The following is a 285,723-nucleotide window of genomic DNA, read 5'->3' as shown; positions in this document are numbered from 1 at the left end:
TGTAAATGCTTCCCAGAAACCACAGAAAACACTTCAAAGGAAGGGTAAAGCAAAAGCAGGAAGTGTTTTTTCCCCCCATCAAGTACAAAACAATGGTGTTTTGCTTTAGGTGCACTATTGCTTCAAGTGCCGCTCCCTCCACTCTGGAGGAATTATGCCTGCAACCGCCTTTATTACTGACAGCGAAGGTTCAACTCAAACACTGTCGGTGTCAGTCGAGAGCAATTGCCTGATCTCTAGCCCTTTTAATCCTGGCCTCATCTCCTCTGATGTCATTTTGGTAATACATCTCACCAAAGCAAACCCAGGATACACAGAAGCGAATGAGCTCTGAGATCACTGCCTCTCCATAGAACTCCTGCTTTGCCATGGTGATGGTGCATGATGTCACCGGTTGTAGCATATTCAGGCTGGGGCCTGCTGGGAAATAGAACTCCCACAGTGGCCATAACAACATTTTAATGGAAGCTCTGGTGATGTCATAACGAGAGCACAAGGGACTCTGTTGATGGGCTGCATATGATAGTATGCATTTGAGTTTCCGTCTATTTCAAACTATAAATATGAATCTCGATCTCAAAGGTACACAGTTGTATTCCTCTAAACTTATTACAGGTGCTTTCTTCCTTTTTGTACATGTTAAATCTAAATTTCACAGTAGGTCTATGGTGAGGTTTTCCGATGAGAATCAATACACCAAATTAGGTTTGCTTAACTTTAAGGGCAAAATGTATTCCATTATATTTACAGTAGTTTACCTGTCTGAAATTATAGTCTCATCCACTAAAAATCGACTGCTATCAGTATTAGACAAAAGGCTCATATATTCAGATATTAGAATACTGAACATAACTTAAATAAACAGGTTGCAAAAAAGCAAAAAGGTGTTTGTGATCATCTTGACAAATCTGTGTATTCCAAATAATTAATCATTGTAACAGATGAAACCGTGAGCCTTCTATCACTTCCTCTGCGCGTTTTATCAATAGTTGATTGGGATTCATTTTTCATTACCTTTCAGACAAAGCAAAGCAAGTGGAGTGACTTTGTCTGCTGAATAAAAGAGGCACTCTGTTATTGAAAAGCTGTTCTGTGTGATAAAAAGTCCTTTAAGCTGCAAAAAACAAATAAACCCTGAAAACAATTTCTTTCATCTTGATCCTAAGGGAAATACTGTTTGTGGTAGAAGGGAGCGAGGGTTCAGATCTCGGAGAAAATAGGGCATGAAATCTCAATTAAACGTGTCAAGATCCCGAGAAAACGTTTTGTTTTTTTCTGGTTTTCCTCTCGTTACTTCTCCCCCCTTAGACACTGAGGGGCGCTTCTCCACCCCGAGCATCATTCTCCCCTGAAATAGGTTGGCCTAAATAGGCTGATTGGCGAGTGGAATGGACAGCGGAGAGGATGCCTCCTCGGGGCACGGGGGAGGGCAGCAGGTGCCGCGGAGACAGCGATCGATTTGGTTGTCCACAGATAAAATAAGAAATCGGCTGGCTTTACGCACCGCTCCTTGGCAAGCCTTCACAGGGCCCGAAAGCTTAGAAAGCGAATTTCCAGACAACAAACAAAGGGCAACATTAAAACAACGATGCCGCTTTGTCTCGTTTTAAGTGTGATTTGATCTGCGCCGTTCCTCTTCATCCAGTAGAGCAACTCAGAACTAATGTCTATAAGAATGCCAATGGTAGTTACTTTAATGTCTTTTGAACAAGACACTGATCAATATAGACTGTCATGGTCAGTTTTGAAGGATTTCCTGATCCTCAAGTTATTGTGTAGGCATACATTTACAAGCCATATCATTTCATGGATATGTTCTTACTTTAGTAGGAGTTTTCCAATCACTGTGCAGAAGCTCTTTCAAATAACCAAGTTTTACTGACGTTTCCTTGTTCATAATTTTCAAATCTTGTCTGAAAAAGCATATCACTACAATTTCAGATGTTCAATAACCATTACCTCATGCTGAATTAATGTCATGAAGGCTGATATGAATTTCATTTCAACAAAGGTGCAATGGATGGTTGCATAAAGGTGCTATATGGACATGAAGACACCCTTCAAGTAAAGCATTACTGTGCGCCATGACAAATTCTGAAAGGCAAGACAGGAAGATTAACCCCAATAAATGGTGAGTATTAACAGCCAATTTTACCATTATGAAGACCAACAAAATTCAAATGGCCATGTTACTGTACTGTAAGCTTTGAAAATGAAAATGAGCATCTACAGTATGTGGTATCAAAATAGTTGACAATAAACTTCTTGGAAACAAAATGGCTGTCACTAATATTCCAGATGCATGTTTCAAGGTGTTTCCGACCTTGCATTTAAAAGTGCCATATAAATGCAATTTATTATGCATTAGCCCTATCGAAATTCACTTTGGACTCCAGCGGTCTAAACACTAGGAACCAACAGCGGAAGAATCTTTTCCGAATTAAAGGGAAGATTTCATTAGAAGACAAAGAGAGAAGGATAAATGTTATACATTTGGGTCAAACAAACGAGTGATAGGATGATTAATTATTCAGCCATCTGAGTTTGCAGAGATAATGGATTCCTACCAATAAGTAATTTAACCATAGAGACACAACCTTGGTCCCCTTTCACTTCCCAGTTTTTTTCTTGAGTTGGTAAAACAATGACACATCAGTTCAATAAACAGCCAAATGGCCCCAGTGTAAAAACATTTGTAATCATGAGACAATCCTGCCTGATTGAAGATGAATGGATAATGTGTTTCGCTCATGATGGCAAAAAGCACAATTTCAGCAAGGACCAGAGTTCAATCAGAGGACAGCAAGGATCTGCTCCCTTCCAGGAACGAGTGTGGTCATACTGTGCCTTTCATATGTCTGCATCTGCATTACTAGTTAGAAGCTCATGAGTACATTTGAAGTACAACACTCCAAAACCTAAACTAAAAACCAGCATGAATGACAACATCTACCACTAGTATGAGGTTGTTATTCAGCTAACCTCTTGTCAATGAGTTCATCCACTAACCTATAAATCATCCTAAAGGATGGGAATTCAGGAACCTCGTAACCACCAACCCAAGGAGGAGGCAAGTGTGTCGTTCTGACTGAGAACTGCAGGTGCCCATCAATGCGAAAAGCAAAAACAGCAACGAGAACAAAAACAATTCCCATTTCCTTTAAGCTTCCCCCTTCCTGCATTGTCATGAAAGATCACATGCGCTGATGACGCCCGCCTGTGTGCGATCACAGGAAGCTCATTGAACGCCATCCCAGAAGCCTCTGCAATCAGACAAACACTCTGAGCACAAAGCTGACGTGACCTGCCGCCAACGGCGCGTCTTAGCTCGTCCAGGTCCCCTTATTGATTTCAAAAGGTTCGGGGGATGAGTGACACACAAGCAAACACTCCACATCTTTAGATGAGTCGGATTGTAAACGATGGAGGTTTGGGTGTGTGCCGGTTTTCTGTTGCCACAGGCCGATGTTATTGGAACCAAGGCCTGGAAACTTCTATGCAGTTGTGGATCTTGGAAAAGTTTGAGATTTTGTCAGGTACGTGCAGTTCAGAGGGTAGGGAATACTGTTGGGATTGATGGAATATGAGTAGGCAAATACCGTGAGCACAAATGCCTGCAAGTATGAAGGGTTTGAGTGGTTTAATACTGAGCTACATCAAGGCTGCTATATTTGAAATGTTCCCCATTGGTGTGATGTTTGACACCCCATCTACCTTCTATTCTCATGCAAAGTCAAAATTACCTGCATTCGCTGTTATGGAAAAGCTATTCTTTACAGGCCCCATTCGTTTGATAGGCTACAACACCCACATCCGTAGGGGGTGTGTGTCTGTATGTGTGTGTGTGAGAGGGGGGAGGAGTCTTTGCAGAACCCGCGTTAAATCTCGAAAATTACCTCTTTCCATTTCAAAGCCAGAGTCTGGGATGTTATTTTTTCGTTTGTTTTACAACTCAAAATATATCTAATTTAAAATGGATCCATAATTGTATCTGAGATTTGCGTTCCCTGATACTGTGTGCCTGTCCCCTGACATGACTACATCAGAGCAAGAGCTGCGTTTCATAGTCGCTTTCATGAGATTCCCTGAGAATATGGCTAATACGGCACGCTTAGGAAGATCACAATGGGTATAATCCTGCGTTTGGAGGGTCCTACCTCCCAGAGGAACTCGAATAAAAAACTCTCCTGTCTCCGAGCAGAGAAATGTATGTCGATTATTTCACTGTTGCTTTGACTATGTGTAGAACTCTCAAACGTGGCAAGAAGATATAGTCTGACATGCATGCTTATATAATGTTAGCTCAAGTTGATGAGGTGAACCGAATAGATGTGCTACAAAATAGTATTTGTAAAATTGTACAGCTATTTAAGTTACTGCAGAAGGAAGGTTTGGCCACCGTTTTTCATTGTTAGTGAATGGAAATAAAACTTGAAAAAGGCTACAGTTATATGGTTAAGAGTCCTTGAGCCCTGTGGATAATGACTGACCTAAAATAGAGGACTATTTGTGTCATACAGTATTTGCTCTTTTGTTGCCATTGGTAACCACCTCAACCATTCGCAGCCCAATTAACTGAACCTTTATTTTACACAGTCATTTACCTATTAGTTTCAGAAAACAGGACAAGCACAGGCAGTCTTTTGGTAGTTTATAGCATGTCGGCACTTCTGAACAACACACTGCCTCTTGGGAAGAAAAGACAGTTCTTTTTTAAATGTGTTTTACAAATGAAGATCAATAACAATCCAAATGGGCAAGTATCACAGCATTAATCTTCTGGATTCACCAAGGATTCTTATTGTAATTAATCAATTTTGAAAAGGGGGGGGGGGTGCCAATTAATCTTTAATTCTCCAGAGGGACACATAGGTTAGTGAACTACTGTGCAGTGAGGATCAAGTTATGCAAGTTCAAAGCTTGTTTGATATTGGTCTAATATGGCCTATTATGAGTCTGATGTGGTTATTTCAGAACCAGCAGAGTGTGCATGAAATGAGTCCACAAGACGGAGAGGCCAGTCTCCGCATTTGGGAAATATCATTTGAAAAAGAAGCAGCTAGCAGACCTGAGTACAGTCGGCATCTTGTTGTGGTTGTTGCAGACTGTGGGCTGGTGTAAAACAGGATTAAGCTCTTCCTATTGTCAATGGCCCACATTCTTCAATTTCTTGATAGATAATGAGTTGATGTATGGCTCGGACTGTACATGTCAAGAATAACTTTAGCAGAGTGTTAAGAGTTAAGTAAGGGATACTTGTCGGTAGTTATTCATGCAGTGTCTACTGTTATGGTCCAATAGTCACGTTGGTGGTTAAAGAACACACTTTACAAAACAGATAATCTCGCTTTTTATATGCTTCAAGATGTACCTAAAAGTAAGGACGGCATGAAATACAAACCTGTCTGGGGCAGATTCTGTACTGACCCACTTGACAGGCAGGCACACATGCCAGAGCAGTGATTGCTTGAAGTCTCTCTCTGTTTCTCTCTCCACCCCTTCCTTTCTCTTTCTCACTGTCCCTATCTCTCTCTTTCTTTAGCCCAGTTCTCTGGGATTCTGATCTCAGATGTAGGGCTGTATATCATATCATATCATAGTGAAGGGTGGATGCAACAAATCCACTCAAGTTTGTAAGCAGGCAAATGAGGAAGGAGGAGAGAAAGAATAATCTTCCAGAGTTGTGAACATTGCCAGTCCAAAGTCCCCCCGTTTGTCACATGCAAAAGAATTGAACAAAAGAACCAAATGAATAAAGGAAAAAAAACAAGACTGACAATTGGAATTCATAATAGCAATGAATTTGGGACAAGCACAGACACATACGAAAAAAAAGGATTTTGTGCAGCAAGTTTGATTTAATAGTCACATAGCCCTTTTGCGCTTTGCAAGTTTCAACGAGACATGTCACCATTTCTCCAAAACCTCAGAGGTACATTTGTTATACTATACAGAAGTGTGTCAAAATTTCTAGGGGCGAGAGAGAGAAAGAAAGAGAGAGAGAGAAAGAGAGAGAAAGAAAGAAAGAAAGGGGAGAGAGAGAGAGAGAGAGAGAGAGAGAGAGAGAGAGAGAGAGAGAGAGAGAAAGAGAGAGAGAGAGAGAGAGAGAGAAGGACTTGCATTGCAGCGTTGCGCTGTCGGCCTGATGTGTGAGTGGAGAGGTGTTGTGGCGCTGAGGTAGGAGTCACACTGTGTCTGCATTTCATGTCACCTCAGGGATTCTAGCTACCACTCGCCAGCAGAGACATGGCCTGGATTTCACACTAAAGTCTGATCCAGAAAAGCACTTTTACTATTGCCATTTCAGATACTGTGGGGACTGGTTATTTCACAATGTCAGCTATCATGTCATGTCTAAAGCTTTGGGAGTGGTATTTTATACTGGGGAAGGGGGGGGGGCCTCAATTATTTGGCTTTAGGTTTAATATCAGCTTCATAAATTTCTTTCAGTTCTTCACCTACTCACCGGGGGAACAATAAAAAGAAGGAATCAGAGAAAGTGACCCTTGTACCAGCCTGTTGATGTAAAATGTAAACAAACAATTTCCCCTTGATATCCAAACATTCAAACAGACATATGGAAACATACAGCACAATACAGACATACAGAAGTTAAACCCAAGATTTTGCTTTGGAAGTGACGCTAAACAGGAACCCCTAAGGCCCTCTCTCCAGAGAAAACCGTTCAAAGGTCCAATCACTCGTCTCGTACCCGGCAAACTCCACATCTCTCTTGGTTTTGATTCTCCACCGTGGCAGCTTTCGAAGAAGCAGGCCCATTCTGGGGAGCAGTTTAGAATCAAGCTGCCAGGACAAGACAGCTCTGCTGCCGGGAGAGAAAGAGAGAGAACTGCGGAGGACTCAACGGGCGTCTCTGTCAAACTCCAGGGGCCCCCTGCTCAGATTCCGTGCCTCTCATTAGACGAGAAGGATGACACACAGACGCCGGAGAAGGAGAGGAGGGTAAGATGGTGAGAATGAGAGAGGGAGAGAAACAGAGAGAAACACAGAGAGTGAGAGAGACTCTTTCTCTGACAAGTTTGGCGTAATGGTTCTCGGTTCCGTTGAGTGATACCGCTAAAACAAAGCTTTGAGTGAGAGAAAAAGAAAGAGGGAGAGAGAGAGAGAGCGCGAGCGCAGAGAGAGAGAGAGAGAGAGAGAGAGAGAGAGAGAAAGAGAAAGAGAAAGAGAGAGAGAGAGAGAGAGAGAGAGAGAGAGGACTACTGTAATTGGAGACTTGCTTTGACAGGCCAGTGTGGTTTCCAGAAAGAGTGGAGCCCTTGGCACTACCAGTACAGCAGCTCCAGTGGGTACTACCATAGTGTCAGTCCGCAACCCCTCCCACACAATCACACACGCCCTACTTGGACCCCTCATGCTGTCTTTGTAGCACCGAGGGAGATACAAACACCACTAATAAACATCCTTCATAAGTGTTTTCAGTTGTGTTCTCAGTGTAGTCCGGATCATGGCTTGTCCAGTATTCCCAGTCGGGTAAGGACGCAAACAATCTAAAACGCAAACACAGGATGTTAGTAAAAAGGTTTTGTTCGGATGAATGGCTCTTCGAAACATCCAAATGAGAGAAGCGGCTTTCATTACACGCCGTTTAAGTTGTGGCGTGGACAGACACTGTGATTGGTTGCTTGGGGGTCAAACCATGTCCCTCTCCTCCTCCTGATGCTCCCGGTGTGACCGCGGGCCAATCAAGTCGACGGCTGACAGTTTTCCTGTGGGGATGGATCCGCCTAGAGGCACACCGTCCTTAAATCTGTATGCGCTGCGGAAAAAACACACCCCGCAGGCCAGCGTGAAAGCCCTGTCAGAAACTGTGAAGGCTGCATCTACTGCTGTCAAACGGCAGGTACCCGAATCCCGCTGTCTGTAACGACGGAATTTTACGCTTCGGCGAACATGCGAGGACCACCATGTCACGGCGCGCCAAAAGCCAGGAGGGAGAGGGAGACGTGGAAGAGGAGCCTGACAGGCACAAAGAAAAACAAAATGGCCTCTTGTCAAGATGGGTCAGTGGGGAGAGTCTAGGCAAAAGTTTCCTGTCTTCTCTGCTGTCCAGAACAAATATGACTGGAAATGGGGGAGTTTTACCAGAGAATATGCAGGAGTCCCTTTATATGATAAGCCGTTTGTGAATGCTGAACACCACACAGTATCAAAACGTAACCATCCTTTAGCGTTCAGCTGACTCACAACTTGAGTTAACTGTGCTGTTGTTGTTAAACAGTGTTATCTTCCATCCTGTATTGTTAATTTATAAGTACATACAATTGTATAGAAGCCATTTTCTTTGCTTCTATACCCTGCAACACAACAGAGGGCAAACATGTTTGTCATAAGTTATTAAAATGTCTGACCTAAGAATCAAACAAATGTTGTGTCTAGACACAACATCCGATGACTCATGTTGACTTCCCGGCCCATGTGTCATTAAACACTGGGAACCTTCTAGTAGGAATGACATGGTTTCATAACCTACATCTGGATAACAGATAAAGTCATTTCATGGTTACAGCAAATCATTTATGACACATTCTACAGAACGTACTATACTCAGAGCCACTGGGGTGAGTAAAGTGGTTGATAACGCGTGGCATTTCCACACGCACGTATTCCTTGCGGGTTTAGCTTGGGTACACGTGCCAGACTGCTTTATGGCTTATGATGTCACCCGGCCAGTAGCGGATGTCACTGGAGCATGGTGAGCGTGGAACATTTGACCCCCCGAGAGACGAGTGTCACGGCACTTCCTGGGTGCTTCAGCCAATGGGGTGGAGGGGACACATAATTGACATACAGCATAAAAGTTTCAGTATGTTCTCCCTCGTGGACACCACTCTATTATTGATACTTTTGTAGTGAGACCAAGATGGCACGTCAGTAAGCCAGTAAGGCAAGGGGAGTTCCAGGAACGACAGAAAACAACATGACAACCTGTCATTTGTAATACGTCTGTAATATGTGCCAACTCCTCTTAGCCAAAACAAGAAGGCGGATTGAAAAGAACAGGCTTTTGTGAAAGCAATGACGTTTAAATGTCAAAAAATAATTATTGTTGTAATATATTCTAATATTACAGTAGCAGAGGCAGCAAAGGCCATGAATGGCCACAGGGGGGAAAGGAAATGACTTACCACCTTCCTGACAGTTCATAATTCCAGTTCCAATATATTTTCTTTTTAAAGTTAAGGGTTGCTTTTGATAGACGTCTTTTTCGTGTTTAATATATGGCTTTCAAATACCTTTTTTTCCCCCCTCTTATCTTCTTTATAGACTCAGATGACACATGACAGTGAAAGGGAAATCTCCATTATTGAGAGCCACAGTTTTGCTGCCCCCGAATAATCTAACATGGCTGTATCTGAATGCACTGTAATTACAACTGCTCTGAAAAGAGTCTCGGACGCGTGGCTTTATTGAGAATGATGAATACTGACTCAAACAACAGGCTCGTACATTGTGAGAGGAAAATGGATTTCATAATATTTCTCTCCATCCACTTCTGGGTTTCTTTCTCCAGACATTTCAAACTGAAAGATGTATGGAACAAATGTAAACAATTCAAATGCATCAGACTTGCATTTATTGATCTTTGCGATAAATGCAGTGTGTGAGAGAGAAATAGAGAGTAAGAGAGGGAAATAGAGACAGAGAAAGACAGAGGCAGAGAGAGAGAGAGAGAGAGAGAGTGAGAGACATGCAGGTGCACTTTCCACAGAACTAGCAATTGGCTCAAACCTTTGATAAACATATTGTGCACTGCGATTGCTGGCTGTGAGTCCATTGTTGAATTCTGATAGGACTGCACTCTGGCTGTTGCCTTCCACATTCTCTTCAAGGTTCAGATAGTCATTCCGTGAAGAGCTGCCACTGTAGAGTACTTTCAAGTCCAAGTAATTGACAATGTGGGGCTACCGTCACATTTTGTGGTGGATATCTATGTGTGTTTGTGTGTGTGTGTGTGTGGTTACTTGGCCATGTACTATTTGGATCGATAACCCAGGGCTTGTGGTCCTCATAACTATGGGGGAAATAATCCATATGTCGTGTGATTCCTCATCTAAAACACATCAATGTAATTCAAGCCCCTAAAAGTGAAACTGACCCTCTATGTCGAGTTTTGATGCCTGTTTTAAAAATCCCACAGCCAAACTCCCCTGTTCTCACATGGTGGCCTAATCTCTGCAGCAGTATGCACACTCGCCGATCTCAGAAGATTCCCCTGCACTGTTCTTGACACAATGTGGATGGACTGCAAAGCAACGATATGGTTGCTACGCTACTGACAATTCTCCCCTCCTCCTTCTGTTTGAAAGATCAATCCGGAAGGTCTGCTGTGTTGTGGGAGATCCCCCGGGGGGATGAGGTAGAGGTGGGTCCAGGTTAGCAGGCCAGAGGGAAAGTCTGACGCGATGACGGCCCTTCTCCACATCAGTCTGGCTTCAGAAGAAGGTGTGGGCAGCGTGGGGGACGCTGGAGTGCTTGTTCTGGCACGCTTCACACCCCCGGGGGTCCGAGTCCACTTCTCTTTTCCGAACGTTCATCATCAGACGAGACCATAAAAGAGACAAATGGAGAGCGGTGAGGTTGCTCATCCGGAGGCCTGCATCGTCTCTGTGTCGAATTTGATGGACGGGAAGGAGGGGGGGGGAGAAGGAGGGGGGGAGAAGGAGGGGGGAGAAGGAGGGGGGAGAAGGGGGGGGGGGAGGGGGTCACCTCTTTGGAGTGGCAAGGTTAAGTGGGTTGTGTTCCTCATGCTTTGTTGCACATCGATGTCTGTGAAAAACAAAAGACGTTTGCAAGAGATATTTGATATTGATGAGACATGCCTATTCTCTGTGTGTGGGATCTTAGCCACTGACGTAAGTGAGATACGGTTAAGAATCCAATTTACTGATATTGATTGTAAAAAAAACTCAAACGAAGATACCTATGGCGTTTTGATGTTTAAATATATTCTGATGGTTAGACATTTAGTAAGGTGTGTTCATGTATATAAGTAGTCTAATGTTTTGGGGTATTCATACAGCTTCACTATGCTTTTGTGAACAGACAAATAGAAAAAAACAATTATCTCCTGTAGACTGTTGGCTTTTTGCCTCAACATGCAAAACTTAAAATTGAGTCTGTGACAAACTGGTTTTTGGTTGTGGCACAGATTTAGCTGGCTGAAACAATGATTTAAAAGTATTTTAAATAAAGTATGATCTATAGGGAAAAACTCGGACTGTACACAACTGAACATAAAACTGAAAAAGAAGCTATATCTGAAAAATCTTCATGAACATTTCAACAGTTTTATGAGTTGTCAAGGTTCGATGAGCCGACCCATTGATGGTCCAACTTCTCATTTTAACAACCGTCAATGCGTCAAATAAAACTTGGACAATGTAAATTCAACTTGTCAAAGAACTGCTAAATTCATGAAAATAATCAAACTGTCACTGTCAAGGTTCCGCACAAGACAGCCGCCTTCGCCATCAATCTAGAGTTCCTGATAAAAGAGCGGGCGACCGTAAATATCCAACTTCAGCCAATTTCCTCTCACATCTCCTTCGGAGCAAGAGAACATTAAAAATGAGTAAACAGGAGAAAAGCCATCTGCGATCTTGGCCTGGGAGGCCCCGACAATAAATACAGAGGCGGTAACAATGGTCATCTGCTAGCCTGCGACCTCCTGTCGCCATATGATAAATACCTGCTGGCGGTCTCGGTCACTGTGAGTGTCGAAGGGGAATTGCGCGACTGGGGTGGGCACCACATTTCAGTTTGGCGTGATGGCCTCTTTTCTCCACTCGTCCCCGTCGACCCCTATCTAACATATTTATTGCCGGTAAACACACCAGATGGCAAGGCCTCAAGGAGCAGGTCACAAGAAAAATACTATGGGACGATGTGGAACTGCTCCGAATCCTGGAGGAGTAGGCGCCGGGTGGCGTGGAACTTGAGGAAAGTGCATTGGTGTCGGGAGTGGGATCACTTTGAATGCAATGGTCTCATGTTCCCACTTCTTTCTCAATGTTAATGCTTTTTTTCAAGGTTTTGCTTCCTGATAGCTGCTAGGCACACGGCCGAGGTGACTGGTCACACAGAGAGAGAGAGAGAGAGAGAGAGAGAGAGAGAGAGAGAGAGAGAGAGAGAGAGAGAGAGAGAAAGAGAGAGAGAGATGGTGTTGTAGGCAATTTCCAGCCGCTCTACAAAGTGCACGGTGCCCAGTAATTGTTGTTTAATTGTTTGTGAAATGTTGCTTTCTGGTTGACAAGTGGAAAATGGGTGTTAGGGGAAAAGTACTGCTTTCTCTGGCACTGCTCAATAGGTTTCCTCTACATCAAACTCACTTAGGCACTTGACAAACGGAGTTGAATAATTGCTACCGTAGAATACCTATGATCACTCGATGGCATTGTACAAAATTATCTAGTTGTGAATAAAAATGCAGTTTGGAAAAATTAACCATTGCCATTTTTTTACACATCAAGTTTATGCATTTTAAAATGCACCCAATTGAAAATACATTGATTTACACAACATTCTAATTGTGTAGATTTACTAACAGAGCGGTGCGTTTCAATGCAATTCACTATGTGAGATTACGTTTCACACCGTCGTATGTTTGTCACAAGTTTTCCTAAATCAGTTTCTTGCTAATATCTGCTGAAAGAAATGGGCTGCCTTGCAGAATGTTAACTGTCTTGTTCTTTGGCTGTATTTCTATAGGGCCACAAAAGAGGCTGGTTTAGAATCCAATTATGAGCAGCTTTTTAAGCAGAAAAGGGAGAGAGCTCATGTTGGTCCCCTTGCTCAAGGCCTTGGAAAATCACAAAGCAGTCATTTACATCAAAATTGGTCATCCCACTGAAAGGATATTTCTCCCTCCTGCTATAAGGAAGGATCTAGTTCACCCATCCCTCCATCCCTTTCTCTCTCTCTCTCTCTTTCCCTCTCTCTCTCTCACTCTCCAGACCTCTCTCTCCCCTCCCGCTTTATCAAGGTACTGAGACCCCCCTGGGAGTCACTGATCTCCAGTGCACTTCCTGAAGAATTAATGACTTCTAATGTACCAGTTAATGCAGAAAAGGCAGAACATCCATCATAACTGACAATTTAATGGCGCTTTCATAGATGGGCCAATCGCATCTTTTTTACCCTCCTTCGCCATTTTCCTCTTCCCCTGTCTCCCTCTCCCGTGCTCACGCACACACTTGCACGCGTACACAATAACACACACGCTCAAAGCGGCATCGTTAGCCTTCTCCAGCACTGACGGTGAGAATGTTTTCCAGGGGGATCGTTTTGTTGTGAACGCATGATACACAAAATAGATTGAGACACGGGGCGTCAGTTTTGCTCGAGATAAATGAAACGGGCAGAAAGCAGGTGTAAGGCACTCCTGAAGGGAAGTGACTGCGTGTGTCAACAGTCTTGTTTGCTTTACTTCACTTGAAAGTTCGGTTCCCCACACACTTTCCAATCGAGCAGACAAACGGAAAAAAGGCAGATAAAATACTAGGCTTCTGAAATATTCAGTTTAAAGAAAACAAAGAAGAAGATTTTTGGGGGTCTGTAAACCCTGTGGAAACATTCACTGAGTCATACACCTGGGACGAATCCCAAAATAAAACACCTGTGTTGTTTGTAACCCTTTTTTAAAGGACATCTGTTTATGTTGTTTTGGATGAATCTCATCCTTTTTCTTAAACTACCATTGTATATAAAAAAAAAATATATATATTAACCAACAGCAGAGATAGATGGAAGGCCAAACAGGGGGAACATTTAAAAGGCCACTCCTCCCTCGACAAGCTCACCCTGGGAAATAGCTTGGCTCTAAACAGATCTCAAATATGTACAGAAGATTGTCAATCGATAGGGCTCTGTGCTGCGCACACTCTGGACTCCTGTTTGGTGTCATCACGCTTGGCTAAAGCCATCGTACGACCATAATAAGTCGCCCTAGGGTCTGTTCTTGGGGATGCACTCCTACAAGGACAGGGGTTTGGTTGCCCGGTGGGTGGCCAGCACATTGCCCAGCACCTGCATGCACACATAGCCGTCACAAACGTATGCAAGCACGCGAGCTAGCACCACACACACAGCAGGCGAATGAAAACACACTGCCCCTCGCGCACACTCACACATGTAAACACACAAGCAACACGCGGTCAAACTTGCGAGCACACCAATTCGCACACGGACACACGACGGGACGCGCATGCACACTCACTACTCATGGCCACCCACCCACACTTGCTGTAAGCAAACATGCACACACACACACAAACACACACACATAGGTGTCACCGCCACCCACACGCACTTCACAGAGGCCTTCACATAGATTTTATGTCAAATGCGCTTTGGTCACCTTGACTTGTGGTTGGCTAGTGAGACTTGGCAGATTGTGCTGGAAGAGGCAGTTTCTGCAAAACCAAACATGAGAGTGACCTGCCAAGTCAAACATTCAGGAACCTGAACTTGCTGAGAACGTTGTTCCAAGTTTTACAGTGGAGAGTGTGTGTGATCTATACTCCACTATGTGAATTATATGTGACTATCTATTCTGTTGCATCGCTCACTCACACGACGACCAAAGTCAAGTCGGCCACTGCACTTTCCATTCAATGTCACAAACACAGATGTCAATTCACATTTTCTTGCCATAGCCTCTTTGACTCCAGCTGACATGGCAGTTTCTGCGATGGTGTTTTTTTTTAGCAGACCCCTTCCAGAAATGCCTTGGCAAGATTGGACATTGTAGCTACTCCAGATGCTCCTCATCTAGACACTGCTGTCTAAAGGACAATGTTGGTCGAAAGTGCAACGAAAGCATGTTAGTATTGAACCAGCAGATGGTAGCAAAAAATCTTTGTCATTGACCCACAAGTCAGACCATCAGATACAAATACAAGCAAGGACGTAAATAGATTAGATGGTCCTCAACATACGATAACAACTGGAATGTGCTTGCGTATTAAACAGGAAACCTAATGGAAGTTGTTCAATCAATGGCCTCTCCTTCCTCTAAAGAGCACCCGTTTGAAAGTGTACAGGCCACAGTCTCGGGCATTTTTCTTTCTCCATCCAATTGGACTTTTCCCCGTTATCTGCTCCTCTAGTTCTCACCTTCTGACACATACGCCAGTCAATTTCATGGTCCCTCCGTCTCTCAAACTACTTCTTAACACCATCTTCTCCTCTCTTAAAAGCAAATCCGACCGTCTCTGTACAGATCAGTCAGGTGTCCCTGGGCCATCCTCCGTTCGGTTCTGCATGCCCCATGGGTCAGAGGGCCAGATCGCTAGCTTGTTAGCTTGGTTCTGCATGCCCCATGGGTCAGAGGGCCAGATCGCTAGCTTGTTAGCTTGGCTACAGAAGGTGCACCGCAATGGCAAGGACACACAATGACCTTTTAACTCTGAATGTCACTACTTGTCAAGTAAATGGCAATTGTTTATATATTTAGTTATTGGAGATACATCTTTAAGTGAAATAGACATTGTGCAATAATGACACCACCCAGGCACGATTTTTGTCTATCACAGCAGTCCTTCAGGAGAAAGCTTATTGAGAAATACTGGGAGATTGGTACGTGGTTGAAAGCCTACAGTAGCTTATACTATATCAATTTCAGCACCAGAAAAGATATTGAGAGCCGAATAGCCTCTGGAAACTGCCAAATGATGTTTAGCAATAGCTCATTTAATTCCTTCATTATTTTTTTACTGGGCTCTCTGCTTCAGGAATCACAGGAAATTGATTCCATTATCTGTATCTCTTTCTCTGCGTAGCACCTGCATATAAAATGCATCCCACCCGCCATCTTACCATCTTTACCATTGAAATGACATTACCATTACCATGGCAACAATCCCCTTCAGAACACACGAAGGTGTAGTGAGTGGTGCATCTTGTTTTTTGCAGTCAGGTATTCCGTATTTTTAAGTCTGTGCACATCCTGTACCCTCATCACAGGGCATCAAATGTACACTATATTCGAATAGCCTTTCTGCATTGAATTGAGAAATGAACTACAAATGCATTGAATAAGAGTGTATGGATATATCCAAATATTCAACTAGTTCGACCCTATACTGTCCACATACTGTATATAACTGTAGTTAGACACTTCTGTCCACAAGGACAGCTTGATATAGAGTACTTCTTAAACTCTGCAGCAGGTTTATATGATATGTACAGAACATTATATCTGGTTTCCATTCTGAGAACTCACATTCTCAAGGTCCTCAGTTCCGAGATATCACAGTCGGTAACACCAACCTCACACCTCTTTAAAACAAGAAACATTCAGAGATTTCTTAGTTTAGCTCATTTCAGTTTATGTCACCTGATACTTTTACCTCTGCATTTGAAGTGATATAGACTACACACTTCACTTAAAACCCCTTGATTATCATTCAAGATGACAGTTTTCTACCACTTAAAAGGACTTTTATCTCACCTCTAATGTGCAGTAGCTGTAGCCAGACTCCCCATTCAACACACGACTGGGTCCAGTGCCAGGGCCTTGTAGAGGTCACCCATTGCTGATTTCGATCACTCCCTATTTCAATACTCAAAGAAGCCATTACGTTAACAAATGTGGCAGTTAGCAACTCAAAGAGCCACTCAGAGTCAGATTTGCCATTCAGCGCAGATTTTTGTCGACTATCGTCAAAAGGGGGTGGAGGAGAAAAGGAGGAACAAAAAGGGATTTCGGTATTCAAGGACGTCGACGCAGCACCTTGCGAAATCTAATTTCCAAAGTGTGAAATTTCTTCATTTGCTCCCCTGATAGCTTCATTTCATAGTGAAAGCTAATTATGGCCAGCATAATTTCTAATTGCAGTCAAGTCATCGACACCTCAAACACAGTCATTCTCACAGCGTCACACAATACAATTGCTGCAGCAAAGCAAACTATTGTCTCGTAAAACAGTCATTAGGTTTGGAACATTGGAATACACTGTTGTATATATAATAACACTTATCTATACCCATGGTCTATGTGTGCCTGTGTGTGTGTGTGTGTGCATGTATGTAGGGGTTTATTGGATGCAGGACAAGCAGATGTCAAGTCTCTCTCTAGTTGCAGTCTCATCTTCACTTCTATTTGTATCCACAACAAAATGAAAACGCAGTGACAAAACCATCCAGAAGACCGCGAGTTCCGTTTTCCTTGATCTCCTTGGCACAAGATGTTCTTAGAAACTATATTTACCATGCAAAAACTTTAAATGGAATAACAATTTCACAAGTCACTCTGACAGAAAAAAACGTCGCCTCAACCTCCCTTGACATTGTTTGGTAGGAAAAAGAAAGAAAAAAAAAACACAACATCCCTGACTGGATTTAAGATTCACTGGGCTGCAATCTGCATGCTAAAGGCCCATCAATGTTTCATAGCTCTCACACTACGAGCACTCACCGCCAGAAGGGGGTAATGCAAAATTGATTTGTGTATTAAAACTGCTTAGCCAAGCAGGCGTCACAGGGAAATGTAGTGATTACCCCCTTGGGACCAAGCTAGGCCATGTATGGCAAGAGTGATGGAGAGAGTTAGAGAAAGAGAGAGAGGTGGATTTTTCTCTTTGCATTTAAGCAATGGACAAAATACCCCCCAATGGGATGAGGGCAAATATAAGGACTTACAAGAACTGACAGCATTTTTGGTCACAGGCAATGAACATGAGAGTGATTCACGATAATGTGCAGCAATGTGCCAACACCCACAAGACCTACTGTACACAGCAGAAGGTCATTCGTTATTGGTTTGGACAAACTATTAGTTTCGGGAAAGCTCTCTGGCAAAAACACTGCCACAACACCAATCAAATCCAACGACGGTCCACATTCTCCTTACTGGGAGTCGGTTGCACATTTTTAAAGAAGATTCTTTTTGAATTCATGCATTTGAATGCATTAGATTGAAAGAGGAACATGTACTGTACAAACTGTTAACTGTGTATTTCTAGTAATTCCTTGTCTGCTTCGCTGACTAGACACCCTTTTTATATGTAGCTGGATGAAAGTGTCTTCTAAATAGACATGAAAATATACACCTGTTATTCCAAACAAAATGTGAATGGGAGTGAACACCCAAGCATATGAAAACACTGCAAATGCCCTCTCACGCATGCAGCTATCGCCACACCACCATGGCAAGTACAGCATCGTGCACATGTAAACATTAATGTTGGAAATGATGTACCTGCACATAATGTGCAACAGGTTGGACATCACCCACCTGCCCCCCCACGCCCCACTCCCCCCCCCCACTCCCCCCCCTCCCCCTGCCCCGAGGGAGTGACACAAATGAATTCAAGCAGCCCGGGGGTCCCGAAACGTAGGAATTTGTCTTATCACCGCATGCAACAACACGGCCAATGTTCCTCTGTGGGTTACAAATGCTCGCCCTTGTACAGCGACCTTGGGAGGTTGCACGCTACCTGGCTGACGTATGCATATTTATTCAGCTCGGGCTCCTCATCAGGGGTCTGCAAATGAGTTGCGCGGACACTGACGCCGTCCCGGTCGTGCCCTTGGACCGAACACCAAACAGAATGGTAATTACCTGCATGGTTAAAACTGACAGGTAACTGACAGAGAAAGGGGATTTTTGGATCGAGTCAAAGTTGTGTGTTTAAAGGTGTTCTTCAGATCCAAGGGCCAATGAAAGTGCAGGATGAGAGCTGGCACAAAGCTTGGGTACCATGGACCAACTTTGGTGATGGGTAAACAATGGAAGCAGGTTTCACAAATGAACCCTTAAAGTCTGCCCTACTGGCATCTCTATCTGACATCTGAATACATGGGACAGGTGTGGGAAACGCCGGGAATGTAGAGGCAACTAGCAAATCAGGCTGTCGCTAGTTGATTGAATGGTTTGTTGTTGGGATCAGCACCAGGGATCAGTTGGGAGTGGCATCTTGCGAAACAACACTGTTGTTTCGCACAGCCCCAACAACCCCACCACCACCTACACCCCTGCCCCCCACCCCCCCACCCCCACCCCCCCACCTCCTCGCCAGTGCCTGCGCACAAATGCACACCACCAACCCGTGCATCGTTTAGCCAATCCAATTAGCCATGATACGCCGCGGGGCTCCACAGCACACCTCAACAGCCCTCCAACTTTGACAAGCACTTTGGAGGTGGCCGTTCCCGTGCCGTGGGGTCCTCGGGCCGCGGAGGCTCCAATAAAGCCCCCTTAATGAGTCATCACGGAGAGGAAAGGCCCTCGAACATGAAAGGCCTCCCTGCACCGATGTGGGTGGGCGCACCGTACTGACTCACCGTCCAGTCGGCTGGAGAGGGGGAGCGCATTTCTGTATGAGCTGGAATGGGGGCCGGGCCTCATTTGCTCGCCACCCCTGTGTCAGGTAAAGTTAGCGGTCAAGGGGTCCGAAAATGAGCTCGCTCGTACAGACACTGAACTGATTAAGCGCACCAGGCACAGCGAGGCTGTTGCCTAAAAGGGAAGAGAGAGGGGGAGGGCAAACAGAGAGAGGGAGCCTGCTGTGTTGACATTTGTAAATCGGAATGTTTTTGGTTTGCGCACCACTGTTTGTTATTAGCATAAGCTGCCACTGAGGCAAAGCTTGGCTTGATAGAATTTACTGTATCTATCGAAAAGGTTTGGGGGTTGAGTCTAATTCCAAACTACCACTGTCAGGAAAGATACGGGCTTAAACTATATATTTCTGAAGCAGATTCACTGGAAATACCCATGCAGAGAAATAAATACTTTGTATTTTCTGGTTGCCTGTCTCTCTCAGTTGCAAGAGAAAAAGCAACACTTTAACATTAAAACAGTGCAGCCTCCGTTTTGTGAAAGCCAATGAAAATGGCAGAGAAGGGGACTTTTTTTTGGTTCCCAAGGTTTGAGAAGTCGTGTCTGACCTTTACCGTTAAGAACTCAAACATGCCTCGATTTGTGAGATTAAAAAAGCTTCTTCTTCTATTTACAACGGACCTATTCAACTTCATCACAGTTCTGATGTAAAGGATATAAACATTTCATGGGGGAGGGGGGGGTTTGAAAAAAATCAACATTCCAGGAAACCTATTTCCACGCCTTGTTTAGATGGCACTCAGTTGTTTATCTCCATAGCGCACTAGATGTTATTTCTTGTACCGGGGTCACTTTCAAAACCCCTATCTGGTTCATTGAAATGTATTTTCTCTGGTTCCGCCCCAAAAAAGATCCGCTGGAGGAGAAGCCTGGTATCTCCTCAGCGCCAGAGGATCTTATCTAACCTTTCTCGCCTCATGAAATATTCAACATCCTGGCCACCAATCTCCGCCGTCTCAGGATCTATGTCTGTTGCTGCAAGGTAGAGGAATGAGGGAAGAGAGGGGAGGAGGAAGGGAGGGAGGGAGGGAGGGAGGAAATTGCTTTGGACCCCAACACTGTATGATCAGAATGATCAAAACAACAAGACTTCATTCTCCCAGCCCTTTTAGCACGAGTCGCTCGGATCAGCTACATTTCATTTCCGCGAAAGTGTGTGTATATGTGTGTGTGTCAGTGAGTGAGTGTGAGTTAGTGTCTGTGTGTGTGTTTGAAGCTGTATGTTGTGATAAAGGGTGTATCTTATGTAACAAGGTGAAGTATGTGTCGGCGAGTGAGGGGAAAGAGTGGGGTGGATGGGACGAGGGGGTGGGGGTGAGGGGGTGGGTGTGGGTGTGATGGAGCGTGTCGTGACAGCAGGAACCGGACAAGACGAAGGAGAGAAAGCCGAAGAAGAGAGGGAGGCCACGATGGAGACGTCAAGAGAAAGCTTCCTGTCAGTCTCCTGGTGGAGAGCTCCCCAGAGGGCGTCAGCAGGACAAGCCCCTCAGTAGCAGGTAGCTCTGTCGCCAAATGGCCACTTTCTTAAAGAGACTCGTACTTAGGCCTCTATCTTCATCTGTGTCTCCCGCTCTCTCTCTCTCTCTCTCTCTCTCTTACTATCTTTCTATCTCTCTCTCTCTTTGGTTAACTCATCTACTGGTAAGCTGTCCGACATGAAATCTGACTGACTTGTTGGGTGCTCAAAAGAGCCTTCCGTGACTCATCTAGTTATTTGAAGTTGAAGAGTCATTTATCCATCTGACCAGAACACCAATTTCATTCAGAAGGATTAATGAAGAGGATGGTAAACAATGCATTAGACAACGGTTTTGAAGTACTTAGTCATTCGTATATGGACACCAGTGTCAGCACATGCTCGGAGATACTCTACTTAACCCTGTATTGTTTAGATGTTCAGTCGGCTGTTAACGTCAATCTAAATGAGCTGAACAGCGGTGTATGGATGCTGTGCCGACGGCGGGAACCTGAGATCTGTCCCTCGCTAGCCACCTCCTGTCAGTTTGCTTTGCTTTTCCACACAAGCGTGAAACACAGCTTTAGCTCTTTTATCTCGCGGTTATGCTTCGCGGTATTAGATAAGCAGTCCCGCAGAATGTCCCCCACCACCTCCTCCTCCTCTTCCCTCTCTTCATCCTCCTCCTCCGCCTCCCCCTTTCCCGCCGCCTGCTCCACCTCCTCTTCCACCTCCTCCACAAGTGAGAGGGGCAGCCCCGGCGGGCGGGAGCCAAATGCAGGCCACCCGGCAGGCGAGCCGACAGGGAGCAGGCGAGCAGAGGCGACCCCCGGCCGGAGGCTTGCCAGCGGGGACTCCAGGCAGCCTCTCTCCCTGGGTTGTCCATGTGGGAGATGTACGCCACAGACTTCATTCACCCCCCCGAGGGCTCACAGCGGGGGCTGGATAGAGAGACCAGCTCCTGCTCTGCATGCATGCATGTTTGTGTGTGCACAGGACACATGGGGACTACAAGTCCCAGCATCCCCACGCGTCAAGAAAAACTCAATTTCCTTTTGGATGATTTAAGGGGAAACCACTGTCACTTTCGGTGTCTTAACCTTATGAAAGCCTCTCCAGTGCCCCACAAATAGCCATATAAAGGTGCTTGATGCAGCACAGGCTACAGTGTACAAAATGAACACAGATATCAACGTAACTTAAACCCCTAGCTTTCTGATTTTAATCATTTTTAAATCATCCCATGCCACAGATCATTTAGCAAATCTACAGATGCTTTTACATAATGTGAACAGAAGTTTTAATCACTGCATTGGTGTGTTTCGCCCATAAAATGAGGAGGCTTTGTATGCAAAATGCCATGTACAATATCTTATGAGAAGAATAAAATGGAGAAATATAGTTTATATGAGTATGGTCAAAACGTTATCTCATAACATCAGTATTGTACAACTATTCATATTCTCCCCATCCTCCTATAGAATAAATTCACATGTGAATTCTGAGATGTGGAACATGTTCACATAATCCACTAATGGGGAAAGATCTGAAAGTCCTTTAATGGTCTGGTCTATCTTTGGTGTTTACTTGGAACTGTTGACAGAAATATTCATTAGTGACCCACAGGTGGGTATTGTGTCTGCACTGAAATCAATATATGTTGCTATGGTTATTGTTTGATACAGCATTCTGGGACACCTGAGCTTACATGAGGATTAATCAGGCCACATCGGGTGTTTTGCACACATGGACTTTGCTGCCTGAAAAAAATGACTACAAGATCTTCTTGAAGGTTTTAAGACAATGTAATATAACATCAAAAGAGAATGGGGTAGTGAGAAACAAACAGCAATTGTTTCCCACATAAATCTAGGTGTGATGTTTATTTGGGGACCATACAGTGAAGCAACATGGACACTCAAAGAGAAGCATTCTGAGGATGTTTGTGGCACATGATAAAAGTCTGATCAATACCTAACGGTGTAAAGTGGCCCTCACCGTAAAATGTTGTCGCAGCAAGACAGAGACAGATAAATTATCCGCTGGAAATCGAGATAATGATTTTCATTTACTCAATAAGCAGATATTAATTATCTAGCAGACAGACTGAGAGGCCAGTCTTATAGAGAGTCGGCGAGATAAATGACTTTCTGATCAAGATGTAATGAAGACCTTTTAAAGTCCTCTGATGAACAACTTCTTCATTTACATATTCAGTCACTGGTTCTGGTTATGACTACCATTGAAAATTTGGATCCACCACCTTTTTAAGTGATTTTCCTTACACCAGATAAATATCTGATCATATCAGAAAATTGTGCCTGCTTGCGGCTCGTGTGGGAACCAGTAATGACATGATAAATTTGGGAAACAACCATAGTGTGACTATGATGAATTTTGTGGTATCTCTTCAACTAATGGGTCTGTCAGGAAGAACATCTCTCTATAGACAAACACAAATAGCCGAAGCAATCATGGCATTTGCGGTTTAGTGCACACAACATTAGCCCTGGTATCTTTGCTCCTCTCTGCTTGTGTCCTTTGACAGTTAAGGTTAATCCCAATGTATATCTGTGGGCTTGGCTTTCTTCCCAACATTCAAATGCAGCTCTTTCATCCGTAAGACGCTCTCTTGGAAAAATATTTGCCGGAGGAGCTTGATGATTGGTGGTGGGAACCCGGACCATAATGCATCTGGCTGTAGTCCAGGGTTTTAACCCTACCAATGGTTAGCATGAGCTCGGAGGCCCTGGGAGAGCTGTGGGGTGGCAGGGGGCAATCTGCCCACGGTGCCACAGGAGAAAAGAACATGGGCATCTTCCAGGGCATCTATTAACTGCCGTGGCATTCTTCAAAGAGGATGAGTCTTGGCGGGTGCTCCATTTGGAAGCACCCCTGGTTATTAGAGGAGGCACACTGGGGGATTTCTCCAAAGCAACAAATTGGCCAGCAAGCACTGGTCGCTGCCACGGTTAGCAAAACTCAAGGCTTTGATCGAGGTTTAGGCATTTCATAAACAGTGAGTGGGTGGTGAGGCCCTCGTCATAGTTGTTAACAGTCAAGATTGAAGATATGTCCGAAGAGATTTTGACTTCCATGCAAAGGAAATTGTGTAAGACTGCATTTCAAACAGACTGATTTACATTATGAAAAAACGTAATAGTCGTCCGTCCGTCCGTCATCTGCCGCTTGTCCGGAGATCGGGTCGCGGGGGCAGCGACCTAAGCAGGGAGGCCCAGACTTCCCTCCCCCCGGCCACTTCCGCCAGCTCTTCCTGGGGGACCCCGAGGCGTTCCCAGGCCAGCCGAGAGACATAGTCCCTCCAGCGTGTCCTGGGTCTTCCCCGGGGCCTCTTCCCAGTGGGACGTGCCCGGAACACCTCACCAGGGAGGCGTCCAGGAGGCATCCTAATCAGTAATAGTCGTAACAAATATTTATTCCAATTCATGGTTGTGTCAGCAAAAGTGATGCAAAGATATTTGGGACGATTGGGCTGGTTATGTGTGCGATTGTTTTGTCGAAAGAAAATAAAACATCCTAAATAATATGCAGTAAAACGAATATGTGGCACTAATATATCCAAAGACGATCGTGTATCTCTTTTGAATAAAATTACCGGTACGAGACATTACCAAAAGATGAGCTTCCTTGATGCATTGCAAATGCACATTATCAGTTCAACTGCAGGAAAAGCACACCAAGGATAAGCTTTCTATTGCTTCCAAATCAACAGTTGCTTATATCTTGACTCTGACAACTTCAACAGTAACCTTGGTGCAGCTGTCATACTGACGAGCCTGGAATTGAAACAGAGGTCCTCATTAAGTACTTACCAGCGCACCTCGTCCACTCAAATAGCCTATGCACAGAGAAATCTGGGTGCAACCAGACACACATAGACATTTTGGGGGGAGAAAAGCAAACTAATGACTGCAGATGCTATTCACAGCTAATTAATTTGACATTGGAACAATAGCGTCAACACAGGCTGGGAAGCAATGATGAGTTTGTGTGTGTGTATGTCTGTGTGTGTGCCTATACAAGTGGCCACAGAAGACAGAGTGTGTGTGTGTGTGTGTGTGCAGTCTGGTCAGTTGCCACGGCACTACCCAAGCAGGGCGACTGCCCAACCACATACCAATCAGTTGCCTAGGTAATGTGTGTAATTGATCAGAGCCTCATTCACATTCAGAAGATTAGAGTGTGTAAATTGTCCTTGCAGAGGCCGTAACGAGGCCTCTTTAATGGCACAATCAGAAATTTTTCATCGCTAATTTCTCAGACCGAAGCTGGCAGGGCCCGTGTTGATTAAGAGGTCTGCAAAATCGGCCTCGTGGCAACCGAAGTACGGCTCGGGTTGTCTGTAAGGCGGAATGGTTTATCTTCTCAATTTTGGTGTAAATATATGCCACGGATGTTCAATACCAGCAAAGCCTGAGACTCCAGGGCTCGCGATCCATATCTCACTTGGTGGAGCCGTGATTTGAAATGTGCCATTGATTGGTGCTGTCGCTGGGCTGCTGCAGAAGTTATTGTTGGCTCCATTGATGGGGCTCGCTAACTGCTGAGTTGCTCCATCACAGACATGCTTACTGTGTCAATAATAGGCCCACTTGATGCCACATAAAAACGTTTGCCCCGGAAACACTGACAAAGAGAGCACAACTAATATTCAACCACACTTGGACATGTGTGTATCCGTTTGGATATATATATGTGTCCTTCTTAAAAAGTGAGACTTCTACAGTAAAGGCTTAGATTGTAAAACGGTAAGTGAAACGTTGTGAAGACCGTGAAACTCACTCCTCAGGTATGTAGCAGGCCACCCGCATCGACGTAGAGCTAGCTTTTCTGTGGCTTGGTAGTGGTCGCGCTTGGCAAGCCGGAGGTTGAGCGTTCGAATCCCGCGAGTGGCGAACGATACCTTGTCGTGACGGAGCGTGGCTACGTCTGTTACATACCCGTCACATTGGTGCCGTGACCCGGATTCACTAAGTTAGCGTCAGCTAACCGCCGGAGTGAGTTTCAGAGGGGTGAGTGTGACGGAGCGTGGCTGTTACATAACCGTCACATAAGCACTTACAATCTTACTGATTGTAAGACGGTCAGCACATTGATGATGTCACTGACAGTAACACTATCAACGACAGCGCACGTGTAAGGAAAGCTTTGCAATCGTTTTGTTTTCGTTGCAAAAGTTTGTGGAACAAGTCCAGCCGAGCATCGGTCCGCAGTGGTTTCGTTAGCAGTCATGTCTTTCCCTTGACAATAATGGATGAATTAGCCAATGAAAGCGGATTTGGTAGTCCTGAGTTCTCCCTTGGAGAGGAAGGTTAATTTCCATTCAATATGCTAAACTGCTCAGAACCCAGGACCTCTTCCGTACGCTGGGCCTCTTCACTGCAAACAGTGGCCGATGGGGTGACCCATTTGCCCCCCGCCTAATCCTCCAGGATTCTGCGGTCAATAATGTAAGATTGATTCACCTCTCGAGTCAAATATACTATTAAATCCATTAGTAGCAAGGCTCAGACTTAGTTTACATTTTGATTACAATCAATTACTATCTGCTGTCCCTCTGGATTTGATTTGGGAGGAAAACGTTCAAATGACCAAAGCAAATGTTTATACCCTCTGGCCGGACAGCAATTGGATGAACTGAAACGAGCCTGAACTGTGCAAAGTTAGTTCTGCCTGGCCTTTAACTCGGTGTATTTACCCTGTTCCTCGGTAGTCTCGAGACCCGATCGTTATCTCTCCGGACTGGGAGGGAAGCGGAAAATGAAATCCCAGCCTCTAATGACTAAGATTTATAGGTGGGTGTTGCAGCATATTCATCATGGATTATTTACGGGGAGATTCTCCATGATGAGTGTGGATGATGTGTAGAGTATAGAGAAGCAGCACATGAATCAGTCCCAACAGCCGAAGCCTAAACTCCTCTACCAAGGACAAATACAACACACGGCTAACACAACAGGAGAAAGTGTGGCTCCTTTACTGTAACTTTTAGCCATGGCCTTACATTCGTAGAGTGAGAACCATAAACAGGTTGTACACGTGTGCCAGGGACATTCATCAAACTCAATTTCTCACACAGTCATTTCTGATCACTGAGTTGGTTTTAGTCGATTGGATTTGTCTCAGTAGGTTGTGTTTTGCTTTTTCTTTAAAATGCAAGCCAGCTATGTCTACAAGAATAACAGCAATGTATGGTGTATGCCTTCTTTTAAAATAGCTTTGTTTAAAAACATAAGCAAGGCATGTGAGTCCATACACAAAAGACCTATATTTGAAGTGATGAGTCAGGGGCAACAAAAAATACCACCAGGAAGCCATACCTTTCTAAATTCATTCTGCTCTGTGTCATCACTGGGGATGAGTCACTGGCATTAATATTTGACAGTCTAAGGAAATCTGTCAGCTGATGTATTTCCTCCACAGCACCCTGTAGAAACCCTTCTCAGCGATGTGAGGTCTGACGACGGACAGTTTACCCTTGGAAAGTGTAAAACAACCCATCGCACACAGTCAAACACCACACAGAAATGCAATGCTACGTTGTCAAACGACAAAGCTCCTCGAGCACGACGACTCACTTGAGTCAATTTCAAAAAGCCAATAGCCAAAAAAGGAAGAAAGCACGAGCACGATGATTACAATGTTGTTTGGGGACAGTAAAAAAGACCCCATCCTATCTTTGTTTTACAGTAGTGAATCAATAGGGAGCACTCCGAGGATCTTGTATGTTCAGGGTTGCACCCATGGGGGCAGAGGGTCCACAATTATTGCTCGCTCTGAGTGACTGGGCAAATTATACCACCCGGAGGCTCTGAAAGACAAACAGCTGACAAAATGGCGGGTTGGAAGTGGCTGTGATTGTCATTATTGACATTTCGAGGAGCAGGCCTATGTGCAATAATTGTTTTGAAGACGGTTGACCCACTGATGCATAATGCTATTTTAGATTAGAGGTTGAGGTAGAAGGAAAATGCTCCAATTATCCAGCTCTGACAATAGTTGGAATCATACCAGGGTCTATAATATGGACAGATTTTGATATTATCTAAATGTCAAGGAAGATGACCATGTTTGGTGTGTTTAAAAATGGCTCTTGCTGAGTTGTAGCGGAGCATTTGAACGAGTTCAAAATTGCACTATAAGCACCATGAGCTTTCTTTACTGCGTGGCAAACAGGCTGTCAGTCTCTGCCATATTCCAGGGAGAATTCCCTGTAATCCTCCTGGATTAAAAAGGATCCCTATCATGCCTGGAGATGCCAGTGAGCCACACTTAGCAGGACACATGTAAACCTGTGTATCCAGCTGCACAGAGGAAGGGATGGAAGGGAGGGAAGGAGAGGGGATGGAGGAATGAGAGAGAGATGGAGAGTGAATTAAGGAAGGACGGTGGGAGAGCGAGGAAAATTTTTTAATGCTGACGTCCCTTTTAGACACGCTTTTAATTCCACTGCAGGAATATCTGCAATATTTAACTGGAAATGCCACAGAATGTCAAGCCGGAAAATGTCACTGGGGAGGGACTAGGGAGGGTGACCCCAAACCTCCCCTTTAAGATGAAATAAATATGCCTCTGTGGTATTGTAAAGAGACGTCTTTCAGGGCACGATTCCTCCATTTTGTGAGGGCCATTCATTTTCATAGTAACAGAGGCGGAGGGACAGGCTTGGGGGAGATAAATGAACTCATCAATCGTGGTGAGTGGGGATGGTGGAAGGCTGACTGCTACCCTGTCAGTTTGAGCGGCCATCAGGTAATTGTTGACTTGCGCCATTGCTGGCTGTCTACTTTCTTTCCCAACGCGATTAGAACTAGGAATACTAATCAGAGGGGCTACTGTTCCTTAAATGATCTATGAGTAAAAATCTCCATATGAATGCATGAAGCATTAAGGTATGAGTCACCCGTGGTATTTTCTGCACATTCGACACACACACGTTTCCATTCACATGCCAGGGAGGAGTTTTTCAAAAGGGGAGATTTGAAGTTTGACAGAAATTTTACGTTAAATTGGAGATTTTAACAAACCTGGAGCATACACGCTAAGGGCAATGTTAAACAAGTAATTCCAAATTATACTAGGATGTAAACAGTCTTAAGAAACAAACTGCTAAGCTTAGCCTCAAACGTCATGGAACGGTGTTTCTCTCTTTTTATCAAGGACACCTTTCAACGTGATTGGATAACCATTGGCCAATCCCAGCTGGCATGATTCCTCAGTAAGCACTTTTACAAGCTCCACCCGGCAACAGGCCATACTCTCCATCATGACACTGCAAGAATGAGATGGAAGATCAAGCTCCTTACCCCTCGTGCGAGACATATATATCCACCTTCCCAACAATTTCTTGTTGGGGAAAAAGACTTAACAAAAATCGAAAACAAATACGCTTTTTTAGCTCAATGACAAACTTGGCAGAATCATTATGCATCTAAATGTTGCCGGGGCAAAACACGAAACGATTCTAATCCAAAATCAATAAGGCTGGAAACAGAAAATATTACTGGCAAGAGGAAAATAAGAGATCCAATACAGCCCAGAAAAGAGTTTTTTCCCTGTCTCTCATTCGAGCTGCACTAGAGGTAACTTTCAAAGGGCAGAAATGATCCACTTACGCCCTATCAAGACATTAGCCAGGCCTGCTAGGTGTCCGATTAGATACGCATTCTCTTTGGTGCAGTGCATCAGAGTGCATCTCTCCCCATCTCCCTTTCGTTCACCCTCTCTCCCTCTCTTCCAGACCAAAAAGGACATCAGGGCTATATCTCCCCTAAGATATCTGCTCAGTGCTTTTAACATTAACAAAATCGATATTAACAAGATTGAGTCCATTCACTGTTGAGGTTTATGGTTTCCAATAATGGAGCTAAAGCAGATCATTACCAGTGGGCAATTAAGTTATGTCTTGCCCCAGCAAGGACTTGGCCAGCCACACACAATCTGTGCAAATGTATCGAACTGACCCTAACAAGAGAGAAAAACCCTCCAATGAAACTTGGCGATGCCGGCCAGGGTTTTGAACAGAAGACTTCATTAATGTTCGAATATTTGCGCTTGCTGCTCTCACAAATGGCTGTATCGTACACTCGCAATTATTTCTGAGGAAAAGCTAAGTGTTAAGGTAAGCTAAGGTAGCTGGAAGTCGGTTAAGTGGAGGGTACACAATCTAATGTGCCAGAGGGATGATCGAAGTAAGGCTTTGTACCGAGGCATGAATAATCGCAATATTTAACACAAAGAAGCAGAAGTAGTGTGGTGTAATATGAAGGCAGTCACACTGAGTCCACCACATCCCCCCTCCCCTCCTTGAGCTGGTTTGAGGGGTAATTTTGTAGCCAGGCCAGCCAGCCATTCAAGTCTAATGCGATTCATTTAAGGTAGATCTCAATGCAATTATGGACCAGAGATTGAGTGTTGATGCAGTATGTCAACAGCTATTAGGGTTATCATGCCCCATCTCTCCTTGTGTTGCAAATTTGTACCTATAATGGAATTGACATGTTCATAGCCAGGTAACCAGTTAAGACATAATCATAGTGGATGACTCTCATTTTTGGGGGATTGTAATTACATTATTAAGTAATTATTTGCACTGGAAAGTATCCATCTTTTTTGAGCTCTCTCAAAACTAAATGATTTGTTTAACTCAGTTTCAGACTCATTACAAAAGGAATGACAGTGTGTCCTCTGTTTGTCACCTTGTCAAATACTTTTGATAAGCACACTTGTTCAAATATGATTTTATTAAACTAACTAACACTTGGGTCACAAATTCCCCAAAAATATTGTGAAAGAAAACCGTGAAGCCAGCAGAAAGCCTGCATATCGGGGCCAGAGGTGGAGAGAAAGGAGTAAAGGTGACACTCCAAAAGCTCATCTTTTAAAAGACAGGACACACTACTGTGCCTGTGTTATTGGCAGCTAATTATGTTAAAGCTGCACCATTTCAAGGTCCCCGCTCTTTGAAATTTGATAAAGAGTAATCTGCTGTCTGTGGAAGCCTGATACTCGTCCTTTCTGGGTCACATGTCACCTTGTGGTATGTCCTCCAAGCCCCGGCTACATACGTGGTCGGAGGGGAAAAAAGAAAGGAAAAGAGAATATCTGACACAGCTTGTCCGATGGCATGGCACACTTCAAGCTCATCATCTCCCTTTTGTCAAATGAAAGGAGCGACTGCTCTGAAAACAAGGCCCCCTCTAGCTCAACCTGAAGTGGGCTGTCTTGAACGGTGAAACGTGTGGGATGCAATGTGGTGATGTCACCATCAAACGACTGCATTGAGCTAAGTGCTTTTGATGGAGTCATTGTCACCATGAAGGAGTACAGTAGCAAGAGGGAATCCTCAAGTTAAAAGACAGGTGTGAACGAACTAGGATCGGTGTTAACAGTTTTGTAAGCCGACAGTGACGGCCCTCCTTGATGTCACTTTGATACCCACATGCCGAGGGGGCCTGAATGTTGTCTACCCAGCAGCAACAGCCTCTTCGTACCCGTGGAGACACAGAAACCCCCATCAACCACTCCTCAACCAAGACGCTCCTGCGGAACTCGCGGGTCACACAAATTGTCCCTTTCCAGACCGCCAAGTGGTTTTTGAACAAAAACAGCTTTGGAACTTCACCTCGCCCCCCTCCAAATAGCAATCCCATTCTTTCGATCTCTCCTCGGAAACCCAAATCATTCCAAAGAGCTGTTTAACCCCCTGTACTGATCTCTCCGTGCAGGTTTACCACTCTCTAACCCCCGAAGACGGCACATGCCTCGTCCTCTGAGCTGTGTAATGTCAACGTTCTATTACATCATCTTCAGGGTAGGCTGAAATGCCAAAGATGTTCCTGACCGCGGGATACTCCACCCCTGTATCCCATCAGGCCCTGTGTCTCCAGGCTGTGGTGCTACACGGACAGAAAGAACAAGCATTAACCTTTGAGGATGGCCTTTTTTATATATATATATATATGTTTTCGAAAAGAGGAAAAGGAAAATAGGGCAGCTGGCGCTATTGATTTTTCAACATCTGCTATGAGTCAGTGCCAAAGTGCTTGAGAAGTGTCATATTTTTTTGCCTGCCTGAAATTGCACTCTTTCCTTGACTGACTGTTCAGAGTTTAGGATACTTGATTTCATGCTGCTATTAGGGTGTTATATGGGCATTCAAGAAGCACCAGAACATTTTGAGCTCAGGTTTGTGTTTGATTTCTACAACTGCATGTACACTTGCTTTGTACAACTTTTCCCGCATCTCTGAGGGAAATTAGGCAGAATCCTTCCATGCCATCATAATAAATGGTGTTGTTACAATGCAGTGCATCCTTTTGACAGTTAGTCCAGTAATCTTCCCTTAATGATGCATTGTCCTCCTCTTTTCTTCATGGACATTAACTTTTATTGCATAATAGCTTGGTTTTGACGCAACACTAAGTTTTACTTTACGGTTGTTCATAAACACTGTCCGCAATTGCACATTACCTCGACATTTTTTAAAGTGTGGAGTAAAACAAAAGTCCTTGAAAATGTCCATGATGCATGCTCATGTTCAGGGGTGACTAGGTGCAAATTACAACCGTTGTCAAACTTTGTCTCTGTTCTAGTATTGGTAATGACATTCAATGTTTTCATGATTCCTGCTACCTATTTTCACCAGCTGGTAAATGGATTTACTTTGGTCCTATCTGTGACAGAAATCATGAATTCACAAATTTGACTTGCCTCAACTTGGGTCTTGTTTGTTTCATTCCGGCTATTTAAAAGTACCAGGGATGCAGTTTTCAACACAAATAGATGCTCTCAAAAGGGGAGGCAATTCAATACCAATAGACCTATATCCAGTGGCTTTTATGTTCAATTGATATAAACTCAAGTATGTACTGTAAATACTATTTTCCAAGTGTTATCATTCTCCTCAGCTCTAACATCTTTACACACTCAAAAATGTTTTCAAGAGGGATCTTTTCTTTACATTTGCAAGGTTGCCAATTCAATGCAAGTTGTTGAAATTAACAAAAAGGATGTGATCCTAGTAGAGCCTTTGGTTTCTTCGCTCGCAAAGATGGACGCCTTCTGATAGTTTCCTGTGATTTCTGCCAACTTGGATTCCAAATCCTAGTCATACCTCCTCTCTGAAATCCTAATGGATAAAGAGATGCAGAAGAACAGCACAGATGGTGGAGCTCTGCCTGGTATTCCCCTGCCCATCTCAGAGTCATTTCTGTGTCTATTCTTCTGTAGCCCCTTTAACAAATGATTTCAAAATATTTACAAGTCTCAAGCTGTCTCAAATGAACCAATTTGCCTATTTATTGAACAAAAACAACTCTAATTAAAGCATTAAGGTAATCTCCCGATTGTCTCCTCCAAGTTCCAGTACTGCATTATTGACGTTTGGAAGAACACAAGCAAATATATATATATATTTATCATCACAAATACGAATGTAACATGTTTTTCTCTGTGGGACATCTACCACAGACAACTTTGCCATTTTGACTATGAAAATACTTGTATAGCAACTTTCCAACAAACAGGCTGATAGACATGTATTTCCTCCTTCTTGACTATGATACCAATTCAGGCATGAAGACCTGCCAATCAAGCTTCACCATATGTGCCACAAATGGGCCATACAGCCCCTGCATCACCCTACCAACTTGTCTTCCAACCAGTAGCTTTATGGAGCCTGAAAGTAGAACGTAGACAATCATTTGCATCTCCTCCGGCCTGTCAGCTCCAAACCTCTCTGACGCCAAATGAACACTGTCGGGATTCTGACGTGACGAGCGCTCACGCGAGCTCGTGTCATCAACCCGTCTCCCCACCTGTCGTTCCACGATGCAAAGAGGTTGCCATCTTCTTTTTTAAACACACGCAGTTGGGGATCGGGTCTTGAGCCCCTGTGTCTCTCTCATCCCCCAAAATAGACGCCCCTTGCACATTCCCTGTGCGTTCTCCGCAACCCTCTATGCAGGCACGAGTGTTCGGTGCAATGACACATTGTCAGAAAGCTATGCAAAGTAGAAATTTGCACCGGTATCTCCATTTCAATGTTAAACACCTTGCTGCAGAAGCAAGACAGGATCCCTCTCAATTTAGATCAAATCCTATTAAGCTTGAAAACATCAATGACAGTCGAACGTGTCGAGTCAAAAACCGGATGTTAATTTACCGGTCTTCATGCCTGCCACTTTCACTTAATTTTTTGCCCTTTTATTTTTTATTTTTTTTGAACAGTTGAAGACTGGCATGCAAACATTTGACATTTGTTCCTGAGTGCCTGAACGAAAAACTATTTCCGAAAAGGTGCTTTCTCATCTGTATGTTTATGTAGCCTACTTTGCTTAGTGAATGCAGGTTTTTTGTTTTAAGGATGTTTCTGTAAATAGTTTCTTCAGAAAAAAAAGACCTTCCTTTAAAAAACATATTGGATATATCTGCATTCAGGAATTGTCCTATTTCCTTTTCACATTCAATCAGTCAGCCCCCCAAAAACTCCCCAAGTGCTTTCTCACAAGCGGTCTAAAACATTAGTGATTCATTCTGATGTATTTCAGTGTTTAAGTCATTGTTTTCATCAATGACATCTTGTTTTGTTTTCACAGTACCTAAACATATCTGTGGAGAAAGAAAAAAAAATGTTTTTTATAAAGCTGCAAAGAACAAATCCCTAACAAAGGCTTTGACCTTTGACCCAGGAAGCTTTTCACGCTTCCTTTACACTTTCAGTCTCCACAGCTCTTCACTCCTTAGTGCAAATGTTAGAGGCTGCAATAATGCATGCTCCATTACAGACCACACTCTGTACAAAATAACCATGACAACATTTTCAACCAAAGGAAAACACATTGGAGTAAATGAATTCCTTGTTATCACAAAGAACACCAATGAAGCAATTGGCCATTGCTGCTCTTGTGTGTCTCTCTACTTGTTCCCTATGATGTTACTGTGCACAGGGAGTAACCTGAACACTTGAATTTCCTGCAGGATAAAAAAAGGGAATCGAAGGGAATTGAAGGGACTATAAAGATTCTGCCAAAGATCCTTCAAATTTCTGTATAGGTCAAAGGTCACTCAATTCAATCACACTTCTTTAAATTACAATACTAACACATGTTACAAACAGCTACCGTTTCTACTATTTGTGTTTTGGGCAATTGAAAGTGATAGTGTATTCCTTGTGTTACAGCTGTTTGAGTACAGCAGCAACCTGTGTTGCTAAGGTATGGGCTAGCTTTGCTGATACCCTGTATGTTGATGCGTTATCATCATAAAACAAGAGGAACTCACAATTCACAACGTGTTTGGACAATTCGCTTTTTCCCATACAAAAATTAAGATTTCAGCAACCGCACACATATTTGAATTTTCTGCATCCTACTTTGCTTGTTTATAGCGACTGGACAAATTACACCAACATTGAATGACTCCACCTCCATGGCGAAGCCGGTCTCACCGACGTCCGAATAAACAGTGAGCAAGACACCACATTCTTTAGATTTTACCCGGAGAGTTAGACGATGCCCCGTGTGTTACACGCCACCCCAGAGGGTGAGACACCATCCAGGTGTGTCTGCGTTTGAACACCTTTCGCACGACATTATAACGTCACGCAACACTTGACAGTTGCTCAGGCGCTTCCAATGCCCTCTCAGAGATAGGGGAAGGGCTGTTGTGTGAGACATGACACGATGAGGCGGCTCTGTTCGATGCTTACAGTCTGGTGTTTAGAATTCCCCTCCCTTTCCCACAATGTGTTATGGCACTCAAGGGTCTTCTGCATATCATTGCTGCCCTCTGCAGTTCTTCCCCATTTGCTCCCTAATGAAGATGACTGCAAGCCAATGAGTTGGTAGGGACATGATGACTGCAAGCCAATGAGCTGGTAGGGACATGATGGGCCACTGTGTAAAACAACACAGACAACACCATATTGCACGGCAAATGCGCAACTGAAGTTGAGGGCAGGGAGGAAAAAAAAGCTTTATACGTCAAAGCTTAATGGGTTTTCAGTTAAGTTCAATTCGGTTTCATCGTTCAGGAACGTCCAGTATTACGTAGCAGTCCATAAAACTGCATATACAGTGACAAAACTGTGGACGGTCTGCGCGACTATGTCTGACAACCACAGGATCCCATCTCCCCTCCTGTTTCTCCCACCGGAGATGGACTCCCACCAGCCAGGACTGCACCATCTATATCCGTGTCTGGAGGGGCAACCCGCTCCACCCCCCAGGGCCTGGCCGTCTGACACATAAAGGACAATGCAATTAAAGACAGATGGCCAGGCAATGACCACGTCCTTGAGCAGTGGGAGCCTTATTGGCACCTCGCGCTAATTGTATCACATATAACACAACTAAAAGCATAATAAATCTGTAGGCAAGGGGATGTTTTATGCAAGGCGCTCTCCCCTTCTTTTTCCAGGCGGTAAATTGCTCGACTCTTGAAATATCTCCAACCTTATGACACCCACACTGCATTAGCTTAATTGCCTTTTTCTTAGCCGGGCTTTCTTGGGCTCTGTGAGAGGAGGGCGGGGGCTGCTTTAAGGGAAATCGTGGTGTTCTTCTGCTGATTCACAGGAATTGCGAGCGATTTGGCGGCGAGCGAACGCCCTCCGAGAAATGCTTTGCGGGGAACAGGGAATGAAATCATGACGCCGGGCACCGGTAAATTGCCAAACGGTCGATCATTTACAAAAGAGCTCCTTGAATTTGTCTGGGGCCAGATAGCAGTCAGACGAGGCATACTTTAACGTGATGATATGATAATTGCTGATATTTCTGGAATGACAACAGGTTATTCTGTTCAATTGCTTCCTATAAAATTAACTGAAAGTGATGCCTGCTTGATGACATAAATATTCATTCACCTGAGCAAGCACACTGAATATGCTAGAACAGAGGTGCAATGATTAGGGCACAGAACATGATATCGTCATGAGCCGTAAAAGTGCTACAAGTTAAGTGATACTTTCAAAGTTTCATACTTTTCAAACTCACGGATCCACGGTTTGTGAACGAGGGCAGCTGCTTGGCCTTCAGACCTCACCTGAGGAGTCTTAAAATGGCCGTGGGCTCCGAACGTTTTCGTGTCCAGCTTGTGACACGGCGGGGATGATTCCTAGCTGCTCAGGCCAGGGCTAGCCACCCCGCCCCTGCTCCCTTCCCATCTCACCCTGGGCTCATTAGGGGAAGAGTGATGAGGGTGTCTGGGAGCAGCTGCTGAAGGGGCCGGTCCGGCCTGGAGCTGGGATGGATGCAGATCCACGCTGCGACACTGCCGTCCCCTTTAGGCCACACAGGCTCGATATGCACACACAACACCCCCTCCAACGCGGAACTGCGAGACCGACGAGTATTTAATGGATTCTGTCATTCAACGTGTGCCCTGTTTACAGGTTTATTCTATACATACAAGCAGGCCAACACGTAAACGACGTAGGTACAAACGTGCATATTCCTACACGCACACACACGCTCCATCACAAGAGATGCGGGACCAGCTTGGCGTCGATCCAGAGATGGGGTTCCACAGACTGCCCACACCCCACAGCCACTGCAGTGGGATCAATCCCTGCTATTGATGGTAACATGACAAACGAGCCAGGACGTGTACATCAACACAAGCGAGTGATTGAACGATTGATTTGCTTCCTTTCACCTTTCTTTTCTCCTCCTCCCTCATTTGCTAGTCTATGAAAATGGCCATTCTTTTCCCATTTCCTTAGTTTGCTTCTATTTCTAGTCCATACAATTATTCCTGGAGATCATATCACAAAGGGGTGGCGTAATCTATCATAATCCATCTTTGGGGGGACGCTAATCCCATTCACGGCCGGACTGTTCACCAGGAGATGAATTCAAAAGCACTTCCAGCTCAGTCCTTCCAACAGGAAAATCCTTTACTCATTCTGCAAGCATAAGTAATGAGTTTTTTGTGAGCCAATAACTTTAACTATCCTGACTTTAATTAGCATGCAGTAAAAATTGATGAATGACACTGATAAGAAATGTATGAATTCCATTCCATTTCAGGCTTCTTTGTAAAGGGGATTTTCATCTTACGTGACCAACTGTGCACACCCAGAAAGGATACAGGCTACATATTGAAAAAACATTGAGGTTGAAAAAACACTGAGTTTGCTGGCGATCCATGGCATATGCCCAGCAGAAAGGTCAACATGGCCGACAGCGTTAAAGGCAGATCTTTCTTTTGAATCTCGGCACCGACATTATTCAGAAGACGTCCTGGAGAAGGGTGAAAAAGAAAGCTCAGGAAAACACTGGCAGACTGCACTGCACCACACAGCCCTATCTGTATGTCTCCTGATCCCATCTGCCACACCTCCTCATCCCTTCTATAACTTTTAGCCCTTAACCTAATGACCCAGCAAATAAGCCATGCTCCTTGGCTTCATTGTACATTATGCCTGGACATGGGCACAGTAATAAGACTCCAGACAAAGTAAATGTCTGCTTGTATAGGGGTACAAATCTTATTTGGTCGGCGCCAAAAGCCCACAAAGAATGCTGAGTCGGCAACTCTGATGGAGCCGCAAGATTTATGAACATTTTTCATTAAATATATTGAACAGCAAGGGATCACAGGTTAAAGCATTTGGATGCAAGAGCTAACTGGGAAATTCAGGGGAAATTTGATCAAAATGACAGTCTGGATACGTGTCCTGGGCCTCGATCCTTCCCTGAGAATACTAAGTGACTTTGTTCTCCAGTGAGAGGCAGAATGCAAGTACTTGGCATAATGCAAGTTAAGTAATAAGATTGGATTGCTGCTCAAACTTTGTTTGTTGTGTCACGGCCATTTCATACAATACTTTTTCAGGGGTAAGTGTACTACCAGAAACTATTTTTCAAGAGTATGTTTTGACAATATGCTTTTAAAGACAGTCATGCAGGGTTTTTTATTTATTCTGTTATTGTGAACAAATCTAAGACTGAAACTGTGTTTCACCCTGTTCGTGTAACAAATGTTAATTTCCCACTCATGGGAATTTAATCACTGTCTCTCCACAACAGATTGCTTGTACTTTGTTTGCCTACATTTGATATTTTACTTATCACCAACTACAACCTTTGTGAAATAACATGTCCTCCTCTTTTCTCTGTTTGAGATCAATTTTCCAACAGTTAAGCTGCAGTAGTAAGTCTGTTACTACTTACAGTAAACTCCAGCAAAAATAACAACAGGAAAAAAAATCTAAATGGACCCAAGCAGTGGTTTTTCAGCTGAGAAAGCACAGTGGGACAGTTTTCTCACAGAAGAGAGACTTCAAACAGCCTAAAGCAACCTTCCACAACACTGAGGCAACCGAGGTTGGGTGGATGGGTGGGGGACACACCAGTAGCCCTTACATATAGCAGAGGAGGAGGATTTTGCTAAACACAGACGCTACACCAAAAAAAAAGAAAAAAGGAGAGAAGAGGCCTTGATGGTATGGTCGGACCTGGAAAACCAGCGAATGGAGAGATCAATAGGAGTGTGAGAAATGGTCAGAGTGGCTCGCATTTTCTCTCTGGTCATCAAAAGGTTATTTTACACCCAATAGCGTGTATTGATTGCAGGCGCTCGCCCCGGCCTCTCCGGGAGCTGGGTACCTCTGCTGGGGGAATTTATTTGGTATTTATTTTTTGCATTAGGATTAGGGTGGGTGTCGGAGGACGATCAATGGGTATTTAATGTAGCTGCAGGGAGCAAAACATGAATCATAGGCTCCTGGGCTATTAGATTTTATTTGGCAGTATCATTGGTATGCTTAAGGATGGGAGTCATTTCTCACGAGTGTTAACACGTACGACGTGAATGTTTCTTCCGAGGTTTGCTGTGCTGCTGGATCCAGACCAAGGTAATAGAGACACTGAAGTATGACCAAGAAATGTGAAAGCAGCAAGCGCTGGAAGTATGTATATGTATTCGAGGGGAAAACGTTATTTTGATTCTGTTGAATGTTTGTCGGGTGTTCGTCAGCACAAACTCGGTAAGGTATTATTGAATCGTTTCGAAACATTCATCATCGGGAGATGGCAACATGTTGATATAGCGATGGAGAGCAGTTCAAATGTGGGGAATTGTTGATAAGCATGAGCGGTTCGACGTGTTGTTCTCGCTCACTATGACAGCGTGAATAACAATGTGGGCCAGGGGCCAACATGCACTGCTGCTGGTGCAGCCTCAGTATGTCAGACTGGGTGTGTGGAGATCATTCTGCTGTGACAGCAGACATCCTACGGATGTGTGTGTGTGTGGGGGGGGGGGACCAGGAAGAAAAAACAAGATCATTTTCACCCTCATATTATTGTACAACCCTCAACCCCCTTTTCCGAGATGGAGTCATTGACATGGACCACATAGCAAAGGTTCACCTCGCAGTTCAAATGAATTATTCAACCATAACCAATAAGCCAATGTTCCAGTGCTCAGCCTGTGACACAAAAGCTATAGCATCCCCACTTATGTCAGCCGAAATTACAGAGATGAATAAGAGTGCGCGCACCTCTGCCTGCTGACAAACGCCAACCGCCATGTTTGATTTGCCTGGATTTGGAGGAGGAATCTATTTGCTGGAGGCTTTGATGTGGCACGCTTGAGTCAGAGCTGTTGACATGCAGAGCTTCTTGAGGAGTGGGCTTGCCATTTTGATGCCTTAAAACATTTCGGGATACGGATAGTGTTTCACGTGTAAAATGTTTTTAGTTCATCCGTGTCTTATTGTCAAAAGAACTGTAAACAAAAGGAAAATGTACACTTCAGTCTTCGTCTTTCAGGTGGTTATCTGAAACTGGACGTGTTATACTTTGCAAACAGTATTTTAAAGGTTTGACAACTGTCTGTACTGATAATCGAAAAATAATAACCTCAATTGGTATGGCACTGTGATCTACATGCACAAAATCCAATTAAAAAGGATATTTTCATTTTCTCATTTCTGTGCTCTGTATATATTTCACAATATATCATGTACATTTCCTGCAATCCACTAAGCCGTATAATTATATGGCCTCACAAGTGCACACAGTAACTGTACTTTTGTGCAAGTAAGGTTACACAAATCAATCTACTCTTCACTATGTACAGTTATGACACCTGTAAACAGTTACAAGTCAATTATTTTCATATTCTTCTCATCATGACTCATTTCCTTTAGGTGTGAGACAAACAGGGAGCTTTTCAGACAGTCAATCAAACCAACAAAGCAATATCACCCAATATCACCTATAACTCACAAGTACACTGCCAACATAATTGCACATCAAAACATAGAAATGAAAAATGTCTGGAGATTTCCTTGACTATGCCGCTCAATTCCAAGAGATTCGATTTTCAAGGGACATGAGTTTCTATAGCATGTCATTGTGTCACAATAAGGCTTCACTATTAAGTGCCTCAAAGTTGAGACTTGAGAGCAAGATGAAGACAAGATGGCCGTCTCAATGGTAATAGTGGCTGACAGTGTAATTAGCCTGTGACAGCACCATTAGCTCCAAGCATCCGCCACTTTAGCGCTGTCCTCTTGTCACTGCTATTGTTCTTCTAGCACCCCACGGCTCACAATTACCTATCACAAATGAAACATTTGGGTACTCCTGTCATTTTAGCAACAGAGAAAACAGCAGAGGCCATCATCTTCAAGGGCATTTGCATTCCAGTTGACAGTCCAGAAGCAAAGAATAATGAGAAAAATGCAGGAACTTTTGGTTTTGCGAGTTCAAAACCAAAAGAGAATGAGTCAGGTAGAATGTGTGCTGTGCGTCGACCAAAAGAGGATGGAGTTCTGCGATCCAAATGGGCTCAAGCGCTGCTGCCACTCTCTTTAGCGGCTGGCGCTAACCCTGCTGCTGCTAAGTCTTGGATCAATGTTGTTCACTCTTGCAGAGCGAGTGATTGATCCTGTATTCTTGGGCAGACATGAGATGGGAAGTCGGCGACAGCAGGTTTCTGAACTGGAGGAGGATGTTGAGTCATGCTTTGAGAAATATCAGTATATGAAACCGGCGGCCTAGCAAAGGAATGGAAACCGCCGCGCTCGCCCACGCACCTTTCACAACTCGAGAGTCAAAGATCCTCAGAGGGTCGTGGTGCATTACCCCATAACTTTGCAATATGTTCGGAATTTGTATTTGTCCGTCGCATGTTAGCATACGACTGCACTTGCCTTATGCTAACTGCTCCCTTTTAATGTGTGAAGCAAAAAGACTCATTTACAATTACTATTTCAGGGCTGCCAACTTTTCAAAAAACCTTGGCGTGAGATATTTGGTAGCTCACCCCCCCCCCCCTCCCTGACCCCCCAAGGCGAGTTTACACTGCTGTTTGCGTGTCAATGTTGCTTCACTCCATTAACCTGCGCGTCGTCCATTACTGTTTACAACGTTAGCTTGGCTACTTGTTTGGCATTGCCTTTTCAGAGTGAGATACACAAGGTGTGGCGTGAGAGCATGAAAATGGTTGAAATGCGTGTGTCACACGGTGAAACCGTGAGAGTTGGCAGCTCTGTATTTGCTTGAGTGAGTCTTAAAGTTCAGCATATACATCTCCACAGGAGCAAGTTAAACAAAGTCTTAAGGACCTCAGTTTTGTCAGTATAAAGTATTCCCCATAGTTTGCTATCACTTCGGTAACCAAAGACAGCACTGCTCCTTATCACAAAGCAGGTCTGAAAGGACTGAGGTGCCGATATGATTTGATATGCAGCTCATTCCTTGCTGGCTGTCTGTCCATCTCCATCATCAAGATTATAAATCTATAGTCATTTTAATGCAGGGGCCATTGAGCGAGGAAGGCGTCCGCTCACCAGCTGATTACATGGCTATCACATCCCATCAAGGACATCAGTGGATGCCGGCAGCCAGCGTAATTCAGTCTGGTGTTCAAACATGTTTCAGCAGCCTTTTGATACTTCAAAAAGGTTGAAATGTCTGTGATAACATCTCTCGACGTCCATTCATGTGCCTGTCTCTGTCTGTTGAATATGTTGTGTTTCAGGCTCCGGAGAGGGCAGCACTGACCAGAGAGAAGCGAGATGTGTTTGAGAAGTGACACAGCTAGGTGCGAATGTGGGTAAATGTGGAGTTTGTCTTGTTGCTCTGGTTGTGCTGTCACACATAGACCTTTTATTGACGTTGAAAGAAATTCATTTGTGGCTGTATGTGAGTGTGTTTTAGCTTGGTTTAGACATTTTGACAGTTTTGCTTTCGGTACTCTTGCAATAAGAACACAAACCATGACTCAAACTGATTGGTCTTTTGATGTTTCTTTGCATGTTGGTTTGTGCAAAAATGACTGTTGATTTGATTAAACAAAGTGTAGATAAAGCTATCAAATTTCATTCAACAAAGTACGATCCTAATACACATCCTACCAATTTTCATAAAAAGCCAATTGTCAGATATGCTTTTTTTGTCTCTATACCATCAGATATGACAACAATGAAACCCTGTAACAAGGTAAAAGTGACAATCCCTGCAACAAGATAATAAAACGATCTTGATCGTTTGGGTACCATTTTGTTTTCAACAAATTGCCACTGAATCACATGCAAGTCCAGGTCATGGCTTTGCCAGGTCAGGTCTGGACACGGTGCATTGACACTTTCTCCCTGATGGCAAATTACTTTCTTAAACCAATTAGGTGACCCTGCCACCCAAGACATTACCATCGACAAGTAGCCAATGCAATTTCCATACAGCAGCCATTGGCAGTCCCAAGGCCAATTCCTGTGCATGTGTTTATTGAGGCTCTTTGTTGAGATTGCAATACGTCCAGGCAAGACTGGGTCGTACACGTTGACTGGTTTGGAAACTCAAATGCCAGCTTAAGTATCTAAAGTCTCCCAGGAAAGTTGAAATTCTTCCAAAAAAGGCCTGGTCAGCCCTTTGTTAGGTTATAAATGACATCCATTTCACCGATAGATTCCAGTTACCACCTATGGCTCCACTCCTATATACTGTATTACATCTTTTCACTTTCAGCAAGGGCATTTTTCAAGGACAATCACTCGTTTTCCCTCCTCCTCCTAGCATCTGTGACCTCATATTAAAGCGCTGCAGTGAATCAGCTATATTGGATTACCGCCCAACCCTGACCCCTTCCCAGAAGAGGAGGAAGATGGGGTGGGGCGGGGGGTAGCTCTTATCGTGGGAACTCATCTTCCACTAACCTGTACACCCCCCCTGACCTCCCACCCCTGAAATGCATTAGCTTTCCCTCTTCCAGAGTTGGTGAAGGTTGTTTATGTTGACCTGAGATAAGTCAAAGTGACGAAATAAGTTGCTAAACCCTGGGACGAGTACATATCATGAGCCCCTCAGCCATGGTTAGTCATTAACTATGATTCGCCTTTGGAGCTGTGCTTCATTCCCAGGCTATTTGACATGGAGGCATATGAAAGTATTGATCCTTTAAGATCAAGAGCATTTCACGCCATCGGAAAAATACTGTGAAATTCACATCCAAAAGCATAAGTGGTTTGCCGGTGAGTGCCTCCATTTCAAAATGGATTAAAATAGGCATTTCTTATCATACAACAACCCTATATCATCTTAAACTGGGGTGAAAATACTAAACCACTGCTTTTAAGAGCTCAGGGGTAGTTGTCATTAATCACAGGTTAGGCCAATGGAAGATTCTCAAACAAACACTGCACTTAATAGTCACAATTGGACTCAAAGGTCAGTGTAGACCATTACTTTTTTTTTCTCTTGAACTATTTTGATTTAAAACAGTGTAATTGTTTTCTTTTCCGTCCCACCACCTCTCTGGCAGATAATATCTACGAAGAAATTGATTCTGTTGGCCTTTCTCTCTGCCATTTACATTTTTGGTGTCGGCTAATCTCAGTCAAATTGTGGTCCAAACTTGTAAAGGTCACAGATCCCGTCACCTTGTGACAGCGTATCGCGAGAGACTGAGCCCGTCCAAACTCATCAGTACTTAGACCCCGTGGACAGTGGATGACAGAGAGAAAGGGGGACCTGATCAATGCATCGCCAGACATTAGGTAAGTGGGGCTGAAAGGGCAAGTGTATTTAATTGAGCTGGGGGGAGGGGGTGGGGGGGATACGTGGTCTTCATATTGGGAATGGACTGAGGATGGTGGACTTTAGCATCTCATGCTAGGGTTAGGCTGGTAACACCAGGCGGACATTTTGGTCCTGGCTGAATCAAGAGTATGTGTGCTAACATGAGTGCTAGGGGAATATTTAAGAAATGACTTAAAGGAATTAAGAAGTGTACAGTTTTAAAGGTCAATGAAAAATTTTTTTGCTAATCTATTAAACTTCAACAAGGTGTTCACTTTTTATCACATCTTGGAAGCCCTTCTAAACAAGTTTGTCAACCTTCCTCCAAAAAGGGCTTACTCACATTATCAGAAACAATAAGTCATTTCTTTGAGGTCCAACAGCCTTTGAGTCTTTGAGCCTTTTAACCATCACGAAGTCCAGAGACTTATTGCCAGACTTCAGAAAGGTCACAGAGGTGTAGAATAAAGGGCAGTCATGTCTCCCACTCATCCACCTGTCACCGTGGGGCTCCCAGAGGAGTCGGATTGGACAGGAGGGCCGGGGCGCAAGCTTTGATTGGGCATGGGCAGGGATACTCCAAAAGGGATCTGGGCACGTTAAGCATCGCAATCGATAAGATGTTCCAAGACAAACGGCAAATTAATCAGCCTGCTAAAGCGGCCACAGGTCACCAAGACGTGTGCATTTTTAAAGAGGTGGCGATAATTGTTTAGTGACTCAGGACCATTCCTATTATGGATGGGGTCAAGTTGGACAGGAGTGAGGTCACCGAGAGAGGGGGTGGGGGGGAACTTATACACTTCTAAATGTAAACGGATGGAATGGGGGAACCATAGCGGAATGTTAATGGGAACGTTCACACCGACGAGTGAGGAATATTGCACAAACTCTTTCCCAGACATTTAAGATGTTCAATCGTGTTCAGTGATTGACTTGTGATTCAGTGGTTAAAGGTAAGTGTATGGAGAGCTGGTATATTGCTGCAAAGTAACATATCTTTGGTAACTATGCATACGTTCCTGTAAATGTATCACGGAAGCATCACAGACTTGTCGTGTTGCTGTAGAATTGTTGGTAGTTTGCTAATGGCATTTTATTTATTTATTATCAAATATTCTTAGACAAGTACATTCAAATTTGAGAAATGAAAGAAATCTTGCACACCGTGAATGATGGCACCAGCAGTAGAGGATTCACAACTTGTCTGAAAGACCTTGAGAGACGTGCTGCTCCTTCTGCTCGTTCACTGATACTGTACCACCATTACATTCTCTGCTTTGTTGAACCACTGGGGATAGATACATCCTAACTGTCAGCTCCGAATGCTTCAGGAACAATGGGGACCACAGGACCAGTTTGTTGTTTTAAAATGCATGTTTCCTGGAGGGAACCTGTCCGCCCACTTCCTGTCCCCTGTTCTGAGGGCTACGTGGGCCACCATTTGATCACCTTCCCAACTGCAGTTCTCACACACAGGATTTGTTTTAACCCTGTGGATTTTCTCAGACAGATGAGAAGTTCTAAGACGAAAAGTGTTCCATGGAATACATTTTGAGCAATGGTTCATGTTTGAAAAAAGACAGCAAGCTGTTTATTGGCATCGGTCACGGAAGGGCGCTGTTCAAGAGTTATTGATCAGTTATAAATATTGCAGACCCCTACATCCAAAGCAACATGCATGATACTCTGAGCGTTAAGGGCTATGGAGCTTGATTTAGACTTCAGTCGATGTGCTCATATCATTCTGATTCTGATAGTCTGCCTGATCCTAGCTCTGCTTTTTTCAGGTTAATGTGATAGACCATCTCTGAACATTGGCCTGTGTTGTGAGTTACTGAACCCTTACCTGTGTTATGGGTTAATGAGACAGACCATTATTTGGGTGCAACCACGGAATGAATCAGTGGTACATTGTGTTGGTTATTTTCATTTCACCTAGGGCAGGACTGCCAGCACTCACTTGAACTAGATAATTGGCCCGAAGATGCAATTACAGCACATCATAATTAATGTCCTGCTTTCCAGGAATTAGTCAACTTTCGTCCCTTCCAAGGTTTTCCGTGGTCTTCAATTAACCGTGCCACTTAAAGACATGCAAACACATAATTATTACCGACCAAAGGTACAATCCTTTAAGGAGGGGCCGCAGTCTGCCCGGTTCATTCCCATTGGCAGGTAATAAAGACTTGCATTTATGAACAACTCGCACAAAGTAACGCAACTTAAACAACAACATGTGTTATCTTAATACGTTTAGGTGACAGTATGTGCTAAATGCTCAAATGTCACTTGCAGATAAGTCACTATAAAACATATGATCCCAATTGCAGCATAAAGACCCTGATCTACACAAACAGGGCAACAGGAGTACCCGAGAGAAATGAGCAAACACTAAACAACAAATGCACTAGCAAGGCCATTTTGATTCATGTCAAAATGAACAGGCTCACCTATTGATTTTGTACTGAGTGCATGAATCAATTCTACATTAGCATTAGCAGTGAGCAGCTCCTGTTCTGTATCTGTGGTGGGCAAAAAATTGTCTCAGGTGCTAAGGAGGCTAAATCACGTTGGGGTGAAAGGACACATGCGCGGTGTTTGGAGTGACTGTCATTATGTCCTAATGCATCGCAGAGGGACTTGATCATGCTGCCCGGAAATGGTATTCATGACTTTGAAATATTTAAAAGCAAACTTGGATTTGGACATGCCGGCAACATTTGCTCATAGTGTGTGTGTGTGTGTGTGCGTGTGTGTGTATGTGTATGTACTCATATGTCTGTTCATGGCAAATTCACCAGGATCTTTTTAGTAGAGTATGTAACTGGTGCCATTGAACTCTAATTCAGTCGGGATTACTTGATGTCCTCTGCATGGTAGTGTGAGATACCTGGAGACCCAAAGCAGTTTAAGAAGACGCCAACAAATAGAAGTGAGTTTATGCCAAGTTTAACTGCAAAGACTGTGGCTCGAGATACCGCAAAGACTGCGGCATGTAATCGAAAGGCTTGAGCAACATAGGTTCTGGACTGCTTTGCAAGAGGTCTGAGATTGTGTGTTTTGGATTTGAATTAGTTACATTATATTTTGACATTTTTATTTACAGTGCCCTCCAAAAGTATTGGAACAGTGAGGCGAATTCCTTTATTTTTGCTGTAGACTGAAAACATTTGGGCTTGACATCAAATAATGAACGTGAGACCAGAGATCAACGTTTCAGCTTTTATTTCCAGGTATTTACATCAGGATCTGATGCACAACTAAGAAAATATCACATTTTGTTTGAATCCACCCATTTGTCATGTGAGCAAAAGTATTGGAACAGATATACTTAAAACATATTTAAGTGAATAAGACTTAATATTTAGTTGCAAATCCTTTGCTTTCAATAACTGCAGCAAGTCTGTGAACCATTGACGTCACCAAACTTTTGCATTCTTCCTTTTTGATGCTTTCCCAGGCTTTCACTGCAGCCTCTTTCAGTTGTTGTTTGTTTTGTGGGGTTCCTCCCTTCAGTCTCCTCTTAAGCAGGTAAAATGCATGCTCTATAGGGTTTAAGTCTGGAGATTGACTTGGCCAGTCTAATACCTTCCATTTCTTGCCCCTGATGAACTCCTTTGTTGTTTTGGCAGTGTGTTTTGGGTCGTTATCTTGCTGCATGATGAAGGCTCTGCCAATCAGTTTGGTTGCATCTTTCCTTAAATTGGCAGACAAAATGTTTCTGTAGACTTCCGAGTTCATTTTGCTGCTGCCATCATGTGTTACATCCTCAATGAAGATTAATGAGCCCGTCCTAGAAGAAGCCATGCAAGCCCAAGCCATGACATTACCTCCACCGTGTTTCACAGATGAGCTTGTGTGTTTGGGATCATGAGCAGTTCCTTTCTTTCTCCAAACTTTAGCCTTTCCATCACTTTGGTAAAAGTTAATCTTTGTCTCATCAGTCCATAAAACTTTGTCCCAGAATTTTTGAGGTTCATCTCTGTACTTTTTGGCAAATTCCAGCCTGGCCTTCCTATTCTTCTTGCTAATGAGTGGTTTGCATCTTCTGGTGTAGCCCTTGTACTTTTGTTCATGAAGTCTTCTGCGAACAGTAGATAGTGATACCTTCACTCCTGCCATCTGGAGGTTGTTGCTGATCTCACTAACAGTTGTTTTAGGGTCTTTCTTTACAGCTCTCACAATGTTTCTGTCATCAACTGCTGATGTTTTCCTTGGTCTACCTGTTCGACGTCTGTTACTTAGTACACCAGTAGTTTTCTTCTTCTTCAGGACATTCCAAATGGTTGTACTGGCTATGGCCAATGTTTCTGCAATGGCTCTGATTGATTTTCCATCTTCTCTAAGACTCACAATTGCTTGTTTTTCACCCAAAGACAGCGCTCCGGTTTTCATGTTGTTTTCACCTCTGAATACAGTCTGCATAGACAAAACCTATCTTACCCAATCTGAACCTGAGTGTAGACATTCAGTGGTATTTATTGATTGAATAATGTATGTAATAGGACACACCTGGGCAACAAAACACACCTGTCAGTCATATGTTCCAATACTTTTGCTCACGTGACAAATGGGTGGGTTCGAACAAAAAGGTGATATTTTCTAATTTGTGCATCAGATCCTGATGTAAATACCTGGAAATAAAAGCTGAAACGTTGATCTCTGGTTTCACATTCATCGTTTGATGTCAAGCCCAAATGTTTTCAGTCTACAGCAAAAATAAAGGAATTGGCCTCACTGTTCCAATACTTTTGGAGGGCACTGTATATTGGGAAACCACAAAGACTGTGGCTCGAGATACCGCAAAGACTGCGGCTTGTGTCTTCTGAATTACCGCAAAGACTGCGGTCTGTTTTCAGAAGAGGTTTGTTACTTATAATATAGTTTTTATTGATTTTATGTAAGCACTTTGAGCTGCAATGCTTGTATGAAATGTGCTACATAAATAAAGTCTTATTATGCTAACTTACACAGCCAATTTTGATCTGTGTGCATGTGTACTCACCCTGCCAACATGCTAACTCTAACCCTATCCTACCAAACTATGATAGTTACGTAGCTGCTTTAGTTTGATAGCCAGCATTCTAGGTTTAGATCATCTAAACACCACATGTACAGCTTCATACAACTATTCCTGCACCAAGCACAAATTTGCTACTCTGTTTACTAGGGCAGTAGTGGATTAGCACACGTCTGCATTGGGCAGCTTCAGCACTTCAAACTTCGCTACTGTACAAGCAGAGTTGTCTCAGTTTCAGCACTCCATCAAAGGGACAGGGCTTTCTACCTTTCAGCACCCAACACAATGGACAGCGACCCTGACTTCAAGACCCATTCAGTCACACAACGCATGCACTGCCAGTCTACATTGCAGCACCACACGTTGTACAGGGCCATCACATTGAGGGTTGCAGTATTAGAAGATTCAAGAAGCATAAAACAGACTTGGCTTCCCTATATCCTGCAGCTTTAGAGCAAACTGTATTAAGGTGCTCTCAATAGAAATCCAATGTGGTCCATGCGACATGTCGACAAGAAAACCACTCGATACATTCGACGTCAGTCGATCGGAAGACAGAAAGCTTCCACGGCAGCGGCAAAACATTTCACGGCGTACGAGCTTTACACTTCCAGCGCTGCAATACCGGTCTTCCAGCTTGTGTATCTAATTGATTTCTATCACTTACAGTATCGAACTGTAAAGCAATTTCTTAACAGTAGACAATGTGCAGCCTAGCATCACGCCTATCGTCCTGTGCATGGGCCCGGGTCCAGCAGCTCACAGATCAGGCCTTCCATTGGATTATCATTGACGGCGAGCCTGCAGCTTGCTGAGTCGGGCACTTTCCTCACCGATACTCTATCTGACACTGGAACGGACAACAAACACGAGTTTTCCGCAGGGAATGCAGGGCTCCGCAATCCATCCTGACCTTCTCCTGGCCGCAGATTCAGCTTTATTTATAGTCGGAGTTGAAGAGAAGCGAAACTTGACTTTTTGTCGCGTTGAGACGGTTGTGGAGCTTTTTCCTGGTGGAGAGACTGCCGGTAAGGACTAGAAGGTCCTTGGGAGCTGAACGGACTTTGGATGGGATTGAGACGAAAACATCGAGTGAAATTTAGAGACTTTGACAGTAATGGGTTTCTTCAGATTTGCTTTTACATCCAGTTGAATGAATAGCTGAAAAACAAGCAGCAACATCCCCTTTAAATTAGTTTGGGCAACAATTATGACATTTTGACTAACCACTGATCAAGCAATGTCAAGGCCCTAAATGGAAAACTGAAAAACATCTCCCTTTGATGGTGACAATCAGTCTCAAGATCATGTTAATACAAGATGTCATATGTTTCCACATGATGTTGACACTGATTGTGGCTCACCAGTGGTCACATTCATTTGAGATTCACTTGAGATGTTGATCAGTCAAGCTAAACATCTCAATGCATTAGCTATGCGCTTACGATCCACCCCAAACAGTTTCACAAACATTTATAGTCCCTTCTGCTGACATATGATAACACTCGCTTCTGAACCTGCTCAATTTGTTTAATAATAGACGACACGATTAAGAAAAAAGAAAAAAAGGAGATGTTTGCTGGTGACATTGGCATTTTCCTTTGAAAATTCTTTGATTATTACCGAGGGCTCACACAGTGTTTGTGCACACGGACCAGTCACAGCGTGTCACAAAGTGTTTGGGATTGTCTGGAGAGAACAGGGCCTCCAGCCCATTAAGGGAAACATCTTGCTGAGGATAATTTGGTAATTAATATTTCAGAATGTTAATGCCAGAATAAAGAGGTAAGGAGCTGTGGGGAGATAAGGCAACTTCTCAGGATGAAATCGTTTCTCTGAAGCTTGGTGTGTGTCTGTGTGTGTCTGTGTGTGTGAGTGTAGGCGTGTGTGTGTGTGTCTAACATTGTGGTGCTTTCAGGACTTAGTGAGTGGAAAGTACAGAACCAAGAAACAGAGCACTGAGAAAGTAAATGTTAAAATTACCATATTGATGGATGTTACAAAATCCAAGCTTCATCTTTTTCTTTTTTTTTGTGAATTTCGACAACGCATAATAATGATGGTGATTTGCCAAGCTTATTTACACAGGTTCCAGGATTATCCCATTTTCAGTCTTATTTTTTCTGAGAGGGAAACAGAGATAGTTTTGGATAGTGCTAAAGCTGTTATCTGTAAACTTATTTAAAGGATATGGATCACCGACCAAGGACATGGCTGTAACAATTATACATTTTGGTTTACCAAGCTGACTTTCTGACTGTGATGACAATCACACTTAACATGTATTCTCTGTTGAAAAGAGTTAAAGACCTTTTATTTTAAAAGAATTACCTAAAAATATTACCCCTTATTTGGATACTGGTGTTGATCTGAAGGACATATAGCTCTTTCGTGCCTTGTCAAGATAGATAAAATGACCCCCACAGTATCTGAGTAGGGGCCTTGGTGTTGTTCCTGGACAAAGATTCCCTTTCAACTCAACTCAATGTATATTATAGAAAGATAAAACGCAGGTGGGCAAAAACAGTTCTGGTGGGCAGCATCTTATCTGTCTGGGAGATGTTTCAGCTTTGAGGGCCGCCCCCTTCTCTCTCTCTCTCTCTCTCTCTCTCTCTCTCTCTCTCTCTCTCTCTCTCTTTCTATCTTTCTCTCTCTCTCTCTCTCTCTCTTTCTTTCTTTCTTTCTTTCTTTCTTTCTTTCTTTCTTTCTTTCTTTCTTTCTTTCTTTCTTTCTTTCTTTCTCTCTCTCTCTCTCTCTCTCTCTCTCTCTCTCTCTCTCTCTCTCTCTCTCTCTCTCTCTCTCTCTCTCTTTCTCTCTTGCTTTCTTTCTTTCTCCCCTGTGCTTTCTCTCTCTCTCTCTCTCTCTCTCTCTCTCTCTCTCTCTCTCTCTCTCTCTCTCTCTCGCTTTCTTCCTTTCTTTTTGTCCTGTACTCTCTCTCCCTCTCTCCCTCTTTCTCTCTCTCTCAGTCTCTCTCACACACACACACACACACACACATACACATACAATGCTGTTTCCTCTTCTTGGGTCAGTGGTTTGACGTGGGAGTAGGGAGAGACAAGAAAGAAAGATTCAGGGACACTGCCGTGAAGCACAGTTTTGAAATTCAATTTGACTGTCACATTTGACTGCAGAGAGAGTAATGATAGCTTCAAAACGGTTTTCTCTTTTCAGCTCTGCAAAACAGGGAGGAACAGGGAAGGAGGGAGCCCAAGGACGAATGTGACTTCATGGTTAAATGGATCCATTTTATTCATACCTGCGTCATGGTCTTAGTGTGTGGTAGTTATCATACGGTGAGAAAGATCAAAAAAGATGGACTCTGATAAGAATTCAAATCCAATATTTAAGCTTTTGCCCATGTCACAGACGTGATATCAGGGTGTACAATCAGATCAAGCTCAGACCACATTAACAGGACAAAAGGTAACGTGTGTTGACTTGCTTTTCCTCTTTGTCCATGTTCGATTTTCTGTCCTTGTAGTCTCCCTGTCAAGGTATCTTCAGTGCCGTCTTTTTTGGTATTTCCGTTTGGTATTTCCGTTCCGTTATGTTGCTCTGAAGGAACAACAATACTAGGTTACTTACATGTCTGTGTAATGTCAAATTTAAAATGTTGTTTGCTCTGTTCCTACTTCCTACCAAATAGTTCTCAATAAACAACTGCAAAATATTCACTACTACATGCTCAATATGGTCTAAGTATAGTATTCTGTGGTTGAGGTTTGTGAAAGAGTACAACAACAAAAAGCAGCAGCAGTAAAACAGGCAAAGCTGGTGTTAGTCTCAAGACCCAAGCCATTTACTTCCCAGCAGACAGTACTCCTAACCAAATGCTCAACCATTTCAATACTCAACGACTACAGGTGCATTTGTGTTGTTGATGCGCTTCACAACATGCCACATTCATTTCCACGCCAGTGGGAGACCATGTTCAGAGAATGAAATACCCAAACACCTCAAATGAAGAACAAGCCACGTACGATTAACATATTCAGAAATGTTTGCCCACTTCCTTCTTTGTTCTCTACAGATAAAAGGCGGTGTGGTTTTATTCCAGACTGACAGTGTGTAAACTGTCCATGGATACACAGCGGCTGCTCACTTCCAGGTATCCATAGCAACACCTTGTCACCGGTGCTAAAGTCAGCCTCTGTAACGCGGGTGTCACGGGAAAATACAGCCTCGATACCCATCGCAAAGTGACAGGGCAATTTACTTCACTGAGTAATCCTCCCCCGACCCCCCCCTTTCAAAGTTATATCAACATTGCCCTACTTAAAGCAAACTGGAAAACAGTACCCTCCGTAACTTTAAATCGGCTTGCGTTAAAAGGGTTATTTTCGATAATGACCGCAGAAAGGGTTGCCAGGTCACGTTTGGGGTGACACTGCTCTATTGTAAACAACCATTGTCTCTGTTTCCTCCGAAGGCATCCATTTATTCCAAAGTGGGTCTGATTGGCAATTTGCCTATCATGGCGATGAGAAACCTTTTGCAATTGATCATTGCGACTCGTCTCCACACAAGTGGATAAAATCGTCAGGCTTACATATTACACGACAGACATCTCCTTTTTTTTCTCCCACACGCAGCAGAACGAATCTGCTATACATAATATGTCAATACACAATGAAGCTCTGGGGCCTACTGAGTTGGTCTGGGGGATCAATACTTAGTTTCAGGCATTGACAGGACTTTAAATGGTGGCTTCATGCTTTGTGAAAACACGAAAATGGTGGCATTTTCACTGTTTCCTCATAATCCTATCACACAGTTCAACTTCAACCACCCCACACTCACATGCAGACTGCAAAACAAGCGTGCGGCAGTTCTTGTTGTCTTTATCCACCATTGTGGGTTTCATCTAAATGGAGTTTCTAAAGGGGGCTAAACCTCTTAACATGAAAGGACTCCGGAAACTAAGTGTGTCTTGTGTTAGGGTCCCAATCGATACAGATGGCTTCATTGAGCGGAGCTTGCTGTAATCACACATGCGCCATGTGTCTGTGGGTCAATTGCCTCACTGGAGCATGACACAACCGTATGTGTAAGTGTGTGTCGCATTGGGTTGTCGACATGTCGAGGGAGTAGCAATGACAGGGTGTCTACGGCACCAACATCTGGATCACATAAAAAAATTAGGGCGTGGTCGTCTACTGAAACATTATGTAAATATGCTTTTTAACAGAAAACGTCAGTCACAAGGTTTGATACACAAGTAAAGGAATCTAGTGCCATGTAAGCAAAGGTGCAAAGGAATAAACAAAATATTGAATTCCAGTTGTCACTTTTTCAGGGACAGATCCCTTGAAAACCAACCTCCATATTAATAGCTTAAATGCCTGTATGGCAAGCTTGCCTATTCCTCTGATCTTCTTCCCAGTGGACTGTACTAGTCGTGTAAGGATTAGGGAGGATTACTCTGCCAATGGGGTCTGTAATCAATAAACAAACCCCATGCCGAAATGGATGAAACCTAAAACTGGTGTGCCTCAGAACAGTGTGGTTTGCTTCAAGCTGTTTTCATACTGGGTAAAAAAAAAAGATTTCCAAAGAAGGTTGTATTGCCGAGCAATAAATGATGTTTGGTATGGCGATAAAACTGAACTAACTAAAATTGTGTCTTTTAAACATTTCAGACTCAGTCAATTACATCCGTTACTGAGAAATCACTCATTTGGTTTCTGTTTCAATAAATAAAGATGCATGGCCTCAAACAGCGCTCAATTTTCTGACACAGCTAACTGCTAATTGACTCTACACATGTCCCTATCTTAATCTCTGTTTCTCTTTTAGTGTGGTTAAATCCCGTGTTGTGATGAGGGCCTTGCTTTGAAATGACTTGATACCTTTAATAATTGAGCAAGTGCATTTAACATTCATCTCCTACCTTCTCACCTCTTGTTTCCCTCTCCCTGAATGTTGGCTCTGAAAATATACTTTGATTATTCCCATGGCTGTGGTGGGATTTAAAAAGAATGCAGAGGTGAAAATGAATACAAATGTGTTTTTTGCCCAAAAAGTGTCCTTCTCCCACTATCAGTCCACTCTAACACACCCAAACCATACATTTTTCACTCTGTGTTTCCAGGTTCAAAACACTCTCTCTGTCATTCATTAACGCACACAAGATTGAAGAGCGTTTGCCTCTTCGCTAATTGCCAATGTTCATTAATACTAAAGGTGAGGGGTCTTCCACTGAAAACCACAGTCTAGCACAGTCATTCTGATGATCAGCGCTTAATTACAATTTAGCGACAGTCAAGTGATGCAAAATTACCATAATAGACGGCGGTGACAGCTCCAAAATAGCAGTTAAAGTGCTGTGTTTGTTTACCCCAAAAGGACTAATTATCTCCAGACACTTTGCACCCCCTTCCCTTAATCAATTGAAGACAAATAAACTGCCCAACAGGCTTCCCTTGCTTTGTTTTGGCATTTTCTATCAGCAAACAAGCGCACAGCCACAGCAGGATCGGGCTCCTATTGTGTGTGATTGGCCAAGTCGTTTCGGCTGCTTTGACTCTGCAGCTCTGAGCTGCAGGCGCCTTGAGGTTGTCCTGTACCACCACAATGGAGAAGAAAAAAACCTCAGTTTCACCTACCCTTTTACTTCATCTGATGCTTCGCTCGTTCAAGAGCGGGCAACAGACCAGCCACGTGTAACAGTTGTGCCAACGGCTCTAGAAGCCTGAAGAGGATATGGGAATATGGGGAAGGGTAAAACCCACACCCGGAGTGTTTCTGGGTCTGCCGTGTGCGTGAGGCTGACACAGGATGAACAGTATCGATTTGAACTTCTTTGCTTTGCAGCGGATTGGAAAAGTACATTGTGTTCTCCAACATAGAAACGTGTCCCTTTGGTCAACCATCTCAATTGTCTATCCCACTGCTAATAATCCATAAAAGGTTATACCCTCTGCCTCAAAGACGGAAATTCAACTGTATTTCGAGACCCAAACCAACAACCCGTCAATGATAAATCAATGTTTTGACCCTTGTGGAATATCAAATTCCTCGCTGGACTGTATATCTTCTCACATTACATACGCTTGATACAGCTGTTCGATCATGTAACCCCAGCCTTCTAGAAAGTTCCCAGGTGAATAATCCCTCCCTTCCCTTCGTGCTCCATTCCTAAACAGCCACAGGGAGGAGCCCAAACAGCAGCAGGCACCCCCCCCCCCCCCCCCCCCCGATTGGCTGGGAGTCTGTGCAAGTTTGCATCGAAGCCCCGGCCTTATTCTGCCATATCCATCTCCCACTTATTGGAAACGTCCTAATTGATGGATGAGGACGTTATGGGAAATGGCAGCAGTCGTTATGCCGGTGATTTTGCTTCAAATGCATCTGTCACACGGAGCGGGGAGACGGGGAAACGGGGGGAGGCGATGAGCGATGGGTTTTTCGGACCTTGGGCAGACGGAGCGACACGTGGCCTGGGCTGGCCAAGCCACGCAGGGGAGGAGAAGAAAGAGTGAGAGAGGGAAGAAAAGCGAGGAATGAATGATTAATAGAGTTTAAAGAGGGGATGTGGGGGCTCCCCCTGCTCTCGTTTCGTGAGCCGCGGCTGTTGGTAATCTTCGGTGGCTGGTCAGGATGGGTCTAATGAAAAAGGACTGTGCCTGTCCTCCAGTCTCTCTCTCTCTCTTTCTCTCTCGCTCTCGAATGTCTACCCCCTTCCCCCCTATACCCTGCACCCACCCTACACCCTCTCTCAGGACTATTTCTCTATTGACGAAATGTTCTAATGAAATGTCACCTTGGACAGCTGGTGTAGAGGATTGATGCGCTAAAACTTTTAACAGTTTTTTTTATGTTTCCCCTTCAACTCCATCTCTCTCCTTTTCGTCTCATCCATTTTTCGACAGTCGAAAATGAATTCGTAGGGCGAGGCACGTTGGTAATTCAGAATCACAGCTTTGGTTCAGCAACTATTCTATGACCACCTATCTTTTCTCACATGGAAACTCTATATATCCTATCCAAATATTGAATTCTTCTTCTTAATATCAGCAAGGTATAGAATGTGTTGTGGTTGGAGGGTGAGGGTAAGAGTGCTGTGATCTTTTCTTGGGTGTCTTTCTTGGGTGTTTGTTTTGAGTACGGCTACAATAAATGACAACACTGAAATAAATTATGGCTTGCATCCTTCTGAGATCACTCACAAGAAGGGTTGAAAAGGTTCACTCATGTTTTGTTTTTTTATAAACAGAATGACAAATCGATTTAAGAAGTTGGAATCAGCTTTCTCAAAGTAACTAATTAATGAAGCACAGATGATGTAGATGTTTAGGTTGGACATTGGGTAGCCCCTTAATATGCCTCAAAATTACTAATCAACATTGCTCTGACAATTAAATTCATCATATTTAGGCTAATTGAAACAAATGTAAGGAAGGGAACAGGGTATAAGGCATCAGGCATGGGATTGTTTGATGAACAGTATACACCAAAAATTCAATAAGTGACGTCAACAGGGGTCGCACTCACAGTAACTATCATGCTCCTATAATTACTAACATCCTAATGCTATTTAGGGTAACATTTTGTCCGTATGTGTTTGTCTGTTTGGATGCCAGAGTTGTGCCGTGGCAAATCATGAGGAGGAAGAAGAACGATAGTTAGGGTGCGGCTGGGGGAGGAGGGAGATGGAGGGGGGAGGAGGAGGAGAAGGAGAGGAGGGGGGAGATGGAGGGGGGAGGAGGAGGAGAAGGAGAGGCGGAGGGAGATGGAGGGGGGAGGAGGAAGAGAAGGGGAGGAGGAGGGAGATGGAGGGGGAGGAGGAGGAGAAGGAGAGGAGGAGGGAGATGGAGGGGGAGGAGGAGGAGAAGGAGAGGAGGAGGGAGATCGAGGGGGAGGAGGAGGAGAAGGGGAGGAGGAGGGCAGAGGAAGGAGGTAGAGGGGGAGGGAGGAAGTGGAAACACCCGAAGGCGCTTTGTTCAAGGATTCTCAATAGAAATAACCAAAAAGTGGCTAGATTGGAGTTATTTGGTTATGGAAACAACCAAACAGCAAGTGCTCATAATATGTAAAAAGGCTGATCGAGCTCAACCGAAGTCAACTGACTCGAATACACATTGGCTGGTTGATGTCTAAGCAAAATACACTGCAATGCAAAATATATGATGTTTTTTTTACAGTGTTTGAGCCTTGAAAAATGATCATTTTTCAAACCGCTCAGGTCACACAAGGAAAGAAAAGGAGAGGAAAGTTCCACTTAGAGAAAAGTTGTAATTTATGTTCCACAGTTTTTATTCATCTTATAATGGCATCCTCCCCTTAATTCACATAATTTGCATTCAGAGTGCGAAAGTGCAAGGTAATAATATGGCGATTTTATTGCTGCTAAGTCTCCTTAGCTCCCAAGGTGGAGATCACATGAGTGGCTCTTCAGGCTATAGGAAGTCATTCTGTGTAGAAACCACAACACAACCAGATGACGCATTAAAGGAGAGCACCTCAGAGGGGTATGCTGTTTGCTTGATTTGCTTTATGGCAGGTTACATAAAAAAAAAATGAATTGAGACGTACAAAAAAGAAAAGAAACAAGAAAGATTAGTTTTTTTTCCTGAGTTGGGCTTCGGTTTCCGGAAAGGGGGGGTGAGGGTGCGATGGGGGGGGGGGGGAGGGGGGGGGGGCGGCTGAGGTGTGCTAGGCGTTCCTGAGAGACTTTTTGACAGCTGTTTGTTTTCCGAGAAGCTGAGGGATTGTTTTGTTTCTGACAGTTAGCGGATGTGTCGGGACTTTCTCGCTCTTTGCCCTCCTCAGGAAATACCTTGACTTCTTGTTTGTTATTCATTGATCAGCCTATCACAGGGAGACGTGGCATCTGCTGTTTACACAAACATTTTTCTCACCTAATGGTCAACTGTCAGCTCTCTCTGCAGTGGATAATGAAGACTGGGATTGCCTCCATCTTGAGCCAAACAAGCCAATGAAAAGTCTAAAGATGGTTAATAAAACTTGTGATAACTATTCACCAGAACTACACTTAAACAGTTGCTACAGACTTAATTGTACGATGTGATTCAAGGCCGTAATCATAATACATTTTGGGGGGGACACATCGCCCCCAATATTCAAATCTGGTCAAAATGTCCCCCCCAATATTTTGATTTAGAAATATAAATGTGCTACGCTACGACAGGCAACCACGCACGCTGTCCGGAATTTCATTATCATTTAAAAAAAACATTCTTCCCCCCCAATGTTGACTCCATGGCTACGGCCTTGATGTGATTATGTGAACAGGGCCTTAAAAGGATCTGTGGGTCATCTGTAAACAAGAGAGGCAGAGATTCAGTGTAGGCTTCCTCAAAACTTAACGTGGCCTACTCGTGAACCATTTTTGTACCATACTGTTTTATAACGCTGATTTGGAATTGAGGACTTGGGAGTCTCCTCTCAGAGATCAAATTCGACCAAGTTGGGAGGAAAGATGGACGTGCACAGTGAAGGATTAGAACTGCAGATTGCACTCCATTACATGTCCCCACATTTCAATTGAACTGTTGCTGCTTTTCTGTAATCAAAGCATACAGCAGGGGAACTGTGTTTCAGAAGGCATTCAAATAAATGCCTACACAATTTTCAGATTGGGATTCTTTTTGTTCTTTATCCTCAAAGGCACGTGTAAAGTCAAAGCACTCTCCTTTCATAGCACTTCCAATTCGACGGTTTAGATAGTGCGTTTGTAAACAAAAAAGGAATAAATTAAGTCTGCATTTTTTTCCCCCAGTGTTTTGACTTTCTTTTGATTTTATCTTCATTTTCCTTCCCTTGCATGTTGTTCCGAACGATTACCTTGTGTTGTCACGGCCGTTTCTGGGACAAGCTCCGAGGACTATCCTTTGGCGTTTGCATATGACTTTCTCGATAAAGATTTATGAGTGAATGGGTGGGAGTGTTTCAGTATTGGGCGAAACAATAGGCGAGCTCAAGGACTACAACAAAGTGCATGCTTGGATTAGAGCCTCGTCATAAATCTATTACAGCTGCTGCTGTTTGTTGTCCCACAAGTCAAGCTGCTTAATGTTGCCATACAAGGGTCAACATTGTTTATTCAGTAATACCTGCCGCACTGCATTCAAAACGCCAATGTGTCGAGTGGGATGCATGATTATTACCATATTTAAAGGTTAGGGATTTAAACACAATAAAATGATGTTAATCCATTATCCTAAATGTATTTGTATTGAACATACAAACATATGTAGGCCTAAATCCAAATAGTTTCACTGAACCACTTTAGAAGTAAAGTTACCCTCCCAACCGTCTCTCAGGTACTTTACCTTCGAAATATCTTTCAGACTTTTATGAATCTTCATCGTCTACCGAGGAGATCATCGGAGCGTCTTTCATTTCTGGGATCTCGTTTCGAGCCGAAACATGAAACAAAGGGTCAATACGGACATCTTATTCAATTCCCGCACTCGCTCGTATCGGCTCAAAGAACCAAACGAATCAAGTCTCTGGTTTCATTAAGCTGTCGATAATGGCCTCTCATGCTGTGTGTGACCGCTGGACTGTGTTGCAGTCAGATGTTTGCTTGGCTTTTAATGATAAGTCCCTTTGGACTGCACCATTTTGTGGCCTGGCCAGTATCAAGTTCTCTCTGTGCCCTTCCTGGAATGTCTTTGTGTACTGTGTAAATAGCACAAGTTTAGAGGAGTTCAGGTTGGTTCAGTGAGATGGTAAAACCGTGTTCTTTTCTAATAGCACCACCATTATTTATGTGAATAAAAAATGAGAGATAGGTACTAATGACAGGAATTAGGCTACATGTCTTCATAGATGTATGGGTTCATGGGTCATGACTATCGATCAAGTCAAATCGTGTAAGGGACTGTGTCCTCCTGTATTTTGGTTGTTCACTTTTGCATCCCTTCGTAGTAAATCATTCCTATATCCTACGCTCCGACTTTCTTTGGCACTCTTTTCATCTCTGAGCCGCGACAGTTGCTCCATGATTTACTAGCCTTCATCACGCACTTCTGTTAATTTGTTTGTCTGTGGAAATAAATCTTTATAAAGACCCCCAGGCAGCATCGGAGGCGGCTATAAACTTTCATGTCCCGCGTGAAAATACTTTTATTCAGCCTGTCTGTGTGCATGTCTCCTTTTCCCTTTCCCTCCCCATCCCATCTGCCCTCTCGCCGACAGACAGAGATGAACCACTTAAAAACAAGAGAGAGAAAAAGTTGAGTGTGCAAAGTCGAGGCAGTGATAGTCTCTATCCTCTGTATTAACAATCTGACGAGGCAGCCACAGCCCATGCGACCTACAGGAGGCTGTGCCTCTTAGCCTATCAGTCCACTGCAACCGTATCTCGCAACCGTATCTTCGACCAAGCTGAGGTAGGATTCTTCAAAAGCGGCGGGCCTCTGATAACTGTTGGCCAAACTGCCCTCACAGATAGGTCGTCTGAGGGAGAACTTTGGTTGGGGGGGGCAGGGGGAGGGGGTGGGGGGGGATAGGGGAGTCAAAACATTGGATTAATAATATATGGGTCATTTGTAAATCAATGGAGGGGCGTCGGGCCGCTGAATAGGCTGGAGGATTTATTCTGATTACAGAATGGCAATAAAGGCCTTTTACAGGCCGGACGGGACGGCAAGTAATTAAGTGTTCCGTCTTAAAACAAAGTGAAGTGGGAGTACTCGCCGGGAGTACACTGTTAACTGCTGGGGACGCCGTAGATGGTGGGTAATGTCTGTTCTGTATTTCACCTCCGTTCGGGGACCAGAGTCAGAGGGGGTTGTATCCGGAGATGTAAATGGGAGGGGGGGGGGGGGCTGTAGGGTGAGGGGGTGGAGAGGCAACGTTGTGAACGCCTTGAAGATCTAAAGCTGTCAAAAGTCTTAGTTTAATAGTTATACAATATAACGCAGGTCTGCATGATGATGCTTTAGAGTGTAGCCCTGGCTATTTTGTGAATGTAGACAAATGACTTGGCACATTAGGATAATCCTTGAAGAGAATCCTTGAGCGAAAAAGCCGTCTAACTCAGCCAGCTTTGATGAAAGGGCTCGGACACAGACACACTCTTTATTCTGGATCTGGAACCTTCTCAGGCCATCTTTCTCCCTCACCCATTGCACTGTTTGCCAGAGAGCCTCAGTCAGCATCATGCTAGAATCATGGATTCATCCTCCACACCTTAATCAAGTTGCTCTTTCTTGTAGGCCTACCCGATCGCAAATACATCAACATATCGACTACATTAGTGTCACTCTGATTTTACACTCGTGACAGCATGATGGATTAAGTGCTGGTGGCTGCAGTCGGCCACCTCTTTAATTGGTTTGTCTGAATGTTTTATGAAATCAAGATAAAATTCAATCAGTATTCTAAACTGCTGATTCATGCTAAAACAGCGGCGGACATTTTGATTTATATCATGAGGTGCAGGCGAGGGGGTGGGGGGTGATATGTATTTGACGTTTGCAGCAGCTCAAGGTTAAACGGCTCGGCCGGTGTGTGTGTTTTTGTTTATGTTGGGGGAAGCTACGACCGGGGCACAGCCCGTGTCCGTACTGTATGTTCTCGGTACGCTGGTGCTGCCGCAGGGAAGAGCACACAACAAACCTTCAAAAACACAACACCAGAGGGAACCTGCTGGGATGAGGAGTCACAGTTTGCCTTTCGCTTGTTACATCGTCATTGATGTTGGGGTCAAGGGGTCACGCGTTTTCCGAAACCAATAACTCATTATAGTTTACCGGCGAGCAGCAGTTAGGAACAGGAGCAGCTTTCCATGATAAAACCGTCTCTGTTGGGTTTTCTCAGGTAAAAAATGAAAATAAAATAACGTAAACTGATAAGAGATGTAACATGAGGTTAGACAAAGTGAACTGATAGTAAAACATCACTTAACCTGCTGTATAACAATTGCTGTTAAGTATAAGAAACAGTTATATGACGTGCTCAAAGTGATGAATGATGGCTCTCCATCTTTATTGTGTCATAGTGTTGCAACCGCAAAAATAGTCAGGACCCTCGGTACAGGAAACAATCAGGTAACTTAACATCTACCTTGGAATGCAGCACACCATATCATCACATGTAATACAGCTATTCTTACATGTTGCTAAGATATGCACTGAGACGCAATTTTGTCCCAATGGGATTTTTCTATTTCTTGTTTTTTTGTGTGTGTGTGTGAAAGTCTAATTATACTTTAATGGGTTCTGTAATTGATGATAAATTGTCTATATTGAATAAGCATTGATGTTTTTATTCAAATGAGATTGAACTCTAATTAAAAGCAAATTGCCCATAAATCATGGAGGCGTCAGAGTTGGAAACAAACAAGAATAACTGGCCTGCTCACCGTGTCTTCTATTCGAAACATCAACACATTTATGGAACATAACGCCTCAACGTGTCAGCATATATGCACACAATCCTCTCACAGTTTCCCTGTATTGAATATTTTTCTCCTTGTACGTTTATCGCATGCGAATCTGAATATGCGTGAAAATAAGGAGACAGCTCAAATGTAAAAAAAACATTTCCTGTCTGTTCCATTGTGAAGACTCGGGCATGATGTGCCGGCTATTGTGTGATTCCCTCAAAGTTATCTGTCAGGCCTGTAGTGAGCGTCCTATTATTTTCTGCCATTTGACTGTCCCCGCTGCCACAGTGCAACACTTCTACTGCAGCGTGATCAATCTGATTCTTTTGACATCTGGCCGAACAGTATCTAGTGATCTGTGATGGGGGTAATGTTTCCTGTCAGAAAATGGTTCACAGGGAAGGAGTGGGGGATAGAGAGAGAGAGAGAGAGAGCGGGAGAATGTGCGAGATAGAGAGAAAGAAAGTTTCCTCTCCAAAGTCAAAAGCAGGACACCCCGTCCGTTGCTGCTCTCTTTGAGATTCGACGACGCCTCGGTGGCATGCCAGCCGGCAAATCTGCCAATAACAAAGATAATCCTCGCTTTGTGACATTGTAATCGAGCACATTTAGAATCCTGCCATTTATACACAACACCAAATCACCGTGACTTGACATGTTGTTACACCCAAACGGCTTAATCGCACTGATCCCCCCCACCCCACCCCCCGAAAGGTCTACTGCGAAAAGGACGAGAGAGATTGGAAAATCCATTTGCGGAAGGGTTCATGTCTTGTGGAGACATTCCTGACAACTGTAATTGTATGTCATGTCATATTTACCATTCTAACCTGAAAGAACAGAAAAGGACATCTCAACCGTATTATGTCCACTAATTGTCAGCGTGACAGTGAACAATCAGCAGCGGGAATACATTTTTGTAAGGCAACAACAACATCAAATCTAGAGTCTAGAGGTCGCCATGACCCAATTCCATACTTTATAAGTATTCACGGGACTAGACATTTTTGGGACACGGCAAACAAGTTTTGGACCACAGTGATGCAACCAAAAGGTTTAAACAAGCAACATGACTACTCATTGGTAAAACTGTGCTTGTCAAAGGGGTTCACTAATCAACCGCGAAGACGGAAACACAGCCATTTAAACGACACAGTTGTCTGCCATCGCCTCACTTAATAATCAAGCAAGCGTCTTTACGTAAGACGGCTGCTCCTCTGCTGGCTCTAAGACGCGAGACTGTGACATCAGGTTGACAATTCAGTCTCTTTGCTGTTGAGAGCTCCGTCACAGGCGTTGCAGTGGCAGACGTTACTGCTCTCAGCCCACTGAGGGGGAATCAACTTGTCGTCATAGAGATGTCTAATCGTGATATCATGTGACGGTTGGCCACACACTAATTGGGTCAAACGATTCTGGCGTTGGAGTCCACTGATGCAATGATACAGGTATAGTACACAAGGATGTAAATGAGATGTTTCACATGTGCATATGATCATGTCAGTCTACACTTGCCCCTGCCCCCAAAACACAATTCAAAATGGGCAATAACTAAGCCTCAACATAGCGGTGTGGATCAGTGTAGAACAGAACAATTTGGGAACCAAAACCGTAGTCTTGGGTGGCTGACATTGGGAGCCATTCCTCACATCGTATGATATATACATGACTTGTTTTGGTCTTGTGTCCTTGTCTGGCCTGAATGTGGCCACGTGGCTGATCTCCAGGGTGCTTGTCAACATGCATAGGGTTAGCTTCACGTCGTAGAACGTCCTCATATGCTTTGAGGTCTTAAGGGCTTTACAGATCTGGTGGTGGGTGACAAGGGGGATGGGAAGGCTGACTGCTAATCTATTCCTGATCATGCCTCCGCCATGGGATCCCATCTGGATTTCACACATGGTAGTTTGATACATTAACATGATATGTCACAGCAGGCCACAGCTTGGTCCCCGGACCAAGGCCCCGGGTTGAGCGTATGTGTGTGTTTGGTTTCCTAGCGTACGTGCGTGCATACAGGAAGTGTGTGGAAATGTGTGTGTAGAAATGGAGAGCATAGAATACGTCAGGAAACTGCAGCCAATGACAGTGCAATGTCTGTAGAGGTCACACTGCTGATGAGATGGGGAACTATAATCGTCAAAGACTTCTGGGTAATGACCAATCAGGAGGTCAGGTTGCTTTTTGGATTTTCATAACGTTAGGACAATTGGGAATCTTTCCATTTGGCTGCCGGTATCAGTAACCACTGTCAAAGTTTGGAAAAATTCCATTGTTGACTGTTTTTAAAGTGTTTTTTTTGTAGCTTACATTTTCTTTCTTGAACTTGTAGCTTTTGCTTAACGTATGATAGATTTATCCATATACAATGTTGATAGAAAATCTTACTTTCACAACTTATTGAAATTGTAAAGCAGGAGAAAATCGCCCCTCAGTGCAAGTGCTTGTCTGCAGTCAGCATAAATGTCGTTATCAGAACTGTTTCCAAAACGGTGTCTTTGACTACACAGTCAGCAGTCTTTAACAGATGAAAACATGATTAATCCACTGAACTATAGACAGTCTGTGAAAGCATGAATATATCTAAGTGATAACCCATACATGGGAACCATTCTTTTGACTATATCACAACTTCACCAAGTGAAGATGGTTCATTGTTGCTTTGTCTTGAAAAGGTCTTGAATGTCCGTCAACAAGACTGCTGTGAGAACTAGGGTGGAAAACTTGTGATTCCACTCCAAGAGGAGCTTAGAATGTTAACTGTGAAACCGTCTCTTTAATCAAGCTTTCACTGCTACTTCTCATCCATAATCCCCCTCTCATCACTACAAAATTCCCTCTCAGTCGAGTTAAGAGACGAATAATCGATAGTTAACCGAATCTCGGCGCTTTGGACTTTCATCTGGGTAGAGAATCTTTCTCCAGGAATCCATATCTTCATGGATTTGAAACAGTCTCCGAGCTAAATGGAGAGAGTGCTCTCACTGAAAAGCTTTTTGGTTTTGTCAGGCTGAAAACAATACAACTTTCTGACCCCCCCGAAATGCATTTGTGTCAAAAGGTGATTGGACCCACTATCTCACTCCCATCGTCACGTTTCAGAGGAGCAGGGAAATCTCACCAACACTGTCACAGGAAGTCTGCTCAGCACTGAAGACGGCACTAAATGAACGACTTGCAAGAAAAGGATTTTCAGCCATTGTCTCCATTGTAATCATTTTGCTCTTTCAAATCGTATGCGTGAAATACTCCTATTTCAATTTCCAATTCACTGTATTCATAATATCATTCTGCTCTGCTGCATAAACACATCACATCAAAAATTCGGACTGAATTTAATATTAGGTTTCTAAACCAGTGAAAATACCCTTGTCTGTGTTGTTGAAGCCAGTCACGTGTCCTTTTCCCCCTCACCTGTCGACTCCAGGGTCATATTCCACCCAGTTAATTGAGTAATTAAATATTTTTATACCTCTGCCTGTGCGGGAGGGGACAGCCATATAAATACTGTAATAACAGGGTAATCTTTCTCCCTTGAAGGTCAAACAAGTCCCTCAGACTTCAGCCTGCCCCTAAATATTTTATTACATCAAAATGAAAAATAATACTTCCAATTCAAACATCCCTTCAGGTGATTTATGGAATTTACTGGATGCTTCAGATGATATAAGCTGGTTGGAGATCTTTTGTGTAGATTTTGTTCATGGGGCAAACAATATTTATCCTGTGTCTCATATTAGTGAGAATAAACAAGCAGGATATCATCTTGTAAGTGTTTATTGGCTGTGAGAACTGGTTTTCATTGATGGTCATTTGATTTTAACTACTTTTGCTTTCAAAGTGACAAATGCCTGTAAACTAATACATAAAGTAACTTTTCTACATCACCGAGATACAAAATAATTACAATGTGGTTCTGAGCTGGGAAGTGGTAGCTTCTGAAGAAATGTGAAGTCACCAGGTGTTCAATTAAAATGTCTTGCCACAAAGTGTTTTAAAAGTTTCTCCCCTGATGAATAGTCATGTTTAAATGGAACATATAACTTCAGAACAAAGTAGTCAGTGGCATTTAAGGCTCACAAAGACAGGTAAACCCCCCCCCCCCCCTGCCCCTTCCTCCCACGTCTATAAACACATCCGTATTTCATTCAATAAGCAATAAACAAATGAATTAAGGGACAATTAAACGTCTGGGCCAATGTCAGACACCCTCACCTCCACTCTTCTGTGTGTGTGGGGGGGGGGTGTCACGCTTCGCCGAGTCACAAGGACAGCGGGGGTTAACCTGTGCTAACGTTAGCATCGATCTCCGGGCCCCCTTCTTCCTCCGGGGGGCGCGCCCCTCCTGTCCAATCTTCCTGCCATGCTCTCACCTCTGTGCCGTTCCATCAAGAGCGTTCCTCCCCCGAGGACAGACCCCGGTGTTAAACATTAATTATTCCAAGCTGGGACATTTGACTAATCAGCAGTTACGAGACTCGGGGGGTACAGGCGTTTGAGTGGCAAATGCCAATATCCACCGGGGTGGGGTGGGACTATGGATCAACAAGCCAATACCCCAGAACCTGATGCATCACTTTGTCAGGCTTTGTCCTGGGGGGCGAGCCAGACGCCTTGCCAATGAGAGGTAAAATGGTAGACCTGTATGTGTGTTTGTGTGATAAGACATGGGGCGTCCCTAGTGATTGGATGTCTGTGAGACCAGACGGCCTGGATAACTCTTAATTACAATGTGGAGGAAGGAGGGGAGCGTGCGAGCACGGTAATGTATCGCAAAGCCCATTTTCGGGGGCTGAGAAATGTCTTCAACTGTGGAAGCCATCTCTGGGATGGCGGCGGACATTTACTCATCACACCTCATCATCCAGACCAAAGGTAAACAAAACATACCATTACTGTCATCTCCTTACAGTCCATTTAAAGTGTCCTGATACCAACATAATATCTGGCGTCGCAAAGTAATCATTATTCTAGACGTTCGAGCTGAAAGGTCTCTGGGCTCATCGACATGAGTGGCGTTTTCCTGCCTCCTGTCTAACACTTTGTTCTCTTGTTGAATCCTTCCCCATCAAAGCCCAAAAGAAAAACACAAAGTGGTCATATTTCACTGGTGCATAAGTTACAACCCTTCTTCCTATAAATGCACTCAATAAGCCTCCACCAGCCCACTCTGTACAATCATAGCATTTATAGAGAGCTTTTAACCGATTGCATTATTTAAAAAGCCCACCCCAATGTACAAAAGCAATTTGTCAGAATAGCACCCCGTAAAGTATAGCTTTCAAAATTCGGTCGTGGGCACAAATTATTTGTCTTTCATCCCATTTTTTTCTCCTCTCTGTCTGTAAATCCATCCACTTGTCAGGGAGACGGCAAACCCCAAACCCGAATCTGCACTCCAGCATGTTCCATGAGAGATACCCTGGCACCTTGGGCACTTGATCCCACCTTGGATACACTTGAATCCCCTAGCCAACACACACATGGCTTGCCCGTACACACTTTGAATGTCGCTCGTTTCTCTCAAAGCGACGTTACCTTTGGTAATGGTGTGAGGGGCGTGGGGCAAATACGCCCTTCGTCAGCCCAAACAAAGATGTCTTCCCTCCAGAGAGCTCGGATTATCCGCAGAGAGAGAAGGGGTCAAGAGGAGGAAACATCCTGTTCTTTCAACCACAGGAAGTGCTCTTGCTACTGACGACCTTAAACGTGCTTCTAGTGCTTAGCAACACAAACACTATAAACACTGCAATGCAAATGAAACCTCAGAAACGGACTCTGAGATATGCGGATACATGTCTTGGTAGAGAAAGTTCTGGATAAGATAAGCAGGACCCCCTACCCTCTTTCCTGGAGGGGTGAACCTTGTTGAAGGAAGGGGAGGAGGGGAGCATCTCTGATTAAAATGCTGGCTCGGTGTAACCTTCAGAGTTCCTATGTTTAAGCATCAGTACTTCCCCTACCAAGAGGAGGCAAATTAAATCAGGTCTAAGCAGTGACATGTAGTGAGAGACAAGTTCAATATAGATGATTTATCTACTTAGACAAATGAAATCAGTGTCAGCTTATTCTTGCGAAAAGGTTCCGATGTCTCTAACTTGGGAGAGCAAATTAAATTTGTATCGAATTGGATTTTGTAAAAAAACTTTTCTCTCTCCCTCTCTCTCTCTCTTTCTCTCTCTCTATCTCTCTCTATCTCTTTCTATCTCACTCTCTCTCTCGTTCTCTCTGCAATGACCCGAGGCGGTCAAACTGAAAAGTGCTGTAATGGTGGACATTGCACCTTGTTTTAAAACAGGACACTGTTATCATTCAGAAAGGGCATCTTGTTTCCCCTATCTCCCATCAGTATAAAAGAAGCAGTCTGGTACCCTGATGCGAGACATCTTAAGGATCTAGAGATTGAACACAGTAGGAGAAACACTATGACTCAGGAGCAGCCATTTTGACTACACAGGTACAGTAGCAAGCCTCTATGCTCTCCTGAACTACAACCACGGGCCTCCAATTAAAGGATGAAGTTTGTTTCAACCTCTTGCTATTTTGAGAACATACGATTGATGGACTAACAGGACACACAATGATTATTTGTATGTATCGTGCAGCTTTAGTAAGCCTCTGGACAGTCATTTAATGCAGAAAATCCTCTGTGGTCGACTGCTCCAAGCTACATGTTAACAATGACAAATGTGCTTACTTTTATTCTGCAATCACCACCACCACCAATCCATAGTAATTATCCCTCTACCCCCCCAAAAAGGGAAGGCACATTAGCTAAGTGTGTGATTTATGAACTAGTCTGTGTAGTATGAAGTACGCAGACAACCCAGAGAGGGATGGATGATTGGAGGAAGGTGCACTATTTAGCATCACTGTGTGCTTGGTTTTGGGGAGGCGGAAGTGCCCTGCCCACATGACCCAAACATTTCCTGATTGGACACTCTGTCCCCTGTTTCTTCAGAATAATTATCAAACAATTGGGAAACCCAATTTAGGTTGTATATCAAGAAAAATGTCTGAAGGACGTTTATTATGCTTTCGGTTTCCTCTTCAGCATGTAAAAGGCACACTTAATTAGTTTCATTGGGTGATTGACTTGGACTCCTCGTTTGCTCCGACAGTACATTTGTTATCACTTTCTCAACAAAATTTCATAACGAGTTTGAAGACATCTGGATCTTCCTGAGCAGATCAAATATTTATGTACACTTCTGAATGAAGTTCTGCCGCTGCGGTCAGCGGTCACCTGAGCAAAGAAGACAAGCAAGCTGGTTCCAGCTGTATCCAAACTTGCCCAATCCTTAACACAACCTCTGCCATTTTTCCTACCCTCGGCCAGCTCCCTGATAAACTCCCGTGGCAACAGGATATTCAATAATATTGAAACGCAGAGTACTTGTGTACTTTCCTTTTCTACATCTGTTTTAACTTCGTCGTCGTCGTCGTCGTCATCTGCCGCTTGTCCGGGGATCGGGTCGCGGGGGCAGCGACCTAAGCAGGGAGGCCCAGACTTCCCTCCCCCCGGCCACTTCCGCCAGCTCTTCCTGGGGGACCCCAAGGCGTTCCCAGGCCAGCCGAGAGACATAGTCCCTCCAGCGTGTCCTGGGTCTTCCCCGGGGCCTCTTCCCAGTGGGACGTGCCCGGAACACCTCACCAGGGAGGCGTCCAGGAGGCATCCTAATCAGATGCCCGAGCCACCTCAGCTGGCTCCTCTCGACGCGGAGGAGCAGCGGTTCTACTCTGAGCCCCTCCCGGATGACCGAGCTTCTCACCCTATCTCTAAGGGAGAGCCCGGACACCCTACGGAGAAAGCTCATTTCGGCCGCTTGTATTCGCGATCTCGTTCTTTCGGTCACTACCCATAGTTCGTGACCATAGGTGAGGGTAGGAACGTAGATCGACTGGTAAATAGAGAGCTTCGCCTTTCGACTCAGCTCCTTCTTCACCACGACGGACCGATGCAGAGCCCGCATCACTGCGGACGCCGCACCGATCCGCCTGTCGACCTCGCGCTCCATTCTTCCCTCACTCGTGAACAAGACCCCGAGATACTTGAACTCCTCCGCTTGGTTCAGGATCTCCTCCCCGACCCGGAGATGGCACTCCACCCTTTTCCGGTCGATTACCATGGCCTCAGATTTGGAGGTGCTGATTCGCATCCCAGCCGCTTCACATTCGGTTGCGAACCGCTCCAGTGAGAGCTGAAGGTCACGGCCCGATGAAGCCAACAGGACCACATCATCCGCAAAAAGCAGCGACCCGATCCTGAGGTCACCAAACCGGACCCCCTCAACACCCTGGCTGCGCCTAGAAATTCTGTCCATATAGGTAATGAACAGAATCGGTGACATAGGGCAGCCCTGGCGGAGTCCAACCCTCACCGGAAACAAGTTCGACTTACTACCGGCAATGCGGACCAAACTCTGGCACCGGTCGTACAGGGACCGGACAGCCCCGATCAGGAAATCCGGTACCCCGTACTCTCGGAGCACCCCCCACATGAGCCCCCGAGGGACACGGTCGAACGCCTTTTCCAAATCCACAAAACATGTGTAGACTGGTTGGGCGAACTCCCATGTACCCTCCAGGACTCCGCGGAGGGTATAAAGCTGGTCCACTGTTCCACGGCCAGGACGAAAACCACATTGCTCCTCCTGAATCCGAGGTTCGACAATCCGACGGACCCTCCTCTCCAGGACCCCTGAATAGACTTTCCCAGGGAGGCTGAGGAGTGTGATCCCCCTAAAGTTGGAGCACACCCTCCGGTCCCCCTTTTTAAAGAGGGGAACCACCACCCCGGTCTGCCAGTCCAGAGGCACTGTCCCCGATGTCCACGCGATGTTGCAGAGTCGTGTCAACCAAGACAGCCCTACAACATCCAGAGCCTTAAGGAACTCCGGGCGGACCTCATCCACCCCAGGGGCCCCGCCACCGCGGAGCTTTTCAACCACCTCGGCGACCTCAGCCCCAGAGATAGAAGGGCCCCCCCCGATGTCCCCAGACTCTGCCTCCACGTCGGAAAGCGTGTTGGTGGAATTAAGGAGGTCTTCGAAGTATTCCTTCCACCGATCCAGGACGTCCCCCGTCGAGGTCAGCAGCGCACCATCCCCACCGTATACAGTGTTGACAGAGCACTGCTTCCCCCTCCTGAGCCGCCGGATGGTGGTCCAGAACCTTTTTGAAGCCGTTCGGAAGTCATTCTCCATGGCCTCGCCGAACTCCTCCCATGCCCGGGTTTTTGCCTCCGCGACCGCCAAAGCCGCGTTCCGCTTGGCCTGCCGGTACACATCAGCTGCCTCTGGAGTCCTACCAGCCAATAAAGTCCGATAGGCCTCCTTCTTCAGCTTGACGGCATCCCTCACCTCCGGAGTCCACCACCGGGTCCGAGGGTTACCGCCGCGACATGCACCGACCGCCCTGCGGCCGCAGCTCCGGTCAGCCGCTTCAACAATGGAGGCCCGGAACATGGCCCATTCGGACTCAATGTCCCCGGCCCCCCCCGAGACATGATCGAAGCTCTCCCGGAGGTGGGAGTTGAAGCTCCTTCTGACAGAGGGTTCCGCCAGACGTTCCCAGCAGACCCTCACATTACGTTTGGGCCTGCCAGGCCTGACCGGCGTCCTCCCCCACCATCGAAGCCAACTCACCACCAGGTGGTGATCAGTTGACAGCTCCGCCCCTCTCCTCACCCGAGTGTCCAAGACATGCGGCCCCAAGTCCGATGACACGACTACAAAGTCGATCATCGAACTGAGACCTCGGGTGTCCTGGTGCCAGGTGCACATATGGACACCCTTATGCTTGAACATGGTGTTCGTTATGGACAAACCGTGTCTAGCACAGAAGTCCAACAACAAAACACCACTCGGGTTCAGATCGGGGGGGCCGTTCCTCCCAATCACGCCCCTCCAGGTCTCACTGTCATTGCCCACATGAGCATTGAAGTCCCCCAGGAGGACGAGGGAATCCCCAGGAGGAGCGCTTTCCAGCACCCCCCCCAGAGACTCCAAAAAGGGTGGGTACTCTGAGCTGCCGTTTGGTGCATAAGCACAAACGACAGTGAGGACCCGTCCCCCCACCCGAAGGCGGAGGGAGGCTACCCTCTCGTCCACCGGGGTGAACCCCAATGTACAGGCGCCGAACCGAGGGGAAACCAGTATTCCCACCCCAGCTCGACGCCTCTCACCAAGGGCAACTCCAGAGTGGAAGAGAGTCCAGCCCCTCTCAAGGAGACTGGTTCCGGAGCCCACGCTGTGCGTCGAGGCGAGGCCGACTATATCTAGCCGGAAACTCTCTACCTCGCGCACCAGCTCAGGCTCCTTTCCCGCCAGCGAGGTGACGTTCCACGTCCCTAAAGCTAACTTTTGCAGCCGAGGATCGGACCGCCAAGGCCCCCGCCTTCGGCCGCCGCCCGTCTCACACTGCACCCGACCCCCATGACCCCTCCTGCGGATGGTGAGCCCACTGGAAGAGGGTCCCACGTTGTCTCTTCGGGCTGTGCCCGACCGGGCCCCATGGGAAAAGGCCCGGCCACCAGGCGCTCGCCATCGAGCCCCACCCCCGGGCCTGGCTCCAGGGGGGGGCCCCGGTGACCCGCTTCCGGGCAGGGGCAACTGAGAACCATTGTTGTATTTCTTCATGGTTGGTTTTTTGAGCCACTCTTTGTCTGGTCTTTCACCTGGAACCTGTTTGCCTTGGGTGACCCTACCAGGGGCATGAAGCCCCCGACAACATAGCTTCCAGGATCACTAGGACACGCAAACCCCTCCACCGCGTTAAGGTGGTGATTCAAGGAGGGGCTGTGTTTTAACTTCTCTTTTTAATATTGTGTGATCTTGTGTGTGTATTGTGATAGCATGTGTTCTAAGTTTGTTTTTTACAGTTGTAAACAAATTGCTCCTCTGGGGACAAAATAAAGTTCTGCTTCTTCTACGTCTCACAAATAAGGTATGCTTTCGATCGTAGGTATTTTTTTCTCTTTACAACTTTCTTCATCTTCCATTAGAGCTTAATCTTGGTTGCATCTGTCCACAACAGTGTTCTAGAACATTCCAGGTTATTAGCAAGGTGTACCCTACCACACACTGCCTATGTATTTTTCAGCATATGGTAGCCTACTGTGGTCTTCATGTATTCACCAGCACCCAGCAGAGGGTTTCTGAACTGAAGGGCAGTTGGGCATTGTCATGTTTTTTCTTTTCTTCACAATTCAGTTCTATATAGTTCTATATAGTGGCCTTTTTTGGCCCATCGGGTTGTTTTCCACATTTGAGCTCACCAGTCATTGTTTTGTTTGTTAGTGATGAACCGAACTGTGTTTTTTTGCTGTGCTTCCAATTGACCGACCTTCATTTTTGAGCCTTATGATGGCCGAATCAATTTGCATCGACATTGCGTCTCTCACCCCAACATTAGTCTCTGAAGGCCACTGCAAGGCCTAGAATCAAACCTAGACATCAACAGTCAGCTCTCTTAACTGTGCACTGACTACACACCTACCTCGAGAAACCATAGCATTTGTACCCAACTTGACAAAAATGTATAGTAAATGGGCGAACTGTGCACGAACGTTGCTGTGATTTCTAAACAATTCACCTGATATGAATGCCTGAAAGTCATTTTAATATCTCAAGTCCGTCAGACAGAACCTAAAATATGAAAGAAAGAAAATGTATCCCTGTCAAGGACTCTGTCATGGAAACCATGTGTATTTCTGTCTTTGCAATGACATTGTACCACTTTGAGTATGACCAGGGCCGTATTGATTTGAGAGTGGATCTTTCTCAGGGTGCAGGCTTGTGTGGCTAGATTCTGCTGAACACGGAGGAAATGTGATAGTGACCTTGCTCTTTTTTGAATTTGAACTTAAAAACTCTGCCTCAAAGAGTCTTCCACTAGGTTCACTGAATGGTTGTTAATCAGTGAACCTTTTGTTTGTGTTTGTGGAGTGTTTGTTGGGGGAATGCACTACACAATTTAGCAGGCCATGTGTCTTGTATTGTACTGGTCCAGAATTCAAAAGCATGGTTGAGAAAGACAGCATTTCTAAAGTTATGCTTAAGCTATAAACAAAAAGATACAGCAGTACTTCTAATGTGCTCTGGGGCATAGTGGAAATTGTATGGTGCAATAACTATGGTCCTAAACAACCATCCTCATAGCCTGAGGCTTGCAGAAGAGCTGTTTTGGTTGCAGCCACTTGGGCTAGCATGGAAACACAACCCCCCCCCTGTTGGATTGACAAAATGAGACACACAGGGGAGGAGTGTGAGCGTTGGCACAGTTTTCACTTCAAAGGAAAAGTTGCCAAACAACAGATATCAATGTGAAGACTCAAACACGAGATGCATTTGCGGCACCACACTGAAAAAAAAAAAAAAAAAGTATAAGAGGCTTGTGTTATTCATTTGCTGGGAACAGCAGGATATCCATTTTTGCAAGTTTATTTTCAGTGTTGTTCGAAATGCATTAATTTGCATTAATGGTGTGAGAAATCAATTAAACGCTTTAATTGTACTTTGTATACCATGCTGTTTTAACGATCCTCTGAAACAATACCAGGCCGGGAGAAATGAATAATGGCTTTTAAATTATTTTGTTTAATGGCGCCCTATTAGAACCTACATGCTCAGAAGTACAAATCCATTTCCATATCCTGACACAGTGAGAATTAATGATGGTGACTAAAATGGAGACACTCTGGAGCAAACTATTTGTTTACCTCAATTCAGATTTACAATCACTGTGGCAACTATTATGCCCACAAGGCTAGAGGGTGCTGGAGTTGGGCTGAGGACGTAGCAATTGTGTGTTTTTACCTCTATTTGGGGGCCAACAAGAGGGGGTAAAAACTGCTTCTACTTTGCATTAACACAGTGAGCTTGTCTTCTTAGATTGAGAACCACCATGGTGGAAGAGGGATGGAGGAACGGAGAGGGGGGGATGGAGGTTGCCTATCTGGCGGTTGGAGCAGTGGCGGTCCAGATCTCATCTGTAAGGACCAGCTGGCCAAGTAGGGAGCTCTGTGCCACAGATAAGGAGGTGTTCTGGCGGGTTTAATCCCTTAAAATGGAAGCTTCCTGTGGCCGCAGGAAGTCAGGTTGGATGGGGCGTCAGCCAGCCAGCCAGCCAGCCAGCCAGCTCCCCCTTTGCCCCTCCCACCACTGTTTTCTCGAGGTCACTGCCAATAAAAGTGTTTGAGGGAAGAAGGAGGAACATTTTGGAGGAATCACAGTTTAGGAAATAATTGCTTGACTGTGTTGATTTTTGGAACAGACTGGTGATTATTTCCATCATGATTTAAGTGTCGTTTGTGGGAGAGTTTTTTTTTTTATTTGCTTCCATTTGTATAAACAGGCAAAATAGTTAAAAAAATATGCAGAGATGGATTCAATGTAAGTGAGAGAGTTTTGTATGTATTACAATTTCACAGGTACAGTTACAGTTGCCCTCAAAAGTTTCAACTTCAAAGTCCTCAGTTTAGACACCTCCAAATGCTTCAATTGATTAGACTTTTGAATTCAATAGATGATACTTACGCAGTTGCTAAACTGGTCGTATCTTTGAAAGCTAATTTAAAATATCCCAGAGCAGAATGTTAAAGGCCTTGAAGTGCAAAACTGAGACCATCTTTGGGTCACTGTCTAATGTGCAAAATGGCTTATTTGAAGATAATGAAAGTAACTCGACTACAATTAAGACTGATTAAATCGGTAATAGGCAGGTAATGAATATCCTCAATGTTATGGCATCCCGCATGATCTATTCAATACTCATTTAATATTAATTGGTATTTACTTTAGATTAATAATTGCAATAACCTTCGTGTGGATGTGAAGGCTAAACACATTGGAGAATGCTAAGGGGGTGCTTCATTACTGATTCATTACAGATCATTAAGAGTTATATTGCCACACTTAAAGTGTTTGTTGGGCAGCATTGAGCACTTTTCATTCCTAACCCCCTTCGATGACAATGTCTACTAATGTCTGTATCATCTCTGTCACAGGTTACAGGTTTGCTCAAAAGACCAACAGCCCATCACTGACAAAGACGTGGACACTAGGGCTCAATAAAACAAAATGGCTACCAAAACAAAGAGCAACATTCCGAAATGCATGACCAAAGACATCAACACTCCACAAAACATCGACACTTGTGTCGAAGTGTAATAGGTGGGGAGAGACGTGTTGAGGGTTACAGCTCTTACAGGGGTATGTCATTGCTCTAGACCCTGCATGATACCTTAAGCAGCTTTTATTGTCAACAAAGAAGCCATCTGTGTACACGCTAGGGTCAAAGGTTGCATCTGTTACTCTTGATTGGGCCCAGGTCTGGCACTGTGTGGCAAGTGTGTTCTCTTAAATGACACTTTCTACAAGGACTTTCAAGTGCAGTTATGCAATTGAAGTGATTTAGTTTCGACGGCAGTCAAACACATTGTTCGAATATAAATTAGGGTTGGGGCGGGGGGGGGGCGGGGGGCATCCAAATATATTAAGAAGATTGAATGAGCTTCAGAAGGATGAATCCATACACATATTGTGTAATATCCAGATCTGGTTTGCTGGTGGGGCCAAAATGTGTTTAAGTCTCTCCTCTCTGCTCCTTCGTGATAATGCTTCTGAGCCCATCGTTGTGAGACATTACACTGCCCCCTGTTGGCCATAAATCAGGACAAGAAAATGTCACTGTGGATATAAAACCTTCAGTGTAACTTGACACACTGGCACACACAGACACACACTATCACTTATTTATTTAGGCCTCTGAATTAAGTACAGGTTTGATATAGGTTTGAGGAATAGCCCAATACTCCAAAGGATTTTTACAGAGGGCATACCTCCACCTGATATAGCTCTCCCAACCCACGATATGCATGAAGATGTTTACATTTAGTCCTTTTTGTTGTGACACAACCACGGAAGTCGAAACCCTGGAGCAGCTGGCTGGAACAGCCAAGAGTGTTAGCCACACAGCTCAAGTCGGAGAGCACGCTATGGCTGCTGTCGCTTAAAGCCTCGGTGCAGCTGATAAATCAAACCGGTGACCTATGAACGGTGTTGGTTGGTCGCGTTCAGCGGGAGAGGCGCAAGGGAGAAGTGCACGTCGGAAAATGAACCGCTGTCTTTCAAACAAAGTCCCCGATGATGAGGAAGCAGTGAAGTGGCACTGCGCTGTGACAGCTGCTTGTTAGAGACTCCAGCTTAAGAACTACAGTACCACAGCATTGGGCTGCTTCAGAAGTAGAGCTAGAGAGTTCAAAAATGAATAGAAGGAGAGAGAGAGAGAGAGAGAGAGAGAGAGAGAGAGAGAGAGAGAGAGAGAGAGAGAGAGAGAGAGAGAGAGAGAGAGAGGGAAGGGAGACCGAACGTTGCATGGATCACCAGTCACCTCTAGTTCAAGGAAAGTTCATTTGGACCCTTATTCAAACTGGTGTCATTTGTTTAGCCGTGCATTGGTCCCCCGGGGACGGTTCTGGCTTGGAAATCTGTTCCATTTCACAGAAGCGCACGAGGCCTGTCCAGTATGTCGAAACGGGCAGAAATGACCTCAACCAAGTGAATGTGAAAGCTGCAGTCAGTAAGAATAAAAAAAACTCATTTAATTATGCTCATTAATTCTGAAGAGTATGACCTAGAAATATTGCACTGGTTAAACAATCTTGCTCAATCATACATGCAAAATCAAAGGTCCTCAAACTCCAGTAATTTTTTTTACTGGTACGGTAGTACCTGTGTGTTCAAATACTGTTTGATTTAATAACTATATCTGTATTGCTTTCAAAACTAAATATAGCTTTTATAACATGGGGAAACAATTCCAACATCCTAACTTGACTTACCCTTTTCAAGACAATATAAAAAATTACGTACGATAGCTAGAAACTATATGAGACCATCCCTTTTTGCTAAAATGATCTTTGTGCGGTTTGGCAGACAGTAATGGAAATTACAAACAGTCATTTTTCACCAGACAAGGGGGCATGTGACGTGGGAAAATGGCCCCTTCTGTTTCAGCGGGAGACACAAAAGTGCTTTGGAAATAGTTCCACTCTAGGTACCTATAAATATAGGGTCATTGGCATGCTGCAAATGCTAGTGGCAAATAGCTGTTGTCAGGTTGAAGTAAGAGTTAATTCTGAGCATATAAACAACTTTTGAAGGGAGCTGTTGTAAGGACAGAGAGGATTTCTTGATAGATTCACATATGCTGTGATTTGTCTGTCACTTGTTTGCTTTTCAGTAAACGTTCTGTCCCAGGGACAGTTTGATTTGTTTGTGCCACATAAGAAAATACATCTGTTTCTTAACATTCCATGCTCGGCATGTATGCTTGTAAATAACGAGAGCCAAAAACAGTAATGTACTTCCTGTTGTGGAATGAATGATTTGTAATAACTTTACTGACAGTGTGAGAGCAATACAGAGATTAAATTGCAGGCTGGCACTGAATATTATGTGGGTAATCCTAACGCTTTGAGCGTTTCAGGACATTCAGTGCATCCTGCACCAAGAAAAACAACTAAAAGTGTGGAAAGAAACAGCCTCAAAATATGCCCTTGGTTGAATTCAATGAAAATGAAAGCTGTTTAAAATTAGATTCCCCATTCATTTTATTATTCCACAAAACCATGGTTCAATGTGATTAAAATAACAGGAGCCATGGAAAGCCCGGAGAATGAGGCAACCATTTTTTGTGTGTGTGCGTGTGCGCTCGTATCATAATGCTTAGTTTAGGCAGTAATTCAAATTGAAAAACAATATCGCCTCATGGCGATGACATGATTTGTTCATGCTTGTTATATGCCATGGGTTTGCTCAATGCTGAAAGCCTCTTAATTTGGGGAGCTGGAAATGCTTTACATTTTCAAACAAAAACACCCGTCCCTTCCATTATCGCGAAACCAAAAAACAGGCAGAAAAATGAGTTTGGCATAACTGCCTTAGAAGAGGTCCTAGAATCAGAACTGCAGGTGTATTCCAAGAGCCTGGGAGACAAAGACACAATCCATTTGTCATGATAGTTAGCACAAAACATGAAGCAAGAGATTCAAATGAGGGACAGAAAGCCAAACCCTAACCCTACGGCATTATCCCCGTCAACCATATGCCAATAAAACCAGCCTCTATGCCACATCCAATATATGACATACTGTACTAGGAGCCAAACAGCCATTTCCTTTCTGTCCCAGTTGTAGTCCAAGGAACAGAAGCCATTACGGGCATCTAAGGAAGGGCTGTGGTGCGATTGCCAGCTGGTGCCCACTGTCCCCTACGGTGAACGGACGCTTCGTGGAGTGGCACTTTGGTCCCAGAGCTGGCGCGGCCTGGTGCCCAGGTTCATCATCATTTAATGAGGCAGCAGTGCATTGTATTAGGAGTCTGTGGGGGTCCTCTCCCTGTTCGTGCTCCCTTCCTCATTAAAATCCTTTTAACTGGCTGGGAGGATAGCTACCCTCCATGGTCCCGCTTAACGCTTGTTCAGCTTGTCAAGGAAAATTATTTTTGTTTAGGGAGGTGCTTGCCATTTGGTGCTGAAATATTGATTCAATAAAAAAGGGGGAAGGGGGGGGGGGTTGGCAGAGAGTGCACGATTGATGACATGTGACAGCTTTGTGGTGGGGTCTGTTGCAGCCCCCCAAAATGTCACTTTCTCTCCCTTCCAATATTGCCAGCCATGTGGAGGTGTGGTTGTTGACACTAAACCTGTATGTTGAAGAGACCACGAGCAAGCTGTCCAAATGGGTTGTTACTTTAGTGACTATGTGCTGCTCCAGTAAGTCCTATGTCCTATAAATGTGACCTCAGAAGTCCTACAGTCACATCCTTGCAATGTTCAAAATTCTAATGGGAAAAAACATAGAAAATAGATTTCTAAGATGTTTTCTTCTCCCATAGTTTCACACAAGCCACAGTTAAGGGTACTGAGGCGAACCATTGTAAACATCAAAAACCATCCAAAAGTGCCCAAGGTCTCTGACATAGGAGAGATAACGGGGATGTTTACTGCAGTATAAGAGTACTATAGAATAAGAGAGGAACCAGAGCTGCCGGAGATCGCTACCAGTAATAACTTACTAATTTATTGTTTTGACAGCCCCAGGAGAATGCTTGACACGAGCATCAGAGCTGGAAATAAACCCAAATGGCTGCTAATACACAAGCACAACAATCATTATTATTGTCAACAAATAAACTTTTTCTACAGTGTAGGTCCAGATATACAAACAATATTGTCTCAGGACTTCAGTTTATGCCACAAACACCTGTCCTTTATTTTTACGTACAAAAGTCCAGGTTTTGCTCTTTATAAAGTTTACACCCTAAAAGCACCCCTGAAGCACTCTAAAGACAAAGATAATCTCCATTTTATATGACAGTTTTATAGAAATTAAACTGGGGGCATTAGTTGGATGCAGAGTATTTTCCTAGAAGGAATAATGACATCATTAGGCGCATTAAATCATCTTTGCATTTCAGAAAAGGGCAAATGACTTATTAAGCATAAAATGCAATCTGTTTGTTTGCTAGTTTGCATGTCAGAGTTAGTGTGGGGAGAGGGAAGGCAGCTTTTGGAAGCCAAAGACAGGGGCAAATGACACATTAATTAGGATGACAGTAATTATGTATTTACCCAGTTAATGAGTGCAGATGCTTAAAAGTAGATAATGGCCCAACATGTCCCTAAGGTACTGTGATTAGCTTAAAAGCAGCCTTTGTCATTTCGGCATGGTTTTCAACAGTGCGGTTTTTATCTGGCTCAACGCCAGAAGGAGTAAGGTCCCTGGATACCGTAATCGGTATTTGAAATATCCATGTCCACATTAAAAACACACAAGATTCGGAACTGAGATTCAGGAACAAAAAGCTGGTTAAAATTGATACACAATGGATACTGTACTGTATGTACTTAACTTGTACAGAGACAGAAATTAGGAACCTGTGGAAGAAATTGGGATTTCCTGTGTGCTTACATTATTCACAAATCAATAGAACTGTCACTAATCTATAGAACTAGTCATTGGATACTAGTTAGTATGTTCTCATGTGAGCTTGTAATTTATGAGAGTAGATTGTGTCTATGTGTCACGGTTAATAGATGTTCGGGGTCAGGAGAAAGTACTGGGCAAAAGTCCCGTGTCATGGGTTGGGAGCTGTGAATCTCTTTCTCTGAGACTTTTGTAACGTAATTACTGCCTGACTGTCACTATCTATGTTTACATTCTTGTGCCCTATAAAAGATGGTCCTCCGGCCTTCAGAGCTGAGAGAGACATGACTGAGACCTAAGCCTGGTGTTGTGTTGTCATTTATTGTCAGAGGTCTGGTTTTCTCTCCCAATCTGCAGATTGATAAATATTTATTCAAATCCAGAACTCAACTGACCTTTGAGACGAACAAAACACTTCTTCATCAAACCCAACAAAAGTCTAAAACTAATGTGTCCTTAAACAGAATACCTGCCATTCTTTAATATTTAGAACCCTCCGGTTTGATTAGCTTTCTATTTTTTGCCTCAAATTGCATTCAAGTCATATATGTCCTCGTGCAACAAGCTCAACAATGTAACATGAGGCTCCGACATGTTATCAGGACCGTTTGACAGTTCATGGATAAATGGTCATGTTCTGTCTTTACATGTCTGTCAGTCACTAAGTAAAGTCAAGAGTTAAGGAGGTTGACGTCTTATCTGTAAGTTCGATGACACTAAAGGGCAGAGGAAGTACTACTCACGTTAAAAACTCATTTCAGGATTCGTTTTTTCCCCCCCACTGACAGAGATGATCGTTAGAGGGCTTCTGACATTCACAAAGCCTTCAAACTAAGTTTAGAAGGGCACCATATTAACAATTCCACTGTTGCGCATTTATCACTTTTTTTTCGCCCCGGTTCCTGAGAAGAAGAATCTGAAATCCCTGAATGATCTTGGCATAGAGACACTCAGAGAAGCCATTACTCTTCAAAACGACAGCAATTCGCTTGGCAATCTATAGGCATATATCATCTGGTTACAAAGCATTCATCATAGCACCCGGGTATAGAGAATGGAAACCAAGGAGCCAGTGCGTAATGCCGTTGATTAAATCTCAAAAACGCAGCGAAAAGTCACATTCTCCAGTAAAATCATTTGTTTCCACTGAATTACTGTGGACAGGTGCTATTAGTCTGGTACAGGCTCTTTGACTTTGGCGAAGAGGGACAATTTTTCTTTCGTGTTTCATAGAGGGTTGGGGGGTTAAAAAATGGCACGCAATCATGGAGTCAGCTTCCTTACTGCCGAGTACATCCAGCAAAAGTGACCTTGTCGGTCTATGAGCAGGCACCAAACTTTGAGAGAGAAGGGAGAAAATAGGGGAATGTGACAATGGGACCACCTCATAAGAAGTCACCCTGGTTCACAGCACTCGCATTAACGGAGAAATAAGAAACGTTTATCTGGACATTTTTACTTGAAAGCAGCGTTGACCCCTGAGATGACCAATCTATTGGAGCCAATCTGAGGGTCAAAGGCTATCGTTGAAAACCTTTCCCATTCATAGTGTCAACCTCGACTCTAGATTTCTGCCGAGAGGAAGAAACAACACCACAACATGTTAATTGACCTCTTCATGCAAAACCGCAAGTGAATTTTAAACGGGATATGAATAAATAAGCAAACATACGCTCGTCTTGGGCCCCCCTCGCGCAGCGTACAGTTTTGAACTCAATTTCACACTCCACTGCTTTCTCAGACAATTTAGACAGCCAGACACCAACAGCAGAAAGTGAGAAGACAATGTATTTTTTTATCGACTTTTTCGCAGAAGGGTTGTGTGTTTGTGTTTCTCTGTGTGTGTGTGTGTGTGTATGTGTCTTAGAAGAGAGTGTGTGAAAATGTGTGTGTGTGTGTGCGTGCACATGTGTGTATGACAGAGAGAGGGTGAAAAAGAAATATGATTCTACCCCAAAGGGAGAGGGAGGGAGGGAGGAAGGGAGGGAGGGAGAGAAAGACATTGGGCATATCCAAGGGAATTGTTTGCGCTATGACTCATCCAATGTTTGTCCCTTCGCTCCAGCAGACGTCTTAGGAGGACAGGAAACAGTGAGCATCCAGGGAGAGTCCATGTTGCAAACACACACAAAGTAAAAGGTCTACTGTCACTTTTCAAAAACGGCAAACCCTTGTGTCAATATCCAACACATACAGGTCCTGTATCGTGAAGAACTGTGGATGCAAGCTACTTAAAACTGAACAACAATGAGCTATGAGGGATCTTTAAAATGCTAAGACGTAGATAGAAATAGGGGAATCACGAAAGGTCTACAATGTAGTTACACAATTGTCTTTTTTTTAATGAACATAAATATAACAATTGCCAATGCTAATTGCTTGTTTGCCAAGTTTTCAATCAGATTGAATATTCTGTTACAGTGATAATTCATAAAGAAAACTTCAGTAACCATCAGAAACCCATGAAACACTGACTGTCACTTGCTGTGCTTTCTGCCTATCAAATTCTCCAATCTCTGTTTGAATGAACTGAGCCAGAGAAGAAGTTAAGACTGGCTTCTCATAAAGCCTGTCTTTAATTTGGCTTTATCAGTTGAACCTTTCAAAGGTGGGACAAGGACGAAACCTTTACGCTGGCAGGAAAATTAGTTCCTCAGATTTCTGCTTAGAACTCGGTTGATTATTTAAAACGGAGGCTTGTCGAGATATTCAGCAATTTCGTCGTTCCATTCAGACCGTAGTTCAGGTCTGCTGAGCAGTTTCTTATCACTGAGACTTGGGTAATTGGCTTAGACATATCAAATAAACTTTCTGGAGAATTCACAAGTAAGCAGGTATGACATTCTAATGGGCTTTTTCATTAGGTCTTCCGGCAGGGGGTAATGTGTTTGAAATTAATGTGACATTTTCTACTCCAAAGGGTTTTGGCCTCTTTTTTTCCTGGTCTGTCATCGCATACTTGCTGTGAATGTAATTTATGCGACGTTGTGATCTAATCCAATACATTGCCCTGTTTTCCAAGCGACCGGTGTAGGCCAGCTGAAGGAGAATGACACGCACATGATGCCGGTGAAAGAGAACCAGAACCATGTCGAAGGGATGGGGAGGACTATCTGATGGAACCAAGGTTCTTCTCAAACCACACACAGGGGAGATGGCCTCCCACCGATTGTGGGTTTAAGAACTCAAGGCGGAATCGAAAGAAATGGGCAATGAAGAATGGCAAATGGCAAAACCAGGGTTAAAGGGGGCCGTCAAAGCATACGAAACACTCAATCCTTTCGACTCAGCAGTTGGGATACAATGTATTCACAGCAGACTATGTACCAATGATCACTTGGGCCACCCTACCACACTAAACCAACAGCCTACCAGGCACGCTAAACCTAATCCGGAGCTCTATACACACATGCAATTCTGTCATCAGTAGAGCATTAAACATAAACATAAACGGAGAGGAAACATAAGGAAACATCTGAAACCCTAACCCTAACTTCACCACACGGTATCAAGCCGTAGTCTTCAGCAATCGAGTTCTATCTGACACGCGCTGCTATTATCACGTTTCCCACTAAACTGAAACTACCCGGATACTCCCCGGAGAGCAACCCTGAGCTGTACTCGCGCCTTTGCCATGTTTCCATGGAAACATTCCCATGGCATAGCCCATTACAAAAACAGACACTTGCACATCACTCAGGAAAGCTTTCAGGGGGATTTCTTTCTCAGTGTAAAAGGGCTGCAATTTTCCATCGCCTAAACTTCTACCCTCTTGCATTACCTGTATGAGAAGATGGAGGCACTTTGTGGACGTTTCTTTTTTTTTTTTGAGGGACTGGGGTGTGTCGTTTGATGCTCCCGGACCCATTTTTGTCTTCAAAGGAGACATTTTGCGCAGGGTCATTCCATGCGCAATAGATTCCATCATGGCAGAAATTCCTGCAAGGGAGCGATCAGTTGTACTTTTTTGAAATATTTAACGAAATGGGCAGTATACATTTTTTTGTCAATGGCAATTTCAGATGCTTGAAACGCACCATGCTTTGAAAACAAAGCAGTGAAAGTATTGACACACCCAGGCCGATACCGTTTCCCCTTTCATCATCGATCTCACACAGAGCTCTAGTTCTGTGATTTATACCGACAGTGAGTGAGTAGTCTTCCCATTCCATCATTTACCTTTTCCATTGGCATGGATCACAGAAGCCAAAACCCAAATCCCAAAGGATTTCATCAAGTCTAAACTTTTAAATAACAAACAGTCGCCTCCTTCCAGCAGCCCCTGTCCTCCATCTTTTAAATGAAGACGTATGATGAGGTTAACAAGCACACTGGTGTCTAACTGATTGTTTCGCATATTCAGCTGCGGGGAGCCATTACTCTCTGGCTCTACTTGGTTTTGATTGAGACTCATTTTATTATGTCGTCTCTCCTCCATGTTCTGCTGTGTAATGATTCTGGTGTTGCGATGATAAGACCTTGATAAAAGATCCAAATAGGCCATTATGACTTCTCTGCTTCACAGAATAAGAACCGCTATTTGGTAAATGTTGGGCTTAACTTTCGATGGCAGAAGGACCTGTTTTATTTACGGCCAGAGGCTGTAATGATTAGAGGATTATCGGTTTTTTTTTGGGGGGGGGGTCTGTCTCCAAATGTCAAACGTATTCAGTCCTTCAACTTGGCACTAGGGCCTCCTATATCATGTCTTGCATATATACACCACTGTATTCATTTTTTCTCATGATTCTCAATAGAAATGACTTCAATTGCTCAAACTGTTGACTGGCCATTAGTACTCTGAGTGATTCAGAACGTTAGAAATTGCTTATGACCCTACAAGGTTATTAATATACAAGGAGTCACAAAATGGAGGCTTCACCATGAATGTGCCTGAAAATGCCTCATTATTATCATGATGAGTTTTGGAGTCAAATACTTGACTGTGCCACATATTTTCCGAATGACATTCCTTCTATTAGCATTAGCCAAATCATTATCATGTTTAAAAAGTGTATTTTTTATTTATTTTTGTTTGTGAAGTGTAATAGAACTGCTGTTGCCAAACAATATCAGTTGGGGTTTGAGAGATAGTTATTCTCAATAGGGATCAAATGTTAATAAATGTCAGTCATACCAACTGCAAGCTGATACAGCTATGTGTACATTGTTAGATGGATGCATTTTATAACTGTTGCAGGACCAATAGTTAGTTTTTTAATGAGGCGCTGAATCATTTTAAGTGCAATACATCAGATTGTAAATGTAACACAGAACTGTATTTCATACTCGTCTTTTCAAAAGGGAGAGTGATTGTTGCAAAAATGATTGTGTGCATTGCCGTAAAATCATGATACCTGTGATGACTTGCAGAAACATATAACTATAACAGCCTTATACCAACCAAAACCCTTAAAAATATCCTTCAGCCATTAGAAAAGTCTTATGCAACAGAACTGTATTATGCAACAAAAGAGATTAATTTGGAGTTGTACTCCAACAACGGGGAACATTTATGTAAATGAACACAGTCTCACTTATCAAAATAGAACTGGAAGGCACCTTCATCTCAGCACAACTTAGGAAAAGAGAAAGAGAGAGCCGTGTCGAAAAGCCCTCGATCCTCAAACCGCTGTGGCTTTTAAAAGGCATTGCTTCTGATTGTTTTGCCTTCAAAATGACATTAAAGCCACAAAAACACTGTCTCTGTAACACCCTTCGCAATCAAAGAAGGGGACAAGCAATCACATTTGGATGCGCCATGCGGACGTTAGCTGGTAATTGGCTGTCAACACGTTGGGCTGAAATAACACTCTATTCATGTGTCGTGATGAAGGCAGAGTGGAGCTGAGAGCTGGTGTGTGTGTATGTGTGTGTGTGTGTGTATGTGTGTGTCTTTTCTAAAGCTTTTTTTGGTATTCGGTTGCTGTTAAAATGTCTTGGGGGTACATCAAGTAGTTGGACCGGCCAAAGGTTTAACCGATCTCACATTGAGGCACAAAATCTTTACATACACTATATGGTGAGTCTATGGTTCAAATCTACAGTCCTGGTTCAGTATGATGTACTTTTGCTTGACAGATGACAAACTACAGGCCAAGGAAGCTTCCCTGGTTAATGGAGAAAAAGGTAACTTGGGAAACAGGAGATTGCTCTTTCAGAAATATTAGGCCTGTGTGAATACTATTTTAGTCAAAACAGCTGGGTTTGGGCTTTACCAATGAGACAATATAGCACGCCTCACGTTGAAACATTAGACAGGACCAGTAAACCATAGCAGACTCAGTGGAAACACTGACATAATATCACTGGGCATATGCTGTTCTTGACATCCCTTTTGACAATTACTTATGTAAGACAATTTCTTGCCACCTGGTAGAGGAACCATTTGACAGGTTTATCACAAGTTTGACAAAAGTAATTTACTCGGCACCATCCTTTGCGACTCTTCCGGGAATAGATCATCCAAATAAAAAAGAATGAGAAGCCTACAGGGAGTCTGTCAACTCAATGTCTCCCAAGCGCCAACAGAACTGAGGTGCTATTCACTCCCCATCGTAAACGTGGGGAGAATCCAGGGCCATATACTTGGAGGTATACACAGTGATATATCTTCCATCTCGGGACACTTTGGTAGTCTATAGATGTTCTGAATACAGCTGGGGCTGGAATTAAACAGCTGTTAAAGTTTAGCCTGCAGGATAGTGTCTTAGATTTAAAGCCGCACACACAGCTTAATGATGTTCAGGAGTTTCTTTTCAAACTTCGACGATGGCACTTTATAAAGTATTAAAGCTCTTGAATGTAATGAGTGACAATATTGAATGACTCGGTAGGGTTTGATGTGCGCTACAATAACAAGTGTTGCACAGTAAAAAGTGACATACAGCTCCCTGTTTCAAATGACTTTCAAACTGGAATCATAATTGTCACTAATGCTTGCAAGAAGACCTAATGTTTTGTCAATAGCCTTATGGCAATCCAGGTGTAGAATGGGCTTTTAGCATTGAAACCATAGGTTTGTAACTTCTTACAAAGACAACCGTTTAATCTTATTTTCATCCATCTTCTTGGCATTGTTATATTTTAAGGCGTTTCAGAAGCACCACAACCGCAGCCCTACATTTAGCCTACAGACCAAGGAGTAAAAAAAAAATAAGAGCCAGACATCATCAAAGTTTGCCAAAAAAAAAGAAAAAGAAAAGAATAATCCTAAACATGCTGATGGTGTCTTCTCAGAAAGCACGCCACCAATCCTCTGAGGACTGTGCTTGTTGATCTTGTATCTGAGCCTGTCGCGAAGGGAGTTGGCTTTGATGTAATATTTCGATATTTCATTCGATTATGCTGGTTTGATTGTACGAGGTCATCCATCCTGCCCGATGTCTCTCCATATCCGTCAGGAGTATTTTGCTTTATTGGCTCGCTGGTTGACTCGCCGGAATATCAATGACTGTTTGATGGCATTAATGCGCCATTTGAATGCAGGCCTTGCAGTTGGGGAAAAACTCAAGCGGAGAGGACCGGGAGAATCTGAAAGTCAAATGTCAAAGGATGGAGGAATTTTTCAAAATGCAGATGTTATATGGTAAAAGAACAGTAGTCGAATATTCCAAAAAGAGGCAGAAAAATATAGGCTTTTTAGGGTTCTAGCAGTATGAGTTTTCATGCTTGCTGTTTAAATCCCTGTAGTCCTTTTTGGCAAATATTTATGTCAGTTTTGTGGTTGTTGATCTGAAGAACTGCACCTCACGTCAACTATGTTGAGGGAAAAAATTAACTGCTATATATCACTTTCTGGTCCTAAAAATGCGTGCAAGGTCATGTTTTCTGGCAATACTACCAGTCTATTTATTCTGCTAAATTGCCAAACTCCCTCTTGTGTGAGTCATGACTGCACTGTGAATGTACTGAAGTCCTCAGAGCAGAATCTTTGAAGATTCTAATCCTGACTATTAGTGATTCAACAGCAATTAAAACCATCAAAGGAATGGCCATTTAATAAAAACAAATGTTCCGGGATATCTTATTTTATATGTTTATATGTTTTTGATATATCTTCCTTTGATAAAATATATGCTGCTTTAACTTGATGTAAATTAAAAGAGCACGATGAATCATTGCTCAGGGAAATCAATTCATTTAGTCACTCAGAGGTGCTAAGTTATTTATTGCTTGTCAGCATGTGCTGTTGGTTCAATTTAATTTCATGAAGGAGTATAGAACAAAGGTTCCAGAGAAGTGTAGACAGCGAGAAAAATGACACAGACGCTTTGAGACAAAGCTGTGTGACTGTGATTGCTGTGCAATCAGATTTTCTTGGGCTTTAAAATAAGCAAATTATACTGAAAATGTAGAGATTGCCTCTGATGGGCAGATACACAGTATACTGCCAATTTAACATCTGTAAAATACATTTATATAGCTGTATAAAAATAGAAGATTAGGTATCGGTCAAGCTGTGTAATAACAATCTTGCACAAGAAGCATTGAAATCACATTGATCGAGAATACACACAGACGAGTACCGAGATTTTAGGAACCTCTTAGAGAAAAAGCCTCTCTGTTTTTTTTGTGCCTCAGAACTTGATGATTGATAGCGTGGTGGGCAGACGGCCATCTTGGAAAACAAAACTGAGAGATACAAAATGTGCCTTTCGTCATTTGTTCACAGTTTGGCAGAGAAAACACTCCCATCAATAGTTACTGACGCCCCAGTGTAGGCTAAACACATTGGCAGAAATATGACCCCCTTGGCTACTCAACTTATTCAGCTTCAATCCAATTTCTATCTTATTAGACAGAACACTTTATTTTATGAAATTGTATTTTATGGATGCTTCTGAATATGGGAAATGTTTGGCAATGAAGAGTTTATTTTTTGCACCAAAGCCAAGCTGACAGGCCCTATGTAATTTTTCGGTAGGGATGTGAAATAAAACATACACAAACAAGATGTTTATCTTTCTTTTTGGTCAGACTATATCGTTAAGAAAACAAACAATATTCTGTGACTAAAGTATGTAGATTAAATCAAAGGATTTTACTTAAAATAGAGCTACATTTTTGCCATAAGTAGAGATGTTTGCACACTAACTTCTTTATCTCAGAAGCAAATAGATGAAACCTCAGTGACAGTATCTCAGCACACCACTAAGGGTCCCCCTAGTGCTATAACGTCTTACACCTCTTTTTCAGATCTACGTGGAGCACTTACTGATGTGACGAGTTGAGCTGAGGGTGTTTTTAAGTACACGCTGTGCAGCTGAACTAGGAGGGAATTTAATTTGATATTCTTCCTACTGAGACCAATTAGAATAGGGCATTTTATATTTGGGCTTTTCCTCTAGACAAGCAACCATAGGTTGAAAGCCGAAAATGCTCCAACGAATTACAATTAGCCCAAGCCATGTCCAAAAAGGACCTATATGCAGAGCACAGCTCATCATTCATCCTTCTCTATTCCAGTCCTTCACTTTGATTGTCGGAGCTATTTTTCCACTCATACTAAATAATAATTCACCCCCTAATGCTGCAAATGACACCAACAAATATTCATCAATCACACACCACGGCCTCTTCAGTTTCTTTGTACTCACTTTGCAAAGTGGACATTTTCCCCTTGAGATCAGCAATGAGTAACAAGAGATACCCGCTACTAAACCACCATGTAGAGAATAGCATAATTATATCTGCATTTACCCCCCCCCCACACACACACACACCAAAGAATAGCCTCTTTTAAATGCAAATACCCAAGAGGCACTTCGGCGCTTATCCTGCATTTCATTCAATCCCGCAGAGTGGGGTGTTTTTTGTTGTTGTTTTTTTTTACCTGCGTGTAATTGCACATGCCCCAGCCTGACAGTTTACCAGCACAAAGAGGCAGCACTACATTTATGAGGAAAAAGCATCAAACTGTTCGGTGAGAGGAGAGCCTGCTATCAATTCTAGTTCCGGAGAAGAGGTAAAAGCACCGGAAATTAATTCAAAAGCTTTTTTAATGGATCAAATAGGGGAAGTCCTTTACTTGATATGGGTGAAGAGAATTGCCCAATTACATGACTTGTTGCCCATTGTAGAGGTTTTATCCGCTTGGTATGGGGGCACTGACTGTTCATGTTAAATATCTCTGGAAGATCATTTCCCTTGACTACCAGTATGTGCTGAACTTGTACTCTCATCAAGGTCAACACACTATCAACATACTCATTAAACACGAACCAAAAGTCCTTTAGTTAAAAACAAGATTGTTTGCAAGCACTGCACCATATCCCTGACACATCTAGTTCTTAATAGGTAATTGTCTTGTTAATGTCTGCGAGCAGGTAGTTAATATATACAGACTATAACCTGGTGTTGATCCATGACTGTTAATACAGTGAGGTCAATGAGCCTTACATGAACTCATGGTTTAGCGGACATTCATTAGGTGCACCTAGTGGATGTTCAATAGTCAATGCTTCCTTAAATCCATTGTATTAAACATAAAGGAAGGAGGGTGGAAGTGTACACTTTGAGGAATGGGTGGAACAAAGATCTCAGGTATGCAATGCCATGTGCATGGTGGAGTAACGTCACCACCTAGTGCACAGAGGAGGTAGTACACCGTATTTCAAAAGCATGGGATTGACACAAACCATTTAAGACACACTTTAACTGCTGACCAACAACCATTCCTTGCCTTCTAATATTCTATACTATGTTATGAAAATCATTCTGTAAAAATAAAAATAAAAGATCCATAGTCAGGTAAAGAAAATTATTTTATCAAACATTTTTAGGTTGCACAATATGTATCTCACAGAAACAGTGATCCATAAATCACTGTACTTTAGTTTCCATACAATATGGACGAATATGTACAAGTACACACGGAAAAACAACAGTTCACTCAAGTCAGTCTACAATTCCTGTAGAAATGAACATGAGCACTGTGTATGGGTATGCAAGTCTTTGTTTGAGGAGTTTTCATGATGTCTTGTTCACATTGTTAGCCTTCATCAGGGCCTTGATGGCCCTGGCTCTCATTTCCAGCTCCAGAAGCTCCAGCTGCTGGACCGAGGGCTGACACGCCGCTGGAGCCGGTCCAGGGAGCGGTGCACTCTGGACGGGTTGACTCGCGACGAGCACTGGGGCCTCGACGGGTGGAGCTCCGACCAGCTCTTTATCATCCTCAAGGCTAGGAGTTGGTGCTAAAGCTAGGATCTCATTCACACTTTTGTTGATGTCCTTCTCCAACTCAATCTTGGTCTCTATGGGCTTGTCCTCGACAGGCTCTGGGTTGGCGGGGTCAGACGTTGCCGTGGCAACTTCTTTGGAGGCCTCCGTTGTTTCCTCGGGTTTGATAGCCTGCTTATCCTTGTCTTTGTGTCCTTCAATGTCACTATCGTACGTGTCCGCGTTAATGCTGAGGACGTCGCTCTCGTCTCCCGAGCCAGCGTCCTCTGTCAAATGACATGAAAGGTTGCCGGTTAGCCTAGACACATGGGCAAAACTCGTTTTTTTTTTATTAGTACACTGTGGGAAATACATGCTGTATGTACATGAAGTGCTGGTTTGAGATCATGCACAAAATGGTGACACGGACAACCTTGCTTATCCTCCGTTTCGCAAGTTTCCTTCAGAGAAGACGTAGAATCCACAATGTTATCCTGCCTTGAAAGTGAAAACAACAACAAATGTTAATCCAAGGATTCCTTCTGTCGCATTCTTCCAGTTAAAGGCCAACTCTTATGAGTGCACTACGTGGAGCTGTGAGAGTTAGGGGAAGTCACTCACTGGCTTTCAGAAACACCCAGTTTATCTTCCTCTTCTCCTCCTGAGGAAACAGTCAGCTCTTCACCTGTCAAAACAAATACATAGATGGTCTTGCAGGACATACAAAGAGATGACAAACTGATGGAAGTTAGCAAGCAGAGTTGTGCGTGTCGCTGAACGCACCCTGGCGTACCTGCAAGGATCTGAAGGAGGTTGGTTTGTGAGAGCTGCTCCAGTTGCTCCAAACAAAGCTTCTTAATCTCTTCCACACTACAACTCTGAAACGAAGAAATTAAAGACAGCAATTTCAGTGTGTGGGAGGAAGTTGCTGTATGGCCCGTTAGCTGGCCTTCCATATTAATTTAATGCTGCATTCCTGGCTGCATATGTATATATCGTGAGAATCACCTTGAGTTCGTCGGGCAGCATTTTCTGCAGCTTCTTGTCCCCAAGCACGTGGAAGCATTGGTCCAGCATCTCTTGTCTGTTGGTTATGTAGCCACTGATCGGTTTGAACGGCACACTCAGGTCCAGTCCTCCCTCCTCGATATCACTACCAACCTTGTCCAACTCGGGGTCTGCCAACTCATCCTTTACGTCCTGTGTCAGGGGGTAAAAAGTGCTCAACCTGGTGGAGTTACAGGCTACAAGTTTACAGTGATGCGTAATCACACCTATCAACATACTGACGTCCGTTACAATTTAGCTAAATAACTCAAGGCAGCAATGAATGAACGGGAGCAGTACGCTTCCCGTGATGTGGTAAGATAGCTAGATCAGCTACAACCACTGTGATTCACTGCTAGCTACCATACAATCCTTAACTCTATGATACAATCCCATGGTGCTAATGTAGCTCGAAAGTAGCTAAGCTAGCAAGTCTTACCTCCACGTTGGATTCCGTGCCTCTGGGTCTTCTGTCTACATGATGCTCTTCTGAGTGTGAATGTTTCCTTTTGTTATCCCTGACCCTGCTTGTAGATTTCTTCTTTAGCATGTTTTAAATTTAGTTAATAGTTAGGTAGCGGGCTAGTTACTGTTGTCAAGCTAACACAAAAACACTTTCGCACTGTCGCAGATAGCTTACGAAACGGATGTAGAAACTAGTTCTTCTTCGTCCCTTGTCCTAGAACCACGCACTAGCGCCATCTGCTGGATAAACAGTGCAAAGCCTGCAAACAGGTCAGGTAGCCTTTTTTCTCCTAAAAAATATATTCATGCTGTGACACCCGACATCTACTGTAATACAGACTAAACAGCTCACAGTGAGCAAATGCAGACTGAATTATCGCATTTTCACTCCAATTGCTAGACCTAGGATGGTTAGGCCCCATTTTCCTCAGGAAAACACTCAGGCATCCAAAAAAAACTAAGTCCACCGTGTAGCTAAACATAGATCCAGGCTAGGGAAGAACAAACAATACTGACTGTCTTTAGCGGCCAAGCCACTGAGGCCTCAGGTGCCCTTGCATTTGTTTCTGCATGACAGAGACTGGGCTTTCAAGGCGGTCTCGGCGCCAGTGAGTTGTAAATCACTCTAATTGGTTGTCCTGCCTCTTATCTGGTAAAAAGGCGGGGAGAATATCACAGGGCCCCCGATGCCTGGGCACCATGGCGACAGCTGTCTCTGGCTAATGCAGGTTGTTATCCTGATGCCGTCCGCCAAATTATGCAGCGAATCTGGTGGGGCAGCGAGCATCGATCACAATCATGTCACGCTGTGTTTTCTTAGCAACATCTGCTCCTGTGAGTGGGAATATCGCCTTGTTAAGGTCTCTTTGGTGGCACTGGCACAGCGGGCAGGGCCAATGCATTTGGAAAAACCATGCATATGGGGGAAAAACAACCATCAATTGTGGGTTGTTGACCTGGCAGCGTGTTGGTGGTTAAGTCCAGTCCCAGCTTCATCCCAACCATGGCACATGGTGGTAATCATGCTGGCCAACCTCAGTTTGAATTCTGCTCACCTAATGGGTATCGAGCTTTATGTGTGTGGCACTGCCTAACTGTTGGAGCAACTCGTCCTTCCTCGTCCAATAAGAGGAGGTTCATTGAATTCAACTGTGGCTAACTGAAAGATGGGAGTCACTTCATGGGCTCACCTCCGTGGAACGCTATGGTCTATGGAAATGCAAAATTACCGTATGATGATGTTTGCACAGCAGAACACAAGGTCAATTGCTTGCCAATTTCTCATTGAAATAACATTTAATTGATGACAGGCCTTGCTACTCCATTCATTGTAATGTACCTGAAGGGGCTTTTGACCCAATGCTCCTAAATTCCAGTGGATCACAACCACCGTTTTCACCACTTAACACCTCCTGACTCACCAAGCCCTGCTTTGTCTGAAAGAGAGAGGAGAACACATATTTAAAACACATATTGCTCCAATGTTACCCCGCTCCTCATCTCCCTCCACTGGCTTCCCATCACGGCCCGTATCAGATTCAAGACCCTGGTACTGTCCTTCCGAGCGGTGAACTGGACTACAACGGCACTTAGGAATGTTTGGCTGGACCTGATGTTTCTTCCAGGATCACAATGACTCTTATCGAGAGACTTGTTGCTCTTGTTGGTCAGTTGTAACTGACCAAAACTATTGTACTAGTAACGCTGTGTAATATATTTTTGTTTCTTGCTTTTTCCACAGGTACACCCTTGCACTTTTTCAAGGTTCATGTTGTTTAATTGTAACTTGTTTAACTACATGCTCTTATGGTTCTTCCCATTGGGACTTATTTAGTTTTCACAATGTATGCTTCATGTTTTGGTTACCCGCAATGTTTGGGGCTATCTCGTTGTTATGATTAGTGACCTATGCACTTTTGTAAATCTCTCTTTTGGAAGTTGCTTTGGATAAAAGCGTCTGCTAAACGCATAAATGTAAATGTAACCCTGCAACCATATAACCTTTACTTATTTGGTCCAATCAAAAGGACATCCTGGGCTTTATAATTTTGTCAGAAATATTAACAATCTCTGGAGTAGGCAGCGTGTAACTAAATCCGATAAGAAAATGTTTTTCCAAACATAAAACATTTGACACCTTCACAAGGAGAAAAAGGTATATTGATTCCCCAGTTCAAATACACATTTAACTACATAAAGTCCATTACAAAGTGGAAAGACTGTTATAAGCCCTGGTTTTAAAATAGCAGTCTCAATAAATATCTGTGCCTGGCAGTGTACTCTGGTCTAGACAAGACTCGCTAAAACGGCCCTCCAAACAGGCTCTTGTCATTTGATGTCATTGTCACCCCCCTTTCACACCCTTTACAGCGAGGCACATTCCTGACATTTGTGTTAAAAAAAGAAGGTCTAATGGATGGAAGAATGGCCTGTCTGATTGGAAGGTTTGGAGGTCAAAAATGCCGAAACAAAGATAGTAAAGTACAAAAACTTCGGACAAATCCAAGGTAGTACAAAAACGACAAGTCATGTTCAAGGACTCACCTTTTTTCTGTTGCATAGTCCTTTACATCATTGAAACACAGGGTACTCCAGTTTCCACACCTTAGAAAGTCTATCCCTGCTTCTAATCATGTGAATCTGTTTTTAGACTCAAATAACTCTGTCCTAATTGTGTGGGTGACCATGTTAGACAGAAATCTCTATAACCTAATGAGCCATGTAATCCTGCAAGCTAGACTGACCGAATCAATAACCACCGCCTATGGCTACAAGGGTGTCATAACTGATCGATGCAGCTCTGCATGTGGATCACATTGATATAATGACCTAGCTTTCCCTCTGCAGAGTGCACGGGGTAAATGAAGACATAGATCCAAACGGTATATCATCCACAAATACATGTCATTGTATGTATATTTCCTCCTCGTGATTTTTTTTGTGAGTGGTCGTGTTTCTTTATGGTATGCTACACCATGCCCTTATCCTGAGCTATATTTGGGGTTCCCCAAAGTTTACTGACAGAAAATGGTTCCCATGTGTACACTTATCTCCCAGTACCCTCCAGCATGAGACACATCCCTCTCTGCACACACTGTGAGCCGTCAACAACGAGGCGAGATAAGCTGACTAACTTTGGCTGATTGGAGGATGAAGGCCCGAGGCGAGGAACAGAAAAAAGCAGATGTTTCATCAGTCAGGTTTAAATATAGTATCTGTGGTTAACTTGACATTGTTCTGTCCCTGGGCCGCACAGTATGCCACTTCATGCGGCATGTAACTCCCTGTTCCCTGAATTACTTCAGCCGGCTGGTGCTATTTAAGAGAACGACTTGTCTTTTCTAAGACAGTACTCTGTCTAGTCCAGAACCTGGCTCTGGAAGTTGTAAGGATTCCAGGTCAAGAGATGCCTCCGATGCAACAGAATGCGGCTGCAAACTTCCATGGAAATTTCCAGGCGGTTGGAAACAGGGTTGATCTTCAGGGAACCCTCTTTAGACTGGGGAACAAGTCAGGATACATAGAAGTGGAGATCCTGAACCCTCAAACTGGAAGGACTATGTGTGTCATTGATAAGGTAGTGTGTTTTTGCTGTACTCATGAATGGGTATCTGCATGTGTGTTTTTCTCTCCTGTAGTTTGTTTACCACGTACTGGGTGTTAGTTAAACTTTGGCGGAGGATCCTTTCCTTGTTCCAATCCCCCCCGAAACTTGTGTACCCCGGAGTAGTAGAGATCTCCTCTTTTGGATGAGACACTTCCCCCTCACAATAATGGGGCCGTGCAACAGGGAGATGGTGTCTAATAATGGAATTGAGCTAGTATCCGCCGCCGAGTCAAGCTCAGTCATGACAGATGCAATAATATAAAGTCCCTGTACTGTCTCCCCTGTTGACAGATCCAACACCAGCTTTAGTGCCAGGAGAAGAGAGAGAAAGAAGGGCGAGAGCAGGAGAGAGATTGAAATGGAGGGAGAGGAAGAGAGATAATCTGGCCCGGTGCCAGTACCTGCTGGGGCTCCTGTGTGGACAGTGATTTATCATTGAGGCTGACTCGATAACAGAACCCCTTGCCCTTCCCTCCTTTCCTTTTATCGAACCTTTGCGATCTCTACTCACCGCGAGCCACACTCCATCCTGGCTCTCTCGTTTAGGGTGGAGGGATTTGTGCAGGTAAAGTCGCCTGCATTAAAGGACTTTTGCGGCAATAGCAACTGGATTAGACCGGTTTTAAGCTGAGCTGCTGTGTCTTATCAGCAGCCTCTGCTATGTGTCCTCAGTAGTTAAGGTGTGTTCCCTTGTATCAATCGTTTCCCCACTTAACAGGATTTGCTTGCTGGGGCTGATTTTAAATCCATGGCCTAGCGTTGAAGTGGATCCTTTTTTATACTTCTGAAGTTCTCCTACTTAGGATGTGTAAATCACCTCTCAATCCAATTAAGATTGATCTGGTTTGTGATATGTTCATGCATGTCTTATGCGTGTTCTAAAGACCTTTCAATGACGACAGAAGGTATTTTTCATTGACTAATGTAACCGAGTTTAAAAGTCAAAATCATACTGATGAGTGACTCCATGACACCTGTTACCATTGACCCTGGATGCAACTTATTCCGAACACTGTTTAGTTTTTAGCGTCTATTGCTGTTTTGTAACTGACTGCTAACCATACAGCATATATATATATATTTATTATTCTTTGAGTTTACAATTACACAAACATGGATAGCCTGAAACCGCAATTGTCCGAGCCATGGGCATATGTAGCCCTATTTTTGGAGGGCTGGAGTTTCATTAGCCCTTATTTTTCTTTCATATTTTAAATCTAAATGTGTTAATGTATCTTACATAAAACCCACTACAGGACACTATTTAAAAGGATATTTTCAAAAAATTATTCTGGGGGAACATGCCCCCAAACCACCCTAGTTTTGCCGGGTCAAGGGCTTAGCCCCCCAAAAGTGGGAACCTAGATTCGCCCCTGGTCTGGGCCTTCAATTAACTTTCCTAATAGAGGTCAACCACGCCCAGTCTTTCCCTATGGTTCAGCATCAGTCATGCAAACGTGAAATTGGCGACTTGCACCGCACGCTATCACGCACTCCTCCGTTCAATGTAAGTCATTTTCATTTATTGCCTTGGTTTTACAAGCCCTTAGCCAAGTATACTTGGTTAAACTCACTCCTACCGAAAACAGCTCTCCGTTGCCATAGCTAACGTTAAATTGCATTGTTTGTGAAAGATGGTCGTTGTGTGTGCGAGTCAGTGGACGCTAGTTGGAAATCCTGAACCCACCACGAGCGACGCAATTAAACCTGAGTGTGACACAAAGATGCATCAGACAAGATTCTGGTAAGTACACGCTGAACTATGATGCTATCCATGTCACCGACCACAGGATTTGAAATTCCAATAGAAACTCACGAACAGCCATATGTTCCATAAGCTGTAGTGCCTTGAATTCGAATCCGCTACTTGTTTTCGCTCGACCCTTTGACCTGAATTTGCCGTAGGCCTTAATACCAATCCCCTTCACCACAGCCGGACTTGCATCCTAAAAGCAGCAGGTCAGAGACTGGCATTTCTCTTATTGTGTGGTATTTCGAGATATTCAAGGTTGGCGTAAATGTAGAAAATGAGGACTCGGTAGATTGTGGCTTTGATTATACGCATGGACTCAAGCCAATGTCATTGGGAGCACCTGTCCTGCATGTTATAGAACGTTTCCCTGCTCCAACACACCTGATAATAAGATAATAATAATAATATGCTAAAGAAAATGTTGACAGCTGCAGAACTACTCAACTGGATGACATTTGTGGCTCGGAATCATCTGGAGGATATCTTTGTTGTGTGCATGCTGTGGTGCAGGGAAAACATGAAGCAATTTTTGTAGGTGGTTAGTGATTCTTATAAACCAAGTGATGAAAGTCACATTAGTATTCCAGCTGTCATTGCAGTCTTCTGGAATAAGCCACTGTACTTCTTTTCGTGAGCTGTGAAAATGGTTTCGTAAACAAGGATGAGATAAAGAATACAGTTGTGTTTGTATGGACTGGTTGGATGTTTTTATATGCAATGCTGGGATGAAAATGTGTGAGACACCGGCTTAGGTTTCGCACAGCACTGTCTCAGGTGGAACTAGTTGGTAGAAGTTTTGAAATGTGTGTAAACGCTATACTGAGGGTAAGTGTGTAAAAGAGGAAGAGGTGAACTTTGAAGCACCTCTCTGAAGTGAGAGAGGAGCCAACCACTCACTTGCAAAGTTCTCCAAAGTCTTGCTCCTCTGTGTCTGTGCGTGCATGTCAGGAGAGTTTGTGCACTGCACTGTATGCGTGTGTGCTTTGAGCGGGGCATAAGAGTTGGCGAGAGAGCAGGCTTGTGCGCGTACGCCAGTGTGTACGACGAGTAGGAGAGGGCAGAGAACATGCAGGGCTGGTCTGTCAGGTCCGGCGGAATGAGATGAAGCAGGGGTGCCATGTGGGATTTGGCCTCCCCTCTCCTTGTACTCGGTAATTGAGGTCTGAGAGAGGAAGGGGATCTGGCAGACTCCTAGCCCTGGAGAACCCTCAGCTCCCAGACACCTCTGACTCCTGGTTCTTAGCCAGAACATTCTGTACAGTTTGCATCCTTATATCCCACTTCATAGAGAGAGGACATGAGGGGCCATGTTGGAAATAATAGGCACACAGGCCTGACCCAGCTAAAGCTTTACACCTGGATCTCTTGTTTTCTTGACTAAAACTCCAGTTCCTGCCAAAGCATGTAGGGCTAGATGAAGAGCAGACACCGGGAGCTGCACCCCGGAGTGAGTCAACAACAATGCGTTTTTCAGCAGAGCGAGCTATATTAGCAGGGTTTCATCCGAGGAAATAATACCGCGTATGACTCCAATACTGTGGAGTCCTTAGCCCCAAAATGATGAGCATTTGTAGAGATTTGTGCCGGAAAATATCCTCACGGAAGCATTTGGGCTGACGATGATGAAGCAGAAGGTGGGCCACCTGCTGAGAGAGCCATGTATTCCGGTTCGGAGGAGCGGAAATGTGACTTTCAGCGTGTTTTTAGCCCAACAACCAGACATTTGCGTGTTCGCTCGCACTCCCCGGGCTCCCAACACTGTTCCTTTGTCACTTCAGCGATTTGTCAGCTACCTGAAAAGCACCTGTTGATATGACAATCAAATGTGTTCGGCCGGTGTTTTCCGGGCAAACGGTCTCATTTGGTGGCTTTTCATTCCAGACACTTTGCCGTTTTGTTCTGAAAAGCAGGATACTTAATGCCATGTTTTTCCAGGGCTGTGGGCTGCTCCAGCTGATCATTACACATTGTGCTGAGCTGTTTTGTGTTCTAGGTATTGAGGCGCTTAAATGAAAACGGTTGACGTGAAAGTTTCTGGACAAACTGTAACGCTTCACACGTTAGGTTTAGTACTTCATACTTTTACTTTCCTGTTGAATACAGTATCAGAGGAAATGCTGCAACAGTATACATTGAGTTGTCACCCGGCCTATGCTGAATTTGACTCGAATCGCCAACCATGCAACATTTCAGGCTACATTCTGTAATATTGGTCCAACTTGGACAAAATACAAAAATAAATAAGAAAAATAATTCACATCAAGGCCCGGGAAACAAAACCTCAAAGCCTCAGATTGTATTACATAGAAACAAACGCTGATATGATACATCGAAATCCCCACACATCCCAGAGTTTCAGGGCTTCATAAACGGGAAAGGCCACGGGGGCCCGCTCACGCTGAAAGAAAGAACTAATGAATCCTGAGGTGGCTAGAATATTGCTTCCAGCTTGTCAGGCTTTCACCTCCACAGTAAGTAGCTCAAGGAGCACCGGAGCCTGACACATTAGAGCTGTTCTCTACGGTCAACTGGATATTTACAATAGAGGAGCAAGGGCGTGCTCGCGTTATTAAGGAGCTGCTCGGACTTGTCTCCTGCTGAACGGATGTATACCGCATCATCTCCTTTGAGGATTCTTCCGAGGAAATCCATACATGCGAAAGAGAATGGTTGTATAGCGGCAAAGAAACATCTGACTTCGATTCACCTTTAACTTTCTGTGCGAGTCATCATCCGTACCCGAAAGCACAAGGATGAGCATCGTGTTTACACGTTTCTGTCAAATGACGACAGCCTGTCTTTTCCAAGGGGGGAACCTTTTTGTTCCATAGATGGCACTGTTTCTCTGCAGAACAGGAAAGCGGTATGTTTGCCTCATCCCAGACCATCTATGACATCATAGGCAGATCACTTACTGTATAGCTAAATGGACAGAGTTCCAGGAAATGGCACAGGTTCACCTATTCCTGAGGACACCATGCAGACAAAGAGGAGGCTTCAATGTATACAGTGCTCGCTATTACTTTAGTATAGGCAAATGCTAATACTAATACACATCTGCCAATGACACACACACACACACAGACACACACATGCACACAAACGCATAACACCCACACAAACACAAAATCAAACTTGAGCCACGCTCATCAGAGTCTCTATAAAGAGCGGAATAGACACGGGCGTGCCAGGGGAATCTTCACAATGCTCCATCAATCAATCTACCTCCAGCTTCTTTGATTGGGAGAACAAAGCAGCCTCCACTGAATCAGCCAATGACTGATTGCGCATGCTAATCCGTCCACTGCAACTCTCTGCTTAACTTTGAGTTTGTTCCCGTCCCGAAATCCTCAGGAAAAAAAATACTTAAATGTAGACTCAGAGCTCCGAACCACTTAATACCAGACAGAGCGCCGGGTGCAAATGCAATACATCATAGATGTCCTTAGTCGTTGACGTTCACCCGTCATTCGTCCTCGGCGTACAACAATCATCCATCACAGTTCCTACCTGGCCCCTGTCGAATCTTCTTCACACCTGAACTCTTTACAAATGAGGTCCCTGGGTGAGGACTGTCGGAATCCTTTTCAACCTGTGTGTACGCCAGGAGAGAGCCTTTCTCCCTGAAGAGGCTGAAGGTTTACCCGGATCCAGCAAAGAGGGTCAACGTATCGAGGAGGAGGAATCGATGCTGGGAGTGCAGGTCATTTCTAGGCTCCAGCCAGGATGAATAGGCTCCATGTATCCAGACAGACAGAAGGCCGGTCCAATGAAATGACACTGACTCCAACAAGCTTCTGTGTTCTCCCATCATTGCGATGTGTCCTTTGATGGCTTGGATGAACATAAGTAGAGTCAAACGCTACTAACCCCCTCCATGTAAAATAAGTTACATCCTGTACTAATGTATTAGTAATATAGGTTTAGGATACTTTATTGATTACTATTTTGTATATTTTGGAAATCTATTATATCATATGTTAACTTGCCATAGGTATAAACTTGTTCAGAGTACTTATGTCATGTTATGCCAGGTTGCTTTTAATTGTTTTGGCCTAAGAATTTCAGTGCCCAGTCTGACACTGTGTTGGCATCTGACAATAAAAGACTTGAACTTGAACTTGTATGCTATTCCCTGGCATCAAGAGGATGTGTACAGTAGTAGGAAGGGAGCTTTCACAAAAGAAATACCTGAGTCATGGCATATTGTTGGAGTCCAGACAAGCATGGACAAAGTCTTCACGAATGACAAACTTTGTAGAACACAGCTTGCAGTAACTGAGGTATCAAAAGCACAGGCACAGATGCTAACCTTTATCTAGGTGGGACAGGGGGATTTGAGGGATCTAAGGAGTTTAAGTGCAGACTTGCTATTCCACAGATGCATTAATTTTCCAGACAGAAGAGGTCGGCTCACCTAATCTTCATCTATCCTGTCTGCGGTTTTCAAGTTGCTTTGCAGAAAAACTGCACAACACTGAATGTTCTGTTGACCATGACAGTCACTGAATAGACTGTCAAAACAAACTTGGTACCTGAAACATACATTTCTCCTCAGATGATGCTCTTGGAGTGTTACGTTTTGAAATAAACATGGATTAGGGTTAGGGGTCGGAAGCAGTCACTTATTCATTGAAGAAAATGATGAGTTGGGATTCTTCACCTCAAAGTTCCAGCACAACTCTTGCTTAACCTCCACCGTACGCTGCCTCGACCTCGACCCAACCACGTGCGTTCGCCCCCCCCCCCTCCTTTCCCTCGCGGTCTGGTCAGAGGTGGTCTGGGCGAGTGCCACGGACGAGTCGCGTGGTTCGTCCTGCCGCTGGCCGCCGACCCATTGTTGGACTCTGGGGCAGCCGGTTGTTGACTGACCCTTGTCCGCGCCGCGCCCGGCGGTCGTGATTGAGCGACGTGACCCGCCTGGCCCTCGCCCTACGCCGCCTGGCACGGCGGGCTCGTTAGCTTCGTCCAAGAAGTATGATGGCGCCATCTGTCCCGAGGCAGCGGATCAGGACTGCCCCGAGAGCGTCCACAATCCCCTTTTCTCTGCGGCCACTCTCCCTGTGGAGACAGGCTGGGGCAGAGGGCTGACATTCAAACTCTCCTCCCCTCGTCTCAACTCCAGACTGGGTAAATATGTGATAAGGCCAGGATCCAGGAACACTTCCCGATGCCAGCAATCTCTATAAATATAGAAAGAGACTGGAGAGAGTGGTGTATCAGGTGAATCACTCGAGTGTTAGTCTTGAGTGTGTGTTTTGAGAGTTTGTGTCTGGAAAGTGTGTATTTTGATAGTTATTTTTTGAGTTTGTGTATGTATGCTTTTGTGTACTTATCAGCAATGCACAGAGATGGGGAGGAGAAGCTGCTGGAAGGTAGAAAAAGAAGAAAAAGTTTTTATCTGTTTTTGTGTGTGGAAACACTCTCCTAGAGGGCACCCATACTCTGTGGAGGTGTGACAACCTCCCTCTGCATGACAATCTTCAATCCACACTCCAACTGTTTCTGAGGGCGAGGAGGAGGAGGCCGAGGAGGAAAGGATGGGGTGGAGGAACGGTAGGATGGTGGCAAGGAGGGAGGGGGGGGGGGGTTGACAAAGAGAGGAAGGTGTGATCGCTCGGCGACTCTCCTGTCATCGCCTGAGGCGCGGCTCACAATGACGTTTGTTTCTCGTGTCACCTACCTCCGACTGAAATTAGGACGGGCCTCGACAGTCATAAATCACTTCCTTCCTGCCCCCTGGTTTCCACGGCAATAAACGAAGGTCGCTACTTAATCACTTTTCATCTCGTCTCTCTCTCTCTCCACAGGTGCATCCCTCCTCAACTGTTCTTGACCTGAAAAATAGATTCCATAAAGCCTGTAAGTATCGTCTTTGTGGTGGGCGGTTTTCCCGCCGTTTTCCCCAAAGTGCTTTAGCCGTAGGCATGGGCGTTGGGGAGCGAGACAGAGAGAGCGACAGAGGGAGAGGGAGGTTAAAGGTTTCACCCTTGTTTCTGTTGGGGGGGGGAATGGGGGGGCTGACTTGCTGGCTAGGTGAACGTAATTGGATCTACTGTGTGTGAGAGAGAAATCAGAAGGAACTCTGGCTAAGAAAAGAGGAGAGATGGCAACAGGAGGTGAAGGGGGGGAGCGGGAAGGGAGGGTGGGACGAGGAGAGGTGAGAAGGGTATTGGAGAGAGAAGAATCTCTCGGCCTTTTGGAGGTGAGCTTTTTTGGTAATCCACCCAATGGGCACACAGGCTCCTATCGCTATCGTTCCGTTTGCCTTTACTTACAGATTGATTCCTCAACACTGAAATTGACAGTGTGGGGAAAGCTTGTTTTTCCTAGCCGTGGATAGATTTTATGTTTACAATTCGGGCACTTGCTATACATTTATGCAGTTTTTCAGCAAAGAGCTAGTTGATTGTCACATCCCTCTTCCCTGGCTGTCGCTGTCTGTTACTGAGAAGAAAAAGTATTTAGCTCTCAAACACTAGGGGGCAGTATCAGTACATCCATTGTGATTCCCAGCTAATCAATACTTCTCATTATTCACAACCACTCTGTCTAAAATTGTCCTACCTCAGAAACATGCCATTTTACAATTGATCACTCTCTAAAGACCCATGGACAGTTCTGCTATTCACTCAGTAGATTAGGGACGATAAGAGGAAGATAATGGTTTTACATTAAAAAGCACAGTATCATCAAGCACAGTTAGGATGTTGAAACGCCGGACAGCAGGAGTTAAAACATTCCCATACCATATTCCCCACCACCAGCTATGTAGATGTTGAATGCCTGATGGATATTGGTAGAGGGGGGAAGTAATAGCCTAATACTTTTAGGTACAAGTAATTCCACCTTCGAAGCATCTCTTTAGTAGACATCAAGCAAACAGCTCTCACTCTCGCGCTCACTCTCTCTCATGCTCACTCTCTCTCTCACACTCTTACTCTCTCTCTCACTTTCTCCCTCCCTGTGTTAACTATTATTGCTACACTCTAGTCTCGCCCCCGTCTCTTTCTATCTGGGCTTCCTTAGTCTCCCTCACTTGAGTCCCTCCCCACCCACCCCCTCACTCAGTCATACCCCGCTTAAGAAGCCCCCCCCCCCTCCCCACCCCAATCAATTTCCATGATTTCAGCCCCTTGCCTCTCTCCTCAAAAGACTATCAAGTCATACGTCTGATGTGTGTGTAATAACCCGTTAGCCGCGGCATGTGCTCGTCCGTTAACTTCCCCGCGGATGGCCTGTGGGTTTGGGCGGAGCCTGCTTCGCGAGGGCAAGGCTTCCAACTCTCACAGCTGTTCTACATGTCGCCCCCTGACCACCCCTGCCTGTCACGGCTGACATTTATCAAAAGCTGTGTGGCCTTATGGTAAGACGCCGTTCCTGGAGTACTTCCTCTTCTGAAGGAATTTGGAGTCCCGGAACGTGCCTTTCTGAATATTCATGAACTCGAAAGTTCATAAATAACTTTCAATCATTTTTTTTCCCATTGTGTTACCAAGCTACCATAGAGATGTGAGTGTTGCAGATGCAAAACCTTGAACGACAAGCCAGACAAAGGCCAACATGCCGTAGTGATGACGCTCTTGGTTCCCAGCATGCCTTGCGGCAGGACAATACACTGGTGTCAGAAATTCCAGACCCGCGGGTGGACAGAGCAGGAGAGGAGATGGAACCATCAGACTTCTGGCCCTGCGAGCTGAGATCCCGACGGGAGCGTCCGCTCCCTGCTCCAGCCGGGCACCTCGCTGGGTGTGGAAGTTGGGATGTTCTCTGACCCCAGGAGGCGGGAGAGTCTGCTCCCAGCTACCGCCTGGAGGATTCACTCGAGGCAGAGGCTGGTGAAGTTGATCGACCTTGTCCTGCCGGAAGGCATGCTGGGAAATAAGTGTCACCGCTACTGTACATGGCCTTTAGCAGTTGTTTTTTAACAATTAAAAGTACGATTTAGGACTCGTCTCTGAGGAATGACTTTCCGACACACTGCACTGCCTCACTATGTAAACTTGGTTGTCAATTAAGGTTGGGGACGGTTGAGGTCGTTCATATTTTGATTTCTGACTAACGTGTAAATATTCGACTTAACTCGGTCAGTGGAAGATGATATAACTCAAAGTAGTCTGAACAGAATAAGACTAAAGGTCTGCTTTTAGGGGGAGGGGGTGTTGAATTTACTTTCTGACGTTACAGAAAGTTTTCCGATTTTCGGACCAGCTTTGGTGTGACGAACAGCTTTCTGGTTTGTCATCGGAGAAGTTGAGGAATGTTTGACTTCGCGTCAGTGCTGCTGCCACCACCTTCACACCCCCGCCCGTTTGGTGGGGAAAAAAGTGTGAAAAAGGTGAAGACAAAAGGAAACCGTTACAGCAGGCGAGTGCTAATCTATCTTGGTGAAACTTGTACTGTGCTGTACACACCATCCATTGACAGGCGGCGCACATAGCCACATGTGCCTGAACACCAGGGGCTTTTAGGCACCAACCGCTGCGCACACATGCCTCTGAAGATGTGTAGCAGTCATGCGGTCCCTACGGGGAGTTGCTCGTTAACAGTCAGCCATGCCTGGTCCCGGCATATCAAGTAGCACCACAATATCAACCTCATTTTTTCTTTGCCCGTTTAGCTTTTGTAAAACAACCCCGTCTTATGGCCTTACTGAAGAACCGCATTGGTATGATTGGGGATCATGGGCAGATGTGTTGGCCTAAACTTTTAATGGCAATGGACCTGACAGACATTGAATGCTTAAGTATGAATGCTCAAGCATGATACGAGGCTATGTTTTGATGCAAGATGGGAAATATGGAACAGATGGCACATTCACCTAATGTGAAAAAAAATAAATAAAATTACAATCAAACTACCTTGATCAAGTTCCAGACGAAGCCAATTATGAATCAGTCCCCTAAATGTCTTCATCAGTTAGATAAAGACATTCTGCTCACCGACAGTCGATGAGAACGAACAAGCTATTGGTACTGTCTCATTCAAGCGGAGAAACACCTGTTGCTTTCATTTCAAATGTAAAGAAGGAATCCTCAGTCTACAGCTCTGAAACACTTTCCAAAACCTTAGCTTAAGGAGTAAATATGAACACATATGTCAAGGTACACCACACAGAGAGTGACAGAGAATGAGACAAAGATAATTCAAGATAAATGCATTATTAGCATTATCCAAGGCAGTGTACATCATTACCTTAACTGTTTAGGCAAACTGATTCTAAGGTATTGAATGATTAAAAAGACAATGACATTGGAAAAATTCTACCAACTGTAGATGTTTTGGCAGCACCAATACTGAGTCATTTACAAATTCTCAACTTTCTTTTTCTTCCATTCTGTGCTTCAGGCCCTGCCCGACACCCGTGCAGAACTGGACTGCGGATGAGTGTCAGTAAGTATACATAAAGTTGGGACTTCTTCAGCTTCGAGGAAAGATTCACAAGGAGTTTGAATGTGGTGAAACTGTTTTTCTTGTCAGTTGTTTTTGAGGATGGGGGGGGGGGGGGAAAGCTCAGTCAAAATGAAAATTCCATTGATGCTTCAAACAAACTTCCCCGCCAAGTACAGCCAACAATGTCTCCACATGGTGAACCAAGTTGGCTTGGCTCAGCACGGAACAGCTCATTAATACTAGGTGGGGCTTGGCTGGGTAAGTTCCTCACTAGGCTGTAGCAGACATTAGGCAAGTTATTAAAAGGTCCATCATACTCATTAGCAGGTGGGCCCATATGGTGCCCGAATAGTTCCTTGCATCAACACATATTTGTCTAAACTCTATAGTCAACCTCAATTTATCTCTGAGATGAATGTCTCGGCCACTTCATGGTTTACTTGCTGTGTTCCAAAGTGGTTCTATCGTTCGTGGGGGGGGGGGTGGTCTCTATGAAAAAGAAAACAGCCTAACAATTAGACAGGCTTGAAAGACGACAGGAAACAGTGGGTACTTGAGACCATCCTGCCTCTTTCGGTTGCGCTGAGGTAATTACTGAGAGACATAGAGCTATCATTAACATCTTCAACTCGCTTCAGAACAGGGAGGTAGGGGTGCCCCCGGTGACCGTATCGCACAGGCTGTCGCTTTACCACAGGGGCACGGGGCACAATTTGCCTCGGACCACTTCCTCCCCCCTCTCTCCTCTAATTTCCTGTCATTCTTCACTGTCTATCCCAATAAGGCAGAAATGACAAAAATGGAAAATCCAGATCACAGATAATTACATGAGAAAAGATGCCAAATGGCTCGCGGACAAAAGCGGTATACAGTATCTCACATAACCCACAGCAGAACGTGGAGGAAATGTCGGCTCAGATGGAGCCCCTCAGCATTCAGAGTCCTCGGTGACGTCACGAGGAACGGCTCTCGCAGGTTTAACTGCGAAAGTCGCCTAGAATGCCGTCCGCACGCTTGATTATCGCCTCACGATACCGTTCACAGCCATTCCATCTTTTGTTATCCAAATGGCATCAACGTTCCATGCGGGAACTTTAATGAAAGCGCCAAAGTTTCGCAGCGAATCCATCTCTGTCTTTGCCGCTGCCGCTGTCATAATAACAGATGCTGAACCATCGAGGAGATGAGCAACAAGGACACCTCGAGATAAACAACAAAGAGATAGATGACTTCATATCTCTTTTCCCATCATGAGAGAGGACCTCTCTCTGGCTAAATTCTGGAGGATGGGCATCCAGGGTGTCTGTAATCACATTCAAGCAGTCGGGATATTTCTTTTTTTTCTCCAATGAATCAGACGAGATTTGATGGTGCACGTAATCGCTCATCAAAAGAGATCAGCGATTGCTTTCCATAAAAAAAGTTTGGCTATCAATCTCAATGTCGATGCAATTTCCAGAGGAAGCTCACCATTGCACCAGGTCAAGCATTTTGACGCTCGTCACAGCAGGCTGTGGAAACCTTGTCGCAGTGTGTGTGTGTGTGTCTAAGTGCTCTTGTGACACTGGCATCTCTATCTTTTTGTGTTGTGGATGGTCCTGCCAGTCAGTGCACCTGCCACCTGTCAATCATTCCCCTCCACGGCACACAGGTGACCCTCATTAAGCAATGGGCCCATCTGGGACTGCAGTGTGTGTCTGTGAGGGAGACTGGTGTCTGTCATTGGGTGTGTGCGTCTGCATTAAGGTGTGTGTGTGCGCGCTCATCCAAACAGATTGGGCTTCAGACGAGGCCAGGCTTCAGGTCGTCTCCCTGAGAACCCCCATCGCCACGGTTACACTGATGGAGGAAATATGGCGGCGTTGCCGGGGGCAACCTTAATGGAACCTTCCCAGCTGTTAAGGAGCGTCACCGCAGATGTCCCCTCCATCCAACAATGGCAGGGGGATGATAAATCCTCGGCCCCTTCCTGAAGATGAGATCTCTCTAGGACCACAGGCGGTAGAGAGAGAGTGGGGGGGGGAGTACAGTGGGGATGGTACAGTGGTGTCAAGATCACTATTAAACTTGCCCTCCAAATATTATTGGGATCAAACCGGAGGACAAACTAATCCTCCTCAAAATGAGATATGGCTTCCAACGTTGGGCACAGTGGAGATTGGGTATGAGGACGGCTTAAGCTCCTAGAGAAACGTAACGTATGTCTCCGATTAACTCGCCTTGGCGTGTCCAGACATGCATCTAGAGTGAAGCAATTGATTTGTTTTCCCAAAAGGAAGTTGGTCTACTTGAAGCATATTTTTTATCTCTATTAAGTTATTGTTTTGCTTTCAGCAGTGTTGTCTTTTATATAAGGTGAACTACATCCGCTTTCACATGTTTTTAATCTAGCGATAATGTCATAACTTACCCTATAGTACAGCAAGGTTAAATGTTCGGTGAAAATGCGTTACTTTGTAAGCGTGTCCTTTCGGCTGAACACCCTATTAAAAGACCTCAAATCTCAGATGCAAATTTTCAGCACTTTGTCCCTCAACAACAGATTAGATTTGAGGTGGGCGGGAGGGAGGGGAGAGAGGTGGGGCGGTACGATAGCTGCATTTTGAAAGAATAGCAGGATGGAATATATTTGCATCTATCTGCTGGGTGTAGGATCCAAATAATGGTCATGTCGGTAGCTCATCAAACCCTCGTTTAGAGCTTTATTGGTTGAATGAGAGGAGGCTCATTTAATTTCCTGCTTGGCCTTACAGAAAACAAGATGATGCAATACGATTGCATTGTCACACCGGCACATGGACCAATGTTCTGTTATCATACCCCATCTGTATCTGTAGGAATTGCCTTTAAACTGTGAACCGTTGCAACGTGAAGCATAACTAGTCGATGTGCCGTCAATGTTCGCGATAAAATCAATTTCTCTCCCTTCCTGTATGCATGTGTTGGTGAGCTTTCCACAAACAAGCTGTTTCTTTCTCCTCACCGCTCTCCTTCCCTGCCCCCATCCCCTCCAGACGGCCCCTTCCTCAGGGACCAATGTGACCTGAGGTCCGTCGCCACGTCCCCCCTGCTCTCGGTGTACTCTGAAGATCTGGGCCGCCAGGTTGGCTGGAACACGGTAACCAACCCCCCCTCCCCAAACAGTGCTTTCACACTGTGGGATGTCGGTACACTTGTTTGACCTAGCGAGTTGACAACCTGCATGCTGTCACTCACAAACTGAATGAAGAAAGTCATGGAAGCTCGCCTGCTTTGTTTGAAAATAGAAGCTAGTCGATCTTAATGCTTAATCACGTCTCCAACCTTTTCCCCCCCCCCCTTGGCTGTAGGTCTTTCTTGCGCAGTATGTGGGGCCTCTGCTAATATATCTGGTGTTTTACCTCCGACTCTCGAGCGTGTACGACGACGCGACCCAAAGACGGCGCCACCAGGTGGTGGAGTAAGTAATAAAGTATCCCTCCATGCCACAGAGACCAGATCAGATTACGCTCTCCTAATTCACTGTGAGGTTATTGCATACATTTAGGAAATCTGGTTAAACGACCCTAATAGTTAATTTCGAATGAGGTTTTGGACTATCGGCAGTGATGTACGGTACACGCACACACCTTATCAGTAAAGTGGAGCAGAAATGTAATCAAATAACTATGCCTCCTGACAAATGACCAGCGTTTTGACCCCCCCCTTCTCCATTCAAGCTTGGCCTGCTTCTGCCATTCTTTGCACTACGTGAAACACCTGCTGGAGACCCTGTTTGTTCATAGTGACTCTGACGGCTGCACACCGCTGGGAGGCCTGCTCAAGGTGCGACACAAACAAGTCAAATTAAATGCCAACCATGGTTGTCATATTTCGGCTTTGTTTTTCTGTTTTCATTTGCGCACAGGTGCCTGCTTGCTTTCCTTTGTGTCGCTACCTGCTGTGGCCGCCAAGGGCCGGCCACGGGGCGTGAGACACTGAAGGCTCTGCACACAAGTCAAGCCTTTTCCTATGACCAAAATAGACTTGGATTGCAGAAGTCACTGGGGAGACAGGGTTTTAAGGCGGAAGCCTCTTTTCGGAGCCTAGACTCTTTCCGTCTCACTTTTCTCCATCAGTTCTGTGTCCTTTTGGCATGCTTTGTTGGCATGGGGAACCAGGGGAAGGGAGGGAGCTCAGTGGCTCCACTGAGCCCCGAGAAGGTGCCCAAACGTGGCCTTTTACAGAGGCCTTTAAGCCCTGGCAATCGATTTCTGTTGGCAGTGCGAGCACACGTCCACCTGCGCCCACACCCCTACACACCCCCCTACACACACTTCACCTGACGCAACACAAGGTGTGCAGATGGATCGGCATGCAGAATTGATCCATTCATTTTAACCAGGGAATGTGCATGCTCGTCAGTCATACCATTAAAAAACGCACACAAGCTTTGAAGTTCATCTCGTCTACTTCAGATGCTTCACAAACGTCCTTCTCGCTTTGACCGCGCGCTTCCAGACGAGACGGACCGAAAGAGACCCTTGTCCGTTACCGTGGGAGACCGCCACATGCACGTCCCCACACCGGGGGGGCCACATTTGCATTTTCTTTAAATTGCTTCCTTGTCACTAAGACCAGGGGGCCAAGCCAGCGAGGATGCTAACGATGGCCTCGTCTGCTCGTCTCCAAGAGGATCCTCCTGAGTTTTGCTGAATGCCAAAAGGGCACATTAGCATTTTAAAGCTACATGAAAGAATGTGACTGCCCCTCCCCCACACACGGAGTGACCGGTTAAAGCTGATAAAATAATGGGATTCTGGCGCAGTGTTTCATACTAAACAATAAAGTGCAAAATAAAAATGGCCATGCTTGTTACGTTGAGGAGATTAACTTTATGGAAATGAGGGCCATTGTTACAGAGAAGTCATAATTTTCCGAGACTTGTAAAAGGATTGAGTGTATTAAAACTCTAGTTATTAACAAAGAAAACACATTTACGATGATTTAATAAGTTTAATATTGGATAAAGGACCTTTCCTTTTTATTTCAACAAAAATGTCTGTCTGACATTCTCTTTTGTGTTAACTCGAGTAACTCCACTTTGCACATACTCAAAAGTTGACAACAGACAGTGGATATTGGCTTTTTTTCCAGGAGTGTTGTGTTTGTTAATAAGAGGATTTACTGAAGCGTTCACACAGCTGGCGACGCTTTTGGAAGGTCAGCCATTTTTGTGTCCTTCTGTTTTGTGTTTTTTTATCGTTTTTTTTTATTCCCTGACGCAGCGAAGAATATAGATGGTAAACATATGCATCTCCTCTCTGTTTTCCTGCCGACTCCACTTATCTGCCAGTGCAGTGTGCTGATACTGTTGCTTTCCTTGCAGCAGCTACCACACTCACTGGATTCAAATCTGGCTCGGAGATAGAAGGACTTTGCTGAGCCTACTTTGTATTCCAAAGACGGGAAGGTCAAACCTCATTTGATTAGAGGAACAGAAAAATATGTCTAAAAAGTCCGGCACAGCAGTGGACCTGGGGCTCACTTTGCTGTGGGCTTAGCCCAGGACTGGTGATGCTCTCCATCACCACGACAACACCGATGCTTGGGGAGGGGAGGGGGGGGTTCACTTCTTTTGTGTACGGCCATGAATCCCTCAATCAAGACGGGGAACAGGGGATGAATTATGATGTGCTCGGATCAGGCTCTGGCGACGGGCATGCCAATGCGAGGTGGCGTGTGAGCTGCATTAATCGGCCGTCTTCTCTGGATTTTCCCCCCTGCCCTGAAGAGGGAGGAAAACACTGTGGCGAGGCGAACCGTTCAATTAAATAACGGAAACAACCGCATATGTCTTTTCTTTCTCCTGCAGGTTTGTGCCTTCTACTGGGGCTTCACCTGTTGGCTGGGATACTACATCAACCACCCTTTGTACACCCCTCCATGTAAGTACCGCTGACCAACAGACACGTTTTATTGGGGGGGACGGGGGGGGGGACGCTGCCTTTCGTTTTCGCAGTTAGCGGCGTACCTGTCCTCCCTAGAATTAGCATAACTGTGGCAGGAGTGCAGCTTTCGACATCTGCTCTGGGCCCGCGAACACGGCCGGCGCTCTCTGCGGGGCCGCGAAGCCCCGTCAAAGTGAATAATGAGAGACTCGCCCGGCGCAGGCTGCGGCGGGCCAGGGAGGTGACGTGCCGGGGGCAAGGCACGCTGGGAGCCGCGCGGGCCGCGGCGTCGGCATCTCCGACTCGGCGGCCTCGGCTCGCTTTCTCATCCGCCGTCGTCGTGGTTACGCGGCTGACAGGTTCCGCCGTCAAGCGGCTCCGGGAGCAGAGACCTTTCATGATGTCAGATCAACGGAGGGAGCAGAGTGGCGGGCGGCCCGCCCACGAAACAGATTGGAAAGCGGCGGGAGGCCGTGGTGCCGAGGAGAGGAACACAGCTAGAGAGAAGAGCTCGTCTGAGCCTTGAACTCTCCTTCAGTTTATCCCTCCCTCTTTCGTTCCGTTCCCCCTCTCTATCAACCTCGCTGCGAGCGTACCCCCGCCCCTCTTCCCCTCCACTCTGTCAGACGGCCGGGGTTTGAAGTGGCGAGCGGCCGTGATGGCGAGTGCTCGTTACTTCCGTTCTGTTGACGGCGAGATTGGCGGAGCGCTTTCGAGAGATGCTGTTCTTTGGAGTCAAAACCACAGGAAATGTCAGGGACATTGTTGAGACTTCACGGCCCACTCTCTTGGGCGAGACGCCTCAATTGAAACCAGCAGTATACAAAATCAAATGGAGAGGATGGAAAACTAGCAAATTAGATGGTATACGCAATATTTTAAGGTACAGCTTACGACATGGAATGACAGTTAACTTTGACCATGACAGTCTCCATATAGCTCAGTCCACTCATGTCTACACACAACACAACAAAGATGACACTTTTGGGCTCGCACACATTTGAACTGAAGTCTAATTTGAGTTGGGCTGGATTTTGCCACATATCTGTAGAACCTGTAGAACTCGAGACAACATTTTGTAGATGTTTCTTCACAAAAACAAATCTCATATCATCATCATGATCCTCTCATCTCATACAATACAGGAAAGGCACCACACGCTAGTTCAGTAACTTGAGTAAAAATAATTTAAAATGAATTAAACATACAAAACATCATTACACTCTCAATGGGGTTTGTGTCTGTGAAAATCATTGATGGTTTCTTATAAAAAAGGCACAACAGGAGGTATAACGCGCGTCTCTAAAGAGCAAATCGAAAAATAATTGAAATATTCTCAGTTTATAGGTTGGAAGCCAAGTATAAGTTAAATGTTAAAATAGAGTTCAATGAAATTAAGCAACTTTTTCACTCTGTTCTTATTAGGATGTCATCAACTTGACATATATCCTGTTTTCTTTTATTTTCTTCCAGATTATTCCGGCAAGCAGGTGATTCCTTCCCTGGTTTGTTTTTTGGTGAGTTGCATGTCATGTAGGATTGTTGCCATTGCTACTTTTATAGATTTGAAAAGACGGTAAACAGTTTGTCATTGTGTATTGCTGTAATTTCTGTATTCAGTATGACTCATTTTGGCCCGAACTCAAGCACCGTATGATAATAGCTACTTTACTTCCAATTCCAAGTTACAGCATCGCAGAAGAATGCCAAGTTAGTCGTCTAGTCACAGAAAACAGCTACTTTAAGAGACATTTTTATTAGCAAGCCCCCGTCACAGTTGAACCTCTCCTCTTCTGAATTGTAATTCAGTAGAGTTGAGAAAGCCTCTAGTGTTAGAGCAACATTTCAGCCTAACCAGTAGAGAAAACCGAAGGACGCAACTAAAAGCTGTTCTGTAAATAATTGAAAAGGAAGTCGTTGTGTAAACAGCCGTTTGAGCACAAATCTCATTTATATTCACAAAGACGGAAGGCACATAATTACTTTTACTGTGTTCTGATAGTAAAAGGCTTTCAGACTTGGATTGCCATAACCTTGAAGTTGAGATTTGGCAATGTTTGCAACGGCACTTGTGATTTTTGAGATGTTCGCGGATCCATGTGAAGATATCATGCTGAGAAAATGTACAGCTACCACTGCTGTGAAACAAATGGCAATGGCAGGATCGTACCAGATCAATTTGGCCTGATTTAGTCGTTAAGCCCATTCTGTAGAGCAGAGGGATGTGCTAATGATGCATTTCCATCAATACGAAAAAAAAACGCTTCCACTTTTCTCATTAAAATCATGACGGTCATTTCTGTAATGTTCAGAAAAGACAATTATCTTTTGTATTACTTGAGAAAGAGCAAAGGAGAGCCGAAGTAATGATTTGGCAGAGTGACTGCGAAGGTGACTCGGAGCATGTTCAATTATTCATATGTACATAATCGCTCACTGCCCCGTCATGTCACGCCATGAAAGTGAACCCTGTAGAGGACACCCACTCTCTCTAATAGAGCAGAGCAGCGTGGGTATTTCAGAGGCAGTATATCTGGCCCGGGGAAGACCCCCCCCCACTGTGCGCAACGCTTAAACATGTCCCCCTGACACCGCGGTTGCGTAGTAACCGTTTCCCCGGTGGAGTTTCCAAATGAACTTCAATCCAAACGAAGGAACGAGGCATCCGTTGAATCCACACCGGCCCACGGTGGGGATTGTCAGAAAGGAGAGAGCTGGCTGTGGAAAGGCGAGCGGATAAGCTCAAACACGCCTTTAACGAAGGTGAGGCGCTTTGGCTTGTCATCTCTGGTATATCTTCCCATCTCCCTGCGAGAGAAAACCCTCCAGGGGTCTGTGATTAAGTCAAGCCGGCATCGGCATGGAGAAGGGAGGGAAGTATGTCTGCCTGCTCTGCACACTATTAACTTCCCAGGGGTCATAAGCTGAGATGGCTAAGGTACTTACTATTTCTCATTAATGTCTCACTTTGGATGCGCGAGGTGTTGAAAATCAAAGGTATGTCGGCATTCAAGCCAAGATACAAATGGAAGCCAGGCAAGGGGTCTGGAGGAAACTCATCTAAGCCTTTCTTGGGTTCTGCAATCATTCACCCGGAGCTGTTTCCCAGAAGTTGCTTCTGTTTAGAGAGCGCATCACGCTATATGATTTAAAGGCATGATACCACGAGAAGTAATACGGCTTTCTGACTATCTGTCCATGGAGAGTTCTAGTAAGAGACAATCTTGAAAGGTGCTTTATTTGGCACCGTTTAGGCAATGGATAAGCGGAAGTCACATGTTGAACTCAATATGAAGATAATACAAATGTCAGTAAACGGTACAGTAACGCATAGTCTCACTGTTCAACAGGCAAATAGAAAGCAGCTAAAGTATGGTCTGCACAGTTCTGGTAGGTAATTCACTCGGATGTTGATAATAGGAACAATTTATCAACCAGTAGATGCTTTGTTTTGATGCTTTGCTTACAGTTCTATGTCTGAGAAACCCTATTTAACCCAACCTGACACTGTGTCAGAGCTACTACACATACTGTATTATCTATCATCCATATGACACACAGAGTAGAGACCGAACCAAACACGGAGGCTGGCGACACGCACACACACTCAGAAGTGACACATTTCTCTGGCAGCAATAATGTGTTGGTGAGTTAGGCGTCGATGCGTGTGATTAGACGTACATAAACTGACGGTCGTATTTTAGTTTATGCTGACTGTCACCGTGCGTCTAAACCGGATTATCTGGGATGGTCCCCCCCCCCCCCAGGATGTATATCTTGTCTTGAATGCCAATGGTCTGTTCAGTCTGTGAAGCCACAGCAACGTGTTTTTGTTGTTGCTGAGGCAGTAATCGGCATCTGATATTCCAACAGATCTGCGAATGCGGCAATCTGTGCATCAACATCAGTCTGGCGAGACACAAACAGACACGTAAGTGCATCTGAATGAGATCTGCCATGACGGTAGAGCTACAGGACACGAACTGGGGGTCTGCTTCGATAAGCTCCCTCTCCTAACCCTGTTCAGAACTGGCAGAGAGATGCGGTTTTCCTGCCCTCTGAGGGTTTGAATTTAGCCTGTGGCATCCAGTTCTACCCAGGTAAAAAATAAATAAGTATACGAAATCTTAGCATACTTTAGTATACTTGAAGACTGACTCATCATCAGTATACTTCAAGTTATTGAATGATTAGTTAATTTGAAGTGTGCTATTTTGGAACAACTTATTTTGTACTAAGTATATTTTAGTTGTAATTAAATTGTACTAAAGCACAATTTAAAGTGTATTAAGTGTACTTTTATGTGCTAAAGTGGAACAACTTCAAGTATACTTAGCCGTATACTTAAAGTGTACTATGTCCATATACTTATAGTGTACTAAGTAAACTTGCATATATTTGCATTGTTACCAAGATTATTTTTAGCATGCATTTTAAAATATACAAATAATATGTTTAAAAACAAAGTTCCAGTTGTACACTTTAGATATTAAATTATATATAAGTTTTAATTAAAGTATGTTTTTAAATAATACATTTACTAAAAGTGTACTGTAGTAAAAAAAAATTGTGTGTTCAAGTATTAACGTTAAAATTGGTAAAAGCATGATGGTAGTATACTTTTTATACATTCACAGATAGTACACTTTTTCTTAGTATATTTAAAATGTACTATTGAAAATTAGAATATGCTTGAAATACTCTAAAGTATACTTTTTTTTCACCTGGGTAATGTTGTTCTAATAAGTTGTGGCTGAGGCTAGACACCTTCCGACAAACAAAACGAGGATTGTTCTCTTTTATTGAGGGACAGATTTCTTTAGTGCATGTTTTTCAGAGGCGTTTGTTTGGCCCATTGTGACCCTGTCTGCAGGTAATGAACTAACACATCCTACTTCTACCTCCAACCCCTTCACCTGGCTCTTCACACTGGTCCACTGCCCTCAGTACACGTACGAGGTAGGAGAAACCCAGACGTCCAATAAACACGACACATTATTGTGCAATGTACGTACGGTGTCGTTAAATCGGCCCTGGGTTGTTAAATGACCCAGGGCCGCCTCCTTGAATGTGGGAAATCTGAACGTTTTCTCTTGTCTTTAGATTGGCGCTTGGCTAGCGTTATCCATCATGACACAAACTGTTCCAGGTACGGTAGTTAATGACTAATTGCAAGTCAATGTTTCACCCAGTTGTATTTAAACTTCATATGGTATTCATATAGTATATATGGTATTTATCCACATCCTTCTGTAGTGGCGGTGTTCGCTGGTCTGCTGACTGTCCAGATGCTTCTGTGGGCAAGGAGGCGGCAAGGTAGATACCTACGGCGGGTGAAGAACGCTAGAAGGTTCTGGAGAAAAGCAGTTATTCCCTTCCTCTTCTGACTAAATGGGGTCAAAGGTCAATTTAAGGATACTGATATCAGTACAGTGTCATGAGTGTGATACTTTTTAATGTCATTGTTATTGTCGTGTACACAGTGATAGGGGTCTGAAGGTTGTAAGGAGAATGAGATGTTGAACACCCGATAGTTCCATGAGAGCTGGGGAATGGGGAGGGCAGGGAGGACTGGGTAGGATGCATGAAAGGACTGTCATGTTTGAGAGTAGCAATATTCTTTTACATCCTTTAAAAGTCTCACAGAAGGAAGACTGACATAAAAAGTATGCATTTCTGTCTGTTCATTATGAAGAAAAGGATCATTCTGTCTAAGTGAAACGACTAACTGTCGTGCGTGCAATTCAGAGTTCCTCGTCAAAGCTGCACATGTGAGTGACAACAAAGATGGCATGCAATTTAAGACTCATAGGAAAGGTGCAAATAACACCGGAAAATAAATAAATAACGAGGCACTTACACAGCTGAGAGCAAATACTAAAGACTAGCTGAACAGATCCAACTGACGTTTAAACAGGGCCCAATGAATCTCTAAACAAATGAAGCAAATACTTTTGAAATTAAACTCGGGAGTCGCTCTTTGTCTTTACAATTTGTGTAAATGTTTAATCATCTGTCTTGGCATAAAGCAATATTCAGTACAAATAGGATGTATTCCCCCCCCTCCCCCCCCCACATTTAACAAGATAGAAATGCACTGGCATTGAGTGACATACAAAATTATGCATGCATAGAAAACTCAAGTTATCCATCAGTAGAGGAGTACCAATTGGGCTCGACCAACATAGGCCTTGAGGGATATTGTCAGCAAAAAAAATACCCCCCCCTCCAGAAAAGCAGAGTAGTAGCATAACCATTTGAAACAGTAAACAAACATATCCTTTTAACTTCTGCTAGGAATTCCTGAGTCAGGTATTGTGTTGTAGGCACTGCAGTAAATATACAGATTTTGGTATTGCACAAAATACATGTTAAGCGAAGAAGTGCTAGACTTAACATAAGGTTCCAAGTCCTCATTTGCATAGCATAAATCTTTGCCTTTATTGCTCAAATAATGTGCTGTGTTATGCTTGATTCCTTTGGGATCCATTTAAATAGGCATACATTGAATACAAAAGGCTGGTGATCCCCACTTAAACCAACTTAATTCATTTCTGGATACAAACATGGAGGTCAGATTGCACATTAGATGTTAAAAAAGCATGTCTGCAGAAACATTTCTTAAAAGCTCAAGGTACAAGACAAATTCAATTGAGATTTCAACGTAATTGTTTTACAAGGTACAACTATTTGATATATCTAAAACGTGGGAAATGTGCTTAAAAGCACAAAAAACATTGCGTATAGACCCAGGACTTGAGGTAGCTGGCATGGTGTGGAGGGGTTTACCAAGCAGACAGAACCAGGAAGTGGGGATGGGACTTAGACCTTTTCTGCAGTCAGGGATTTCTTCAAGGCCTCCATGGGCACCTCGTCTGACGTGTCCACAGGGTTGTCGTAGGTCACAGGACCGCTCTCGTCATGCTGGTGTTTCGCAAAGTTCACGAAGACCTGGGCGAGGCGAGGGAGAGATGGTCAGACACACTGGGGTGACACTTTTGATTCGAGCTGAGGGACAAACTGGAGGACACAACTGGGCATCTGACGGTCACTTCTGGAATCTTATGTTTGAGCATGAAAGAATATTTAGGGTGCTTGTGTTGAGGAAATTGGGCATCCCTGTGTACTTACATTATTGACTAATCAATAGAACTAGTCATTGGAAACTAGTTAGTATGTTCTCATGTGAGCTTGCTATTAATGAGTAGATTGTGTTTGTCAGGTCGAATACATATTTGGGGTCAGGAGAAAGTAGTGTGTAAACGTCTCTTGTGATGACGACAGGGAGAGCTCCACCTATGAGTGGCAGATGTGGAGAGAACCAGACCTACACAGTACTTTTTCCTGACCCCGAACATCTATTCAACCTGACAAACACAGTCCCAATTTCCTCCACATCAGCTATTGTTATCTCACATATGGATTATTCCCTCCCTTACTCGTCCCTCAGTTTTTGCACTAGAGTAGACGTGAAAAAGGTGTCAAAGTATTTGTCTCGTAGCCATAAGTGTTGCTGTCACACTCTGGAAGGCTCCGTATAATAATTGTCTTAGATACAGCAAACACAGCTTTGTGTTTTAGTAATGTGAAAATGTAATCATGCCCCATGACAACTCTTTTCATTCTCCAAATGCTAAAAAACATTTTGAACATTTGATATAAACTGAATCAATAGGTTAGGAGGTGATGTAGCTCAAATAATTGCCCCAACAGAGGGGCCTACGAGTACATTTCAACACGTCCCCAGAACCTGTACCTTCTAGTTAAGCATAATAAAATAAAAACAAGCTACTTTTGGGTTCTGCCCTTTCCAATGACACAAGAAAGTGTCTTATAAAAGATCTATTATGAGTTCCTTATTGTTTGGTCTTTGAGTGTTCACACGTCCTGGCAATATTGAACACCGGATTTTTTTCTTCAACAATAGTTTCAAAGTCACTGAGTAAAAAGAGCTGCTTTGATTCATGAAAAGCAGCAACAAAGAAAGGAACGTGAGATGAAAATGCACTGCTATTTCATTAAAGACCTATATATTTTCTTTCTTTTTTTAAAGAGGAAACGAGTCCCTGAAGAGAACAAATGTCTAGATGGTTCCTGATTAGTGTTACCAGAGCCAATGATGATAAGCACTTATGCCCAACTCTTTTTCTACAAACAAAACAGTTTATGGGGCAACTTTCACTTGCTCCGCCTTGTCCATTAGGACCAGCCTATGAAGTATATCTTTCTCAACAGTTACAGCCCATAAAGTGTTGGGGCACAGAACACATAAACATACAGTAGACTTTTAGGCATGAAACAAGTGCTCTTTTATATCTTTCTTAGACTGCCCAGACGTGAGAGAATAATAAAAAAGCCACCTCCCTCCTCCAGCCTTTTGAATCCCCTTGTGAAATGATATCTCCTCTACTAACTTTGTGTCAAAGAGAAAGCGCAGAACTCAGTTTTTATCAGCCTAGTGTATTTCATTTCAGTAGAAAGGGATTGTTCTGCCGATTTCTCCCAATCTGTTCTGGTGTCAGATAATGTCTGCCATCTTAATTGGAGGTAGAAAGTTGTCGGCTCGGGGAAACATAGGAGAGAGTAGTAGGTATGTGATACCTTTTGAAAGACAACCCTGGGCCTAAGATCAATTTAAAAGATGTTTGCAACACCAACTGCAGACTTGAGTTTGCCGGAAATGAACCAACGTGAAACACAGAGTTTGTGGAAAAACCTCAGCATGACCTTTTGTCAAACCAAACATTGTAACCATATCAGAAGACTCAAAATAACAAAAGTAAAAATTCTCCATTTCTATAAACAAACATCTCCCTTTGGATCCTGCTGCTGGCTACACTTTGCCTGAAGACATGAGGCTTGAAACATCTGCTGCAGTGTACCTAGGCATCTAGAAACCACAATACCTCCTACCCACTCACCTTGGAAAAACTACACATGCAGCTCGTCAGAGTCGGGCTGTTCCTTGTCAATGTTTCCCAAGCAACATATTTCAAACAGTTCTTTAAAGTGTTCTTGTGACAAGGTCTGCTCGACATACTACAGCACACAGATAATCCATGCATGTTTTTTCCCCCTCAACTACAGCTAGTTTATCTTTGCGAGGTTGAGGACCTCCATTCTATGCTCTGGTGCTGATGAGTGACATTTTCTTAATGACAGATGGATCTGGGCATTAATTCTTGTATGGAGGGGGCATCTGGGTGTTTAGGAGATGGCTGTTGAGGCGTGGAGGGAGAGGGGAAGGACACAGCCATGCACAATTAACCTTCCCCATGTGCGCCAGAGTCTTCCCCAGGACAGAGGCATACTCTAAGTACAGGCCTAGTCCACTTCCAGCTATCAAACACACTTCGGTGGTGGAGTGTGCAGGCGTCATTTGTCCTTAAGGGATTTATCGAATGACAAGCTGGATTGTAGACTCCGAAGAAACTGTCCGGCAACAGCTCAGTTGTATATTTTCAATCTCAATAGTGGATTTGTGGGAAGGATTCTACCCAGTGTTTTTCGGGTAATATTGATAGCGCAGTATATTGCTCAAGGTAAATACGAAAATGCCTTTTTTCCCCCCTCCTTGGATTCTAACATTCAGTTAAAATATATCTCCAGTAAAACCCTACCAGTGACCCATGAGTTCACGTGGGCTCTGTGTAAGTCTTTCAACACCAAGCCCAGAAGCCTGTGTCTGATGCAGGATCAATAAAAATTGTAGTGCAAGGCGGGCGTTACACTATAGGTCAGCGCTGCCCTCAATAAATCAACATCTGAAAGGTGACCGTCTGGGTCTCAGTCCTCTTCTCGTCTGCAGTATCGTGTTTTAACATGCTGACCTTACAGCCTGGCCAGGATTTATTTACTCCCTGATCTGGTAAATAGAAGCTACTGCAGAACAGGCATTCCAGCATTCAGGTGCTTTTCTTTTAGGGGGAGGGGGGGGAGTGGGGGGGCTGGGTGGGGGGTTGGTTTGACACAATAACACAGACAGCCGTGGAGAGCCTCTTGAAAAATAAAGAGGGCTGTTTGGTTCCAGGCATTCCCTCTACCTCCCCCACGGGGCGAGCGAACAAACCTTTCCTGACCTCCTCCAAAGTCACGCCTTCCCAGAGTCCTCCGCTGCTGAGCTAATGGGCGCCTTTGAGGTACAGACACACACACACACACTCGCTGCTGAGAAGCCGGATCGCCTCAGATTGAGATTCACTCAGAAAGCACAAGTGCAGTGACTGTCACGGAATTCAATTCATACCTGTGACTGACAGACCGTTCGACTGGACTCTACTGTTCACTGGGCCAGCAAGCCGAATGCTAGGCATTGGTTTGGAGAACACGGGTGAGCGACAATCATCCGTTTTTCCAAGCCTCTGTGCCACTGTTTCAGATAACTTGATAAGCACTGAGAGTAGTAGTGTCACTGTAGACGCAGAGCATTGTGGGTGACAAGGACACACACTGCAAGAGGATACAGGCCACATTCCTGGGCGATAAGACTGATCCCTACAAAGCACGTCAACACTCCCTGTGTCACGCTTCCTAGTTCAACACCTGCCTGACACTGAGAGGAAAACTACAAATGAGTGTGAGGAAATACGAGAAAATGACGTGAGGGGCCACCTGATCCAGGGTGGTCTGCGACACCGAGTAGTCCTCCACGGCCAGTCTCTCCTGGTGGGTGGTGAACTGGCTGAAGATGGTGGCCAGGGCGCCCTCGCTGTGTGGGAGCTGGTACTGCAGCGTGTTGTGGTGCTTCTCCTTCAGGACGCTGCCGGGGAAGGTGTCCTGGACAAACTCCTCCACGGGGGCCAGGGTGGGCGGAGACCCCCCGACGCGCACGATCAGTGTGTAGCCTTCGCCAAACCTGATGCCACACACACACATATTTATATATATTACCAGGGGCGGTGACAGCGCAACACACAGACACAGTGATGTACGTACACAAGTATCCAAAGAAGGAAAGGCAGATTTGTTTGAGGATGTCATGAAGATGACTGACATGGACAAACGCAAGCATCGACCAAGGGAGATACGAGTTCAGTCACAGACACACGAAAATCTAATTTAGACTGTTCCACGGTAGCAATTGTAGCTTTTCAAACCTGCACAAAGTACCGTGTTGTACATCCAAGGTAAAGTTCACAGTTCTGCCTAGGGAAACCAACTAAAGTGCTTGCATTTCCCCTTCTCTGTATGTGGCATGACACAGTAGCTGCATGTGCACGGCTATCACAGAGGGGGGGGGCTGGGGATGGAGGGATGGAGGACTGCAGCGAGGGAGGGAGGAAGGGGTGGAGGGAGAGAGGTAGGGAGGATGTATAATTGATCTTAATTTCCCCGACTGGCTGAAAGCTCCCGGCGTGTCGGGGTGCACAGAGGAGCAGGTGCCTCGACGAGGAGGTGAGCGAGAGAGAGAGGGGAGAAAGTGAGAGGCAAAGAGCTGGAGAGAGGCGTGAGACCGCAAGATTGCGTGCCGGAACATCCGCCAGGCTTTCGTATGAAGGAGTGAGCCCCCCCCGTCTCCCCCCTCTCCGGTCCACTTATCCCCGCACGGCTTGTGCTTGTTGATCAGGTGCACGCGCCGGGGAGGACTGACGTCAGCGCTTACATTGAGACCAAAGCGCTGAAAGCTCGTAGTGGGAGCTGCTGCAGGAGGCTCGCCCTCTGGGCACAGTGGGAGGGGGGCCGGATGGGACGCTGTGTCAGGCCCGGGCGGACGAGCTCAAGAGCTGCTGGACAACAGCGGCTAAAGGTAAGACATTTCCCATAGATGTGTTTTTCCTGACTCGATGCTTGGAAAAACGAAACGTATTCAGAACGAGTCGCAAGACCACTAACTACACACCACAGTGAGGCCTAAGAAGATACAAATAAGATGCAAAGAGTTTTTTTTGTGAAACCTTACGAAATTAATTGAAGAGGAAGGTAGCAATGAAGATTCATTATGTGCTTGGAGGTTAGTGTGTTAGGAGGTTATGTCTCTAAAGAAGGTACTCAATGTATAAACAAAACATTGTTACAAAGACCTTGGCAAGTTAATTACTTGTATGGCAGAGTCATAAGGAGGTCTTGCTAAATTAAAATTTTTTAAACACCCATTATCAAACGCTCCAATCTGGTTACATGACTGAATGAAATTGGTCTGTGTCTTAGATACTAACGAAATATTCCAAAACCAGGGCCAGGCATACAAAGTAGATGCTTATTGTTGTATAAAATACTTCACAGAGTGCCAAAAACAACCCAATAATTAACGTTCAGCAATAGTCCTTGCATGATGCTAAGTCTAGCGTGCACAGAAGCAAGACACTTTGCCTTGTTATTTTGTCGTTAGCTCTCTTATGACCCGTTGTTTTCTACCTAATTAATCCCTTAATGTTACATTTACTCATGGAAGTGTCCATTGTGCCTGGTAAGTGCTACGTGCAGGAGGAGGCAGGGGCTCCCTCAGTGGCAATTAGAGTTATGGTGAATGGGCAGCCTCCATTTCCCAGGGGGCCGAGCGAGGGGGGGAGGTCAGTTGGCTACAGGCCTTGTGAAAAGGAGGCAGGTCCTCCAGTAACAAGATGGCTCAGAGACGGCAGGGGGGCGATCATCATTCTGTCAGGTCACTGATGAGATGCAACGTTTAAAGCACTCACCGGCAAAACACTAACACAGTAATGCAATTTGAAAAAAAAGTTACCCACAACATACCTCTTAAAATTAATCAAAACATCACCCATCTAATTCCTTTGCCCGCACAGCGTTTCAGTAGGCCTATGCATGTGTTGTGCACAAACCGCAAAGTTAACAAAACACAAAAGCGTCGAGTCGTTGTTATTGCACATCCCTCCCCGTTTCCAGCCGCCCTCATCAAGCTCAATTCACCACCCAATCAAGAGTCGGAGGACCGGCGACGATTCAGCAGCGACGGAACGCTCCAGACGCATTTTGTAGAGTATCGCTGAAGTGTGTCTGTCGACCGCGGCAATCAAACGTGGCGCGCCGATGGCTGTTAAGGGCACATCAATTAGCTCTCCCTAGTTCTCGCCCCGCTATGTTTCTGTCTTCCTCCCCGTCACCAGTCTGGGCTAAAAGGGAAAGCAGCAGGAGGTGAAGGCTTTTCTTTTGATTCATTCCCCTCGGCGTCGGTCCCCTAAACAAGCTACATTCCCGAGCCCACCTCATGAGAGCGAGACGTGAAACCACTGATCACAGTGGGTCACCACAACACAGCGTGCCAGGAGCAGAGGGAGCTGCATGAATATTGAACGAGCGCCCGACTGGCCCCTCAGAAACCTCTCCCTGACATCCGTGCCGAATACCTTGAAGATGCCATTTCTTCCCCTCCCTCCCTCTCTTCCCGTGGACAAATGAAGGCGGTCTCCACTAATGGGATGTTGTGTCCGTCTGGCGTCCGGACCCTTCAGTGTAGTGGTGGCCCCTGACCTCCGCCGCTGCTTCTGTTCCCTGATTACACTCCTCTCAGCCCCGCAGGAGAGCCCACGCTCAGGGTCATTTCCAACAAATAACAGCCAGCCTTCGGAGACGAGGGGGACCGAGACACCGCACATTCCCACCGTGACCGGGGACGACAGGACGGTCACCCCCCACCTGAGTCGTCGACTACCGCCATATTTGACGTGTGGAGGAGGAGGGAGTCGCACCGTGGGCTAGCGGCGTGAAAGGTTTGGATCGAGGCTGGAGGTCGACCTCCTGGGGGTCGCGGTGGGGTTGCCGGGCAGAGCTGTGGATGGCGCCTCCACGTCAACGGCTGGATGCATGTTTTATTCAAGCATGGTCACACACACACACACACAGGCAGTACAGGACATGTACTGTTCAATATGTAACTATGCCCATTTGTAATGATGTGCATGGATACACTGCATGCACATACTCGTTCTTTTACAGCTGGCTATTCTTGGGCTTTGGGCACACAGGAACAGTTCACGTGTGGACTCAAGTCCTACCACCAACGGCCTCATGGGATTTGTAGTATCTGTCCGTCACAGGCGGTATTAATTGCAGCTCCAACGCTGTTTCACTGTAAAGTGCGAGCAGCATTATTTGCCCATCCATCTGAGCGGCTGACAGACACTTAGCCACAGTGCACCTGAGTCAATCCACAAAGGAGGAGACTTTATTTACTGGAGTCTTCGACGGCAACTCTACAGGATTGATCCAAACTTTCTCCGCGGTCTTATAAAACTCTGAGCCGTATTGCCTTAATGCATTAAAGGCACTTTGCAGTTTATATTTTTCTCAGTCCTCCCCCCCCTCATGCATGTGTGCGCACTGAGACAGCCTCAATAAGCAGACTGGCAATATGAGAGATGGGTGTCAGAAAAGAAGAGAGAAAAACTGCGTGGTGTTCCCAGCTGACGAGTTTACAGGGAGGGGAGGGGGGGGGGGGGGGGGGGGGGGGGGGGCTTTCTCGGGCACTTTTTTTATTGGCAGTGCACTTCATTTCGGTTTACTTAACACCTGGGAGCTCTCCGGATTGTAAAGTGAGAAAGGAAAAAAAGAAAGACTTTACGGCCACTCATTCATTTCCCCCTTTTCTTATGGCTGCAGCTTTCATAAATATTCCTAACCCCTGTGAGCGATTGGCAGAGAACGCGTTGCATCGAGTAGATGGGAGAGGTGAAGGTGCCGGAAAACAGTCTTTTTCACAACCCAACAATCACAGAGATGGACTATGAAGGAGCGTGTTCAATACGGCGTCTGATGCCCCCTAACCCACCTTAAGAGGCTCCCACTGTCTCCGTCTGTCCCGTTTAAGCCTGATTGATATACAGGAGGGCCAGCGCTGCCGTGAGGCTGTCTGACAGGCAGCGCCGTCGTATAGACAGGCCCACGGACGCCCTGGAGAGGGCAGCACTGACAAGCTCTACAGTGGGCCGGGCGAGCCCCGGCCACCAGAGAGAGAGAGGGGGAGAGAGAGGGGGAGAGGGAGGGAGAGGGAGAGAGAGAGGGAGGGAGGGAGGGAGGGAGGGAGGGAGGGAGGGAGGGAGGGAGGGAGGGAGGGAGGGAGGGAGGGAGGGAGGGAGGGAGGGAGAGAGGGAGGGAGGGAGAGATAGTAGTCGGAGAGAGAGAGTTAGAGATAGAAGTGGGAGAGAGAGAGAGTTAGAGATAGAAGTGAGAGAGAGAAAGTGTTAGAGATAGAAGTGAGAGAGAGAGAGTGTTAGAGATAGAAGTGAGAGAGAGAAAGTGTTAGAGATAGAAGTGAGAGAGAGAGAGTGTTAGAGATAGAAGTGGGAGAGAGAAGGTGCTAGGGAAAGGAAGCGGGAGGGAGAGAGAATAAATGAGTGTAATGTGGCGAGAGGTTTTTCGCAGGGCAGGAGGCAGATGAGCAGAGGAGACGGGCGCGGGATAAGGAGGAGGGGAGGGGGCGAGGGGTGGACGAGGGGGCTAGCGTGTATTACACACACCCCGGAGGGGGTCAGCACGTGCTCCCCCCCCCCCCCCCCCCCGCAGTGAGACTCAGCACTCTCCCTCGGGCTGAGATGAAGGGATGGAGGAAAGAGGGGGGGGGGGGAGAAAAACCACCATCATCTACACAGGTCAGACGCAGCACCGGCATGCTGCCCCTCGCCCCTCCACACAGACCCCCAGGTAGCTGCGTGGAAATGTTCCTCTCCGCCAAATCGACGGCAGCTTGGGTAATGGCAAAAGGTGGCGGGAAGCGAGCCTGGTCGGGGGAAACGAGCGACGGCGTCAGAGACAGCTGACGGGCGATGGGTTGCGTTGGGCCGCGCGTCTCGCGAGCGACGTGAGAAGGCTCTGGATCACACGCCATCGGCTGCCCCCACCCCCGGTGGGTTCTGGGTGTCCGTCCTCATCGCTGACGGTGGGGGGGGGGGGGGGGGGGGGGGGTGGTGCATTTCTCAGGTGCGTGCGTGGCGGCAAGGAGGAACGAAAACAGAACAGACAGTCCCTTAATTGCCTTTTCGGTCATTACTAAAGCCCACACCTCATGAAACATTAATTACAGCGACCGCCGACCAGATAGGGACGCTTAATTGGAAATTATTCACTGTGTCTGTGCGAACCGAGCAATATCGTTACCTTCTAAAGGAGCCCCCCTACCCCTCCCCCCAACAACCTTTTCACAGGACTTCAATTACCACGGGAAGGGAAAAAAGAAACATCAATGGATTCCTCACTCTCTGTTTATCTCTCCGAAGTGAGTGATTTGTGTGGTCTGACACACTGGAGAGATAGCAGAGCTTGTTAACCCTATCCTGTCCTTCCCTCCCTCCCTCGCTCCCTCCTTCTCCTGTCCCTTCTTCCGTTCTTCCATAAAATGATTCCCGTGGCTGCGTGTCCCGTCTCGTGAGGGCGGGATGTAATCGACACAGAGGATCTGTCTATTATCCTAACATCTGGGAGGGACGGGTCGGCACACCCCTCTCCCTCTCTCTCTCCACCTCTCCCTCTCTACCTCACCACCTCTCTCTACCTCTTCCTGCACCCCCTCCCCTTTCCTGGCGACCTAAACACAAGAGCCTTGGAGAGGAAGTGACTATGGTTCAAATCTGAGAAGATATCCTTGACACGGCTCCTCCCGTTGTCCCTTTTTTTTTTATATACTTCTATGACGTCTCACGGAAAAACACCAGGACATCCACCCCCGACCCCCCCCCCCCCCCCTTCCATTCTCCTGTTTGACAAATGGTCCATCCTGCCCCGGACACCTGGTGAGAGGTGTTGGTCGTCACATCCTCCCCCCCTCCCTCCCTCCCTCCTCGGCTGAAGGTGTGACACCATCACAGCTCCCGTTGCTCTCTCTGCGCACACACTCTCCCCCACGTGCGCACACACACACACACACTCTCCCACAACCGCACACACGACCACACTGCTCTCACTACACACGGTCTCCTCCATGCACACACATGAGCACTCTCCCTTTTTACGGTGCAATGTTCTCCCTCGATGGATGATCACACACTCTCAGCTGGGATAATGTCACAGAGGTGGCCCTGACCTCATGCATGGCCCCTACCACCCGACCGGGTGCCGGGGCAGGAGGCCGGCCAGGAAAATGTCAGGTGAATACCAGAGAGCATAGTTAAGTGCTGTGAGTTAAGGTCAGGGGAAATTGGTAATCGAGACCTGGCAAAATGTATGAGGAGGCTAGAATAAAGGCCATTAAGAGTGGATGTGTTAAGATGGAGGAGTTAAAGAAAAGATTCACGGCCACAAAGAGGAGGGCAGATATTTTAAAGCGACGTTTAGTACAGAAGAGGGAGGTTTCAAATGGTATAGTCCAACAGCCGTGACGCAGAGAGAAGTTGGTTCCTATTGCAGAATTGCAGACACACGGCCGGTATGAAAAAGAAAGAAACAGAAAACGACTTATACAATCCTATAATGTTCAAAGAAGTCAAGTTTAATTGGCAGGAAATGCAAGGTAGAACAGGCAACCGTACCATTCAGCCTGACGCATGTCTGAGACAAGGTTAGAACCAAATACGGGGGACAAGGGAGTCATGGCCACAAATTACCCATGAGCCTCAGGGATAGTGCCTTGCCCTCTCATAATCAAATAAAGAGTCCCTTTCCCCGTTTGTGTAGTTACACACTCTTTACAGCAACATATAAAACCTGCTTTGTTTCCTTTAATGGAGTTCCGTTTGCTTTTTAGTAGCGAGTGTCCTGGGTGCTCAAAACTGGGTTTTAGTCGGAGCACGATTGAGCATAAACAGGCCCCACACTTTAGGGGGAGGGGGGGGGGGGAGCGTTTGGAGGAAGCCATCATCGTCGTCATGATTCTGCCAGAGAGGGCCAGACTGAGGCGGTGTCCGTGTGGAGCCTACCTGCTCTTCAGGTGCTGGATGCTGCCCAGACACACGAAGCGTCCGTTCACCATGATGGCCATGCGGGTGCACAGAGCCTCACACTCCTCCATGCTGCAGGAGAACAGGGAGGGACAGGGGGACGGGGAGGGACAGGGAGGGACAGGGGGGAACAGGGAGGAACAGGGAGGGACAGGGGGAACAGGGAGGGACAGGGAGGAACAGGGAGGGACAGGGGGACAGGGAGGGACAGGGGGACAGGGAGGGACAGGGGGGCGGGGAGGGACAGGGAGGGACAGGGAGGGACAGGGAGGAACAGGGATGGACAGGGAGGGACAGGGGGAACAGGGAGGAACAGGGAGGGACAGGGGGAGACAGGGAGGGACAGGAGGACAGGGAGGAAAAGGGAGGAAAAGGGAGGGACAGGGAGGGACAGGGAGGAACAGGGAGGAACAGGGGAGAACAGGGAGGAACAGGGAGGAACAGGGAGGAACAGGGAGGAACAGGGAGGAACAGGGAGGAACAGGGAGGAACAGGGAGGAACAGAGAGGAACAGGAAAAACATGGATATGGATCAATTTCAGGAGAAACAGAGGTTTAACACATTATTTATTTTCATTCCAATTCTAGGACCAAGTTCAATTTGATTTCGCTCCAAAACAAAGCATTTACTCTCTGTGTGAACCAGGCCTACCTACGCACCTGGACGGCGTCCAGGTCAAGTATGCAGAGGAGGTGCGAGCGTGCGTTGATTATGAATATCTACCCTCCCGCGATTCATTTAACGACGCGAGGCATGAGACCCAATCCGCTTTTCCCGCCGCCCACCTGGGTAATGGCGTGCTTCACGACGCCCCCCCGCGTGGTCATTTGTTCATATCTCCACCGTCCGACATCCCTGGGCCCGCCCCACGACAAATAGAGCAATTAGGCAGGGCGGTAGAGAACGTGTGCACGCGAGGTCTATTCTCTGGTGTGCTGCGTTCCTCCTGCCTGTTTTTCCCGCTCCCGCCGCCGTCTTGGTTGGAGGATGAAGGATGGCGTCATTAGGATTATGACTTTGTGAAACCTGGTGAATGTCCGCTTGACAAACAAAAGCACCTGCTGTCGACATGGACGATTGGATGCAAGTCAGGCGTTGACACTGAGACAACAAATCCTCTTTGTTTTCTAGGGCTGCTGAGAGGGGGGGGGGATATGGATGATGAATTCCGAGCTGTAACGTACAAAGACTGTTCCCTTCCTATCTGCTGTAAATCCAACTGAATTTGGGATTTGGAAATGCGTGTGGATTTGGGCAAACGTAAAACGGGTCACGAGACTCGTAGGTCCCTTGCGTCATGGAAAGTATAACCGGAGGTATAGCCCGTTATCGTTTCCAGATCCTCGGAATACACGTCAAAATGCAAGTCACCCGTAGTCTAGTACCGTATATGAAATATGCACACTGTATGCCATCTTAGCGGTGTGTTTTTGTGTGGGTCACCTGTGCGACGTCAGAATGACCGAGCGTCCTTCTTTGATGACACTCAGGATGCAGTCCCACAGGAACCGGCGAGCTTTGGGGTCCATTCCTGTCGTCGGCTCATCCTGCAGTCACACGACACCAACCGTCACCTCCACGCCATGTCTCACAAGCCATCTTAGTGTACAGTAGACATGCATCATATAGAGAGGACTTGTGCTCTCTTGACATACGGTATAGACATACATTATAGAAATAGAAGGTACCTGTCAAGACATTTCAACGTTTGAGTGTGTTAAATAAGTGTCATGTCGACAAACGTTTGACCAACTTTTGACTGGAGACCACTTTTGAAACGACTCTGTAATTGGCTGCCTTATAACAGCTTTTTCGTGCCGTTTTCACATGAAAGTGTGCTTATGTTTGGGGAGGCTTCTGTGACACTGACCAGTGAGATCAAAGCCGAGCAGAGGAGCTTTACATTCAGAGAGCTGCCGGGAGACCAGAGGGAGCCCGGATGGGCCAGACACTTTCAGAGGCAGCCAAATGAATTCACACAAGACCTCTTCCTCTCTCCCTCTCCCTCTCCCTCTCCCTCTCCCTCTCCCTCTCCCTCTCTCTCTATGTCAGACACAGACGGACGACATATGCATGCACATTGACTCACTTGTTGTGAACGCACACACGATATGAAAGCATAGAAAATGCGCACGGGAATTTTGTGCACAAGCGCTGGCACTCTGGACGTGACATATGTACACACACACACTCTCCTGACATTCCCTTTCTCTCTCTCACAAACACACACCATCCTCACATCCTCCATGTCTCTGTCAGTCCTCGGGCTAGTCTGCCCATGCACGATTAAGGAGGGAGGCAGGATTCAGTCCATTGCCTGTGTTCCAGGCCCTGCCAGAACCCCAGACAAATCCCACAAGGGATCCACATCGCCATGCCGACTGTGTCCCCGCGCAAATCCGGGGGTTCCAGGGTGCCTTAAGCCAGCCGGGCATGATTTTATGTTCTACCACACAGAACAGACACAGTCTCTAACTCAAAATCAGACCTAGCTTGCTGACAGAAACACAGTAAGCCGTCTGGGCAGCGGCATGTGGATTTGAGTTTATTTTCCTATGACTGTTTATTCTGTGTGCACTCTGCGTAGACGGTGCGAACAAACCCAGGTGTAGAGCGTTTTGAAATCGAAAAAGATAAGATTTCAATGACGGTGCTTTGAGATAACTTTTAAGGTCACTGACTTGTAAGCAAGTTATTCTATCAACGATGCGTTTAATCTTAGTCAAAAATCTCTCCGACTTCCCTAAGGATGGCATGAGGGCCAATCAAGGTTCCATTTTCTTTCCATGAGAAAAAAACGTTCTAGAACATTGCCAGTGCCACTAAGCTTCCTTGGTAACGTCCCAAGGCCCACCGAATGTTCTAAATACCAGACAAACAGCAATCTGTATGCTTTAAACTCAGAAGATTGAGCAGTCTATGAAAAATAAATTAGAACGTGACCAGAGGCTGACCCTCGAAACACTGAGCCCTTTTCCATCTTCTTGTAATTTACTTCTAATCCTCCAGGAAATCCAATTAGGATTTGATAGTAGGATGAAAACAAATGGAGGATGGAACTATCTTTCCTTTATTGAAAATACCAAATAGCCTCCAGAAACCCCTACAATGTCTGCTACCTTTTATTTTTCATTCTTTCGTGAAAAGCAAACAAATATGATTTCAAATTGGCATAAGTGCTGTGAATGTTCAAATGCATTGCTACAGCAAAAATAGCGTAACTGCCAAAGACGAGAAACATTTCATTTTTTGCTTCAAATCACAATACTACTGAGTGAACTACAGACTATAAGGTCTTAGTAAGGTCGACAGCTATAAAACCCAATAGTTTAACAAAGTTGTTGTGCAGAACTAACAACGCTCTTTATTCGGCCTCTACTTTAACTGTGATTATTCGGTCCAGTTTGCAGCAAGGTGCTTCTCATCTCAGCCTGACGCCCGCCTTCTTACCAGGAAGACCACGGGGGGGCAGCCAATCAGAGCCATGGCGGTGGAGAGCTTGCGTTTGTTCCCGCCGCTGTAGGTTCCGGCAGACTTGTTGGAATATTTGAGAAGGCCCAGCTTTTGGATCCCCCATTCGGCAACCTGATCAATAAAAACACACATTTCTCATTCTCTGGAAATGGTCCTGTATTTCTTTTGCTCATGCACATAGACACGCGCTCACACACATGCACACACAGTTATTGCGGTCAATCCAGAACCTGATTTACGGTCGTTGGGGGGGGGGGAGGGGGTGTGTGTATGGTGAGTGTCTCGGATGAGCAGGCATGTTGTTTGGAAATCCCCACACACAACCTTGATCCAGGGCCACCACAGTGAGGCATTGTGGGCCATAGGCCCACAACAGCAGCCCCCTCTCGAAACATTCGCCAGAGGGGAGACTTCCAAAAACTCCATCACAACAACCACAACCTTCCAGAGGCTCCACCCCGACCCAGCCAGGCATTCATTTACAGTGAATTGACACGTCCATCTGACAACGTTGCAAACTTGACAGCTTCCCGTTGGGGATGCAGAGCCAAAATGGCCATTGTTGGTCCTATTGACTGCCTTGGGCTCGGTGCTGACGGCATGAAACTGGGTCCCAGTGCCCCCGAGGTGCTCCTCTTAGATCAAAGGCCTGGCTAGTGGTGAGAGGGCCTGGATGGGGATGTGGGGAGGAGGTGGTGTGTGTGTGTGTGTGTGTGGGGGGGGGCTGGAGGCTAGGCTTCTTCCCTTTTGATCTTGGTGCTGTTGAGGGGAAGGGGGGTGGGGGGTGGGGTGGTGGAGGCAGGCTGGAGCTGGCCATACTACTGGGGCCTGGTGAATAATAGAACGACATTACCCTGTGGCCAGCGCTCTTCAACCAGCTACCCTTATTTATAATATATGGCTGCTTCCATTGAGGTGATCTATCTCTTTGGTCTGCGCTAGTCCACTATAGGGCTGTCCACACTTCGGTGTGTTTCTGGAAAACTCCTGCCGCTGTGAAATGGGGGGGGTAACTTCTCAAACAAGAGTGTTGTTCCCTGCAAAGGCAAACTTCATGACATGTCAGTTTCCCTGTTAGATTACAGTACATATTTTGCCAATAACAACGGGTGTCGGTCCGGTGTTTAGATATTTAGCGCACCCCCATGGCTCGCTGTCTACCCGTCTTGTTCTCTGTCTCCATACCAACCTACACGAGGCGCTCCCCCGCAGAGCAAATTAAATCAAGCCGGGCCTCCCGACACCGGAGCGACGATGGCGTACGCCCGGACTGGACAAATCGCATCCGGGGGGGGGGGGGGGGGCAAAGGTCGGGAGTCAGGAGGATGGGGGAGACGTTACCATGGCGACCTCCTTCTCCGCTACGCCGCGCAGGCGGGCGTAGAACTCCAGGTGCTCGCGTCCGGTCAGGAGGTCGTTGATGGCGTCGAACTGCGGGCAGTAGCCCATGTTCTGGTGCACGTCCCGCATCTGCGTGCGTATGCTGAGGGAGGAGGAGACAGGCGTTACATGGTGCTGGTACGGACAGGGAGGAGACGAGGCAGTGCTCGAAACATGGCTCTGCAAACGTATGTCAACGCATAGTCCCTTTAAGCTGACATGTTCTGTTGTGTTCTGCTCTTTGGATTCAACCTGCAGTTGATCAGATTTCTTCAGGCTGATTTAAGAGGTTGAGGCTTAAACTCATATACACTCATATCATAACCACTTTGCTTCAAAGGGAGACAGATGTTGATTCTGGTATGATTGAGAAATCAATTCAGCGGCCTACTGTAAAGCGGATGTGAGGACGGTATTTGAGGATGGATATTTCATCTCACGCACGTATGGGATGAAAAGGGCCTATCTTCCAAACTCATGGAACACGGTGCGGCATAAGGCAATAAATAAAGCCCCCACCACCACCACCACCAAAAAATAAATAAAAAAGGCTTTTGTTTTGTGTGTGCATGTGTGAGAAAAACCAGAGGGTCTCTAGTGACTCTGCCTCTCAACTATCTGTCATCTAAAATTAGGCGAGTGAAGGCGTGCGTGCTCGCTTCACACCATGGGGCCCATCTTTGTGTGTCGTTGTCGCTTGGTTGGAAGGTGGAGGATAAAAACGGGGGGAAAAAAACGGGCATAAAGCAACATGTCGGTAAACTGAACAGCTTCCTGCTGTCTATAGAGACTTGAGTTAATCTGCCTCACACAAGGTGGGGGACGGCTGGGGCGGGGGTGGGGGGGGCGGGGTTAAAAATGACATTAAAAAACGTCGTTGTGTCACCCTGCTGTGACACAATAGGAAGTAATGGCTCACAGGGTGGCTATATCTGCGTTACGCTTTACCAATTTCAGATTTTGTGGGGCAGGCGGTTATTCTCTGTTAGCTGTTCCCACAGTTCAGATTCTGACAATTCCCCCCCACATCTTATGCATTGTTTAGATCTGAAAACAACAAAAAGTGTGTGTGTGTGGGGGGGGAACTTTTGTCAACTCCCCCTCATCTGTTCTTCTTTCCCTGTGGGCTCTGAGATTGTCTTTGATCTCCGTTAGCAACAATAATTAACATTAGCGTTGCCGTGTTGGGTCTCTCCTTATCCAGCTCAATGTCGCTTTTGTTGAACACAAAACCAATTACAGGTTTTTCACATACATAACTATAGCAACAACCGAGTGACGCCAGACAACCTGGCGGTGGCCGTTCGTCTCGGATTGTTTCCATAGCGATACCAGAGCTGTGAAAAGGAATTCGAAAAAGAAAAAAAAAGGAAAAGAAAAGAGAGATCGAAATAAAACTCGAAAAATAACTGCACTCGCTGCATTCGAGTGGATGAAAGTGTCTTATTCTTGAGCACAGAAACTCCTGCCTCTCAGATTGTACGAGGCTTTTCTGGCGTCTGGCTGTGAGTGCGGCAGAGGTTGATAGAGGGAGAGGCAGGGAGGAGATGTGAGGGGGAACGGCATATGTGAGAGACGGAGGGAAGAGAGGGAATGTGCAATGTGTCAGGCATGGTGTCGTGCAAAGAGAGAACAAGAGGGAAGCAGGGAGGAATACAGTGTGTACGAGAGACAAAAGGATGAGTGAGAGAGAAAGAGGGAGGGAGGGGGAGAGAGAGAATGACGGCATAACATGACGGCACTTGAATGAGATATAATGAGAGAGAGGGTAGAAGATAGGTATAAGGAGAGTTCAAGAGAAAGGAAGAAAGAGTGACCGAGTAACATACCACACCAAGAGAACGGCCAGATATGGGAAAAAAAAAGAATCTGACCAAGACAGTGAAAATGTGACAACTAAAAACAGCAACCAAAAAAACAGGAAAAAACACCCCCCAAACACGATAAATAAATCATGAAAGAGACATGAAAGAGTGAGTATAAGAAAACAGAAGAACCTGGCCTGCTACCTCCCTGGGCTCAATCCCCTCATGAGCAGCCATCTTGTGTGGGTAATTATGATGAGTGGGCTAGCGCACAGCTAACAGCTGTTAGCGCCTCACCTGTATCCGTTTAGGAAGGCCTCGCCTCCGGAGACGGCGATGTCTCCAGTCAGCATCTTAAAGGTGGTGGTTTTCCCCGCGCCGTTGATTCCAAGCAAGCCGAAGCACTACCCACCGAAAAAGAATAACACACACGCACACACACACGCCTCGTTAGAAACCGCAGGAGACGGACGGCGCTTGAATTGGAATGTGAACGTTGAGAACATTGTAATTCAGTGCTGAGCGCCGGTGAGTCAAGGGGGAGGGTGATACGGGTTATTTATAATTGGTGTAACCTCTTTCTGAGCGCGGGAGAGGATAACCAATTCCTGGTAGGATCAACTTCCTGGATTGGGTACATGTTGAAATTCAACTCATGCCATGCATGTGCTCCGCACGCAACTCAAAGTCTTCACACACAGGCACAGTGCGTGGGGAGCAGACACACTCATTCAGAATAAAGAGATCAAGACCGGCACAAACACACGCAGACGCACACACACAAACACGCGCAAAATCCCCTCCGAAACAGACAATCCCCGAGCAGGTTTCCCCCCTAGCTGTGTCTGAAAAGCACTGATCAACATCAGCCGCTCAATAAAGCAGACACATTTCTCTCATCACTCTCCCTTTCCCTCCCATTCTACTGGAGCTCTCTCTCTCCCCCCCCCCCCTCTCTCCCCCCCTCTCTCTCCCTCCCTCTCTCTCCCTCCCTCTCTCCCCCCCCCCTCTCTCTCCTCTCTGGTTCCCTCTCTCTGCTAGTACTGATCTCCTTTCTTCCCCCCCCCCCCCCCCCCCCCGGGGAGGGGCGAAGGGGGTGGGGCACGCCGCAGGAAGTCGCGCCAGCGGAAGAGCGCCCCCCGTGGGGGAGGGGTCCCGCGGTCAGGTGACCCCCACCCCACGAGAGGGGAGGCTCGCTCCGAATAAATATTTGATTTCTGTCATTCATTGATCCGTGCTTGTTTGCGACGTGGGCCTTGCGAGTGCGAGGCAGAGGGGCTAAGCTGCAGGTAAATAATGCATGAAACACAGTGTGGGGGATCTGTGAGGCGCTGGCTCACATTATTCCACTGGCATTTACATTGAGTCTGGTGTAAACATGGCAATGAGAGAGGATAAGGGCCCGTTCTGTGTGTTTATGTGTGTGTGTGTGTGTGTGTGTGATGTTGCAGTGGGAATCATAGACTTCTGAGATAGAGGAAGGTGTTTTTTGTTTTTGTTTTTTTAACTATACTCCCTCTGGTCATATTTGTGATGGGAATCCATATTTGGGTGTTGATTGGTGTAGGTATGTGTGTTTCATGGCTTCACTGCTCTTGCAGGGAGGATTCATTTGTTTTATTTGCGGCACGTGCGTGCGTTAATTGTTTTCGGGGATCGTTTTCAGGATTCCACAGAGTCCGTTCCAGAGGCCCCTGTTTTGTTTTGGTGTTTGCTGTGTGTGTGTGTGTTTGTGTGTGTGTGTGCACGCAGGCGTGTTCCTGCAAACGTGTGGCTTACCTCAGCGGCGGGCACGCCCACACACACCCTGTCCACAGCGGGAACCTTCTTCCCTCGGTACACCTGCAGCGACGAGACAAGGAAATTAATCAGAGGGATGGAAAGACGGAGAGAGAGATAAGGAGAGGGAGGGAGAGAGAGCGAGAGAGGGGCGAGGAAGGGTGGAGCATGAGAGGGGGGACTGAGAAATGATGGAAAGGAGGAGGGATGAAAGGAGGGGTGGACGAGCAGAGAGAGGAGGGGCGGGGGAGGGATGACGAGGGAACGGGTTGAGAAACGATCAGACAGTCAAACAATGCAGGACGGAGGAGAAACCGAGGGAGAGGGATGGCGGAGATGAGAAAGGATGCGGAGATTGAGAGAGAGAGATACAGTCGACGGGAACTGATAATGAGACTACATGGCAGGATGCAGGCAGCTCAGGTAGAACTGAGATGTAAGTTCTTCCCTCCAGACACAGGCAGCAGCTCCATTACGCCCCAGTATCGAGTGGAGCAACGCTGGCTGAATGTGGCTTGATAGTGCTGAGAGAATTCCCGGCTTGTGACACGCGAGCCCGAGATAAAGAAGCTAAGTGAAAGATGGGGAAGCTAGTCTCCATGCTTTGGAAAGTGTCAGAGGGAGGGGGGGAAGAGAGAGAGAGACAGAGACGGAGAGGGAGAGGTAGAGAGAGAGGATCTGGTATTCAGAGTACAAACCAGACTTGCAAACTCCCTCCCCGCACAACGCATCCATATCCCTGAGCGTCCAGCCCCTCGGACCAAATCTCCAAAACAATTTGCATTTCCCAAAGTTCTACCACCCCCTCCTGCAAACATCATCTGCAGGAGCGTCCAGGACGACTTCCTTTACTCAGTCAGCATCATCCGCCAGTTTCTAAGAGGTAAACAAACCGCTATTTGGGGGAGGGGAAAAAAAAAGAATGTTGTTGGGAAGAAACACACAAATTGGGGAAAATCATGAAGCACTTTGCACCAAGCAAGTGTTCTCACAAAAGGCATGCAAGCAGCGAAAGTGAATAGTTGGTTGCGGGTTTGAAAGGAACTTTGACTTATCTTTGGGGGCGAGAGCCAATGCCAGACATGGTCCGTGGCGGGTGTGAGGAACGATTTAGAACTCATGAAGCACTCAAAGTCAGGGCCACATCTCTGCCCTGCTCTGGGGGCCAGGGGTTTAGGGGATCATTGTCAGCTGTGTGTCTACCTCTTGGCTGGATGAAATCACACCTTTCCTGGGGAAGGGCCACGGGGAGCTGATAACCCAGTGTAATGGCATCATTTGGCTGGTAATTGTGGGTCTGGTCGGGTTGGAAGGGAAGAGTGAAGTCTAGCTGTGTGTGGTTTTGTGGGGGGATTGAACGCTTCTTCAATGCTGGCTTCTTTATTGCCATCAGTTCCTTTTTCCTGCATTTGTCTGTCTGGCTCCAAGCAACAGTGAGACAGAAGGGCTTTGGGCCTGGCGTCATTAAAGTCTTACAGTCACCCGAGAAGAGACGACGATGTCATGTGTCCATGTTTGCATGGGGGTATTTTGTGTGAACACTATCTGATGATATCAAGTCCAGTGATGTGTGGGTTAACCCTGCTCTGGGTCTTGCTGAAGATGGCCCATAAAGCGTAAACAATAAACCACAAATATTGAATGACTTCTGAAATTTACACGCGTCTCTTACGTGTCACACAAGCCGATGTTGCAGGCTGAAGATGGTGTTTTACTGCATTTATTTGTTCCCTGGATGAACTGTATCAAGGACGTTTTGCACCGTGACCAACTACTCTCCTTCACATACCCGGGAAACACTGCCAACTCAAGACAAGAAGTTTTGTTTGGGGGAAAAAAGCCATAATAAATCAAATAAAGCCATTGTAAGCCGAACCCGTGGGAGGGAGTGTTGGTATGTGTTTTGGAGAGGGAGAGAGAGAGCGAGAGAGAGGGCGAGAGAGGGCGAGAGAGAGAGAGATAGAGAGCGAGAGAGGGAGCGGGTATATCTGGGAGAGACAGAGAGTGTGTTTGGAGAGAGAGAGAGCAAGAGTGGGGGGGGGTATATCCAGGAGAGAAAGAAAGTGAGTATGTGTTTGAGAGAGAGAGCGAGTGCGTCGGCATGTGTTTGGGAGAAAGAGTGAGAGCGTGTGTGAGAGCGTCTAAGTGTGGGGCCGGGGGTGGTGAGTGTCTGTTAACCCAAAGAGCCAAACTGAGGGAGAACGCCACTGCTGTTGGTCTACACAGGAGACAGAGGGCTTTACAGAGCCAACTTGTCTCCTCGTACACACCAGCTGGAGAATCAGACCAGCTGTGGAATGACAGCCTGATGTGGGACGACAGGGAGGCTTTCCAGAGAAAAAGGGCCTTAAACGTAAAAGAAGAGCGGTTCGGGAATCTCTGTTCATTTGCAGATGGATTACCTTAATTGAGTTCAACCACAAGCAACATCAATGCTATCACAATCAAATATTTAAGGCTTATTAATAAATCATACATCTGCATTACTTATCGCTTTTTGGCATTACAAATGCATGTTTTGAATGAAAAAATAACTTGTGGCTTTCACAAGTTAAACACTCCGACTTGAAAACTTCAGAGCATTGATATATGATCAAAGCAAGTTCTAAAACGGGCCTGAATGAGATCTCTGTGTAGTTTTTCGAAGCGGTGCCACGGCACTCATAACTCACAAGTCTCCTCTGCACTCCAAGCAGCTGTCACTGTCTTCAATCAAACTTCCCCCCCCCCCCCCCGCAGAGCAGTTGTAAGGTCACACCGACAGCGAGTGGGGCGTTGCTAGCGCTAAGGGTCGTATCTATCGCAATTACCCCGGCCCATCGATTACACCGCTAGGCTAACGCGGAGGCTGGCGCAAGGCCCTCGGCCCGCCGTTGGCCATTTGCAAATCCGTCCTGGGAGAAGGAGACCGGGGGGGAGGACAGTGTCATATGACTGATTTCCTGTCAATCGCTTGAGAGACATGGCTCAGATTTATGGTGGGCCGGCAGTCTGGTTTGGCATGCTCATTGATCAACCGCTATCTGGGCACCGCCCGGATAGCGAGTAGCTGATGTGGGCGTTGATGAGGAGGGCAGCGGGGTATGTTCTGATGCCTGCTGTTCCTGTTGTCGAGGGTCTCGTTAGCTCGGTGTGCACACGCAAACGTAAACCAAGGAGACATTTTTGTTGTCTCTTTTCGAAACGTATTTTGAAGAAATGATGAATAGATACGGTATGATGCTTCAGATGCTCTTTATTTTGATACGTGGGAAGACGCATCAAAATAAAGAAGCTAATCAGACGTAAGGCTGATTAGCTAAGGTTAACGGAGGCTAAGTGTAACTTTGAAAACATCGCGAAAACCAGAGGTGTCATTTCTCCCCGTCTTCCCGGTTCATTTCACCTTGTGAAAGTCTGCGAGTTCTACATTTCTCCTACAACTGTTATATTCAAATCCCGCTAGTTAATTACCCCGGCAGTGTGCAGAGGTGTCCTCGGCGAGAGGCGGTGAATGATTGAGTGCCAGGGAGAGCGAGGGCGTCGGAGAGAGCCGTCTGAGGGTTTTGAAGCCTGGCCAGATGTCGGGCAATGGGGGCTGCCGTGGCGACGCTCGCTTCCTCTCCCGGGCGCTCGTGGGAGGAACATCTGCTCTCGGCCAGGGTGTTAATCTGGGCGGTGATGAGGCTCGCGCCATCCCAGCATGCCGAGCTGCACTCGCTCACTTGACGCTGGTGAGGTGTGGTGGGGAGGGGGTGAGAGTGGGGGAGGAGACCTCACGACAGCTGGCTAAGGCTTTAGCACCCCTGAGAACCGTGGCTGGTGCTCCTCAAAGAAGATCCTACCCGCCCCCTCCCCTCTCTCCCCTGTCTAAACACACACACACACACACACGCGCACACACACACACACACCCCTCACTAAAATGAGCCCACAGCTGTGGCTCGACAGTCCTTTTCGCTTCCTATCCAAAACTGGATGACATACTTAGGAAGCCACCAGAGAGAAACAGCTGGCAACACCGGCGCGTCTGATTTTAATTGGAGTCATGTCTCAATCCGACTCAGCAGAGACCCTCTTCCAGGGCTGGATGTCGTTTCACCAAAGCTTAGCCCAACCTGCCTTTCTCGTTTGTTGACACTGAGTGGCAGTAAATGGGCTTTAGGCGGTGTGGCGAGATGTTTGTCCTAAACCGACAACTTATTCGAACTTAATGGAGAACGTGAGTCCCATTGTCACGCGTGGTTCGTACACGGCCTGACCCGTCGCAAGCGCCTCAGTACCTTGGTGAGATCACAGATTCGCAGGAGGTCGTTATTGCCACCGTCGCCTTGGTGCAGGCGCCGTCTCTCCCGAGCCACGTCCACGTCCTCATCCCCCCTGGGCAGCGACTCGCCGGAAAAGAGTCTGCAAACGGAAAAAGAGCTACATTTACATGTATGCATTTAGCAGACGCTTTAATCCAAAAGGGACTTCCAAGAGAGCGCTTTACAAAAGAGCATAGGTCACTCGCTCGTAACTCGAGTTGGGAACCACCAGTCACACATCACCGACTTGATCGACGGTAATCGACAGCAGCCGTGGATTGTTCTCATCGCGTTTCACGTCGATAAATACTTATACGTGCTACTTGAAGACACCTTCCGTGGTATTCCGTGCCTCTGCAGTACCTGGGTTTGAAGAAGAACTTGTACTGGATGAGGAGTGTGACGGTGAACATGACCAGTCCCTGGATGGACATGGCACACAGGTTCTTCCCCACCATGTCCCAGCCCAGAGGGTTTTTAAAACGGTCTTCCCCTGGAAGAAGGAAGAAGGAAGGAGGGGGCAGGTTGGTTTTAAAGCAGACAGCAGGGTAACGAGCATCACTCGTGAGGAACTGTAGGATTTAAAAGGTGGGGGAAAAAACCATCTGAAGGGGGAGGGGGGGGGGTGATATCTACGCTGAGAAAACGGTATCGAAGGAAGAGGCTGGCATTTCTTCTTTTTTTCTTCTCGTGTTTTTGTAGCTGACTCACTGCCTGTGCGGAGGCCCGCAGCTCGGCGAGGCCTTCTCATCTCCTCCGACTCCTGACACACACGTTCTCCTTCCCCAAGCCCTCTTCTCATCCATGCATGGATTTCAGAAATACTGACAGCCCAAATTTCCTTTCTCCACCCCCCCCCCTTCTATCTCTGCTTCAGGGGGACAAGACAGAAGACAACTTAAACGTTTTCCGTCTCATTCTAACGGCAAATAGCCTCTCTCGAGACCGACCCTTTTAAGTTGTGATAGCTTTCCTTATTACTCTTCCCGCCGCAAAATGATTCCTCAAACTGCTATTTCCTGCCACATCACTTCAGATAAACCTTGCCCCCCCCCCCCCCCCCGCCCCCTCCTCCTACGGCCTAGCTTTCCGTAGCTCTCCGTAGCTACGACGGACAGTTACAAAATTAAGAAGGTGCACGTCAAGCTGTCCGAGGCTCTACGAGGGCTGACGGAGAGGTTGTAGAGGGCGTTCCACGGAGACAAGGGCGTTCCCATGTGTCCGTTTTTCGACAAACGCAGAAGCATATATCGGCCTTAAGTGTAGTGTGGAATGGTTGGGGTAGTGCAATTGGTCAGATGCCCCTCTGCCCAGGGCTGGTAAGTCGATCCTGTTACTCATACTAGAGGAGTCATGCTGAAGACACCAGGGTAGCTTGTGTGTTTAAAGCGATGAAAGGACAAACGCGATCAAGTATTGGTCCAACTGTAGGAGTAGGGTTTATAGATTAAGGAAACTTAAATTCCTTGCACTCAGTGGGTGAACTCTCGGAATACAGAATACGTGCTATAAACATTCACGAGCTAAAACACGATTAAAGTTTGAATGGCTTCTCTCCGCGTCCTTGAAAACATGGCACCGAGTGATTCTGGGCTTTTCATTTCATTTGATCTTCACCGCCGATAAGGATGATGATTCAATTCCCCACAATTTGTGCTAACCGAGTGATCCTGTTCACTATAACTCATAAAGCTGTTTTCCCTTTCCAAAATGAATTCCCTAAGAATGCAAGATACAGGAGCCAGTACCTACTCAGCAGTCTTTCGAGAAGAACAACCCACACTGAATTTCACCTCCTAAAGTTACAACATCTCTTTCCCCCAAATGGTTTCCCTTTCCCAGCCTTACCAAGTTATGTCTTGTCTTCTCTGGGGGTTTACAAAAGCTCATGGGTGTCAATATCTCAGAGGGAGTCAGATGGCTGAGCGGTGAGGGAGTCGGGCTAGTAATCAGAAGGTTGCCGGATCGATTCCCCGCCGTGCCACATGATGTTGTGTCCTTGGGCAAGGCACTTCACCCTACTTGCCTTGGGGGGAATGTCCCTCTACTTACTGTAAGTCGCTCTGGATAAGAGCGTCTGCTAAAATGACTAAATGTAAATATCTAGTTTTACCCCCCCAAAAGCCGTTTGTGACCGTCCATGTCTAAAAGGGGCCTATGGGAATCCGTGTGGCCTGGGAGGTGTTGGTGTGGAGCGGTCTCCCTACCGAAGCTGCTGAAGAGCGTGGCCATGGCCTGGTTCTTGGCCATGTCGATGAGGCCTCGGCCCAGACAGAAGTGAGGGAAGATCAGCAGCGCCTGCTTCACGATGTTGTTGATTTGGGAGATGTTCTGTTGAGAAACACACACACACAGACACAGACACACACACAGACACAAACGTTAGCTACATACAAGGTGGGGGGGGGGTGGGGGGGGAGTTACAGTTGCGGCGCCCGCGGAGATGCAAATCTGTCGAGTGGCCTCGGGAAAGAGTCGGGGCGGTGAAGGGGGGAAAGTGCTCGTGGCGTTGTGACGCCAGCTTGGGTAATCAACAAACATCCTCTGTGCTGTGCCTTCTGAAAGACGGCGGAGGGGAATCGTGTTGTGGAGTGGTGGGGTGCGGCGGAGCAGACGCGGAAACGAGAGCCTTCGTGACTCGCGTCTGATGAGAGAGAGCGCCGCTCGCGAGGAGAGTCTCTCTCACACGACAAACACACACACAGACACACACACACAAAGCTATTCTCTGAGTCGTACCGGCACAGAATTGCAGGAGTAAAAAAAGCGACGCAGTCACGCACACCCACGAAACGTATCGCCCGGTGTGCTGAAGCGTCATTACCCGAGTCAGCCTCTATCGTGTCCGGGCCCATCCTGATTACACCATCCCCCACCCCCACTCTCCTCTCCTCCCCCCGGGCTACCACGGAGCGACCGTGCCTTTTTATAGCCCACAATCCCTAATTAACTTAATGAAAATCTGTCTGCCTCTCACTGTACTCTGCCAGCTGCAGCTCCTGGTCCCCACTAGCACTCTCATTAGCCAGGGAGGGTGCCGGCTAAAAGAAGAGGGAGAGAAAGGGAGATGTAGACACGTTGATATCAGAGGGGTGGATTGATGGGAGCCAGACAGACAGACAGACAGGCATGCTGACAGACAGGCAAGCAGACAGACAGGCAGACGTGGTCGGTCCGACACGATGGTTTGATGACACCTAAAGCCGAACAGTTGTTTACTCCGAGACGTCTACATCTACTTTGAGATTGCATTCGTTTCGGTACGGTAAATGAAGAGAATTTCCATTGTGATGGATACCCCTAGGGAACCAACATATGCTGTAGATCAGTCTCTGCCATGATACACAGACGTAGCTTTTTTCCCCGCTAGCAGTTTCTCTAACCGTCAGGCCATAACTTGCCCGACAACAACCTCAGCGGCTGGGCTTAGTACATATGCACAGTGATGAGAGCAAAGCTTGATACATTCCCACAGCTGCGTGGCGCATTGCTCGCTTCGGGAGTCTCTGTGGGTGCTGTTTCTATAGCGGGTTCAAGTTGAGAAGGTGTAGCCTGACAGACTGTTCTCCTCTGAAGACGGTGTTGATCGCTGGCCTAAACTCCCGGTCTCGGTGTGAATGCCTCAGCCAAACACCTCGTCGATCACTGTGTCTAAGGCGAGTCGAACGAGTCCTGCTGTGTGTTAGCCCACGCCTCAACATCCAGATCCTGGGCTTAAACTAACATGTCGGGGAGGATAATGTGTGCCATGTGCTCTGTGTCGGGCGTTGTGCGTCACTGTACTGGTTAGGACAAACATGACCTCGCCGGGAAGTGTCAACGAGTGAATGTGGACGTGGACCATGCCGTGCAGTCTTACTTTTGCACAGGACGGGTCTAAAAGGGACAGGTCTAAAAGGGACAGGTCTAAAAGGGACAGATCTAAAAAGGACAGGTCTTAAAAAAAAGAAGAAAAGAAAAAAAAGCACCACTCGCCGCACTTCAAATAAACACCTCCGATAAATCAATAAATCACGAAAAGGGATGACCTCGCTCGGACGAGGGCCGTCCGTCTCGGAGGAGAACGTCGAGAGAGGCGAGACCTCATTCGAGATCGATACTCCAAATCCCGCGTCTTCTGGGCGCGTCGGGGAGACGCGTAGGGGGTTTCTCTCGGGCCATGATGAAACGCTGGACGCTTTCTCCTTCCAAGTTTCTGCTACGTGCCCATAAATCATTTTCAAAAGCTTGCGAGGGGGGGAGAGTCTCCAAGGCCCTGGTCTGACCCATATTGCATAGTGTTTCTATTCCCCCAGCCTTGCCTCCCTCACCGCAGGGACGCGACTCGCATAGGGAAACCAGCTTCAGGCGCACGGGAGAGTCGACCATAAACCATTCCAACCCCCGCTGCAAATTGCGAATCCCAAAGAGTGTTCATCCCAAACTTTGATGTGTCCGTGAAAATAATGGACTGTCACGAGGCCTACGTGCTTTGGTGTCCATTCGAGGGAGGGAGCGCAGCGCGAGGATAAAGTAATAAAGTCAAGTGTTCGCCACTCGCAAAAACCCCCGGCCGCTCCTGGAAAATGACCTCTCCTGCGTTTTTTAGATTTTAACGTACGAAATAAAGTTGCGGCATGTGCGGCAATTAAGCTGCGGGGTGCAGAGATAGGGATAGGCTGCTGGACTTTTTTCGTATGCTGCAACAGCGGCCGAGAGGTTATCACACAGCAGAACTCATGCAGCTCTTTCAACTACCCCCACACACACTCCTCTGTGACCCCCTACCCTAGCAGATCTATAGGAGCCCTGTGGCTCTGTCTGAGTAGCTAGAGGCTCATGTATTGACTCAGGCACAATCTCATGCATGCAAGGCAGACAGGGATTGATGCAATCCGCGGGGAGCTGGACACCAAATAAATATCTCCCAGGCTCCCCTCAGTCTCCAGATGAAACTGGGACATGGAGTTCGTTGTGAGTCTCCGCTTTTTTTCCTCCCTTTCGGGGTGTGGGCTTTTTTTCATTTTTTTTTTTTTCTTTAATTCTCGTCCCTCCCTCCCCCAGACGTCTTTCTGTCGGGGATTCAGATTTATTCACGCCCGACCTTTTGGATGAAACGGAATAAATAAATAAAAAGAAAAGAAGCCGCGGTGTACTTTTACATGGCCGCTCTCATTTAGCCGTCGCCGCCACGCATGCTTGGAAGTCAGGCATGAACGAGTGAGGAGGAGAAAAAAATAAAATAAAAAATAAAGGGGGAAAAGATTGAGCTGTCAGCAACAGACCCCCCCCCCCCACACCTGTCAGGAGTAACTGGGGCGTGGTCTGTGTTCGCCTTATCTACGGCGGCCGCTTTAGCGTCGAGTCTGTCCGACGGGGTTTATCGGGACCGAGCAGAGGGAAATATGGACGCCTGGATGCGTCTGCCCGTCACAGCAAAATGTATTCTGTGGCTGTCAGGGGGGCTGGAGGGGGGCGGAGGGGGCGCTGATGTGTCCATCCTGGGCAGCTTCAGGGGTCTGGTATCTGTATTGACATCACGGGAAGTGATTGCTAGGGGTTGTCGCGCCCCCCCCCCCCCACACCTCCCCTCCCCTCCTGTCTGTCATGTCTCTATTGACCCTGAGAGCTACAAGGCAGGCTTCTAACTCAGCAGCAATGCCCTTGACAAGCAGGACTTCAGTAGGTCGCTGGCACAACATGGCAGAGAGCCACTTCCGCCGTTCCATTGCCGCATTAACAGCTCTCGTTATTATAGTTCTTTTAAACTATGCCGGTAAAATGTTTTTGTTCAAACAGCAAGAACAACAACACGCCGACATAGTTTGAAGGGGCCGCTGTTTGAAGAAATGGGAAAGGACGGCGAACGGCGATGATAATGACATCGCTATTCAAATGAGGAACTCTTGGAACGAGGGAGACATTGTTTGAAGTGAAGCGGTTTTAGAAAACGCATTTCAGAGATGGACAGAGATGGAAATTGGGGAGGGCTTGTGATCAGGGTTACAGTGCTGAGAAAAAAAAGAAAGAATATCAAATGATAATTTGGAAAGCCTACTACAAGTGGAGGGCATATAGATACAGATACATAATGTATCAGGGCGAAGTACATGCAAACGAAAACAGTTAACTGCCGAAATAATGCATATTCGATCTGCTTCGGGGGCGCAGGTCACAAAAAAAAAACGCCACGTTTGGACTGCTGAGAATACAACGTCGTTGACACAGTCGAGAGGAAAAGCGAACCTGACAGGCTTCAGACGTCTACTAGAAGAGTAAACAGGAGCGCCTGACAGGAAGAATCTCCCTCCTGGTCTTTGTTCCCAAAGTTCTCCTCTTTTCGCACCTCCCAACTTTCCTCTCTCTCTTTCTGTTTGATTCCCCAAAGAAAAGCGAAGCTCTCAGATTAAATGAACCTGGATGAAAGATGGATGAAACACAGTCTACAAAGACACAATTCTCCCTTAACAATTAAACATTAAAGAGAATAGAGAAATACCACCTCAAAAAAGTCTTGTAGCGGGCATAATAATGTATTTTTACTCTAACCTCTGGAGAATGTACACCTGGAAACGGGTTCAATTAGCCAGATATAATCACATTACCCAAGTATAATAACTTGATGAGTAATGCTTCCTTTAATGAAAAGACTGTGTGTGTGTGTGTGTGTGTGTGTGAGACAGACAGAGAAATAAACTGCTTTTCAGTGTTGAAATCTCAGATATATCAATTTTACGAAACAGCAAATATGATTGGTGGTTTCTAATTGAGCCTGAGTTAAATGTGTGTTGTTTACAAAGTGTGTATGTGCGTGTGAGTGTTCTACATGAGTGAGTGAGTGTGTGTCTGAACTTGTGTGTGTGTGTGTGTGTGAGAGATTTTTGGTCACCTACTGTCACATCACTACTGCTACACATGTGCAACACTAACACTGAAATGATGGAACCTCCTGTACTGTACCAACTGTTTAGATTGCACTAGAAACCCTTGCCCTTTCTGTTTTACACTATATAGCAGGACCTAACAAGAATGTAACAACATCTGTGCAAAGGATGATGAAAACACAGACTTTGATCCTGTGTTTGTTTTTACCCCCTATGTCTGAGTAGTGCGTGCGGTGCTGCAGACGCGTACCCACCTCGTCGTCAAATAGCTCCATGACGAAGGTGGCCACGCTGCCGTTGATGCCGATGAAGAGGTTGATGCAGGTGAGAACCACGTAGGCCGTGCTGGGGACACTGAAGAAGAACGCGGCCGGGTACATCATGGGGGTGATGGACCACCTGGGGGACAAACACAGCTGGGGGTGAGGAGAGGGTCCCCAACCTGGCCTACAGGAACAGTCACGGGGTTTCGCTTGCTGTTCTCCACACGATATAGATGCCGAATTGACGCCAGTCGTGCATTAACCGTCACGTTAGCCGGTCTTGTTTTTCCCGCGGGCAACCATGCAGAAGCTAAAACGACGGCGAAGTCTGGGGTTGATCAAATAAATAAAACAACAGCCTTTACATAGCTGGAGGGAATGTTTTCAACTTTCTTTACCCCCCAAACAGCATCATCATCCATTATTATACTTCGCCTTTTAATTCATGTGTTTGTACACATCAACACAAATTATTTTGCATTCAGGATTTCTCTCCCCCCCATGTTCCTGCTTCCTATCAGACTCAAACGGCCAGGCAGCTTAGCGATCGGGGAGGCGGGCCGGCCGCCCCTAGAGAAGCCTAATCCGGCATCATCAGGTTGCTTACCCGTACAGCAGCAGCAGCAGGATCAACGCCGGCAGGTTGGCCGGTGACACGTAGGATTTTTGTTGGAAGCACAGGAAGATGACGATGACGATGACACACGGGACGATGTAGTTGCACTGGGAAGTCAAACACAAGGTCGACGAGACACTGTCGTTAGGCGTTTGGTTCGTGGTGGGTTTTGGGGTCGCGACCCGCCGACTGACGTTCGCGGGAAATGTGACGTCGGAGAGGAGTGTGGGCGCCACCGGCAGGTGCACTGCCACTCTGACATCATGACTTGACACGCAAAACTCATTTCGCTTCACCTATAGTAGCAGGCCATGTCAATGATTCAGTTCAAGTCCATAACGATTTATTCAGTCAACCTGCAGGCAAGAGAGTTAATTGAGCACTTCTCTATCAATGCTGTTGGAATATTCTTTCGATACGGCCCCAGGTCAATGACAACATGTCAGGATTTACTTTGGAACCATATCGGCAAACATTAAAAGATGCAAGTCCATGGAATATATAGAAAGTTGCAATAAAGTACACTAATAATACTTACTGATGATCCAAGATACATTCTTCCTTTCACATCATTTAACTCTAAGCAAAACCTCAGAAACACAGCATCCACAAAGTTGACATTGAGATCAAGTTCGGTTTCATATTCCCTCTTCCCCCAGCCCAGTTTCACATTCCATCTCACCTACACCCCACACAGTAAGAGGTGTGTGTGTGTGTGTGTGACGTGTAGCCCAGGCAGAAAGGGGGGGAGGGGGGGGGGGGGGGCTCAGACCAGTAGAGGTTAATACCTACCATGTCCCAGGCGAAGTTAGCCAGCCAGTAGACGGCGGGGTTGACCCCGCTGACAAACTGCAGGTGTTTGGCCTTGGAGACCCGCTCCTGGATGAGGAAGAGGACGAAGCTGGCCGGGATGAAGGACATGGCGAAGATCACGCAGATGGACACCACCACGTCGGTGGAGGTCGTAGCCCTGCAGATAAACACACACGCCGGGAGAAGAGGCGTCGGGTCAGAGGAAGGGAGCCTCAGGTGGAGGCTGCGTAGCCACGGCCTCGGCTCTTTCCGGCGCTTTCCGTCTGCGACAGCGTCCTGAACGTGCCCTGGTTGTTCTGCTAATGGACGTGGTTCAGTGGGTTGATAGTAATATGTTCTGCATCCTGTCTGTGTCATCCAAGGGGAAATATTGACCCCTACGTTATTTTCAGTGTTTCTTGAAAGAAAAATGACACCGTTCATTCAGTGCGCACCGTGTATCCCCCTCCGACACATTTCTAATACAGCTGGTGTTCCGGGGTTCACTGGACCCTGGGGGCGATACATTGTTTGTGTAGGTAGGTGGGAAGGAGTGAAAATGGAACAAAAAGGTTTGCTGTGGGCCATCCCTCGGTCTCCCTGTTCCCTGGAGCTGCTGTTTGAACATGGCACCAAGAACCTGTCCATCACCCTGGCTGTCTGAGCGTCTCTTGGTCGTGTCCCAACGCTTTGTAGCGCGGGGAACTACTGAACGATTGCGGGAATCCGCACAACAGTACTCTAATACAACACTCTGGGTTTGTCTACAGAAGTTGTGTTTGGATCGTTTTCAAAGCACAATAACGTTATGGATCCGTCAGATGCACACACACTGGTTGCGTAACACAGATGTGAACACGCAAGGGTTGAGAACATTCTAGTCTGAATAGTAGGGTCTGAATCACTGACTGGTCTACCATTTGCTCGAACACTGATTTATGAAAGGTACGTTTTGATAGCTTTTTGAGGGTGAATGCGCATGTTCAATTGTCATTTCAACTTGGTCCTCCGGCATGAATGACCCACTCATACTGACTCATGGGAACGTCACAACTAAAACTATGCAGTCTGCCCCTAAAATCAAGCAAACTCAAACTTTTTTACATCACACTTCACTATACAATCGGCCTCTTAGGGTCGTAATAAATCATGTCATCGTTTAGCATAGCGACGTACAGTTTAGGGGGATTTGAACCTGCGACTTTTTCAAAAACATAGCTCCCCTTAGTCGATTTGGACACAGCCAGATCTATTATTTCTATCTCAGCACTTACACTGGGTGCCAAGAAAACATACACAACATTCGTTTAATCTTGTCAAAAGTAGAATGAAGCCATTGATGCTGAAATGTGTCCAAGGTCAATAATTATTTATGAAATGCGTGAGTGCCACGAGATTGCCAGTTAGATAACCTCTCCTTTCTTTGAACAGTAATGTGTGTATTTGAGAACTTCTTAAGTCTGCGCTCTCATGCAGTGGATGACTCAATTAGGCCTTCATTTTTGAAATGGAAAAGATATGTTCTATGCTATTTGTACATACAAATATATCTTGAACATTGCCAGCTCCACTTTAAGTCCCAACTTGTATATTCCTTCAATTCTGAGCTCCTGCTGGTTTAGTCTCCCTTCTCAACCCACCACAAACCGTAGTCATACATAATAATTCCTACTTTAGAGGAGGTGGGGGGGGGGGGGGGGATTTACAGGCCAATAAGCAAGAACTGGAAACTTGACACATAAATCCAAAGTTTACAGTACATTCAAAGGTCAGTTAACTGAACTTAAATAATTCACTTTGCTGCATTTTTCAAGGAGAGCATACTAATGAAACCCTTCTCCATACTTCACTTATCTCCACAGAAGTCGAGATGAATGATGTATTGTAACAGGTCGGGGACCAGCTATTGTGGTACCTTAGTTCTTTTGGATTATTAGCTACGACATGGATCAGAAGGAGGCAGGGGCTCCGGCAGGAATTTTGGGCCCCATGAAAAAAAAGAAAAGTTGATAATTTCTACTTGTTTTTCATTTTTTTGGGGCCCATCAGTCAGGGGCCCTTAGAATCGTCCTACCTTTCCCCCCCCTAAACGGCGCCCCTGGAAGGACGTGTTCCTTCAAGCTGTGTTAGTCAAGTCTCTGAAGAATACAAGAAAACGGGAGATCCGGAGAACGTGTCTTCTGACACGCGAAGCACAAAGTGTTTCGACTGCTGCGTCTTCCTGTTCCCGAGCCTGTGACCTTCGGTTCCTTACGATACATCTTCATTTGAGCTGTTTGGTTATCGGGACGTCCTTGCTGCGCGGGCGTAATTAGCTGGGAACGAGACAACGGTATATTTCATCCCCTGCGTTCCCCTCCGTCCTGTAGGACCGTCTCGGCGGGCTACCTGCCGTGTGATTAACATATTAACTAACTCACCCCTGTGTCGCCGTAGCCCTGCATTTATCAGTACGAGACCAGACGCAATTAGGACGACATAAATATGAAATCGTTTACGCCGTGGGTGCCGCCCCAGATCTGAATAGGGTTTATCGAAAGCGGCGGACTGTTTTTAGCGGCAGGGTCGCTAACGACGCAACCTCGAACGTTTGAAAGTGGCTAATTGATGTGAAGGGGGGGGACATGCCGCCGTGCTAATCAAGCTTTAAGTTGAAACAGGTTGGAGATAAACAGAGAGGAGGTGGGGTTTTACATACACGCTGTTCTCCAGGTGTTGGACCTTGCGGGGGATGGAGCTAGGGGAAGGTCAGAGACCACGCTGCGGTAACAGAAACGTGTCCAATAACAGTTGGGAACGTAAAGACCCGCGCTGGTCATTTCTCGAATGCTCACATTCAGACACAACTTTTACCATCCAGAGAAGTGCTAGTAACTCCGTGTATAAACAGTTAAGCCACCTTCAGGAGTTCATTTTGATGGTATCTTTTGTTTAAGTCAATTCTAATCCCAAACGCACTGCGTGATAATAATGCTCGCGTTCAAGGATGCTTTGAAACGCAGCCTTTGTATAGACAAGCATACAGGAGACTAAATGTCAACCTTTGTTTTAAAGGACATCTGGACCAACTCCACAGGCTGCTCTGCATCACCAGAGATAGGAATAGCTCCGGGGGGTGCAGGAATATACCATGACTCATCATCTTACACTCGACGAGCCTGGCAGTCCGGTCCAGACGGCTGTCTGGACTCCGTGTTGATGGGCTAACCTCAACCCTCACTGCACCCAACAGACACTTTTAATAATAACCCCACCATGCGATGTTTCCATGAGGGGTATTCACAACTCCTAACCACAGTGAGCATAGTGTCCTGGCAAGATGTAACGCGTTAAAACGACTTTTGTCGACACCTTACCTAGATTAACGGCAGAGAACGTTATTCACTGTGATCCTCCTCGTAGCCCTCTATCCCCCCACACGCATTAACAGCGAGTAAGATCCCAAGATAAGCTCTGGATCATGGTTCATCAATGGTAGGGATAACTCATTAGACGCGTGACTGAAAAGAGGAAGGGAGTGGGAGAAGATACTGTCGAGGCAGAGAGAGCGACGGGGGCTAGGGCTGAATCTACGAGTGGCAGAGGGTCGTAAGTACTGTATCTCCCCCCCCCCTCCCGCAGCGGGTCTTCGAACTCAGCGCTGCGTCTAGCACCTGAGCGCTACGGAAATACCAGACTGTGGTTCTCTCCCACAGTGGGGGCCTTCTCCGCAGAATTTGTTGCATCCACAATTTGTTTTTTTGTGTGTTTTTTTTATCGAGGCACGACACAGCCAGCTGGGTCGTCATCTCGAGCAAACCGGGGTTGGTGCTCTCTGTCTGCTGCAAAGTCACACCTGTTCTGCGATACATTTGCACATTTTGTCAGGTGTGCGCAGCCCGCTATCTCCCCCAGACGCTGGGATACGGAGGCCCTATAGGACAGTATGGAAAGCAGGTATGTTCATGCTCAGCATTAAGACAGACCGTATAGGGCTGCGGCTTAGTGCTTGAGCGAGGCAGTCATTAATCCCAGGGTCTCATGGGAGATCTTCTCCATGGCCCAGGGCTGATCACTGGGTTACAAACCGGTAACCGCAGGCTAAAGTATGCAAATCCCATGGGGATACCTCACGTGGGCTCTTCCCCTCACATTTGCTTCTCTTCCCCCACCCCCACCCCCTCGCATCTCCCTCCTTCCTGCTTTTCCACTCTCTCACGCCCCCTCCTCTCGTATCTCTCCTACCTTTCTATCCTTTCCAAAACAACATCCCCTCCTACCTATAAATATTTATTTGAGACACCCTAGCTTCATCTCCAATACAGGACAATCACTGCCCTGTTGTACATCAGCTGGAATTGGAAATATCTTTGCTCTCCTCCTGTGTGGACCCCTGAGGTCAGTTAGCTAACAGCAACGCTAACTGGTAACAACAATGCAAGCTAACAACAATGCTAACTAACATTGACAATAGAGGGAGTGTATCTATGTTCCCAGGGTCTTACTTTATGTTCCTAGGGGTCTAAATTTCCAAGGTCAATTGTTCCCAAGATCCTATGTTTCCCAGTTCAATATTATGCTAACACACATTAACCCTCCTATTGTCGTTGGGTCACATTTGATCCAAATCCTAACCAAATGTGACCTGTTTCAAGTTAAAATACCTCATACATGCAATCATCGTAATTGTAGATCTTTGGGGGAACAAGTTCGGAACATCTTTTTTTCAGGTTCCCGTTATGCGCCAATTAGAGGGTCATTAGAGATAGGGAACAGAAGGGCCCGGAAAGCCAACCCTGCAGCTGTGCAGCCAGCTCACTCACAGTGCCAGGGAGAGCTGCTCCTTGGTGAGGTTCAGAGGGTGGCTGGAGGTGGAGATGCCGTAGTCGCGCGGGCTCTGGCTCGTCGACAGGTTGCCCCTCAGGATGGCGTTGTTGGCCACGCTGAGGAAGGACACCAGGCTGTGCCACGCCTCGTTGTAGAACCACACCTGACAGAGACGGAGGGAGAGAGAGAGAGAGAGACAGAAAAGGAGAGAGAGACAGCGAGAGACAGAGCGAGAAAGTGAAGAGGGATAGAAACAGAGAGTATGCGACATTGAGGAATAAAAAAAAGTGATGGAAACAACCACGTAGCTAACTTTATAAATTAGGCTGCATATCAGTTGACGACTCGACAGCTGAAAAGTTGAGTTCACAGTGTGTATCAAGGGTGACGTGATCAAACAACTGTTTGTTGAGACGCTACCTAATAAGCCTGACAGATCAAGCAAACTGGAATGTTTTCGTTACACAACTACACAGCGCACAATAAGGATAACAACCAACTACCACGAGAGGAAGAGAGAGAGAAAGAGAGAGAGGAAGAGAGCGAGATAAATAACTACAGGGAACAGTATTTTCTCTCAGTTGTGCAACGCTCCCAGTGCTGGTGCCTCCTGCTGTAAAGGAGGATGAAGAATGTTCTGGAAAGAGAGGGACCCCCTGCTGGCAGTGTTGCTCTAATTAGGATTGGATGGTGTTTGGGTGGATGCCCCCTACATGGGCATGCTATAACACTGCATCACACAGACACAGACACGCTCCCTGGAAGTGTATACATACACAGATCGCTCACATGCAGATGCACACAAAGACACATAAACAGACACACTTGGCATGCACAAGCTTGCACAAACTCACAAACACAGGAGCGCACACAGTTTCAAATCAATGTCACTATGGAGGGTACAAATGTGTGTGTTTTCACAAAGCCATTTCGAAACATAAATTCCTGCTTTTGAACCTCCTGAGGCCATTTTGGTTTGTCCCCATTGAGTCCAGTCACATTTTAAGACATAAAAAGGGATTGGGAGTTATTTCAGCTGGAAAGCAAAAAAAAGAAAAGCGTGCTAATTCACCAGTGCCGTATAGTGCATAATTGCTTCAGGGTGAGAATTGCTCTGGGATTGCGGAAGCTGAAATGCTGCTCTGACTAAAACCCATTATACAACAGTACGGCAGTGTGTAGCTCCCGCTAAAGTGGGAAATCGGCCAGCGTTTCTTTACCTTACCAGTTAACACATCAGTGGAAATCCTTCACAAGCGCTTTAGCACGATGAGTGTTCAGAGACCAAAACAGTTCAAAAAGCGGTGCATATTGCTCTCCTACATATCTATATATGTATGTGACATATCTATGTGAGCGCGTGCGTGCGTCCTCTCAGACAGAGGAGTCCTGGTCAGAGGCTCTGCTGTCTGGGCCAGTGAGGGCGTACCTTGACGTTCTCCCGCGTTCCCAGCTCCTTCAGCAGGGTCTCAGCATTCTGCAGGAGCTGATCGGTGACGTTATCCTGATGAAGAGGAGTGGGGACAGGGAACGGGAGGGAGGGACAGAGAGAGAGAGAGAGAGAGAGAGGGGAAAGGGGGACTTAATTGGACACACTCGGGAAAACACATCTCCTGTTTGGAGATGCGAAACATGTCGGAGACGGCGAGGGGTAGAACGGCGAGAGCCGCGGAGTTCGCCGGCCTCGCTGAGCCTCGCGTTCTGTACACGGGCAAATGTGTTCTTTGGAATGGCTTGCACCATGCAACTCCCCCCCCCCCCACCCCAAGGTGCACATACATACAGGCGCTTACAGTACGCTTGGGAAGACAAGGACAAAAAAAAGACAGGCTCACACACACACTTACTTTATGGAGAGCCTCGACACAGACATAAAAAATGTAGAAAGCCCTGACTTGACAGTCAGGACTGACTCCGTAGGGACAGTACAGCACAGTACAGTGAGAGAGCTGCTTATGCAGTACTCCCGAGGAATCTAAAGGTGGCGGGGGGACGCAGGGAGGAGGGGCGCGGGGGAAGGGGTCCTGTGGTTGGTGGGGCGGCAGGGTCACATTAAGAATCTGCCGGGGCTGTGTTTTGTTGGCGAGGAGGCCTCCGGATGGGAAGCTGCGGGGGCGGGATGACTGGGGTGGACCACCGGGGTGATTCCACCAGCGGTGCTTCACTGCTCTGCCTTCACCACGCGCCCTCGCGCTCCCACGCGTGATGTGAACGGAAATGGGCCTTTCCTGTCTAAGTGACACGACCACAGCGGGTGAGGAGAGATGAGAAATAGGGAGAGAGAGAGAGAGGGAGAGCAAGAGAGAAAGAAGGGAGAGGGGGAGAGAAATTAGGGAGAGATAAGGAGAGGAAGAAAGGAACAGTCAAACACGCCGGCAGACAGCGAGTGTGTGTGTGTTTGGGGGGGGAGGGGGACGTGCATATATGGTGGTGGAACCTGGAGATTGAGAGATAAGGACCGAGAAACAGAACGCAGGCTCAGCCCCTGATGGCACAGGCTGGGGGAAAACTGCTGGGCGACTGAGGAGGACGAGGAGAAGATCCTACTGGTCTTTTCTGAACATTTTATGTAGGCCATGTTTCATTACGCCACATCTTCTGCCGTTGGCATGAGACAGTGTTTGCACAGTATTTACATACCCGCACGCTTCCTCGCTGCATTTCAAAGAGGGGGGGGGGGGGGGGGGGGGGGGGGGGACAAACACACGTGCGTCCACACGCACGCACAAACACGTACCCGCACGCACACACACGCAGACACACACACATGCCGGTGGTACTCTGACAGAAATATTTGTGTTAAATAACATCCCTGTTCCATCTCATTACCTATTCATGAGCCGGACAAACAACAAGGCTTTGCTTCCTGTCCATAATTCTGCCTTCTGCAAAGATGGGGTCTTTAACATATTTTGTTTTACTATTCTCATTTGGGAAATGGAGGGAGGAGGGGAGGGAATGAGGGATCGGAGAGGGAGAGAGGGGGAGAGAGGGAAGCTCGTACTGGCTCGCACAACAGTGGGCGATGCGGGCAGGCGGTCTTTCTGTGGATAAGCTGCTTCCTCTGGCTTTAATGCCTGTGTGCGTTTGGATGTGTGTCCCTTTGTGTGTTCCCACACAGTGTGAGAATCAGTGTGTGTGTTTGTGAGAATGTGTTTTGTGCATTTAAACGTGTGCCAGTGTGCGCACGACCCCATATGTGGGGTAATTTGAGGTTTTGTGAGTGAGAAACCAAATATAAAGTGGAATTGTCGACAGTGTGCGCGCGTGCGTGCGGGCGCGTTTGCCCGTGCGTGCGGATGAAGATTCCGAAAAATGTACTTTGTCTAATCCCTGACCAACCCATTTTGCGCTCAAGGAGAATGACGGCTATTTAGCTTGCCTCTGCCACTGCAAATGATACCACGCGTAAGCGCTCGTCGTGTTGAGTGGGCGTGACCGCTGTTTGACCACTCACGGCACGCCGCATTAGCCAGAAAGTAGTCCCAGACTATAGTAAGTGGGATTAGAGCCTAGCCTATTGTTTACTGAGTTTTTCTGCTAAGAATTCATAATGTTATGTTTTTTCGGTGTTTCTTCCAACTTCTGAGATGATGCCGTTGGGATGAATTAAACAGCAAGGGAAAACAGTGTGACGTGATGTGAGTCCCAGGTTAAGACCTAAGCTTCAGTGTTTACCCAGGTTATCCTTTCATTTCCTGAAAATCCCCCAAATCTCCAAAACGTGTCAACTACCTCATTAGCATAAGACCCATGCTCCCCTTTCATTTCACCAGATATCCCTACCCCCCCCCCCGCCCCTCTTCCAAACTTAAAACAAGGTGGAAAGTTGAAAAAGAAAACCGCCAGCTCAAAAGTCTGCAGGAGGAAGAACAGTAATCATTTCTGTCTGTCTCTGTCTCTCTCTTTTCCCCACTGACCCCTGCAGAAACAGACTGGACATGGTCCTGTAGACAACGCAGAGCTTTGACCAGACAGAGCTGCGAGTCACTCGTTAGGGTGTAACATCGCAGGGGCCGCAAATTAAAGTCGTTATCAGCTTGGGATTTGTGTGTTTGGGGGGGCGTCTGGAGAGAGGTGGAGGAGGGAGAGTTTTAAGTCCTTTGTTGGGTTTAAACATTTTGTGAAAGTGTTTGTGCGTGCGCGTGTAAGGGAAAGTGCCGTGCGTCGGCAAGAGAATGTGTGTGTGTGTATCGATGAGTGTCTAAGAGTAGGGAGAGAGTGTGGCGAGAAGCAGTGGAGAGATTCAGAGGTAAATTCATTTAAAGCGCCGGTGCCCAGTTTCCATGGACACCCGACAAAGGCACTGGGAGCTCTGTTATAGCTCCGTTCCAAGGTAATATGCAGACATTTGAAAGCCACTCAAATCATGTTTGAGCCGTGTTCCTCAAATCCTGGAAGCCCGACGGTAGACATGAGGGCATTTTAAGGGGCTTGAAATGAGGCCATGGTTTACGTTAATGCGGGAGCTGAAATGAGTTAAATTGAGGTCTTCAGGAAAGGAATGATTTCCTTCAGTCAACATCCGAGTCCCTCCACTCACTTGCACATAAGATAACAGGTACGTTCACTAAAACACGCACCCAAGCACGCACGCACACGCACACGCCAACCCCTTTCAAAGTCATGGCTATGAATCCACCCTCATGTTTTCCAGTAACCGCAGCCTACCATGGAGGAATTGAACAGGATCTTCAAATCCCTGGTCACGGCTTCAATTTCCGGCGCCGTCATCCGCACCTGGGAGTTGACCCCACCTACGGAGATCCCTCCGTACCTGGGGAGGGGGGGGGGGGAGAGGAGACGGAGTGCGAGATCAGATTGCAGGTCGGAAGAGTTGACATGACAGGCTGACACTCAAACACAGTGCACACGCACGCAGTGACTGTACCTGCTTCGGCCTGACTGTTCGTACTTCTTGAGCAGGAAGTCAGTCACATTCCTTCCTGTCAGGTCCTGCAGTGTGTCTGTGGTGTTCTGTATCCTCTGCAACGACAACACAGAAACAGCTTAGTTCCCATCTCACCCCCCCCCCCCCTCATCTTTATGTTAACCCAGTCCTTCCACCTGGTCAGTTAAAACTGAGAACATATGCTCATTGAAAACCAATCAAGTGTCACAGAATCAAACGGGCTTCGCAATGAGGTCGGTGGCTTCGCAACGGGCTGTTACACCGAGGGCGGTTACACCGAGGGCGGTTACACGGACAATTATAAACAGCGTGGCGCTAAACAAACACGGCCAGCGACACCACTATAGGCCCAACCTTGATAAAGGTGGACCAAGCATCAAGCGCCCGCTACACAGAGGTATCCCAAACGAACCACCTGGGTGTGGAACAGGACACGCTGGACAGGGCGCGCCGAGCCGAGCTCCGTTTTCGCCTCGTTTTCGAATGCAAAGCTTCGGGGAAGGCTTCCTCACCCTCGCGGTAATGGTCTATAAGAGCGCTCAGCTGAAGCCATGGCCAATGTCAGAGTCTTGTCATTAGCCCGCTTCTCTGCATAAATTGGCACATTCAAACACACAGTTAGAGGAGGATGCAACACAGCGGAGTGCATCCACGCGCCGGCACACACACACACACACTTCAGGCCGGGCTCGTGTCAGGGCCCCATTACGCCGTTGATTAGGATGATCCCTGGTCAAGCTTAATGGGGGACTGCATACCAGGAACCAGAGAACCACCCTTCCTCCCCAATGTCCTTACACACACACACACACACACACGCACACTCACACGCTCACACACACATGCTCACGAGGGGTAAACACGCCATTAAGGAGTGCTGTTTAAACAGTCTCCCTGCTGTGTCGTTTAGCAGTGTGTGTTTGGCCTCTTCCCACCTTGTTATGTGGTGAGGACATGGCTAGAGATATGCGTGGAGTCATGAAAATGAATTTCCAAAGAGGCTGGTCACATGTCAGGGGGCGGCGTGGGGCTGACAGAGGAGGGAAGGTTGGAGAAAGAAAACGAATGTGTCCAAAAAAAGTATAAATAAGAAATGGAGTAGGAAGAAGAGGTGCAGGCATTAGGCAAACAGACTAAACAGTACTCCCATGCTCCTCTCTTGGGGGATACAGGCATCTCGAGCAGGCACTAACAAACACAAGAAGGAATGCTCTCCGACTTAGTCAGAATGTGTTAATTAAAATGAGCTCGTTCCAGAGGGTTCCTTCTCAAGGTGATCCAAATCTCAGTGTATTATCTCACACGCTCACCGACGGTGTCATGTCGCTCCTAACCAAATGATGGTAGACGGATGGGTACGCACAATACACACACAGATGTGTGCGCATGCTCAACAGAGGTACGCACAACACCCAAATACACCCCCCCCCCACACACACACACACACACACACACACACACACAAACCCTCGCACACAGAGCAGAGGCAAACAAAGAGGTGAATGTAAACGGCGAGAAATCAAATCCCGGGAATGAGCTGGCACACACTTGAGTGTCGGTGAGACGATAAGAGGCGCGGACGTGCTCGCGTTCTCAGCGGCGGCGGAATCTGGGCGAACCTCAAAGGCAACATTTCCAATTCTACCTGGCAGAGACGACCAATCTTGCGGATGCAGCTTCCTCTTTGGCGCGCACGTCGAGCTGCCTGTGAAGTTGTGCTGCACTGTCTTGTTTCCGGATGCCTCCTCAGATGTGCTAAGTGATGATCAGGTTAATTATGTTTCTGCTAAGGAAAGGGGCGGTGGACTCGCTGGAAACAGAAACTGTCTTTAGAGAGGCGTTTGTGTGTGCACGCCCGGTGTCTGCCTGCATGTCGGTCTATGAGAAGAGGATGTGGGGGTTTGTTTGTTAATTGGTCATCTACCGTCAATGTGTGGATGGAGAGTGTCATACGACCAACCAACGGTCAGATTCCTAACGGATGTGTTGGGAATAGTGGGATATAGTGGGCCTGTGGGGTTAGTACAGGTTTCACTATACACAACTGTGAATCGCTGTGGGCGTTTGACAGTGGGGGGACATATCTCTCTCAGGAGAGACCTTGAGACTTGCCACACATCTCTGCAGGCAAGCTTTTGCAAGTTTCTCTCGCCACTGCCCACAGCGAATTTGCTTATTAAACCATCAAAACGCAGTCGCGGTTCGCTTGTCCAGTTTTGATTCCCTGCAATTATATCCCGTGAATGGATCCCCAACTGAGTCCAACACAGCCATATGTGCTGGTCACAGCGTTCACCCCTGAGAGAGAAGGATTCAATAAACCGGCTGCAAACCCACAGAGCCGTGGACCACCGTTTCCCCAACGGCGGTCTTTTATTGCGACGGCCATCTTTGGAATCAAAATCAACAACAGTGGAGACGGTGGCAGAGGGGAGAGACCCTCCCTGCTGCATTGTTTAGTCACACGCAAACAAAACAACAACAAAAGAAGGAAGGCAAACAAATTGCAGTGCCTCATCCACCATCTGCCTCGTCACCCTCCAACCGCTCGACCTTTTTCACTTCCAACACGTTTCCCGCCAAATTCCGGAATATGGCTCCGGACAGGTCATTTGACACCAAAAGGAATCTGGCGGGGACAGCAGCCCAAAACAACAGCTCTTACAGAGAAGATATGGCAATCTGTTTCCCTCTGTGAGGCTTGGGCAGGGATGGACCAGCTTGGCGATAAGCCGTGGTTCTCAGTCATCTTTTTCCGCAAAATATCCCCCCCCCCCCCCCCCCCATAAGAGCTTTGCTCTTACATAAGACGTGATAAAGCCCCATTGTATCAATACTTGAGCTCTGTCAGACACACAAGGCGCACCACACTGAAATGGTAGTGTGGGCATTTGAAAAAGTCCTTCGGTTGTCCCAGTGTCCTAAACCTTGAATACGTATCTCTCGCGTCCTTCGCGGATCCGTTTCAGACCAGGGACGCCACGTGAATGACATTGCAATCACAACGGATGGAGGACATCGTCCTGAGCTGCACTTCAAGTCCCCCCCCCATCAGCATTCAACTGCTAAAGAACCCAGCCTGGATACCTCAGGCCAACTGTTACAGGAAGACTCACTGCTCGGTGCTATCTATCCGACTGACTCAAAAGGTCTTTCCTTGTGGGGGGGGGGGGGGGGGGGGGGGTACTGATAGATTAGGCCTAAGAAGAGTCATTTGCAAACGGGACTTACTTAGAGCAATCTGGACGCGACAGAGACATCAATTGTACTAGAGAACCCCCTCAGAGGCTTTATCAATTCCTCGGCACGCTCCGCCGTCTATTCATCTGCGAAGGTTAAATATCGCTCGGCTAACAAGAGTCAATACCTGAGAATTGATAACGGGGCTTACTGTTGCATGCCATTTCCATGGAAACAATGTTTTTTCACACCACCTTCCCCTCGGGCCTTCAAAGTGTGTCTGCCCCCCCCCCCTCAAACGCATATTCTGTCCCCTCTTTTTCCTGTCGTTTTTCAAGGGCATATTGGGATGGTCGAAAAAGGACAAAAGATAAAAAGAATGCACTGCTAAGTCTGGGAGAGAGGTGGTGTCATGGTTTATTCAACAGCGAACCCTTTCAGGTCAAAGGGAATGTATACTCCCTGGTGTCCCAGGGCTTGTGTTGGTGGTCTGCCACAGGGAGACGCATCAATTTAGTCCTCGCTCGCAGGCCCGCAGACTGGAGGTAAGCAATCTAGCACTCGTGATAAATGAACGCTCGGCCTCGATTGCGCGGCGTGGCCGAGTGCGCCCGCGAATGTGTGTGTTCCGCATGGGTGTGTGTGTGCGCGTGCAGCTTACATGTGTGTGCGTGTGTTAGTGTGTATTAGGGGTCGTTGGGTGGGCTTCGCCTTGCAAAGGGGCACATCTATCTTGATATACTCCCCATGTCTCTGCCACTGTCTGCCCTATCTTGGGAGTCATATGTTTCTTTCAGTCTGCAAGGTGATATCAGATTTGGTGAGATGTTATCTCCTTCCACCACACACACACACACGCGTGCACACACACACGTAATACACTTCTGAGTGTAATATATGTCACTAGCATAACACTCGAAGGGCATGGAACATCGGACGACAAATAACAACAAGGACGATTCAGTCGTGAACAGATGGGTTGTTTAGGGAACTGATAAAGGAGAATGGCTGGCGAATGGTGTCGCGTAGCAAAATGCTACTGGTACATCACAGCAAACACTTACCTTTGCCCCCTACACTAGATCCCCATCTGTATACCAGCACTAAAGGTTCCGCCACACATTCCAGCACATTCCAAAAATACAGACTCCAAAAACATGGATTTCAGACGAGAAACTAAAAGCTGTGTCGGTTAAGGGGAGAAAGTCACGAGAGATGGCGGGCGATTAGAGAGGCGCTGAGAAAGAATGAGGGACTTGGAAGAACAGATGGGCTGACGTGGAGGCGAGCAACTAGGATAGAGGCTCCTGTCTTCCGCACAGCACCGTGGAGCAGAAAGAAAAACAGGAACACCTTGAGGACGTTTTCAAGACGAGCGAAACCCGAAAAAAAAACCGAAAGGTCATGCAAAGGCCGCTGCTTTTGTCCAACTGTCTTGACAACCATCCCATAATACATAATACACTCCCCCCCCCCACAGGCCTTGAGCCTCTTCAGTGAAAGGGAGAGCACAGCGAGACTTCCGCAGGCTCAACGAGGCGTCACACGTCCATCCAGGCCGGTGGGTGAGTGGTCGGGCATGTGATCGGCAGCCGCCGAAAAAGGGGCTCATGTTCAAAAGGGGAAGAAGCCCAAATGAAAGAGAGGCAGACAAGCGGGCCATCTTCAGAGAGGGTCATTTCCTCAAACAGCATGGGCTCCGCTTAGTGGAAGTCATTGGCTTCTTTCGAGAGCCTCTCAGAGTGAGGTGGCTCGGCACAAATAGAGGCACTCACACACACACACACACTTACACACACACACAGCACAGAAATGTACGTATTGTACTGTATTGTAAGAAATGCCATCGGTCCAAAGTGCCAACTCCTGGTCCCAGGGTCTTTAGAGCGAGGCTTCTCGGGTTTTCCTTCAAGATGACGTGAACGTGATGATAACAAAAAAAAGCTCCTGTTCAAGTATAGAAGCCTGTTCCATAAAGGCCGCTCAAAAAAGCCTCCAAAGTCCCAAACCTGACTTGAATGAGTTTCATTAGTCAAGCGGGGCTAAAGCGGTTCCATAAATGCCGATTTCAGCTCACGCATTCCTACTAATTCAAGTCAGACTTAAGTAGTCAAGCTAATTGCGCGTGCACCCTATTCTTAAGCAGCCAGAGAGGTAGAACATGGATCATACGATCCACCACGGCAAAAAGCAATGCACACGGCCACGTGACTTCTTCCAGGAAGAACATTCCCTTTAAGCCATGTACTATGACGGCTCCCTCATCCACCACTTCATCAAAATGACACGCCATGATTGACATGAACAATAGGCTACGTAGGTCGAGGTACTTTTTAAGACCTTTAGTACGTTGATTAAAAAAACAGACACCTTCTAAACATCTAAATTGACTTTTTTTATAAAAAAAGTTGAAAAAACCATGCAACCATAAAAAAATTAATCAATGCTATATCCAGTAGCCTAACTTTTTAACATGGTTTTTGTGGAGGATAGATGTATGTATTTAGGTTTGTTTTACAATTGTAGGCTACTGTTAACAGTTATATAGCTATGATAATTATACTTGGATACATTAGATTGAGATATAGGCCTATGCCTGATGCCTAAACATTTGAAATCACAAACTACCATATAGCCATACATTTAACGTAGGCTAGGCCTATGGTGTGTATCAAATCATTATTCATCAATGTTAAATGCTTTAGGCTAAATGTTGTAACCTGTGTATTTAAGTTGATTTTCCATAAATGTAGCCTACATATTGAACTGATGAGAATAAGAGAATGAGAACGTCTGTGGTAAATCATCGTTTTCCCGTTGGGTCAGTGTTACAGGAACGTCTGGTTAAGCAACAACACGGTCTAAACCTGACAATTAGCCTGACCCCGGACTAGGCTAGTTTCAAAGCATTGGTTACCATAGTAACTGAGTTCGAACCACGTAGCTTTATGGAACCGAACGAACTAGAAATGAGTCCGACTAACTGACATAAGCCTGGCTTCTTTGGTGAACTCGCTTTATGGCCTCAGGTATGAAGTACATAAACATTTAGTTTGCAAACTGGGTCAGTCTTGTTACGGCCTTTTCCACTTCCAACTTACTCTAAAGCTTGATGGATGGATGATTCGGAGGATGATGTTAACCATCAAATATTTATCACTTTGGAAATGTGTGAATGAAGGCGGCACACTTTCTTTCTACATTTGTAGACCTTTGCTAAATTCCTTCTGATGTACTGCAGGTTGGCCGCTCGGTAAAGATGAGAGCACAGAGCGTCCCTGGAGGTTCACTGGGTATGAGCTCATTCCCCTGAGGCGAAGACCTTAACACCGAGCCCTGGGTTTGATTCTGGCTCGGGGCGTTTCCTGCAAATCTTCCTCTCTCTCTCCCTGCTTTCCTGTCTCTTTCCCAAACTGTCTCAATAAATACAACTGGAAAAGTTACCTCTCCCCAATTTTTTTTTTGATTAGGGCACTATACAGTTGTTGTATGTGCATGCATTGTATCACTGATAGTGTAGGTGCAACAGTACACACATGATCAGACCACAGGAGTTGGTGTGCTTCCTGGTCTACCACCATAGCCATATATCATGACAATTTTCAGTTCCTCCTCTGTAGAAGATTCAGAATTATTTATTGTCCTGACACAACAGGCACATCCCTCCTCTCTGCAAACCCCCCCCCAAAAAAACAACTCCCATTGGGTTTCTAGGTATTATGTCATAAAAATGTGATGCGTTTGTGGTAAAAGGTCAAACTGAGTGAACCGATTTTTACTTCCGTTGATTATGCTGGGCAGAAAATGGACGATCTATTCCCAAGTTGGTCTCAAACATAAATCTGAATCACCTTGCCAGAAAAAAACACACTGATCCTCAGTGGATCTCTTGTTGGAAAACGTTGGCAGTTGTAAGTGATTTCAAGTAAGGAGGGGAGTTATTGTTTATCATCAAATAACCTTCCATAACCTCAATCATAAAAATCTCCTCAATGCTCCTATATTTAGTTCCTTGAAGTGTTTCGAATCAAAGCACCATTTCTGGACGGATGTGTTTGATGAGAGTAAACAACTCCAACCAACACAGCAATGTATTGATGCCGTTCACAATGAATAATGATGAAGCCAATATTAAATCTCAGAGCTTTAATAATTCAGCACAGTCTACGGGGTGTGCATTGTGCTTTGCAAAGTCACGTACAGCTCATTTTAGACCCAAATGCGAAAGCCTAGTTATGCAACACCTGCCCAAAAGCAAACAGCTAAACTAGGCCAGATACGGCACTGGAGCGCCCCTCTTACTGGAGCAGGGGTTTGTTTTGGGTGATGGAGTGGCGCATGGGGCTTACCAACATCATCCCACTTATACAGTACATTACTTTTTTTGAAATGTATTTATTTCGAAACTCCACAGGGAATCTAGAGTGGCGTGGGTCAGAAGGGAGAATCCAAGCAAACAGCTGAGGCCGACCGATCGATCGATCCCCAGCCAGGATCGCATCTGCTGGGGGGAGCTTGGGATCATTCACCCCTCCCTGCATTTGGCCATGTATGTTGTTAGGGTAATGGCCTATAAAACATTGGCATTGATTTCCTGGGAGGGGAAGGGGGCCCAGACGCATGGCCCAGCCAAGACTCATGTTAGACAGAGAGTTTGCCGAGTCAGCGCAACGAACATGGACAGTTCTCCTGAAGAGGGATTGGCTGACTGGATGCTACAAGGCTAAAGGGTCAAACCAATTAGATCGAGGTTCTCAGAGGAACCGAGTCGGAAGCAGGAGGTGACGGTTATTTCCCAACAAACGCCTTTACTGACAATTATCACGTAACACTTCCTGCAATCGCACCTCACTCAAATTAACAACTACTACGGCATGTCACATCACACCCAAACAACAAGGCACACACGATTTGAACATATGACAACCATAATCACATCAAATACACTTTTTCTCTCCATTGCCATCTTGTGAGAGCTGGGCCGGGTAAACTGAGAAAAATACAAAATGGATGGAATGATCCAATTCCTTCCTTGGCATCGAATGTGAGCTGTACACGTTGCGTTAGATAATGATCTAATCATTTAGCACTCACTCCCATCATGATGCAGTGCTTTGCAAGGTTGGTCAAGGCCCATATAACATCCAGTCTCCACACTACACTTGACCCATTCCAGTTTGCATATCGTCCCAAACGCTCCACTGATGATGCCATAGCAACAGCACTGCAACTATGCCTGGCTCATCTGGAGAACAGAGACAGTTACGTGCGGATGCTGTTCATTGACTTCAGCTCTGCCTTCAATACAGTCATCCCCCAACACCTGGCGGATAAACTCGTCTCAATAGGCATCAGCACCCCACTATGCAACTGATTACTGGACGTCCTCACCGACAGACCACAGACAGTAAGAGCTGGTCCAAACTCTTCAGAGACCACCATCATGAACACTGGGGTCCCCCAGGGCTGTGTGCTGAGCCCTCTGCTGTTCACGCTGATGACCCATGACTGCTGTGGCAAAAACACTTTGAACCATATCACCAAGTTCGTGGACGACACAACAGTGGTGGGGCCTCATCAGCGGCGCTGACGAATCAGCCTACTGAGAGGAGGTGCATCAACTTATTAACTGGTGCGGCAACAAGAACCAACAACTGGACGTCAATAAAACAAAAGCTCTGCTGCTGACCAGAAGGCCTTGCAGAGAGTGGTGAGGGCAGCAGAGAACATCACCAGATCAGCCCAACCATCCATTCAGGACCTGTACCTTCTCTTTGAAGTGTTCACCCTCCTACCATCACCATAGACCCCACCCACCCAGCACACTAACTGTTCACCCTCCTACCATCACCATAGACCCCACCCACCCGGCACACTAACTGTTCACCCTCCTACCATCTGGAAAGCGCTACCGCAGCATGCGGTGCACGACTACCAGACTCAGCAACACCTTTTTCCCACAGGCCATCAGACTACTCAACACACAGGAAAATCTCATGAACAGGTGCTACTGCACCACATACACCCACTAACAGCGTCTGCTAAATGAATACATGTAAATGTCAGGACCAAGTGACCGCTTTGTTTTTTGTTTTTTACTCTGTAAGCTCAATGTCTGCATTATGCACTTCATCTGCACAATAACATGTAGTATCCATGCTGCTATTCAGCATTTTGCACTTCACTCCTATATGTTGCTCTTATCGTATATGTTATTTTTTTACCTGTTGACGTCTGTTTGCACTATTATGTCAAATGTTAAAATGTTGTATTATGCACATTTGGAGTATGGGGAAACGCATTTTCGATTGTGTGTTTAACAACTTGTTGCATGGTTTTATTGACAATAAAGTTCACTTTGACGATCAGACATGAAAAATATAACTAGCACTCACTCCATGAGCAAGAACATTGGCTGAACAACAAATGATCTGGATCTTAATAAACACTATCACACCCAAACAAGAGCCTTAATGAATGCAGTTCAGAACTGGGTTACGCAAGTCTGGGATTGCCAGGTTTGTGAACCCACCTGAGGAGGGGGGAGACCTCCAGCCCCTGGAAGGCAGTCAGGCAGCATGATGGTGCGTTGAGGGGTGCTGCACTGACAGGAAGGGGAGGGGTTAGCCATGGTCCAGTTCCCGTTGAGGAAGATGTCGCTGATGGATGGATCCACAGAGGGGGTGAACCAATCAGAGGCGTTTGAGGCACACGGCAGCTTCCTTTAAAATAAAATTAATCATCATCACAATCATGGATGAAGCTCAAATACAGTACTCCCCAGCTTTTGGTTACCAGCAACCTTAACAATAACATACTGTAAACACAAAAACCTTCATTCACACACACACACCTTGACCTTTCACTCTCTCAGTCGACATTGTGCTAATTATCATTAGCATTAGCTTAGCATTTTCCTTCATTTCACCTCGAAACCATGAAGGGAGCTGTGAAGCTTGCCAAGTCATATTCCACTGAGCACACTTGACAGAGTACAGATGGATGACATCACATGATATACCTGGGGTGTTGCCTACGGATGACAACTCTATTCTAACCTCTCATCAAACAGTGCTACACGGTGTAGCACTGGGGCCTCTAAAGGGATGAATACATAAACTGTGGTGAATAAGTTATAACGATGTGGTTAATAATGAATGTTCTCATCTCGTCCATACTAAGCAAAGAGTAAATGCCTCATGTTGTATGCAATGAATATTTGAAGAATGTGTTGTGGTTGATTCTTGAATTTGCTCCACTGCATTCAAATGGTGTGGGAGCTCAAACTGTCGCTCTATGAATTATTTCCCCCTATCTGGAAGTTTGGCTAGGATAGCTTTTCATTATCTTACTTAGTCAGATGTGAACAGATTAGAAAAATGTGTTCCTAGCTAATGTTAACCACTTATTAATTGGCTTCAAGAAATTTGGTTTGGCCTTATAGATCTGAAGAAGTAGACACTGTCACTGAATTGGATACCCTCAATTTCATGATAAGACATACTGACAGAACACACACACACGCCCACACACACACATGCCCACACACACACACAAAAACACATGCAGGCAATGATTTAGCAGTGCCAAAATATCCTCACAGATTACTCACGGTATGGGGTCCCCAGTCATGCAGCGAGTTCCAAATCCAGGCTTGTTTACCAACGAGTCGACCACACGAGACACCTCCAGCTTATCAGGCCCGTCATTACTGTGATAAATGTCATTGTAGTTAGTCACTGTTATTCCTTACAGGAGGTCCAATAATTAAAATGATCCAAAAGGCGATCTTGTAATCTTTTAATTAGTAGCCATTTTTGACCAAACAAACTCCCCACAGGATGCTGCCCAGAGTAATTTGCTAGAGTCTGGTCTATAAAAAAGAAAAAGAACAGTCAAAAGTATTTTCCAGTGAACTACAAGTGTAGTGAAGGCTTGCTGCATCTCATTATTGTAGGCCAATGTCCTGACACCCTATGGAACTATGGGAGTTGTGGTTTTGATGCCTCATGTGTAAAAGTGCAGGCTGTCCGTGTGGGTGATGGAGCGTGCCATAGCATTGATTAGTTCAGTGAGGGCTTGGCTCCTGGCATCAGAACGGATTAAATGATCGTTATACTCTGATCCATCTGGACGGAGCGGTGGGGTCCAAAAGGAAATTAGATATGTTGTAGTGTGCATAGCGGTGTTGCATTTAAATCAGTGCTGGTTACCAAGGAGAAAAGGCTACTAGGTTTAGCTTAATCAAGGATGAGAGAAAAATCATTGCATGACACAGTCGTTCTGTTGGGGAAGGGATCAGTTGCGTTTCCAACACGCTAGGGATCAAACTTAGTTGAAGAAAGTTTGAACTACACAGCTGAATTGAATAGGTGTGTATGTAATGTGTGTAGGTGTGCACACATTGGTCGGAGCTCACTTCTAGATGCCAGACAAAGGCTTTATGTCAGTACCTTAGAGAGAGGTAAGGCCCCTGTCGACATGCATGTTTGCAGTAAATGTGTTTGTGTACCGTTTTATTACACACTTAAATGTACTGCTTTGAGGACCACAAAGGGCATTTTATACACAATCAGTGTATATAGAACGTCTGCCCTTTATCTTAAGCATTCTCTGGGAAGGGGGGGCAACTTTTAAACAGATTGTGGCCAGACTCCAGCTGTGGTCAAGGCTGGTGTTTGGGATTAATACAATGTTCACAGCCTCATTTAGAGGCCCTCCCATGAAGGTCAGGCTATCGTTTTGTCGGCCGTAAGCAAGAGCAATCGAAGTGGCTGATTGTGAAAATAGATTATGTTCAGCCATCTGTTTTTCCATTAACAAGTGCAAGATTGAAACGTACTCGTCGCAATAAAAACTGTCAGGAATTCCTCCACTGAAAAGGAAAATACTTAAAGTAATACTTCAATAAAGTACGGTAACCTATAAGAATCATCTGCAGAGGAAGATTGTGAGCAAAAGCGAGTCCCAGCAAATTGCTTGCATTGTCACAGTAAAAAAAAAAAACTAAGTTATGGGTATTTGACACATTTTCTGAACAAAACATCACTTGCATTATTTTTACATTTAAGGCATGGAAAGTAGAAATGAAAAGGTGTTGGTATAAAATGTTACTGTTGATTCTGTGGAGTCCCAGTCTAAAAAAATATGCTTCATTTTATGTAGCAGGACAATATTACATTTATTTACATTTACATGTATTCATTTAGCAGACGCTTTTATCCAAAGCGACTTCCAAGAGAGAGCTTTACAAAGTGCATAGGTCACTGATAATAACAACAAGATAGCCCCACAGCATTGCGGGTAGTCAAAAACAAGAAGTACATATTGTGAACAACCAAAAAATAGTGCTAAAGGGAAGAAACCATAAGAGCATGTAGTTAAACAAGTTAAAATTACACAACATTAATCTCTAAGTGCAGGTGTACCTGTAGGAAAGCAATAAAAATAGGATTAACTAAAATAGAATACAACAGTTTAAATCAGCTACCACTAACCAACAAGAGCAACAGTCTAAGCAAGAGTCATTGTGATCCTTGAGGAAACTAGCGTTGGGTTCAGCAAACCATTCCTAAGTACCATTGTACTCCCGGAACAAGTGCGTCTTGAGCCTTCTCTTGAAGGTGGAGAGACAGTCCGTGTCTCTGATGGAGGTGGGGAGTTGATTCCACCACTGGGGTGCCAGGCAGGAGAAAAGCTTGTGCTGGGACCGGGCGGTCTTGAGAGGTGGGACCACCAGGCGGTTGTCTGAAGAAGACCGTAGGTGGCGGGTGGGGGTGTAAGGCTGCAGGAGAGACTTGATGTAGTCGGGCGCAGTCCCGTTCACTGCTCGGAAGGTCAGTACCAGGGTCTTGAATCTGATGCGGGCCGTTATGGGTAGCCAGTGGAGGGAGATGAGGAGCGGGGTAGATTGTAGACCAGGCGGGCCGCTGCGTTCTGAATCCTCTGAAGAGGGCGGGTTGCGCATGATGGGCGACCGGCGAGCAGCGAGTTGCAGTAGTCCAATATTGTTGAAAACATGAGAATTTCGCATATATATTACATTTTAAGATTCTACACACTATAACAGAAAACTAACAAGGTCAACATTCTTTTTAAGCGGATAAATTGGTTCTCTACACTTGCAATGGGTTGGGATATTAACTGGTTCAACACAAGCTGTGAAATCATAGGGAGGAAAAACAAGTGACACGGGACAAGAGAGAGCTAAGGGAAAGTGTCTTCAAATAATTCAAGGAAAAAGACAATGTGGGATAATTGAATGGGTAGAATGTCAGATTATACAGTGAAGAAATAACTTTTTTCCCTAATGATAAGGCACAAAACACGGCTGCTTGGTGGTCACTGACCGTCGGAAACCTGGAAAGGCATTCTTTTTTTGAAGAGTTTATCATCTTGTTCGAATAACTTACTGTCTTGTTTTGGGGACAAAGAAAAGTTATGTTCCCTTAAAACATGTAAGATAATGGGCATCTGACATTGACATCTGAGAGTCATTTAGCAACCCAGACAATTTACTGCCAGTGGAATGTCTAATTTTTAAGAATTGGAGAAGCCCGCTACTTTCTAGCCAGTTATGTTCCAGCAATCCTATTCCAGCCAATGGGCTAGGCGGGATATCCTCTTTGGCTTATTTTGTGAAATCACTGTCAATCAAACTCGAGTTGGAGGAAAGTTTGGAAGTTCAGACATAAATCGGGAGCACCATTTCTTATATTTGAATTTATTTAATAATATTACAAAGTGCAGCTTTAATTTGCTGTGAAAATGTGTCTAGATTTACTTTTAGGCCATCTATGGCAGCTGTAAAAAAAGAGAAATCCTTTTTCCCAGACACCCAAACCTCATATATATTTGCTGTTCATTTTCGATACCTGTAGGCTGAACCAACATACGTTATGATTCAGATTCCTATTATTGGAACTCCCAAATGCACAAAACAAAACAAATGAACTGGGTCAGGATGTGTGTGGGAGAAAACCATGGACTACACTTTCCTTTGGAGGATGTGTAGTTTTAACAGCCAGTCTGACACCAGTATGTGATTACCATAGCAACATGCTAGGGCCTGAAAGTCTATTTAAGCCATCCTACCAGATCGATCTATTACAATACAATGATCTCCCCAGGATAGGATAAGGAAACTCAGGCTGAATACCAATGAGTAGGAGCTATAGGAATCCAATAAGAATCTTTGGTCACTGCCAGCAGTTGTTTATAGTATTGCAGTATGCATAGTAAGACACATAGAATATTCAGCATGGCTTTTTCCCCCTCATATAATATTGCCTATTTTTGTGATTCAGAAAATTCTGAATTAATGTGTAGCTACAGCAGGAAAAAAAGGAAATGTGATATTTATCTTTTGTCACACAATACTGTGTGTGCATGTGGAATAAGAGACTCAAACAAGCCTTGTCACTTTCTGTCTTCACCCAAAAAACATCCATCACCTCTAACAAGCTACTCAACATAATTGTCCCATAAATAATAACCTGGTGACATGGTACTGCCAAAAGAAATGTAAGAAAGCGTCTAGATCTCATGAAATGACTAGGGACGAAACGTCATTCAACAGGCTGTTGAGGGTTTGGGCAGACGAGGAAGGAGGGGGAGCTCATGATGTGCACGGGAAGCTCTCTCTCTCGTGTAAAGGACGAGGCCAAATGAGCTTGCTGTCAGGTTGGGCACAGCGCTGAGAGAAAGCTGTCTTACACTCCTGCCCAGAAGTGTTTGTTTCGTATGCACACTTAATTGCTTTTGCGCCTACCGGCAGCCTAGCGGGCACCCAGCTGGGTGATACACGCTTAGGTGTGAGTGACGTGAATGCCCCCCACCAATCCACAGCATGGAGGGAAACGAGGGGTTTCTCAGCACAAAAAAATACATAAAACCCTGTTCCTCTTCTTGACACTTTGTGGGCTTCATTGTTTGCTCGGGTTGTTTCTAACAGCAGTGTGTCCACGGCGGAGGCCGGCTGGCACGAAGGCCTACCTGAAGAAGGCGGTCTGAGGGAGGCCATACATCCAGGGCTGGAGCTCCAGGCTGGGGTACTCGGAGAAGGGAGGGACGATCAGGGAGAAGATGAGAGACAGGCAGACGAACACGGCTGGCAGGACCACCTGGGACACACGGGAGGGGGGGAGGACCGACGTTAGCACAGGAGCGTCTTACAACCTTCGTGGAACACACGCGGCATAATACACGCATGGTCACGTCAGAAAGCGGTCGAAAACCATGCCGTTTGAGTCTTTTTGAATAAGTCAGAGGGTGGTTTTGCTCGGAAATGTACAGGCTTCTGCAAAGCAACCAATAAGGCATTCTGATGTCGGATGAATGAACGACAATTAAGGGCTGAACAGAAAACCCACTTCCCAAACATCCTCGACCACAGCTTGAGCCTGGCCATACTCTTCATAAAAAAATTGGAAGGGACACCAACAAGTTATTTCTCATGCCAGTTAGCACATGAACAGAAGTACTGATAACAATTGTTATTTGTCATCAATTTGTGTGGAAATGTTCACAGCAGCTACCCTTTTAGTTGAAAGGAAATACTATCCCAACAACCTACTGTATACAGGTGTGTGGGGAAGGGGAGATTTGAGGGTGTGGGGGGGGGTGGGCGGAGCTGTGTTATGCCCTGCTGTACATAAGTATGAAAGTATCATCAAAACAAATCAACTATGATTATGTGCGTCTCCACTGTTGTGCATGGCTGAGATTGGAAAACAATTCATAAAATGTGACAGAAGACCGGTTACATCGTCTCCCCTCCAACCTTCCGTCTCTCCCCTGCCTCAACCCCCAGCGCTCTTACGCGCAACCACCTAAATGATGCAACCAATCACACGCGCAAGAGACGCCTAGCCGTGGAAATTAATATGCTCACCGCGAACTTGTTTTGGCTGCTGTGCATATGTAAGGAGTTTGATTAAACACTTCCAAACGCTGGCACCATCGCCCGCCCACTCAAGCATAATTAATTTCTTGCTATTCTCTTTTTTCGTCGAAGCAGCGGCACACTTTTCGCTGCCCTCCACGTCTGCAGTCCCCCACCCTGGTTTTCTTTTCATTTTCTTCGGGGAGCTGGCAAAAAAAAACAAGGTCTAAAGAGAAAATGCACATTATCTTTAATGTTTAATCACTTGTTCGGAAGGTGCTCGTCAGGAGTAGGAGCTATGCTGAACTTGATTAATTGTGGGTGCCGAAATTGCCGAGCGCAATTCGAAATGGCACAATACAAAAGGTAGGGAGGGCTCTATATTCACTACAGAACTCTATGTTGTGTGTGTGTGTGTGTGTATGTGTGGAGAGGAAAACGCACGCAGATGAGACTGAAAGGCTAATGAGTGAGAGCGCACAAAATAAATGACTACAGAACTCTCCTTTCTTACAGTTTCTTTCCCTCCATCGTTTTCCCTCCCTCTCACAGTAATTGAGGGTGACAGCTGGTAGTTCTTCTATTGTGAGCACACTGGAGACATGTCATGACGTTGTCAAAGCTTGTGTACTTCACGGACTGGATGCATGACTGTCACTTTCTCAACTTCCTCGGTAAAATAAGGATGGAATACTTTCCAAATTGGTGTAAACACCAAAACACAATTAGGGAATGTTTTATTCACAGCATAGTCAAGTGAATAATTACAGATGGTTGGCTCTTATTTGCTCTTCAAATGAACTTGTCATGTTTCAACAGTGCAATGGCCATAATCAAGTCCCATTTTAAACTCAAATCTTGTCATGTTGCCATCCCCTTTGACTCAATTCATGACGGCAAGTAACATTTAATATCCATTATAGTTGTAATTAACTACTATTGCAAGGGGAAAACAAAGAAGAACGCTGCACCCCAAAAAATTGGCTGTTAACAGTGAATAAGAAGATTCAGTCTTGGGACGAGGTGTCAAGAATGCGCGGCCTGGTCAAAGGGCACACCCCCTCCAGACCCTAACACCATGTCACACACGGCCTTTCGATCGGACGAAACAATCCGTATCAATCGATCGTACTGCATGGGATAGTCCTAACGCATGCAGAGAGTGGAGAAGGCGGACGGATTTCTTTCAAGCCAGCTGGCGTGCCACCACCGGATCTGCTACCCACCATTTTTCTGAAGCAAACGTTAAAAGAGCCAGTCCTCAACTTTCCTCCCTCATAAATCACTCCTGTTGAGTTCCACGCCATCATCTCTTTTGTATTCCCAACGGGCTCCTTTCAAAGAGATTACCTCGCCCCATAGTCATATCTGCTCACAATGGGAGCTGTTTACATGATGTTAAAAACCCTTTGTCCGGCTCACAAGTGACACATGAATGGAGACAAAGGAGCAGAAAGAGGTGTGTTTGAGTACACAGTCTTGGTCACACACACACACACCTCGGCAAATACAACGGAGGGATGATGTGGATTGACAGTGACTAATGGGGATTGGTATAGCGGCGTATTACAGGAGAAAACGTTGTCTCAAACAGGCAGCAGAACGGGTGCACCCAGGCAGAGAGGAGGAGGAGAGACACGACTCTCCACAATGCCTTTCAAGTGTAATTAATTCAATGTCAAGATAACATTCATAGCTGATGGGGTTACATGATGTCCACACACGTGTTATGAATATGGGATTGGCTTCGCAATGGCTGATAATGTAAGGGATCGCTCCGCTGTTTCAAACGAAAACTTGTATGCAAATCATTGTGTATTCGTTTGACAAAATATTGAAAAAGGAAATTGGTCGTGTCATGTAAAACTGATATCCTTTTATTGGTATTGACTTTTAAAGTTATTTTCGTTTATTGGCTTTGACTTTTTAAAATGATAATGTTTATAATCAACAAAATGATACAGACGTGCACTTAATAGGCTAATAGCAACCTGTCAGATGCTTAATTGTTATGATAATGATATCTGATGCACGCCTAATTAAAATACATTATTTGCATACTTTCAAATTAGGAAAATAAACTGTGGACGTCTCATTGGCTTTCCTTTTCCAATTCCGTCTAAGTTATTACGAATTATAAAGAAAGTTTGCCCCTTTTGCTCTCCAAAAGTATCATTGAACTCTGTCTCCTTGGTAACCGGAGAGCGCTAACATTCTCCTCGGGCTGGATGAACCACCCACTTGCCAATACTAAGACGATGACGCATCTGGAGTGGGTTGTGGGAGAGATTCACAGAGTGTGTCCTGAAAACACCTTATCGGGTTAGCGGGGTGAGGTTTGGAAGAAAATGGTGACCAGCCCTGGAATCACAAGGAGAAAGACGTGGCGCTGCTCTTCTGCAGACGGACACTTTATTTAGTCGTGTGTGTACAAGCGCGGGTTGGGCGGGGTTGGTTCTTAAGCATCTCGACAGCAACACACTGTGAACCGGTAAGATCAGCAACATGCCAGGAGGCACGGATGGGGGTTTTCGGGGTTTAATGGAAGATCTCAGAATGCTATCGCACCAATTACGCTTTGTGGCCTCCACGTACTCCACGGTGACACGAAGGAGGAACAACGTAAATGAATACTGCGCCGCGGCACGGCGGTACATAACGGTAGTGCACCCTAGCTGTGTTGCGGTCAGAGGGCGTTACCTGGGCGACGAGTCCCTTGCGGCTCCTCCTGGCGTGGTGGAAGCGCTTGATGAAGAGCGCCAGGAACTGGCGGCGGATCAGCTCCCAGCCGGTGATGACCACGGAGCCCCTGCCATTGGTGTTGGCCACCTTCTCCGAGGCTACGACAGGGGGAGGACAATCGGTGAGGTGACCAAAAACATTGGAGTGCGATTGGGTCATCTGAACAGATGCATGGCTTTCGATGATTTAGTGAGCTCAGCCATCCATAGGGCTCAAACAACGAGGAGATTGACTCTTGGGTTGCAAACACCGGTCATGTGCTGTTGTTTGTTCCATAGGTATAAGCAAACAGACTGAAATGATGAGAACACATCTCTCCCACATAGCTGAGAACAATGCAGAGGCATGATGACTCACAACATGATTTATCCTTTGAATGATCTATTCGCCCAAAAAGAAAGTGCAATATGACTCAGAATGGAGGAGAGTCAGAAGTTAACCACACATAAAAACAAAACATTGATTGAATGAATTTCATGTCATGGCTAAGAGACACTGAAAAGGCGGCAGCCATTTTAATATTGTATCATGGGAATTAAATGAGGTCCTCCTGCGAGTATTACTAATTCAGAAGACTTCATGGTTTGGGGTTTTCAAGATGGCCGTTGAGGTCAAAAGACTACGTCTGTCCAATCTGGAGGAAAAATGACTTTCACATGAGGAGAAGAAGTAATAAAGCTACTACAATGGCTAACCCTATTCATGTTCTGTTCAAGGTCAAAACTAAGTGAAATCACTGATAAATTAAAGAAATATTCACAGTTATTCAAGCCATCTCCTCAAAAAGATAAGTCATAGGTCCTCACTACTTACCTTCCACTTTGTTTGTAAATCGCCCCTTAAAATCCTCTTTGGTTAGAGCAAAAAGGGATACAAAAATCAACAGAGAATAGACATTAAGACTGACGTCCGGCTGCAAGGCATTACAAATCTGGTTTAGAATCGTATTAAAATAGTAGTAATAGAATAGTTTTCTATGCTTTGCAGAAAATGATTTATTTTTTACCAAATTCTTTACAAACTCATTTAAGGGCAATGGTTGTGAAAGGTAAATTGATGTTCATTAAATTACCCGCAAGTTCCAAAGGTACTAAAAAAGTACTTACCACTTTTCATGGGGACTTGGTCTGAATCTGTCCTGACATTAGCCACACTGTTCCGCTTGGATTCACGGGAACTCCTTTTCCAGTCTCGTACCAATGCTTCATTTTTAGCTGTGGGAATACACATATGATTTGTAGTTTTGCCCTGACCCATTTTGAGGTTATAAATAACAAAGGGCAGAAAGACACAAACCTATAAGGTTGTATATTATGAAATACAAAAGCATGGGGCTCCATTGGTGGAAGTGGGAATGTAAAGACTTAAGCAGACAGTGTTGAGAAGGCTGAGAGCTGTTAGGTGTTATTGATCCAAACAAGAAGTATCCAAATGAATGGAACAACAAGCTAACCAATAGCATAGCTTGATAGGCAAGATAGTGGATTGAAAACAACAGGAAGTGAAGACCGTCACAGGAAGCCTTTGTCCTCTCACCTGGCTCCTCCACATCAACACCCGTGTCCTCCGCTACCTTCAGGAAAATCTACAGAATGGAAGCAGTTGTCAGACCATAAGATACATACTATGGTCTGACTATTGCAAAGATAAACAGTTGTCATAATCACTTATGTGGGTTCAGGTGACTTCAATGGAAATACATAATTGATTCAACTAATATTGTCCCGAATCAGCCTTGATCATTTTTTATAAATACATGTAAAGCGATTTAATTTTGAATGAGAAAATGCCAGACTGACAGATTGTTTCTATTTGTCAGTAAATGTGTGAGGCATGCACTTTCAAAATAACCTTGTTGTGTCTGCATGTCAGACTCCCAACCAGAATGATTCAAACAGCCCATAGGGCATGAGGACCTGACACAACTCAAACACAATAGGCTTGTTGTCCAACAGTCTCTAGGTTGTACCTACATGGACCATGCTCTCTTTAGCATATGAACCATTTTGCTTAAGAGACAGAACATGGGGAATTTGAGTGAGCATTCGTCTATCTGTGCCTGTATGAAAGTGTGCATAGAGTATGGACATGTTTGCCTGCACATACAGCACTGTGCAAAATGATTAGGGATCCAAGATTTTTTTTAACAAGAATACTGTCTTAAATATACATTTTTATGTCTTCTGCATTTGCGTGGCAGTATTAAAGTGCCCTGTTGCAGAACAAAACGATTGTTTGGTCTTTTCACGATTTCTTGAAGCATTTTCGGCTGTACTTTTGAACTCTTTGCCCCTAAGACTTTTGCATGGCACTGCAGCTGGGCCCCTCCATGGACAGTCTCCTACCTCCTCCAGTGTTGTGTCGGAGATTCCGTAAGTGGACACTCCCAGGTCGCCCATCTCCAGATCCAGCTCTTTAAAGAGCAGGGCGAAGGTGCCGTCCCGGGCCCCGCTGTAGGGGAGGATGTAGGTAATCTCCTGGCCGATGTTCTCCAGAAACACTGCCTCGGGTATGTGCCTGTGCACCAGCCTGTTGATGGCTGTAAGGTCTGGAGGGAAACAACCACCATTTTAGTGATGACAATGAGAAGACCTCCGGTGTCATTTCTTCTTTTCTCGTTGAACCACGTGCCGCCAGGGTTCTCGATTTCCCGCCTCGTACGTTAGGAACACAGTAAAGCTACTGAGGGACCTTTTAGGAATGACTTTGTGTGACGCAAATGACTCACTTACCACTGCCACAACTTGGGTATAGAGATTAAACAACAGAACATTGCTGTCGTAAGAAGAGACAATCACCATTACCATGACCTCTCTAACCGAGGTTAGAGAGTTTGGAGAGTGGACACGTTCTCCCTCATCTATCGAGGAGCTACATCTCCATTAGAATCAATCAGCACCAGCGTCGAGCCAAACACCGTCTCCGTTATTGATCCGGTGCTCTTATAGATAATCACAGCTGCTTAACCAAGCAAAGCCGAGCTGCTTTATGAGGAGGTAGGGAGATGGATCGGCCTCACACGTTGGCTTTAACTACCAACCCGTGGTTGTAATGGAGAGGAATGACCCTGTCACCATCTGCATTAAGATGTTTTTTTTTTCACTTCATGAAACCATGAACATTTTTCTACTGAATTTAGTTTGATAAAAAAACACGATGTTTAAAAAGTCCTTGAAGGGTGTGCTAAGGCATTCAAGGGACCATGGGTGGTCTCATCAGAGCTTCGCACTGCAGCCCCAGACCTCCGGGGTGAGGGGGGCCAGACCTCTTTGCCTTCCACTGCTGCCAGTTGGACAAGGCAGCCAGTCAGCTAGTAAGAATCAACAGGCGGTCAGCACCACTTCTTATGAAAGATCAGGTTAGGAAGTGAGATGGGTAGAACAACTAGAGTGATATTGAGTGTGACAGTGCCAGAAAGGTGTATTGTGAATCAATAAAAAAGGGACCAGAAAGAAAAGGGAAGAAACCCGCCGAAATGTGCTGTTAAGCGTTAAGATAAGCGTCAGTATTGGGAGTGTGTTTAGCGTACCTGAGGGCTCCGAAGAGTTGTCCCAGCTCTGGCTGCCGATCCCCTCATCCACACTGCTGCTCATGGAGGGGCAGGCCTCCTCCTATTCATTAACCAGGGACAAATGAAAAGGCCTTCACCACAGTTGGCCTTTTAGCCTGAAGATCATCCGCCTCACAGTCTGCTCTAAGTAGTCGTTCAGTAATGATGCAAGGCATTTGCATAATTGTGCTCATCAAGTTCATGACATGAAGAGGTTGAATACGTACACTTTCAAGGAACGATTACGCCGAGTCTTTTTCGGTTGAAGCACAGGTGAGGTTCAGATTTCCGCTCCAACCCATGTTATAACATTTGATGCTGGACTTTCCATCCCGACAGTTTGCTATTTAGTCGTGTTTGGTTGCAGGTCCACAAAAGTGAAATGAATACTGGTATTAACTGTTGGCTACGGATGGGGGAACGACTTGTTGAAATGTCGGGTAACTTCCTTAACTTCCTTATTGTTGAGTTGACGGACGATCCGATTATTAAAACCGAGTCCTCTTTCTAGCTCGATATGTACCTGCTGGACATTGAATGTGTTTTGTGTAGCGTCGGGCGTGACAGGGCAGGGTGGAGGGGTGCTGAACTTCCTCCCACAACAGTGTTAAATGACTTGAGCCTCCACAAAGAGCCTGTGGACTAATGGTAATTGCCGTAGCCCAACTAGCATGGGTGCATCTTGTTCATTTGCTCCTATTGATTAAAACTAAGTGCGCAAGGCTAGATTGAGTACTCGCCCCCCTCCCTCGCGACAATTACTATCATCCAGCGCGGAGGTGTCTGCCAATTTTCATGCTGGGAGGAGACTAAACACAGATCATTACAGGGGAGGGCGAGGCGTCGGAGCGCAGTTCGGAGAAGTGTGTCGATAATGGACTAGTGAACCATCTCCCTCTGGGTGCAGAAAGAAACTCACTCAACTGATCACAGGACACTGTCTGGCTCATTGTGCATGTGCACAGTCACCTGGCTTCATACAGACTCAGACATTGGTATTGGGATCTTTTCAGTACGTACAAGACAACAGGTTATCTTTAGCTTTGTGGTTGTTATACAACCGAATGCAGGACTCGTGTAACTTCTGTAAAATGTTCACTTTTTCGCGCAGTAGTTACCTTGGCATGTAAGATCCTAAAGGCTTTAGGTTATAGACACTAGGTTCATTGTTACCGTCTCTCCAATTCAACACATACTGCATTTCCTCGAGTTACCTCTTTGACCTGAGTGTGCGTGGATGCTGGGCGCGGTGAGGTCATCCCCTCTGCCACTTTCACCAGGGTCAGGTAGTAACCGCTGCCGAAGCACTTCTTCAGGAAGAGGGAGGAGCCACAGCAGCACATCTTCCCGTGGGAGATGATGGCGATGCGGTCTCCCAAGATGTCCGCCTCGTCCATGTGGTGTGTGGAGAGGATGATTGTGCGGCCTGCAGGAGGGACACGAAGCAAAAAAAAAACGATTACTGTGGGTGAGGTTGGTGAAGTGGATGTGTGTGCTTGTGTGTTTGTGTGTATGTGAGAGAAAGAGCACTTGTGTGTGTGAGGTGTTGGGGAGACTTTTTTGAGTGAAAGATTACGCCCAACTATTGTCGGCTGCCATGGTACTACATTGTTTATTCTGTCAACAATGATCAGAAGTAAGAGAAGGTGGAGGAAAAAATGTCCACAAGAGACAATTTCACAATCTGCAGCGATTTCTTTTCAAAAGATTTCTCACAAAGCTCATGGGACTAATCAACATTTTGCTGCCAACACCCTCTTGTTCTCAATTCATGCCATTTTAATATCAATGCAGTGGAAGACTGTGTGGGTGTTTTTTATTTTATTACATTATAACTCAACTACTTCAATCCAATTCCAATGGAATAAACAGTGAAAACACCTTTATAGCCATTCAATTTAAACACAGACCATATTTATTCATTTATATAATCATTTTTTATTTTATTTTTATAAGAGCTACTGATATGATGCCCGGAGCTATATATTAACACAGCCAGAGAGCCAACGTTTTCACAGAGGTAAGTGAGGTCGTAATGTACCACGTGTCCGAAGCTAACGTGTTTCAATTAGCACCTTCCTTGGCAACCAGGAAATCATCCCAGGATCTGTGATGAAGTCACAGCATGGTCATCTCACTGGATGTCGTTAGCTGGTAGCATGTTTGCCAGTATTCACATTTACCTGCTGCTACTGTGCACTGTGGGTGTGTTGATTGGGATGTGTTCCAAACGCACAGATCGACTTCCTTTTTTCATAGTGTCATGACGGTAAGCCTTCAGCTTCAAATAGACAGATTGGATGAAATCTTAAGTGGAAAGAAAGGCATTGTGGGTATGAGGTATTCGGCAGACAATTGGACGCTTGTAAAATTGGGCACTTGTCGAAAGTTTGCATTATTATAACTCTCTGGGGCTGACACTGACATGTTTTAAATGAGTAGGATTTGACCGTTATAATGTATAATAATAGATATTAGCCTATGCCATCTGTGTTTGTCGACACAAGGTCTGACAGCGTCAGGCTCGCGGTCACCCGTTATGACACACTAGTATCTGTTGATTAGCTGCGTGATTTGACCTTACCCCGTTGTTTGTGTTATATTTTGGGGGTCGTTATTATTGGAGGTCAGGGTCGACTGCTGAGCATGGCACGTTTGTTCTTGTTCTTTCCTCTGAGTTTGTTCAATTTATATCTCCCCTGGTCGCATTATCCCCAGGACGAACACACACACACACACACAGGTCATTAGACAGAGCTCCACAACTCCTCTGAGCTCTGCTGCCTAGCCAATCACACCTCTTTGAAATTATGAAACGTGTCAGCAGAGACCAAGCAATCAGTGTTTTGACTTGTGATACAGCTCCGAAAGCTGAACGCAAGCACTGATGATTATACAGAGAAAACATGGTTCTTTTGAAGGATAAACAGTTTGTTTGAGGCTGGGTGATTCCGTTTGTGCAAGGTTCAGTTTTGGTGGCTGTGGTTGGTTTCCCGAGGTAGTATCATACTTTACAAGGTGAAATAATAAACACCCGGTGCATCGTACGGAAGCTAGGAGAAAAATAAATGTGCTGGGGCGAAGCACTGCCCACAAAGGCTCGCTGATTTATGGCATGTTGTGTTGCATTACGGCACCAAGTGATACATCAAAGCAGTGTGGAAATCACAGGTACATCTTTTGTGCAGTGACTACGTACAACATGGTCTAGGGAAGAGATCAGGAACCAGAGAAGCCACCTGGCTTGTAAATCAAGTGGAAGGACATGGACATTAACTGGTCGAAATGAACCAAGAAACATCGCTTATATTTAGATGTATCATTTGGTGAAACTTTTAATCAGTTGTGTCATTGACACTTGAGACAGGAGGCTGTTTGACTTAAATCAATAATGTCTGAATCCATAACCTCAAATTCTAATTGCTCTGCCTCTAATGTGCCACCAAGCCCTTTTATACTGTGTCCAAAGATGTGTGGATTTGAACCTTCTTTTAATTGCTGAAGGAATAAATGAAACAGACATTCGGCAAACTACTCAACATGGATACTCTAATGGATTCACATTAAAAGGCCACAATTAGAAGCATGTTCTTCCATTTGCACTCATCTAGTTTGGAGTCGGTCTGCTCGTTTTCTTTCATAGGGACTACGATTAGAGTTCTCACGTCATCTCTATGCTGTGCCATTATCCTGAACAAGGTAAACCCCTTCCAGTTTCATTCATAATCCAGAGGTGCGCTGGCTGTTGACTCATTTAGCCTCGAGAGTGTTGTGGCTGCTGGCTGGGACGCTTCAAGTGACGTTGTGCGCGTGTACACGTCGGGGTGTCAATACATTATGAATCTTTTTCTTTCTTTCCACTCAACCGGCAACTCAATCTTGCACGAAAATACCGAATAAGATTGAACAACTCCGCGTTACAATTTCAAACATTTAAAAGGGACATTATTTGAATAACTGCCAATATTGACCGAGTGTTACTCTGCTGTTGGTTAGACATATGTATGAACACCGCCCACCAAACCGATTTGATGACTAGCTTTTAGGTGACGTAGATGGCATCATGGCTGGTTGTTGTGGATTTTCCAAGGTCAAAGTGCCAAAGATGGATTTTAGTACAGGGCGGTTTGAAGCAGTACTGTCGAGCACCACAGTGACGCAACAAGAGTACACAATACACTAAGCTGTTAGAAAAGAGGTGCTTGTGAAGCAAGACAAAGAAAGGTATCTGGTGTGTTAGTCTCTCCAGCTGTGATGTTTGGGATATTAGTATTTGCTTTGAATTTGTGGCAGTTCTTTGGCATGCTAATTAGTATTTTTCGTCAACATAATTTTTGGAAATGCATCTCAGATGAGGCCTTTAATCCATGAATTTAGAATTTGCTAACGACTTCATGGGTTTTTGTTTTGTGTTCAGATGTTTGTGCTCAATGCTGTATTACCTTACCGGTAATCAAAAACACGCTGCAGACTTTAATATAGCCGGGAGTCTATTTTCAGACCTAAACCTTTTCTAAATGTGATTAAATCAACTTTGCAGAGGTACACCAGATAATAATCCACATCAGGGATGATAGTGGGATATTACAAATCATGGAAAATACTATTGTTTTATTATGATATCTGCATTATATCTAACGTAGTTTGTCTGTTGGACATGACATGACACACCATCTCCCTTAGCTGCACAGCAGGGCTGTCAAAACTTGTTCATGGAGTGAAAAGTGTAAAGCAATAGTTCAGAGGCTGGACTGGTGACAAAACTCTAATGGACACAAACAGGGAGCAATAAAATCGGAGTCGGCCTGCGACTTAGGAGCCCGACCAGCGCACGCTGTACGGATTTCTAGTCTCTTGAAGTGAACATTTCTCCTTTAAGAGATGTTTTCCCCTTGATACTCATATTAATTCAGTGATGAGCATTTAACTGCCTCTCATAACCTATTCACCACACAGAAATGCAATACGCTGGGCTACTTCAAAGCTGCACCTGCTAATGACATCAGAAGTGCAAGCAAACAGCCATCGTTGATGTTGAACCTCAGAGAATAATCAAAGGAGGCAGTTTTCTGACAGTTAAAACATGTAAACAAGTTGCTCCATTCCAATGAGAGAGACAGCTAAAATAGACACCCAACACTTTGACTTGAGGTCCAAGAAGGTTGTTTCAATAATCTTACAATATTTCCCAGACTCTTTCATTTGAAAAGAGATTGTTGACTGATCAGCCCAGGGCCAGGATTAGTGCGGTGGCGATTGTGTGAATGGTACCAGTGAGTGGTCAGACTCTGGCTCCTCCAACAAGAACCAACACCAAACAAGTACAAATCTGCACCATACATTGCAAGGGAATCAAACAAAATCCCCAACACATCCTGGGTGCAACTTTGAGATCTATGTGACATCGTCACTTAGCATGGGCACTTAGCATAGCTCCAATATGACTCACTTCAAGCTAGCTGATGTGGGTGTTCTCATTAAAAGAGTTCTCTTGAACTTTGGATCACAGTGAAAGGGCTTGATTAGAGAGCCCGCCTAATGACACAGTGAGGGCGGTATGTCGCTCGATGCACATTAAACATTTAGACATCGACTGGAAATGTGTTATTATAACGCTTGTGTATGGCTCCCTGGCATTGGCCGGATCAAGGCAACAAGAAAAGAAAAATTGCAGACAATTATTGAGTGTGTTAAAATGTCGTGTTGATTGAAAGGGCTTGTGGCCATCCGTTTCTACCTCGATTGTGTTGATATGGAAGAGCAAGATGATTATCTGGCCACAATCCTTGTCATTGGGGGAAAGTGGTTTGGAACGCACAATATATATTTAAAGACACAAAGCCAGGAGTTCATTGCTATACAAAAGCTACTTTTTCATTCACATGTCAAATATTTCTTTTAGCAGGTGCAGGTCTGACACAATGTTAAACGCGCGCTCTTAACATCGAGACTGATTTATCCAGGGACACTTTCTCAACAGTGCTCCAGGAAACTAAAAGGAAAAAACAACAACAACATAGCTTTGTTGAAAGCTGGCGTAGGAGCAGGATCCAGACCTTGTTTGTACTTGAGCAGCAGGTCCCAGATCCCCCTTCGGGCGTAGGGGTCCACTCCTGCCGTGGGCTCATCCAGGATGACGATGTTGGAGCCGCCCACAAAAGCGATGGCTACGGACAGTTTCCTCTGCATCCCACCTAAGATCCCAAAATGGTTGTGTGCCTTTAGTGGACATTACAATGCTGACTCATAATAACTTATTATAAAGTGTCATAATATAGTCATAATAATAGTCATGTGTAACTCGTAACTTACTATAATAATGTCACTGAAATGATAATCCTCCACAAATGTAATAAAACATTTTTTTTCAAACTGCCATTTCAAATTGTTATGACTCACATTTTTGTACAAGTCTGTTCTGCAAGGATTCTTACTGCCATTTAGAATATATTATTTACTGTCACAATATTGCTGAGCACTTGTGGGGCTAAATCAGTAGAACCGAATGGATGTTCAGATATTGTTTCTGTTTAATTCAGTATGGAACGAATGGGATTCGACTGAGAAGGATTTGACGAGACCTGTTCAGTATTAGTCAGTGTTTTTAAAACGTGTTTACTGCCTTTAGTCTGCCATGAAATGGCGAGCAGCTTCAGGTTCATGTGACTGCCGATGACACCAGCACACCTGATACCCTGGGGATGGATTTGAATGCTTCCTATGTTGTGCTAATGTAGCGGAAAGGTCAGGCCAGATGAACCTTGAAAGTCATATTTCAGCAATTTTGTACACTAGCAACCCATAACTGGAGCCAATTTACCATACACGTCATTCATTGTCCCCTAGACAATGGATTATACCCCTAACAACACAAGCACAGAGGCATGTCTATATGCAGACAAATAATGCCTATACTTTGACATGTTTCTAAGTGGTTTTGTGTGGGGGCAGGCAGAAACCTAAATAATCCTTTCGGATTTCCCCAAGACAAATTGCACCCCAAGGATACACAGACACACAAAACAGACATGCAGCCACACTTAGTGTATCAAGTGTCATCACATTAAGGTCTAATTTGTGTGTTATTGCAATCATTTGTTCCCAGGATAGAGCTGTCACTAGGATCCGCAATGACACAGACCTGACAGGTTCTTGGCCAGTTCCTTTCGCTTGTGCGGCAGGCCCACGTCTGCGATCATCTGGTCGATCTCGATCTTCACCTCGGCGCGGCTGCGCCCCTTCAGACGGCCGTAGAAGTAGATGTGCTCCTCAACAGTCAAGCTGAGAAGAAAAACGGATACGTTTCCCAAAAGGTTATCCATGTTTAATCCTCCGACACAAATTCCAGGATTTATGAAAAATGGACAGAACGTCTCAGGAAGTCGGTGCTAGATTGAATTTAAATTCAACATGAATTTGTTATCAAGCGGTCACACATCAATGCAACCGACAGTACAGTTATACTTTCACTTCAAAGCCCTGGTGAAAGTCACATACTGTACCGGTATTGTTTCGACTTTCCTAACATCTTTGCCTGTAGCGTGCCAGTGAATATTTCGATATCCACCCACCCCTGTGTGTGGCTATTGAAATCTCAAAGTACAGACATTTGGCTCTGTACGGAAACAAAATTACATGCATGGCAGTGATTCACAGGTGCTCAGTCGTAAATGAGATGAAGGAGAAGTGAGACTACAGGTGATTACTCAGGTGAAAGGGAGAGAATGAGTGATAAACTAGTTATAGGAGAGAGAGACCGACTCAATCACCTGAAAGTGAGAATAATGGTTTGCAATGATGCAACTAGAAGCAACAGAGTGAGATACTGAATCATATTTTGGAAGAATCGTTTTCGGGGTAAAGGCGTCTTCATGAGTATAATACCATGCTGAAACTACACCTCCAGAAGAATTGGTATTGCTCATAACCTTACCAAGACATTTTCAACAAATGCTGCCAAGTGTGTGTGAGCTTGTGTGTGTGTGTGCGCACGCACGTGTTTATAATATAATGCATGGGACAGTACATGTGTGTGCTGGAGGGCAGAGTTCAGAAACATACTCATTAAATAAAACATTGTGTTGTGGGCACATTCCCAAATGCTTCCTGATGGTGTCCATGTCTGTCCGGATATCAAGTCCGTTAACGAACGCCGTCCCAGATGTAGGGGCAAAAAGTCCCGTCAGGATTGACCTGGGGGGGGAAACGGAGGACAGGTTCTGGACTGGAATTACAAATCAACAACACCATTGTGATTACTATACACAGCAATGCAAAAAGATACTGCACTGTGCGAGACATTGGTTCTGCACAGACATGTCGGGATTGATCCGGGCATGCTGAGCTTGACGGATTGTTACGACACATGGAGCAGAAAACACAGGCGGAAAGGTCAGAGCATGTCAGCAGAATGACATTATTGATACATAACCATGTCAAGGTAATAATATGTACGGTTTGTGGACAAAAATTGTAGACCCCATGCAGTCATATTGTCATCAGTAGAAACAGACATTACATACATACATTACATACAGATAGACCTTAAATAATTGTATATTTTTTGCCACCAATTCCCCACTTAGTGTTTTGGAAAACTGGCACACTGTATCTACATATGTGTACAGTGACCATCCAGCTGACCTTATGATATAAACACTGCATGGCAACTTAATACTACAAGACAACTGTCCAAAAGAACAAGGCATGCGTGTCCAGACAATCCCTTTAGACATCTGTACTGTCAAACTCAGGTCCGCCTCAAACAAACTGTTTGGTGGTCACGCGTCTACAGAGGGTGACTAAGCTGCTCTCTGTCCTGTCCGCTAACCTTCATGCTTTGCTCCCCCTCCCAACAGATCTAGCTTTCGTTCCGCTTACTCACCCAAGACCTCCTCTTTTGTTCTTCCCTTCCTATTTGAGCTCACACACACACACGTCTGTTTCTCTCTCTCCTTCTCCGAGTAGAGTCTCCATTTTGTGACCCTGAATTCTCTACTCCATTTTGACAAGCAATTAACTGACCGCCCTCCTTTGGGGCTGCAGTAAGCTGGGTGCTTAGAGTAAATCCTGCCATTAGAACTTAGAGTAGGTCCAGTCTGGTGATCTTGTCACCTTTATTTACTTAGGTACACGGTGTACGACACACAGCGGGCAAGTTATTTGTGGTAGGAAATGTGATGGTGAAATGGAATTTGAGAGTTATTTTTGATTGACCACACAAAGGAACACATTCCTTCGGGCCGGCATTCAAACCAAGATAAAATGGAACTTTAAAATTGTTGGTACATTCTTAGTTACACTATCTGAGGTCAAACCATTCAATGAGTCTTCTCAACATGAGCAAGGCCACATCTTTGATGGAAATAATTGGTCATTGGACACGTGTTTTCACACCTGTGTTAGTGTGACTCGTACTTACATGGTGGTTGTTTTCCCGGCCCCATTGTGACCGAGGAATGATGTGATCTGGTTTTCGTAGAAGTCCACACTCAAGCCGTCCACAGCGAGTTTTTTACCCGTCTTGTAGATCTTCACAAGGTTCCTAATTGAAACCCCTGCCTTCATCTCAGGAGCCGGCTTTTCCAGGCGATCTTTGGAATAATACATCAAATAAATACAGTGTACCCTTGTGTCATTCTAAATCAGGGACATCCAAAAACTAGCCAATAGTTTCCTTTGATACACCCCTGAAGTAGTGCTGGGATATATTTAGATGTCTCTCCTTTGCTTGTTTCCTTGATAAAGTTTTACGTTGATAAAGTTTTCCGTATTATTCTTTTATTTTCCCGTAGTTTTTTTATGTGTGTGCCAAATCAATTGTATCATAGCTTGTTTGCCATGTATCAAAGCGTGGTATTGTTTGTCTTTTGTAAAAGGTTCATCCTTTTTTCTTTTCATATTAAAACAAGTATGTGTGATGTTCACATGGTGCCACCCACATTACCATTAACACAGAGGAAGGAGGTGGATGAAGTCGACAATTTGAAACAAGCCTCACAATAGACTACTTTCTCACCTCCCCCAACCAAATGTTGATTATAAAAAGCTAATTTACCAATACGGACTTGACACTAAGCTGAACTGTGGGTTTTTTGTGTGTGTGCACACTCTGCTCTATAATTATCCAATTCCCAAGCCTACGGCAAGGTGTTAACATTCAGTGGCAACCGTTCCAATTAGCTTTCTGCATTGAGATCCCATTCTCCCGGTGATGGGAATGACCTGTCGAGAGTGCGACAAATAATAAAGTAGCTTTTGTGTAACACCCACAGACGAGCCTGGAAAAAATCCTCACCGTTATACTCTCCGTGCTCCTTGAGCAAAGTGAGGTCAGCGTCACTGGCGGAGGTCGTCCCACACCAATAGGAGGTGGTGAAAGGAAAGTACCAGGGCTTGGGGATTCCATATTGGCCTGTGATTAAGCATGGGCAATATTATTCACACTCTAATCATAAGTTGGCTTGGAGGTGAGGAGGGGGGGGGGGGGGTGAGCACTTTCCACAGGCAAGCCTGATCCAAATCCTCTCTCTTATTCCAAATAGAACCGATGGAATTAATACTAGGCCTATGTGCTTAAGGGTTATTGACTATGGCTGGGCTTGATTAAGTTGCATAGAAAGAGTTGGCTTGATAAAAATGAAATTCAACTTGAAAAACTGTAAATATATAGCTGCACTGTACATTGTTCAGAGTCTGCCATGACATCGTTTCTACATATCTCCACAACATACGAGTAGAATTATTGCTCAACCCCAAACAACATATGATGAAGCTACTATAGTGAGTACCTGGGAACACATTCTCGATGTACCACGTTAGAAACCAGTAAAGAAGGGAATCGACCAGCATCATGAAGATGGACACGATGAAGCTGTAGCGGTCTCCGTCTTCTGGGCTCCTGCGGATGTTGCTCCACTGGATCCCGATGCCCTGCTCCTCATACTTGGAGAAGTTCTCACAGCCGTACCCGAAGGCCACACACGACAGCAGACTCTGGGAGAGGAACCCGTGGACATTGTTGGTTACGTGGTGCTAAATCGAATGAACTGATTTTCCCCTGTTACTCGAGTTCCACTTCTTGACTACTTGTATCAGTTGTCATTATAGATTAGGAAGCTGCTGTGTGTATTGAAAATGATAAACATCAATAAATGATGAACAGGCTAACACTTTAGATTCAGTGGCATGTAATGAGTGTTAATTATAAGGCCCTTATAAGATGCTTATCAACATTAATATGCAGTACTAATACCTATTAACCAATGCTTAGTACGAGCACCTGGATCTTAAGTGTCACCGACAAACAGTTAACAATGCAGAACTGAGTAGAAATCACTAAATAGTCATTAATTAAACTATTATCTGGGCACTGATTGCTTATGGATACAAGGCAAACCAGGAATGACAAAAGAAATAACTAGATACATAGGGTTACACACCATGTTTTACAAATAAAGATTGAAGCAATCGCACTGCGGAACATTTCCGATGATCCTTTGCCCATGACACATCCTTGGTGAAGGCCCATCAGTCTATCCCTGCCATGCAGCTTGCCAGCTGTTTGGTCATGCCTCATTGAGTCTCCGCATTTAAACCCAGAGGCAGATGCCACAAACGATCGCCGAGGCCTCAGAGAGTTCGACGTTAAAGTCCAAAAAGAACCAGAAGCCTTTGTGGAAGTGTGCTGTATCCACTCCGCGGCGACAGCAGTGGAAATTCAAAGGGGTCCATTGTCTGTTTGCACATGACCACCAGGGTCAGCTGTGCTCTGCAGTGCTACTCTGACCGCCCTCCGTGCTCACGGCCATCAACAATGCCTTCAGTTACCCCTTGGACGTTTTCAGCTGACCCAATCGACAGCCAATCACAAAATAGCAGTGCAGGCGGCGACCTTATTTTGACCCCCTGACGGAGGAACGAGGACAGCTCGTCTGACTTTGAGCAAGGACGGAGTTTGGGGACGGAGAAAGAGAAGCAGACATAACTAACCTGCCATTTTGAGAATCAGTTGGAAAAGAGTTGCAAGTGGCAACAAAAGAAAACAATGAGTGCTGATTGAGGGGAAAATAAATAAACACAAAAATCTTTCCAAAACAATGGTTGAAGATTGCCATTTCAGCATACGGTACAGCCGGCAAAATCTGTCATGTAAAATAATCGTTTGCCTTGACTTGTTTTTGCCTCATTATTAAAAAGTTGGCGAAATCTACGGTTACACTTTAGATCCAGGTGCTTGTAATAAGCATTAATGAATAGGTTGTAACACCCTTGTAAGTTGCTTTTCATGTGCTAATAAGACTATATACACAATAAGAGATAATATTAGTAAGAGTTATGGTTAAGTATGATATGCCATAAGATGAGATAAACATTAGTTAATAGGTAATCAGGCCATTTGAAGATGCTTCTTGATTTTAATATAGTTAACTTACAAACTTCAGACCTTTTTCCCTATTAACGAGTGCTTGGTAGGCTACAAGCAAGTGGACCTCAGGAGTCACCAAATGTAGTCCAATGAATACAACAGTGGGTTGGTGGGTGCCAGTTGAATGCAGAGGCATGCATCTTTGGCCGTCTCATCGGTAAGGGGAATACAACCTGGGATCCCTCATAAATAAACTATAAGACAGAGTGGGATGTCTGTCAGAGGAATATTGTCCATGCAAATTAGCAGAGCAGCGAGGGCTGTGAAAAAGAAATGGCAAGGGTAGACCTCCACAAAGGCACTTTGATGGAAGAGAGAGCATGATGTAAATGACTTCCTAAACGGGGGATTCTTTCTGTCTATGCACAGTGGATATGACCAAAAAGAAAACTGGAATGTGGAATGACACCCAGACGAAAGCATCAAAAAAGACAACTGTAAATACCTCCCTGCAAAGACATCTCAAAGAAAGATAAAAAACAACATTGGAGTTCTAACAATGTCATTACTCCGGTCGCAATACAAGGTTCAGAGAGATGGGGTGCTCTATGAAGATGAAGAGACATACAGAAAAAGAGTTGTCAGATGTCACAGCGAGATAGCTCTTGGGTTATAGCAAGGTGCCACACTCAATAAACAATGGAATGTGTTTCTGCTTCAAAGTTTAAGAAGATGCATCTAGGCCCTCCAGCTACGAAAAACTTTCGATTTGAAGCGGGTTTGTCGGCACGAGCTTTAGGACAAATCGTCAGACCGAAACTGGTCACTCAGACAGGCTACATTGAAAATTTAGCAAGGATTTGTTATTTCTCTCCACTTCACTTGAAATACCATCCCAAAGATTAATTCAGTCTCCCACCAAGGATCATCCATTAACTACACACAGATGACAGCAAAGTCATATTTAAAAAGACCTTGGAAGCTCAATAACTTTGCTATATAAGATATGAAACAGCATGTCTGTTCTTAAAAACTACAATAAAGCCAAAAGTTCAAGTTGTCAAAGACAATTCTCCTCTCCAACTTTTGGAAACCAGACTTACTTTGGTTATTTGCTTATTTCTTTGAGAACTTGTGCCAGTACGAAAACAATGTCAGACGTTCATTACAATACTTCCTTCCCGGTAAACATACGTAAACAGCACCGATGACCGCAGAATCAAGACCCAGATGAACCCTCCCCCCCACCCTCCCCCCAACTTAAAACAAATCAAAAAGACAACCTCAAACAAAAGGCTCATCCAGGGAGTCTGTTCAGGGGAAACCCTCCTCCGCTAAAAACCAGAGGGGAAGCCACTCACCACAGCGATCTTGGCGCCGAAGCCCATGACGTCTCGCCAGGCGTAGCAGAGGACGTGCGGCAGGTAGAGGACAAAGTAGATGAGGCCTCCGCAGGCGGCCGCCAGGTTGGCCTTGGAGAAGAAGACGCTGATGAAGAAACACTGCATGATGGTGGACAGGCAGAAGACCAGCAGGAAGACGAAGATCACCGAGGGGTCGCTGTACTGCAGCACCTTGCCGTACTGCTCCCGGTGGGGCGGAGCAGGAGCCGGGGGAGGGGAGATGAGACAGGTTGAGGCAACATGGTAGAGAGATGTGGAGCGAGCGGTCCGTCTCGAACAGACGTGAGAACATCGCTGGTGGATAAACGCCCCGTCTCGTTTCAAACATTCAAGACGAGGTCACTCGGAGAGAAAGCAGAGCAATTATGATGGACGGTGATGAGTGTATTATTCCCTGAAAGAATGCGTCAGGGCAGAAAATGAAGCTCTTGATTGAAATAGCTTGTTGATGATGAAAGCGACGAGGAGAGAGGGGTGAATCACTGGGTGGTTAAGAATCCTGCAATCCAAAAGGATGACAATCTACGAGGCTTGAATTCTAACCATACATTTTATTTTTCTTCTACAGTCTGGCTCGGCGTAATGATGGTTTGAATGTACCACCCAGAGTTCACCTCACTCTGCTCACCATAAATTTAAGGGAGACCATTTTCTAATCCAGGAGGGCTATTCATAAAAGCTTTTCTATTCTTCTCGAACTTCAACCTACAGCACCTCACAGTAATACCATAGTGGGTGTCCTGCAGTTATAGTGTATTTCAACTTTTAAAAGTAAAACTGTATGCAGTTTAGTGCTCATGACACCACTGTTCATGAGACAACTTTTACAAGCAGGTTGGCTTTCCAATAGTACACAACCAGAGATCTGCACTAATATGAGAATAACTAATATGAGGTCTACACTAACGGTGCGTGTCCACTACAGCGGAGCGGGGCGGAGCGTCGGCTTCCAATCCATTTTAAATGAAACTGGGCGTTGACGCTCGTGTACGCTCCCACAATACCCTACACCGGCGTCAACGCCCGGTTCCCTTGAACATGAATTGGAAGCCGACGCCAACACGCCGCCCACTCCGCTGTAGTGGACGCGCACGGTAATACTCATGATTACTATGACTAAACCACTCATTTGACTTCAAAATGATCTAACGAACAAAGCCCTCCAAGACGTGAAAAGCATCTACCTCGAATCACGGCAGAATCAGCAACAAATCACCTTGAGGATGAGGGTGAGGAGGAGGGCGCTAACGGCAAGAGGGAGCCCGCTAGACACCAACCAGCTCAGCCAATAGGTGGAGCTTTTCAGCCCCATCATCCTCACTGTCTCCTTCAGCCTGGCCTCCTTCTCCTGGACGATGCCCTTCACTATCATGGCCACCGAGTAGATCCAGGCCAGGGTCAGGTAGAGCGGCAGGGAGCGCGCCAGAGTGCGGAGGAATCTAGAGGACGTGGGATGAGGGGTTGGGGGGGGGTTGAGAAGGGTGCAGGATGGAAAGAGGAGCCCGTTGGCTAATCACAGCAAGCCGTTGTGATTGGAGGTTGTTGTAGATTGAGGGGTCGTGATTTTGCCTTCACGGCTGTACTAGGGGTCGTCGTTCCTCTGATGTTAACAATAAATGCATTGAAATAAATAATTCAGAAGACGACCGGGGTAACCTTGACGAACAAAAAGAAATAGGGGACACTAACTTTACTGTAAGGACAGCAAAAAATTGTTTTACGGACATATTTCCACTATGGACAAAAAAAACTCTTTATTTACTCTTTTTTTTTTTTTTTTGACCTCATCTTAGAGTTACCCCGAGGGGAAGACAAACAGGTCAACATCGAGGCCAAAGTTGATCAACTCATCACTCGTGACAATTATTTTAATAATGACACTCCAAAAGCTATACACATTCAGACCGCAGCAACGGGTGGGAGGGGAAAAAAAGGACTCAGGTGTTGATGATGACTGGTCACACCTAATCCATACACAGCCACTGGATAATTACCTTCTGATTCCCTGTTATATTAATGTGCTGAAAATGACCGTGAAATTATCATTTAGAACGGGACCATGATTTGAATACACATCATGTTCGATCGTTCCTTCAAGGCACCCACCTAACTCAATTTATTGTTATTAATGTTTACAAATTGTTGATGGCTGGCAAGCACATTAGGGGGATGGGAAATTACATTTTCCTCAGCTGTTCAAATATCGTTTGTATTTACCAGGAACATTTTCTAATTAAACTGCAAAAATTGATTAACTGATCTAAATAAAGAATCATTATTTTAATGTTACTAGCTTATGCATAAAGAGGCAGAGGAGAAGGCTCCACTGGCAGATAACATGGTTACCTGTTGGTGATGAGCACCAACAGAGGCCCATTGCAATGTCTCCCTCAATTGACTTTAGACACCCATCCCTCCATAGACGGGGGATGAATTCCACAGGCCACTTCATGACATGCCAAAGGATCAATGACCTGGGTGTGGAAGAAACTGCGATTTCCTGTGTGCTTACATTATTCTCTAATCAATAGAACTAGTCATTGGATACTAGTTAGTATGTTCTCATGTAAGCTTGCTATTAATAAGAGTAGATTGTGTCTGTCAGGGTTAATAGCTATGGTCTAAATAGTAAATACAGATTGGTTTGCACCTGGTTTTTCCACAAAGGCTGAGCAACATTGTGCTCAGTGTCATATATTACCAGCAGCATTTGTATTTGTAAATTAATAAAAGAACCACTTGGTGGTAGGTGGGATGCGTCTCTTCTCTTTGGTCCCTTTTCGGGATTATGCTGCTGGTAAATATGACACTGAGCAAAATGTTGCTCAGCCTTTGTGGAAAAACCAGGTGCAAACCAATCTGTATTTACTATTTAGACCATACCCCTGACACGGGGCACAAACATGGCATCAACTTATGAATCCAGTTGAGAGACACCTTTCAGTTTAGGGCGAGGCATTATTACCAGAGAGAGGAATTGTGGTCCCAAGCTTTTACTGCAGAATTTACATCTCTTTTAGTCGTGTTTTTATTCATAGCAAGGAGGCAACATGCACTTTCCCTCAGCCAGAACACTGGGACTAAGTGAAGACTTCCTTTACTATATGTCCTTTTCAAATAGATGTTGTGAATACGGATTCGATCCCGAATTGTTCTAGAAGATCTTTGCACTATTTCAGTATGGGTTGCAGCTTTGAGCATTGCAGGTGTTCCTTGATTGGTCCTTCCAAGAGGAGCGATGTGTCATTCAATCCACATTTGTTATTGACCCACTTTTAAAGCTCCCGTCAGCCCTACGTTTTGCAGTGCCATATCTTCTCAAGACCGATTATCAGTAGGGGGTCGGGTTAATGTGTGTCGCGTTCAATGGGGAGTGATGCAATCACAAGAAATGAGTGGGAATTACACACAATAGAGCTGATTTCCAATTAAGCAAGATTGCAATTTTAGCACCACGCTCAATCATCAGCATGGAGGCATGATGTGAGAAATGAAAGGTCAAGACTGATTCTTCTCAACGCTTCTCTTCAATTACTGCAGTTGCTGTGTGATTAACAGGGGCAGACCAACTACCAAAGCACAGTCATGGTATACATCTAGAACATACCAAACCACTAACCGTCTGAAGTTTCTCAATTGCTTTTTGATACATGTCTCAAAATGTGACTGTGTATCAGAAATGAATAACATCGGCATGAGGACAACGCCTGAAACAATGTATTTATTTTTTCCAATTCAAATCCTAAAGCAATAATTTTTTCGAAATGGAAAGGTTTCGGATTACCCCTAACCCCTAACCCCTACCCTAACTGAGTGCGAGTGGCGAACATGCTTACAGCGTGAAGTCAACAGGACCAGGGAACACCGAGCAAGGGATACAGGTCACACTAGGGTACAGGGTCACAACTCAATAACCCAAAAAGGCCCATGACGTGCACTTTGTGAATTGGACCGCCTCGCACATCCGCCCTCCATACTGACCTTAAGCAGGACACTCATGAGAACGCACGGCACCGCGAGCAGGGCCAGGTTCTCGACGAACCAGGCGAGCCACAGGGCTCCATTGCGGACGCCGACGGCCCGCAGGACCTCCTTGAGCCGGAGCTCCTTCTCCAGGACCAGGCCTTTGATCATCATGCAGATAGAGTACATGAACGACAGCACCAGGAACATGGGGAGGATGCCTCCGATGCTCTGGACGAAGCTGGTTGCAGAGGGAGGTGGATCGAAGAGGTCAGAAAACAGCCGGCTGGGGGGTGTGTGTGTGTGTGGGAGGGGGGAAATCGACTGGCCGGCGTTTGATATGGAGAAGATGCAACAGGATGGGACTTAATGCATTATTTATCGATTATCTGTTGTAGACTTCCCTTTGTGCCGATACCGAAGGATGTTTGAACAGGATGTGCAGTGATGAGTCTTAAAAGCTTGTTGCATCAATAACTAAATCAATTTGAGAGTGTATTTTTGTAAAAATGAAGGTACCGGCCCTATAAAGCGTTTAGACGTAAATACACGTGCTATCGAATTGAGAGGTTCTCATAAAATGCTGCATGATCGATTATCAAATCCACTTTAACCCTATCCACAATCGCCCCCCCCCAACCACATTTCCATTCACTGAACTGACCCATTCGGTTGCAATATCAAAAGAGGAAGTCGAATTTACGCTGATGCAGTAAATGTCATCGTCGCACCGTGTGAGCCACGGTGCCGAACACTTTGATGGTTTTTAATCAGGAGCCCAATACATTGAAAGATCCAACACCGACGAGGTGGTTTTTACCGTGAGCTAACCTTCATAAAGCTGGCGCATCAGCTCAATCTAGCCATTTAGTGCTCCATGTCATGTCCACAATGATGTATGATTTGATGTCGTAACAGTACAATAAGACCATATTAAACCCAGCTTTATAATGCCACCAAAATGCCATGTCAATATCTTGTAAGGCTCCAATATAACAGAGTGCTGTCGTTGCTTTATCAAACAGTAAAGGAGTATAAACTGGCCTTAACATTTGACAAAGTATGGATTTCACATATTAATTATGCTTGCAGCCCGAAAATGCAATCCACATCCTGCAAGCAAAGCACATCTTCTCATAGCTAGGTGGACGGTGGACGGGGCGGGGGGGAATGTGCACTTCTTTGCAGAATAGTATCCCACTTCCAAGGCATTGCGCTTAAGAGAATGTATCGAACAGTACATTTCCAGTACATTTACAATGAGCCCATTTCTCCACTAACTTTTAGGGGATTGATTCGCTTATGGGCCTACTGAACCCCTGCCAATAGAAAATGAGCAGCACAAAAGCCTACTTCTCTTAATTGGGCATTTGCCCCTGAACAATAAGTCTTTTTTTTCTTTACAAAAGCCTTGGGTTCAAGCCTTTCTTTCTCTCTTGAGCGCCTTTTCCACCAGCTCATAGCTCTTTTCCAAAGCTCATAGTTGCAAGACATCCTGGGTAATCTGCTCCCTCGAGATGGTTAAAAAACACAGATATTGTCTGATATGATCACAGACGTACTTCTCACATTAACTGCAAATTACAGCTCAATGTCCCAGGGCGGTGATAAATCAATTTACAGGATGAAAAGTGCTGGGAAGGCCTCTTCTTCCCCTTCCTCCATCAAATGCCAAAAGCCATTCACAGAGCACAGAGAGAAATACATATTGGGGCGGCTGTGGCTCAGGGGGTAGAGAGGGTTGTCTGTTAATCGCAAGGTTGGCGGTTTGATCCCCGACTCCTCCCAGGCCGTGTGCCGAAGTATCTTTCAGCAAGACTCTGAACCCCAAGTTGCTCCCGATGGACAGGCCGGAGCCTTGCATGGTAGCTCGCTGCCATCGCTATGTGTGAGTGTGAGTGTGAATGGGTGAATGAGAGGCAGACATTGTAAAGCGCTTTGAGTGCCTCTATGGTAGAAAAGCGCTATATAAATGCAGACCATTTACCATATGCTATCAGTGCAGTCCTTGTACTCACTATGGTTCTTTATTTAAGTCGACAATTAGAGACGCTAGATTCGGTTGGAATTGAAAACCAGAGATACACAGCACATCACGTTTTGGACAGACATGCAGCCCTTATAGCTGGAGTCTTCCTGTTCTCCCAGAGGAACATTTGCTGTCACAGGAAGCTTTGTAACAGCAACTGAGCTATCTCTCACACCCAAAAGAAGACAAAATAAAACTCGAAACGTGCAACCGGGAGCCAACAGTTTGGAAAAAAGTGTGTCAGGCATCACTTAAACTTGAAGATTTAACTGTCAATGTCACACAAGTTTTCCTGAAGAGATTCAAGATGCTTCTAGGGAAGGCTTCTTTCCACCCCATGCCTCAGGTCATGATTGCATCAGCTTGAATACTAATCCCGTTATTATCGAGCGCGGATTCTATAGTAACGTCTCGTTAATGACAGAGTCTGTGCCTGTTAACCCTTTCACGACACTCAGGAAGATCAGACACCCTCAGCACGTTTGACACCGTCAACCTTGCCACCAGATGCTCTTGAATAATACATTTTCAATCGATTGAGGGTGCTTAAGTAATATAACTCCTACTGGGTGCATGTTACGTGGCTTGAGTTACATCGGCAGTCGTGACCTAAATTTAGGAGAGGCGGGAGACAAGATTCCAACCGAAGCAAACGATTGAGGAGCAGCTCTAACCCAAGAGAATTAGGTAATTACGTTAAAGTCTGATTTTCAGCAAATGCATCACTGAGGGATGCATTTGCGTACAGCTTTCAGCAAAATAAATCATCAGGGGAGTTTGAACACGTTTTAAAAATAATTTGATTTAACAGTATGTGCACAATAATTTGTTTGCACTTGTTTATAGTCAAAATACAGCTTGGTCGGCCAATTTTGTGCCATCTGTTTCTAAATCATTGTTTCTATTTTGTCACACGCCGCATAGCACTTCATATCGTAAAGTTGCTCCCTCAGTCTTGTGAGAATGAGGATCACATCATGCCCTCTTGAAAGTGTGCCGATTTCTATTCAAGTTCCAACCTAGTGTATTATTTACAGTATTAATTCAAATGTATTATTTGCTCTGTATCCCTGAAGTGACAGGCCATTCTTTCAATTGTTAACGAGCGGTAGAAATACATCTGAAACGCTCTTGCTTTTCTTGGATTGCATTTTAAAGTCAGATCAGGCCTTTTCCTAACTGAAGAACAGTTACAGAAGATTACAGCCATGTTCATCTGAATGCACAACTCCCTGACTGCCTTTTCTCTGCCACCAATGCGACACAGTCCCAGATTCAAATGATTACCAGAGATGTCCTTTTTTCTTGCGTGTCTCCCTGAATCTTAGTGCATCTTCCTTTTTGCAATTCTCCTCTCATTATTAATGAATGAAATAACAGTTTTCAAGTGTTAATAATTTATGCAAATGCCCAAATGGCTAGGCAGGCGAAAGAGTAAATGGCGGTGGGACCAAGGGTATTGCACTGTTTTATGGCTCCCATTTATCTTACGTAATTATTAATCCTTTGTTTCGGGGAAAAAGAAACTGAGGCGGTGGAATGGCATTACGCGTCACTGTGATTGCCTCATTTCAGCTCATTTCACAACACTCCCTTGCAAATGATGAACAGGAAACATATTTCTTCCCTTAAGCGCCCTGGGAGCGAACAGAAGACCACCAGAATGTGACAGCATGTTGGCTGCAGACCCCTCAGAGAAAGCGCAGACACAAGCGGCTGCTAGAGAAACTAGACATTTCTGTTTCAAATGTGTGATTCGGAAAGCCAAAGCTTTGAAACATTAGAAATACACACACACAAACACATGTGTGTTACGGAGTCATTAGAGGATGTGTGTGCTGCCTGGTGAAAAACTACTGTCTATAACCTGAAAACAAGTCAATTCTCGGCCTAAGAAATAATCTCTTCTTGCAGGACATTTTGCATGTCCTGTTGTTGAAGCCAAATCAATAGCTACATTAGCAACTCTGCAAATGAGCTTGCCTTCTTGTTTGGATCCTGAAACAATGTCATCATTTCAATATCTCTGTTTCGAAGACCATTGGAAGACTGAGTATTTCCCTGAAAACAAATGAACACGGTACCTATCGAATTAATTTGTACTGGTGTATGGTACATATAAGGCTATGCTGCCACATTCACAGTTCAACAACCTCTTCATATTTATCCTTCAATGCATGTTCTTCCTACAGTGTGGCCGTTTGTAATATATGGAGGTCAAGACAATCAATTGGAGTTCATATTAGTCTGGTTTGGTATACATGGTGTATACTTTTTAAATTAAATCGATGGTCTTTGCCACAGTGAAATCCAAAAGGTGGGGGGTGAGGGGGGGGAGAGATCTGTATCCTTCCCTGAAAGATTATATTGTGTTGTTGGATTTAAATCTCCCTTGTAATTATCGGTTCCCCAATGACATCATTGGGCTTTGAGTTCATTAATTGAGGTGATAGTGCCGTGTAGATGGGAGTCATTTCCTTGACACTGAAGATCGTTGCTGCGGAAGATTGAGAGCAATACCACCTCATTTTTCTCCCTTGGTAAGAAATGGGTATTATAATGGGATATAACACAGCACCAGTGACAAAAACCTGAGTAACAGAGAATAGAGTGCTTTAATCCATCTCCGCACACAAAGGACTTGTGGTTGCGAATTGTGGTTCAGTGTGCGCGGTCTTACTTGTGAAGCAGAGATGGAATGGAATGGTGTGGTTAGACCAAATATGGTAGACTGAATAATCTAAGATCCATCAACCATTGAACTGGATGGTACTGAGGCATTACGTGTGGTTTTGCAGAATAATGAACTTTTGTGTTCGTATTTCACTGATCTGCTTAGTTTTTTTGTGTGTTTAAAAAAAGAATCTTGCCTAACCACAATTAATGGCAGAAACTTCTTAAGGTCATCAAAGTTTCATGTTTGCCTTTTCAATATTAACACAAGTTGTTACTCCCTTCCCTCCAAAGCCACTATTGGCACATGAAACCAGTTACAAGCAAAAATCGACATAGCAAAAAAAAGAAAAAAAAAGAGAGGAGAGGTAGCTTCTCCAAGTTTCCACTGGGAAATCTGCAGACCCTAAGTGACTGAGACGGCCGTTACACAGGTCTGTGATAGCGCCGAGTGTCAACTCCCAGAGTGAGCGGATCTTTATTGGGGTAATTCCTCGTCCCTGCTCTAATCATGAACCGGCACATCCAAGAAGGTTTTGGCACTCACGCGTCATCCACATAGCAGGGGTATGGCATTTGCTGGACAAACACACCGAGGGGCTGGGCTGTGGCTGTTTGTGTGCGTATGATACCGTGGTCCATCATGTCCTGGAGGTAGGCAAATCCTCCCCAAATGTAGCGCAGGTCGTTGAAGGGGTTGTCTCTGGCCCCCGGGGACCATAACCTAGTTAAAACAACACAAGGCACAGCTGGAATCTCAGAGAAAGCCACAGGGGAGAAACCGCAGGAGAACACAGTCTCAAACGTTTAACCAACATTAGTTCTTTCTGCTGTCCCCCTTCTGACATGAAAGGCTAAGAGAGGCTTGGGAGATATATGACAGCAAAACGTTTATTTCCGATATTGAATTCCTATGGAATATGTTTCAGGCCGTTAAAAACAGTACAGTACAGTAGTGCATACCCTTCTTGCTTTGGAGAAAGACACGGCATACCTTTCTTTGAACTTGTTTGTGCGTTCCACCTCGTCGATATCCATGCGGATTTTGTACTTGACGTGAGGAGGGGGGGGGCTGGCGTCGTTCTTCAGGTCTTGGAACACGATACCGGCCCAGTATTTGTCCTCCTTCAGAAGCTCCTGGGCTTTGTTCACCAGATGCCTCTCACTGGGGACGGCCTCAAACTTATTCAGGTCCAGACACTGTAAACGAGAACCAGAAAAGTCTTCACTGAGACAAGGAGGAGTAGAACATGATTTGGCTTTTCACCTGGAAGAACATGAGTCAAACCTGCTCATTTTCCTTTGTATGTTTTTATATAACATTCACCTTCCCCTCATTTCTTTAACATGCCATATCTTATTTTTTTATTGCCCAAAAATCTCATTAAACGAACATGATATGCGACAACGAACACAATGTGAGACGACATATGGCGACCCCCCTCCTGCAGGGCTGCGGATAACACTGTAACTCTGGAACATTCTCATCCATCACGAGGAGTGACTGGGCAGTGAGTGGAAGACGGGCAGTCCGAGAAATGGTAAAGGGGTGTAAATGTGTTGGACTGCTGGGCAAGGCGGGGGCCGGAGAGAAGCCCGGTTACAAATGACGTTGACCGCTTGTGTTTTTCCCGGGTTTAAGACGAGCGATGCAGCACGGCCCTGTAGCCAGTCTCCCATGGACTGTAATGATCCAGTCATCCGGCGAGGCAGGACGGTCTAACCTGACAGCTGTTCACATGTCACACCATTCCTGCAGCTTCTTATGATACCTTTCCCCCGCATCTAAAATCTTTGTCCTTTCTCTCTTCCATATATATGCTTCTTATAGCTCTCTCTCTCTCATATGCTTTGGCGCATTTCTCTTCCCACGCATCATATTATTAATGATGCATTCGTTCAGCAGATGATTTCAGACTCACTAATCATCATAATCAGTAGTAAAATGTCACTACAGTGTCGAAATGATCTACTGATTGAAAGTTATAATACCCTACAGCTGGGTCGACTGCATTACAGACGGTTGACGCAGAGTTCATATGGATGTTTTCAGCCACCAGATGTGACGGCGTAAACATCCAGTCAGCAATGCGCCCCTAAGCCACCCTACCCGGGAATCTCATTGGCTGAGAAGGAAAACGCGCTCGATAGAGCGTCAGCCATCTCCCCCGCCCAAAACACCTGACATGTCGTCTTCTCCCTTACAAGTCAGCGATCAGAGGAGTTAGACTCCCACACGGCGGAAGGTTCCGCCTGACAGAGACGAGGGCGGGGGGGGGGGCGCCTTCCCCAAATCCCCCCTGGGCTCATCCGCGATCACTTCCTTTGCCGTGAGGAGTCGAGGGGATGCCCAGCCTTGACACGATGGGCCCCGCAAGGGAGCGACTGACTGACATCCAGCCTGATAAGATTAGCATGGATCTCGAAGACATGGCAATGATATGGCTTCATTCCTGAAGCCATACTCATTTGCTGCTGTGGTATGCTTTTTAGGTGATAAGAATGTGAAACATTTATTAGAGAGAGAGAGAGAGAGAGAGAGTATATATAATATAACATCAGTTGACTTGGGCATGTATAAACATATTGTGAACATAGTCAATAGCACAGACATGACCAACATTCTCCAAGTCAACACACGCTGCATAAGGTGTACCTCAACAAAACAACACCAAAATTAGCCAAACTTAGAACTGTACATTTGATTAGGGTTAGGGACAGAAACCCGATCATATCAGCCTGAAATACATTTATCATGTGTGGCTAAGCCCCAGAGCTGCCATCTCCCATTCAGTCCTCATGGGTAGACACATTATGAGGAATTCAAAACGTGACTAATAAATCGAGCCTGAAGTATGACTGCACACAACCTCAGAGATCAATATATCGAATTCTCAGTACCTGCCTGTGTGTTTCTGTTTGGAGAAAAACACTGTATGTTTCATGAGTTAGGGATTCACACAAAAACAACTTTTCAACAACTTTTCAATCAGACCAGACGTAACAGCAAACACAGTGACAGCTTACTGCTAACATTCGGGTGAAGTTCCCACACAGCAAAGCAGTCCACTTGTAGAACCAAATATTATTTCGAGACTCCATGGGAAAGTTCCTGAACTAGACAGACTTTTTTATTTTTTAAGGACGCTAACCATGTAGGGATTTCGAAGGAAATCAAATCTGTATAGATAAAATGAGTAAACACAGACTCACCCCAATGAACTGCTTGAGGAGCTGCAGGACTTGGCTGGTGGCGTTGAACATGTCGCGCCAGTCCGAGGGCGGCATGCCCGCGGGCCGCTCCTCCGGGGGCCCGTTGTACAGGAAGTTGGCAAGCTGCTCGGCGGACCATCTTGAGCCCGTCAGTTGCTGGTTGAGGCTGACGGCAACCAGCGGATTAGCCAACAGGGTCTGATTCGGAAATCAGAAGGAGGGCTTTAAGAGTTTGGTCATTTGCACTCATCCCGATGACGTGACGATGGATGCGATGCCAGACGGAGGCTCCCGGGGGGAAGCCAGTTGGGAATGGAGCTTTGGGAGTTTTTTTTCCTCGTCTTCTCCGAGGGGTTCTGTCGGCCTAGCGGTGCTGATCTACGGGCAAGTGTGAAGCCCTCCGTGACATTGCGCATCGAACGGGCCACGCAAATACATCTCGAGACGAGAGAAGACATTGCATTGACCTCGGACAGTGCGGGTCGTTCTTTTTTTGCCTTTGCCGTTGGCGCTGCTCTTGTCGTTTAAGCAGACGTAATTAAAAGACACTTAAAGCTAGATGGCACTGTTGTACTTCCAGCTCTGTGATTTACACCACACTTTCTCTCTCATGGCCGCGCAGCACAGCCAAGGAGGGAGACCGGAACATCAACATGCACCTCGCCAGTCAGACACACAGAGCGCAGATGCGCGTCTTCATACATACTCTCTGACAAGGCTACACACATACAGACACACACACACACAGAGAGAGAAAAACATACAGACAAATGCACACTTACATCCACATAGAAAGACACCCGTACACTGTAACAGAAGTACAATTTATGCATGCACATATGGACGCGCGCGCACCCGTCTACGCGCACACACTGTATGTACAGTTATGTGAACGCTCCACTGCGCGCCCCCCCCCCCCCTTTCCCGCTGTCAGCTCGAGCCTTCACTGCGTGAGTCCGCTCGGCACAGCATTGGTTAAGGAAGAGATATGCTAATCTGAATGCAAATGGTCTCCGTCAGTGGGTCTGTGTTTGCTGGACCCTGTCAAGCAGTGACGTGTTACATAACCTGCTTCTGGTCAGGTGGTTCCTTCACGGGTTTGGTTTGAGCACCTTCTGTTTCAGTTGGCTTCGCAGCCCCTCCATGAATAAATACAACCATGGTAACAACAATCGATAATCGCATAGGAATACCAAATACTAACGCAGAAACCTCATGAAGAATTGTCTCCGCATCGTTTACTCTATATACTGTACATGTATATTCCGGACACCATGATTATTTCCCTTTGTTCTTTGATTTTTGGGGGTCAGCGGTCGATCGGTTACACCTTTTAAATTCTAGGCAGACCAGTACGTTAGCAGAGGTTGAAACATGTTGGGGCTGGTGTGTGCTGGCATTTCAGTGTCAACAGTTCTGATGATATTCCGTTTAATCTGGGGTCAAAAAGTCAAATGAGGTAATCTCTATGCTGCCCATGACCTTTCTGAAAATCTGCTTTACCATATCTTCTGGCCTCATGGTAGTGGCTGCAATACATTTCGTTTCAAGATCTGTATCAGAAATTCAATGCGGTGCATGCAACCATAAAACTCGACTGTAAAATGTTATATTCAGTCTTCACAGTAGCGAATTGGTTGAAGAAGAAGAATGGAATTGATTAATTGAATTGTGGCAAACTTCTTTGTGTGCTACAAACAAGTATGCATAAACATGTCGTTATGTTCTTAATGCTCAGTGGCATTTGGAGCAGATAGTTGCAGATATGCTTTTAAACCTTGTTGACCATGTGTCAGATTAGATTATCTAACAAGAGAAGGTCTTTAAACGAAAAACGACTTGTTTATCCACGGCCTTTGAGAGGCAGAACTGTCAGATCCCTACAGCGAACAGGGAATGTAAAACTTGTTCTTTTTTTTGTAAGCCTTTATCAACAGACATGAAGATGCCAGACCTTCTTTGAGGGATATAATGGTTTATCATCAATAATTACCAGAAGCACGTTCCTCATTAAAAACTTAATATCATTCACCAACTGTTGAGTCATGTCCAATTCAACACAATGAATACATCCTGTAACCAAAATCACACTGGCCGGTGTTTTACACTGCTCTGAACGCATGGCGTGTCGCAGTATTGAGAACATTTACATTTTAATCATTTGGCCCACGCTTTCATCCGAGGCATGACTGTGGAAAGATGGAAAACAGAGGACAAAATTGAAAAGTCATGGGAATTGAGGATCGTCATTGAAATACGGCACGCAACTTTCCCGGCCCCTGTACTGTAAGGCGAGAATGACACGTGCGTTTTATCCTCCCATCTCCCGCCAACGATAAGCCACCCAGCTGCAACTCAAACCGTTGGGGTAATTGCTCCATCAAGTGTGGAAAGGTCTCCGAAGAACCTTGAGAGACCTCTGTGGATGACACAGCACCTGTGCTGCCGGGTCCACGGGCTTGTGGGGAGTCTGCTTCACTCGGGAGGAGGAGGAGGAAAATGAAGACAAAGGAGAATTGCCGGCCCATTTGTGTAAAGGTTAGGGCTAGGGTAATGAATCCCCTCGCTATATGGAGCTCTGGCGCCCACTCCCCTAGCTGCCTATAAGCTCATTTGAAGTGACACGGGAGTAATGTCAGCTCCCAGTGACGGAGGGAGAGAGAGAGAGAGATAGAGTGGGATATTGAGAGAGAAAGGGAGAATGGGCTGAAGGGAAAAGAAGAGAGAGGGAGAGAGAGAGACCGAGAGAAGAAAAGGAAAGGGAGAGAGATCATGGGGAAGGTGTGTGCAGCTAATCCCTTCCGCCTGACCGGTAAGGTGAAAATTATCCTGCACTTATCCATTATTACACCTCCCTCTCAGTTTCCACTTCCTTGCAGGAAATGCAACAAAGTAGGATAGCCATTCTATATATCAAAAATGTGTCGAACTGGAAAAGGTACTCACAGTACTAGATAAAAATAGTGCATTCGAAACACTTGATTGATCTTCAAATCAAATGGATGGGGTTGTTCAAATTTGATATCCAAGACACACAACTGACAGACTGACTGGTTAGCTCTGATTTCAGACCCTCAAAAAAATCAGGTCTTTCAGAGTAAATTGAGAGAAATTGAAGAAGCACCTCTCAAATACTTGCAGTGCCACTCAAATATCAGCTCAACTTACCCGCAGTGCATTGACTTGGCGACCATCTTGAAGGAAGTTCCAAAGCCGAGGTCCAAGAACTTCCCAGGCGTCCGCCAGTTCCTTCAACATGGCCAAGGCGTTGAATGTACTGTTCGCCTTGGGAGAAAAGAAAAAAAGGACAAAAAAATATTGAAATACAGAATGGTGATTATGAAAACCAACTACACCTCCCCCTTCCTTCGTCCTACTGAGAGGAATCTAACCACTGAGTCAACTCATTTTCTTTTGGCGCCGCAGCGACCTTGAGAGAGCGTGCAGCTTCTGTGCGTTTCACCTATTCCCTGGAGAGCCTCATCAGATTCTACCTCCCGCGGAGACAAATGTAAATAGGGTTATTTACCCCCGAACGCTGGGTTGTAAACAATCCAGCACTGCCGGGGTGTGAAGAGGGGGGGAGGGGGAGGGAATGGGGGGGGGACCAGAGTCATGTACACAGAGAAGCTTGTGGATGGCACTCCTATTCGATACCTCCCACTCAATATTCCCAGCTAAAATATCCAGCCGTGCTCATGTGTTTGTTTTGCTTATGCGGTTTATAAAAATGATGTCAATATCTGAGATGGCATGGGAAAAAAATACATGACATACTCCATTTCTCCCTAAATTAATCTCTTGCTGGATTGTAATCTGTTTTTTGGGAGGTGGGGGGAGGGATTCTGGAGGAGTGCGTGGTGTGTGACATCTTGGTTCATGTTATTTCCTGTTAATGTGGATGCCTCCTCGCCCGTTTGGGATGGATGGAGGTTATGGAGTTCAAATATCCAATTAGTAAGAATCCCAAACACTTTGCTGAATTATTCTCAGAGGGATCCAAGCAGTTCACAGGTTTGGCATGCGTGGCAACTCAAGTTAAGATTGCATTCAGACAGGGGCTGAGTGTGTGTGCGTGTGTTTGGGGTGGGGTGGATTCTTCACCTCTTTCACCATTAGTCGGGTTGCAGGTGTGTCTGGAGTGTAGAGGACCTTGCCCTGCAGCAGAGGCCTGAAGGTGCCCCAGATGACCCTGAGACCAGGGGTCCCCTCCAGGGTCTCCACCAAGGTCTGGCAAAACACACCTGAAAAACCAAAAGGACTTTTATTGAAGAATTCAGGGAATAGCCCTTCACAATAAATAAACACAACCAGCCAAATGTTTATGAATCTGCATTGCATGACCAGGACTGTTGGTTTATTGTGAGAGAATTAAAGATTTAGGAATTACGGAATTCAGAATTAAGGAATGAGATCATGTCCGCCGAGTTCAATGTTGCCACGCTCTGCTGAAGGGTAAAAGAAGATGCAGGGAGGGAACAATGGGTATCTAATTGATAAGTCACACAGCGCCTTTGCAATCAAAACAATCCCGCAACCCACCGCCAAGATAATAAACGTTTGCACTCCACATGTGCACTGGAAGTAGCGCACGCAGCGACATCGAGGCTACGTTTACACATCTCACTGTGGGGAGGATTTTAATGCAATTAAGACACTTCAAAAGACTCAATTATTTCTCGAAGAATGACTCCATTAGCTCGTAGCTAATACAGCCGTGCCACTTGTATACGAGAAGGAGTGAACTGGGGGGAAGGAACGGAGCACTGCGATTGTGCGGAGGACGCTTTTGAATCTAGCCCAGCTGTGTAAATAGAGGGGGTTTGGAAGCAGGGTCTGGGAGACGAGAGGAAGAAAACAAGTCAATATGCTCAGCTGCTGCAGGATCATTATTAATTTAACCAATCTGCCAATGTAGATGCTGCCAGGTTCGGTGGGCTGCACAAGGCCCCTGCATCGACGGGATCAGCGTTGGCTTGGGGCGATGCAGCGGAGCTAGCTTGTGCGCGAGCTCTTGATGTGTGGAAGGTTTTGAATGTTTGGATCTGTCTGCCACGGGATAAACTTTCTTCGGGTCTTTCATGAGCGCTCCCTTCATATCCGGGAGAGGATGCGATGGTCAAGTCTATTCTGTTTCTCAACACAAGCCGCAAATAGAGATGCACAGTATGAGAGACTGCCACCCCAGTACGCAACCAGGAAAATCGCCTGTTGTATGTCAGCAGGCAAGGCCGGAAAAGTCCTCGGAGCTAGCTTGAACAATACGTCCACCGCTGTCAAAACTAAGCACAAAAGAAAACACTAACACTCATCATAACTGCCCATAATGCCCCAACTGGCCATTTTATCTACCCCATTTAGAATTCAGGAAGTTGGATAAACGTGTGCCTTTTCGCTTCGAGGCTCAGGTGCTCCAGAGAGGCCCCACGGAGAGATAGCGGCAGCCCTTAAACCAGACAGCCATTTCCCCTGACCACACAGATGTCACTTCCTATAATCGTAACGCTTTAGCGCCCCAGAAACAGGAAGTATCTGGTTGGCTCAGGGGCTAGCGTGTCGATAAATATTGATGCTTAGATGAATGTGGATGAGCCGTTCAAAAGCTGAGCCCGAACCATGATGGTGTTTAAATTTCACCCCCCCCCCCCCCCCAAAAAAAAAGGTGTGTGTTCTATCACCCTATGGGCGGTAGGAGGGTGTAGGATCCATAGTTTACGTGAGGCGTGCTGCCAGGTAATTGCTCGGAGGCTCCGTTCAGCCTCTCGTCTTACCTGGCGAATTTAATCAATTTGAGTCGCACCCTGGAGAGAGGATCAAGTCAAGCAAATGAAAGCTGCGGAAACAAACACACAGACAGACACACACACACACACACCTGCATGGACAACCCCCTGGGCCCCAAACCCCTCCACCCCCCCCCCCCCCCCACACACACACACACACACACACACACCAATACACACATAAAACATGGGACCAGCACAATGAGCAACATACACAGAGGCTAGCAGGTGCAGGTGCAGTGGTACAGAATGAGACACAAGCTGGGCAAAAACAAGTACGCAACACTAATGCAGTGGGTGAGAGCGCCCCAACATCCCTTCACTCGGCCTTCAAACGAGCTTCTGTTGAGACCGCTGTTCCAACACAAGACCCCCCCCCCCCTCTCTTGCCACAGTGATGTGAGCAGCAAATGACTTGGAGTGAACAGTACAAAACCGTGCCTTTTAAAATGAGCAGACGTTTTCGTACCCCGAGCCCTCGGGATCACAAGTACTGTCTCTTGCAGAAGGTAATTATTACCAGCACCTCAGGTGTTGAAGCAGTAAAGAACCCTGTTGAGGCTTTCGAAATGACAATCTGCAATTGCATGTTGCTCAGTGTGATTAATCATGCGCTTCACTCGTAAACTTCAAGCAACCCCGTCTTTGTGCGACGCCACACAAAATGGCACCACGTGGAAGAAAAAGCCTCTTCCCGCACACGATAGCGTTTTGACCGACATTTTTTATTCAGAACGGAGCAGTTCCGTGGATCCCAAGCGATGACGTGTATGGAGAGCGACACCGTACCTCGTGGGAGGGAAGGTGCGACGGATGGATCCCAGTTCTGTTCATGCTTTGTACTTCTTTGAAAAGGTGAAAACAATAATTGCTGTTTGCTGCCCCAGGCAGCAGTAGCTGTCCCCTGTTATTTGTTTAATGACACAGTTTGACGTGCCTTAATGCCCCCAATAAATGAATAGGGTAGGGAACTGAACGTTCACCAAGACTTTCCTTTTGCTACTGCTATATCAGTATCCCATAGAGTACAGTTGGAGCCCTTCAAATGAGAGATGTATGGCTGCAAAGAGACATTGTAACTGTAAACGCAATGTTGATGACAATAAAGGGTATAGCCAAACTGGAAAGCTAGCAGCATGCAAACAGAGGTGCAAGCTCTCATTTCAAAACGGACGACATTTTGGTTCACTCGTTTGTAACGGCACTAACACAAATCCACTTCAGGGTCGTGTAGCTTCGTTCTGATGCTGCTTATAAAAAGACTGTCATTTCTTGTAGATTCTCAAAAGAACATGCAGTTGGTGAATAGGGAACAGTGCACCCCCCCCCCCCCCCCAATTAGCAGGGTCCCTGAGAAGTGACGCTGGACCCAGTGCTAGGAGGCAAGCCTAGGGACAAACACATTCTGTTATAATCAGCAACAAGGTAATAAACTGGTGAGTTGTCTTCTCTGGTTTGAGGGTTTCACATGTCTTACCTAGATCTTACAGCTCCCTATTGACCTTAATATGAGTTATTTAGCACACAACAACAACAACATCTCATTCCAAACCAAATAATTGCTTTAACCCATCGCCCACCACACCATCACATTTTCAATGGTATTTACTAGCGGGTTATGAAGAGAGTTCATGGGGTCGTGTGTGTTTATCGATTGTGTGTTCCCAGTTGGAGCCTGTTATGGCAGAGTAAGCCCTGGCTGAGATGTCAAAGAGGAAGGAAGACCAGCACTGGTGAATCTGTTCATTAAGTTTAAAGAGAACATACAGCCTTCTCAAACTGATCAGGAAACGGATGCGCGCGGCCGTTCTGTGCTCTAACGATGTTACATATAACATTGCGTGGCATAATAAGATCACATGATGATGAGCTACTTCTCGGGACTTGTCGGTCCAAATTACACCCAGGATATTTCTCTAATGTGCCTTCCTTGCTGTGTGATTTCCTGTGTCTCCACCTAACCTCCTGCATGTCTGCAAACAGAGAGGACGGAGGTGGCTGTGGATTGCACTGCAGTGTCATGGCAGCCCAGTGAAGCGCCGTACTGCGGGTGCACTGCTCCCAACGACAGGAAAATCAATTTCACAGAGGAATACACCCGTGATCATAAGAATCTGGCTTTTTTTTTTTGGGGGGGGGGGGCGACAACAAGCTTGACCTTTGAAGCATTTATGAATGTCACTTTTCCCTTCATGGTGAAGTGCCATGTTTTGGTGCATTCGTAAACTACTGCTACTTCTACTGGGCGGAGGATGGCAAAAAGGAGCAAAATGGACATTAGAAGGTCCTCTTAGCAATCATACTGTTCATACATACAGTACTGACATAGATGTGTTGAGACACTTTGGCTTGAAAAGACCACCCAAACTGTGAAAAGCCAATGATCACTAAAGCTTCTCAAAAATCCTATTTTGATTCTGGCGGGAAGTCTTACCCTGCTGTGAATACTACCCTTCGTATGATTGTATGAATTGGTATATAATTCCATGCGTTTATCTGAACAAAACTTACTGGAATTTCGATTTCCAGTGCCGGCTAACGTGTCGTTGCTGTCCGTATCGTTCTGCCTCCCTCCGAACCCTTGGAAAGCGCTGGTCGTGTTGGTGGAGTTGCTGTCTGGTTGTTGACCACATAGCAGCGTGTTGAAGCTGCCAAACATGTCTTCACTAAAATTCAGCTCGGACGCAGCCCTCAGGACCTCCGAGTTCTGCAGTGCGGCTATCTGTAAAGACAAGCAGGTCAGAAGGGTCACAAACGAGACAACGTTTATTCCTTGACTATCGATCAGTTGAGGATTTCACAAAAGGAGGGGAAAAATTTCGTTTGATTTAAAAGTAAGCGAATCATTAGGAGTCAAAAGATCAAGCCAGCACAATTTCTCATTCCACGTTTAGAGAAACCACTACCTCTCTGATCACTGGTACTGCATCCATGGATGTTTTGGACAGCAAGTTAACTGTCTCTATTGGATCCAGAGCCAAGGTTTGTGGTATCTGAAAAGGTTAGAATAGAAAAGAAACGTTGATATACCATTCAGAAGACACGTGTTAGATTTGATAGTTCTTTGCATCCAGGTAGGTATAAACAGGTAGTTTTGGTCCATTTGAACTTTTAATATACATGTCAAATATTACGGTTGGGGTTTGCAGTGAGTCTCTAACTCTTTGTTTCTTTAAAGTTATGGTCATAGCCAACAGTACAAGCAAGTACTGTACCAGACAACAATGTAACAATGCTTCTGGGTGTTTTCAAATCTTCAGGCGCTTTTGGAACGCAAATTTGTCTCCACTTTGGAAGCATCACCTTTCTGTACAGTGCAACTGAAAGTCTCGTTGGCACAAACCACAAGGGCAAAAATTACATGACCTTCTTGGGAGCCTATCACATGGCGTGTATGACTCATCGAGGTGGGAGGTCATTATTCATCATCAGTCCAAGAAGTTTGTGAAAAGCCTTGAACTATTGATTGTGTTCGTGACCTGTTGAATAATGTCAATCTCACAGTACACTTCTGCCATGATGACCTATAAACTATATGAAAATGATAATGTTACGCAATTCTCTCAATTCCTGGAATTATGAAGTTAAAGACCCTGTTGACATTTGTAACAAGAAGTACGCTCGGAAAATGACAATGAAAATTGTAGGTTTTTCTAAAGCAAAACGATCCTTTATTATATTGTTTACTAGGCCTTTTTTTCTTTTTCTGGGGGAAATGATACGGTGCATAACATGCATGTACTGGGAAGACATCACAATAGCTTTAGGCAGCAACTCATGCCCTTTAAAACCCTATCATTTTCATGTGTCAAGAGTATGCTAACATGAGTCCCTGTTGACCTTCACAGAGCCAAACAATGCAGTTTTAAATCCATGCAGAGAAAGTGAGGGGGAGAGGAGAGAGTGAGACAAAGAGAGAGATAAAGAAGAGAGAGAGGGAGGGGGAGAAAGAGAGAAGAGATTGAGAGGATGTTTATGGGAAATAAAGATCAAACCCCCAGATTCTTTGCAGTATTCTTTTCAAAAAGGCACAGACATTATAAATTCAACTGGCTGTCACATGAATTCTGGCTCCCTTATTGAGTTCTAAGTACATTAATTTTGCCTCAATTTTATCCTCGGCAGCAATACAGAAGCTATAAGACCAGTTGATTAGATATCTCTCTGGCAATTTGGAGCAAAACTGCTTGAAATCACATCCAAGTAGTCAATGGGCAGAGATAACTTGAGGCAATATAATATTTGCTTGATAGCTAAAGAGACCTGCGGCACGACCCTGTCCGACAGCCCATGTATGGAATGCAAAGTGTTCTCAATTCTCCACTCTTTTGTGGAACACAAAACGGTAATTGTATTGTTGACAGTGTGACTGGTGAGGGGATATTGCTGCACTGCATACAGTATATGTTAGGCCAAAAGCAATGGAATGGGAGTTTTGGAATGTTCCATTCCATCAAAGGAAATTCAGAAAACGAGACCTAGGTTTTTGGCACCTAACAAGACCCAAAACATGAATGTCATGGCAGGTATTATTACAGCATTACAGGTTTTACGGTCATCTTTTTACTCCCAATGTGTTTCTTCCCCACCACAGTATTGGTCAACCTCCATTGGGTCTACAGATAAGCTTGTATAAGAGTTTTCTTACAACAAAATCTTCTCACGTGACCTTCAGTTAAATCCCAGAATGGAAATTTGACAGTTACATTTAGTCAAATTTGAGAAATGCAGTTATTCACCACGCCGTGCGCACATTGAATTAGCCAAGGCGTATGAGTGTTGTGACTGAAAACCTTGAAGCAAGCCATGTGCCCTGGTAAACACTGCAAACACTGTGCATTGCACTGGGTCAGCGAGGGTTTGTGAAACACTTATTATACCACATGTAATGCCTGCTGAAGGGAAAAGTCTGATGTGTTTTTGTTATTCATTTTCATTTGAAGTATTTGTGCATGTATGCAGCGAGACCCTCAGGTGATCTGAACACCACCTACATTCTGGACCTTGACCCCCATCTGCCCTCTAGATGTGTTGGGTTATAGCCTACGTATAATAACAACCAACGCACGCTCACCTCTCACAGATGTCTGATTCCCTCCACTTCCACTCAACACAACAATGGTAAACACTGCCCGTTTTTTTCCCCCTTTAGTCCTTCTCTATGTTTTTGTTATCGCCATTATTCCAGAATCTCATGGCTCAGATTGTGAAGGACTTCTTTTTCTCTTTTTACTCCAGGGGCCAGTGAGACGGGTTTTTTTCTTCTTTTTTTCTCGTCATATCTTGTCGAGGCTTTCTCTTCAATGAGTGAAGAGGCCCCTGGGCTTAAGTTGTTCAAATGGCTTTTTCCTCATCCTGTGAACTTCTGCCTTATCACTTATTCATTGAGTTTGCTGTCCCACACATTTCGTCTCAAAGATAAACTCTGGAAGCAGAGTGCACTCTTCCATCGTAGCAATGGGGAGCGGGGGTTCGGTAGCATCCGGTAAATATCAAGGCTAAGACACCAACAGATTCTCCTAGATGCACTTAGTCCCAATACAAGGCATATATTTATAAGTATACATTTCTGTCTGTGTGTGTGTGTGTGTGTGTGTGTGTATGTGTGTGTATACACGTGTGTGTGTGTGTGTGTGTATACACGTATTCAGGGTCTTTTTTTCTTTTAAAACGAACATCTAGACTGCCCAAGCTGTTATACAAACGAGCCAACATTTGACAGTACCCGTCTCTCGTTGTCCAAAGCGCAATAAACGGAGCAGGTTGACAGCTTTGACCTCAGAATGCACTGGAATGCTGTGAGCGGGGTATAGCCACAGGATTCAATCATTGGAATCTGGTCTTGAGCATTGGGTGAGAAATGGTCCACTCACCAGATACACAATTTATTCCTAGAAAACCAATGCATCCTTTCTACAAGTCTAGGTAGACTTGTAGCTTAGTACAAGGAAGATAGGTACAACTTTTAACCAAATAACTGATATATAAATTATGCAACGACCCTCCAAAAACACAACGAAAGGGGGACTTGGTTCGAGGGGAGACGAGACGACTCACCACAGAGACGACTTTCCTCGAGTCCAGGTTCTCCAGGAAAGCGCGCCTGGCTCCCGTCAGCTGCTGAGGGGTGAGGGAGCAGCTGACGTTCTGAAAGGCCTGCTTGTCAGCGGCGCTGGTGAAGAGCACATAGCTATCCAGACTGGCGCCGTCACACAACAAAGTCTTCAGGTCGTCTGGGCCCAATGTGCCCATGCCCATGGCCTGGTGAACAAAAGGTGTACAGTAGGGATGGAGGAAAAAGAGGGGGGAAACAGACAGAGTGTTTTACTTGACAGTTGTTAGTTTTCCCCCTTTTTTTGGAGGCTCAAGTGCAAGTTCTTCTTCGGGTGCGTGTCAGGAAAAGGGAGCCGTGCAAATCAGTATTTATTCAGTCATTTATTCAAAATGTATTCAGCACGCAAGGAGTTTTCATCGCTCATTAAAATGGGAGATCTCTGATCTTGAAACACATTTACGTAGACGGACGTGTGCGCACGCGCGCATGCAAACACCCTCGCTCGGCAGAGACAGGTGAGGGGAGATCTCATGATCATTGTGCATTCTATCTGAGCACCCTTGTCGATGAGAAGCTAACATAATTCCCTTCCTCCAACTCATCTGATATCTCTCAGAGCATGACGGGATGTCAATGGAGAATGTCTGAGACACACACAGACACACACACACACACACACACACACTGAGCACACTTATCTCAGTGACAGCTGCACTCTGTCGAACCACAAATGTGGTCGCAAATCCATTTCTTTTTTTTTAGGGGGATACTCCTTGCACGCCACTCAAAGACTGCCTTCCTGCCTCGACTGATGGAAAATGGCGGGAAATCGTGCTCCAGTAATACAGTTCAATGACGTTGATGCAGAATTGCTCAATCAAACTACTCTTGTGTTTCCAAATCACTTCTTGGGATTAAGTATGAGTCACCAACACATTCACATTAAAAGTGGATGACCTTCACAGAATACACGTGTACTTGTATTTGCCAATGAGCTTCTCCCAGTTACCTTGCATCTCCAACAGGTGTGTCAGTAAAACCAAAAACTAAAGCCTGAAAGGTTAGCTGGGTACCTGACATGTGTAGTACAGCATTCAGAGATCCAAACGACCACATGTTGAGATGTTATTAGCACCTGTGGAACGGCACATACCTGATTCATGCGGAGCTGTGAAGACATCAGCCCGTCTACGACAGATGAGGGCACGGATAAGTTCCCTCTCAGATACGCGGTGAACTTTTCGTTGTCATTCAGAATGCTCCTCAGGGCAATGGGCTGACCTTCAATCGGAAAAGAGGAAGAGAAGAAGAAGCAATAATATATAATTGCTTGATTGGAGAATGGATTTCAGGTAAAAAAAAAAAAAAAGCAGTTAGAACAGTCAAAGGGAAGGATGTCATGTGCTAACTAGATATCAAAGCCAGGATACTGAATTACTATCTTGGTAATTCTCATATCCATACTTTTATTAACAGCATATCCATGATGGTTTGCTTTAAAAGGGTTTTTCCCCTTTTTCATTTGGTGGAACACAATGCTTTTGGGGGTCTTTGGTCGTAAAGTATTGATTTGAAAGAATGTTCTCCAGGCAAATGTTGCAATTAAAACGTTGATAAGAGCTAGGAGGATGTTTAATGCCTTTTTTGAGGGGGAGCTGGCACCTGATGGCTAAACATGCATCAGCTTGTTAAGCAGCCATTTTGTCCTGATTAGTTCCACTCGTGATTAGGTCCACTGATGATCCCGGTTTAAAAGACGAGCATCAAAATCAATTGACTGTTGAATGTTGTCCTCCCCTTTTGACAGCGCTTGAGGCTGAAAGATGCTCAACCATACCCTGCGATGCTACGCTACTCTAAGGCTGAAATGGAAAATAGAGTCTGCTTGCAGCACTTGAAGGAGTTAAGATTCGGCTACACGGAACTATATGGAACCTGATAGCAACAAAAGGCAAGGTAAGCATGCCACAGCCAAGCCACCTTTGGCGCATTGGAGAAAGTCGCCATCAATATTTGAATGGAATTAATTAATTAAACTATAATTAATGATCGATTCATTCAGCGCATTACTCAAACGATTACCACTTCCCAGAAGTACCTTTTATTGCCTACTCTATTATCTCTACACCATCAATGAGGGCGGACAAACGACAGGACGCGGGTCGAAACCAAAACACGCTCTGGCCTTCCTCTGAACTTTGTTTCTCTCGAGATTGGAGTCTTCACCTCCATCTTTTAATCATCGCAGCCCCCCCCCAAAAAGAAAACCACACCACACGATCACCTCTGCCATCGCTATCCTTTGATATCCCTCTGCTTCTCCTTCTCCCTAATGACCTTTTCAGGCTTTCACCTCAGACTGCGTGGACCATTAATTATGCGGCGGCTTAGATCTCTGATGGATTTAATCTTGTATATTACAAGCCCGTGACCCCAAAATGCAAATGACTCACGAGCCATTTGTTGAGGCTTGGACAATGGCGGCGTTTTGACTGCCGTTTGCCTATTTGCAAATGAGGTGCCTTATGAATTTCTGAATATCATCAGAGCAAATGAACCTAATGCAGAGCGGCAACTTATAAAGACAAACGATCTGCCAGTCTGCGGGGCAAATTGCATCATAAATAACGGGCCGACTTTGTTTTTGAGGGATCTGGGAGGATAACAAATCCTCTGGGGTTGTCACCCACGTGAAGGGGCTACTTCCGTTGATAAAAGGCCACCGTCAAAGTGATTGTCAGCATTGTTGAGTACGTACAGTTTCAATTACCGCAGAACCATTACTCGGTAACGATAACAGCTTCATCATTCTCTGTTTGGCTGGGAGCGTGGTTGCTACGGTTGTTAATGGACTGCCAGAACCCTATATCTTTGAGCAACATGACCGCGAACACACTCGCCAATTACTAATCTACAGATATGATCTGTGCGTAGGATCAGAACATCAAAACACTTCATCGAGATGATAACCGGACTCTACCATTGGCTGGATTCGACTTTTCCAAGATCGAAGCCCATTGGTCCAGATCCCCAGAGAGACGCTGAGCCTTGGTCAGGATGGATCGCTCGACTACGAGGGTCTGAAACTCAATCAGAAGCCCGGCGATTCTGTTTGAATGAGACGGAGAAACGGGTCAGATGGGTTTCTCATACATCACACACATGCTTCGACTCTGTGAGGATCAAAGGCTAAATCTGAACTGAGTCATTCAGAGTTCGAAAAGGTTCAATGTATGAGTCGCGGCGCTGCATTTATGTTGACTTGTTTGACCTTGGAGTGACAATCCTACACAGGATGAACCTGTAAAAACACTTCAGATAAAGTGTTCTTGAAACGGGGGGGGGGGGGGGGGGGGACGACCTACTCCTTAACCCCAATGACATGTATGTGCGCCGTCAAGAGTCACCAAAGAGCAGAGCTCCGGAGGACGTACATGGAGCCGTTGAAGTTGTTGACCTGACCCGGGCTCTCTCCCGCCGTCGGGTGGCTCACGCAGGGATTGTTGATGTTGCACATCATCCCTTGTAACCACGGCAACACGCCAGCGGAGGGCATGGCTTTGTTGGGGTAATGACCTGGGATAGGGTTTCGAGAGAGAGAGAGAAGTCATAAATAACACCATTTTAAAATATCATTTTGGTGTCCTATTCACAGTTTGGGGGGGACCCTCTGTTGCTGTAATGGGTCTCCGTTGTCACATATATCCCCAGCAAGCCTTCAATAAAACGAACACAGCTGGGCACCATTTGGGAGGTCTTCTTGACTTTTCCAAAGTATCGACGGCACGGAAAGTTGACAAAGTTGTGTGGCAGCAGCAGATGAAAAAGTAACAGGGATCGCCTCGATGCTCGTGCAGCCAAAACAGCTGGAAGACTCGCACGCACACCTCATTAGCTGTGACGTGCTTAGGTTCACATGGATATTCTGAGGAACGACTGAGAAACGACTTCACCCCGATAGCTTGTGTGTACTTACATTGGCCTTTGTAGATGGGCTTGTTGGTGGAGCGAACGCCGACCAGGATGAAGAACAGGAAAAGTGGCCATATCAGCTCGATCACCAGTCGGATCTGCACAGAAAACAGACGACTGGGGTCAACTTGCATTGTGTTGTCGCTTCCCAGTGTGTTGCTGTCATTTCGGTACTACAGCCTCATCTGTTGGTATAGATCTAAGCGATACAAGGTCACCTCACTACTGATACAAAGCCCTAACAAAAGGTTGTGTCGAGCCAAAATACAGTAACTGCTGGATTGAAATGGTATGCGGAAGCATGCCTGTCTTTTAAATATTATCCACACAAAAAAGTGAATCAATGAACGAATAAAAACAACATGAAATGAATCGCTAAATAATACAGTGAGTAAGTCACAACACAGTTCTGAACCATGCAGCTGACGAGAGCTTTCTTTAAAGACCGCGGTACGGCAACAACCAGACAAGGCACCAGTTCTGAGCAATTGTTGTTCTCGGACCAGTGGGTCCAGCTCAGCTGAGCGAGGGGAGGGAGGGTGCACCCGAGCATGTGTTGCTGTCTGAATGTGTGCGAGCCTCAAAGTGTCTGTCGCAGTCGGCTTCGACGGCACCACTGTAGCTCCGGGCGTTTGCTGGGGATGAGACTGCAAGCTCGTCTGACTACTCAGTCTGCCCCGAACCACGACCCCCCCCCCCCCCCTCACCTTCCCTTGCCCCCGCCCCTCTCCCCCACCTCTCTCTCTCCCCCACCTCTCTCTCTCCCCCCCCCCCTCTCTCTCTCTACACCGTCGCGTCTCTGGATTCTGTGTCCACCCCACTTTAAATTGGAACCTAAACAAGAGTGCCTGGCTGTTTCCTCTGCTTCCACTTCACCACCTACCATTCTCTAAGCCATGCCAGGGCTTTTATGGTAAACAACCCCAGGGAGCAGGAAGAACAAAATGAGAGAGAGAGAAAGAGAGAGAGAGAGAAACAAGGCACAAATGGAGGACATGATGGCTTGTGTGTGTGTGCGTGGTCAGAGTGTTCATTTGACGTCATTTCCCCTTCGGACTGGCAGTTTTGCTACCTCGAAGTGAAGTCGTCTCGGGTGTTTTCCACTTCCATGTCCATGCCTTCAACCTATGTCCCTAAACCAGCGGCCGTCCAAATCGACACTGTCCATCTTTAGAGTGAGCTCTGTGTGATGAGGTGTGAAAGAACGGTAAGGTTTGAATGTTTTGTGGCACTATTCTTATCCCTGCGCTGGAGCGCCTCAACAATGCTATAAAAGGGTGGTCTGACGAGTTACATATCTACATGGTTCCAGGACATGCTGCGCGGGAGATGTTTTTACAATGCTACACAGCGTCTCTACTCTTCACCAAACTCTCTTCTTGAGGCTTTCACGCATCCTAGGAGCAGACAGGCTCCCTCCGGCTCTCTCTCTCTCTTTCTTTTTCTCCTGTGCTCTCTCTCTTAATTTTTCTCCTGTGCTCTCTCTCTCTTTTTCTCCTGTGCTCTCTCTTTCTCTTTCTTTTTCTGCTGTGCTCTCTCTCTCTTTCTTTTTCTCCTGTGCTCTCTCTCTCTCTTTCTTTTTCTCTCTCTCTCTTGCTCTCTCTCTCATCATCTTCTCCAGCATGTGTCCATCCCTCACTCGACTCAGTGGAGGGACTCGCTTAGCAGCAGCCTGGAATGAGGTTCTCACACAAGCTGGGAGCAGTGGTGACGCTAGGTCAAAGGTCAGGTGCATGGTAAGGAAGTAAAATACGTGCCACAGTCGGCGGCGGGCGACTTTCAACCGTCCCGGTTCAACTCGGCGACAGAGCATCCAATCAGTAGTGGAATCCAATCAGTAGTCAAATCATTTCCCTAACGATTGCTGTGGTATGTACAGCAACAACCACAGCTGAGTAGGTCCCTTAATGTGTTGCAAGGTGCTTATGTCCCACATGGGGCTGTCGTACACGACGCTAGCAGCTACAAAAACTGAGCTAACTACCATCAGGAAGTCACATCTGTTTGTCTAAGACATCCTGCGTCATTTCACGTTCAGTGCCTTTATCCCCCCCCCCCGACCCAACTCCAACCCCCCCCCAGTCCTTCTTGTGTCAGAGGGGATATGACTCCAAGTGAGAGCTGTGTGAAATTCATGTCATTTCAATTATCATATATTCCGGAGAAAAAGTAGAGAAGGAGATGAAGAGAGGAAAGGGGGGAGAGAGACACAGAGAGAGAGACAGAGAGAGAAAGAGAGAGAGACAGGGCTTTCTGAATACAAGGCTCTCTAGGCATTTGCCATTGGACACTAGTCTTTTGTGACTAGATAATCTCTCCCTATGAAATTATGTGAAATACTGAACCATAAAATCGGTTTCATGCCCGCGTTATAAAATCCTAAAATGCTTGGTGAGACATTCATATAATTGGTCATTAACCTCCGGTAGCCTTCCAGACGTCCTACTGTCCTTTGTTAACTGTCGTCAGACTTGCCAAAACCCATTCCCCATGTTTTTAGCGACACAGACTGAATGCCTGTGCGCCATTTCTATGTTTGTTGTCTCTGTTGTAAAACAAAAAAAACCTGAGCAAAGGTCACTCCAGAATCATAGAAACTGTGGTGGTGACATCACATCTCTGTCATGCAGCGGTCAACTAAATGAATGTGAGAATGTCGTCCGGCCAAAACAGGACGAACAAAGCATCAGACTATTTGAATCTGTCCTCATCCGTTTTTCACCCAACTTTGAAACTTTGAACACAGATATTTGGCACCGGGTGTTACCTATAACTAGATAAGTGTAGTAACACTTAGGGGGTGAAGCTTGGTAGGGGAAGGGGAGATTTAGCTTTCCAGAAGGTAAGTGGATGTGAACTCTCAACTGTATTGTATGTTCCTCCAACGTTTTATTATTGGTACGTATAGTTACATGGTAATTACAGTAACCTATATGTAAAGCATCGCCACATCTTTTGTGGTTCACCAGTACACCACATTATCAAGTCCATGTTTAGAGCTGTAAATGGCCTGATACACAGTCCTTCTCTGGTCCTCTCTGATTTAAACATGACAATAAACATCTACGTCAAACATATAAAAGCTCAAGTGACAATGACAGCAACCAGGGTTTTTTCCCTGACAGGAAGATCAGACATTGCTCTGGGGCTGCCAGCCTATGGCGGGGTAGTGACGTTATGGTGGGTTATACCCAGTGTGCATCATTAGCTGGTACATTAGACTCATGCGTGAGGGAGAAGGGCGTGTGTGTAATGAGAGAGAGAGTTAGGGAGCTAATGACTAGGGTCGAGGGAATCGGCCGGGGCAAAGACATAATGGTCACTGAACCTTGCAGCTACTGTCCAAGGGGGTCACCTTAGACGATGAGTCACAAAGGTGTGTACGTGTATGTGTGTGTGTGTGTGTGTGTGTGTTGCACTCTGGAAACAGCTATTTAACACTCTGACATTCTGGTGCCCCCAACTGGTGATTTGACCCCAGCTTAGAACCATTATTAACATGAAATGTTTTCAGGCAAAGTTGGAACTCAAATAAATACATTCAGATACAAGGCCAAGGCAATTTACCAGGCATATTTAATAATAATACTTGTATAACAAATATGACAAATTAACAAAACTAAACGCATCAAGAGCCATCCTATTTTTAGCTTGTCTACAAAAAACTGCTAGGATATATCAAGTGAATGCCGTTATCATGGCTAGCAGCATATTACAAGTTTCATAAGTGGCCTTGAACCCACTATGATCCAGGACGCAATCATGAAAACACGTGCCCATTTTTGATGAGATGCTGTCTTTTTACAACCTGGTAAATGGCCCATACCTGCCAGGTTACGGGACAACGAGAGCTGTTTGGACCACATGACACCCAGGGCAACCTGTGTCATAATGTGGTGAACGTTTACAAGCTCTACTGGGTGACAGGTGGCTAAACTGTAAGGAAAGCCTTTGACCTAAAACCCTGACTCTATACATAAGCAGCATGCTGGCTTTTGTCACAGCGGAATCTACCGTATAAGCTTGTGGCAGAACAGGCAGGAGAGATACTGCACTTCTTTTGCCAGGAGGGAATAAATGCAGCTCACATTGCCAAGAGACAACCATCAAAGCAAATCCATGACCATTCTTCCTTCTCAAGACAAACACTTGCGTTGCCCCGACACTAAAAGCTGTGGTGACGTGACAACACCCTTGTTTTACCCCTCTGTTGGGACACCTTCAGCAGGCGTGTGGAGGTTGATTTGCGGGGGAGGGAGAGCGGTGGTGGGGTGGAGGAGGGGGGGGCGCAGGTACCTTTTGTCTCTTCCGGAGAATGAAGTTCTTCCAGAGTAGCAGGCCCAGCTGTGTCAGGAGACCCATTATGCCTTATCCGCGGCAATATCCTGCCAACGCGTCGCTATGGCAACCGGGCCTCGCTTAATAAACCCTGGAGGGAATAAAAGGCAGGAGTTGGGGTTTTTTATTACAGAGAGCTATGCATCATGGGGGAGCGTCACTAATCACTCACATCCCCAGGCCACTGGTCTGGTGGCGAGGCACCTGTTCGGTGAATTATTGTCACCGCTCGCCGATGATGCATAGGGTTTTGTAGTGCATGCGTATCCATTAGATCCCTCTTGAAATAGGCTCTTTTTGGCATTTAATGAAGCCTTCGCAGAGCAATGACACACACACACACACAGTCCTGCATTGCTTGAACACTGTAACATCAAGGTCAAGGAGACGGTATGGCTTCAATGTGAAGCTTCTTTAAGAATGGCTGTAATTGGTTAATTGATGAAGGTTCAAAAAAGGTTCAAAAGTAACATGCATTAACTTTATGACTTTATGAGTTTTCATATTTCTCATTGCAATAAACATCCTGACCATTAAAGCACAAGTAACAAAAAAACTATTTGGGGTAAGTCATTGGAGGCCATTGCTTATTTAGTTGATTAGATATTACACCCAAAAACAATCTACAGATTTTACGGGTCCTGGCACTCTGATTAAACAGATAATAAACACAGATTGATCTGCTGTGGCATTTTACACTTGCGCTGTGACCTTTATTAAAAACTCAATAATTGATCAACAGAGCCTCATTAGATTATGGTCCCATCATCGGTATGGCCTTTTCCCTGCATTCTATTAAGCATGCATTAGACCTGAGTGCTTTCCAAGACAAACACTTTATTTAACAATGAGCAATTTATCAACTTAATCAGGAATATCAGCACAATGTTTCTCAATTACAGCACCCAAACACGCCGTAGAAGGCCGTTGTAAGGCCCATCCACCTTGTGCTCCTCAAGTTACTTTGCGCCCCTCAATGCTATTAATTATTGCAAAGTAACTTGAGGAGCACTAGGTGGATGGGTGAGGGTGAGGGTGTGTGTGTTTGTGTTTGGGAGGGGTAAGATGCACTTTTTCGCCTGAGGGGAGTCCTGACAAATGTGCTGCTTTTAATGCTCCATTTCCTCTTCCTGTCCAGGGTCCACTCCCCAGCCCCCTCCCCTTCCCCCTGTGTGTTTACATTATTTACCACAACCTCATAGGAGGTTTTATTAACTGTCTTGGTTAAAGGTGAGGAAGAACTGTACTTTCAAATGGCCAGGAAGGGACTAATGGTGTAGGGAATTGAGTCCCGGAACACCAGGAACGGAAGAACATCAACAACTTAGTCCGTCGTTCAGCTTGTAGCTAAATGGTCTTTGAAATATTTTGAAATTTATTGTTTTACATTTCTAAAACATAAGTAAGCTATGTACTTTTAATGGCTACAGTTGGATCAAGATGACAAATGTCATCCATAAGGATGACAGTATCAGAGCCAGTGTCCTTATACAGCTGCCTTGCACATAAACACATTTGCTTGCACAGCTTTCAAGCCACGTCTTTTGAAACGAGCAACGTGCCAAGAAAAGGACAGCTCGGAACTGAGTCTGTGTTCAAATCCTGTCATCCGTGAAAGGCAAACAACATTTTTTGGGGGAGAATATGGAGCCCATACATTGACAGACAATATCCTGTGGTCCAGCCCCTATCTGTGAGGTACGCATCAAAAGAGAGATTCAAACAACAGGAAATGAGGGGAAAATATTGAGTGGCATTGCTTTCTGGCAGTTACACAAACACAACAAAGGACCCTCTCGTGAGAACAATACCTCCGCATGGTCAGCATGGACACTACATTTGTTTTATCGAAATTTGTCTGAATAATTGAAATATGTTGTCATGGCACATTTTGCACTCGTGAGCTACCTCAATGGTGCCGTTTGTTCCAGGTAGGGACCAAGGACATCTATCAATGTGCAACCGAGAAAAAGGAGGAGGGGGGGGGGGGGGCGGGGGGGAGAGAAAAAGAAGAGAAATCATCCAGGGGACAAAAGTGCTGATGCATGCTTGGCATTTGGGGTCTTGCTACATGAGAGTGCATTATTTCAGGCCCTACCATGATGAAACGAGTAAACATGTATTTGTCTTTGGAATGGAAGGGGGAACGTAGCATGCATCCATTACAGAAGGGCTATTCCATACACTCCCAAAAGAGCAAATGTTCTCTCTGTTTCCTCGCTCTATCCTTCTTCCTCTCCTTTTTGCTCATCGTCTCATCTCTCTTCATACTTCTCTTCTCTCCATCACATTCTTCCCCTCTCTGCACAAGAGGGCTGAATCTGTCTCTGAGGGCAGGTTGAAGGGGACGGCTCACAATGTAGTTTGTTCTAATTAGTACTTCGGGGAGAGGTGAAATCGCGGGTCACGCACAACCATTGGGATCCGCTCTACCTGGAACATTCTAGAGAACTCGGCAGAAGTTGTTTCTTAGCTCATGAAACGTGTTCATGCCATTTTGTGGTGAACGGCTCTGTTGAGATTTCTTTGTTTGCTTTTTCAATCAGGCGTCATCTTAAATTACTCCTTTGATGGAGGAAAATATTATTTGTTAACCAAATGTACGCAAAGTGTTGCAGACAAAATAACCTGAAAGTCCAGGTGTGCTGTGCATGTGACTCGGATGATGGCTGAAAAGATTGGCCTATGCTCAATGTATTTACATAATAAATAAATAAATAAAACTGACACGTTGACCACAATGGAACCAAACCACCATCACCAGTATTACAACCTGATAAGATGAACAAAAATGTATCATTACAAGTAGATGTCCCTAAAATCCCTTTAAATGAAGGCTTTGCTTTAAGGATATGGTATTTTTCATGCGGATGGTGGTTGGTTTGGGCATACATATCTAAAACACTCAAACAGGCAATAAGGCCTGTCTGTTCAGCCTGCCATTCTCACATCCCCAGGATTCTTAAGGACCTGTGAATAACATTTTGTGGAACATCTGTGCAGGTGACAAAAAAAAGAAGAGTGATACTTTGAGGATTTGCTAATCTCATAACCACTCTCCTTCTGAACATCTGGTAAGAATTCTACAATACAGGTGCCATCAAGACACTACATTTAAACAACAAATAGCCAGCCCCTTCAACTCCATTGTCTGTCTGATGTGAGTGAGAACACAGGATGTGTATGTGTGTGTGTGTGTGTGTGTGTGTGTGTGTGTGTGTGTGTGTGTTGGTGTGTGTGTGTGTGTGTGCATGGTAAATATTGAGTCTTGTGCATCTCAGGGACATTACTTTTAAGACATGAACCCAACCTCGAAGCGGCCTATGGTTTGTAAGTAAAACTTCCTATATAGTACTGAAGACTGTAAAATACAAGACTGTGTAATTTGTTACTAGATTTGTCTTTGATTATCTACTGCATGTCTAGCTTCAAGAGCCTCTGTATACACTTTGTCAAAGCAGTTGTATCGTCTTGCTATTAATATTTAATCATGACCACCTAGAAAACCTCATAGTGAAGAAAAAAACTGAACCTAAAATGCACCGTTATAAAAAATTCAAAGGGGTAATTTTCCCATTTGGAAAAAGGCATTCTCAAGATGGACCATAAACGGGTGGTCTTGAGGGGTTTGCCCTTGCATCTAAGCAATTAGGTCAAGACGTGTAGCAATTTGCCTCAGAAGAATGTTGTTTTTTAGTGTGTTTACTTGTTGTTTTGACCCTGGGAATTGACAAGCATCCACCAGCACCACATTTGTACTCTTGAACATACAGGACAATGGACATACAAATTCAGAGCGAAATTAAATATTTCACAAAAGGATCATTTACACTGGGAAATTAATAACCCTTTTCACTACTTTTTTTCGGTGCATAGGCCTACTGTGTCAAAATACAAAGAATAATATTGGTGTACACTCAAATTCTGATTTGAAATGTAAAACACAGAATGCACAAGCTAATTTCCCAAAACTGACTGCTTTGATTATTTGCTGCACTAACTGCAATTTTTGAATGTCACTTTGGACAAACGTGTATGCTAACACGTGAAACAAAAGGCACATGATTTCAAGGAAATCATTTGTTTTTCCTCATTAACGTGTTATCAACCAAATGCCAACAAATGATTCCCTGTAGAATACCTAGTTTCCCTTAGGGTTTATCAACATGTCTTGTGTCAATATGGAAAAGCAAACATGACATGTGACAGTACCACAGTTGGTTATGTGGTTCTTAAAGTAGAACCATTACAATACTCACTCATGAGTTCTTCTTGTTCGTAGTTAGCATGGGCACATGAATACATACAACCAATCACATATGTCCTTATCTGTGGTGACTTGCATTTTGCAATCTATAACCTACGCTTACAACCATTCGGTAAATCATTTAGTTCAGCCTTGTCACTAAAGTCTGAAGTCCAGCCCTGTGTCTGTTGTATTTTCCGCTCAATCTCAGGTAAAAGCCGTCTGCTTCCCGTATAGGTAGTAAGTGAAATAATTGAAGATAAATCCGGATGCAGTGCGTTTGTTACGGTCAGAGAATGAAAACATTGACTGTAATACCTCTGTTCAAAACAAAGGAACCCAAAGATAAAGTGATTGTACGGTCAATGATGCAGCGTTCAGAGATATCTGTCCCCTTCTACCTCAAACCTACTTTCAGCTGTCTGGCACCATGACTAATAAATCAGCCACATAAAATATTCATAAATCATGCAAAAATGTTTACGCTGCATGTCGTTATTGATTGTGAATCCTGCTGTGGCGACAAGAACATTTTCATGTTCATGGCTGGGAAAAAAAACAGAGCAACAATAGATTCAACATGCCACAATTCCATTCAAGCCCCAAAGCATTGGCTGTTGCATTATGTACAGAGCTTTAGCAGGCCCAGCTAACATGACACCAAGCCTCAAGGACGGTCCAGTGACAGGCAGGCTGGCAGGCAGGAAGGCAGGCAGGTCTTGTTAGAGACTACAGCAGTGGCTTAGCAGTCCCACCGTTAACAAACCAAAAACAACCTCTGAGGCCTTGCTGGGAAACGGAATGCCTTCTATCAAAAATAATACACATAATAAATGACCTACCTCCAGGCGTTTTGGAAATAATTATCGCATTCAGCACATTTTGAGGGCTCACCAAATAAATAAACCAGTAATAACTTCCAAACAAGTCCGTTCCCTCCGAGTCCAACTCCAAATCCCCCTTCTTCTTCTTGCTGCCTCCCTCTCTCCCTCGCTCTCTCTCTCACGATATTCTTTCCTTCCTCCCTCGGTGTCACCTTTTTACCCAGAGCAGGCTATGCAAATGACTGCCATGGAGACGCTGTGCCTAGGGTAGTAAATCCAGGTAGGATTCAGGTGGTGTTGCACAACAGGTTTTCTCAAGCTTAACCCAGGCATAAACAGCAAGCACGTGGTCTTATTTCCTTGCCCAGTCATTGAGACTACTTGACCTGATGTAAACATGGGGCAGGCGAATCGCCTTCACGTATCCCGGGTCATGTTAAAAATGAAAAATCTTTCATAAAAAAGCGATAGGCGGTTGAGCGTTTGTAATTATTCAGCAATGCGTTGCCATTGTATGTTTGGATGTCAGTGATGCTGGGATACATGTTCTACATGAGCTCCTGTTGTTGATGTTGGTGCTGTAAACCGTGTGCTTGTGTTTAAAAAACGGCCTAGTTCTCCGGGTTAGAGAGAAAAGAATCGCTGTTCAATCATACATCTTATTGACAAGTCATCACCAAAACATTAATAATTCACCAGTATGTCAGGCATGAACTTAGTCTAATTACTCAAATATTCGACATTAGGGGACCCGATAGGCTCAAGAAGAGCCAAGTTATGAGACACAGCCGAGTTGAAAATGTTGATAATGCTGCTGAGGATCAACTAGTGGGTGCATCACTTGGGGAAAGCCGTTAAGTGCATCTGCTGTTGAGTTTTATGGTGACTGTATAATTTGGTAACAACGGGACCAAGGGTTTATTGTTCTCAGTGATAAAGTATAATACCACAGGTGCACAGGGAGGGAATCATTATGCAAATCAGCTGGGTGTTTATTGTGGAGGCAGACCGGAACAAACAGGAAACATCACTCTTACCACTGGAGAGTCCTCCTTATTTATTAAGAAAGTAACTTTGAAGCAAGTTAATAATTGCATTATTCAGTCTTCTTCAGTCTAAAATGGTATTCAACAATCGTGAAAATAGGCTTTTGCTCAAGAACTTTTGGGCACAAAAACGACACCGTCTCACACAATGACAAAAACGACACCGTCTCACACAGTGACAAAAACGACACTGTCTCACACAGTGACAGTGACGATCGCCCTAAGCCATGACTAAAGCCTGCTCTCCTAAAACGGCCCCATCACTTTTTGGTTTGTGCCAGCACAGGGGTCCCAGTGTATGTGCCTCGGGGTGTCTGCTATAGGTCCATACTCTCAATTAGAACCGCACTGCATGTGTGGCACCAAGGTGAAGCCTCCAATGACCAAAGTAATTGCTTGGACTAATAAAGTGTTTTCCGACTCAAGGCAACAAGGAGAAAGCAGAGCCTGTCTGGTGAGGTGGGTGCAACATACCAATGCAGTGATTCCACGTCCGGCTCCAACACGCGCAAAGTTGGTTTTAATAACACTTTGACCGTATCCTCGGAGAACTCATGCATATGAAAGCCAGGGTAGAAGTGGATAAAGATAAGACTGTTGATAAACCAAGGTCATGTATATGACCTTGGTTTATGAACAGTCTTATCTTTATTTTATTACTTAAAAAACTAAACAAAAAAGCAACTATACTCCTGTCTCAATGTTATTGTATGGTGTTATAACTGTATAAATGGATATTCAGAACTGAAATATTCCTTACTTTGCTCAGTGTTGATGCTTTAGCATGGCTACGTTATTCATTTCCTTCAAGATGCTTCAGCAGAATGATTGGCACAATGTTTCTCATCCCTCAAAACTTATGAGAGTATGATGCATCACTACTCACACAAGTGCAGAACCCACCTGGAAAGAGAAATGTGGTCTGGCCTATCTCTACTTTCCTAAGCTGTAGGACACTAAATTAATTGGAGATCTGGGATATAGCGTTACATTTTTAGCTCATTTTCTGTCCCCCGGAAACTGATAAATTAGTAATACAAGATCTCCAGGATGGTGTGCGATAGTTAATATTAGTTTTTGAAGTCATAGAAATGACTAGGTGCTGAGAGGCCAATCTCAAAGCAGCTGGAGACTTTTCTACACTTAATTACATATTAACTCAACTCACCTGTTGCCATTCTTTGCTACAACGCCAGGGTTCCAATATAATGACCATATGGTAAGCATACCTATTTTTCCACACCATTAAAGTGAGGTTTAGAAAAAGTCATAATTGACCCACAGATTTGAAAACACTCAGGAACTTGTACCAAAGATCCTTAAACATTAATAGCATGCTTCCTGTGTTGAAGTGAGGTTTACAAAGGGTTTATTTATGGGAAGTGTATTGGAGGAATATTGCACTTTGTATTGCACTTTTTTATGTCAAACTCTGCAGTGTTTGAATGCTCTAAACAGAATTTAGTTGCTTTCTATGACAATGAAAAATAAATATATTGAATTGAATTGACTGATGCCATCATTCTATGGCTAACGTGCTCCTTCCATTGGCCATTGGATTGGTATAGTCTAAGCAAATGCACACAATGCAACGACACAATAATGGTGTCTGTCGGCACCGAAAAGAGAGCACATTCTCCCGCTCCTTGTTTCTCCAGGTTGAACCCTCCTCACAGCCCTTTGCCCCGCTTCCCTCTCCAATCAGTAAAGAACTCAAAACCCCACCGTGATGACAAGAGAAGAGACTCAAATGAACCGGCCAGAGCCCGCCCGCTCAGCCAAAAGGAACGTCAAAATGTCAGCGAGTGCATCTCCGATCCGGTTAAGGGGAAGTCGAAAACCCTGAGGGACCTGCCCCTGAAGATTCAAACGCTGGCGAGATGAGTCTGGCCTGACTTCATCGCTTCCTGCTCTCTCCGTCTTGACTCACTCCGCTTCTCCAATCTCCCTCCCTCAGCGTTGATGAAGTGAGGAGCTTCTCGCACAGGTGCTTGTTAGCCACGTCCATCTGTCGGAAGAGGGGGGCAGTCGACAGACGCCAGGCAGGGCAGAAGCTGGAGCTCGGCTCAGTCCTTGATTTTCCACATCCTGTATTGTCTTTCTCTCAAGGTGTCCGTACCCACCAAGAAGGGAGGTCAAAGGAATTCGAAAATGAGCACAATGGTTTTTGAACAGTTGTGGAGTTTCTCAAGGCTGTTGAATTTGGAAGCAGCAGTGTTTTGCTGACTTGTGTAGGTGTTATTGTGTAGTATTTTCCGCACTGCGGGGTGTATTACTGATACTTAAACTGACAGTCAATACTCTGGGAAAGAGAAGGGTGAACGTGTCACACAAACTAGAATCCTCCTCTTTCATTCTTATACAGAAACCTCTGTATGCGAGTCTTGACACATTATTCACTGAAGCACCACTTGACACCTTCCTCATGTTGTACTGACTATCGAACCAAACACTTTTCAGGGACATAGATGCATTCATGAACTGGCGATAACACGCAAGTGCTAGAAACACACAGAGTAATGTAAACATAGACATGTTTCCACTTGAGCCAACGTCAGTAGGGAAAGCCGCCGGTGGACTGGCAAGGAAACAGCACAGAAAGAAGGGAGCCAAATTCACCCTTTTCCATGAAATTGATAGGGTCCAAAGTCAGGATTGGTGCCATCTGTGATAGGTGGTTAAACTGCAAGAGTTCAGGCCATCGGAATAAAAGAGAGAGAGGAGGCGTGTTTGAAAAAGTAATGCCTCTTGGGGGCAGGGGAGCGCTTGACAAATGTCCTGTATGTTATCATCATAATGATAATGTAATAATGGTTTTTCCCATGTCCCCATGTTTATGATGCATGCCATATGAACCCAACATATGGAAGCATTTGCTAACATTAGTGGTTTCACTAATTACAGGCCGAGACTATTATTATAATGTTCGTTTTTTTTTCCCAAATCGTGAAATATAATGTACAAGCATCCACCATATTTCACATGGTGCACAAAGTAGATCGGAGTTATTGTCAATAAAGTGTCTCATTCTTGATTATATATCAGATTTTAGACATGCAATGATAATTACATATTTTACAAATAAGCCAAAACAGTATTGAAAACTGCTGGTTAATAACCAGTTGATTACCATACCAGTTTCCAGGGAGCTAGGAATAACGACGTTTACATTGAAATAGCATGAATCATATATTATTACATATTTTACAAATAAGCCAAAACAGTATTGAAAACTGCTGGTTAATAATCAGTTGATTACCATACCAGCTTCCAGGGAGCTAGGAATAACAATGTTTACATTGAAATAGCATGAAATATATACATTATTCATTACACAGGAATGTTGACCCAAAAGCCAGTTTAATCAACTTAATATGCAACCATGTAAGTAGACCGCATGATTTGCAACTTCATGATTTCATTGTAATCATAAAGACAAACATTGAGAAACTTGGCATACTGTTCTGAATGACAAAACCATGCAATTGTTCTTTGACAAGGTCCACAAGATTAGTGTGGCCTTGTCTTGCACGTTGACAATGTAAGTGGTGCATGACATAGGCCTATGTTTCAAAATAAAGTGTATATGCTTCAAATCCATTTATTTACACACACTGTACAGGCCATTTTTTGTATTCATACCTCATGCATGTTACTTAATATTTCAAAGTAGTGAGGATATACATTCTCTACAAAGGACCCTTATAAGGCGTCCCAGTGCAGAAATCTATATACTCGTTTGCAGGTGTGTAATAGTGATGTCCACTATTTTTAATCCTCTGTCCAATCATCTCGTCTCCTGTGTGGGGGCTGTCCCCTCCCAGCACATTCAGTCTAATAGGCCAGAGCTCCACGTTCCACACAAGAGACACCGCCCGTCACATTTCGACGCACTTTAAACAATCACCCTGACAACTCTGTCCGCACTGCCTCATTCCACAGGCCAGCTTGTCAGGAAGCCATGGCAAACTGGAATTGTTGTTTCTTAATTGCCCGAGTGTCTGTGGATTTGTCCAGTGCTGACCACACTTAACAGCAGCCAACACAATCCGAAACAGCAGGATCCGCATGTGCATAACAGTTCTTCACCTCTCTCACCTCGATGCTGTGGCTCGTTGCGACAAGAATAGTTGCTTTCATCCGTTTAGAAACACAATTGTCATTGGCTTGTGCATTCTTACTGTCGGTTCAATCCAAACATGTGGAGAGTTAGCAATGTCGACAGAAAGGGTGCGAAATAAACAGTGGCAACAGGCTCGTAGGACGCATTTGAACACAACCACAGAAACATCACAAACGTACTAAAATCAGTCCAAACCCATTCATCACCAAAGGAATATTTTGACTAAGCAAACTTGACAAGACTCATTTCCCCGGTAAAGACCAAAGCTGGGCTGAGTACTGATATCTTGCCAGCATGCAGCCAAACATAGACAGCTATGAGCGTTGATGCCAGTATTGCCGACTTTGCAACGTCATATCAGTCTCGTCTGACTACAGTCCCATCTGGCCTATTGTATTCCCGCCTTAGCAACTTGAGAGCACCAGCCTTTTGAAACTGTTTGACGAGTGCTTTTGGACAAATAAACCTGACACAATCAAGAAGAGAGACACTACCGTTGGACACATTACCGTAGGTCAATACAAGTGAGTAGATGTGATGGGCGAACCTGCAGCACATCTACAAGAAGCCACTAAAACTGCAAATCCATATCTGGTGAGCACATTAGCGGAACAAAATCAGATAATGGGATCTCGCTCTTCTGCTGGTAAGAGAACAGCCACAAATCGAATCGCTTAGCTTGTGTCTTTGTCAGATTTGTATCTTATTTTCACCTGTCTCTTTCATCTGAATACCACGGCTCAATTTGTAATCATCTCACCTCAACAGATCAAAACAGAGTGGTGGACTTGGAGTTCTTCCCTCTCTTCAATTTGATGTTTGTCTTCAACTTCGAACAAGGGAACAGACACTCACCGCTTACTTTGAAAGTATTTATATTGTGATAAAACGACTGGCACTGCGCGCATCACCAAAAGCCACTTTGTTGTCGTTATCCGAATGAGTTTGAACTGGAAAATCCATCGAGAGGTTTGCCTTGTGTAGTGTATGCATCCTGCGATACACCAACAACTACTTTATCATACAGTAAAGCTTTCAAGTTGAATTAGCGGTTTAATTTGGTGAGTACTGTACTGTGTCCTTTGTTTACGGTTCCACGTCAAAGGAAATGGCAGGGTGTTAACTGTGGGCCAATGTTTTTCGGGGTAAGCACTTCGAGGTCTCAGACACAAATGGACATGTATTAATGTCAATTAGAATAATCGACGAATCAATCCTTTGCCCGCATCTTCACGCTTCTTAGGGGCGATGCCAGAGCCTATATTAGATTGTGCCCTCGATTCATTAAATCGCTTGGCCTTTCAGTGATTCTGTTAAATGTAATGACTTGCCGCTGTCTCCGACAAAACACAATGCATGGTTAGCAATAACTTGCAATTACCACCGTCTTAGCTCCACTGTGAATCAGGCCTTATGGAATGAAAGCAGTGACGACTTAAAGACGAACCAAGTGTTGCATCTCGTCTTTGTCTTTGACTCGAGACAGGATGACACATACCCTCCAAGCCAACATGCAGCACCGCGGCAGCAAGCGAGTCATGACATTCCAACACACTGAGCGCCGAGCTCCCTGTGGAGTCATGGTTTGTCACAGCCATACCTTGGAGATTCCTTCAGTTTCTACATGGGGGTTTCATTAGGCCGTAGAGCGCGTGTCAGTTTGATGACTCTGTGACAGCATGGCAACGATGCTGACTGACGTGGTACAAGTGCATGCCATGCGCACACACACACGGGCGCACACAGGCTCCTGGTCTTTCTTTGACGTCAAACATCGTGCGAGTAAGCACGATCGTCGACTCGTCACGGAGGCAAACACAAACCCATTTCTGGGTATCAGCCCTCTCCTGTGTGGATGCACAGTACCTCGGTGCCTGGGGGGTGGGTTCCTCTCCTGGGGGCAGTCACTTCCCGTGTGCGACACGGGGAGTCGCTTGGCCTCGTTATCGTCACCGTGGCGACGTCCAGGGTCACAGGCGCAGCTCCACTGGTACAAGCAGCCGGGAGGCCGTCACCGTCTCTCCCGGTGAACACACACTCAGATCCAGCTAGGAACACACAGACAGACTGCAGGGAAGATCTAACTGATCAAATAATAGTATGCAGCAGGTAAACTGGCAGACAGTCAAACCAGACAGGCGGGCAGGAGGGAGACAGACATGGTTACAGGGAGGCAGGCAGGCAAAGGCCTTTAAAGAAATAGTTCCCTGAACTTAAGTACAACACGGGAACACTTTGAATACTTCAACAATGAATCCTAATTTCCATGCATCAGTACTGCCCATAGTTAGTTCTTGTAAACAAGTGCAAATTTGGAAACGATTTAACAGTTTCAAAAGGAACTATTTAATAATGGTTGGGCCGAAAGGCTGTCGAGTAATCGTTGGCTAAGGTTCAACCTTGGATTCAGACATCTGCAGAGACAAACACCAAATTGCCCTCAGTTGAAAGTGATTGACATTTCAAAACAAGTCTATTGATTAGGCCAGACTATTTCCTCTTGGATAACACACACACAGGTATTGCCAACTTTTCTCAACAGGCAGTAAACCAACAGCAAGATGCCATAACTGTCTGACCTCTCTAAATATCAATGTTTAAGGCAGCAAATCGCAGAATCAGAACACGTACACACATGAACACTCTCACAGGCGCGTCGTCGCAAAGAGTAATGCCACAGAGAACAGATTACTTCTCTGTGTCCACCAATAACTAAATGTGTCCGGTAACTAAAGCAGCGGGAGACCAGCACATCTCTGGCCCTTTTTGAAGAGTGCTTGGAAACGAATTAAGAGCATCTCTGTTTGGCCTGGAATATTCACAGGGAGGTTCGCGCGATGAATTCTGCCACCCTCCCGTGGCCCTCACGTATACCACAGAGCAGAGACGGCCCCGAACCACTAAGCCGCGGGTTACAGTCTGAGCAGCGCCGCGCTCTTTCGCGAATCACACAGAGAGATGGAGGGAAGGTTACGTATGCATGAGACAGCCTCATGAATACCGGGGCTGGATCACCTGACAGGCCCGCTGGCTTCTTTTAAGGGATGTTGGACAAATTACATGTCAGAGCCCTCCACAAGCTAGGAATATGTGAGGTATTGCAGTGAACCAGGCAATAGAATCACCTTTATTTGTATATTCAGAGAGTCTGCAAAACAGAATTAGTCTTCATTCATCAGTTTAGTTGCTGAATAATTATGTCTATGAGAGCACGTTGAAACCATGGATGTAGTCCTTTGGATTCGAAACAGAAAACGGAAGTCAACCATGCTGCAGTCAAAGGTGATTTCACCTTCATTTGGTGTTCATCTTCTGTTCTTCAGCGTTGAGCCCTGTCCCTTAGTTTGTCCCTGCCCGAGTCATTCTCTAACCACACCAAGCAAGAAAAGAAAAAAAATGACTACCATTTCAACTAAACTACCATTTTACCTTTGAGTCGTGCTTTGAGATTGCTGTGTTCAAATCCAGGCCAAAATGAACCCTTCATCCACCTTGCGTCACAGTAAAGCCGCTGGCCCGACAAAAATATTTAGCCCTGCCACTCTCCCGATATTGGATATGTCACCCTCCATTGCCTGTGCCGTGGGCCAATGTCAAACTCATTCTGCCCATGGTTATTTGCAGTACAGAGAGCCACACAATGGCTTTTCAGGAGATAATGCTGTGCGGGAGGGGGATACCATAGAGGAATACTGATGATCTGTATATGGTCCCACTTCACATTCATCAGTTCTCTTTTCTTTTTTTCTTTTTTCTTTTTCAGATTAATGAAGTGCACGCCTCGCTGTGACTAACTCCGTGTTTGTGAATCGCATTCCTGTCCACTGCATGCGTGTCTTGATTGTCTATGCATTGCACATTCAATAACTCGCATCTGTTCAACCCCACCTGTCAGATTTGTTTAAAAGAAAGCACTACTCAATTTACCTTTGTGCCAAAAGTGTACTGTTAGCATATTAGCATTAGCCGTGTAGCAGACTGAAAATTGAGACCGCCAAACCTGGCAAATGCAGGCAAGCAGGAGGGCCGGCGCCCGGCGCCAGGTGGGCGGACAGCCACGCGGTACCACAGTGACGACCACTTTGGCAAAACCACCCCACTGGAAAACAGCCACCCCCGCGCCACCATAGCTCGCCGAGGGAGACAAACTTTACATGAAATGTCAGGAGGAAACACTTGACAGTGACAGGTTAGCCGTCGAGGTAATCCATTACAGCCTCTGATAATGGTGGCGTTTTGGAAGCTTCCAGAATGAATCCCATTCTGTCCTTCCCCCTGGAGGGGGGGGGGGGGATGGGGGCGTTTCTGAATGATAAGAGAAGATGAATGGCTGCGGTCTGGCCAAGCCTGAGCTGGCGGCCCTCAAGAAGACTAATACAGCATCTTCAAATATGTCTCGGCCCCTGCAGTCTCCACTCATGTGCCTGAGGGAATGTGCCATCCGTAATCTTGAGGGCTAACGCAAAGCTTTCCGGTCAGAAACTAGCCATTAAGCACCATTACAGTCACATGAGCATTACAGCATTTCCTCCATGGACACATGCTGAGAAAAGGTGACATACACAAAAGGTTAACCTTCCTCCAACTGTCATTCTCAAAGTCCACAGTGGAAGAGGAGGCACAGAAACAGACATATGCCTGCTAAATCCATTCGCACTGTGTGACAACCAAAGGTCACAGAGCCACGGTGTGCGATTTATGGCTGGGTTGACGCTCGTAAAGAATAATGACAATTACACCTACAGGTGTCCCCACAGACCAGTAAGAAGGATATAGACGCCTGGAGCATCAATTATTTAACAAAGCGAAAATTCTCATCCAAGTCAGGAAGGACACTTTACTCGACCTAAACTCTGTCATATTTAACACATAACTCCCCCCCCCCCGAATTATAGAATTGCCATACAGAATTTAAGCATAAACAGTGGATGCAGTTGTTTATATTTTCTTCAATATCTATAGAATAACAGACTGTAACGGGACTACAAATCTGAAGCAAAGTCATGCTATTTACAGCGACAGCCTCAAACGAATTGAACTCCTAATCTGAACACGTGAACGAGAGTAGGGGGAATACTAAATGAACGTGAAGCAAACAAAACAAGACCCGTCGTAGACTAGCAGTTGAAGACAAATCCTGGCCATCCACCTTGTCAGTAAACAACGCGCTAACGATTATGCTAATAGTTAAACACGTACCAACACGAACGCTGTAGGCTGTCGGGAATAAACCTACATCACACTGCATTGGCTTCGCTGCCCTTCTCACAGGCCTTCAGACACGACCCAAGATGAGACTAGATCCCCCCTGAGTATACGCCAGGCTGACGCACGACAGCAACAACCGGGTAGTTCAAGTCCTTTTGTGTGACTAATTGCCGGCGAGAGTAAAAAAAGCCTTGATGTCTCCCTCACGGACGAGTCGACGAAATCGAGATGCATTTCAAAGCGGCGAGAGACGCGCGGCAGTCACCGGGCGGTGGCGAGGCTGTTGTCGGGCCACTGCACGCACACCTGTCAATCAGCGGCAGACATCCGGAGGCCCTGTTATAAAGAGCTCCGTCCACTTGGTGAACGCTGCTCCGAGCTGCGGTTTTCCTGCAGTGGGAGCAAAGGGGTGAGAGGTGCTGTGCCTGACAATTACTGAGTCCAGAGGGGGTAAAAAAAAAAAGAGGAAGGAAAGAGTTGGAGAAATAAAGAGATGATTTGGGTGAGAGAGAGGGGGGTCAGGTTATGGGGAAAGGTGGAGTAGGTGGAAGGAGGGATGAGGGAAATCTGGGAAGGGGAATGTTGTGTCCACTCCAGTGGCTTCGGTCATCAGTATTCTGGGTCACTCAAGATGTATTCATTTCTTTATTTCATCCTGCCATTGGCTTCCATTCACACGAGCGGCAGCTTTTCAAATATAGCCGTGTGATGGCATGCACCCTTGTTCCCCTGGAGATTATAGTCCATGAAATGTCCATTTGAAATAAACGGTGAACAAAGCAACACCAGATCCCCAAGAAAAGAAAAGTCTGAAATAAGCGTCGGAGAGGTGTGAGCTCTGAAAAGTAGAAATCCTGAAAGGATGTCAAGGCCGGGGGAAAAGGAATTCAAACTGGGTGGGGAGACGTCGACAAAATAGAAGGGCGTTCCAACCTGCCCACTGATGCAAGTGCTGGGCAGGGGAGGCTAAGTACTGTAAAAGCTTTTGGAGATTCAAGACATGGCAGCCGAAACCATTTCCCAAGTCCCCCTCACCCCACAGCCCTCGCCCCCACTTCTCACTTCCACCTCACCTACCGCCCGACAACTCTCACCCACACCTCAGCCCCACCCTCCACCCCCACAACCCTCACCCGCCACTCACCCAAACCCCGCTCCCACACCCCCACCCCAACACCTCCGCCCGTGCAACCCTCACCCAACCAGCTTCCCTTCTTTATGCAGTCCAGGCTGATCCCTCAGCAGTAAAACTATGTGGAAGGTAACGGTTTCATTAATAAGTGCATAATTCTGCTTTGGGCAATTGGAGGTTCCGGTTGTAAGCCCATAAGGCTGCACAGAACGCCTGTAAATGAACACCCCGTACGCATGACGGCGCGAAGGGGTTTTATAGGACAAAAATCAATTACTTGTGACAAATATGACGGTGCATGGACAGGTTACAATTTTTGCCATGGGGACTGCGAACAATAACATTTTTACAATGGGGTTATATTACCCATGACCTTGGCTAATCAACACCCTATGCATATGCAATCCTATGCATCCACACGTGAGCATACACGCAACGTTGCTCTGAACCCAATAAACAATGTTCACAGGTCATCAACAGTGAACCTCATTTCCCACGGAAACATAATACTATTCCAACCACCTCACCGTCCGGTACGTCACAGAGCAGATCTATTCAATTAGTTCTGGTATTCATCTGAACTTCATTTCCCAACATTCCCTCCTCCCTTCAGTCACTGTCCCGGCCATGTCAGTTCTCGGAGGCCCATGAAGCTTCAGGGCTCGAGGTGTTTTACGCAGTGCGGTGGAGGATTGCTGGAATTGTAATGAAATGATTTCCCCCACAAGCGGTTGCCGTGATTAAAATGACATGTTTTAGTACCCCCTACACCCCCCCCCCATCCCTGTGAGCAGCATACCGACCCCATTAATCACCTGAGCAAACGCCATTTCCTTGTCCAGATCCTGCCACTCGATGAACTGCTCATTGGTTCCATGTGTTGGAGGACTCTGAGAGGGGAGAGGCAGAATTATTGGGCTAATAAAGAAATATGAGGTTTTAATAATTAAGATCATGCTGGTTTGTCGTGATTGCATATATGGCTCTTCATAGACATGGGACCTTTATGATTTTGCATGTAAATTAAGTATTATGTGAAATGTCACACACAATGATGAAATATTGGCAGAAAAGCCAAAGTTATAAACTGGATAGACCCCGACTCAAAGGTCATCATCATTCACGCCTTTACTTAAAACGGCAGTCAAATCAGCAATCAATGTGTCACCCCTTTAAATAATGACAACTACATATACAATGATCCAGTGTACAGTATGTCTTATATACCTGACACAGTTCATGTAATGTCTTTTAACTAAGCCAAGACTTTTTTCAGTTCTGCATTTTAGTAATGTATTATTATTTGATGTATTAACCCTCTTTTCTGACAGGCTAACAGAACATAAAACGTTACATTAAAACATTTTTATAAATTATATAAATAAAGAATTCAGAGACTGACAAATTCTCAGAAACATTCACACATCAAAACACCTCAACTCCCTGGTTGCTGGCCAGAGAGACAGGTGTATATCCCTTAGGAGAGTATTAAGCTCCTCACATGATTTATAGCTTTCTAAATATAATCCTTGGGGAGGGAGGGGGGGAGAGAGAGAGAAAGAGAGAGAGAGAACCAGCTGAAGGGAAAAGGGAGGGGGGAGAGAGAGAGAGAAAGAGACTTTCTCAGAAAAACCTGAGGAATTAAATATAGTGTCAAACCAAAATAACCTGAACGAGGCGATCCAACAGGACTTGAGCGGATACTGACAGCACTGTCAGCCAGCTCGGTGAAGTATAGCCGAGGCAAGACAATTAAATAGCTATCCATTCCTTCTAATGGTCACATTTTGTGGAGAAATTACAAATTAGAGTTCAATACAGCTTCTCTTTTTGATGGTTGGATGCATGCACTTCACTGTCGGCGCTGCACTGCCCCAAACTCACTGACAAATTACCCCATAACACAGCAGCACTAAATTAATTATTGTTAGATACAACATGACAGGCAGCTCAGAATTGAGTGTCGACCATGCAGAGAAATAAAAACAATGGATCTGTCAGAACTTTAAAAGGCACGAAGCTCAGCCAAGTGTTCCTGTCTGACTGCCATGATTTTGAGCAATAACTGCTAACCCCTATATGTGTTTGTGCGACACAAACATATATTGAAGGAATATTAGGTCCATTACCACTGACGGACCGATACATTTGACAGACAACTTGATAACCGCAATGGATTTGATTATGCTACTATACCTATGGGGGTGCTAGTGCCACTGAGGGCTAGGGTAAACCCCAAAGAAGCAAAAACAGCGCTGAAAAGCACCTAGACTAAAAACAGGTTTCAACTTGTCCTTGTAAAGATTTGCCTCGAGGTAAACCTTTTCTAAATATTATTTTCAAACCATCTCTTGGTAAGTGCTTCAAAAACTAAATGCTCTGTGTGTGCCCTTCGGCCTTGTAGAGCGTTTTCCCCTCCCAGACCTGAGTTGCATCATGCTCGCTAAGATCTCTTCCATGACCTCCTCACTCTCAACGGGCCGGACCCAGTCCAAACTAAAACAACACAGCTAAACAACAGACTCGCAGTTACACTTACAACTGCCTTCTCAGTACTCATACTAACCACAATACAAATATTTTGTATACTCGCTGCACAGAACAGGGCAAACACGATGGCCCAATTCATCTTGTAACATTTCATAAAACAAACCAGCATTCTTTTCTGACAATTAGACCCATCACCCAGAGAAACCGTCAACAGAGGAGACATTGATGCAATAGCGGGCCGAAATGAAGCAGTCTACGCCAGCTTGAAGTACAACTATATGACAAATAATTGTCCAAAACAAGCAGTGTTTAATGCATACTGCCTGCAACCGTATGTGTACGCACAGTGGTAGTACCTAACAAAGGTACAAGTATCCGCTACAGGACGTAGCCTTGGGAATGGAAGGACTGCGTTTGCAAATGGTAGGATGCTGTATGTATTGTATTCCATATCGATGGAGCTAACCTAAGTAAGGTAGGGCTCTGTTGGGCTATCCAGGGGTAAGTGGATATAAACATCGATCTTGTTTTAGTAACACAACCTTCGACTGCACCTTTACATCACCCACTAAACCCCTCCACTATACTGTGCCTTCGTACACTTTAGTAATAACGTATACTGCAATTACAATACCATTTCATTACGTAGCAATTCCTATGTTTTTATAATATAGTCGCTATAAAAATGAGATTAGACAGATGAGACAGTTATTGTAACCTTAATGTAACGTGTTGCCTAAAATAAATGTAGCCTTACATACTCAGCTGCAACAGAAAAACAGTCATCAAATAAATCTCCCTTCCCTGCAGGTGCCACAAATGGGCCTTGAAGCCTGAAGTCCCCTGAATGACCGGAGCTGTTGTCAGGCCGAGGCAGCCGCGCAGAACGCTGTAATCCTTCTTATATCAGCTCTACCGCACACGACGAATGGCTGACCTGAAGAAAAGCATTTGTGCGTGGGGGTGGGGGCTGGTTGGAGGGGGGGGGGGGGGGGGGGGGGGGGGTCTGCAAATGCATGTTCCTGTGTCTAATGCTCAATGGTGTATGGTGAATGTGTAGGTGTGGGATGGAAATGAGGCTCTGTCGAGTTACATCAATCGAGGATTAGTGTTTCTGGGGTGTCCAGGGAAAACACAAATGAGCAAAGGTGTTTCGCTCGACAGGAATCGTAAATGGATACGTCGAGAGATGTTGAAAAGCCCCTTAATGTGGGCCCCTATTATGTGATGATAGCCTAATGAAGGTTTTATGTATTCCCTTTGAACACGTGTAGCCTCTGCCATTAGCTTCAATCATGAGAAGGGATCTGACCTTGTTAACTACTGACCCCAAGGCTCCTTTAGGAATCATTGGAAACACACATTGATGGTAAGGACGCCATCATTGGTCTGAGCATGTGAATAGAGTTTGGGGCGATGCTGAATGTAGTTTCATTCATCTGATGCAAACATACTGATTGTGCAAACTGATTACTGAACCTGGTTCCCTATGTACTTACCAGCAGTGTTAGAAACATCAACAGTGTCGTAGCCCTACCGTATGAGATGCGATGACTTAAGCATTAAGGACATCTATGCGGTTCGTGACAGGAAAGAGATCATCTCCACGCCATACTGAGACAACGCTGCCATCAAGCATATTAACCACCACCCTCAGTATGGTGACTAAACCAAATACGTCACCTCGCAACAGACAATGCCCAAGCAACAAACTAGATTAGGTTTTCTGTTGACGGTTCATGATTTAAGAGAAACCTTCCACATTAAAGCAAATCCACAATAATTTAATTACCTTCTAGGTGGCCCACTGGGAGAGACTTTTAATTGTACATAGTAGACTGTGAATACTAAATAAGTGGGGGGCATAAATTGCCATTAAAACAAACTTAGTGGGACAGGCCTAATTATAGACAGATAGACACAGATGCTCTAGATGATGGTGTTGAATCAGAGGAGCCAGTTGAGTTAATGCAGTGACATATCATGTCTCCTATGGGATTCTGGGCTAGTACAGTAAATCTTACTGCAGGTTTCGCAAATCTTGCTTTGGCCATCCTTCCATATTAAGACGAGCCAGAATTGGCCGCAGAAGTGGTTCAGAGGGCTGACAACATTTCATTACATTTCATCCTCTGTGGACATTAGCACTTTATAGAAAGATACAGCATCCACATATGATCTAAATGATGCATCGATTCTAGACATTCACACCTTGTCAAATATTGCACTTTGGGTCCTGTACTTTGAGATGTTACCCTTCAGGGGAAAGTTGATTTTCTGTCTGACAATTTGTTGCCTTAAATTAGCACCCTGACAGGGTATTTCGGATCAGTCATGAACTCTAAAGAATGGGATATTGTCAACGGCCTGAAGACTTGTCATGGTTAGTATGGTCTGGGCGGAGAATATCACGTCCAGCAAAGAAATGGATTCTAAGCAAATACAAGGCCTGGTAAGGGGAGAAAAGAACACTTTTGGTGCCATTCGTTCAAGTTAGAGGAGAAAAGGGGTGGTTTGACTGGGAATCATATCTCAGGTGAACACTGAGATGTCAGAGGCAGAGAAGGTGCCACAACAGGAAAGGGGAGTAAGAATCATTGCACCATCATGATGGAGAGTCTGCATGGGGTCTAATGGTCTATCGGTGGTATAAGATAAAACCCATGGGTCCTTTTAAATCACATTCACACAAAGGGTTGCCAGAATGTCAAAACCATCCTTCATCTGGCCCTGCAACATGGAACGATCTATGGAACTGCACAGAAACAACAGGGCCAGATTGTGCATTAGAACTCACTAAAACACTAAATTTTCCACAACAAAAAGTGATATTTCTTGATTGCATGGGGTGTAATGGTTCTGTATTGCTTTTCAGTAAGGGTGCATTTACATATTAAGTGCCCAGTACCAAGTATCAGAGTTCAGCACTCACTTTGAATTAAGTTAATCAGGTTGGCGCTTTTAATTATCAATCACATAAAGAGGGACGTAATCAAGATGTTCTTGAAGGAAATGATCAGAACCCTACACAACCCTACACAGATTAAGGACATCTAGACAACTCTCATATTTTGCACCGCAATTATGGCTGTTACAACTGACATTTTCCTCAAGTTGACACCGTGCATAAAACAACCACATTACAAACTGGCCTTTTATCCCCTCTCCATCCATTTGACAGTTCAATTTCCTGAGCAAAGCTTTAATTTGGAGCATACTCTAGATATCTAGCATTTGGATCTTACAAGGTCACCCCAGTGAACAGATGAGAGCCAACCAGCTGATATTCATCTGCAATGTAATTTCTTACTTTACCCTACATAATATTTATATATATATATATTTTTTTTTTATGCCACTGTCGACTTGGAGCAGGCTGGCTCTACTTTACAGGGGTCAACTTTATCTCTGTTAGTAAAAGCTATTGAGTAGCTTTCTATAGACTGCTGCCGGGAGGGTAAAATACACAACCACTTAAGAGCCACATGTAGCTTTCTATACTGCTGACATTCCACCCATTTAAACAATGCCAACGAAAGAGTTTTGTAATGTTTCAGGATTTACACAATTTGTTGAATTGGCGTTGTTATTCTGTCAGTGGCCTTGTGTTATTGGCTGGATAAGTGGCCTTTGAAAGCCATTCTGAAGAGCTTCTCTGAAACATATCCGCCTTAATAAAGATATTAATTACCGCTGAGATGAGACGCCATCTGCATAGACTTGTTTACACGCACGCGTGTGGCTCCGTTAGCCAATGAGGAAGCGGCGTTAAACGGGTCTGGAACAGGCACACAAGGACAAACGGGAATGTGTGTCCACCGTCTAGTTCCAGACAAAGTAACAGCGTAGCTTACGTTCAACATTGATCCCGGACTTCCTAATAATGTCAATCTGACCACCTGAATGAACTGTTGTTTCATGCAGGTAAACTTTGACTTTTGTCTGAGTCATTCAACTTGAATTAACCGACTACCTGGATGACATTTTGATGCACGAGCAGCAAGAGAGCCGGAGAGTCAACATAAACAGATTATTTGTTTGCCGTCCTTGTCCCTTGTAGTGCATGTCTAGCTCAAAGTGGTCTATTCTTTTATGGAGCTGTATTTATAAATGTAATTACAGCAGCACACTGTCGACTAGATCGATATGCTTCATCAATATGTACTTTGTTGAAATCCATATTTGGACCTTGGATGACTGACAATAACTTTAGTATGTTTGCTTTAGCCGGTGCCTGATTAACTGACTTTCAATAAAATAATGGAAATTGTTCATTGATTGACCAACTGAAATGGTTTGATTTGTTTTAGGCTTGTAATTAATATGATAAGGGAATTACTGGTTTTAGTATACACATCACACAGAAGTACAGAAGGTCAATTTTGAAGACTGCAACCATGCAATATCACAAAGGTGTATTTGGAGCCAGTGGCACAACAGTCAGTTCATTTCCCTGTCTGTATTTTCAGTCATAGTTCCACTTTCGCCAGAGTTGAGGAGAATAATGGTGTCTTACTCCGTGGACACATGGGCCAGCCTCATCCACACACAGACTTCTTGTGTTATTGAACAGATCCCAGTTGTTAGGGAGGGCCAAAGCCCTTCTTCGGTGCACCAGCTCACAGGCAGTGTGAGGTGATTACTGATTAGGCAAGGGAAGTGTGTCTCTTTGTGCCGGGGTTGTGTAAGCACAGGATGACGGGGTTTTCAGGGACAAGAACGCCAAAGAGGCCACTTGTCTTTTAGTGTTCAATTTGACTTTCCTTCCAGTTTGGGCAGTCAAGGTTAAGCTGTAATTGTTTTCTTTATTGAAATACAAATGCTTCGAAGATGTTCTTACTTATTGGGTTTGCCACTTGTGTGACTCTTCCTATAGGCTTGTGTCATTTACTCCAGGTCAATGTCATAAGTTTCAGAATGTGTCAGATAAACGAATTAAACATGAAGACCGAACACTCTTTGATTCTGTAGTATGTGTCAATTGACAAGGGTGCCATCTTAACATTGTGCGACCCCAAGAAAAAAAAAAGAACATGCACAAAGAAAACAGGATGAAAAGATCATGGCTTTAGAAGCCATGTCATTCATGCATCGGATTGGATAAGCCACCTTTCAAAACCAGAAGACATACTTTCATAACATCAGCAGTAATTCAAGGGAACATTGATCCTGTTTCTATGAAGCATTCCCTCTAGGTATGAAGGGCAGTGCAATATTCAGAATTACTGTACGACAACTTGTGTCACGTTATGCACCGAGGGGTATCTGGCTTTCTGGTTAATACTGTGCCCCCGCAAGTCAATGATGTTTGACAAATGAGGATAGATGGACTAGTGTATCAATTGTCTTGGATACATGAGAATCTCAATAATTGAACTTGCTTTAAACCAATACTATTCCACTAGCCTGTATCACCTCATAGGAATGTAATTACCCCAAAGGTGACCTGCTGAAAGGGAGCCAGACAAGAGGGGCTGTTTTCTCATCTCAACGGTCGTTCAACATTCTTTTCAGATATTATTACGTTTATTACTACATCCAAAAACCTGAACAACAAAAATAACTATCTTAAAGTGCTTGAAATCTTAACTGAATGCAGATCAAAGCATCTTCTATCTGCATCGCTTGGGTTGTGATTGGAATTGGACTCGAGTTTTGTGGCCAGATTGATCACTGTTCACAAAAAGAATGCCATAGTGATTTATTTTTAGGACAGATACTTGAATGTAGCTATGCATAATATCCCATTACGGAAATGAAATAACATCTTGTAATCTGACACACTGATTGTTATCATCTTAATAAGGAATATAGAACAATACAGATGAGAACTACTGAACAGTCGCTCCCTGATACAATTTCTATTAAACTAAGCATGTCAAATTAATTTGTGCAAAATACCCTAGCTATAGAAGTAGATACCATTACAAATATCTTAGAGCCCTCCAGATCATTCGAGGTTATACAGTGGAGACGTCAACAGTTTTGACAGCAGGAAATGCAAGGTTGCTGTCTCCAGAGACATTATGCAACTTGCGCCTCAAATTTCCCTGAGTGCAACTCGCCTCATTTCGGAGATGATACAATTAAATCTCCATCTTACCAGGATGCTGAGTGATCCAATTAGCAGACAAGGCAGATGATGACTTCATCTTCCTCTGCCAACTGTTGAGGGTTCTATTTTAGCGTTAGCATTCTGCTAACTCGATCCACCCTGGTGATGGAAGCAGATTGATGATACACATTAGCGAAGTAGATTCAGGACCGTAATGATATCTCATTACAATCACAGGATCGAAGCAGTTATGAATATGCCCCAGGTGTCTCCGATGAGAGACTTGAAAAGGGTATGTTGATACTTTGTTTAGGATTTGTATTGAAAAAGGAAGGATTTCTGCTTAGAACAAAGCATTTTAAATTCAAGTCTAGATGTCTCTGCCTGTATAGTCGTTCAGCTCCTATAAACGCTCATATTTTCTCTATTACAGGGGGAAATCAATCTGCAATCTGTATTCCTCAATCGTGTACTTCACCGGCACACTGATGTTAACCAACCAAAGTCAGGAGACTGCATGTCTGGCTTGCTACCCTGCTTAATTTTTTACATTTTGATCCGGATTGTTCTTCGTTAAAAGGCACATAACCTTTCCGGGAAACATCCGAGCGATTGTCAGAACGCGGACCGGGCTTGGCGGGCCAGCCCTCTCTTCAGGACTTCATAAGGACGCGGAGTGAAAGAGCGGCGGCTGAGGTTTCAAGGTTTCAGGGACGCTGGCGGGAAGTCTGGGGCCCGTCACACCTTCCCCGCTGCGCCGCTATCGCCCGCTTCAATCTACAATATGCTGATTCTATCATAATAAAAAAGAAAATTGGCTAAATCCCTGGGGAGAAGGCCCTAATAGAAAATAATGCTGCCCTTGAAACACTGCAGGCCTCTCTTTGATTAGATGATGCTATCTTTGTTTAGACTTGGGCAGGCAGGGCATGGCCATGTGTTCATATATTTAATTAAAATACCATTGCCCCTGCTGACAAAGGGGACTTATCTTTTGTGTGAGCGCTCTCCCTTCTTCCCCCTCTAATTCAAAGATTATCTGTGTTGATTGGCACTTGAAATGGAGTGAGGTGTGATAGGGAAACAAGCCGGGCAGTTTCTGCGCGGCAGACAATGCCAGACACATTTTTGGGTGACACAGGCTCGCCCGCAGGCCACCTTGACAAACAGCCAAACATCTAATCATTTCCTTGTGCAATATCACTCTCTCCCAATCACTAAGATGCTGTTAGCCACAGTATTCAACACATGTACTACAAATTGCGAGCATTGCAACCTTGATGAAACTACTTCCACAAGAACAGTATGATCTTCAGAACGTTGCGAAATGGCTATTGATCATCAGAATGTTCCAGGACAAAATGGGTATTAACTTCCGAGCTAAGCACTGGCGAACAATCCACCATTTAATATGACAGTCTTTGAACATAGCGTAACACGCCTTACAATGTAAGGTTCTGCTGTGATAAGGAAAAAAATTAAACTGAAAAGAAATGATGGGTGTATTGCATGTTGTTGCTTTGGCTAGTCATGTAACAAGTGTCAGTCTGCCCGTGTGGGATCATGCAGCGTGCTGTATTTCTTGTGACACGCAGGTCCCTAGGCTGTCATTAGTGTGTCTCTGCCCCCGGTCAGCCCATCTCTAGTGGCCCAGGCCATCGTTACCGTCATCTTACAAATGTCCTCACTGTGGCTTTGTGTGAATGTCAGCCAGCCTGTTTGTCTGTGGCGTTAGAAGCCAAGCCAGTCCCAGGTGAAGAGGAGACGTTCTGTGGGAAGGCATTTTAAGGGGCAAAAAGCCTGTAAAGCAGTGGGAGGCATGTTTATGGGTGAGATGGGTAACGGGTGCCTCAGAGTACAGTTAAGACAGTTAAGAGTAGGCTGTGCATTTCATGTGTGCATTAAATAAGTGTACAGGGACCTACTTGCCTCACAGACGTCTCCGGCTGGATGACCAAGCACCATCTCCAGCTGAACCTCGCCAAAACAGAACTCCTTTATCATCCCGGCCAAACCCTCCATCTCCCACGATCTCTCAATCACCCTGGGATCTGCGACAGTGACCCCTTCATCCTCTGCCTGGAACCTCGGGGATGACGAGATCTCCCTCACAGCCCACATTGCTGCGGTCTCCCGGTCGTGTAGATTCACCTTCTACAACATCCGCAAGATCAGGAGATACCTGTCTGAGCATTCCAACCAGCGGCTAGTCCAAGCACTTGTACTCTCAAAGTTGGACTACTGCAACCCTCTGCTCGCCGGTCTCCCAGCATTCAGAGGATTCAGAACGTTGCAGGCCTTCAATCTACCCAGACGCTCCCATGTTACCCCGCTCCTCATCTCCCTCCACTGGCTACCCATCACGGCCCGTATCAGATTCAAGAACCTGGTACTGTCCTTCCGAGCAGTGAACGGGACTGCACCTGACTACATCAAGCCTATGCTCCAGCTTTATATCCCCACCTGCCACCTACGGTCTTCTTCTGACATCCGTCTGGTGGTCCCACCGCTCAAGTGCGCCCAGTCCAAACACATGCTGTTCTCCTGTCTGGCCTCCCCCAATGGTGGAATCAACTCCCCACCTCCATCAGAGACGATGTCTCCCCACCTTCAAGAAAAGGCTCAAGAAGCACTTGTTTCCGGGAGTACAATGGTACTTAGGAATTATTGGCTGGACCTGATGTTAGTTTCCTCCAGGATCATACTGAGAGACTTGTTGCTCTTGTTGGTTAGTTGAAACAGACTTCAAATGATTGTACTCACTGTGAAATGTGTTATGGTTGCTTGCTTTTTCCACAGGTACACCCTTGCACTTTTGAGGTTCATGTTGTTTAGTTGTAACTTGTTTAACTAAATGCTCTTATGGTTCTTTCCTTTGGGACTTATTTGTTTTTCACAATGTATGCTTCATGTTTTGGCTAACCGCAATGTTTGGGGCTATCTCGTTGTTATGATCAGTGACCTATGCACTTTTGGTAAGCTCTCTCTTGGAAGTTGCTTTGGATAAAAGCGTCTGCTAAATGCATAAATGTAAATGTACATGGTGTTGATGAATAAATATATATGGTCAAGAGGTGCCGTTTCTCAGATTGGGCCTATTTTTTTACCATACATTTAAAAGGCTGAAACAATGTACAGTAAGTTAATGCCATTTCCCTTCAAACGTATAATACACTGATAGAATAATGTACTGTATTACATACTTAACTTGTAGTTTGGTCTACAAGTATGCAAGCCTAACAGCTAATAGTGGACTTAACTATTGAGTTAATAGTTAACATAGCCAGAGAAAATGGTGGTAAGCTGTTTTGACAGTGTTCATAAACCAACGCAACTCTTCTATGACTGTAAGGCTCTCCATAAATCCACTAAGTTTTGAGAGCTGTTCAAGTTAAACCAAGATGGTCCAGTAAGGTGCACTATAGACCAGAACGTGGAAAACATTGCGCAAATCCCCTTCTATCTTAAATCAATGTTATCTCAACAAAATGGGTAGGGAGGCAGTTTCTTTTATTTGCCAGGACTGTCATGTTGTCCCAATACACAGAGCTAGAGATGACATTGATTCACCTTTGGTTTTGAATTCTGGAGGGCATTTGCCCATTGATTATTTTTTTATTTATTCTTTTAAAGAAGGGCCGAGATATGAACGTGCCATTTTATTGGCTTGCTCACAGCTATTTGTGTGTGTATATATATATATATATATATATATGTACACATGGTCTTAATGCACAGACACACTGCACATGCACGGACACACTCAAGCAGAAAAGCAGATTGGCCAACCAGTAAACTATACACGTGTGACACTTTTCCAATAGAATTTCCTCAACTGGACAAGCCGGCCATCACTGCTGCATCACCTTATCAACACCTCCAAAACAAACCCCGGAAGGCTTTCTCCTTCAAAACAGGTTCAACTGTACTATCAACATAAGCCAAAATTGACAGTACGTCATTTACAGACTTCCCAAGCAGTAAACTCTTGCTGAAGAAAAAAGAAAAACGGATCTACCTTTAATTCTAAGAATCTGGATAACATTTTTCATGAAGCATGATGTAATGGCATGAGCAGGGTAAAAGAACAAGGCGAACCAACTAACATTGTAGTTTGGCAACGTTAAAGAGTGGGCCGGCTGCACTGCATTATAATTTGACTGAATTGACATGAACATTATGAAACAAACTTCAAGTATTGACAAATATGGACACAATTTGCTATAGTTGACAGTGACACAATGTAATCTTAGTCATGTTTAAACAGTATTATTTTTCCTCAAAAGAAACAAGGAACTGTCTCTGTCTTTTCCTTTTAATAGGCTACTGTATATCGACCTCAAAACATTTGAAATCCAATCAAAAAAGAAATCTGATTTGAACACAAACTGTTTTTTTGGGGGGAAATGACACAATGTAAATTTTCACTGGTTTTTCAATAATTTGACTGCCAGGCCAATTAAACTGCGAGCACTGAATAACAGGATTTGTATTCACAATTTCTCTCAACACATTGTTCTATGGAAGTGTCAAACACAAAAAGCATACAACGAAGGTGTTAAAATATTTGAAGCAGGACAGTTGGGACATGCAGCAAACCAAATTAGCTACTTTAGCTGCACAGGGAAAAGTGTCATTCCTTTGGGATGAATGAACACTGTGGATGGGCAACAGAGGTAGAGAAAGGAGGGAGTTGTGGATGGACATCGTCCTTCCCTGTCAGTAACAAGGATATCTTTAGTCACGTGTGGTGTCAGGGGAATGTGTTAGCGTAAAGCATTTACTAAGGGGATTTGAAAGTCGGGTATGAAGGATTTCACACATATGTGCAGTAAAGCACTGGAATGTCAGGGAGGAAAATCTATTTATAATGCTACAAATTTCCTCAAATATTCAAAGGGGATGTAAGTAATAACTTGTTATGCAAGGTTAAGGGAAATACTTTTTTCAAAATACATTGCAGGTTTGTATTGAAAACTGCAGGGAGAAGGAAACCAATACATTAGTAGGGTTGGTATTGATTATGATGTGATAAATCCCAGGGAGCACAAGAAGGTCATCACAGTTACCCGATGGTTTGTTCCACATCTTTTAATGGCAGGTGATCTGTCTATCATCGTCTATCACTGTATCACAACTACACACTTCGCTGCCTGCTAACAGTTCTTTACAGGACACTGATTGGTCCGAAACACTCTGGATTGGCCTTATATGAATAAGTGGCAAGATGGATTTTTGCGTGGTTGTGATCTCGCAAATCCAGCTGTCTTGCAAGGTTTCATCACAGTAGCTCAGGAAGGAAACAACAAACATCCCAATTTATTTTAGTCAATGCTCTGACCTGTCACTCCTAAGAAATGAAATATATTTCCACATTCAGCTGATGCTAATGAGAAAAACAATGTCCTCACTTGTAAACACAAAAGTTCAGATGTTGTTATGAATATGAATATGACCATTTGTGAAACAAAACACCAAAGTTGTTTCCCTTCGCATCTCTCATGCAAAAAATCTATATTGATTCATAATCAAACGTGGAATACTGTTTGTTTTAATGAGCTTGTGGGCGGAGACAGAAAAAAAACAGCTAAAACATCACTTTCTAATTTAAAACAGGCACATTATCCAAAATGTGGCCATGTGCACGCATTGACTTTTCGGTATAGAATCATAACCTTTTGATGCCCTGAGCTACACAGTATTGGAAGGAGGGATGAGCATAGAATGATAAATACATTTACCATGTTAACACTCGCAGCCTTCTATTGATACAACTTCAATTTGTTGTAGGCTAATTCAAAACAATTTTACAAGATCCAAAATCCTTCCAAATTTCGGTGGTCTTGAAGCATCACGCTTCGTGGCACTGAACCCCTCAACCCCCCCTCACTGAACTTACACTCATTTCCAGACTTATCTGACATTCCGTCACCCTTCCAATAAGCCCGATTGATCTGCTGGCTGAGGACGATACTGTAACCATCCCCTGGCCCCGCAGATCTGCATACATCAGCATTAACGCAGAGAGACACAGGATCCCACAGCGGTCGAGCGTTTGCAGGGACCCCAGACCGGTGTTTACTCATGACAGCGTTTAGTGCTGCGTAAGCATGGACACGGAGGCTACGGCGGATGCAGGACCAGGGGACAGCTCATGAGATGGCGTAATGACTCATTAATAAAGTGGATGGAGGCAAGAGTCACTTTTTCAGCACATTTCATTAACTAGCCTCGCTTTGTGAGATGCCAGTCAAAGTGACACGCCAGGGGAGAGCCATAGCTCAGGCCTGTTCTTGGACATGTACGTGGAAATTCAGCCTCATGCATATCCATGGGGGCGGAAACAGCGTCTAGCTCCCCCCCCCCCCCCCAACCCGACACACACACACACACACACAAACCCTCTTTATGCATGCGGCTTGGCCGGTTATGAGGCGAGTCTCACATCCTTTGTAATTTTTCACTATGACTCAGCCATCAATCACAGCAGGCTGGTCTTAATTTATCTAGGCTCGAGGGCCATCTTTTTTTTTTGCAAGCATAAAATGAATGATTTAGCACATGGACACAATTGGAAATAACATGTATATCATAACATAACAATTAATTATCGAAATCGAATAGACAAGCTGGACTGCAACTTGTGGTGCATTCCGAATCAATGCCGTTTTGGGATGATATGCAACAACAGGAAATCTGACGTACATATCGCTAATTCCTTTGAAAATATATACTTTTTTTATTACAAACTGTATATATGCTTCTCTGCCCTTGTGCGATGCAGGTTAATGCAACTTTGATGGTCATTCATGTGTCCTAGAGTACGATTTCATTTAATACATAAGCTTGCTATTTAAAACCAATGCACCAATATAGATGACAGGTGCAAGGTTTGCATAACTAAGGGAGCTGTTTTAATTATAGCTTATTGGCCGGCACAATATATATATAACAAATGTTGTTGTCCTCCTGTTCAAATGTTTTTTTTTGTATTTCTGAGAGATTTCCCATATACCATTTCTGAAATGGGCCATGTTGGCTTAGAGCTGTCATTTTAGACACAGTGTGGCTATAAAGCCTGGCTAACTAGTTTAAATGGAAAACATATTGTAGCGACCCACGGATTGGTCGCGTGTTAACTCGCGCTGTTGGCGCAAAGGATTGTGGGTGGCGCAATTCACATACTTGTTTCATGTTTGGTTAATGTTGTATGCATGTTTGAGTTGAGTGTTGTTGTTCTGTCAATTAGGTTTGTCAGTGGATGATGTATGGATATTAGTAACTATAAGTTATCGTTGTTGCCATAACTGTGAATTGTATGTGAGTTAATGACTTGTTGTTGGCATTCACATGTGATTGGTGGTGTAGTAATAAAACCTGTAGTCGAGCGGTGTATGGGACACAGGATAAAAAGGTCTTCTTCTCTGCGTCCGATTATTACGCATCCACTCCAATATAGACCCCTAGCGCCATCGTTACAATATTTTTCAACATCTCATCAACTTTGTGAAACTGTAGGCTACTAATGCTGGCGTTTGAGCCAGTTCCATCATATTTGACCTTACCTTTGGAAAGAGCTGCAGATTATTTGATGCTGTGTTGAACTTTAACTCCACTTTGCTCCTTGCAAAATGTTCTTAGTTTTGGTAAACATACTGCAGCGACGAACTGAGAGGTTCAGTGGATGATATTGAAATCGAACGACTACTTCAAATGCTGAACATTCACCTATCTCGAATGTTTTTTGTTTTCTCGAGTTTTTATTACAATTCTGCCATTTCTTGATATGTATACATTTGTAGCTCAGCCGTTTTCAATAGTTTAGGTCGTCTTTGCTGTCGACCTAAGATCAATGTTGGTGATGTGTTGTTCGTTGTACTACCGCCATAATGTATATACCGCGAGTTTGCCGCCATAGAAAACACAGTATATCAGTTTTGGCTATATATCTTATATTAAATAGACCAAACATTTAAGCTCTTTAAAGATGGCGCCTCATTGCTTTCAATGGAAAGGTATGGAATGGAATTGCGGCCAACCACCAGGTGCCCAATCAGAATGCCTTGCACTTTTCATGAGTGTTGGGTCTAAAGAAAACTCAAAAACAGCACGATTTAGTATGCCAGAAAAAATATTTAGTATGACACAAAACTAATATAGAACGCCAAAAATAACTAGATACTTAATGCAAGTAGCATTTAGCAATATATTGCAGTGCGATACAAACCTGTTTACGCCAGTTCAATTCTCTGGTAGCTACTGTTTGATGAAGTAGCATTGTTTAACCCACTGCTTGCATACTGCATGAAACATTAAGCCTGTACTATGTAAGTGTAGATGAAGCTACCTACTTATAGGAAAATGTTAGGTGTAAACCCAATAGACAAACCTTAATTAAAACTAGGTGGTGAATCTTAATCAGTAATTTATTTGTTGGCAAACAAGTTTCACTGTTACAACAAATATTAGTTATGAGGTCATTCAACTTGGAAACCAATACAAAAATGAATAAATAAAATGGCATAATCATACTCATAATAAAAACTAATCTGTGCTGCTAAATTCTTCACCTCCATTTTTCAGATTACTGTAGTTTTTTTAACAAATAAATAAATACTTTTCCCCTTGAGGGGAAAAAAGAAAAACACTTCTCCAGTTGATTTTTCACTTCGAAGGTTTTTTCTTTAATAAGTAAAACAGCCATCTTTATTTTAACAAGTGCCTAGTGCTCATCAATATTCAATTTGTACTTTCTGAAAAACACCAGCGCCTCATCTGACTGCCAGCCAAATTCAGGCTACTCTGCTCACCTCTCTGCAGGACATTGAACAGTATCTTGGCTTACTTTTCAGACACTTAAAATGTTGTCCATTATGTGGTACTCGAACCAGAAATCTCCATCTATCTACACAGTGAAGAAACTCAAGCTGTAAAACAAAATGGTTCCGAAAACATTGGTGAATACACTGCTAGAAAAAAGTACGGCGAGTGCTTTGTTTTGTGATTTTTTTGTTGTTGTTATTTTGTTTTGCTGTTTTGTTTGTTGTTTCTTGGAAAACAAATGACAGGATAAAGAAAAAACAATGTTCACACTGGTATCAGAATTCCAACAAGACCAGCACAACAAAAAGGAAATGCTCCTATCCACTACATTTACAGAGACAAAGGTTTGGGCGGGAACAAAAAGCATACTATTATGTGCAATGCTAGTATCTGTACAGTTACATAGAAATATCTCATAATTCTCTGTTATTAGTTTTTTTTCTCCCTATTTTTTAACAATTGTTATTATTACAGCAAAAGGAAAAGGGAACAGAAAAGATATGCTCTAAAGCATACAGTATATATGATAAAGATGTCCTTCATGAGAATCGTTCAAAATCAGTTTTTGTTTGACTTGCAGGAACACTTCAGCCGAAAAAAAGTGCTGCAATTCACAAGAGGAAGAAAATCTTTCAAAAAGCCAGAAGGGATACAGAAGTATAATAAAATAGTTTTTTTTTTTTATCCCCGTCTTTGTTCTGGTTTACTCTGCTCATGAACTAGTCGTTGTGAAGCTTTGGGCCGTGTGTAGTTCATTTGGACTGTCAAAATGAATTTCCCTGCCCAAAAGTCCCACCAGAGTACTAGTCTCTTATCACGCTGAGACAAAAAGCGTCAATCCATAAGCGTCAATCCAAGATTTGAGATGCACAAAAACAAGAAACGCACATCCATAGTTCCAGCACGTTCAACCGAGTCTAGTCACATTAGCCACCCAACAAAGCATCTCTGTATTCCAATTGTGGTCAGCACTAGCGATGTTCAGGTGTTGTTCTTTATCTCAGTCGTCAGTATAGTACATAGAATAAAAAAAAGGCTACCACTGCCGAACAACTGATCAGCACAAGGGGGGCTGGGGGAGGGGGTGGAGGATCACGGCAGGAGAGGGGAGAGCGTGAGGGGGGAGGTGGCGGTCCGCAAGGGTCTATAGGCTGGTGACCAGGTGAGAGGGCTCCGGAGGGGCTTCTTCGGGGGTTAAATCCTCCTTGTTGGGGGGGACGATGAACCCGTCGCTGCTGCCGCGGCCCAGGTGGTAGTACGAGTGCAGCTGGTGGAGGTGGTTGCGCGAGCCCAGGTTGGGCATGCTCTTGTAATAGACGTCGTCCGAGCTGGCTTCGGGGCTCTTGCCCGCCGGGTGGGCCTCTCCGCCGGCGTCCTTGGCGCTGTCGCCGTTGCCGGAGGCGTCGGGCAGGCCGGCCAGCATGGGCATGCTGGTGTAGAGGGAGTCCCGGTGGTGGTTGTGTCCGGGCGACGAGGCCTGCTCCTGGGTGTGCTCGTTAGTCAGCAGGGGGAAGAAGCTCTCGCTGTTCTCCTGCGGGATCCTCCTCCGGGAGGACGAGGAGGTGTTGGTGGAGGAGGAGAAGGGGTGGTGGGGGAGCGGCAGGGGAGGGGCCGCCGACTGGTGGAGGTGGTTGTGGAGGTTGTCCACTGCCTGGAGGGGCGGAGGCGGCCGCTGGGGCAGCAGGGGGGCGTTGGACTCCTCGCGGATGAGCTCCAAGCCCAGGCCCTCCTCATGGTGGCAGGGGAAGGAGGAGTGGTCGTCCAGGCCCAGAGTCACGTTCATGCCCATGCCCATGCCGTACCCGCCGTCCTTGCCGCCGTTGCTCACGTTGTTGACCAGCTTGTTCATGAGGTTGCGGTTCTGCTCGGCCGAGCGATCGTGGTTGTTCAGGTAAGAGGGGATGTAGTTGGACGTGAGCTCTTTCAGGATCTTCTTCTCCAGCGTCGTCTCCTTGTGGTTGTAGCCCCGGTCGATGATCTGGACACAGTCGCTCATGTACTCGGCGCTGGCGATGCTGTAGCTGTTGCCGTGGTTACCATTCAGTGGTAGAGTATCCATGACACTTGTATCCCTGGCATTGTTCAGGATTCCCTCTGGAATGATAAACAGGGGAGAGAGAGTTTGTATGAGTGAGAAGGGATGAAAGCTAATTATGAAGGGTTTAATGGCAGGCACTGATTGTCTAAAAAAACACACCTATTTGGAACCTTCCATGATATAATTAGTTCAGTATTTTGTGTTTACCACAGCAATGGCTAAATTTACACATACATGCCTAATATCAAAAACACTGGTTAGTGAGTCTAAAAATAGAACGTCAAGTGTCAATACTTACCTTACCTACTCCCTTAGATTCTAAATATATTTTCAAAGCAATGTATATTTAAAATTAGCATACAGCTCTACTTTTTCAGAGGGAGGACGTGTATGGTATTGGAGGAGAACATAGTAAAAGATGACAACAGTAATACATGTCTAACAGTGAACAACATGGACAGCAGAGCACACACACACACACACCACACAGAGACAGCACAAAGCCATGCAGTCAGCTGTAAGAGACAAATAACCCTCATAGAACCCGCATATATGCAGAACATATAGTTTATCTAGACTCCAGATATTGTGATAGTGTTGGTTGATATCAAACTGTGTATGTAATGGCATTTTTCAATGTGGGAAGGGGCCTTCTAAGTCTCTCTCATGCACGTGTGGCCGAGAAGGTCATGGAAATGAATGTATATCTTTTTGCATGAGGAGAAAAAGGTGTTTCCTTTCTCAAGACTATTGTAAGTTATTCAAAATGCTCAAACAAAGTCTGATCTCTGCTTATGAATCTGCATGTATGTGCATGTATAAGCTGACTGGCCAGATGCAAGTCAGCTAATTTTGTGTTTCGGTGGAATTTGGAGTGAAAAGGAAAGTAAAGCCAAGGTCAATTACATTTGGTAAGCAATGTTTAGTTTGACTCCCATACTTGTCTCTCTGTAGGGCTCTTTTAGTGGCCGCATGAGGAGAGGAAAGAAAACAGAAAACACAAGTAAGCATTACAGTGACAAGTAGAGAGGAATGTGCATGACGTGACACTAACTGTGCTCCTGCAGGCAGCCCAACCACGTTTATCTTCATGCACACTTAGTTCTAGTTCAATTACTTGGGAAAAAGCAGGAAAATGTAATCCACAGTATCACAAACATCTGAGGGTAGGCTGTTCATAAAATGCTGTGTTCAGGTAGTCTGGGTGAGTTGTTTTTTCCCATAAATGTTCTGATCCAAGATATGCGCTACAGGAATTGATGTATCCAATTGCTATTGGCTCTGCTCGAGTTCCTCATATCTGACAACTAAGTCACAGAAGCAGTTTGGAGATTTTTTTTAAAGGGGAATCGTACCAGACCCATCAACAATCTGCATGTTTTTGTGATGGCCTTAAACAAGCTCATTTTTATATTAAGATGGACAATGTTATTTTAAATCTTTGTCCCCCCTAAACCATATCTACTTTAAAAAGTGATCACTGGTAAGGGTGGCATGATTACAATGTTCACATCCACCAGCAGCAATGAACACTATATGAACCAACAAAAAGACAGAAGACAGAACACAAAATTTGCAGACAACAATGCAGCAGAGAATCAACAATGACTGGTGGTGTATCTGGCTCCAGATTGCTGCGCGAGTTCTCTCGCTATTTCACGGTTCAAAAGTTTGACTATCTGTCCAACAATTTCCTCGCATTGCATTATGCATGCCTGGCAAGCAAAAATGAATGAGTTCGGCGCATGACAAATGATCGTGACAGAATTGCATGCCCAATCGGAAGCCACCATACACCGCCAAAAACAACAAACCCACAGAAGTAGATGCTGTGGGTCCTTTGCGATAAAGCTTTCGCTTTGGCAAACAAATATCGAGAGCAGTGTTCTTCAAGTCTAGTCCTTGGCAAACCTGACACTAAATATACCAATTGACCACGTTGACGTACATTTACCATGTATGACTATATTCCGCCCAGCGACTACCTCAGCTGCTCGGCGAAGCCACAGATAATTGGATATGAAAAGATGGCGGAACCAATGCTTTTCACAGGACCCCAAGAAACAAGCATTCAAAAACACTGCTCCTGCCGTATCAATAAGTAATGAAAGGACGCTAGCACACCTTGCGTGTTGTACATGCCCACAGTAGGGTTGTTATAGACGGCCGATTCCCCAAGCAATGTGTTATAGGGATTGTTAGTGCCATGAGGACGCAGGAGTGCATTAGTTATTAGATGGTTAGCCATAGCCCCTGGAGCAGCCAGAAAGAAACAGAGAGAGACAGACGTAGGCAGGGAGAGGGGGGGAGGGATAAAGTTGTGAAAACGATAAAGGAAAAGAGGGGTGAAAAAAAAGACAGGGAGAAAGGGGGAGAGAGAGGCCCGAGAGGGAGGGAGAGAGAGAGAAATGAAACAAGCAGAAAGAGGGAGAGAACATCGATCAGTCAGGCAGACGCTGTTGAGCACTGACAGCCTTAAACATTCACATGATCATATGATTACCAGTGAAAGACGCTTTACTATGGAAAGTATTAAGAGTTTTGGACTGGTGTGACTATGGTTGACCATCAAGATAGCATTGGAGTCACTTTATTCCAACTGGTAAGCAGATATCGATGTTAGCTCTGGTGTGTTGCTCATTCAGACAGGATATGGATAATAGCAGTGTGAGAGTGCAACAACACTAGCATTGACATAGACCAGAACACACATAACACAGCTAGAATAGACTTAACAGGACACAACCATGTAACTCAAGACAGCGGCTGATTGAAAATTCATAATAACTGCATTAATAAAATTGTTTGACGAATAGATTGTTTTTGTCATAGTCCTAAAGCACTGTGGTAATGTGCAAGGTGTTGCTTTGATTTCATACCGGAAGTACACTGACAAAGGCCTCAGATGAGATCTTCTCCTTTAGGAAAGACAGCTGTTAAGGTTTTGCTTCCAACAGGACTGATTAGCCTTGCTTTTTGGACTGGATTTCTACAATTACAACCGTTGGTGAAATCAGTGGCCCTGGCAGCGATTCTTTGCTATTGGATGTCACAGTGGAAAACCAGGTGTGTGACGAGACCTGGCTGAGATGCCTCTTGTGTTGGGTGCAATTTCCAAAACCACCTTTGGAGTGCAAATCTTTAATAACATGATCAATCATAGGTGGGCAGGGTAATTTGAATGCTGGTTGCATTTTTACGGATGCTAATGAAAGCTGCTTTTTGGGGGCACGTTTACATAATTGACACGATAAAGCAGCGTTTCTTGGATTAACTGGTAATGTTTCCATGCGCGCTTGATTCCGAACACATTTCAACATTACATGTGCTGCATGACATGTCAACATCTTTGATGTGAGTCTAGAGAGTTCGCACTGTGCCCAAGACAGAGTGGGTAAATATCTTTGGAAAACATCTTTCATCTGAAGCGGAAATATACGCCAATTAGTTCCACTGCTGCAGTGCACTGTTCTTTTGCAATGCTCCGAATCTGTCAGACTGGGGAAGAGGGAGAGAGGGCAAGCCAGAATCCGAAAGAGATAAGGCACTTCTCTAATGACCTGCGACTCCCGCCTTTGACAAACCGCCGCGGAGACTGTGTCTAGACTGCATCGAAACAACAAGTGACGGGGAGGAGGGTAGCGCAGCTAATTCAACACTGCGGCTTACGTGGAACTGTGACGGAAATGACGTGCATGACTCATTTTGGTACGCTGACATCTGTATAGATATGTTTGATGACAGCCATTTTTTAGAACTGGTTTGGAAGGTTAAGGTGCAGATGAGAGTTATACAAGTGTCCCATTTAGTTTATTGCCACAAACGTTGTTCCAGTAACTGCATTATGTTAATGCTTAATGAAACGTGTGATTGCTTCAAATACTACTATTGATGGATGGCAACAGTTTTACTGATCAAAGCATTTCCTTTTTCACACGTGTTTGATGTTGATTTTAATATGGGATGCATGCATTCATTGGGTTTATTGTTTTTGTTTGATATTATCAGTGTACTCTTTCTTGCAGCCGTTGCTTTCGGTCTGCTAATTAGAGAGGCTTCCAAAAATACCAGCCTCTTTTGAAATGATAAACAGTCCGCTCCAAGCTTGCTCTCCACTTACACTGTCTGTGTTTGATAAATTGGACAATTTCCAAACGGTACTGATTGTGAAACGGTAATCTTGGGCACTGGGATAAATTGAACATGCAAGGCTATCAGGTTGATTGCTCGTCTTTTTCTCAAGTGGGTCTAAGTATGGAGTAGAGTGTAATTACATTGTCATGTGGTAGCCGTCGGAGTACAAAGTTGTAAAGTACAGGCAGTCAGGGAGAAAGATACTCTCATATCGGCTCATAATTTTATAATAAGAGTGAGGAACCGTCGGGGGTTAAGTGTGACTATTTGGCATCTGTTTGTGACGCTTGTGGATGTGCCACGACACATCCTGTGGGAAAACTTACGCCGCAGAAGACTGTCGTTCCACCACATACGCGTTCGAGATGCAATTTGACGCGTTAAAAAGGTCTTTAACAAAAAATGTGTTCATTCACCCCCTACTCCCTGCCTTACAAAATGATGATGTCTTCCTCTCCTTGTAACATGGAACCACCCTCCCAAAGTCCCCCCCCCCCCTCCCCCCGCCCCGGCCCAGCTAAAAGCTGCACGTCTGTGGATGGCGCTCAGCTGAGTGCCTAATTATCGAGATCTTGACACTTCCTCTCGCCGTCGAACATCAATCCGTCATCATAACGACGCATTAGTGTCGGCGCGTGTGGGAGCCGGGAGCAGATTTAGAGAGTTGAGCAGTGCGGGGCTCAGGCCCTCCATCAAGAGACACCCCCCACCCCTACCCCCCCCGGAGCCTGGGTGAGGGATGACGGGAGGACTTGGGCCGTTTCTACCAGGACCGCGGATATGGTCTAGTACTCTGTGACATCGGTATTTAACTCCACAACCAGGTGCATTTTTGTACCCTATGGTGGCAGACTTGTTGTGTTCTAGCTGCTGGTGGAATTGGAGGAATACTGTGCACAGGCACTGGCCAAGAGATTGACTGATATCGTATGGAAGAGTGCAACTTTTGGTTACTGTTGGTTAGAACTATTTAAACCTTTAAAAAAAAAAACTTTTGCAACATGCTAATATTACAAAAGGTTAGTTATTGTAATGAGAATTATAAAGTTTACATTTGTGGCAGTTATCAAGTCAAATCTGGCCCTTTAAAACCCTAATTATATATTTAACTTATTCTGTCTGTTTTTCTGTTTTAAATTATGAATGTAATAAGATTATTTAGTCAGAAGATAAAGAAGCGAGAAAGGTCCACGAAAAAAAGAAAAGCATTGCTTTGAGAGAACAGAGTATTTCATTTGAGGTTTTAAACACTTTCTGATAAGTGTACTTTAAAAGGGTAAACTAACCAGTGTATATACCTTAATTCAACCTGCATGGCAAATAATTACGAGCTCAATGACTTAAGTTCACCTTGTGGCAAGTAATATAACAGTATAACTGTCCAATCTACAGCAGTGCATGGCAGTCCATTTCTACTACTAGAAAGGTACACACTTGACTTAAAATATTGTTTCAGCAAGAAGCACTGCAGTTGTTAGGCTAGAGCAGGGCCAGGGAGCACAGGAGCATGACAATGCTTATAGTGTGATTACCTCTGTTGAGCGAGGCTGAGCTGTTGATGTCACCAGTCATGAAGGAGGACTCGGACTGTTTCCTCACTGTGTCGTTCCACATGCGACGGATACGACTCTATGGGGAGAAACACACAGGTTCAAACACAAACAGCATCCAAACAGGCAGTTCTGGCTACTCAATCTTCACAAGGAGACAGTAAAAATTTCTAGGAGTAAAATATTCAGTCGCATTTCCAGTAAAAAAAAATATATATATTTCAACAACAACACAAACTTCATCACCTCAGCCACTCCTACGAAGTTGAGTCCAACCACCATTAGGCTACTTTGCTGAATGAGTCAAATAAGTATTACAGATGTGACCCATTTGGGGAGTAAGGGGATGACACAGACATGGCCCACACAGTAACTGCGAGGTCCCGCTACTGTACCTGTGACCCTGTGGAGTAGCGTCCCGGAGGACGAGAGGCGGTGCTCTTCCCTGAGCCAATGGAGCTCTCCACACTTTTACCACTACAGCAGTGGGTACGCAGGCACTTCCCATACTCTTTACGCACCTGCGGAACACAACACACACGCACAACACCCACACACAACAGGTACAACACACAAAATAATTCAGCTGTGCACTCCGCACTGAAAACCACAAATAAAAGAAAACCATTTTTATGATCCATAAGGAGTTAAAGGGATCCTTGCCTTCTTCTGAAGGACACAGTGGAAGATGAAGATGAACATGCCCTGGAGGGAGTTGAAGATGGTGAACAAGTAGGCCATGACCACCGTGCTCTCGTTGACGTACATCAGGCCGAAGGCCCAGGTCAGCCCCAGCAGGCAGAGCAGGGCCACGGCCCCGATGACCCAGGATCTGCAACACAGCAGGAGGTGGAACGCGTCAGAGACTATGGATGGCCATCAACGATGGTCCACAACTTTGCCAGGATGCACAGCTTTATATTGCCCACACTTTGGTTAGCTACTATCTGTTTCCAGTTCCTGTGAGATGGAGAACGCCATCATTGCGTCTAGTCGAATCCTGAACGTAGCCCCTTTGAAATCTGTAGAAATGGGTTTCTGTACCACTAAATTAATGCACTGCATCAAATCCAGTGAGCACTGGTAGATCTTGAATGTTTCTATTTGCCCTTAGTATTGACGACATCTTTGTTTCTTATGACATTGACGAATCAGAGATGAAAGGGGAATAAAGTGTCAACCGCCGAGCAGACAAAAAGCGAAAACCTCTATGAAAGGAAAAAAAAACACGCACAAGGACCAGGATGAATATAAAGTATAATTTATACTAGGTTTCACAGTTTTTCTTTTACTTTTTCGAAAAGTGGTAGCCCAATGAATGAAATTTCAAGTGCAATTTTACATAACCCTCAAAATGGGAAAGTGATTACACAATATGCCTGACACAGGACATGGGTCATTAATTATAGAACAGTCAGGCAATTTGCATATGAACACATCTTCCCACAGTATTTAAAAAACTGCTACAGGGTTTTTTCAAGCCTTGACTAAAATGCACACGATGAATACTAGGTAATTCTTCTTTTAGCAGGAATGCATTTGAAAATGAAAGAACTCTGTATGTGGGTTGCCTTCATAACATAGTGTGTGACATTTAACAAAGCACTTAACATTTGAATACAGTATGAATATTCAAAGCGCCACACACACACAATCGCTGAATACTTCAAACTGTATAGATTTCCGGTAAAAAAAAAAGAAGTAATGTCAGCCTTAAGTTAGCAAGCCTGCATTTATGTCAGATGTGGCAGAAGCGGTTGAGTCTAGGATGAGGGCTCTACTTCAAACGTCATGGATTTAGTGAGGAATGGTTGATGGCTTAGGGTCTAGATTGTTCCTAGGAGGGCATGAATGAGGGATGACATGACAGGCCTTGCTTGTTCATCTTACTTGATCTCAGGTTCATAATCCTGATAGCTGTCATGCGTGATAAACAAAAGAAAGGACAAATTAACAACTAAAACCACAAATTAAACAACACCAAACAAAATTAATGTCATGCGATGCAAATACAGCACTATGTACTTTTTTGATTGTTCAGGATGGAGAAATGCCACCATAAAATGCTACATTATATATATTACCATATTGAAAATAACTAACAACAAATGCAAGACAATGTGCTGTGCAGTAGACACATCCAGCTGTCTTGTTGCCAGAATCTGCCTAGCCCAGGGGAGACCTTTGCAAGTTGCAGGTGCTAAACATAATTATCTCTGCTCACACCAAGTCTCGGCTCCCCAATAAATACTGGTGGGCCGGGCCAGCGCCTGATATAAATGGGCCAGATGTGAGGCAAAATAAATGATTTATGAAATTACTGGGGCAACCATTAAACATAATTTTCCCAGGTCTATCTTAATGACCTGTTGGGAGAGGTACTTCATCAAGCTGATTGCCCCCGGAATGGTCAGGGAGACACAACCAGCGAGCAAAAAGAGAGTGAAAATATTGACCTCAAACTTGAAACATTTCTGCAGAGGGGGGGGATTGGCGGGGGATAAAGATGCCGGAGGACACAATAAAAGCATCTGAGACGACAGGATATGAATAGGTTTTGATTTTAAAGCGGCATCTTTGACTGTTGGTAGGTTTCAGATAAGAGGTGAGTGTTCAGTGCAGGGTATAAGATGTTGATGACTGCTTGCCTCTGACCCCATTTGACCCCTCAGATGTACGACTCAGTACAGTACATCAAACAAAAACACGTGTACAGCTGGACTCCTTCATTCCTCACACAAAGTCCCTTGACTTACAACCGTGCCCAAAAAGGTGAAGGAAATTAGTGTTTGGTAATGAACTTGAGCTGAATCTCTTTCTTTACGATACCATATGCACTATATAAACAAATGTCTTGGGACACCTACACATGACACCTACAGGTGCTTTCGTGTCATCCAATTGCCTGTAGTTTTGGAATGAAATGGAATGAGTCCCTATACGTTTATCCATATTGGGTATGAGCAGCTGGTAGGGGGAGTTTTGAAATTAAAATAAATAAATAAAATAAATAAACTGGAATCTCTATTTAATGAGTGCTAGTTTCAGACCCCCAATAGCTCCCCATTCCTATTGCAGAAGTGCTGAAGTGTTTCCTGATGAGAAGCTGAATGCCCTAGCAATGATACCACTCCAGCTACACGAGCTATATGGTTACACTCTACAAATAGAGCACTTAATCGCTTTCACCGGAAACAAAATAAAGCAAGAAGTGCTTATTGTGCTATGTGGAAAAATAACTAAAAAATGAAAGAGTTTGAGGGAAGGGAAATGTTTCGGATTGCTGTGTTAAATTGCCACCAATTTTCTTTGAAATGATTACATTTGTAAAGGTGATATGCATTCAAATGACATGAGTCAATTGACAGACTGATTGATTGCAGTTGGTCAATTGAGGCACCTTTCAGGTCCATATAAAAGCATCTCATTGACTGTGTTTGAAGGAGAGAGAAACTGCTATGATCAACTCAGCAGCATGTCAATTACCCAACTAAAGGTACGACTGAAAAGAAATGCTAATTGCCAAATAAGGTTTACAAAAGTTAAATCTGTTTTGTGCTGTCGAGTTGACGCATGTGCGGCAAAAAGACCTGTTTGGAACTTTGTGACATAATGTGGCACAAAGGTTACATAGCAACACTTTACAAGGAAGTTACATTATGTAACTACTATGATACAGTGCCCTCCAAAAGTATTGGAACAGTGAGGCGAATTCCTTTATTTTTGCTGTAGACTGAAAACATTTGGGCTTGACATCAAATAATGAACGTGAGACCAGAGATCAACGTTTCAGCTTTTATTTCCAGGTATTTACATCAGGATCTGATGCACAACTAAGAAAATATCACATTTTGTTTGAATCCACCCATTTGTCATGTGATCAAAAGTATTGGAACAGATATACTTAAAACATATTTAAGTGAATAAGACTTAATATTTAGTTGCAAATCCTTTGCTTTCAATAACTGCAGCAAGTCTGTGACCCATTGACGTCACCAAACTTTTGCATTCTTCCTTTTTGATGCTTTCCCAGGCTTTCACTGCAGCCTCTTTCAGTTGTTGTTTGTTTTGTGGGGTTCCTCCCTTCAGTCTCCTCTTAAGCAGGTAAAATGCATGCTCTATAGGGTTTAAGTCTGGAGATTGACTTGGCCAGTCTAATACCTTCCATTTCTTGCCCCTGATGAACTCCTTTGTTGTTTTGGCAGTGTGTTTTGGGTCGTTATCTTGCTGCATGATGAAGGCTCTGCCAATCAGTTTGGTTGCATCTTTCCTTAAATTGTCAGACAAAATGTTTCTGTAGACTTCCGAGTTCATTTTGCTGCTGCCATCATGTGTTACATCCTCAATGAAGATTAATGAGCCCGTCCCAGAAGAAGCCATGCAAGCCCAAGCCATGACATTACCTCCACCGTGTTTCACAGATGAGCTTGTGTGTTTGGGATCATGAGCAGTTCCTTTCTTTCTCCAAACTTTAGCCTTTCCATCACTTTGGTAAAAGTTAATCTTTGTCTCATCAGTCCATAAAACTTTGTCCCAGAATTTTTGAGGTTCATCTCTGTACCTTTTGGCAAATTCCAGCCTGGCCTTCCTATTCTTCTTGCTAATGAGTGGTTTGCATCTTCTGGTGTAGCCCTTGTACTTTTGTTCATGAAGTCTTCTGCGAACAGTAGATAGTGATACCTTCACTCCTGCCATCTGGAGGTTGTTGCTGATCTCACTAACAGTTGTTTTAGGGTCTTTCTTTACAGCTCTTACAATGTTTCTGTCATCAACTGCTGATGTTTTCCTTGGTCTACCTGTTCGACGTCTGTTACTTAGTACACCAGTAGTTTTCTTCTTCTTCAGGACATTCCAAATGGTTGTACTGGCTATGGCCAATGTTTCTGCAATGGCTCTGATTGATTTTCCATCTTCTCTAAGACTCACAATTGCTTGTTTTTCACCCAAAGACAGCGCTCTGGTTTTCATGTTGTTTTCACCTCTGAATACAGTCTGCATAGACAAAACCTATCTTACCCAATCTGAACCTGAGTGTAGACATTCAGTGGTATTTATTGATTGAATAATGTATGTAATAGGACACATCTGGGCAACAAAACACACCTGTCAGTCACATGTTCCAATACTTTTGCTCACGTGACAAATGGGTGGGTTCGAACAAAAAGGTGATATTTTCTAATTTGTGCATCAGATCCTGATGTAAATACCTGGAAATAAAAGCTGAAACGTTGATCTCTGGTTTCACATTCATCGTTTGATGTCAAGCCCAAATGTTTTCAGTCTACAGCAAAAATAAAGGAATTGGCCTCACTGTTCCAATACTTTTGGAGGGCACTGTACATAACTACATTGGTTGACTACATAGCAACACCTATAGTCAACTTGTACTTGTACTAATTGTACTTGAATTGTATTAAAAGTTAGCAGTATACAGTATGTTTATACAAAAGTGTAGTTTGACACAACATGGAAGAGGGGTTTAAGGGATTAGTGGATCATGTAAAGGGGTAGTTGTACCAAAAGAAGATCAACATTAATATCCACTTACCCCTGGAAAAACCAACTTCCCCCATACAAAATTGTACTTGTGTATTAATACTGTTAAACTCAAAAGAAATGTAGCTATGCAGTTACAAGGTAGTTAAAATAATGTAAATTGAAGTGTTGCACTTCATGCAAAATTGCTTTATTCTGGTTTATTTGTCAGCAGTTTTCTTAATGTTCAATATTAAGGGTTACATGTCCAGGAGAGCAGTTGGGTCTATAAATCAATCACACTTTCAACAAGAATTCATGATCATTTGTAATAATTCTTCCCTGAAGAATATTTCTAAACTGTAGCATATTTCTACTTTATTAATTGCTGAAATCCAGCACTGCCAGTACAGTTTTGTTTGTATCAAACTGTTTTTGTATAATGTTACTGCCACAGTAATTCTTCACTTCACTTTATACTAAAACACACACACACATACATACATACATATATATATATATATATATATATATATATATATATATATATATATATATTAGTATGAAGTAAAGTGTGTGGAGGTTGCACAACAGGGAGTTTAACACAGATGTAGGGATCAAGGTCAACACAACAGGTTGTTATCAATACCAAGGTCGACAACAAAACAGAACTCACAGTCTAAATGGGGAGGATTGAGGGGAGGGGGGTACGGAGGGGGGAACGACGACGACAACATTCCAAAAATACACTCTCCTTTCTGTGTAAACTACATCTTACCAGTGCCACTCCACAATAATACATCCGTCATAATAACGGTAGCTAAAGTGTGGAAGAAAAAAAAGATGAAAGAATAAAGGAGATGTTAAACAAAAACACAAGAGAAAACCATAGCATGCAGAAATCCTCAAAAGAACAATAATGGTAACAGGCAGCAAGTAGCATTCATGAGAAAACAAAGCAAGATGATGAAATCATAACATAAAGTGTGACATCAAACGATAAGGAAAACCAAAATAGCAAACAGATGGAGAAATAAAAGTCACACCTAATTATGGCCAATCATGAAAAAGTTTTAAACAGTTTCCCTCAAAGTCTCAAGTAGCTTGCCTCACTTAAAATAAATATTCATGTTCCCAACCCAGTAATTTTTTACAACCTTCTGAAACTGAGGAACGTAAATATAAATCCCCAAAATATTTTTTGAGACCATTTAAATATCGACTGGATGTGCAGTACATTGTGTAAAATATGGTCTTTGAGTATCTATTCTCTAGATTCTGTGCAAGTACAGTCTACCACATGTAACAGAAGTTATACCACGTGTCTATCTTTGACCCATCCCACCAAGAAGTAGATAAAATACAAAAAATTCACTCACATAAACAAGCCATGGATACAATCCAGAAAGTAATGCAACAGTGGGTCCAAAATTACCACCAATATATTAACTTTTTATTCTAACAGCCCAGGTTCAGAAGTCGTGATCGTTGCAGAGAAGATGGTGTACATCTTATATATGTATATAAAAATAACTTCAAGGTCTTCATGGTAGGGTTCAGGATCTTCTGAGTTGTGATCTTTGTGACCAGCAATCGTTAAATCTATGCAAGGGGTGTGTGATAAATGATGTAATAGACGGACCAAAAAAACAGTCAATACTTTTTTGCCGACAAACAACAAAGGAACACTTCTAAACTAAACCTTTTCTAAAGGCACTGAACTTGGTTGGGAGGCAAAGCAGAACAACCTTTGACAGGCTACACAATTTTAGTGTCTATTAAGAGGTTAGATAATCCTTTTAAAATGCTAACCTTTCAAAAAACAAAACAAGTATTCATCTGCTTTCAGAACAGTGCCTTCTTTAAAATGGCCTTCAGCTTAAAATATTTAAAAAAAATAGGTCTGGTTACTGCAATAGAAAAAAAAGGGCCTACAACACATTCCTACTGTAGCTTGACAGATTCCAAGTTTGCATGTTTCTTAGGCCATGGATTTGAAGACAGTGACAGTCAGAGTTGGCCGTGGCACATACCAATGGGAGAGCAGGCCTTTGGACAGCGAGCGGTCTGTCTGGCGTAAGCTCTGCCCGCCCTCCTCTCAGCGGTAGATAGCCATTCAGGAAGGGGTGTCACTAGGAGTTCATAGAGCCCACATCTTGTGGAGCGCTGGTCTTGGTGTGGGCTTGAAGAGCACATTCTAGAGAATTAACAGGAGTGTGTGCACATAGTGCTAGAGTGTATGTGACTACACTGAATGTGTGAGTGACGGTACACCATGCAGGTGACTAGGCGAAAACCGTTTAGGACAAGCCAAAACGTCTCAGGCACCAGTCGCTATACTAGGCCAGAGAGAGAGTGTGGGAGAGTGAGAGAGCAGCTAGCATTGATATCATAAAATAGCATCATGACTCATGCACCAGTCGCCATACTAGGCCAGAGAGAGAGTGCGGGAGAGTGAGAGAGCAGCTAGCATTGCTATCATGAAATAGCATCATGTAACCAGTGCCTTTAAGGCAGACACGAGGAACACAGAGAGAACCCCCTTCCACCCATGAAGATGGCAGACTGAGGTAGCAAAACGTGTTTCTCTTCCCCCCCGCTGATATAAACCTACAGTACCTGCCTGCATGTCACTGCTATGTCAGAGTCATGCGTTGTCATGGTCAGAGCTGAAGTCTGAAACCAAAAACAGCTAAAAACCCTTTCATGTACCTCAGACTTCACTGTACAAAAAAATCAACAAAGTTTTATTTGATTACACACACGCATCCCCTTATCATTTGGATAACATTTGTCCACAAATTAGTTGAACAAATAAAAGTGAATGGATATGGATGACGTTTTATTTTCAAAATCGTGCCATCCATAATCATGATCCACACTGTCAATAAACCGCGGTTTCATAATGCTAGCTGTATTTTCCCAACCCACACACGCCCACGCGCGCACACACACCATATGACTATTCCAACGCGTGTTGACAAAGCCAATGACAACTTCCCTCTGCCAGATTTGCTCGTTGGCCTTTTCCGTCTCAGACAAGCATGCACGTTAGACAAGCATGCATGTCAGACAAGCATGCACGTCAGACCATGACTGCTGCCCGGCGGAACGCCATCCCGTTTGAACCCCACCGACGCAACCTTTGGCAATGATGAGAGTAACGCACACCTGGGAGAGGGGGGCGCAGAATTCCTCAGCCCACCCAACCCCCCACCCCCACAGGAGAGTCCCAAGCTCAAATGCATTTTAAGAAGCACTGTGGATAAGCTGTTTTTTTCACAGAGGCTGACAATTACTGCGTCAAAACGCCAAACCCTCTTTGCTGGATCCATCGAGTCCCAGATTAGTCGAAACAGGTTCACGTTAAATAGAAGCACACCTTAACACAGATTCAAGTCATAAAGTCTACCCTGAATTTGAACAATATGATTTTTTTTCTCTGTGGAATCTTATGACGACTAGCGTAACAGCCCATAAAGCATTTCCACACTTGGTCTGCAGAGTGTGAACCATTACCCAATGCAAACTTCACAAAGTTCTTTCTAAGTATCTACAAGCTACTTCATCCAATTAGTGTTTCTCCTGAAAGTCCCTAGCGGTCTTACTTGATGTTGTCCAGACAACCAGAGTCTGGTTTCAAAATGGCGGTGTGGTGGAACATCTTGTAGAGTGCGATTCCCAAGAAGATCACGTTGAGCTGTAGAGAGATGGCAACGAGAGATAGAGGAAGAGGCCCACAGAGAAAGAGGGGAGGATGGAGCGAGGGTGGGGGGGGGGGGGGGGGGGGGGGGGGGTATGGAGAGCATATGTTAGTTGTTTTCCTCCCAATCATTTTGAAAACAAACCTCGACACACTACAATGTCAGACATGCTGAATCTGGACAAGGTTCTGTTGCGTTGCGAAACGGAGAGCCAAATCACATTTACGTTCTCTCAAAGCCTGTGGAGCTGTTCCCTAAGCACTGGACGATGGGACATGGAGCAGGTCTGTGGCTGTGACTATCCGGTTGGATAATAAACCCTTTGAACAATCGTTTGACAGAAAATGTTGAACAATGTTTTAGTCAAAGAGCAGATCACTGCTGTGTCCTTGTCCTTTCAAAGCATGGGTCGGCTAAATGGGAGGCAGTCATACTGGTAAGTGGACTATGTCGAGAAAAAGTAATGGTCCCTTGACAATGGTGCCAATCAGCATGCCAACCACATCTACCACAGCACTGCAAAGTGATATTCAGCTAATTGAGACGGCGTTTGAATCCGCAAGTCATTTTCGTCCCACTTTGCCTCCTGGGGGAGGGACTTTGTTTTCCAAAAGCAGTCAGCCTTTTTTAGAGGACAAATTTTGGTTTAGTTGTTTCAGTGAGAGAGGAAAAGAGAGAGAGAAAGAGAGACAGAGAAAGAGAGGGAGGGAGAGGGAGGAGAGAGAGAGAGAGAGAGAGAGAGAGAGAGAGAGAGAGAGAGAGAGAGAGAGAGAGAGAGAGAGAGAGAGCAAAGACAGAGAGAGTGTGAGTCATGAGCTCGGAGGGGAAAGTGTATTGTTAAAGATTACTCAAAACTAGAGCATGAAAGTGCATTATGCATGTTTAGATAAAAACATTAAAAAAAAGGATCTAAGTCTAGCCTCTGTGCTAGTACGTGTGAGCTGTGTGTTAAAGGACTGTGTCGGTGAGTGTGTGTGTGTGCCTTTCAGCATTAACGACATGACTGTAAGCTCAGAGCGTCTGCTAGGGACGTGGGCGTGTGTCTGTGTCAGGATGCCCAAATGTGCCTCGAAGATAGATAGAGAAGGTGTCGCTTACACAGGAGTCCGACGGAAAGGGACAAAATCAATCATAATCTCTGGGTAGATCACGCGGAGACGGAATACTAAACGGAGTCTCCTCTCACTCTATCGCTCCCTCGCTTTCTATCTGTCTCTCTCTTGCTGTCTCTTTATGTCTGTCTGTCTCTCTCTTTCTGTCTGTCTCTCTCTTTCTGTCTGTCTGTCTCTCTCTTTCTGTCTGTCTGTCTGTCTGTCTGTCTGTCTGTCTGTCTGTCT

General features: G+C 45.0%; 4 protein-coding genes across 18 annotated transcripts in view; 1 reads left to right on the top strand and 3 right to left on the bottom strand.

Annotated features, from left to right (window-relative positions):
* Nucleotides 1–94,002: 94,002 nt before the first annotated feature.
* On the bottom strand, nucleotides 94,003–96,112 carry LOC124487046 (caspase activity and apoptosis inhibitor 1). The gene is made up of 6 exons (XM_047049059.1): nucleotides 95,901–96,112; nucleotides 95,423–95,614; nucleotides 95,208–95,292; nucleotides 95,036–95,099; nucleotides 94,848–94,912; nucleotides 94,003–94,701 (listed from the first exon to the last, which is right to left on the bottom strand). The coding sequence occupies exons 1-6, from the start codon at nucleotides 96,009–96,011 to the stop codon at nucleotides 94,226–94,228; spliced, it is 993 nt and encodes a 330-aa protein (XP_046905015.1). The 5' UTR covers nucleotides 96,012–96,112; the 3' UTR covers nucleotides 94,003–94,225.
* Nucleotides 96,113–99,178: 3,066 nt separating this feature from the next.
* Nucleotides 99,179–137,896, top strand: LOC124486941 (trans-2,3-enoyl-CoA reductase-like). 3 transcript variants are annotated; one of them, XM_047048843.1, is made up of 13 exons: nucleotides 99,196–99,503; nucleotides 107,097–107,148; nucleotides 110,635–110,679; nucleotides 113,694–113,797; nucleotides 114,009–114,118; nucleotides 114,378–114,483; nucleotides 116,513–116,585; nucleotides 118,062–118,105; nucleotides 120,462–120,519; nucleotides 121,462–121,547; nucleotides 121,692–121,737; nucleotides 121,845–121,904; nucleotides 137,815–137,896. In XM_047048843.1, exons 1-13 carry the CDS (start codon nucleotides 99,333–99,335, stop codon nucleotides 137,844–137,846), a joined length of 987 nt encoding a protein of 328 aa, XP_046904799.1. In that variant the 5' UTR covers nucleotides 99,196–99,332; the 3' UTR covers nucleotides 137,847–137,896. The 3 variants fall into 3 exon arrangements, with proteins under 3 accessions (XP_046904797.1, XP_046904799.1, XP_046904800.1); XM_047048841.1 differs by lacking the exon at nucleotides 137,815–137,896 and having other exon boundaries at nucleotides 99,179–99,503; nucleotides 121,845–122,662; XM_047048844.1 differs by lacking the exons at nucleotides 114,009–114,118; nucleotides 114,378–114,483; nucleotides 137,815–137,896 and having other exon boundaries at nucleotides 121,845–122,662.
* On the bottom strand, nucleotides 122,647–238,817 carry LOC124486939 (phospholipid-transporting ATPase ABCA1-like). 5 transcript variants are annotated; one of them, XM_047048837.1, is made up of 50 exons: nucleotides 238,627–238,817; nucleotides 233,497–233,629; nucleotides 229,205–229,298; nucleotides 228,663–228,804; nucleotides 228,209–228,336; nucleotides 226,382–226,509; nucleotides 225,231–225,434; nucleotides 222,080–222,166; nucleotides 221,685–221,895; nucleotides 217,495–217,634; nucleotides 216,559–216,675; nucleotides 213,391–213,588; nucleotides 211,172–211,377; nucleotides 210,725–210,901; nucleotides 205,494–205,716; nucleotides 201,471–201,692; nucleotides 198,533–198,737; nucleotides 198,040–198,156; nucleotides 197,164–197,335; nucleotides 195,804–195,935; nucleotides 194,884–195,023; nucleotides 193,799–193,936; nucleotides 188,957–189,168; nucleotides 187,722–187,803; nucleotides 186,538–186,740; nucleotides 185,729–185,777; nucleotides 185,299–185,406; nucleotides 185,006–185,041; nucleotides 184,151–184,290; nucleotides 180,562–180,689; nucleotides 176,180–176,278; nucleotides 175,100–175,289; nucleotides 165,367–165,461; nucleotides 165,147–165,252; nucleotides 161,905–161,979; nucleotides 160,472–160,638; nucleotides 155,670–155,847; nucleotides 154,869–154,984; nucleotides 154,253–154,397; nucleotides 149,343–149,466; nucleotides 147,499–147,628; nucleotides 147,112–147,235; nucleotides 142,850–142,912; nucleotides 141,368–141,474; nucleotides 139,227–139,368; nucleotides 137,862–137,996; nucleotides 135,855–135,958; nucleotides 134,390–134,482; nucleotides 127,200–127,443; nucleotides 122,647–123,539 (listed from the first exon to the last, which is right to left on the bottom strand). In XM_047048837.1, the coding sequence occupies exons 2-50, from the start codon at nucleotides 233,560–233,562 to the stop codon at nucleotides 123,411–123,413; spliced, it is 6,771 nt and encodes a 2,256-aa protein (XP_046904793.1). In that variant the 5' UTR covers nucleotides 233,563–233,629; nucleotides 238,627–238,817; the 3' UTR covers nucleotides 122,647–123,410. The 5 variants fall into 5 exon arrangements, with proteins under 5 accessions (XP_046904793.1, XP_046904791.1, XP_046904794.1 ...); XM_047048835.1 differs by lacking the exon at nucleotides 205,494–205,716 and adding an exon at nucleotides 202,729–202,951; XM_047048838.1 differs by lacking the exon at nucleotides 205,494–205,716 and adding an exon at nucleotides 202,729–202,951 and having other exon boundaries at nucleotides 238,679–238,817.
* A 28,433-nt stretch (nucleotides 238,818–267,250) lies between these two features.
* Nucleotides 267,251–285,723, bottom strand: part of LOC124486930 (adhesion G protein-coupled receptor L3-like) — a 175,589-nt gene continuing 157,116 nt past the window's right edge. For 6 of the 9 annotated variants that reach the window (XM_047048815.1, XM_047048806.1, XM_047048807.1 and 3 more), the window contains 6 exons: nucleotides 284,291–284,382; nucleotides 275,871–276,039; nucleotides 275,603–275,728; nucleotides 275,190–275,286; nucleotides 270,464–270,481; nucleotides 267,251–269,579 (listed from right to left, as the gene is read on the bottom strand). In XM_047048815.1, the coding sequence (XP_046904771.1) occupies nucleotides 268,630–269,579; nucleotides 270,464–270,481; nucleotides 275,190–275,286; nucleotides 275,603–275,728; nucleotides 275,871–276,039; nucleotides 284,291–284,382 (1,452 nt within the window). In that variant the 3' untranslated portion in view covers nucleotides 267,251–268,629. The remainder of the gene's footprint in view (nucleotides 269,580–270,463; nucleotides 270,482–275,189; nucleotides 275,287–275,602; nucleotides 275,729–275,870; nucleotides 276,040–284,290; nucleotides 284,383–285,723) is intronic. The other 3 variants (XM_047048808.1, XM_047048813.1, XM_047048814.1) reach the window with 1 other exon arrangement.

The sequence above is a fragment of the Hypomesus transpacificus genome, chromosome 25 (genome assembly GCF_021917145.1).
Source record: "Hypomesus transpacificus isolate Combined female chromosome 25, fHypTra1, whole genome shotgun sequence".
Taxonomy (NCBI): domain Eukaryota; kingdom Metazoa; phylum Chordata; class Actinopteri; order Osmeriformes; family Osmeridae; genus Hypomesus; species Hypomesus transpacificus.
The sequence above is the reverse complement of the archived record's forward strand: the minus strand, read 5'-3'. Positions and strand labels throughout refer to the sequence as shown.

Excerpts from the sequence above, each read along its gene's own strand:
- LOC124487046 (XM_047049059.1), bottom strand. The coding sequence starts at position 96,011 with ATGCTAAAGAAGAAATCTACAAGCAGGGTCAGGGATAACAAAAGGAAA. Across the intron at positions 95,615-95,900 it reads GCACGGAATCCAACGTGGAG|GACGTAAAGGATGAGTTGGC; the intron begins GTAAGACTTGCT and ends CCCCTGACACAG. Across the intron at positions 95,100-95,207 it reads CCTCCTTCAGATCCTTGCAG|GTGAAGAGCTGACTGTTTCC; the intron begins GTACGCCAGGGT and ends TTGTTTTGACAG.
- LOC124486941 (XM_047048841.1), top strand. The coding sequence starts at position 99,333 with ATGCCTCCGATGCAACAGAATGCGGCTGCAAACTTCCATGGAAATTTC. Across the intron at positions 114,484-116,512 it reads CGCTGGGAGGCCTGCTCAAG|GTTTGTGCCTTCTACTGGGG; the intron begins GTGCGACACAAA and ends TTTCTCCTGCAG. Across the intron at positions 116,586-118,061 it reads CCCTTTGTACACCCCTCCAT|ATTATTCCGGCAAGCAGGTG; the intron begins GTAAGTACCGCT and ends ATTTTCTTCCAG.
- LOC124486939 (XM_047048837.1), bottom strand. The coding sequence starts at position 233,562 with ATGGGTCTCCTGACACAGCTGGGCCTGCTACTCTGGAAGAACTTCATT. Across the intron at positions 210,902-211,171 it reads ACAAACAAGTTCAAAGAAAG|GTTATGGTCCCCGGGGGCCA; the intron begins GTATGCCGTGTC and ends TGTTTTAACTAG. Across the intron at positions 198,157-198,532 it reads CATCGAGAATGTGTTCCCAG|GCCAATATGGAATCCCCAAG; the intron begins GTACTCACTATA and ends GCTTAATCACAG.